Below are 257,493 nucleotides of genomic sequence, written 5' to 3'. Positions count from 1 at the left end.
TTCAGAGCATTGTCTGGCTGAGTGCGTTTCAAAGTTTCAAACTTGTCTAGATACTGGTTTGTTCTTCAGCATATTACTTTAAATTTAAAAATCATTTAACTGAAAACCACATCAACATGTTGTCTTATTTGTAATGGACACTCCCCTTTTGAAAAAGGACAAACAAAAGGACATCAATGCTCCGCCTTAAAGCTTTTTTTAGTTCATGCGTAGTTATTTATTAAATGAATTCAAAATTCACAAACAACAACCTGTTGCTTGACTTAAGAAATTATAAATCTTTACCTATTTAATCCAAGGACGTTTGGTTCAATCGCACGCAAATTTCATCAAAATCAGTTGAATCAAAATAAATAAGTGCAGTACAAATATGTCAATACAGCTACACCATTTTTATTGCTTTCTTAATCGTATTGTACAAAAATATCAAACAAAAATTTACTGAGTTTAAAGCATTTTCTGTAAATGGTATCTATTAATTTTATAGACATGAAATGTTTAAAAATTTAAGCTAAACTAAAAAAAAAATCGAAATCACTTCAAAAAAGGGTAAACAGGGGTAAAACGGCTAATGGACACGGGCCTTAAAATTCTACAAATAATAATTTATATTAATCTATACAATAATACAATAAGTAAATTTCTATATCTCGCATGAATTCGACTCAGTTTCTGAAAATTTTATAATTAATTTATTTTATTTATGGGTGGTTTGGTTTTTATCGCTAAAAGTACATAGGTATATAACACTTCGTCTCGATTGTTATAGACTTTGTTGCAATTAATTTCGTGCAGTACATTAAACAGCTGATTGGAAAATTATAAATTGCATTAATACATAATTCATTTTGACAAGCGGTGACTAGAACTGCACATTTGTGTGTACCTTAACCCCTTCCTTAACTGAAATAAACTTTATTCTCTTTGCTCATTGATAAAACAAACCACACATCACTTAACTGGTTACAGTTTTGTTGCTGATCTCAAACAAGACACAAAGCGCCGCTTTTTCTATATTGTTTTCAATTGCTTAGATACCTATGAGTCTATCTATGCATATAGACAACTCGTGTCGGGATTTTTTGTTAAGTAAATTTAATTGAAAAACTCCCCCACAAAAACGTCAAGTTGATGTCTCGTCTTCTTTCCTCTTCCAAGCCCGCAAACTAATGAATTTGAATTTGAACGTGACAATAAGTATCGACCTTGATTGATTTTAATTTTCTGCCCCATTGAGCATCAAAATTTAAATTGCTCTACATCACATCGATCGTGCTGATCTTCCCAAAGGGAAACCTTTTTTTTTTGGAAATCAGTTTGAAGTGATCATGCAAATCTCATCATCATAGTTCAAAACAGTGTACGCTGATTAGCAGTGTTTAATGAAAGTCTCTTAAAAAAGGCATCTATCGAAAGCAAAAGTTTAAAGCGAAATCTTGATATTTATAGAATCCATACTGCAACATTGTAAAAGTTTTAGATATTTTAATTAGATTTCTAGTTAAAAGCAGTTGTTCTGTGTTAAAAAAAAAAAACTGGAAACAAAATATAAAGCATCGTGTCGTGAATTACTTGCGCCCTATTTAATTAATTGTTCTGTGTACCTATCCCAAGAATAATTAAAAAAATGACGAAATCAAAAGATTTAGTTAATGTTTTAAGAATTCCTCGTCGAAACCGTATAAAAACTATCAGTGCATTGGTGGAAGAAAATCAATTACCTGGAATTGTCAATCCAGCATTTACACCTGAATATGGAGATGATGGATGTGCGGTTAGTGGAGAAAATTTTGACTGCACTGATATTGAAGAATTATGGTATGTCAAACAATGTGGTATCAACTCTTATTCAAGACATTATTTACCCCTTTGCATTAGATACACTTGCTCCAGTAAAAAAGAAAGAAAAAATAGTTTGACCCCCTGAACAACCTAGCTGGTTTGAGTTTTAAATACTTCGTTATCATTTAGATTGGATTGACTTTTTTTTCTTACCCACATTAAAGATCAACTTTTATAATAGTTTTCAGGTGATAAATCGTTTAGTTGATTAATTAAGTGACTTGGATTAATAAAGAATTCAATCTTACACAAGGAAACTTATGAATTTAACATTAAGTGTATTGTTTCTTTTTTCTCTTAATTGACTCTTGAAAGCATTTTTAGTTTTACACAAATAACACTGTGCTACAAAATAAAACAAAAAAATACACCTGAGTAATTACATAGTGTAGGCTGTTTGTATGGTCGAATAATGCATACAAATATTTTTGTTATATTTTTTGGAACCCTCCATTTTTTTTTTCAATTTACAAAAAACCATTTTTACAGACTTTACGATATAGTCTATCAATATCTAAGTCATTTTTTAACAATTCTCAATATGTTATATGTTTTTGGAAAGAGGATTTCCAGACCTTTTGAATGATGTATAGAAGTCTATTGTTTAAACAAATAAAGTGTAGGTTTTTATCCCATAAAATTGATTTTTTTCTCAATTTTTTCAACTTTTTTTTTTTTGGAAAATAAACCAAACAAAACAATAAAGTAAGGTTATATTCTGAAATAATATACATTTAAGCACAAATTGGCGTATTTTTTTTTATTGAATTTGACCAAAACTGCGGAATCTATGCTATTTTTTCGTAAATAGAAAATGTGGCTTTTCATGATGTGAATTTCAAGGTGCACAATAGGGTGTTCATTATTTTAAAATAATAAGAATTTCTATGCTCCTAGGATCTTATATGGTTGGAAATAAACTAAAAAAAATATTTTCCAAGTTTCAAGTCTCTAACTTAATTCTAACCCGTGCCGCCAAGCGGTTGAAGTTTCTTATGGGAATAACATGGGGTTTCTTGGACCTAGTTCGATCAATTTTAAATTCCAGCCAAACCATTCGTTCAAAAAATTTAAAACTTTACACACTCAAATTTAATAAGTGTAGCTATCATGTGAAAATTTTTCAGATTTTTAATTGTTATAATTTTAGAGATTTAGCTTGGTAAAAAAAGTAATTTTTTCAGACTTTTTCAAAAATCGGTTTTTACACGTTTAATGCCAAAAATTTAAAAAAAACATACATTTTTATTCACAAATAAGCATAGCATGTATATTTAAAATGCAAATTCAATTCATAGTTTTCATTAGTTTTGTATTCATTCTTCAAGTCACATCGATATTCAAAAAACGTGTTCCCGATTTAAGAAAAAGTACTGTAGTAAATAAATAAAAAACTAGTTAATTACACTCCGCTTCAACTGAATAAGCACACAAATTTTCAAAGGTATTTTGTAAATTTTTTCCTAAGATTGATCTTTCATGTAACATTTGATGATGTTTACAGTTAGCTTACGATGTTGAGAAACCAAATCAGAAAGAATAATTCTCAAAGTACCGCTGTTTTTTTTCGTGTTCTCTTACAAAGCGTCCCATATGGAAAAATGCAGTTTTTTTTTGCGTCAACTGAATAGACACACGGTCTTTCAAGGTCAATATCTTCGTTGTTTACGAGAGTTTTGAGGTGTTTGGCATACCAAATCAAAGGTTGAAATGTTCTCAGTAAGATTTTGTCATTTAATTAAAATTAAAAAAAAGTAGTAGATTAAAAGCTTTAAATACTGTCGACAGAGCTAAAATTAATTTGTTAACGGAACAAGTACTGACCGGGTCTGCTATAGCTACCAAAATTGATCGGAGTTTTAGTGTGTTGCCTATTCGTACCTCAAAAATAAAAGTTCGTACAGGAAAAATATGAATTAAGGCAAAAAACGGCAAAAATAGCAGTTAATCGACGAGAAATTTTGAGATCTGCCTCCAATTCATTTGACTCTGGGACAAAAATCAAACAAAAAGCTGGTGTTTCTGCAAGTGTTTCAACACTCCGCAGAGTAATTAACAGCACGGATCATTTTAACCCATTAAAAGTCCAAAAGAAACCAACTTTAAACAAGCAACAAAAAGGTATTCGTTTAGAATTTTCTAGACTCCATATGAGCTGGAAAAATGAGTGACGCAAAGTGGTTTTTCTCATTTGAAAAATTTCAATTTTGATGGATTCATAATTGAAGTCATCGGGGCCATCAAAATTGAACTTTTTCAAATGAGAAAAACCACTTTGCGTCACTCATTTTTCCAGCTCATATGGAGTCCTCTTTCCAAAAACATATAACATATTGAGAGTTGTTAGAAAAATGACTGAAATATTGATCGTAAGGTCTGTAAAAATGGTTTTTTGTAAATAAAAAAAAAAAAATGGAGGGTTCCAAAAATATAACAAAAATATTTGTATGCATTATTCGACCATACGAATAGCCTACACTATGTTATTTCTCGGGTGTATTTTCAGTGTCGCACCGTGTTATTGTTTAAAATTTTGTCTGCCTTTTTTCTGCCATGATACTCTTTTTTTAATATAAAAAAAAAAAAACAAAACAAAACCATCTGCAAAACTCAAATTTAACCAAGAGCCCAATAAATTTTTAACAACTGAAAATTTTTTATTCACCTCAATAGTGGCAAAAATTTTACACGGTGTTAACTATTTAAAGCAATTCACACACGGCCAAATTCAAGCAAATGATACGTAATACAGTACGTTTTAAGATTAGAAGCGATAAGAACGAGTTTTTGCATAGAGTGTTGTTTTGTGTTAAAACGATCGAGTTAAAAGACGTAAAAAAAAACACGACTTAAACAATAAAAAAAATTCACGTTTGGAGCTTCTAACCTTAAAACGGACTGCATGACTAAAAATCGTTTTCATCAAAACTATTGCTTAAAGCTTTTAAATTAATTAAAATAAAAACATTTCAAAATAAATGTCCAAAATAAAATGTATTTAATTAATTAAAGTAGGTTTAATTTTAATATAAGTTCGTAATCAAATGTTAGTAGGAGCTTCAAAAGTATAGCTTTTATACACCGTCTTTTAAGTCCAACTTGAAATAAAAGCCTAAAAAGTTTTCTCCGACACTTTCAAAACTTTTTGAAAAGTTGATGCAGACACCTAAAACCAGTCAATTAAAATTTGGACTAAATGACAGGTGTTTCCGCTAAAAGCTCCCAAAAGTGCAAAGCTCTCAGATATCAAAGCTATAAATGGTGAAAAGCTTACTCAGGACTTATGATAAATGTTAGATGTCTTCTTGAACAATAATAAGACAAAATCAGCACATAGGAAAAATTTTCAAGTGATTTTCTATAATCAAAAAAAAACTAGGAGCTAGTTACTAGTTTCTTAAAAAGTATAATTTTCAGACATGTTTGAGTTGCAAAATAGAAATGTTAGATGTAGGTACTTCTTATTTTTAGGTTATATTTCCTCCCTCGAATTCATAAATAAAATGTAAATATAATGATCCTGAGAAGCTTCTCGTCATGATTACCATGAACAACGATCCATGAACAAAGAAGTTCAATGTAAGACTCCTATAAATATTCTCATCAATAGCTAAAAGTGGTATTCGATCCTATAAGTGTGCAGAGACGTGCACTGTAAGACTTTGGTAAATATTCTCAACAAGAACCGAAAATGGTATTCGCTTCTTTAAGGAATAAGGCTACAATAAGATACTCATTCTGTTATTCAAACGATATACGAGGGAGGAAAAAAATAAAAGGAAATTAATTAGTATGTACTTAATTTTAATGACCTTTATATTTTAATTAAATCTCGACAAACAATTTTGGTTCTATAAAGCTTTACAGATGCAATTGTTGCTTCTGTAAAGCATTATAGAAGCAAATTTGTTAGTAGGGATGTTACATATTTTGTGGGCTAAAGGAATAAGATCATTAATAGGAATCTTTTACACAACACGAAACGATGTTAAAACGAATTATTCAGCATCATTAACTCAAAAATCACGTTTTTTGGGTAATGTCAATCTTCAAGTAGATGAGCGATATCATTTGCGTTTTCGTTCTCTTGTGCTCATCTGTGCAAAATTTCAAAATGGCTTCGAAAGTAAATGACGTTTAATTTGTCAAATTCAAAAGCAATAACAATTTACAAGAAAAAAAAAAAAAACAATTTCAATATTGCAGCTACCAAAAACTTAGGAAGCCATCCCAACTAACAATTTTACTTCTACAAGGGTCTAACGAAGCTGTTTCGATTTAAGAAATATTGCTTGTATACGAACATAGAGAAGCCCATTTGGCCCACCCGAGAAGCTTGATATGCAAGTTGATTGGAGAGACTCAAAACATGTGTTTAATGCCTTATAGAAACAAGCAACATTAAAAATTTGAAAATGTGTATTACTGCTACAGGCTTTTAATTTTATTTAGAAGCTCTGAGCAAACTTGTCGAAGGTTTGTGAAAGTCTAAATGAGGTATATTCCAAATAGCATAAAGAAAAAAATATTTTTTTTTTCATTTTAATTTTTTATATTTTAACTTTAATTTTATTATTTTTCCATTTTCTTGTTTGTTTTCCTATCCAAGTCAAAGTTTTCTTCTGAAATTAAATGTCCAAACACAATTATAATGAGAAAAAAACTTCTTTACTTACTTGAGCATTTTGCGGGATTTGACCTCGTACGTCCTGATTGATAGTCCGGTACCGTACCCACCGAGCTACTTAGGTATATACTAAAGGAGTTTCAAATTTAAACTAGTTGAAACCAGAGCTTCCTAAGGGCTTCGATTTAATTTGCTGATGAGTTGCACAATCTCAAAGAATATGGTGACCATTTGTGGTTTTTTTTTTCAAAGGTATAACTTTTGGTTATTTTCTGTTTTTTTTTTTTTTAATGTCTTGTAAGAAATTATTTAATAAAACTTAATAATATTATACTGATTGCCAAACCATATCGGTATTGAGAAGATGACAGAGAACAATTTTTCTGAAGCAGAAAAAATTATCTGAAAAATTCGGTTTTTTTTAGAGGTTTCTTAACTTAATCTGACGAGATCGTAGCCCTCCTCCGATGGAATTTGACAATTATTGGCTTGACAGAGATAGAAAAAAAATATACTGTCCCGTTAGATATCTATATATTTCGTTCCAAATATCACCCGGATGCCGTCAAACCGCATTTTTCTTAAAAATTAGAGAACTAGCTTTGTTTTGACCTTAGATTAAAAATCTAGAATGTCCATTTTGTATTCGAATAAGTACAGAAGATTAAAATCTTGTTTTCCTTTCTTTTCCACTTATTTACTCCAAATTGGTAAATAAATCATCTTTAATATCACTATTTTAAACCAATTACCGATATAAAAAGATTCACTTTTTCATTTATTCATTTTTAATAATGAATAAGAAAACCAAAAATGGTCACCATAATCGCGCTTATCCAAATATTTCTTATTCTCATGTGTTTGTTTGACAGTTTACAAAATTAAATTACTCACTTTCACAGGGATTCTACAAATAAAATTAGCGAACCTAACTTCGCTTAGGCAAACTCATAAAACTAAATGCTTTTTTCAATGTTTTGCTTGTGATTAAAGGGCTTCTACAAATATAAAAAGATAACCCTTAACTTTTAAGGCAAACATATAAAACTAAAAGCTTTTCGCGCATGCGCCTGCAATTGAATTTCTTTTTTTCTTATACAGAGATACAAAATATAAGTCGTTATATTTGAAAGTGATATAAATCATATTTTGTATTATTTTCAATCAAAAACAACAATTCAACAATTTATTTCGATCAAATATTAAAATGTTGTACCTATAACACATCTATTATGTGGAATATTTGTTTAAAAAGGCAAAACTGTTTAACTGCGGTTTATTTGAAAATTAACGTAATGTTTTTTTTGTATAAATATGTTCAACGGCTCATATATTATTGAGATAGTTTCGGTTATATACAATTATAAAAATAAATGCATTTAAGGCAATAGTATAATTTGTAGTTCTACCATACTTAAATACCTACCTAAGTCATTTTGAATCTAATATTTTTCGGACTGGATTAAAAAAAAAATACATAGCATTCATAAGGATTTTGTAAGCAGTTCTAATAAAATTTTATTGGCAAAGCCATTTAAAGGAAGTCATTTAATGGCTTTTATTTCTTGTGCTTCTACAATGGAATTTCATGTGGCCTTATTGAAATTTAAACGAAATGTTTACATTAATGCTTGTACAAATTTTTAAATTCCACTTGTACTAGGTTTCTAGGAAGACTTTAACGAGAGTTTAGCCTCGAAAGTTTTAATTTTCGAATCACAAACTAAATACAAGACCTGTAGATATAATACCTAACTGCGAGAAATTAAAGAAGAAAAATTGTTAGTTGGGTCTTGCATTCTGTTATCTGACAGTTCTCGCTTTTGAAAACCTGCCTACGATATTACCTTGTCGTCTACCAGAAAAAAATATTACATTTTGTTTCGCACTTAATGCTACCACCTCTTTGCCACCCCTGCTCTCACTGGAAAGTGGAAATCAAATTATTTTGACATTTGGAAATAAAACAAAAAAAATTTTATAATCATCCTCTCTCTCTCTCTTTCTCTCTCTCTCATTTCCAATAAGAATTTTCTCTTTCTCTCACAAATGAAAAAAATGGATTTTTGTTCATAATTTTCCATCCATACAAAAAATAAATTTTCATTCGAAGTTTGCATCGTGCAAGGTAAAGTTGTGTAGAATTTTTCCTATTCTCAACAATTTGACGTCTCCTTTGTGTGTGTCATCATTTGATATAAAATTCATATATTCCATACAAAAAATCGGTCGTTTTTGGGTTTTAATTTGGTATTTATATGAAATTTTCTTCTTTAGAAAAATAATAAAAGTGTTTAAATTCCAGTTGTGAATAAAAAACAACACAAAAACGGTGTTTTTTCTCTAAGTTGAAAGCAAAGTAAAAAAAATCGAAGAAGAAAAAAAAAAACAAATAATCGATTTTCCGTGGAAACAACAACGAATATATTCGAAGAAGAAGTGAAATAGAAAGAAAGCAAAGAAAAAAAGGGTTTTTTTACTTCTTTTTTTTTATATTACAACTGAGCTGAAAAAAAGGGCAACGAAATAAGCTCCACTTTAAACCACCCACTCGCTTAAGTAATCCCTAAAGGAGAGTGTATTTTTTGTATAAATCCATCAAATCTTTCTGAACTTTATTCGGAAAACAGGTGAGTTATAATAATGAAAACCTTCTTCCAACTCCTCCTCTTTTTTTCCATGAAAATTTATATATTCTCTAAAAGGAATTATCTAACTCTTCATTCCTCTAATAAATTTTCTCGCCCTTATTTTTTCATTTTTTTGAATTTTGTTTGAATTTTTTTTTTCTTTTTCGTTCTTTCTAAAACCTAAATTCCTTCACATAACCCTGAAGAGTCTGAGGGCCGCCCGAGAGTTGGGATGTACAAAAAATTAAGACTCAAATGGAAAAAAATTTAGTCGTGAATTTTTTTTTTTCATGAAACGGAAGAGAAAACCACTGGGAGCTTAAAACCAGTTTTTCAGGAAAATCGAGCTTGAACCAAAGCCGCCATCTTGGATTTAAGAAAAAACAATTTTTAGTTAAAAACTCGGCCATTTTCGATTTTTGACAAAAATTGTTAAGACAAAACTTGTAGAAAATTTTATTTTCTAAAATTTTTGTCTTAATAAATTTTTCTCTATGACCCATATTTTTCGAGTTAATTGGAAAATACTATTCCCTTACTTACGTTATAATCTCTTTGAGTAGATATGGATTTTGAGATCAACGCAATGGTAAATTAGGGTGGGTCAGAAAAAAATCAAAATTCTTTTTTGATTGATTGCTAGACACCTCAAGAATATACACACCAAATAGGTATGAACTCTTTATATTAATGGGAAGGTCCTACGCTTCTCAATTTTCCATTTATACATAAAACAAATTTTTTTTTGATTCATTGACTTTTTAGCAAATTTTTTAACATATTCTTGTAGGAAATTGAATGCTCTACAAAAAAGGTCTTGTTAACTTTTTTCATTAATCTAACCATTTGAAAGATATTCGAGGTCAAACTAAAAAAAATATAAAAACATTTTTCTTTTAAAAGTTTTCCAATTCACTGAAAATTCATTATTTTCAAATTAGCAATATGTGTTCTTGTAGGGGCTTAAATGTTCTACAAAGAAGTCATCGGCATCAAATTGATTGCCTTAACCGTTTAGAAGATATTCGTATCCAAATCGCAATGCATACGGGTCATAAGAAAACTATTGATATCAGTGGGCATTGGTTTGGATATGAATAACTTCTAAACGGATAAAGATATGAATTTGATGCCAGGACTTATTTGTAGAACGTTTAAGCCCTTTTAAGAATACACCTTGCTTACTTGATAATAATGATTTTTTAGTAAATTAGATTATGTATTTTGAAAAGTAAAAAATGTTTTCATAATTTTTTTTTGAACTTTGACCTCGAATATCTTTAGAATGGTTAGATTAATAGAAAACAGTTAACAAGACCTTTTTTGTGAAACAATCTGTTTTCTACAAGAATATGTAGGAATATATTATAATTTTTTAATTTGTTAGAAAATTAAGAACAAAAAACGAATTTTTAAAGATTTTCTCGATTATTGGACCTCAAATATCTATTAAACGGTTAGATAAACAAAAAAAAGTGTCGAAGGCCTTTTTTGTAGAGCGTCCTATTTCCTACAAGAATATGTAAAAAAAATTTGCTAAAAAGTCAATTAATAAAAAAATAATTTTTTTTTTAGTACCTAGGTAGAAGCTTGATGTAAAAATGGAAAATTTCGAAGCAGAGGACCTTCTTATTAATATAAAGAGCTCATATTTGGTGTTTAGAAGTGTCTAGCAATCAATTTTTCGGAGTACAAAATAAAAAAAAAAAGAATTTCGATTTCTTGACCCACCCTAATGGGTAATATGCTATTTAAAAAAATAGTAAATGCTTTTACTTGAAAAATTTGTAAAGTATTAACTTTTTTATCCACATTTTATGCATATCGACCTCATAAGGAAACCTCGTAACTCCCAAAATCAAAATTTTACAGGAGAGACGAAAGATTAGAGAGTCAACAGAGTAGATGGGGAGTAACGTGCTGAGCAAAATTTGAATTTTAGTTTATTTAGAGTTTTCGGAATTACTTCAAATTTTCTGGGCTGCTCCGCTGACATGTTTTCTAAAAAATGGCATTCAAAAGTCATTTTCGAAAAAAGGTGGAGTTACGAGGTTTCCTTATGAGGCCGACGATATCAAACCTAGTTTATACTTATTAAATTCCTATTGCTAGTATTTACTATTTTTTATGCATACAGCATACGGGAGTGTTTTTTTTTTAAATGTTTTTGAAAACTACTGAAATATTATAAACAAAAGGCACTATCTTAAAATTGGTAAATGTTAAGTTAAAGAAAGTAGGTAAATATTATAGGTAACTGATGTTCTTAAAAAGTATACAGTTTTTGAATTTTTCGAATCGATTTATTATTGCCTGAGAAATGACCAATTGTTTATAACTTTTTTCTCTGTTTATGTTTTCTTATAAACAATTGAACATATTTGTCTGGCAATAATGAACCGATTTGAAAAATTCAAAAAACTCCTACTTTTTTAAAACATTTGTTATAATAGATGCGTTCCTTTGGGAATATTTATCTACGGCTTAGTACTTAAAACTACTTAGAACTACTTTTGCTATATTGAAAAAGTAGTTAAAAGCAGCTTTTTTTTTTATTATAACACTTGTCGATTTTTAAATGGTGCCTTTTGTTTATAAAATTTCAGTAATTTTCAAAAACTAGCATTGCAGATTTCTTACCCTTAAAAACATTTACAAACACTCCATATTTCGTTGATCTTAAAATATATATTCAAAGATGGCATTCATTTTAAGCTCAGTAAAGGAATAGGGCTTTTAAGCTCAAACGTCAAACTGTTCACTTTGAAGACACAGACACTTGTTTTTCTATTAAAAAGTATCTATAGGAACTGTTAAAAATTTTTTTTTTTTAACAAAAAAAAAAAATCAATTTAACAAGTGTCTTTAAACATTCAGCAATAATCTGGCTAAAATTAATTAAAAAACCCGTATTTTATTTAATTTAAAATGTGTATCTGTTATGTTCTACAAAGTGAAGATTGTCAGATTTGACTTTGACAGATTGGTTTACATCTTTATAGTATTTTCCAATTAACTCGAAAAATGGAGAAAAATTTATTTATTTATTTATTAAGACAAAAATTTTGCTTCAACAATTTTTGTCAAAAATCGAAAATGACCGAGTAATTCATTTAAACTTGTTTTTCCTTAAATCCAATATAAGCTCTTTGAAAAACTGTTTTAAACTCCCTCTACCGTTCTATGAAAAAAATGTCACGATTAAATTTTTCCCTTTTGAAATGTTTATTCCGACTGGGCTGAGTCCACATCTCCGTCATCTCTCAGGACCTCTCTGGGTTATCCTTTCCCTACCACCCTCCGATTCATTTTTCAATTTCTTCTTCTATTTTCATTTTAATATCATTTTTCTTCCGAATTCAAAAATGGAATTCTCATCGCACTTCGTCTCTTCGGTAGAATTTATCGTATTTTTAAGCTTTTTTTTTAACAAAAAAAAAAAAAAATAAAACGTTCTTGTTTAACCCCGTAGCTCGTAGTCGTAGAATTTTCATAGAACATCGAACATTATTGTAACCAAAAGTTAAAACTGGGAAATCATTTTTTTGCTTGTGTTGTATAACTAATTCTTGTAACTCGTAAACTAGCTATCTACTAACTTAACTATAAACTGTAATTTGTATACTTGATGTTGTTTCTTGTTTCCTTTTTTTTTTTTTTTTTGGTTTTAACTATTTTAACCTTCTTACCAACTCTACCTTTTTTCCTGTGGATGATGTCTCCGTCGTTGGCGATGTCGGCGCCTATATTCCACATCCACCCTTTCTCTCTTAAAGCCTTTAATAAAAACTTGTTTCGTTTCCGTTTTTAACTCTTCTTCAATTCCTTCTTGGTTTGTATTTCTTTTTTGATTATCTTCGTTATTTTCATTCGTTCTTCGTTTCTTGTTCTCGTTCTTTGTTGTTGTTGAATCCTTTAATGATTGAGTGTCGTAAAAAAAAATTGTGTTGTAAGTTCCTATCGCTATCGGAGGAGCACCCACCTCTACTTCCGATATGGTACAAAAATAGATGGGACATTAACTCTGCCTCTCTCCATGAATACAAAAAAAAATTCTTTTCCATTTCCAGTTTGTTGGGAAGAAGAAGAGATTGTTGTTGTTGGTGGGTTGGAAGAAGTAATATTCGAATGAGTCATTGACAAACCCTACCATGATCTCCAGCTACCCAATATTATATAGTTGAATCTCCAGCCTGTCTGTCTGCCTGGTACAGATAACAAGCGAGTGTGAGCGGAGTGATTGGGTTTTGTGGAGTTTGAATTTCATTTTATGGGTGGGTTGGTTGGAATTGGTGGGTGGTTTGGGTTTGAAAGTTGTAGTAATGTCAGAAGCTGCCTCATTCTGACGTAATACTTTTGCGACCTGCGCTGGTTCTTCTATTAAAGAGTCGAGTCAGTGCCAGTGTCTCTGTGTGCCACTGAGTATAAAATATTCTCTAGCTCAATGCATTTGTTTTTGGTTAAGGGCGTAGGTATGTGTGTTTTCTTTGTCGGTGTGTCCTCATTTTTTCGTTTCCATTTTCATTGCAAACGAGGATATCCCTGAGCAAGGAAAAATCAGCTGAAAATTTTCTACATTTTCTACATTTTTTTTTTTTTCATTTTATTTGAATTCTTTGTTTCAGGAGAAGTCTCGTTTGGATTTTCTTCTCTCTAAAAAAATTGATGTGTTCTAGTAATTTCGTATTTTTTCTATTTTTTTTGTTTTTATCATTTTAATGAGGAAGGGAATATTTTAAGGATCTCCAAAACAACATACAATAATTGTGTTGGGAAATAACAGAAAAAAAGAAAAATAATGAATATATGCGCCTTTTAGGTCGATAAAATGGTAGGATTTTTGTGTGACGTTGGTTTGTTGTAACACCTACAAGGTACCTACAACAACACAAAACACAACTTTCCTATTCGATTTATATTTTTTTTTTCAAGTAGTGAAATGAGTTCATGGGAAGTTAAAGAAATACCTATAACAACAACAAAATCGAAAAAAATAGAAATAAAAAATTGAAATTATTACACAGAGTTTTGTGTATAGTCCTTGTTGTTGCCATGGTAAAGTGGGTATGTACTTAACAGAACACTTCTTCTTCTCTACCTCTAGTTTGTAATTTTTTTTCTGATTTCTGGAATAATAATCAAGTTGAAAGTAGAGAAAGGAACGAGGAGGAGGAAGGACTGATGGGTGATTATATACCTTCCTATCCGACATAGATTTTTTTGTAGTTATTTTTTTTTTTTTTGCTTTTTTTATGGTTAATGTTTTTTTTTGGTTTTTATCCTTGAAATATAAGGATTTTACCATTAAAATACTATGAAAAAGTTGTATAGGTAGAAGGAGAACAAAATCTAGAATTTAAGTGGAAATTATTAAATGTTTTATTAGAGTTTAATGGCGATGTAGGATTTTGTTGTTGTTGGAAGAAGTAATTATTTATTATTGTAGGTTATAAGAGTGTTTCTTGGTAAATTTTCTTATCTAGAAAGAGGATTTCTGATTCTATAATGGAAAAGAGGATTTTCTTTTATTTGAAAAGTTTTTATTTTAAGATTTTCGGAGAATTCATACTTTATATGAAAGTTAACCTGAAACCTGAAAGGAAAGTCAATATTTCACTGGAACTTACTGCTTTTAAATATAAGTATTTTACTTGAAAACATAAAATATTTTTGCCTTATTTTAATTTATCAATGAAAATTGAAAAAAAAAGAGCCATTATTATTTTTAAAGAGGGCTGCAACTGCACTTTTGAATGAAAAGCATTTAGTTTCGTTGCAATCGTAAATAAGCTTCTTATCATTGCATAATAGCGCAGATAAGAGTACAAATTACAATTTGCCGAATTTTTTTGAGAACTCATTAACAGAACTCTTAAATAGAATTTATTTTTAGTTTGCAGTTTAAAAAACTACTTTTGGTACACCGTACGTAGATTTTGAGGATGTATGTACTTCTGCTTTTTTACATGACCTTTAATTCTGACTATAAACAGAAATACGAGTTGATGAGAATCAATGTTATAAGATTTTAAATACTGAGCAGAGTAGAGTACTTGAGATCCTTATGGGACAGCTTTTGCATTTTTGTGCGAAAAAAAAAATGTGAGAGCTTCTCGAAAACCATTCTGGAGCAAAATGATGTCTGCACATACTTTTTTAAATCGTTTCAATGTTTGAAAACTTTTCATTCATATTTGGAGGCTATTTCAGAGCTAATTACAAAAAAAAAAAAATGTTCCACATACGCCCCAGTTACCATTTATTTTAATAATTAAAAATCAGCAAGAAACAGTTAAGTGAGGAACCGAAGCTAAGGAGTGTTAAACTAATACCTAAATCAAGTACATGTGGAGATCAATTTTAAAACTGTTATGAATCGATAAAAGGACCTTTGAACCCTCAGAAGTAAGCATTTATGATAATACTTATATATGTACTTATTTTATATATAAAGTCTGTAACAGATTTACAACGAAATTATACAAAATGCCTCGGAAAATGTTTTCAAACCTATTTTAAAATTTAATATAAAATACTGGAAGACAAAATAATTAACACATTGCAGTTCCAAACACACGCTTTGGTTTTTGTTAACATTTTACAGATAACGCTTGACTATATTTTTCCCAAAGCAAGTTCAACGATAAATTTATTCATTCAGTGGGTCACAATAAACTGTTTACATTTTATTTTGTTTATTTACATTTTTTTCTTTGTTTTGCCGATAAAGAAAACAAACAAACTCGTATCTCTGTTTTTAATAAACCAAATGTCTCACTAATATTACATGCAAACAAGATCGGCAAACCATGATAGCAACTCAGAAGAAATGAATGTACATTCTTTCTCCGACACATTCCCAAACCTGTTTTCGTTTTCCTCCAAGTAATTCCGTACATTTGAACTTGAATTTCAAACCATTTTGTAATAATTTCAATAATCTTGATTTGAATGAGTCAGTATAAGTACGAGTATAAGAGAAGGTTTGGTATTTACAAATGATTAGTAACTTAAAACCAGTAAAAACCAGATGGTTCAAGTAACGGCTCCCTCAAGTGCAAATTAACTTGCACTAATTGCTTTAAAGCGATGTCTTATGAAATCGAAATGCAAATTACTGATTTTAAATTATAATTATCTCTGTATTGCTGCTGAGTGGATTGATAACATGGTTTTGTTTTTGTTCATTTTGTTTACCTATTTGTTGGTTTTAATTTTATTTTCAAAGGAAGAATTTTCCAAAAAAAGTTATTATCAAAGAACAAGATAATGTGTTTTGTAAGAAAACCCTTATAATTCCCTCTCCTTGTGAAACCAACAATTAAAGGCGACAGAAATATTAAATTCATACGAATGGGCCTTACTTGAAGTAAAGTTTTGAATATTTTGAACAATGTAAAGACTCAATTATTACCAAATTGTGCAGAAATACCAAAACTCTCAAATAAATTAGTTTACAACGACTTCGATTTACAATGGAAGTAGATATTAGTGTGGTTCACACTATGATGGGTAGGATATGAGTAATCTTTTACTCTGAATAAAATAATCATACAAAATAGAATTACGTTTCATTCATTCCAATAAAAGTTAATACATATTAATGAAAAAGTTCCATTTTCAAAGCCCTTTACAACAAAAGTACAATCGAAATCACTTCAAATAATAGTACTTTACTCGTATGTGTTAAACGAGACCAAATACAAAAATAACGACAACAACAGAAACACGTTGCATGAACTGACAAAGAAAAAAAATGATAAATGGTTCGTTGCGCTCTGGTAGGCTTAGTAGGTAATAACTCAGGCACTATTGCATAATACCTTCATATTCTCAAATGGACTGTCATTAAGAAGCTTCTTTTTTCACAAAAAAAAAAAAAAAAACCTCCGTAGGAAGTACCTACTTATGGCTTTTGATGACTTGTAGACATGGTGGATATCTTTGCTGAGTTGAACTCTTGACCTTCAAAATTTTCCTTTAACTAATTGTTTCTTAAATAAAATTGAGGGTTAAGTAAATAATGAACAATGTCTATTTAAATAAGCAGAGTAGGTTCTTCATTTAAAAACAAATAAATTTGTATATTTTCTTTTTATCGCACATAAATCTTCTAAAAAAGTACTTTTCACTTCAATGCATTCATTGCTTGTTAATGATTTATTACCAATTTGTCAGGGATTAGTTCACAGTTGGTTTTGACTGAGTGAGTGAATTTTATAATTTAAAAACAAAATCTGTTTGAAATAATATTTACAAGTCATAAACTTATAGAACAACTTTTTGTAGTCATAAAGATTAAATAATAAAATAAAAAAAAAGTTAAAACAACAAAGTTTTGTTTGTTGTTTCTCAGTTTGTTATGATTAGTTGACAGTTGAAATGATTGAACAAACAAAAGACAGGTGAATCTTTCATTTTATTATAATATATACTTGTTTGTTATAATATATACTCGTATGAGCCAGTAGAATTTAGTGTTAACCAGATTACACATTTGCTACAGTAACTTATTTGACTGCGTGAGACACGATGGGTTTCTATTATTTACATAACTTAGCGTAATATGGAGTTAGCAAAAGTTATCAGCTTAATATCTGTACTGATTACTGCACTTTCAACTTTGCCGATGTAGACTTAACCATTTCACAACCTGTCGTAAATCAAGTTCGGCCCAAGTCTACAATAAAAATCGACTCTGGCTTCTCCTCATTTATAACAGGTTCTATTTTGTTTGTCTTTCATTGCATTATTAAAAAAAAAAACACCAGTAATAGTTCTTTTGGCTCTATTCACTTTGATATCTTCAGCAAATCCTAGATATTAAAAGATGTTGCCGACTGTGTTGTCCTGGGTTATGTCACCAAGTTCAAAACGAGTAGCTGAATGGCAGTGCATCACATTATCGCATTTCGAATTTTTGGAAAAGCTTGGGCTTCAGTTTTAAAACACATAGCTACTTCTTCATTTTTTTTATAGAATATTTGAGTGTTGTGTTGAGAATTTTTCCCGTTCTTTTTGAGCTGATTGTTTGCACGGTGCGTTAGTCCGTAACACGAAGCTACTCAGAGTCAAAACTTGTTTTTTTTTTTTTTATAAGTCAGCTTCTTCATTTAATTGGTTTTTTGCTTTTCGTGGAATAGGTTAGGTGGAAATTCCTCTCAGGAAAACAATTTGACAATTAAAACACTTATTGGTCCGTTGTGATACCATGATATTGCAAGGAATTTTTTCACTAATTGAACCATTTGGAGCTTTTAATGAAACGGTGTTGGTTGAAAAAGTCAGTGTGATTCGTCATTTTTCCATGTAGATTAGATACATAAATGCGGAATGGTGACTTCATAGTTGTCACCAAAAACCAATAATTGTAAGGTGGTGCAGTAAGAGTGGATTTTGGAATAATCCCAATGAATTCAGAATATTTAGACTATTGGGAAATGGCTTTTAGACGAACACCTTCCACTTGTTTGCTAAAAATAGCCTGGGCTGGGATATTGAGTATCCAGTGCGGCAGAATTTTGTCGAACGGAGGGCTTCCTCTGATACACAAGATCGTTGAAATTTTCTAAGCTTATTGCGATATCGTCGGCGTAAAGCAAAATTGTTCTAAGTCCTTAAGAAATCCTATGTACTTAGAACAATTTTGCTTTACGCCGACGATACTGTGTTACTATGTCCAAAGCAGACCACCACACTGTCACACCTGTGAATCTTCTGATACTCATCACTCTTATAGAATGTCAATTTGTTAGAACCCTTTATCAAATGTCGTTTTTTGGAGCCTGTGCTTATCAACTTATCAGGCAAAGATGTCTTCCTTTTCCGACTAAGGTCTTACTTACTTACTTAGGGTGACCAGCGCCGTAAGGCGGCTACAATCCGCTGTGGATTTGGGCCTCAACCAATAAGCTTCGCCAGCCAGCTCTATCTTTAGCTCGCTGCTTCCAGTTTCGCACGCCAAGTTGATTGAGGTCCCCTTCCACTTGATTGCGCCACCTCAGACGAGGTCTTCCTCTACTGCGCCGTCCCTCTGGGTTGGAGTCGAAAACTTTCCGGGCCGGAGCATTGTTGTCCATGCGCTCAACGTGACTAAGGTCTGTTAGAGCTCATTTCGATAAAAAATATCTAATTAAGCTTCAATTTGCAATATCGCATAACTATTTAAAGTTATGCCTTGAACCATTTCAACTGACTATAGTTAAAGAGTTTAATTTCTAATTTAAAATTAAATCATAAATTTAGTTCAAAGTGCATAGCACAGAACACATATTAACCGCAAATAGAAAATCGATTTCGAATATTATTGTGTCCTTCGAACGTCACACCATCATCGTGTGTGGTATGGTTTCATCTGCTTCTAACAACATTCTAGTGTGGTCTTTGTCAATGATGTTTAATTTTCATTAAGGTATGCTGCGGTTAATGGTTCTTTCTGTTAACGATATTAACTTGACCTCGTTTTTGTTTATAACACACAAAAGCGGCCGCCAAAAGTATAGTTAACATTTTCACCATACCACAACTGCCATCAATGGAAAATGGCTTCCTTCTGTCTCTTTGTATTTATACTATGGTTTCGATAAAATTAAATGACTTAAATTATTGGATTGCTTTATAAAAGCTATTTGAAAAGAAGAAGAAGAACCTCATTCTCTCTTTTTTCATGTAATCAAATTAACACCTAAAAAAAGATATCGTGTCTTTTCTTTTTATAAGTTTATTTTCTAAATTCTTTGACATCAAAGTTAATGGCCTAGACTTAGGATTTTTAAGTGAAGCATAAAAAGTTCACTTCACACAGAGAGGAAAAGGTCACTGGTGGATTCTTAAAAAATCGATCTCTTTTTCTCTCTAAGTGGTAGGAAGGTGGTATACCAGGGTTGTCGTTGATAAGTTTCGAAAAGATGAAATATTCAAGAGACTAATTTTTTAACAGTTACTTATTTAATATTGCTAATTGATGTCGAGTATAAAGACTTAAAGTCAAAAAGTAGTTAATTTAAAAAACAAGTTTTCCTGAAAAGGTCAATTCTCAACAAAAATTGTCCCAGCAAAGTAGCAGCAGCCAACCATAATGACGCTCACTTAGTTAGAACTCTCTCTCTCTGCGTCTTAGGAAATAAATAATTTTATAACTAGAACGTAAATTATGGTTATTGTGAGAGCCCCACGACAAGGCACGACACAGAAAAGAAGGCAAAGAGAGAGGGTTGTATGAATTTGAATGTCAAAAACGCCATAGAAATATAATACATGGGTGCGGTTTTTGTGCGAAATGTGGGTGGGAAGATGAGGGATGGATGGGTTTTTGTTTTTCCGCTGGTTTTAATCAAACATGAATTAAATTGAAATTACATTTGGAAGAGAGAAGAAGAAAATGTATATGAATGTGTAGCTTGCCCCAGTTGAGTCCTTAGCAGCATCTACACCCAACTAATTAGTGAGAACTTAGTTTTTCAACAAAAAAAAAAAATGGTTATAATGAATTTAAACAATGCACCTTTGATGTGAAAAGTTTTGTTGTTTTGAAATTCCTTTAGGATACGATAAAACAAAAGTTTTTCAGTCTTTTTTTTTTTCTTAAATATTTTCTTTTTTTTTTATATTATTAAAGTCATCTCATGTGTGAGGATAGGACTTGCTTCCTTTTGTCTACATGACGACGGAACTCATCATCAGAGGGCAAAAGAAGAAGGCATTTTAATCTCCTACTCGTCGTTGTCATTCTCATCCACCTTCTCTACTCTCCCTCTTTATGTAATTTCCATCGATTTGTGTATATGGTGTGTGCCAGTGCAGTGCTCCTCCTTGTAAAGGGAGAAAAATGAGAAGGTGGTATGGAATTTTTTTTCTTTTTTTATTTTTGTTGTAATTTTCTCAACACATTTTGTTAGTAGTTGGTGTGTCGTTGTTTTCGTCGTTTGTTTGCCGTCGACCGACGACGACGACGTCAACCCCTGCTGGTGTAATATTTCACAAGTAGAATACTTAATACAAGGTCACATTTACAGTACCTTTTTTCTATGAATTATAAGTGAGAGATAGGGTGATGTGGGGGGAGAATAAGTAGTTTGAGTTTATTTGCCAAACTAATTTCTTTTAATAAAGAAATGGTTTTTTTTTTTATTTTTATTCTTGTTCTTGTTCTTATTAACTATTTTGTTATAATAATTTTTTTTTCTTGTAAATATACGTACTTTTTGCCTCCTTAAAAGGTTAGAACAATTTTATCGATTTTATTTGGAATTCCTTTGAACTAAATTTTGTTATTTGTTTGTAAATTACAAATAAATTACACAAACTCATACACCCAATACAATCATCGTATACATTGGGGTTTGTTGATTTAAATAAGTTGACCGACATTTTTGTATTTGATTTTAAAGCAAAGAGTAAATTATCTACTTTTTATAAAAATAAATCCAAAAAATGTTCAAAAATATAAACAAACGAAAACTTTATTATTAAAAAAATTAACACTTTCTTCTCTTTCTTAGGCAAGTTAAGTTGAATGTTGAATAGTTTCAATAAGTGAACTTCTTCTTCTTCTCTATTATCGACGACAGTCATGATCTCGAATGGGATCACAGTTCTCTCACTTTACTGCTTCACACTACGGCTTGTGGGGTTCGCCGGGTTGGCCTCAGGAAACGTCGGCAGGCTTCTCGATTTTGAATTGTTCCATGTCTAAGGCCAACTGAATGTAGTTGTCGTTGCTTTTGCCTTCTCCATGAGTTCTTAGGCCTGCCTCTTCTTCGCAATTGCGTTGGAACGTCGTATGCGATCGCCTTTTGAACTGGGTTCTCAGGGTTTCTTCTTTGTACATGACAGTACCAGCTTAAATGGTCATGCTGTATTTTATCCAAGACGGTATTTTTGACGTGAAGGCTTCTTCGGATTTAGTGTCAATAAGTGAATCTTAGCAATTAAAAGTTATACTCTAACTCGGTGGTTCTAGTAATTTCAAAATAATCTAATCGAAATCTAAAATAATCTCAATGCTGCATTAAAAACGTTAAAGGAAGTTAAAAAACTGCTTTGCGTTTAAGCAGCAGTGTGAAAATTGTTGAAATAAGCAGTAATTACACTACAAACCGTTCATTCAGATCGATTTTATCAAAAGGGATATTGAAGGTCTGTCATTTGTATGGTAATGTGCTGGAAACGATGGAGTCACTACTCCTTTACTCGTTTGGCTGTTTCTTTGTACAACTCGTACAGACTTTGTATCTTCCACGAATGTAGACGGAAACAAAAATCGTCCAAAGAACTTTTCTCTGGAAACAATTCAAGGAATTTTCATCCGCCTATACTTGATTTTGCTTTCCCATTCTTGTCGCTTCCGCTTCGATGCTCACAAAAGCGCCATTTACATTACGCTGTGTTCTTACGAATATGTCAATATGGTCGGAACATGCAAGCAGCTAGACGAACTTTTGAAAGATGATGGCTTTGGTGTTAACTTTAGAGTTCTGTATTATTATTTAACTCGTTCCAGAATGTTTTTTTTTATAGAACAGAAATATTTCTTATGGAACCAGAAATATAAAGGAAATTGCTTTTCTTGAACAATTTCGTCTGCATGCCGCTAAGAAGGGCTTCAGATTATCTCACGGAGTTAAAACAAATGCCAAGAAGGGATAGGAAAACAAGTGTAATAATTGATGTTGATAGATTTCGATAGGCTTAAGTATTAAAAAGTCTGCGGTGTTTCTAGGTTATTTTAGGAACGTATATCAGTTTTCTGAGTAAATCATTTTTTAAGGTGACAAAACTGGCACAAATATATTGAAGGATGTCCTCATGATCAGAGAAAGAGAACAATTAAAAAAACGGTGTCTTTGGGGAAGTCATACTTTCGAATCGCACTATTTCACCATGATTTGTATCGACGACTCTAAATTTGTACATCGCCTTCAAAACTATTCGTAAATAGAGACTTCTTGCAAAGAAACGGTCCAATACATGCTGGTAGACCAACGTATTTTGTTATACATTGAGTTGATCTCACGAAAGAAATCGTTTGTGATCTCTTGATTTATTAATCACCTTTCGAATCACGGAACCGATTGAATATTTTAAAGTTAACATGGTCGATGGTAGAAAAGCCTATAAATCATTTAAGGCACGAAAAACCCACAAATGATTTAGTTAAAACAAAACAACTGCCTTGAAATAAAAAAAAAACTGATATACTGATTTGAGTACCAACTTTAGGACTAGACCGAAATTAGGGCTAATGCTATGTGAGGAAATAGAATGTTAGCGGGAAGTCCGAATATGTATTATGCTTTATGCCCCTTTGTAGAATCTGCGTGTGACCTATTGAGATCTGTTTCCAGCTGCAATTCTAGTTAGTCAAAGAGCAATAATATTGATGCAAATTCGCTCTATTCATTATACTTGGGCCTTAGTTTTTAGGTTGGTAGCTTTAAAAGCCATTCAGTTCTAGAAATACAACGCAATCTTAAGTTTCCTTATTAGATATTGTGTTATTTTTCTATATTTTTCAAATTTGGCCTTATTTCATTTTTCACAAAATCAAAATACATATTTAAACATGCCAGCTTTTAAAAATAAACTACCCCAATGTATGGCTATGCCGCCACTATGCTGTATTACGTAAGGCTTTTGCAGTTGTTTTTTTATTTTCTTGCTATAGTGGAAAAGCCTTGATTATGATGCACGATTGTGACCGCAACAGTGCGACCACTCTTTTGTTTGCCCAATAAAACGCCACTATACCAACAAAATGAACTATTTAGAACATTGTGAGAAAGAGACAGGAATATAGATTTTACTATACCGACAAAAGTATAGCAGGGCAAGGTGTTATTTAATGGGGGTGGTTGAAATATGTAAATTTACGTTCTTCCACAAACCAACACACAGCTATAATACTTTTTATAGGTTTTTAATGCCAGAGCTCAAAGGTAGTTTTTGTGTATTTCTGTGTTTTTGTTTGGTATATATTTTCTTTTTTTAGGTCGAAGTCGGTCATCGGTCAGTCGCAAACAATGGACTTTGCTGATTATTACTAAAACTTTTGGACAGCAACAAAACAACAAAAAATAGATTGCACACAGAAAAATTAACAATAAAAAAAAAAAAGAAAAGAAGAATATGACAACGTCAAGTCCTATGACTGACTATGACTATATTTTACATTAACTGATAGGTGGTGGTCTAGTTTGCTTTTTAATTATGTATAATTATTATCAGAACGCTTTTGTTATTGTTTGTTTGATAGATGAGTCTAGTATTACATTGTAGTCTCCAATTACTGGAAGTTCTCTTTGACGGTAGGTAGTTACTTTTGATTGTAAGATTAAAAACGTACAAAAAACATTTATCCTATTATCGGATCAGGAACAAATAGCAATTATAGTATAACAGGAAAGATTTGTAACTTAAATTTTGAGATATACATAATGTAGTACAAGAGGAAGGTTTTTAGTTCTTATGGGTAGATTATAGTACAGTTTAAGAAAAAGGGAGATTCTACTGTTGTCGTAGGTGTTCACTGTAGATACAGCTAAAACAAAAAATCGATTTGCAAAGTAGTGAATTATATTTTAAGTGAATGAAGTCATTGTCTGTGAATTATTAAAATAAATTTTAATTCATCATGCTATAATGTAACTAATTTGATAGTTCCTTTAGGATTAGATACGCTTTTTTAATGTTTTGATGTAATTACAGAGCGTGACTTTAATAAATTGTTTATACAACGATAAAAAGATACAGTTTCGGAGGAAATTTTAGTTTATTGTCAGGAAGTTCTTCTATTTGCCAAGGTGCATAATATTAATTAGATTTGAACTAAAATAGTTTGTGAAGAAGTGAATCACAACAAAAACATTACTGTTAAAAAGAGAGCCAAGTTCTCCTATGTTGAAATTATGCTGGCACAAAAAGTATTGAGATGTAAAAGTGTACCAAGTTCTTAAGTTTGGGTTCAAATTCGTATCAATGAAATTTTGATTGTTTTCTTGACAATTTTTCTTTTAATTACCGATTTTTAAAGTTATTTCAAAAATTGCCAAGTAAACAATCAAAATTTCATTGATACGAATTTGAACCCAAACTTAAGAACTTGGTACACTTTTACATCTCAATACTTTTTGTGCCAGCATAATTTCAACATAGGAGAACTTGGCTCTCTTTTTAACAGTAATGTTTTTGTTGTGATTTCACTACTTTTTGCAAGGTATGGCTGTAGAATTGAAAATCTCTGCATTTGATGAGAATTCAGTGAAAATGGGCGGTTGGCACGCCCCCGGATTTAAATTCTCAGATTTTAAATTTTCTCCTTTGTATAAACTACCATTCTACCAAATTTCAAGATTCTACGATAATCAGAAGTGCTCTATATTATTTGATGAAAATTCAGCGGAAATGGGAGGATGCCACGCCCCCTGAATTGAAAATCTCAAATTTTCGATTTTTTCCTTTGTATACACCACAAGTCCTATCACCGTGTAAAATTTCAAGTTTCTACGATAGCGGGAAGTTCTCCATAATTTTGATGATCTGTCAGTGAGTGAGTGAGTGAGTGAGTCAGTCAGTTACGGTTTTTGCAATTTTTGAAGCCCTATATCTCAGAAACTACTCATCGTAAGAAGCTGTGAGGAGTTTGATTTTGACCACCTCAACAAATGTAGCGAGTTTGAAATTTCTAGCATCTTTGGTGTGGAAATTAGGGGGGGGGGGGGGGGGGTTGAAAATGGCCTGAGTTGTTTCCTGTAAATAAGGGTGTAGTGCCAAAGTTGATAGAGAACTTGGCTGGGCACTACCGTGCCCCTTGATTTAAAACAAACCATAACAATGCAAGTTAAAAACTGGCTTATGGTATTCAAAATATTCCCATTGGTAACATTGTTCTTAGAAAACAAGTTGTAAACTCGATGTTCATCAATTTTTTGATAAAGTTAAATATGATTGTGCCCTAAATTTTTGTAAGAGTCCAAAAAAAAAAATTAGTTATTGAGTTCTGCTTAAGTAATTAAAGATATCAATCTCATGCATAAATCCAATGTTTTGACGAGCCAAAAATACAAAAGATGAGCAATGAAATCCCTAGTACTGGACTAGTTTGTTAAGTATGTATGAACGTCTCTTATCTCATGATTACGGTTTATGTGATTAATCTACCCTTGGTACGGTGGTAACAGTATGAGCGTTAGAGAAATAGAGATAAGTTTGAAAGCAGATATCGATTAACATTGTTTTTGAAGATCCGAGTTTTTTAAATGATGTGGAAAAACACGTTCCAAACAAGACTCGAGGGTAAACTGATGAGCATTCCTTGAAGCGTGGGTACATATTAGGTTGAATGGCTTGAGAGAAGGAATGCTACTAGTTATTTTATCAGAGCATTGTTTTAAAAATAACTGTAGGTCAACGTGAGAGATAAGATGCAATCTCATGTTGAGTTCGTTAGAAGTTTCCGAAAAGAGATACAAAATAAGAAATAGTGATGGAGACAGAACGGAGCCCTGGGGCACACCAGCGTTTATTTTGTGGGTTTCAGACACGAAACTATCCAGTACGATGATCGGTTCGAAAAATTGCTTTTAATTTAGTGAAGAAGAGACCCATGGACGTCAAAAGCTCTATCAATTGCCTGGTATACTGTGATTTAAAGTGAAAGTTTGCTATTTCAGACTTTGGGTTTTATTGATGTCTGCCTGTGGTTCAAGGTGAAGTCTAGTATCTCTGTTGTGGTTATCAATGACGCTTGGTATCTCAGACTGTGGTTTAATGTGTTGTCTGCTATCTAATACTGTGTTTTTTTTTTTGTGAAGTCTGATTAGTTGCTATCTTAGACTGAGTTTTGAAGTAACGTCTGCTAAAAAATAAAGCTTCTTGACAAATGCACATTAATTGAGGCAGCTTTCATAGAAATATTGGCCTTATTACGTTTTGGAAGTATAAAATAAAAATTGTTATGCCAATTATTTAAGTTTTCGAGAGATGTTTAGTTCTACAGTCAAATCAAACGCTTCACTATGCTGGCTAAGAAATGTATTACTAAGCCACATGAATGTAGAAGAGTTTTCTCATAAACAACACTTTCCTTCTACAACACTACCAGACAAGTATGCAGAAAAATCCCTAATGAAATGGTCAAACCAAATAGGACTAGCAATGAATCCTTGTTGAACTCCACCCTCAGTAAAAGAGAAGTTGAACATTTCCTAGTTTTTCCGAGCTGATGCTGGTGTGTTGTTGATTTTTTTTTTTTTTTTAAGTGAGTGTGTATGATAGACACTTCTTGGAACAATACGTTCTTCTTTTCTTTTCCAAAGATTGTTATAATACATGTAGGCACCTCAGCTCTCCACTTCACATCAAAACTCAACTTGTCAAGATCTTCGATGCCGTTTTTACTTCAAAAACCGTAGGAAAGCCTCCCGGTTTTGAGTAAATCCATGTTTTAGGCCTGAATTAGATAATACACTTCTTATATAATAAGGTATACTTTCTAGTGGGGATTGTAAAAATGTACTTTTGAACTGAATCATTCTCACTAGATATTTTTTTTTTTTTTTAAATTAATGTGCAAAGTTTTTATTTGTATTGAAAGTCTTAAGTCTTAATATTTCTATAATCTTATGCTAACTCACTTTTGTTTAAATATCGGTTAAGTTCTATAGAATTTCATATACACAAATGAATGCAACTTACTGATAAACTTCAATTAACTCTAATTAAACAAAAGCAGACAAAACAACCACACAGAATTCTCACTTGAAAAGCTTTATGGGTTGATGCACAATCTGACAGCAAACATTGACTATTATGAACCTCTCTCTGTGTGTGTTGATCTAACCACTTTGTACCACAACACAAAACCGTTGAGTTGAAACTGACTTTTCTATTTAAACATTGAAATCAAAAGAATTAAGGTCAACGAATGATAACCATAAGATATACTTCTCGTCGTGTCGTTCTTTATAGGGAATAAAAATAAAACACACATTTTTTCTCTGATAGAACATTATTATTTTATATCTGAAACCAGGTCTGGAGTACTTAGTATGTACTTGTATCAACAGCAATGTATGTGATTACTGGGATAAAATGACGTCAGGAATTAATTTATTTTTTCTTATGTTCATTCTCATAACTTGTTCTTTATTATTTTTGTTTTCTTCATTTCTTCACATTTCTAGAATATGGTTCTCAACTACTACCCACTCTTATTAATAATTATGAATGAATGTCGCAGTTACACATTATACACTCAGAAAAATATTGTTACAAATAAACTAAAAATTTATATTAACTCATATTGAACGTGTTTTATTGGAGTCTACACAAGTATAATGTAGACTTATTAACAGGGTTGAGGCTGCTATTGCGATAGCTGCTTTTTATCAATGGTCTTCCACTAAGCAGAGAACAGTTGCGATTGCTCTTCAATATAGCTGCTCAGTACTCAACCTTACAAAAATGCAATTGCAAAATTAGAACAGCAAGCGCATGATATCGATAATTTCCATAGAAGTGAACATGGCCACATGGGAAACAATATGTGCCTTTATAAAGCAAATGCAATCCAGTGCTACATTTGTAAAAAAACATCAAACAACTTCAAAGAAACTAAAAAATTATAGACAAAATGTTCTATGACTGCTCTGTTTTTTGTTTTTATACAATGGCGAACATAAAGCGATCAAATGAACAGGGTGAACATTAAAAATGACTGCTCTGTTTTTTTTTTTAAGCAATGGCGAACATAAAGCGATCAAATGAACAAGGCGAACATTAAAAATGTATTGTGCTCTTAATGATTTCACTGCTTTTTTGAGCAAAATGCTATCTGTTCTTTTTAACTTCGCTGCTTTTTTTTTCACAAAATGTTCATTAGATGAAGAACAGAAACAGAATTCTCACAAAAGAGCAGATAATTTTCAAAGAGGAGAGAACATTTTGTGAAAAAAAACCGCGAAGTTAAAAAGTGCAGATAGCATTTTGCTCAGAAAAGCAGTGAAGTCATTAAGTTATTATCTAATGATTAATGATGAAAAGAGCAGAGATGTAGTATGTGGAGAAAAGTAATGTCGAATTCCTTTCAATTTTTTGAATCGCCTCAAAAAAATCGAATTTTTGGTGTTAAAAAGGAACATGAAAACAGACCGAATTCTTTTTGCGATTGTATGTGTGTCATTTGACAACAATTTTACACGAACGTCAAGCTGAAACCAAAACAATTTCTGCAAAATAAAACCAGAGATTCCTTTGATCAATAATTTTGTTTATTTTCTTCGGTAATATAGATTTATTTTAATCAGAATCAAAGGGAAATTGCAGTTATTATTAAGATCTGAGTGAAGATGAAGTAGAAGGTTATTATTTTGGCCGTATGCTGTGGTTTTACAGAGAAAAAATTTTCTGATGACAATTACGAGAAGAAAAGTCACAGTAATTTCATTTTTTCACAAGAACTATGCCAGGAAAAAATATATTTTGATAGCACATTGTTTTTTTTATTCATTTCATATTTTTCCGCAATAAAAATACGATATTCAATTAAAATTTACTCTTTATTTGAAGTTGATGTTCTCATATAAACAAACACACGAAGAATACTGTCAGCTTGACGTTTGAGAAATGTCAAATGTTCCATGTGTGTGTGCAAATCCGTGTAAATCTCTCAAAAAAGAAGGATTAACAAAAATTCGAATTCTGCTTCGTTTGAGGCGAATTTTTTTTCTATGGAACATGATTTTCAGAAAAAAATCGCTTCGAGATCGCCGAAAATTCGATTTTTCAATTGAAAGGAATTCGACATAAAAGAAAGAACGAGTAAATGGTAGAGAGAGATTGATTTTTGTAAACTGTTGTATAATGTACATGAGTGACAGTGAATCGGAATAATGATAATCCAGATGAATTCTATTTGATTGTTCTGAGGTCTATGAGATAAATTTGCATTATCGTCTTAATTTTTAAGCTAAAATAAAATCTAACATAAGAAATTTGATCATATTTCAAAACAGAAAGAAATTCAAGGATATTTTGCGACGTTAACTGCTATTTAAAGAGTGATTAAATAGCAGCTATTAATAGCTGTTTTTATGTATGCTGCTCACTATTAAGAATTAGCTGCTTAGCTATTAAGAATTATTAAATTGCAATGGGAAAATTTGTAACGAATTCTTAAAATGTATTATATTCTCAGATCGGTCAAATCTAGTATAAGGATGAATAACAACTAAATGAAATTTTAACTTGTACGTGAAAATTAAAAAAACTATAGTAAAATTGTCTAATTTTCATTTTCAATCATTTGTTTTCAGTGTTACAATGAATCTTTTATAAAAAGACCACTGACATAGTCATACAAAGAAGAAAATAGCAATCAAAGCTTTAAAAAACACTGAAACAGAAACAAAAGTAATTAACTTTAATTCCAAAAGAATTAAAACACAAAACAAAACAAAAATATCCAACTTCCGTAGAAATGAATACGCAGCAGTAAATTGGAAAAAATCTTCTTGACTGCGAGCTGCTGATGTGACGATGGGGATTATACAAGGAGGTTTCGCAGCCAAATCCCTCTAGCTCAAACAAATTAGCCTAATTTTTTTTGTCTTCTGCTTTAATTGTAAAAATGAAAAATTAATGACTAACAAAAAAGTAATCACTGGCAGAGCTTCTACCCCACCACATTGACTGCACATTTTGCTGCATCTTGTTCTCGTTTATCTTGAAAAAAGACTCAATCCATATTATAAGCTCATTTTAACCTATAAAATATGTATTTCAAGAAAAATAAAGTTGGGTTACAAATTTATTTTTTTTTGTTTTATTTTGAGATTGAGAATCGTTGAAAAGATGACGTGTTGTTGTTGTTGGTATATTGCAGTCGCATTATGGTGTGAACATGTTTGACCTGAATCACGTATTTCGTTTACTTTTTTTCTTGATGCCCAGTTAACACATAAGTACTCGTACCTACTTAAAAATTTTCGTGAGTTCATCTTTGTGTTCTCTCTGCATCAAGTTGAAATAGTGCATAGTGCGCTTCCTGGCAGGAATGACCTGGTTTTATATATTTATTTTATTTTTTTTTTTTAGTTGAAATCGATGATTTTAATGTAAAATGTGCTCTCAAGTTTTCTTTCAGAAAAAAAAGGACTTTAGTAAATAATTTAGCTGTTAACACGTTCGTGGTTGAAGTGACCTATTTTTTTGTTTAAATTCTTATTTTAAAAAAGAGTTTCTGGAAAATATTTTTTGGTTTTTAATAGGAAATGGTTTTCGTGGTCTCTATGCGGAACGATAAAGTTTCACATTTTGAAAGGAGCTTAGAGAAAAGACACAACCTCTTTGAATAGTTGAGGATTTTTCGTTATTTCATAACATATTTAAAAGGTACACAAAAAGTTTGTTGATGGTTATTGTTACTGAACAGTAAGTTTTTGGAAAATAAAGTTTCTTTTTATACCTAATCGTGCCACAAGTTTTGTTTGCACAATTTTAAGAGTTAATTTCTTACGACACGGGAACGAATATAATAGATTTTTTTTAATACAAAACACTTGAAACATCAGTGGATCGATTAACATGGATTGGATTGTTAAAAACTCAATGAACCTTATTTATTTCATTTTTAGTGAAAAAAAAGCTTTCAACCGTGTGCAAGAGTTAATTTAAGTAGGGGTGCTATATAGTATTGAGACTAATGTTTGTATTTTTTTTAAAGGAAGATTAAAATAATAAAAGATTTAAAATAAAATTATGGCGTTCCGTTACATAGCACAATTCTTTGTATTGCTTTACATTACATTGCGTTACTTTTTACATTACGTTATTTAGTACATTACGTTAATTATTACTTATTACATTACGTTACTTATAACAATAGTTACTCATTAAATTACATTACGTTACTTATTACATTACGTTAATTATTACATTACGTTACTTATAACTTTACCTTACTTATAACATTACCTTTCTTATAACATTATGTTACTTATTGCATAACGTTACTTTCTAGTAAGAATATTAGTTTCAATTTGTATAACTAAAAAAGGGAATGGCTCGTAACAAAAACTATTCGTTTTTTGACGCAACGTAAATTGAGAAGCATTTATATGAAGAAAATACTTATTCAAAGACAAGACTTTATTTATTTCTGTTGCAAACGTTTAAAAATACATTTTTTTCATATATTTATCATTTAAAACAAAAGATTCTTTTATAATAAAATTTTAAAGACGCGCGTTTTTATCCTTTTTTAATTATCCTTTTCAAAAAAGATTTCTAAAATTTATTATTAATTAAATTTTAACCAGGGACACATTCCCCAGAAAATATATGTATATTATTGTGTTTCAATCTCGAAATTAAAATTGCCAGATTGCCACACAAAAAAAAAAATTCAGACAATAATTCCTTTGATTGAAATTAATGCTGTTTTATTCACAAACGTCGCGTCGACGTCGTCAAACCTTTCTTCATTCATCATCTCTCTCATAATTTTATCAAATGATAGCTTTTCGCGTATTGTTTGAGTTTGTGATTATGGTTGAAATCTCAAAGGAATCATTTGAAATAGAGAGAGAGATACTTTTTGTTTGGTATAAATGACAAATGTATATAATATATATTTAGCTTGATATTAATTTATATCAAGTTCCATGGGGGTAGATAGATATAATTTTTAGCTATTTCCAGAGAGAATGAGATTATTGTGATGCTGATAATGAAGCATAGTGGGACACAAATCACCTAAACCTTGGAATAAAATCAAACAAAATCATTAGAAACTTGAGACTGTGTAATTTATTGATCGAAAAAATCTGAGATCAAAAAATTCAGGGCTCGAACTTTGGCATACGTACGTTAACGTATTGACGCTTTATGTCTCTATCATTTTCTTCTTATTAAATAAACTGAGCAATATTCAAAACATTAACGAACGTATGCCGTAGTTCGAGCCCAGATTATTTCCTTCCCAATTTCAATCATTTCGATAAATTTCAATATCTAATATAATTTCATTTGACTCAATTTCACTAATGCTTTTTTTCATTTTCAATAAATAAATTTTGAATCTTATCAAATTCAGATCACATTCCCACTTATTCTTTTTCATTTAATGCTTAACTTTGAATGTTAAATCAAACGGATCCTGGAACGATTCGTTCTTTCCAAACCAACGAATAACACAGCCTGAATGATTAAAACAAAATGGCCGACGAGTGAATTCATTCAGTGCTCAAACAAAACAGTTGACGTATGCATTCAGACATTTGTAAAACAAAATGGCCGGCAAGTGTATTGACATCTGTCAATTTAAAGTGAATGCGTTCAAATAAAAAGGTCTGTTCGATTAAAAATTCAACCGAACACCATAGCTAGAATTTTAAAGTTGATTCATAAACATGTCTTAATTGATAAGTTATTAATTTTAAGTTCTTGAAATGTAGGATTTAAAAATGAAAATAAATTCTTGGTTTAGGTACTTTTGTTGTTGGACTTTTGTAGAAATATTTCATAAAAAGTCCCAATATGGCACATTATATAGGTTTGTTGTATCTCAAAGACAAATGTATTTGATTTCCTTTTTTTGTCGTTGCTATTGTTGCAACAATTCTAAGACAAAAATACGAAAATTAAATTACCAAGTGAATTTAATTGAAGTCAGACAAAAGTCTATCCAAAGAAAACTTCGCTAGACAAACTATTACAAAAAACAGAAAAAACAGTTCGCGTGTCAGTAAATATTGACATCCAAATTGCATCGCAAAAAAAAATTAAAATTGAACATTTTTCAAATTTCATCAGAAATTATAATTGACACATTGCTTCTATTCCGTCGAAACAAATAACTAATTTGTATAATTAGTTTTGTATTTCTACGCATTATAGAAGGCGCATTATATTTCTTCTCCTCTTTTCTTAACTGTTTTGTTTATCTTAAAGTAAAAAAAAAATTAAAGATTCTTACGAAACACGACCGACTTGCAATTTATTACTATATCTTAACTGCTAAAACTGACATTGACAAAGCAGAAAAAGTGATGTAACCAAACATTCTGGGTTTGTGTGGCTGATTATATTGTTATCATTATTTTACTCGGTGATGCTCATCATCACAACACGCTTTTGACTCAGATTCTTCTCTCTATCCATCCAGTGAATGAATGTGGATAGATGGATGGATGAAAGTGGAATGGATGTTGTGGGAGTCCGCCCGCAGCCGCACAGCATGAATCAACCTCAACAGATAGTCGTAATTAATTAGCTGATATGAGCTGTCACTTAAGTGCGACTTCCCATAAATTTGTATATACAAGAAGTATATAAATATATGCAAAGGTATTATTAGTTTTTGTTGTTGTTTGCTTTTGTTGTGGACAAAGTTTGTTTTGTGGGTGTGTGTGACTTGGTGTTTAGAGCTTAAAATTAAGTGCAATTGAACCTAAGGGAAACTTACATATCATCACACAGAAAATACCTAGAAAATTTATGAGAATGTGCTATACTCATTCCGGACACTCCCATATAATAATGAGTTATGAATTAAGTGCAATTTAAATACTTTAAATTGTACCTAAGACAAGACGCGCTGTCGGTGAAATATGAGTTATTCAAAGTAGATTTTGAAAGTTTTTTTAATAGACAACATTTTTATTGAAGACCTTTAAAAACCATGCGTCAAACTCATTGTTTTGACCTTTGAGATAGTTGTTTATAGTTTTAGCCCAGTTATTATTATAATAGTAAGTTTGAGCCCTTCTTTGAACGAAACACTATTAAAAATGGAAGAAATCGTCGTTCCCCTTTAGTCAAGGAAAAGGTTTTTCAGACTTAAGGGAAAAAGTGGCTGGGGTACCACAAAGCATTGTTCTAAGTCCAATTTTATACCTTTTCTTTGCAAGCGATGTACCTCAAACAGACACAAACACAATTAAAACTCCTTTTTCTGATGACACCGTAATACTTTTACTATTAAATTACAAGTTGGTCTAATTAATGCCAATGAATGGACAACAACATGGAGAATAGTTCTTAACGCATTTAAACAGTCTATGTTACCTTCCACATGTAATTTAACTCAGAGAAAGATAAATTGCTTGATAAGTTTCACGTGAGGGGGAGAAGAAGGTTTCAATGCGACAGGCTCAACTAAAAATTTTGTTTTTATAAACGTATGCTTTCCGTAAAGCCTTAAAGAAGCAATATTGTTTTCAACCCCCGCTCATCAATCGATGTATTTAAATTCTAATAGGAACAAAATTTGGTAAAATGTTTTAGGCCCAATTTATTGACTCTCCATTAAACTTAAATCGCCATTAAAAAAGGGAATTTTAAAAGTAAAAACCAAATTCGTTTAATTCAGCCTCTTTTAAGGATTTTTTTGAAGTTTGGCATCACTAACTAATTGAGCATTACATTTAAAAGTCGTTTTAGTTAAAACACCAAATTCGAGCTTTTAATAGGGATTTTTAGAGCAAATGGAGGTTTTAAACAGGATTTCTATTTATTCACTCTCCGTTAGCGTCAAATGTCATTTCATTTATTATTTTATTAAACAAAGTTTCAGTGTCAGTTAACAATTAAAAATGAATAAAACATGCATTAATATGGAAAAATGGGATGGTTAAAATGTGTTCAATCAATTTCATAATAGGTACAAACGTTTGGTAATTGGTAATTTTGGCTTACAGAACAAGTCGTATTTGTGTTGTTTTAGTTCAAACGACATGTACGTTAAAGGGATGAATTGCTTCAGATTCTGGTCACTACTGGCATATCTCGACAAGAATATATTTATATAGGCTTGCCAGAAATTTTTGAATCTATGGGTATGAGGGTTAAATGGACAACACTTTATTTGAGATTTTTAATAGACACAGAGCGCAGAGCGCAGAAGAGCACAGAGAATATCTACACGACTAGTGATACTAATCAGGGTTGAGATGCTGCGTAATCGTAATCATATCTCAAAAATTGCAATATTTTCAGTTTTTGGTTTCCACTGCTATATCGTAACACCGACTGTGGGTTTTTGCCTGGCGTTGTGGCTGCAAAATACTAACGGGCCATCATTTTTGTATTTTTATATTTTTTATCCTTCAAATCTTCAAATTTAAATATATTTTATTTGACAAAAATGTAGCTTTTTATTTTTCAAAAAATAAAAAATCCCTGGGATATTATTAATGGAGTTTTAAGTTTAAATTTTCCATTAAAAGTAAAGACTTTAACTAAAGCAGATGGAAACTAAAAGACGTCAATAGATTAACATACATAGCTTTTAACTAAAACGACAAAATTTCAAAATTTAATGGAGGCTCAATAAATTGGCCCTTAAAGTTGAGAAGATAGGTAGCAGTAGAGTTCCCAAAATACGTTCTTACTTACAATATTGAATTATCAAATTTTACCAGTACATATATTTAACAGTGCAAGTTTTGTATTCCAAAATGACAGTTTTTCATATAAGGTTTCGAATAGTTGCCTTGATACAAAACAAAATGTATATCTATTTTATTTAATTCAAACCAAGTTAAAATAAAAAAAGATTAAGTTGTTTGTAGTTTTTTTTTTCTACAAATAGCCCTTTTGTAGATAATTTGATTAACAGAGTTATGATGTGACCCATTAATGTCTATTCATGCGACACAGCTCATAAAATTGAAGGGTTATTCACATGTATTATTTCAAATGATCCAAAACGTGTCAAATCGGATTTGGCTTGTTTCGGAAATGGCGATTTGTTTTTTTTTTTTTCTCCTTCTATAGTAAATAATCCTGAAAAAGGTTGCTGATACAAAAAAAAAAACAAAATTCGTTTAATATTTTCAGCATGAATTTGTCTAGAAAATTTCCCAAATCATTAACTTTTATTGGTACATATTATGTATATACTTTTTCTTCTATATGAAAGCGACAAGATATTTACCTTGAAAGCGTTTTTTTTTAGGGAACATTGAATGTCTCATAAAATTAAATTGAATTGGTTAAAACATTATTTTTGTTGTGTTTGGGTTCGACTTAAGATAGTAGAATTCAAATAGGCAATAAAACGTCTGGTCATGTTTTTTCGTAAGGTGTTTGTTGTTTTCCTCAACCTTTCAACAAAATAATCCCCTGGAAGTACTGCAGAACATAGAAATATTCGACAAAAATAATCTCTATTATCATTTTGATCAATTTATTATTATTATTTTTTTTCCTGCTGGTGAACTTCAAAAAAGATCATTATTATGCTAACAAAAATATTTGCCATCAAAGAAGCAAATACATTTGACCTACTTAGAGGAAAAAGCTTATCAAATCGTTCCAGTCATTCATTTACATATAAACAAAACTTAAAGAGAGGGTAGCTGCAACACTCATCAAATTCATTCATATAGCTCCCCTATCCCCACACATAGTTTGTTCATAAATATTTTTTAAATAAGGATAAGTGACTTTTTGTTGATGTTATTGTTGTTGTTTTCTGAATGTTATTTTAATGCAATGCATATAAATATGACTTAAGTAGTGAGTGAGTCTAGAGAATAAAATCATCATATGTGTTTCAAATAGGGTAATTTGCATTTAAGTCTATCTAACTGAGTTTGTGACTTGAGCAAAATGCTTATATAAACAGAAGTCATTCTCGCATTCGAATTTAGAACTTAAATCTTATAGATAACAAATATTCTATAGAAATGTGAGAAGAAATGCTCTTTAGTGCTTTTATCACACATGTTGATATGGATAAATCATCTTTTCCACTCTCTGCCCCAACAAATTAGACCGAATTTTGTCTTTTCTAAACAACGAATTTGTTGGGTGTTGAAAGAATTCTGTATCAACTTAACTTTTTTGCTGCATATACTTTGTTTTTCGTTTTTTAAATTTTTCAAAGAAAGAAGAAATCAGCATTCCTCAAGGAGTCGGGAAGTTCAAATAATACGCTGCGCCCCACAGGGCGGCCTTTTGAACAAAATTTGGACAAAAATCATTTTCTTGAATTTATAGGTACATTTTCCTATTTATTTGTACAAAATTAGCTTAACATAGAATTGCTTAAGATAAAACACAATTTTTGATTTCATAAATATTTTTAAAATACGGAAATTCTTTTTTGATCAGGTATAACCTAAGTTATTATTTTCCTTTTGTTTGGCTTATGCAGTTGCATTTGATTTTTTGCCAGTAGGTACCGTTTGGTTCATTGCTAAAAATCTTTTTTTTTCTTTTTTGGTTTGGTTGCTAGAGCAAAAAAGCCGCTACTTTTGACCAAAGGATGCCGCAAAAAAATCATGTTAATTGATTAATTGAATATCTTTAAAAATGTAATACTGACTCAAGTTTTTACAATATAGAATAACATAATGCTACATATCTACATATAAACTCGTGTGGTTATATAGTCTATACTTTTACCCTAAAGTATTATATTCAAAGAGTAGTTATAAATAAGGCTCCCAGAATTTCAAAACTCTAATGGCAACTTATAAATGCAATGCTTTGATCTAACTTTTTCCAAATCAAGTAAGGGACTTTAAATATTTTTTGTAAAAAAACAAATCTTTTTAAAATTTTTCGTGGAGCAGGTTTTCCTAAGTATCATAAAATGTACATATAAGTTTTTTGGTAAACGTGTGTATAACATTTTTATTTATTATTGCTTCCTTCATAAAAATAAATTAATAAAACGCTACGTTTAAAACACATTTCTCGAAGAAAATTGGCCTAAGTCAAAAATTATCATGGGCAAGAAAAAATGAACAGACTTTAAAAATTAATATCCGAGCAACCAAAAAAGATAATAAGAATAACATATTTTCTAAAAACAAAAATCTTAACTTTGTTTCTGCCAATTGTTTTAACAGAGAAATCATCATTAATCCTCTGTAGGCACACCTCTTTTTTGCAAATTTGGTTTATACTTTTTCGTGTCGCTGGAACTTTTTTCGGTCTCACTATTTTATAAAGAATCACATATGAAATTGATGTAAAATATTCCGAGGAATACGAATATTGTATTCAAAATTCAAACAAATGCATTTTCACCCTTATAAAGTCACTTTTTTGTGACCACTTTTAATTTTTGTCCTGCCAAATTCGCACCCGTGTGCCGACAGAGGGTTAACATGAGTAAAGGTATACAAAAGTAAGCATTTTCTTAAATCATCGTAACGTGGTATCAACTTTGCAGATAGAGCGTTACTGTAAAATAATTTTTTCTTAGAACAAACCCAAGAATCACCCCTTAAATTGTCCTTATCTTATATGGGACAGCTATCCAAAAATTAATTTAAAATAAAAATTTAAATAACTTTTATTTACACAAAAATGTTTTTTTATGGTTTGATCTACGCTGTTAAAAAATCATTAAAAATAGTGTAGCAGTTTGTAACAGTAAATTTATACAGTGGCATATAGTCAAACATATAGTCTATGCGTTTCTGTACAAATTACAGGATATTTTGAGCCGTTAATTTTTTACGTCTATTCAAAGTTCCTGAACTTTTCCAAAAAAAGGAAATTAAATGGTTATTTTCAAAATTAAAAAAATAAAAAAATTAAAAACCTCCAATTGCTTTCCAAAATATTGTATATAATAAAACATTATACCTTCTTGATAACCCAAAAAAAAATTTTTGTTTAACTGTTACCCGTACTTGTTAGGAAGAATAAATCGTTCGGACTTACCAAACCAGGCTGTCTAAAATGAATTTTTTCTTGTTACCAATGCATAGTTGCAGCAGACTTTGCCGAAAAACTATTCTGCCCAATGGAAAAAAAAGTTTTGTTTTCCAATGGTTTGGTTATTAGATTATATGATGTAACCGTTACTTTTGTAAAAATCGCACATATTTTTATTTTCTTTTTGTCCAAGGAGTGTCGCACTGTGCACCCCTTTAAACTTATCAAATTAAAAAAGCGAATTTAATTTCAAATTAAAGCGAATAATGTCTTCTTTTAAAAACCAGAGGTCTTCCAAGTCAGAAATTGGAGGTTACGTCATGCAGCCGGTTTTAAGGTTATAGGAGCATTTTTCACTTCCCACTGGCTTCGGGGTAAAATTTCAAGCTTTGATCCGCAGACCTCTAAATTTTGTAAAAAGATGTTATTACCTTTATTTTGACATCACTGAATCTTCAAGGTCTATATTAAATTTTGTCTAATTTTCCCTTATATTTTAATAATTTTAAAAACAAACTTTCAACAAATTGCTCAAAAAGCTTCTTTGCCAGGAAAGTGCTTAGTTTTACATTTGATTTTGATATACCAAAAAACTACTTAACTCGTCCACTAACACCACCAAAAACAGAATTCTAGCCAAAAATGCATGTTTAGCTCGGGCTGCAAGTCAAAACTGCTAGGCTTTCACCCGGAAGACCTCTAAAATTTTATAGCTGACAATGTCACCTTTAATATGACACCAATATAGTCTTTAAGCTCTATGAGATGCACAAATTTCTCGAGTAATCGTTGATTTATAAGTTAATTTGTGATATCTTCAAGCAAACTTGTGATACCTTTAAGAGTTATCAGTGATATTAACCAGAACGATTCGAGACAATCTGTGATTGATATCTGCCAGAGGTATTCGTGATAGTTATCGATTTACCTCTGGAAACGTTGTATATCACAGGTTTTTTGCAAATCCAAAATTCATACTCCGAAGATCGTTTAAACAAGTTTCAATTCAAAAGACACTCCAGCCAGAATTTTGCAATCTCTAAAATCCAAAGTCGAGTGTGTTTTAATAACAAATGTTGTCTTACTTCTTCTTTCACCTAAAGTTTTCACGTTATGTTCAGGTACATGTAATAAAATTGCAAATGAAGTGTAAGATAAAAGACGGAGAAAATTTGCGTTTAATAAATTTTTCTTCCAAGTGAAGTTTTTCTATCTTTAAATTGAAACTTTTTACATAAATGTTTATTTCTCGAAGTGCAAAAAAAAAATCTACTTTGAATAAATTGAAACAAAAAGTCAACTGACAAAAATTGAACATCACATTAACATAAATGTGGATTAAATCAAATATACACATTTTTCACAAAAAAAAAAAAAAAAAAAAAAACAGCACTGGCAGTCTTCAAGCTATATCTTTTAAATGAAGACGGTAAGCAGGAATGTCTTATTAAATATTCATCAAATATCATTTTCTCTAAATAAAAGCGACAGGTACAAATTTTGACATGACATTGATGGTTTGGTTATGGTTCAATCTACTTTGAGTATAATTTCAAATAAGGAAGAGCTTTTAATTTAACTATATTGTCATGTTTAATTTTAATATTATTTAGTGTACAGTTAGAATTCTGGTCAAACTTAAAATGACAGCCAAAAAATTTGCCGTTTTTTTATTTAAATCCACAAAATAGCTTGACCGAAATACCATAAGGTCCATTTTCTTCACTCGGAGTTGAACAAAACTTGAGAATTTTTATATTAAAAATTCTCAAGTTATGTTCAACTCTGAGTGAAGAAAATGGACCTAAACCTCTTGAAGATACTTCAAAAGCTCTTTAATGAAGTTGAAACTTTTGTTTCCTTAAAATTTCCGCTTGTCACAATTACCGTCATTCAATGTTCAATGACATCATAGAAGTCATTTCTGGAGAATTACATACTATGTAAATAGTCCAATTGGCCGCTAGCTCTTGGACTTTTAAGAGTCAACCCCTTTAGTTAAAATAATAAAATTCTCTCTCATCTTTTCTTTTTTGCTGGTTTTTATTTCTTTTTTTTTTTCTGGAATAAAATGTTCATTTCTTTAATCTTTGTTGATTTTGTTACTGCTGCTATTACTTGCTACTGGTGCATCCGCTTCCGGCTTAATTAAATCCAAATAAAGTCACAAGCAAATACTCTACCAACCATTTATATAGTATACTCGTATATAGTCACCAGAAAAACGACAACCCTTTTTTTTGCTCTCTAGATGGGTTTAATCTCTCTTATTTTCATTACTTCCTTTTTCTCTCTTCCCCCATTACCACTAATATTTGCAGCTGGTGTAACTTAAATTAAACTGCCAAACTCGCTGACAGAACGATTATATGAGCCATCAAAAGAGTGTTTTTTTTTTTTTTGTTTGTTCGTTCGGAAGATTACACATTGCGACGACACACAATTCATATGTATAATACGAGAGAGTATGTCCGATTTTATTCAGCACGAGCTGAATCTGTTAAAACAGTGCTGATCATTTGGTTAGGCACACTTTAAAAATACCTTAGTGAAAAAGTTTAATATGCTGCCAACATTTGTCAATCTTGGAGTTACACACAAAATAAAAGCATTTGAGCATTTATAAAATTTACCTTCGTGTTATCTTTTTAACATTTAATGATTTTTGAGTTCGGAAACTTCGATAAATGAATTCTTTTTATAAATTTCGTAAGAGATTTTCTTCTAAGGTCCAAAAACTCTTATCAGTAACTGCTCTTCATGTGGGAGGTCCCAAAAGCTTCTGATTTTTATAGCATCTTACACATTCTGAGCCTTTTACATAGCCTTGCCCCTGTGAGTTATAAAATAATTTGTTCTTAAAAAACTCTTGGGGTCTTAACATTTGAGTAATGTTTTTTATTTTGATTAAATGGAACATAAATCTCAAATTTGGATCTTAATTCGTTCTTCATAATTTTTTCAAAGTACCAAAAACTTGTAAGGTCCCAAAACTTATAAGGAACTTTCTTCAACAGGATGGTTCAGATGAAATATATTTGATTAGATTGAAACTTATATCCCTCCAGTTTGTGAAATTTTTATTCAGCCATTTCTCAAAAAAACTAGTGAGGTCCCAAATTTTGCCAAGACTACTGATCTGGTAACGTGCTACAATAGTTAAGTTTTAATTTAAATAATCTTCTTTCAGTTAGCGTTGCACCTTGCATGTCTGTGATACCCAGGTACAAAAAACGTATAGGGTCTCAAAACATTTATGCTTAGTCTTTCACTACATTTGGATCTATTTAAAAAAAAAAAACCTTTTCTATGATTTTTTTTCATCCTAAAAGATATTATCGAAGTCGCTTATTTGATTTGGATCTTAGTTTGGGTGTCACTAGGAGTGGATCCATTTTGATTTCTTAATTCTTTATTTATTAAAAAAAAAAAAACTTTTAAGGTCTCAAATATTTTCTGAAATAAATGCTACAAAACTTCAAACAGCTCTACATTGAAGAGGTGCTAGTATACTTGTGATGGAAGACAGTTTAATTTATAAAACCTTTATAAAATTTCAATAATACTTGTAGAATTGCAAAATGCTGCTTATACAATTTTCATGCGTAGAGATAGCAGCAGTGTCTCAAATTTCAATATGCTTACATAGGGAAGAGCAACTTTGTTCTTACAATATTTTATTTAATTCTATAGACATTTTAAAGAGGGCTTGTCGGGCCCACAGCTTCTTATAAGATTATTTGTTCTCGAAGAATCATAAAAAAAAATTCGACTCAAGACCTCCTGATGTGAGGCACTTTTTATGCTTCAATTTGTGAAATTTTGACCCATACATTTCTAAAAAGACTTGTTATTTCTTAATACTTTTGAAATTGAACAATACAAGAGTTCGAAGATTACTAAATTATCAAGTTCCTGGAACTTAGAAAATTGTACCGATTTTTTTAAGATTCTAATAATCCTTGTAGGGTCTCAAAATTTCGTAACCAACATTTTATTTTATTTGGGTGACATATTTGAATTCATTTTAATGGTAAAATGAGGTGGAAATTCAGGTCCAGGAATTTAAAAAAAAAACCTTTGGGATCCCAAAATGTTTCTAAAGTTTTTGGTCCCTATAAAATTTGATATGAGTTTCATTCAAAACGAGACTTATGTTCATGTGCCTTGGAAAATGTTCAGTCATGAATTTGTTTTGTTTCTTATAATATTTTAAGGGTCCTAAAAGTTTTATGAACAAACTGGTTTCTTTTGGATTTGTATACAAGTCGAAATGTGGTTTGAATCTCATTGAATATGAAAAACTTAAACTCATGAATTCTTTGGGTTAAACGCAAAAACTTGTTAGGTCTGAAAAACTTTGGAAGAGGCTTTTTCATCCAATGGAATTGTAAAAAAGTTTAAAAAGTTTTAACTTTATACTGAACCCTTGAACTGTAATGATTTGTTGGCATTTTTGTAAGGTCCCAAACCATTCTCCCCAACTTCTCATCAAAGTTCCAGATGGAAACTATTTAATCAAAAGAAAATCTATAGAAATAAGCCTAATCATCGAATCCATACTGTATCATCCTAATGAAAACATGTTTTTACTATATGGGGAAATGGAAAATGTGTCAAACACGAGCCAAGAGGCAAACAAATATTTCCATGGAAACACAAGAAGCGACTATATGCTGCTGTTGCTGTTGGACGACTTAAGAGCGAGTTAAATCCTATTGCCTCTAGTTGAGGTAATTAGCCTTAGGCTCTACCATATCGTCATTGCTACACCATCCATGCCACCACCTACACCAGATATCAAAAGCTTTACTGTTTATTCCCTCGTTAGGCCGCATTAAGTCCCCAGTGAGAACGCATGTTATACATATATTTTTTTTTTAGTGCGTCAAAGTTCCGTTCGTTACTCCATCCTCCTTTTTTTTCCATACAAATTTACATGATACAAATTTTGTTGGTAAGAAACTTATAGCAATGACAAAAAGCCACAAATGTGATTCTGTTGAAAGGTTTCTGTGCAACGTCAATGCAATTTGTTTTATTATAAACAGAAAAATACACAAATAGTCAGAAGTGGGATTAATCGCCATCTCTCTCTCTTTGCTTTGTTTGTGTGTGTGTATAAAAGCCCTCTGTTCTCACTATAATACTCTTGCTTTGAGACTCGTATAAGGCCACAGTCATACAGAGTGGATTCAGGTCGAGAGTTAACGAACGACTCGACTATGTGTGATGTGGTGGGTTGTGTTTGCAGATTGCAGGCAGTGTTGCAGAGGAGTTCTTATGTTGTGTCCTTCGATATATTTGGTGTGGTGTTTAATTTTTCATTCTCCAATATATTTTGCAACTCTGTAGGTATACTTCTGGCCTGGCTATGACATAATTGTGACCCGATTTTCGATGGTGACGGTCGGTGGTGGTGGGCACTTTGTGGTGGATTTGGTGGTGGCACAGAGGGCCCGAAAAATATCTCCGCATAATCGGGTGCAAGAATGACATATCATATCTACTTTATGCTTCAAAATAAAAATATACACTCATCCTGGCTATGAGGTGAATGCCACATGCATATATCAATGTCCTCAAAAATACCAAAAAAAAAACTATGTTTGTCCTAAATTGTGTCCTAAATGCATTTCGAATGAATTTATAGATATCTTTTTTTTTTTGTTGCTAGAAGGGATTTTGGGGGAGGTTAGGGGAGGGCAGGGTAGAATATGGAATAGGATTATTTCAGATGGTCGAAAAGACGAAGTTGGTCATTTTATTATCCAATTTGAATGTTATCACACTCTTGGCTGTTGTAACCACTCTGGAACCGGATACGATTCCATGGTTCACCGAGCGAGAGTTTGCCCATGCAAATAGTGCAATTGTGTGCGGTTAGATGAGTTCAGTTCTGCTGTGCTGTTCTGATCTGATAATAAATATTGCCAAAGGAGGAGTTGTTGTGTAGGATGTGCTTTTTACACCACGCAAATGTATAAGAGCATATAACCATAACCAACCCTTGCCTCGATTCGATTTTTGTATTGCTGCAACCACAATTTGTTACTTTGGTGCGGGAAGATCATGTTTCCGCAAAATATACCCTATTAAAGTGGGACAATATAAAAACAAAAACGAGTAAAATTGGGATGTATAAATCATTTGGGTAAACAAGGGACATTATACAAAAAAAAACATCCTTTTTCATGTTAAAACTGATTTTTAATTGCTTTGTGTTTCACTGGATATACATACTCATCAGGGAGGCGCAGTTAATTTAAATAAAATACATCACTGCTGATATGATTCCATATAAAATCGATTAACGGTTTAATGAATTTAATGGATTTAAATGTATGTATTTTTAATGAAATTATTCATTTATGATTTTATGTTTTTTTTTTAATTTTTTATTTTAAATTAAAATTATAATTCAGTTAAATGTGATGAGTTCATTTTATTAGTTATTTGTTAGTGTTTCAATGAATTAAAAAACTTAATTTGGAAATTCTAATTGGTTTTTATTGGAATGACCAAAAAAAGGATTTACGACAATAGAATAATTAGCTTATTGAGGCGTTAAGCAACAATTCTGAATGCATTCATTTGTTGTTTTGTGATAAGAGATGGATTTGTAGCTTACTTTAAGCGGTAAAAATAATGTGATTTTCCAGTCTTTTAATTATTGTGGGATTCATTTTTGATAGGATTAGTCATTATATAAATTAAATAAATGCATGCAATTTTCGATCAATATGAGATATTAATCCCGTTCTAATAGAAAATTGCATATAAAAAAAATGTTGAGTTTGGTTTGACACAAAAAGCTCCAACCAAAAAAAGTGCAATTATGCTCAATTCACTTAATTTCCTGTATTAAGAGACAAATATGAAAATTTCGCTTTAATAACTTCTGTGGAGTTATTTTTCGGTAACATCTAAATCCACTGTCTAATAAAAATAAGAGGAATCTGACAGAGGAAACCTATTTTAAATGTGCGGTAACCCTACTCGTATAATCTAATAATTTTTGGTAAAAATATAATAGAAGTAGTCTATTACCATAGTTTTTGAATGAAAATATCATGTTTATACCCTACACTAAAAATTTAAAATTTTAGCTTAAGTTAACTTGAGCATTTAATTTTCATAAGGTGAATTTGATTTGCAAAAGGGTGAATTTCGTTTGCGAAGAATGAAATTAATTTTTTAAAGGATGAACTTAATTTTGAAAACTTGTAGGTAAAAAACGAATGCACTTAATTTCTTTGCAGAATTAAATAAAGGATAACTTGTTCATTGAGCTAAAATTTTCTTTTTTTTTTTTAATTCGATACAAAAACTTCGACGCTCAGATATCGAACTTTGAACGGAAAAAGGATTTTTTTTTGCCTTTAATCATCAATAACTCGGAAACCACTGATTGCACAAAACAAATTATGGGGTGTATCGAGATGTTGAATACATTTTTATATTATATAATTGCATTAATTCAAGAAAAAATGAGCTTTTGGTGGTTTTTAAGATTATCAGTTGGAAAAATCAAGAAAACCAGTAATTTTGATTGTGCTTTTTACAGTTTAATATGCCCACAAAAACCCCTCAACGTTTCGATTCAATTTTGTTTTATTCGATCGATTTTTTGCAAAAAAAAATCAAAGGATCACAATTTTGACTTTAAACTATCATAATCTTTAAAAAAAATGTTTTCAATTTTTCACTTGTTTTGTATGTATCTCCTATTGATAAAAATGTTTAAATTTATGATATGTAAATGTTTAAAATTATAACATTTATTCAAAGCAATTCATTCTAATCTATTGGAAACCGTAAAAAGAGTTTTTTCTGTTATTGAAAAGCTTTGAAGTGCAAAACAAAAATGTTTTGAAAACTGTCCTAACTTTGCACTTTCAGAAAATTATTTTTCACATTTATTTTGCTTTTCAAAAAAAAAAAAAATAATAATAATTTCCTCTTTGCAAATTGGCGTTTGGAGAAATAAATTTGCAAAGTTGAAATGAAAAGTTGTAAAGTGCAAAGTGGTTGGTGCAATCCTTTCCCAGGTAGATTTCACAAAAAAAAAAAATGGGACGAAATAGCCAATTATCCTTGAAACAATATCTACATATATGTACTTTAAACTAAACTTGTTTTTTGATGGCAAATTAGTCCTATTTTAATCCATTAATTCTAACCTATGAGAAATTTAGCATACAATTTTCTTCGTATATAACAATTTGTAAAACCACGTCAAATAAATTTCAAGTTCGTATGGTAAATAACTGAACAGAAACAAGACTGGGGTAATATAACTTGAATGTCGCAAGTTAAAAATTAAAAAATTAGAAAAATAATCAAAAAATTAATTTTTCCAATGATTATTATTATTATTTTCAAACTAGAAAGCTGAAGCTTTTATTGATTTTTGTTTAATCTCAGTTTCCATTTTTAGCTGAGAAGAAGTCTACCGAAAATCAGTAATTAAATCAATACCTACTTTTAATTGTTGCTTCACCTTTTTGTATAATGGAGAGTTTAAAATTACACTGGTCAACAATTTTCAACTTTTTAAAATTTTCCAGAAATATTTATATCAAATTTTATAGATTTGGGTTCAGTAAGCTCAAAAATAATGTTTGTTTCTTTCTAGCAGCTTTAGTGTTTGAAATATTTAGTTTTTCATATTTGGAGATATTCATACTAATTTTTAAGTTTTTCTTATTTTGAGCGTTTATTAAAATTTTCAAAAAAAAATTATATTAAACTCAATGTATTTGGGGTCAGTAAACCTAAAAATCAGATTAATTTTTTCTAGGAGCTCTATTTTTTAAATATTTTAGTTTTCCACATTTTAGGGGTAATTCCGTACTTATTTTAACTGTTTGTTAACATTTTCCAAAAAATTTCTTATTGAACCTAATGCATTTGGGTTCACTAAGCCTAACAATCACACTGGTTGCTTTCTAGGAGCTCTATTTTTTTTAGATATTTTAATTTTTCACTTTTTTAGAGTAATGTCATACTATTTTTTTAGATTTTATTATTACAAGCGTTTTTAAAGTTTTGTTGGAAAAATTTGTTTCGAATGTAATTTTCGGTTCAGTTAGTAAAATAAAAATACAAAAAAAAAAAATTTGTAAATAAAAAAAAATTTAACAAAAAAAAAAAAATTGTATGAATTTCTATGGATTTCCATGTATGAATAATTTAAAAACTAGAGCTGCTAGAAAAAAAGTGATGTTATTTTTGGAATCAGCACCCTAAATTTAGTAAGAAATGATAAACAACGGTCTGGAAAATTTTTGTGTGTTGGGCAGTGTTATTTAACATTTTGGGCTATATGTTGTATTTAAGCCAGTTGAAATCCTTGCTTTCTATTGGCATCTACTACTTTTCGTTCTATAATAAAAAGTAAGAGTTTTCTTATTAAAAAAAAAAAATAACACCCTGTATTATAAAATTTTCTTAAATGAAAATATTAGGCAAACAAATATATTACAAACTTATTTACCTGTCAATTAACGTCTATTTTAACCACATAATGGGGCATTTTCTAACAATGATTACATCAATCTTATATCTTTGTATTAAGCTGTCATATTTATCACTCTTATTATTGAACCCAGGTTGTTGTCCTCTATATATTTTATTTAACAGCAATATATATTTAGTTTGTAATTTGATAATTAACCGCAAAAAAAAAAAAACTGCATCATCATAATCTATAAACTAGTACAATGATTTAAAATAAATAACAAAGTGTTGTTGACATTCTCTCTCAGTATGCCATTTTGCTTGCTGCTGCTGCTGCTATTATAAAAGTTTAATGATTTTTCTTTTTTTTACTTTCTTTGTATTTCTTTGTTTTGAATCTAAATATTCTCTTTTACACTTTTATGCCATAATAAAAAAAAGTAGGCTACTCACCAAAGTTTGCTTTGACAAAAAAATAAAAAAAAGCAATAAAATAAAAATCGTGCCTCCTTTTGTAGCTGCTGGCTTTTTTTTTTTGCAAAACAATAAAATATCTAAATTTAAACTTATGTATACGTCACATCACCATAATAATAAAATAATAAAAAAAATGAAAGAAAAGTCCTTGTATTTTTCTATACTCTCTATACTCTTTTTTGCTGCTAAATCACGCTATCATCACATTAACTTAATAACAAACTACTACTAAAAAAAAAAACAATTTGTTTTGCGCTGCTTTATTCACGTCACATCACATCACGTCCTTCATACATTCTTTTACACCGAATTTATCACATTTTTTTTTAAATTTATTTATTCAACTCTACTCTATACTCTCTATCTACTCGAATATACATACATCATCAACAAAAACATACTATCAATTTGTTTCCCTTTTTCGCTTATATAAACCATTTATTTAAATTTTATTTATTTTTATAAAATTATGTTTATATTTGTTTTTTTCTTTTTCTTTTTTCCTTTTTCTATTTTCGTTTAAATCGCGGCAAAAATAATAAAACAAAAAAATTGTTATTTTTCGTATAAACGAAACACAATAAAAATCAATATTTGACCCCAATGTTTGAAACACATTGGCAACACCCAACCACCACAACCACCATCAACCACCACCACTACCACCAAAATAAAAATAATAAAAAAAAAAAAAAAAAAAAACACCACACCACCGCACCTAAATATCTCATTTTTAACTTGGATATTTTTTATAAAACAAAATACCAAAAATAAATATACAATTTTTTCTTTGAAAAAAAAAAAAAAAAATCTGTGTATTATTAAAATAAAAAAAACTACTGCCTTTCTTTATTGAAAAAAAAAAAAAAAAAAAAAAATACTGAATAAATTGGTTTTAAACAAAAAATTGAAAAACAAAATTTTTGCAAATTGGATTGTTGCTTCGCTGATTACGTTTACGTTCACGCAACGCAACGCTCTCGCAACTCGCACGCAACGCTTTGGCTGCTACATATACAAAACCAAAAACTATTAAAAAAAGCAGAAAATTATATCCGTCCTTTCTATGCGAGTATTTACAACCCAACAACAACAATCTTAAGATAAGTATTTAAAGCAAAAAGAAAGCCAAAAAAAGGACACAAAAAAATGCCTCAAGCTGAGGGAGGTTACATATCGTTGGGTGATAACCCAAATAGCGCCATCTACAATCAAACAACAGAACCTACCGGCCCACAATCGATGTTCGAATCTGTTAAGCGAGCGATTGGTCAAGTTGTTGGTAGTAATGGCAATAGCGGTGGTGACACAGATGATTTATTAGCCTCCAAGGGACGTCCAATGATTGTCGGATCGAGGTAAGCGTTTATCTGTTCTTTCTTCATCTTTCTCTCTCTTCAAGAAAAAAAGCAGTTCAGAATTTTTTTTTATTGTTTTCTTTGATGTTTTTTTTTTTTTTGTTTGTATAAATTTTTAATTTTAATTGATGTAAAATTGACAAGTATATCTCTTCAAAAAAAAATAAAAAAATGCAGAGAGTTTATGTAACGGTGTTGTTTTTTCTTCTTCTCTCTTTCTCTTTTTAAAAATATTGATATTGCTTGCTGAATTTGCTTTTTTTGTATCTCTTTGTAGTTTTTTTTTGTCTCTCTTCTTCTTAATGTTGTTGTAGCTTTTTTTATTGTAATTTTTTTTCTGTGGTGGGTATACACTGTTCAATCTACTTTATTTTTTTTTTATTTGATTTTTGCAAAAAAAAATACATGAAAATAGCAAAAAGGTTTTGTCGATAAATTAACCTAAAAGGTGATTGGAATGATACAGAATTTTTTTCTTCTTCTTCTTTGTGTAACTCATTTTATGTTGGGGCTTACTTTTTTTTATGAAAAGTTCAAGGTAAAAAGGGTCGATGATTTATTATACAAACACACATACAAAAAAAAAAACTACTTAAAGGTGAGAGCAATTGAAATAAATTCTTTAACATTCAGCATGAATTTTTATTGCATTTTAACCAAAAATAAACCAAACTAAAACCAATAACTAAATTAACCGGAGGAAATGATGATATAGAGGCCAATAACATTTTTCTTTTAAATAAATTTGAATGCAATTGCACGAAAAATAATACAATTTTGTTTCAACTACCTATTTTCTTCAACCATAATAATGTCTGACAAACATGCAATGTGGTTGTGTTTTGATTTTTTTTTTTAATTCTTTCTTCGTTTCCTTTTCTGATGCTTTGAAAACACGGATAGAATGTAGCACGCTATTTTTGTGTTTTAACAAAGAAAAAAAAAAAATATAGTTAAAGCTACCTATAAGTATTGAGACTTTAGGATGATGGAGTGTATGGAGAAAGTATTGCATAATTTTTCCATTTTTTTTTGTTTTGTTTTGAAAACAAAATTTGTCAGCAAGCAAAAGTTGTAGTTTGTGTTTTGGTGACATATTTTTTAACTTCCTCTCAAAATTGAAATACCTACCGATGTAGGTATGTGGTGTTAGCGTTCTTTTAGCTTCTCCTTGAAACACATTTCTGCAAAAACATCTTGAATGAGGGTTTATTAAATTGCTTCTAAAAATAAGCAATGAAAAAGAGAGGTTTTTTTCTTCTCACTCCGAAAATGTTCCTAGTGTCCCCTTTTTGATGTCAATTTTGAAAGTCTTTGTACCTGGAAAATTGAAATGTTGAAAAACAAAAGAAATCATTTAAAGTTAACCATTATTCATCAAATATAATTTGAGAAAATAAGAAAAAGAAACGGTCCATGATGGATTCCTTGTGGAACATTTGATTTTACTGGACTTTGAAGTAAGAATGCCATAATAAGTAGTATAAGTTCACTGATATCTTAAAATTAAATTTGTTAAAGAATGAATTCCGATTAAAAAAGAAAAATGTACACTTTTTTGGACAAGATATCTTTTGATAAAAACTTTTATTTTTTTGAATAAGTAATAAATTACTTTCATGGAGACTATATGAGTTCTTTATTTTTTTAAATTTCCGATATTATGCATCAATCTGATAGACCACTTTATATTCAACATAGCTGTTAAAAAAGACCCAAGTTTTTCTATGTTGAATTTATGCTGGCACAAAAAAAACTGATATATAAAAGTGTACCAAGTTCTATAGTTTGTATCAGTAAAATACTGATTTAATTACCGATTTTTAAAGTTATTTGAAAAATTGCCAAGTAAACAATCAATATTTTATTGATTTTTTTTTTTTCGAAAAAAAAAACAGAATTCTAAAAAAAAAGTTTTTATTTTAAAAATACTGATTTTTAACTATGTAAGTTTAGTTTTTTTTTGCCACACTTTGCAATTTAACAGTAAAGAGCAAAAATAGTTTTTTTTTCGACTTTTTAACATAATACATGTGAAACATGTGAATATAATACATAAAAGGAATAGACATAATGAGAACATTTTTTTTTTCGAAAATTAATGAAAAAAAAGAACAATTCTCTAATTTTTTCAGATTTTTATCTATACGGCTTATCAAAAACGGCTGAGCCAATTTTTTGCAAATTTCGTCGACACGCTTATATGCAATGTTTTAAAAATGTTGCATACTACACATTTTTTAAGTGTTTTGATTTCCTTGTAAGTTTGAATACTTTTCTGATTTTTTTAAGAAAATATATGTATGTACCTATTTTGAAAACTACCTCTATTAACATTTTCGAACAATGAAATTTGAATATTGAAAAAAAGGCCTTAAATGTTTTTCTCGAAATAAGAAAAATGGTTTCCTTAAGATTGCTTTTCTGTATCATCGCCAATTTTTTTCTAAGGCCGTGTGTGAATTGCGTTAAATAGTTAAATCCGTGTTAAATTTTTGACACTATTGAGGTGAACAAAATAATTTCAAAAAAAGAATTTATTGTTTAAAATTTTGTCTGCCTTTTTTCTGCCATGATACTCCTTTAAAAAAAAAAAAAACAAAACAAAACCATCTGCAAAAAAAATTTAACTCAAATTTAACCAGGTCCCAGAGCCCAATAAATTTTTAACAGCTGAAAATTTTTTATTCACCTCAATAGTGTCAAAAATTTAACACGAATTTAACTATTTAACGCAATTCACACACGGCCTAAGAATTTATCCTTTTTCTGTGACCTTTTATTAATCAAAATTATGATGCTAAGTGGGCTGTAGGAGTAGGTCTATCTTGTGATTTAATATTTCGTCGATGTTGCGGGCGTGGATACACCCTTCTTCAGGACAAAAAAAATACTCAAAAAAAATACTGCTATAAAATATACAGTTGAAAATGCACTGGATTTCTAAAAAGACTTCAGTTTGTTACCTAACAAAAATTAAAAATCTTAAATAAGTTCGTTGACAAAATGAAAAGAAAATGTTGATGAATCGATTAAGATCACATACTTTAACTTGATTGGGATGATTAATTTGAAAAACTAATGATCAAAATTCTTCAAAAAAAAAGTCGGACCTATATTAGAAACCTACAACAACTGGTTTTAACGAGAAGATTTTAATAAAAATAATGCTTTTACATGGAAATTGTAAGTGCTATTAAATTCTGACAACTTTATGCTTTCACTGCATCTATCAATTAAGCATTTGGGTTTTTAATTCTTAAGAAAAAGTCTGTGCAATTGTACCTGATATTTGAAGTGGTATTAAAAAACATCCTATCAACTTCAGAAGTTAGCTATTCATTTATAAAACTTCGTTTGAACAATTATATTATTTCGGACTTCAAAGAAGGTTCCCCAAAAACAAATTTGGTCAACAGCGATAGTATTTTCGTAGAATAGTAATTCAGTTTCAATAAATGAAAATGTTACGCATACGCCACAGTGACCTATTGAATTTTAAATTCTTATATAAATTTGTTTATACCCAATCGAACAATGAAACTAGTTGACATTTCAAGATGCACATTATAAACAATATCCCGGAGTTGTTAAATTCATTAGAAACCGATTTGTGTGCATCGTCGCGTTTCTTCGAATAAGCCTTCAACAAAGTATTCATAAAGTTTCCTCCTTCCACCAAATTAGACATGGTAAGTTTAAAATAAGCAATAGTTGTATCCGACAAAGTTAATTTACTTTGCATCAATCCAGTTGACTCTATTATTATTCAAATAATTAGATTTTCTTAGAAAACGCTGAATGCTTAAAATAGATCCCTACAACCCTATTGTTTGCCCAACATCATGATTTTCCTGTAAACTTCTTTCAATTGACATATTACAAAACCAATGAAAATCACTCAACCCAATAAATTGATAGTTATTTCTATTAGCTAATAAAATAAACAAAAGTACAAACATACATTTGCCCTTCGGGGAAACTTATTCAATTACTATACTTCTTCCGTTTGACATTGAAACAAAATTAATTATATATTTAGTTTCCCAAAGAAAACAAAGCTCGATTTACTAAAAGTAATCCGTTAATGCACTTTTGTGTATAGCTATTTAAATAGTAATTTCATTAACTTGAGCCAACTTGGCACGAGCTATCCTTAAATTATGACTGAGGACACTTTTCCAAACACATGTCCTTGCCTTCTTCTTGACACAGCAGCAGACAAAACCATGTTTTTTTTTTTTAGCAGATCCAATGCCATGATTGTCGTCAACCAAACAACCAACAACACTAATTTATTCGAAGAACAGAAAAGTGTGACTGCTGCTACTGAACAAGAGATTCACATTATTGATTTTGCGTTTTCTTATTTTTAAAATTTTATTTTGATTTTTATTTTTCATATAAGAAAAAATACAGAAAAACATAAGTTTATGGAAAAAAAAAGAAATTGCTTATGTTTTTTTTTTCTTTACGATTAACTTTGTTGGCAACAAAAAATTACCACCCACTTCACCTTGAAGAAGCCAAAGCCAATAGTATATTGCGACAGCACTTTTCCACCTCGTTTACCATTCGTGAGTTTAAGGATATAGGAAGTGTGTGGAAAGTGGGAACCCTTCAAACCAAAAGAGTGATGAGTTCTTCCTTCTACCTGATATCCCATCCAGTCAGGTATTTATTCATCATTCGTTTCATTTCTCGAGACTCACAGAAAACGTAATTCAGCAAATTAGGTTAATAAAATATATAAATTCAGCTATACTTTTGATTAACAGTCGAGAGTCAGTGTGTAGTTTCTATTGTTCCATTTTTTCCCGCCATCTATATGGCATTGGTGTCGCCAACAACCCAGTAAAGGTTTTAACCTATTGTTGTCTTCTTTTATCCTTAAACACACACTGTGCACAGTAGGTTCTTTCGGTTGGGAATCATGGCGGGGCGGCGACAGCAGTCAGACGTCATGGTAAAACTAGCATAAAAATCGATAAAGTCAATATGGCGGAATGTATTATTAAGTAGGATTTTATAGTAGGATGTGTATAGGAGGATTTGAAAGGTGCTGTGTGTGTCTTTCTTTCTCTCTCTCTCAGTTCTCCTTTGAAGCGAAAGAAAGAGGCTCTTTTAGGAAAATCCTTCAATCGGAAAATTGCTTCTCTCTGTGCCTGGCCTGGCCTGTGACTGCCTGACTGCCTTAACTGTCATGCGAAAATAGGTTAATATTTATATGCTTTAACTGAATTAAATGCATGACAGAATTTCGTGAACTTGCTTATGCGTGTTGTTTAATTTTTGTTGGAGAAGAAGGTGTAAGAGTGAGACCATTTAAAAAGTTTTAAGGAAGAAATCTTCTTGTAAAGTGTTCTTTTGATACATGTTTCAGTAATTTTAGTTGATGGGTTTTGTGGGAATTTTAGCAAATGGTTTATAAATTGATGTGAGTGTTCTTTTGAAAATTGAGAGAAATTTAAAAATTATTACTTTTGTGTCAGCTGAAGCTTTTATTAAATTTTATGTTTAATAAATTTATCGTTAAATATTAAATAGTTGAACAATTTGAAACGAATTTGTACCTAAGTCAACATTAACATTTTGGATCATGCATTTACAAGTCATGATTAAGTGAGTGACTTTGAAGTGAGCTTTCATAACAGATAATTAAACTTTTTGATCAAACCTATTTCAAATTTTGTGAGTCAACTAAAAACTATTGAATTCTATCCAAACTTTTATTTTTATTTTTTAAAAGGAGGTTGTTTGCATTTTTATTTGAAAAACTCAAAGTTTCATTATAAAAGTGGTTCTCTAATTTCTTTTAAGTACAATAGTTTTTAAAAACTATGCTCAGGAATAAGAAAAACTGAGGGGAGCGTCACAGGTGCAAAGATATTAAAAATTTGTATAAATACCAACGAGAAAATTCCGAAAACCCTATCTATACTTGTAGGTAATTTATTCTTAACCCTCTGTCGGCACACGGGTGCGAATTTGGCAGGAAAATAATAAAAAAAAAACTACACTGAGCCAAAAAACAACGTAAAATCAATCGAAACCACTTTGAATCAATGAAAAATCACTACATTTTTAGCCTAAAGTGGAAAATGATTGAATCAAAGTAGTACACTTTAAATCTAAGTTGTTCACACATTAAAAAAAATAAAAAAAAGTAAAACTGACATCCGCTGGGGATCGAACCTGCTATACCTGCACAGAGAAAAATAGACCACATAAAATAGAACAAAAACAATAAGATTTCTCTATGGTTTTCATCCAAGAAGGAAACCTTATTAAAACAATCGGGTTTTCCTTATTGTTTTAAAATCTGCAAAAAAATAAAAAAAACGATGACCAGGCTGGGAATCGAACTGGAGACTTCAAATCATCAGTCGCCCACCTTACCACCTGAACCAACCTGCCATGAAAATATTGATCGCGATTTTTGTTGTAGTGCTAAGTTGCAAAAAAAATTAACTTTTCAGTCAAATTTTAATAAGATTTTCTCTATAAAAATAATAAGAAATCTCCTTAAAAAAACCTTATTAATCGTTGATTTTAATAAGATTTCCTTATGAAATGTATGGACGGTAAAACAATATGGCAATCTGTTAGTTTTTAGCGGGTCATATTTTTCTCTGTGTGGGTTGACAAGCTTGTGCTTTACCACTGTGCCATCTCACTTATAAAAATTGATGTGACAAACTGTAAGTTAAGCATAGGACGATTTTTAGAAAATGAATGAATATATTTTTCACCATTGATTCAATGTAGAACGGATTAAAAATTACTATGCGTTTTTTCTCTGGGTGTACGATTTTCAAAAAAGTGGTCACAAAAATGTCTCTTTATTAGGGTGAAAATATTGTTTTTCGGAATTGTGAAAACAATATTCGAATTCCTCGGAAAATTCTACATCAATTTCATGTATGATTCTCTTTTTAATGTGCCCATGATTATGAAAGTAGACTAAGTCACTTTTTACATTGTTTGAAGAAAAATTTACATAATAATTTTCTTATAACGATTTAATTATATTTCTTTTATGAAATCACTAGAGGAGCAATAAATAAGTTTATTTACTGCAATTTAGCTTTCAAATAAACTTTACCCCTTAAATAATAATTATTTTTAGGCTAGATTTGATGCCATTTTTAGGAGTGACTTAGTCCACTTTCATAATTAAGGGCACAAATATTGAGACCGAAAAAAGTTGTAACGACATGAAAAAGTATGAACCAAATTCGCACCCGTGTGCCTATCACGTCACAAAAAAGAGGTGTGCCTACAGAGGGTTTTTCAATCAGAGGAAAGTACGAACATTTAAAGTGAAAAATACTTTTTCAAAAAACTATATAGCGTCGGCGTAGAGCAAAATTGTTCTAACTCACAAAAGGCAATTTTTACAGGGAACGATTTTTAAGTTTCAAATTGGTTTAAAGCGACATTTTTATGTTCGTTCGCCAGTCAAGTTATGTTTTTTCTAAAGTTTGTTCTTTTCTCTTGAAAAAACCATACAAGTTTACCTCATTCGTAGGTGCATACTATTTGGGTTGGGGTCGAAATTCTGTATGTGCCAAAATTCGGATTCCAAAATTCTGTATTCCAAAATTCTGTATTTCAAAATTCTGTATTCCAAAATTCTGCATTTTAAATTGTTTGTTAATTTAATAGAAATTGTTCAACAGGACAACAGGCAACAGGCAGGACAAAGAAGTATAGGATTGGAATATACAGAATTCCAAAAAGCAGAATAATGCATTTCCAAAATTTTGAAAACAGAATTTTGGATTTACAGAATTTTGAAATACAGAATAATAGAAAAGCAGAATAATGGAAAACACAATTATGTTCATACAGAATTTTTTATTGAAATACAGAATTCTGGTCATACAGAATTTTGGAATACAGAATAACGACCCGTTCCCATACTATTTTTAAATATTTTTTTAAAACAAAAAACCCAAAATTGGACATAGAACTATTCCTATACAAGTACGCACTTTCCTTAAATAAAAAGTGGACTTAGAATAAAATATGATGGGACTTAGAACAATCAAAAATACTGGAGTCTCAAGGTTACTTACCTGTGTTTATTGTTTTATATCCCATTAAATTATACTGAAAAGAAATTTTTTTAGACAAAAACCCTTTTCAAATTCGGAAAAAGCACCCTCAAAAAGTACATTTGATTAAAATTCGGAGATGTGTCCTTTTGGAAATATTATATACAATTTTAGTTTTAATCACGAAAATACTACCTCAAAATTTAATGGTTAATTTTGCCAGTTACGTTGATACGACCGCGAATAAAGAAGCCAATTTTTTCCTAACTACGTACAAGCAAATGTAATTTTTCAAGTTCGCGCCTTCCCTAAATCACTACTCATTATAATGTCTTTGTTGCCATGAAAACTTATCATCGGAAACTCAATCTTCTAAAAATATCGATATTTTTACATAATCCATATTATCTAAAATTATATTTAAAGTAGTTGGCCTTTTACTAATCGACATATTTTTTCAACAATCGGTATATAAAAACCGTCTTACCAGTCAATACGCACTCAAAAGCCCATTATGTGTACAAAAATAAAAATGTTTAAAGTTAAAAATGGTCGCCTATTTCTTACAATTTGTATAGTTATATTGAGCTTTTTCTAAGTTTTTCGGAAAAGTTAATAATGTGAACAAAATCATAATTGTTAAAAATGAACCCAAATTCTCCACATGTTGAAATACAAAAGTCAAAAATGGGCGGTTGTTACGCCCCCTGAAAAGAAAACCTAAAATATGTATGAAAATTTTTCTTATCCAGAAACTACCACCTCTAGTCTTTCACCAAATTTCAAGTCTCTGCGATATTCAATAGTGCTTCATAATGTTTGGTTGGTATTAATTGCTCCATGAATTTAATGATCTGATTTTTTTAAGCTCTGAAAATCTGACAAAATGGCTGAAAACTTTGACCAATTGATATATTTTAATAAATTGATTATGTCATTTAGAAAGGAACTAAGACGTTCACGCGTTTTTATTGCAGGAATCGTTCAATGGGTTACAAGAGAAGATAAAACCGCGGAGTGCTATTAAATGAGAGGGTTGAAACTGAAGATAGGGGTGTAAAAGCCCCCTTTTTGGTTTTTTCAATATATCTCGTAAACCGAGCAAAATTTTACTATATTGCTCTCTTTTTGTAGAGAATTGAATTTCCTATTAGAATAATGTTTTTTTTTTTAAATTGAAAAAAAAAATTTCCATTTCCAGACATAAACATTGCTCCAAAGAAAAAAAGAAGATTAAATTTCCTTCAAAATGCTGTACTCACTAAATTTTTTTCATTGAAAATTAACCGAAGTATGGCCATTTTAATCTATCTTTTTTCGCATTTTTAGTTTTACTCAAGTAAAACAGAAACATTTGAGGGGAAAGTACGATAACTTAAGCACCAAGAACTGATAATGAGATTTTGTAGAGGGGTTCAAAAGTTCAAAATAAATATGAAGGGTCGTCCAGGGAAAAAAGAGCATAAGTTTTGAGAAAACCGCATTTTAAAATTTTGTTCTCCATACAACTTAGTACTAAAAGCACAAATTTTATTTATTTTTTCAGCAAGGCTTAAATTTGTTTTATAAAAGAAAGGATCCCATTAGATAGTGCTTAGTAAATACTATAAGACCTCATCATTAGTTTATTTTTGACAAAAAATTGTCCGTTTGTCCCCTGGACCCTTCATATTGGAATCCCACAGGGTAGTCATTTAGGTCCTATCATTTTCATTTTATTAATAAACGACCCACGATTTGTGTTAAAATACTTTATGTGTTTCATTGCCGTGGACGATGTAACAATCTTCAAAACTATTTCAAATAATAGTGATTCGTTTTTTCATTGGTAAACTCGTTACTTTTAAGTTCTCAACATCGTTAAATTACCGTATTTCTCACTGAAAACAGGTTTATTATTAACTTTTTCCATGAAAGTTCTGTTCAATTAGTTTGAAAATTAATTTTTATTTTTCTTGGAATTGCTGAATTCGACAGGGGTTTTTATCGGTGAACCATTTCTTTTTCGGATTATTTTTTGCCTTAAAAACTCCCAGTATTCAAATAACGTTTCATGTTGTGATTTATTAAATTATTAATAAATTTAAAGGTTAAAGAACAAAAATATCCATATTACGTCAAACTTTACTGCATTGCATGACGATACAGTTAACATCCAATTAACGCCTTGACTGAGAGAAGTAAGCTTGAGCAATCGTATTCTAGCAGAAGCAATTAGTCATTTTCCATCTCTAAGGTCGTAACTAACGAATCAAATTATTTATTTTGATATCTTTATATCGACTGTCATACATTTCAAAACACGAAAGCTTATATTTTCTGTTTTTTTTTTTTTTTTTTTTGTGAATCGTCAAGGCGTGGCAAATAGAAGAAATGACGATGGTCAATCAACTTGCCAATAGCCAATAACTGAGTGAAAGGAATTTTGGGATGAAATTTTTTTTGAAAGGTCAGTCAGATGATAAGGAATGAGGCCGAGCAGAGTAATAAAGCCATTTATCATCGAGAATATGCGATGTATTCAAATTATAAATTTTTTGTTTGAACAAAGGCCAAAAAAGTTAGGTTATGGTTTTTTTTTTTTTTGGAATGTACTACAGTGGAACTCTCTCCATATTGGGTTAATGTACTTGGTATCGTCCGAACATGGACAAGAGTTTTAACGATGAAAGCAATTTAAGGTTATTTATGATGGGGTTGGTGGTGGGAAGGATGTAAAGTTATTATAACTTGCTTTTCCTGATGCCAAATTTTTTTTCTCCTTTCCTTTTGTCTCATTCTGAAAATATCTCAGTTTTGTTCATGTTCTGTATTCATTTTTTTTTTTTATTTGAATAAAGGACGTTAGTTAAGGATGAAATGGGTTATTGGAATTATTATTTATTAAACAACTGGGCACACAAAATTAAGTTGAACGAGATCCAATTTAATGTAAGCCAATGAAGTCTGATTTAGTGGAATTTTGTAACAAGTAAAAGTTTCATCTCAGAATTTTTGTTTGCTGTTGTTGTTTTTTTTGGAAAGTTAACTTCTAAACAATGGGTCAGTTGGAAAGTTTTTTGTGGAATTAATTCGTTACTTTAGTTAATTCCCTTGTTTCAGAGGTAATCCATGGCTTTGTTGTTATTTATGGAGAGAAAAGTTTTTGGCAAATCGGATAGGAATATGGTTTATTTGTTTGTTTTATTCAGGAATCACGAGGTTATAAGGTAATTTGTACAACCAGGCATGGCGCTGCTTTGATTATAACAACATTAGTTGTGTATAAAAATGTATCTTTATGTTACTTATTAATAATTGAACGAACACAAAACATGTCAATAAAAAGTATAGCTATCAGAAACAAACATTAATCTTTGAAAGATTTGTAGCTTGCGAATAAATTGTCTTAAATCTTTAAAAAAAGCATTGATGTGGTTGAATGTTCATTCCATTGAAAATCGCTAGTAAAGTGCTGATGAGTATAATTTACCACCTCCAAAGGAACAGGGCTTATTTTGATTGACATTTTTTGTTTAAACATAAGTTTAATTCTGTAAATTCAGAATTCTGTTTTTCAAAGTCTGTAAGTCGAAAATTCTGATTAAAATTTTGTAAATGCGTTAGAGTTGGAAATTTTTATTTACAACTTTTAATTTTAAACAAACATTTTTTCTGGACTTTGAAATTCTGTATTCCAAAAAATGTTCCATTTTTCACATTTTTTTTTTATCAATTACAGCATTTCGAAATCCAAAATTTTGGAAATCGAATAATGGCACTTATTGAATGACCCTAATCTTAAAAAAAAAGATAAATATACTTTTCGTTGTAAGCCTTTGTTTTACAAAAAAAAAGAAAAGAAAATAGCAGACATATCGAAACTACTTTCTTAATACCTGATTTTCTCTAAAACGACGAAACCAATTTCATCGAAAATTTTAGTACAAAAACGTTTTTGTAACTGGATGTTTTATTTCAGAAACGACATACATAAGTCCATGAGCATAAACTTTTCAGGAGCAACAAAAAAACTGTTCTTCAAATTTAGAGTATGCTGAGTTATAATCTAGCCTAAGATGCATTTAAAAACCTTTACAATATAAACTTTTTTTTTAAGTCTCAGCGGGTTTTTAAGCCTTTTAAGTCGATGGACTTATGTCGTTTCTGAAATAAACGAAATAAATCAATTCTTTGAAAACGGATCGATGAATATTTAGAAACTTTTTATTTTTCTGTCGATTAATACTATATACCTATAGTCTATACCCATTTATTTTTTATATTTTGTTTATAAAAAAACTATTTTTTTTAATCAATTAAAAAAAATTCTTAAAATTTATTATTATTTTTAAGAACTTTCGAAATATCGATAATATCAAAAAATTTGTCCAGATAGAAAACATGAAAAATTTTAGTTACTACATTTATTGTATTACTACATTTAGACCAGTGCCGATTCTTTCAAAAACATTAAAAAGTACAAAAAAATCATAGTAGGATGAAACACATTGAAAAAGGAGGTGAATATGATAAAAATGAAAGGAAAAATAAATAACGGGTGAACCAAGTTCTGGAAGTGGATGGGTTGAGTTTTTATTGGTAAAAAAATGATATATCTCGATTTCAGGAAAAACTACAAGTCATATAGAAAAAAATTGTATGGCAAAGTTGTAGGTAATAATAAGATCTACAACTTTTGTATCAACAATTTTTTTACATAACCTCAAAATTTATGTGAAAAATTCAAAAAAACCGAGTTTTTGGTTTTTTATTTTTAACTTTTTCAAAAACAAAAATTTTTCTACGAAATTTGGTGAAAACTTACCTTATTATGTCCCCAAATGCACTGTAATTTATTTGATTGAAAATATTAATTTGTTTACCTTATTTTGACTTAGTACCAAAAATACACCCTAATTTTCAATCGAAAATTCACGTGTCAAAATATCAGCTTTTTTCAAAAAGTTGGTGGGCATTTCGTTCGTTAAAATGTCTATTTTCTGATGGTGTAAAAAAAACATTTACATTAGTATACTATAGAACATGTTCTCGTAAAATGCAAAAAATGAAAAAAGCTTGAATTCGAAAAATTTTTTTTATCGTTGTTTACAATTTTGGCCCACCCACTTCCCGAACTCGGCTCGCCCGTAATGTATTTTTCCTTTAGTTTTCATCATGTTCACCTCCTTTTCCAATGTGTTTCATTCTACTATGATTTTTTTTGGTTTCAAAAATTATCGACCCTGGTCCAATTAATTTCTACAACTAATAGAAATCGTGATATTTGACAAAAACTGAAATCCAAAATGGCGGCCAAAAAGTGAATTTCAGAAAAGTTAGGCCATTGGTATCGACCAATTTTCTGTTGTTTGAGAAAATAAAATTTTAAGTTGTGCAAACTGCTACAAAAATTTATTAATGCTCTGTATGACAAGAAATAATATAATTTTCATTGAAATTGAGGCGGTATATTGGTTTTGGGAAAATAAGCTTATACAGCACAAACTAGATTTTCATAGTTAAAAAAAAAAAAAATGCCCTCTCAGCGACGCGTCGCGACGCAGCCCTTCACATGGGATCCTCTTTTATATTTAATATTTAATTTCATAATATTAGTTAAAGATCTTTTTTTGATAAGAAGATATAAAAAAACTGAGTGACACCTGTCTTGCAAAAAAAAAAAAAAAATAACTTATACAAATTTAATCAATAGATTTTTAAACCTATCTCAAAATACTAAAAAGTTGGCTCACTACAGTTTCTATCGACAAGAAGAACTTTTTTCCAAGATATTCAGACATAAAGTTCAAAGTTTTATTTCTTCTTAAAATCTTAATAAGATACTATAATTTTTTTTAAAGTTTTGTAGGTTAGAAGTCAGTCTTTAAGAATTTTCTTTTTAACATGTTACTGACTTTTCTACCAACAAACGTCTTGAAATTTTATTTAAAAAAAAAAAACAATATCTCCTACGACGTAAAAAATTAATTTACCAAGTCAGCTGTCAAACAGCTGTACCTACATTTTAAAATTCATCCCATCGCGAAATACAACCCAAAAAGCTCACATAAATTTCATTCTCCAAACTGTCTTTGTTTTTATTTTTTTTTGTTTCTGTTTAAACCATCTCACTGTCTAGCAAAATCCATGTGAAATCCCCATTATGATAAATAAATAAATAAAGAACAGCAGCAAAAAAAAATTAGAAAACCCCTATATTGAAATCCCAGAGCAAATACATACACACACACAAGTTCCTTAACCTTTCCAATTCGGTTACGTCAGACGACACAACAACAAAAACAAGAACGTATGTGATAGCTTAGCCAAAGTGTTCTTTTGCACTCTTGCTTAAGCTAGTATAGTATAGAAGGTACCCTCGTCGTTGTCGTCGGTCGTCTCCATCGCCATTTATATGCCGGCAGAAGAACGTATGAAACGTGCTGTGCATTTGTAATAGCTCCCAGGAAGTTGTTCCAAATCGAATAAATTTACTTCCATATCTTTCCCCATTTCCCATTTGCCTCAGTCCCAAGTATACCTACCTACCGATTCCCAGTGCCAGTTCCGAAAAGTAAAATTGCAACCAAACCAATTGTACCTACCTACCCGAGTTAATGTATTGGGAGATTGGATTCGAGTACATACGAGAAATTGGAATCATCAGCTATTTGGCTGATATCCAAAATATCTTGATGAGTTTGTTCTTCCACTTCTCTCCAAAATACTCCTATTCAACTCGAGGCCATTTTGCAATGGTGACTATAACAGCACAGCAGTTGTATGGCGAATGCAAGACATCACAACTGGCTTCCCTTGTTCGTGTTCAATTCTAACTGAAATTGAATGAAATCGAAATTGTCTTGTTAGAGTGGAAGATGAATTGGTCAGTTTTAACCAGTTTTGACCGAATTGCCAGGGCTTCTTAACACTAATAGAATGGAAACTTTTTTTTTTTTTTTTGAATGCATCTAAATTACATGAGATTTGGTGTAACTTTATTGTTATGAAATTTATTAACTTAATGATTTAATGACATTATAGACAAGTTTGTTGCTAATTGAATTGTGTTGAGGTAAAAGGGCTAATCAAAAACATTTAATCAGAGAGGGGAGTAAATTGAGGCTTGATGTAGCTTTAGATGTTGTTTTAACAACTCTCTGCAACCTGCAATGAACTAGTTCGGGCTCCTTTGATGGGGTTAAATCGGGTTTAAGCAAGCTTTTTAGATGACAAAAGAATCGAAAGTGTGCGGTGTTTTTGTTTTGTCTTCTGGTTCTGATAAAACTGGTGTTTACTGTTTTGAGAATAAAAGAAGTGTTGATGTCGTAAAATTTGTTGTTTTGTTTGTACAAGTTATCAGTGCAAAGAAGATTACCTCTTATATTATTTTTGTTTGATAGAATTTTTGTTTTTACTTGCGCAAGAAAATATTGAATTGAAATATCGTTTAGCCAATCATTCGTAGGATACGGGTAAATGCACATTTAAAGAAGCATTGAGTTCGGTTTAAAGTTTGTTTTAAAGATTGTTTGATACTCGAAAATCATTTATTCTTCAAGTAAGTTAGTAACGTTTTTAATTCAATGAAATTTACTGAGTAACAGTTTAATCCTTTATATGTCAAGAACGAATATTTTAAAATTATTGCCTTGAATAAATATCTCTCGTATTTAAAAAAAAATTAATATTTTTATATTTTAGTAATTTTTTTCAACATTTAGAAATCAAAATAAAAAGTGTAAATTGCTGTTTTCAAGTACAAAAATGCGAAAATTCAAACAACAAAGTATTAAAAATTTACTTTTACGCACTTTCCGGAAGTTCAAAAAGAAAATGTTGTAAGTTAAGAGACAAAAAATATTTTTTTTTGTGGACATGGGAACATTATTTCAAGAAAACCAAACTTTCAAAATAAATTGTCTATATAAAATACTTGTAATACTTTTTCTGTGAAATATTTTGTAGTACATTTCGATAAAAATGTATTTAAAAATTAAGTTTTAAGTACCTAATAGTTCGTCAAAAAGTGTAAAAATTTACTTTACATTCGAGTAAAAGCGGGCACCTTATTTTTTTTTTTTTTAAGTTTGGTGTATGTGAGGCTTGATTAATCATAAAAAGCGCCAGTTACAATAATTCATAAAAATAAGTAAAAATTGAAAACAATAACTAAAACAAGGCCCTGATCCACTTACTTTTAGTTGGATTTAACTTTTTATATTCTGTTGAGCAAAATATTGCTATAACCAGAAATTCTGATTTGTATTTCGTAATGGCCGCGGTATGTAATGCATAATAAGTTTCGACCACGTGTTTCGACAGAAACTTTGTGAAAAAAAAAACAAAAAAAAAATATCAGAAGTTTTTGATTACTTAAGATCTTAAAATTAAATTTTTCAATGTACCATGAAAATGTATTCCGGCCAATGCAAAAAAACAAAAACCATCTGCCTAATAGTGTTCAAAATATTGCTTTTCAAATATTTTCAACTTTGTCAGATTTGAATAATTTTCTTTTCTGGGATATTTTGCCATATAAAAAAGGTTGTTAAGATTTTGACCAATTTGAAAACAATTTGCATTTAATTTTGTCGGACCTATCGAAAGTGTGCTATATTTGCAGTAAATTCTATGAATCTAAAACCACTTTGAAAACAATAATATCTCGATAAAATTTTGCATGAAATTAAGAATCAAAAGAGTCAATTTAAAAAAAAATCGAAAGTGCGTACATCTAAAACAATACTAACGACCTTTTGTTTGCATTTTATTGTTTCTCAAAGTGATAAAAATTTAACTTATCAACAAGCTAATCCCTTTTCAAACTTTTCAATGCCACACCTGTAACATAATGATGTGATGAAGATTTTTTTTTTTTTTTTTTAAATAAGAAAAAAAAAAATGCTCAAATTTCAACACCGCATACCTTAAGGTGAAATTAATTGGTATCGAAACTCTACCGCTTTCATTCTAAGAAAACTGAAAATGAACATTTTGTCTCTCTGCAGCACATAGGACATGATTAACTAAAAAAAAACTTAAATTCATCTTACAAGGTTTCATTTTTTTTTTACTGGGACATTGTCCTGAAAAAGATCCTGTAAGCATCAAATTGATCGGTTAATACTACAAAAATCTGCGAATTCAATTTTAGTTTTGAAAAACTTGTTATTTTTTTTTTTTTTAAACTTTCTTAAAAATATTAACGAAATACAAAAAGAGGAAAAATGAGGAAATCTTGACTCCCCTTCTAATGCCCAAAGCTCACGGCCCTGGGGTTCACGGACTTTTTGTATGTTTTACCTTAAGACAATAATTGAAAACAATAAAATAGATAATACGATTTCTTGCATCTATTTTATAATTTTGATTCTTAATTGACAAACAATAATAATTTATTATTCACTTTTAATATTAAAAAAATGTATTTTAATTGAGTTGAAAAGATCAAAATGCTAAAAAATGCAGGTTTATCTACCGGCGGCGTAGTTTATTTAATTTAATATTCGTTAAAAATTCGTTATTTTCAAAATTATTTTATATTTCACATTTAAAAATTATATGCATTAAATTATTCTGAATCAATATTAATATAATATATAAGAATCATGAATCATAAATAGGTTATCTTCTTACCAATATTTTAATAACCTTTTCCATCATTTAATCGAATTTATGTTTATGTATCGATTCGCTCCGTAAAACAGGATAAATAACTTTGGTCGTTAAAAGTTATCATAGTAAAATAAACTGAAATTATGATATCTTTTTACATAAATATGGAAGCAGTAAGGTACTAGAGGGTTACCACATTATGGAGATTTAAATTTAGAAGTAACAAAACAAAATGAGTGAATTTTTTTTAAATTTGGTATGTAAAAGTGTATACAAAAAACAGTCAATAGCAAGATAGAACAAACTATGGTTTTATGAACGGCTTTAATCCTAATTTCGAGAATTGATTAGTTTTAAAACTTAAAAAATTACAAAGTAGAATTCCTGAAATGGCCATTATTAATATTTAGTGTTATCTTAATTTTTGCAATTTTGTTTCCACTATTCTAAAGCAATCTTTAAAAAAATGTATTAAATTAAAATTTAAGTTTTAATAACTATATTTTTGTTATTTTAATAGCACTTAAATTAGCTACCCAAAAATTTAGAAAGATTTCAAAATAACTTTTTAAGGAAAAAGGTATCTTACAATAATTTATTTTCTGTTCACACTTGCCCCAAAGTTTTGCAAATTTATTAATTGCAATTAATTTTCATAAAATGTTGTCAGTTTGAAAATTGTTTGTTCATACGGTTGGAAAATTTTCGTTTGTCAAATAAGAACCAGAAAAATGCTTGAGTGGGAATCATTTTTCTGGCTCAAAAAGTTCCGACAGTATTTTGACGTCTAATTGAAAAATTTCAAAACCCTTAAACTACAACATGTGATAGAGATATAGTCAACTGACAAATAGTTCTTAGATACCAAACAATTTTATTTTATGATTGCAGTCTGTCCAGTGCTTAAAATGACATTTCTTACAAAATTGCCAGATAAAAATGTAAGTTCACACATTTCTCACTAACAATATTGTAAGATCTTAAAATCTTACGTACTAAGCTTAAATCTACTTAATTTATTTATTTAAAAACCAACAAATGTGTATGGTAAATTTTAAGATTTAGAATTTTATTAAATGCGATCTCAATCTACTCTTTTCGTCTTCGAAATCTTAGGGTCACTGTGGTGTATGAGTAACATTTTCTTTAAAACAATTAAAGATAAATAAATACATTTATGAAATACGAGTATTTTTATCATTTAAAAAAATATGAATAGGTACTGTCATCTTTTCTGTTTAAAACACAACCTCTGGTCACCATGAAATTTATCACTCAATCTTCATTACTACCTAATGCATTTTCACAAGTCAATAAAACAAATAAAAACTTTTTTTTTAACTTTACCATCAAAGAATTCGAAGTATCGTTTCTGCACACATAACATACACAAACCCATAAAATAAAGTCAAAATAGTTCATATTCCATGTAGTCCACAAAAAGAACTTTTATCTATAGATATACCCAATACCCATAAACTTTTACTCCTCTTTTTTTGTTAGACCAATCTCTTTGTTAAATAAACACATCAAAATGTTTGTCCCTAATTGACCTGACAAAAAAAAAAAAAGAAATTCTTTGAAGGTTTTCCATCGTACATCCCTAAACAAGTAAATTTTTTCCACATTATCTTGACTATGTTTTATGACGACGATGACCAATGTTACGCTCTTTCTCTCTCTATCTCTTAAAAAAAATCAATTTGATAAACTTGAAAAAGTCAAACAAAAATTTACTTGAATTATTTGGGAAATAACAAAAATTTATAGAAGAAACAAAAATGTAAGTTTTTCTTGGGGCAATTTTTTGTTGTTGTTTTCAGTTAAATTATCTGCTTTGTGGTTTGAGTCTCGGCTATAAAATGAATGAAATAATATTCTCATTCTTTCTGCTCTAGCTTCTGCTGTTCTTTTTGGTATATGTATTTTTATATTGTTGTTATTGTTGTTTCTTTAATTTTTTGCGGCTAAACAAAATACACAACAAAAAAATATTAAAATCCACACACATCACAAAACATATAAATGTTCTCATTTGCACGATTCGTCATCATTCTCTCTCTCTCTTGCGATTACTACGACTACACTACTCATCATTCTCTTTTTTTTTTGTTTTCTGACACAAGGATTTTTATCTTTTCTAATTCAATGATGGCGGGCTTACATTTCCTTCCGCTTGAGCTAATACAACGGTCATAAAAATACAAAAACAAAGCAAAAAAAAAGTATACATATTCAAGGTACAACATTTGGCTCATAAATTTTATTATGACCAACACCACCACCGCATTTGCGATGAAGTATTTTTTTGTTTTTAGTTTCATATACATATACATTCTCGTAAAATAGCTGACTACGACAAAATATTATTATCCTTTTTAGGATGGCGCCTAATTTTATGTTTCCTTATTTTTTTGTTTTATTTTATTTCTTTGAGTTTTTACTTTATATCCATCCTATTTCTCTGTCTATCTCTCTAATTCTCTGCCTACCACTTACACTCTTACACTATATGACTACTTTTTAAGTTTGCTTTCTTCTTTCGCTAACTATTCTAACTTCTTCTTCTACTAAGTCTTTGATTTGTAAATTGTAATTAACAGAAAATATTTAAAAAATTAACACTTAATTTTTAGTGTAAATTTAAATAAAAAATAAAAAAAAAACTTAGTTTTAGATTTAAAAAAAAATTTATACAAATTTTTTGTTTTTGGAAAGATCCTTTGCTTGCATGTTTATAGTATTTATTTCAGAGATCGGGACAAAACTGGTAAGACACTACTGAACACTAAGATGCCATCAGCACCAGCACACACTGCCGAGGAGGCACGTTTACTTGGGTAAGATAGGTGTTTTTTTTTATTTTATTATAGTGTCTTTTAAAATTTATTGTTTCTCTGTGTTGTCGATGTTCCGTTTTCTTTTTTTTGTTGTTCTCAAAAATCCTCAACAAAGAAAGAAGCGATGAGATACCTTCATTTTTTTTTGTGTGTGTTGTTTTTTTTCTTACACTTAACTTGAAAACAAACAAAAAACTTATGCAAAAGTTTGTTAAGGTGAACCGAATACCGAAAAAAAAAAAATACAAATAAAGAAATTAAAACTTTTCCCATTCTCTGTCTTTGTCTCTCTATCTTGACTGACATAGAAAAGAAGATAGAAACTTTTATTTCTCGATGTGCGGTGAAGTGCCACAGGAGAGCATTGTTGGCCCTAAACTTTTTCATTTAATAAATTTTTATTTTTCTTCCACTTCACTGATATAAAAAATTTAAAAACCACACTGTAGAGCTGCACTTTGAGCGCATGAAATACAAAGTAATAAATAAAACACTGCGTTTTAATAAAACAAAAAACATCAACAACAAAACTCTGTAGTGCAATGGAATTAAAAAAATAGTACAACCAAGTTCCATATCAAATATAGTATGCTGCTGGAAGAAGTTACAGATGTCCACACGCTAGAAAATGCCACCTGTGCGTGTCTGAAAGTCTTTTCATTTTTTTGAAATTTATTTTTTTTTTACTGGAGTTTAAGTTGTGTCTTTTATACATTTTTATATATTTTTATATCTCTGTCTTATCTCTCACAAAAAAAAAACCCCAACCTAACCGAAGGGGTACAAAAATTTATGTTCCATTTATAATATTGATTGTACATAAATAGAAAAAACAAATATAATTTATATATCATTCATCTTCTAATGGTATAAATTTTTATTTTTTTTTTTAAACAGCACAATGCCAGTTGATCCAATGGATGATATTGAATTACGTTCGGTTCAATTGCAATTCAATCGACGTGATTCTATCGTTGACCATTGTGAGCAGAAGCGTGTACCAACGGATAAAGGTGAAATTCAAGTAGCAATACAAGGTGATCCAAAGAAGTCGGCTATATTGACGTATCATGATTTAGGATTGAACTGTAAGTACTATCTTTATAGAGAGATAGATATACCCATTTTACGTAATACACTTTGGGTTTGTGTGTATAGAATGGTGTCATTCATTGTGTGGTATATTGTATTTCATTCTTTTGTTTTTCAATATTAATCCTCCTTTTCTCTCTTTTAGATGCAACGAGTTTTTCTGGATTTTTCAATTATCCAGAAATGCGGGAGATATTGAATAACTTTTGTGTGTACCATGTTACAGCACCAGGTCAAGAAGATGGTGCACCAACTCTGCCAGAAGAGTAAGTTAAATAACATGAAACTTTTTTTGTTTTGTATTTTGTATTCTGTAAGTTGAGGGTGTTATTTTAGTTTTCCGTTTTTTTTTATGTCTGATGAGTTTTTTGTTTTTTCTTTAAGAGGAAACTTTAACCAGTTCAAACTTATGAATTTATGTACTTGATATTTGACTACCTTTTGGTGAAAGGTAAGATATACACTACCTAATAGAGATACTATGTATTACTATTACATACATATGTTTGATCATTTAAACCTTTAATATAATTTGATTTACATATGCACGTAGAAGAAAGAAATACACAAACTACTTTAAAATACTACTTTCTTTTCCAAAATTAATTTTGAGAATTCCGTCTTAATATCAAAGAACCTTGGCCTTAGCTAATTTTCTCCAGCTGCACGCACAAAGTTAGTTGGAGTCGTTCCCAAGCTAGGGAAGGATATTCCTCTGTACCCTTATTTATCTGGGTTAATGATGGGCACGGACTTAGCTAAAACGTTGATGTCCATACATTCAACAAGTTAATTAAACAAAAAAAAAACGTAAATCGAGTAATGTACTTGAAGCTTGTCATTATTTTTTTGTCCACCAATCTCCCCCGTTATTGGATCAACATCATTCAACGAATCTTTCTTTCGAAGTAATCTAAACTATTTTTGGTAATCATTTTTCATGTTACAAATTATGAGAAAAATTCATCTTTTGCTGCTTTAAACACTTCGATGGAAATGCACTAGAATCCGTGGGTTTTACGGATTTTAATCATCATAGAAAAGTTAGAAAAGATTGTTGACCTAAGAGCAAATAGTTTGTTATTTTCGTCGTTCAACATTTTGGAAAAGTTTAAATTCCAAACTTTTAGTACAAACAACGTGTCAATTACCGTATTTTATTCTCCTCATGACAGGTTTAAATTCCCATCTGTAATTCTTAGTAGATTTTTCCATCCTTTGAATGCACTTTATAATTACTACCCCTTAAGGGGGGAAATCCCTCCAGACGACACCTTTTTCACTATTTTTTTATGAAAAACTGAAAGCACTTATTAAAATTTGGAAAAAGACAAGATATTACTGACATTATCAAGTATTGAAAAAAATTTTTTTGAAATGAAAAAATAACAAAATGGCGGCTCTGGAGCTTTTCAAAGTTGACGCCTCTAGTTTACGCCGTGCAATGCACAGGTCCAGGAAATGATCTTAAATCAAAAAGGAAATTTTTTTCCGTTGGACGATATTAGTACGCATTGCATGAACCTAAATTTATTTTTTTTAAATGAAAAATAAAAATTAGAAATCAAAAAAACGAAAAAAAACCATGTTTTTTTTTACAAAGAAGTAGTTAAAAAAATATTTACTGTACAAATTTTATTCAACTTTTAGGTTCATGTTGTGGCCAATAAGTTAAGGAGTAATTTGCTTCAAATTTCAAGTCGAAAGCTTCATTAGTTTTTGAGTTACATTGCACGGCGCGGAAAAAAACTAGTTTCGAAAAAAATGCGTTTAAAGTTTTCGTTTTCGTACTATGGTAGGTTCGGAGCGCATTGGTTTCGGGACTATCTAGGCACTTTTGAGGCTTCATTTAAGGCTAAGACCACTGAAAATAGTTTCTTCGGTTGATAAATAAATTTATTACGCAAAAAAAAAATAATGCAAAAATAAAAAATTCCAGAGGGATTTCCCCCCTTAAATCTAGAAACTAGGAACAGTCAATAGACTCGACTTCTCTCATTTTTAACTGAAGCTTTAATCGGTAGCTATCATCCTTGACCAAATTTATTTTTCATCCAACGATGGCTAAAATCTAGCAAATCAGTGGCGACACTTCTTTATTCTTTGTGGAAATCATAGTCGAATTTTAGATATCCTTCCAAAATAATCAATTTAGAAAGTTTGGTCATGTCGTAGCGAGTATACAAATGTGAGTAAATTAACAAATTAATTTGCCTAGTTTTATCCCGTTTGCGATTGGAGTCAATTTAAATTGAATAAAAACATAAACCACTCTTCTCAGTTAAACGAATATACACTCTTCCATTTTAGCTAACCCTAACTTAGAACAAAAATGCAATCGTTTCAGTTTTGATTCCGTAGCAGGCTTTAACTGTTAAATTGGTGATTTTATCGATTTGTCTTGGTTGTATCAAGCTACATGTTGGAACCCAGGATTTCTAGTCTTTCGTCAACAAAAGGAAAAAAAAATTCTACCAATTCTTGTTGTTAGTTTTTGTTTTTATAAAAATGTATATTTTCTTAATTTTCTTTTTGAGGTTACGGAACCATTGATAAAATGACCAATTTTTTTGCATTTGGTTTTGCCTATTCCCTGATTCTGTGGATTACAAATTTACACTCGAGGATTTTATTAATTGGGTGCAGTTCTGTTTTCCATAAAATCAAATTAAGTTCATCATTAAGCCCAAAATAATACAATCAAATTTAAAAATTGGGATATAGTTCCTGATCATCTCGTGTAGTCAGTTGCATTCCGCTATTTATCACACTCATTCCTCCTAAATTAAATTTTTGTCTGGTAATGTCTTCGCTCAATTTCAAATTGTTTTGATATCTTTAAAATTCTGTATGTATTGCTTAAATGCAATAGCTGTTATTGGTCAATGACAGAATCTTGATATTCACCACTTAATTAAATCAATACCAGTACTTATAGCCTGTCAGCAACGTCGTCAGATTATTTTGTTTTTCGAATGTTGTTCGTATTAAGGTTTCTCGTTTTGTAAGCCCTTAAAATATCTAAGAGAAAATTCGTCTATTCCGCTTGTAATCCGCTATAATAGCCCCCTAGCTTTAAATCCACCTCGAAAATATCCAATATCATTTTCTCCTTCACGTGAGGAAGATGGATTTTGCCTTTGCAATATGTTCACCTGGTGACCATGCTTTATTTTTTAACCTTATATTGCAGCTCAGTAACATGGTCCCCTTCTTCCTACAAAGTCTATTATAGTTTATAGACTAACCTTGTGAAGGGAATCACTATCAACTTAAATAGGCTTTGTTATTTGAACGTTTTATCAACGAGGTAATTGAAGGACGTTGCTTAAAAGTTTAGGTGAGCATAAAATACTCTTTGCAAAATTGTAATCCTCCGTAAACAAGTTCAAATGGATAAAATTATCTGACTTATTCACTAAGTTACAAAAATGTAACGTTTTTCTTTTCCATTTGATTGGAAATCCGCATCATGATTTAGAACTTTTTGTCAAATTTTAGCATTTTAAAGTCACGTATGCGTAACATTTCGTTTAAACGAATGAAAATTGCCATCATTGACCAATTAATGAAGTAAATAAACTGTTTCCGCAGTTTATTGACCTGTCGGTGGTGATATGAAGTGCTTACATCGAAGAAAGAACTACTTTTCGATTTTTGTTAACTGACAAGAACAAGATATTTTTATCCGTGAAAAGATTGCTCTTCAGGTGACTCCCTGAAATTGTTTAACATTCAGAGCCGATCCTAGAGTTACTTCCGAGTCAGACTTTTTTTATTTTTACATAAACAAAAAATTGCCTAAAAAACCTTTTAAATTTATTTATTTCTTCATCCCACAGTTATGTCTACCCAACCATGGACGAATTAGCTGCCCAGTTGCTCTTTGTGATGTCACACTTTAATTTGAAGATCTTTATCGGATTTGGTGTCGGCGCTGGAGCCAATATCTTAGCCCGTTTTGCTCTTCAAAATCCCCAAAAGGTAGCTGGTCTATGCCTAATCAATTGTGTGTCCACAACCTCTGGCTGGATTGAATGGGGTTATCAGAGTTTCAATGCCCGTTTCTTGCGTACGAAAGGCATGACCCAAGGAGTTGTTGATTACTTGATGTGGCATCATTTTGGTCGCAACCCCGAGGAACGTAATCATGATCTTGTACAAATGTACAAACATCATTTCGAGAATAACGTCAATCCGACCAATTTGGCAATGTTCATTAATGCGTATATTAGTCGCAATGATTTGAACATTACCCGATCACCACCACCAACTCCGGGCCAACAAGCTGCCATTACTACACTTAAGATGACAGTAATGAATATCACTGGAGCCTTGTCACCCCATGTCGAAGATACCATTACCCTTAATACACGTTTAGACCCTGCTACATCAACATGGATGAAGGTATTTTAAATTATTTCTTATCATGAATCTTTGAATATGAACACTTTAATTTTTTGTTCGATAGATCTCCGATTGTGCAATGGTTCTAGAAGAGCAACCTGCTAAGGTTTCTGAAGCTTTCCGGTTGTTCCTCCAGGGCGAGGGATACGGTAAGTGTTAGAACAAAACAAACAAATAAATAGTTTCATCTACAATAAAAACAACAACAACAACTACAACTTCTACAAACTTCACGATAATCAAAGCATCAGAGAATAAAAAAAAAAAAACAAATTATTAATCTTTGCAAACCATTTATCATTCAAAATAAAAGAAAAATACACTATAGTATACTAGTGAGAGAGCACACACACACAACAACAACAAAATACAAAAATCATTGTTTTTTTATTCTTTTGTTAATAATTTTTGTTGTGACTTCACAATTTATTTATTCACATTTATTTATTTTTTAAATAATTTCTTTCATTGTGTGTTTTCAATAATCACATTATTTCTCTCTCATTTTTTGTTTTAGAAAACAAAACAAACAACAAAAAAAATGCAAAAAAATAATTTTGTTTATGTATATTTTTATTTTTCGTTATAAATTTTAGTGTTTATTTACACTAAATAAATAAAAAAACACAGAACAATCAAATTTGTACATTTAAATAAAAAAAAAACCGTGACTTTGCAATCAAAATTGAATTATTTTTTTTCCTATTGAAAAAAAAATCAACATCGAATTTATAAATTTGATAAAAACTATTAAAAAAGTAACTAACACTCACAACGGAGAAAAAAAAAACATAGAATATGAATGTAAAAAAAAAATAAAAATGATTTAAATAGACTTAATCATGCTTTTTATGCTTTTGCTGTAAATTATCAAAAATTACAAATTAACAAGAAGCACATCAAAGGCGTTTTCAAAAAAAAAAAAAAGCAACTAGGTAGCTAACACATGGGGAGGGAACACTAATTTGAAAACAAAGATTTCGAATAGTTCAGATAGGCTATGCAATATTTTAGTTCTTTTTCGCATTAAAAGCCGATTAGAATTTTTGGCAATTTGTGTTAGATCCGCAAATACTCAGGGGTACTTTTGTTCTTAAAAAAAAGACTATGGTTTTGTTAAAATTGTGAAGATTGAAAGTCCGGTAATACGCTAAATAAAAATAGTTCGGAGTTTAGATAATTTCTTTATCTCCTAATATATTCTGGAAAATATTTCCAAATGTTTGAACATTTTTCAAATTTCATGTGGGACTTGTCACACATGAAATCTTTCTACTTTTCATAAACTCTAGTTTTGGGTAGTGCTTCAGCGCTAAAAACCAATTTGAGTCAAAAGCGTTTATATTTGCATTAATTACATTTTGTTAATTTTTCAAGTCAACAAAGAGCAATGTTCCTACATGAACTCACAAATTACATCTTAAAAAACCAAACCCAAAACAATTCAAACATTTTTCTAAAGAGATAAAAGGGTTTCAATACTCTAACTTGACATCATATTTGTTTTAAGACTTTTCCGTATCTTGCTTAGATAATATCAAAATAAGTTTTGTATGTTTCGTCAGTTTATTCAAAATAAAAAAAAAACAGCTGTTTTACAGTAAGCAACCCGATCATGAGACTGCTAAGCCCATGATCCCATTTAATTTGAACATTTCGTGACAATTTGGCTTTAAACAAATCTAAATCGATAGGAAAATACATTATACTCTGTTCTTTAAGGAATGGCTTTATCAAAGTAAATAATGCAAACTTCTACAGCGTACTTGAAATGCACATGAAGGTCGTCCACGAATTTTTTTCCCTGGGGTGAACGCGCCTGGTCCATGTCCATGAGTTTTTGTAAATAGAAAATCCATTTAGTTGTCTACTTCGACAGGAGAATAATATCTGTTCGATACGTTTACATGTGAGAAATCTATTTGCTACCTCAAATTGTGGATAACACGGCAAATATTTGTTAACTTTATTTATTATTTTTGTTGAGTTTGCTTTATGACCTTCCGTTGAAAAAAGAGAAGTTAAGAAATAAATATTTCTAAGGCAATGAATTAGTTCTTATCCAGACTAATTCTAAGACAAGCAACAAGCCTTCTGCTAAATAATGGTAAAAGATCTCAAACCCTCACGAAAAAAAAACATTAAAAGCTTCAAATTAATAAATTATTGCCTTTGATGTGCTTCATTCACAAAAGCACTGCCGTTCAAAACAGCCTGTTGTTTTTGTTTTTCTTTCGTTTTATTTTAATTTCATCTAATTTAAAACATAATTTTATCGCTCTTAAGTAGTAAATAAAAATATTAAACATTGACATCCCAACTAAGCAGAAACAGACTAACTTTGCTTGTTCATCTCAAAAGACTAGCAATTATCGTTTTTTTTTTTTAATCATTTTCATTTTATTTTTAATTAAAATATAGTTTTGTTTTTTTCTAAATTAACAAACTGCTTAGAATCATAGGAAAATTATTTTTCAGGACATTTCGTTTTTGCATTAAAGCACATTTTGCTTGTCCTTTAAAGAAAAAAAAAAAAAGAAATATTCTTGTTCTCAGAGATTCGTTAGTTAATTGTCATTTACATATTTTCGTTACATTTTATTTTCTTGTATTTTGTATTATCCTATATTTACTATAGCATTGCAGGTTTTCTACTTTCTATGAATGGATAGTTTGTTAAAAGCTCGGCTTTAATTTATTGATGTTTTCTTATTTATTTTTTTTATTTGTTTAAACAAATAAGAAAAAAGTGACAGAAGTCAGAAGTATCATAAATTTTGATCAGTATTTTTTTCCATAGGATTATATTTTGTTAATTTTAAAATTAAAAATAAAAAACAAAAATCTTTAATATAAAAAAAAAATCTAGGGAGTTTTGTATTATGAAAGAATGCATATTATTATTATAGACCATTTTACTATATTATTAACAATTTAAACAACACAAAATAAAAAACAAATCAATATATACTGTTAATGTAATTTTGTTTGCATTATTCAAAAAAATAATATAATTCAATAAATATAAATAAATTATACATTTTAATTAGTATCAATTTTTGTGAAACAGCTTACGAATATATAAATATATATATATTTATTATTATGTATAGATTAAATGAAAACAACTTTATAAGTATTTATTAAAACAAACAAAAAAAACAATAATTACTGTTTATAAAATAATAAAATATTTAAAATTTTAGACATTGATGAATAAAATTTTAAATTTTTGCTTGCTAACTTTTAAAGTAAAACAAAAAAGAATCAAGAAAGAAAAAAAAAAACAAAAATAATAAAGTGAAATCAAACTAAATTGGATTTTTGTTCTCAATATGTTTTTCGTTTATGTTCCATTTTGTTTTTCGCTAAATAGAATATTGTTTTGCTTGCTTAGCGGTTAGGTTATCAAAATAAAGTAAAGGGATAAGTTTTTAACTTTCTCTTAACTTAGACTTCCATTGACTTAGATTAGTTTTTAATTAGGCAGTGTACAAAATTTAACTACAAACATCACTCAAATAGACCAGTGCCAATAATTTTTGAAAATAAAAAAATTATTAGCAGCATATGGGTGGTGGGAAAATTTAGGATAAATGGTATAGAAAAGGGGAAAAATAAATTGCCCACAAAAAAATTGGGGGAAAGGGGGTGGGTGGGCGAAAAAGTGGGGTGGGTGTCAAAAATCATGGTTTTTTACGATTTCTGACAAAACTAGACGTCCTATCGAAAAAAGTCAAATGCAAAAGTTGTAGGTAGTATAAATGTCTACAACTTTTACTCACACAATTTTTTTCTATAACCTAAAAAATATTGGAAAAAATGCAAAAATACGATTTTTTTATTTTTTATTTTTATCTTTTACAAAAATTGTTGGATTTTAACAAAACCTGGTTAAAAACTACTTTGTTATGTTTTCTATCTATAAAAAATGTTTTTTGAGCAAAAAGTGAATTTTTGGATTTTTGACGAATTTAATTTGAAAAAATAGCCTATTTTTCAATCAAAAAAGTTACCGAAAAAATTTTTGATTTTTGAAAAGTTTGAAATGAAATTATTTAGATTAAAACCTATTATTTAAGATTGTGTGGAAAAACTATACTTTTGTTTTAGAAAATATTGAGAAAAATTGAAAAAAACAAAAAAAAACGATTTTTAAGATCGATTTTTCCGTAAATGACAGTAATATTGGCGAGAAATAATTTTCCATAGAAACTAAATTATACTTTTCTAATGGCCTTTGACCTTCTTAATTTGAATCTAGCATTAGAATAGCTCTAACGTGAAAAGTTTTTGAGATATTGAATTTTGAACGTCCAAAACACTATTTTTGTGATGTTTTGCATGGTAATATCTCAAAAACGTGATGTGATAGAATTTTTCTGACTTCAGATTCGAGCTCAGCGCACAAAAAACCATTAGAAAATTATACTTTGATTTCTATAAAAAAAACTTTTTGACAAGTGAATTCGAACAGGGCAGAAAAAATCGAATGCCTTGTTCGAATTCACTAGTCAAAAAGTTTTTTTTATAGAAATCAAAGTATAATTTTCTAATGGTTTTTTTGTGCGCTGAGCTCGAATCTGAAGTCAGAAAAATTCTATCACATCACGTTTTTGAGATATTACCATGCAAAACATCACAAAAATAGTGTTATGGACGTTCAAAATTCAATATCTCAAAAAATTTTCACGTTAGAGCTATTCTAATGCTAGATTCAAATTAAGAAGGTCAAAGGCCATTAGAAAAAAATAATTTAGTTTCTATGGAAAATTATTTCTCGCCAATATTACTGTCATTTACGGAAAAATCGATCTTAAAAATCGTTTTTTTTGTTTTTTTCAATTTTTCTCAATATTTTCTAAAACAAAAGTATAGTTTTTCCACACAATCTTAAATAATAGGTTTTAATCTAAATAATTTCATTTCAAACTTTTCAAAAATCAAAAATTTTTTCGGTAACTTTTTTGATTGAAAAATAGGCTATTTTTTCAAATTAAATTCGTCAAAAATCCAAAAATTCACTTTTTGCTCAAAAAACATTTTTTATAGATAGAAAACATAACAAAGTAGTTTTTAACCAGGTTTTGTTAAAATCCAACAATTTTTGTAAAAGATAAAAATAAAAAATAAAAAAATCGTATTTTTGCATTTTTTCCAATATTTTTTAGGTTATAGAAAAAAATTGTGTGAGTAAAAGTTGTAGACATTTATACTACCTACAACTTTTGCATTTGACTTTTTTCGATAGGACGTCTAGTTTTGTCAGAAATCGTAAAAAACCATGATTTTTGACACCCACCCCACTTTTTCGCCCACCCACCCCCTTTCCCCCAATTTTTTTGTGGGCAATTTATTTTTCCCCTTTCATATACCATTTATCCTAAATTTTCCCACCACCCATATGCTGCTAATAATTTGTTCAACTTTTGCCCTCTGAAAACAGGATTGGCACTGGTCTAAAACGAGAAAAAAAAATTTCAAATAATTTCTAAGTAGTAGATTCTCTAATGTTAACAATTAATACAAATTGACTTTAAAAAACATTATTAGTAACTTATTGAAAATCATGCTGAATTTTAACACTTATTGTATTGATATTTTGAACCTAAGTTATAACTTTAAATTATCGGTACTATGGCATGTTAAAGCTTTTAAAAACTTTTTCGTATAACATTAGTATATTAGTGAACAAAAATATTTTTATAGATATTTTAGGGATTTTTTTTTATCGATATTTCAGCTGGAAAGAAGTCAACAGATATGTACTCGTTCTCATTCTTTGTTGTCATGCCAGAAATTTGTACGGATGAGCATCTCCTAACAATGGTGAAATAAGTTTGTCCTTAATTCCCTCAAAAGTGGATTAGGATAAAAATAAAACGAAATTTTAATGAAGTCAAACTAAAGTAGTCTATCATCTGTCTTAAAATAGAACAATTTTCAAAAAAAAAAAAACAATTTTAGAAAAACAATCAATTTAAATTTAATGAATTAGTCTGTCCAAAAATGGACTGCAGTTTAAAAAAAAATGCGTCACTTGACTGATATAACTTTTCAATCATTTTTGTTATCGTAGCTTTAAGCTAACAACTTTCAACATAATTCTTAGAAGTGCATGATATGATAATACATGAATTATGACAGGGGTTTTAGCTGTGACACACATTTTTCAAATTAAATATCAATTTCTTTGTTATATTGATTTCTCAATGTGAGTTTTGGCATCTGTACACATTTCTAATGCATAAACTGGTGGACGGATTTTCTTCAAGTTTGGTAGGGATGATTTTTATGAAATTCTGAAAGTACCTCTCATACATAGTTTTCGAGGTATTGTAATTTTATCGAAAACGGCTTCTACACGTATTATTTAAAGCAATTCCAATAAAACTGCATTTTTAGTCTTTCTAAAGCAGCTCATTTACCAAAAAAAGGTCAGTTCTTGTAGTATATCAACCAAATTTATTTAGAAAGACTTTTCGATTTGAGAACAGGTCGATTTCGCTGTAAAAATTTTAGAAATGGCGAAGATACAACTCCGATCTTGTTTCTTTAAGCCGATAAACCAGTCATTGTTATTGACTAAATTCTAGGCATAACAGCAGAATAAACAAATTATTTTCAGTATCAGTAAATTCTTAACTTAATTCAACATGTTTCATTATTTTGACAGTGGTAAAAATTTGTAAATAAATTTTAAATGTCTAACCTTCAAATGCACTGTGGCGTATGAGTAATATTTTCTTCCACAAATAACAATTTATTGGTTAACTTAAATCTTTTTTATCACTGACTTAATAATGAAACCAGTTGGTTAAGGAAATAGTGGCGCCGTAAAAAAAAAGCTTTTTGCTCAGCATGTTCTTTTAGCAAAACTTACTTTTTTAGTGCATAAGGGTTGTTTTTATTTTAATTAATTATTATTCTATTTATAGGAATTTCCAAAAACTACTTTATATATAATTTTTGGTTTGTGTTTCGGTTGCAAAACGTTGCTGTTTGTTTGCACAGTTGTGTTTGTGTGTGTTTAACAAAAAAAAAAGAAGAAATCATTTCTCATCTCACTGCAATTAACAAAAAAAAAAAAGTAAAATCAAACTAATCAACACGCAACATTTTAAGCTGCAAGACAGACAAAAAAGCCTTTAACAACAATAAAAAAATATATACACAAAACATTCATTACAACACTCAAAATAAAAAAAAAACCTTAGATTAATTTACCAAAAAAAAAACAAAAAAGAAAAGTTTTTTAAGTAATTTGGATATTTATTTATTTTTTTCTTTTTCTCTCTTATATAACCCACCACCACCACATCATATAATTACACTTAACCATCCATTTGCTCCGCCCCACAATAAATATTAAAATTAAATAATTAATAAATTATTAAAAAAAAATATAAAACCGTTTGCCCTTTTTTTGATTTTTGAACAACTCCCATATCGTTATTCATAAAATGCACCTTTTCATTCATCGCGTTTTGATCAATATAAAATTATTGAATACAAATATGGACTTAATAATCATCGGGGTAATGGTGTCGTCGTCGTTACATCATCGTCCTTGGATCAACGAAAATATTTAAAATAAATTTTGATTCTGCTTTAAAAAAAAATAATTTCCTTTCGGTACGTATATTATCTGACCACACTGTAATTTTGTTTTCCTTTTTCGTTGTTGTTGTAAATATTATGTGTGTTTCCTACTGGTAATTGACAATGTTTGGTTTTATTTGTCGGTGATTTTTATTTTCTGGATCTATAGCTGAGAAATCACAATAATTTCTTACTTCAATTATTTATATACAACAACTATTAGTACATCATGAAGCTGTTGATGTTATTTTTTAAATAAAACCAAAAAACAAAAACAAAAATGAGTCCCCACAATCATTTAACTTCTCACCATTCTAACCGTTCAGAGTATTATTAATAAAAAGAAAAAAAAAGAAAAAGATTAAAAGCAAATAATAAGGATAAGATATGTGGAAAATAAAATTTTGAAAATTTAAGCATTTCTTTGTCAATAATAACTTGAAAAAAAAAAAAAAAATAAATAATAATAAGCAATAGTGCATAAGAGTACTTGCAATTTAAAATAATTTTATTTTGTTTTTATGAAAGTTCGTGCCTGTTTAGATTTTAACAAAAGTTGCTTTTTTTATGTTTTCGTGTTGATTGATGATTTTTTGTTTTGTATTTGTCTTGACTTTGGTGGTTTTGAATTTTTTTTCTTTCTTTCCAAATTCCTTGCTTAAACCTTTTAAAGTTGGGTTTTAGTTCATTATGAAATGTATGGTCTTAAAATATTGTTTTTGGATTAGAGAATAACTAAGTGTAATCAATACTCTACATTGTATGGCTTGTAAGCCAGAAAAAACGCTAACACAAATTCGTTGTTTGGTATATGAAGCGTGTTTTGCATTTCGAGTGTCTCCAAAAAATGAAGTACTCCTACGTAGCACAGCTAAATATAGGACAAGTCATCAAAGAGAAAATTTCATCAAAAGAAAGAATAAAAAATAATAATAACAACATTGGGTAGAAAATTATTCAAATAAAATGAACTGAAAATTTGTTCGAATCCTAGTTATGACTTTTCTCATAATGAAATGCTCATGATGAGTTGTCCTATGATAATATCAATCATGATGATACATATGTGCTGTGATAAGTTAGGTTGATCCTGCCCGTAAAATTATCAACGGTGGAAAGCTTTTGGTCTATGGGATGGGACTGCCATCAATCAATCAAAAGTTTTTTTTTCATCACAATACCCATTTTTGGAAAAGTTCTTGAGATTATGTTCATTTAAGACTTTTTTCATCAAAAACAACAATAATATTTGGATTTCTAAGTGACATTTCATTTGATTCATTTTAATTCTTGATTCAAATAGTTCCTTGAACCTCAAAATTACAGACCATTTCCGGACACAAACTTTGAGTTCAGAAGTAAACTTTTGAAAGTGCTTTTCAAGGCAAAATAAACTTCAAATTGTATTCTCAACAATTCTTAATGGAACACCTATCTCAAAGAATCTTGAAGATTAAACTTTGTACAAGCCAATCAATGTTTTCCTTACCGTTTTGTCAATTGTGAAATTGAATTTTATTTTTGTGTCCCTTTGTCTCTAGTAAAGCTTTGTATTATCTTTTGTTTGTGTTTTGTATTTTTATATTTTGTGTTGTTTAATTTTTATTTATTTTTTTTTTAATTTAAATTATATTTATTGAATAATTCTTTTATTATTTTGCTCAGCTGTTGGTGCCCTTCAATCAATGCGATCGCATGCAACATTAGCCTTTGGTAGTTCCAAGAGTTTAATTTCGTCACGTAAAACATCAACATCAACAAATGATTCGCACAAACAACAACAGCCACAAGAATGATTTTCTTTATTATTATTTTAAAAAAAGGAAATCAATTTGAATTAAAATTATGTTTATTTACACAATTTTTGTATGTTGTTGATATTATTATATAATTATTAAAAAAAAAAAAAAATATTAAAAAAATATATTTAATTTTAATTTGTATGTATTAATATTATTGTTTTACACTTTAAGTAGTTTACTTTATAATAAAATCAGAGAACAAACAAGAAAAATATACTATTTATGCCTGTTTAAAATTAATATTTATAATTTTAAGAAACAGTGTTGACATTATAGTTTAAACAATTATTTGTTATAATTATTAACATCAATATTAACAAATTCAAAAATAAATTACAAAATAATAAAACTTCAAATGTTAACACTGTTTCCTTTCCATTCTGACTAATTAACAATATTTAAAATCAATTTTCAAGATTATATTATATTATTGATAGATCTCAGAATTGCTTAACTTGGCCAAAAAGAAACAAATTAATTTACTTTAAAAAAAGACTTTAAACAAATTGAATACCTACCTACAATCTGACAATGTTATTATTATATCTTTGTTCATAGTTATTTTTATAGTTCCTTGTTTTGTTTTTAATTAATTATTTCTTTTGATTTTGTTTTTAGTTTCAAAACAGGCTATGCACGACATTTTTATAGAAAGCAAAAAAAAAACAGCATAATAATTATACCACCTTATATTAGTTGTATGTTAATATTATTATTTTGCACCCTAAATAATAGTTTTTAATTTAATATTAAAAATTAAAATATATTTTTAAAGCAAAACCACATTGTAATGAAATGCTAATTAACTTTTATTTTTGTTACTCTGCACCCATTGTAGATTAATTATTAAAATGTTATTTATAATTTTTGAATATTGTATGCTTTAAATTTTATGTATAATTATAATTTTTAATGATAAGATTTGAATCGAAAGGTATTTTTATGCAATTGTAATCGATTGTGTATGTTTGTACATATACAAAAAAAAAATATATAAATCGATCGAGAATTGTATTTTGAGCTTAGAAATATTGCAGTATGAATCATTAATTAAAAATAAATAAAAGAAATCATTACATATAAATTTAAAACAAAAATTGGTCTATTTATATTAAACGAAAAAAAAGTAGATTTCTCATTGAGCTCAATCTGATGAAAGGGGAACTATACGGCTCCGAAATGTAAGCACCTTATGTACCTAATCTATATAATCTAAAAGGTTAGTAAATTTTTAAGAAATGTCGTTTAGTCTAGCGTTTAAATTTTTACAGCCACTCGGGCGTATGCGTAATCTTTTGTTTATTGGAAAAAAAAACTCTAAAAAAACTAAATGGTAGCCTCTCCCGTCAAGGCAAAAGAAAAGTAAAGCCTTGAGAATGAGAAGTTAGTTAGATAAATAATTTTATTTTGTGCTGAATGTTTTTGACTGTCGTATTTCAAAATAAACGGGTCGAATTACGGCATACGATTACGATCATACGTTATCTTTAAACTATAATTGCTGTCTCTATATAATCAGTACAAAAAGAAAGAGACATAAAACTTCAATACGTTAACGAATGATCGTAATCGTATGCCGTAATTCGATCCCTGAATTCAAGATAATGTCACTGAATCAGTGTTGCCAGAATTTTTTATTGGCAAGGAGTTGAATTTTAAAACATATTGGAGCCAAAAATATTCGCTTTCAAAAATAGTAAAAACAACAAGGGAATTCCTGGTTCAAAGAGGTTTAGTATTCACTTATCTAACAAATTTCATCAAAATCTTGTTTTCGAAAAAATGGAGTTACACATTTTGCGCGCGTAACTGACGGTATGTAATATCTTTACTCAAAGTTGTTTAAATTTTGAGAAAATGGAATCTCAAATTCATTTTACGACTTTTTCCAATTAAGTTAAACTTCGTTTTTACTGACTTCCAAAAAGGAGGAGGTATTCAATTAGTCTATATTTTTTTTTTGTGTTTGTTACTTCATAACTTTGGACTGAGTGAACCAATTTCGATAATTCTTTTTGTATAATCAGGTGGCTGCGATGTGGTCCCATTTCAATTTCGTTCATTTTTGGGCTATAGGAACTATTAGAAAAGCCATAAAACCCAGCTTTCTAGCCCTAATATCTACCTTTTGTATTTTGCTATACGTCGGCATTTAATTGATATAGGTATTAAATTCAATAAAACGCGTTCAAATTGGTTAAAAAAGAGATTAAGCGATTAAGCAAATATCTCCTAGAATCAGAGCCAAAAGCAGAAAAAGAAACGTTAAGTTTTGTATGATCCAAACGACGAATAATCTGAAATATAGGTATTATTTGAAAAAATTAAAATAATAAAAACATATGTTGGCTTAGTTTAAAATCTTTTATTTAAAGACATACATATTTATTTGAAAGCTAAGCAAGTTAAATATAAAATAATGATTTTTTATTGAACCTAAGTTTAATAAACGGGATTTTGAAGCTGTTGTTAAATAAAGTTTTTGAAACATTCGTGATTTTCCTTTTCCATACAACACCAAGTAACCGATGAGTGACCATTATTTGGCGAAGTTGGAAATCGATATTCCTTCAAGTTACATTGCTCAAACTATAAGTAACTTTTGAAGAATAAGGTGTATCTAGTGTTTTTGTATTTAAAATCTTAACAAATGTATGAACAAACTAGTTTTTAGAAATAAAATTAAGCATTCAAAATTTTGATACATATTTTGAGCTGCCTGTCAGGTGAAGAGTCCTTGAAATTGGAACTTAGAGGAAAAAAACTTTGCAACAAACACAATATTTTTATAACCTTGTGAGCCTTAGGTCATACATTCATAAATAAAGTCCATTTGCCCTTAAAATGTATGGGTGACCTTCTTTCGTTCCGGCAAAGTTGGCAAGGTAATCAACAACGTTTACTATAAGTAAATCATTCATGCTACGATGTAAATAGGTACGGCCTTGTATTAAATTCACTCATCTTCATCATACTCATGCCATTAATAAATCTCACAAATTTTGTAGCTATGTACAATTTATTGAGAAACACACGTACACACACAACACCGCACAACATAAAATATTATTATTTTTCATATTAAATAATTTTTCTTTCACCCAAATTCATATCATCAATCAACAAAATTTAAACAAAACACACACACATACATCAATAACCCCTCTTCCTCCCTCCAAACACCCACCCCTCCTTCCCTCTTTCAATCAAACCCACCAATAAAAAACAATAAAAAAAAAAAACACCAAACCAACCATCAAGATGGTTAAAATAAATTTAACAAAAACAAAACTATCCCCCTATCCAATTGTGCGTGCGTTAAATGACCTAAAACTAACAAACAAAAATCAGTAACGCCACTGTCCTCGCCGACAACGCCATCTGGGGCGAGCAAAAAAACAGCATCTATCTTCTTTGGCAACTTCCATCAGCAACAACAAAAAATTCTTCAACAGCAATTACAACAACAACAACAACAAAAGAAGGATGCCGATCTGGAGAATGGTAATGCTATCAGTGAATGTGGCAGTTCGGATGAAATGGACATGGATACCAATGTGGACATGGACAACGCCACTGTCTACACAGGGATCAATTTGAATTCAAATAAAATTCGCATAACGGAAAATCCTCTACCAGAACCGGTTTCATGTTAGATAGATTTTTTTTTTTAGATACATTTTCCTTGTACCATTAAAACAAAAAAAATTTATATAAATACTATACGAACATTATAACAACTATAATTATTGTCCTGCCCATTTTAGAATCAACAAAAAAGAGTGTCTCTCATTGAAACAAAAAAATCAATATCCCTGAAACGATCATGTTCAACATTATAAACAAAAATATCACTGTAAATTAAAAATATTTAAAAAAAAACTTTAACAAATTTTATGCAAAAAAAATTGTAAAATCAGAAAAAATAATGAAATTATTGTTAACAATTTAGCTAGATGTTAAGAATTAATAAATAAAAAAATATTAACAAGAATTTCAAAAACACATGACGTCATAGACCTTAGCAACAGTAAGCGACAGAAAATTAAAACACTTATTATTTGGAAAAACAAAAATATCCAAGGTAAGTATCATTTTGGTTAAAAGTGAAGTTTAAATTTGAATTAGTATATGCATTTTTATGTTATTGGTTAAACCAGGAATCCGTTACTCTGAAAGTCTGAATGTAAGAACCTTATAAATATTAAATTATGTAATAGTAAAAATATTGTACAAACAATTTGGACAGTTGAACGACTCAGAAAAATGTTTTTTGTTTTTAACCGAGAAGATTCTTAATTCCTTTTTTTCAAAGGACCGGTAGTAAAATTTTTAAACAACAAGTCTTTTTTCACCGAGCTTTAATGAAAAAGTAATTGAAAGTTTCGAAAGCAATTTATCACCTGTTGATACCACATGCCTCAGGTTTTTCTGACTTTTAAAAAGAATTGAAGGGATTGTATCCTGAAAAGGATTAAGTAAAAGATGGTGTACCACAGGGTTCCAATTTGACTTCTACTCTTTTTCTAACTTTACTATTTCTGAAACTTCTAATTCGCTAACCTTTTCATATTCGTTTCCAGGGTCCCTATTCTAGTTCAATGATAAAATTAAATGATAAACTCATCACCAATAAATTAAAATTATGAAATTTTTTTTCATCGAGTTCGAGTAAGTTCGTTAGAACCCAACTACAAAAATTCAAAAAATATGTGTGACAACTTTGTTTCTCAAACTCTTTTTTGATTCGATCCTCATCCTTTTATTACAAAAAAAAAATCAAAATCCTCTAAAAATTATAAATATGTATTTCTACAATATAGCCACAAACTGAAATTCTGGAAAAATATGGTAAAAAGATTGGACGACTAAAATAAAAATATGAAAACATTCGACACATGTAACTATGTTTCTGTCGCTTACTGTAAATTATTTTGTAGATAAAATTTGCGTAGTTATAATAATCAAATACTCTAGAAGAGACTTTTTATTTCTTCGTGTTTGTTTTCATTTCAGTTTTTAGATACTTTAGAAATTAGAAATGCAAATATTGCATTGCTTTGAGCTTATAAAATAGCAAATACATCCTGTTTGTAAATTTAAATTAAAAAATAAAAATTAAATTAAATATAGTTCAAAAATTTGTTGTTATTACAAGAAAAAACTAAAATAAATATAGAAACAGTCAGAAGCGTTAAAAAAAATATGGATACCAAAATATTTTTTTTTTTTGTTATTGTAGTTTGCATATGTATACACTTGGGCGTGATTTCAACTAGCAAACATAATAATTGTAGTTAAAAAAAATTAAATTTAAATTAAAAATTAAAATATTGTATAACAAAATTTATTAGATACATCTACCAATACAATTGGTTATGATAGTTATTTAAAGTAAAACAACAACAAAAAAAAAAAAAAAGAAACAAAAATATTCAAATAATTCTATTGGATTGTCTTAAATTTATTATAAATATATATCAGTCCTGCGATATAATCAACAATAATTGTTGAGCAACAAAATAAAAATAAATAAAATTGACAAAAAAAAAAAAAAACAAAATATTAAAATTTATTTATTTTTCCAAATTGCACACATTTTTAATATTTCTTTCTTAAAATATAAATAAAATAAAATGATTTTTTAAGCTTTTAAAATGAAAAGATTAATAAAATATATTTAAAAAAAATAAATAACAGGGAATTGATTTATAAAATTAAAAAAAAAAATCAAATATGTATAGTAAACAAAATTTATATATATTTTTAGTATTTGCGAAGATTTTTTTTTTAATATTACAGCATAAATAAAATTTTATTTCACTTTGTGCCTATTTATAAAAAAATAAAAACATAAATTAAATAAAAATATGCTACCCAATATGCTAAAAGAATATGTTGAAATTATAATTTAACTTTTTTGTGTTTTGTAAAAATAAACAATAAAGTTGGTATAAATAAATAATAAATAAATATAGAAAAAATAAATTAATAAATAAAGGAGACATACACACACATATATAGTTACAACAGAGTATTTAAACTAAAAGCAACCATATCAAAGGACTTTTTAACAAAATATTTTTTAAAAATATATATTAAACAAAAAAAACCTACACCCAAAAAAATACATTATCTATAAATTAAAAAAAAAAATAAATTTTATTATTTAATTGCATTTTTTAACAACGAAATTTACAAAAGAAATTTAAAGTAGTTGTTCAAAAAGAAACAAAACAAGTTTGAAAATAATTTGTATTAATAATTTAAATTAACAAAAAAAAATGAAATGTTTTTAAATTTTACACACTTAGATATTAATTAAAAAACAAATAAATATTATAAATAATTGAAAAAAAATCAAATATATAAAATTAATCGCTTTTGCTAAAAGCAAACCCCCGTTGGGACAAAAACAACACAAAAAACACACACATCAAACAAAAAATTAAAATAAAAAGAATCAAAAAAAATTTAAAAGCTTAATTTATTATTTGAAAAATAAAAAAAAATTTAAAATAATATACAAAATAAAATAATATTGATTCTAATGGTTTTTTGCTTTTTGTAAAAAAAAATAATATACATAGATAAGGTTTATCAAAAAGGAACAAAAAAAAAATTAACAACAAATAAGATTAAATAAATAAATGATTGTATTTTTTTCCGAAATAAAAATAATTTATGCAAGCTGAGGAAATTGCTGGTTTTTGAAAGATGGTTTTCTTTTTTAAAAGACATTAAATAATTGGATTGTAAGTATACAATGAAGTTACAAACCTTAGCAAGTTAAAGGACTCTGTATCATTGGTGAAATATGTAATGTATCGTATCGTTCTTAACCTTACTAATTATTTGTCAATGTGGTTTTGATTTTATGAGATTTTGATGAAATGCTCTTTTCTCTTTTTATTCTTCTTTGATTGGAAATTTGTCACTGGCTGTGTTCAACTCTTGTACAAAACACAGAGTAGGTACTAAAAATTTTGACGAAATTAAAGATTTTTGAGACGATATATATTGGAAACAATTAGGCCAAAAGATACATATGGCATAAGGCTCCAATTATTAGAAAAGTAAGTCTTTAAGAGCTAAAATCAAATATTAAAATATTAATAAAAACAAAAAAATATTGAGGTATAAATTAATTTATTCATAAACTTAAAACAAATTATAGATACAAATAAATATAAGCATCTACACAATGATTCATGAATCAATAATAATAGGAAAAATAAATTATTTTCAGCAATCCAGCTTATTTAAGAGTAAACATAACCTAGAACTTGCTTTTTTTTTTTAACTATTTTGAAAATATTCTAAAAAATAATTTGTCGACATCTTAAAAAGCGTTTAATTTGAAACAGCATCTGATTCACTTTAGTCTTTCCCTACGTTGACAGCCTCGACACAAACCCCATTGCCAATATTTAAATCAAGAACTTTGCCGTCTCCACACTTCTTGCCAGATTCTTCATTTTTGTTTGAAAGTGCACTAATTTTGACACAGAGACCATTTGTTAAATCAAGAATTTCACCATCTCCACACTTTTTGCCCGATTCTTCATCTTTCTTTGAGGAAATGGCACTGATACAAACGACTTCGCCAAGTACTACTTCAAGAACTTCGCCATCTCCACACTTCTTGCCAGATTCTTCATCTTTCTTTGAGGAGAGTACACTGACACAAACGCCTTTGCTACCGCCAATTGTTAAATCAAGTACTTCGCCATCTCCACACTCCTTGCCAGATTCTTCATCTTTCTTTGAGGAAATGGCACTGATACAAACGACTTCGCCAAGTACTACTTCAAGAACTTCGCCATCTCCACACTTCTTGCCAGATTCTTCATCTTTCTTTGAGGAGAGTACACTGACACAAACGCCTTTGCTACCGCCAATTGTTAAATCAAGTACTTCGCCATCTCCACACTTCTTGCCAGATTCTTCATCTTTCTTTGAGGAAATGGCACTGATACAAACGACTTCGCCAAGTACTACTTCAAGAACTTCGCCATCTCCACACTTCTTGCCAGATTCTTCATCTTTCTTTGAGGAGAGTACACTGACACAAACGCCTTTGCTACCGCCAATTGTTAAATCAAGTACTTCGCCATCTCCACACTTTTTGCCAGATTCTTCATCTTTCTTTGAGGAAAGTGCACTGACACAAATGACTTCGCCAAGTACTTCTTCAAGAACTTCGCCATCTCCACACGTCTTGCCAGATTCTTCATCTTTCTTTGAGGAAAGTACGCTGACACAAACGCCTTTGCTACCGCCAATTGTTAAATCAAGTACTTCGCCATCTCCACACTTCTTGCCCGATTCTTCATCTTTCTTTGAGGAAAGTACACTGACACAAACGACTTCACCAAGTACTACTTCAAGAACTTCGCCATCTCCACACTTCTTGCCAGATTCTTCATCTTTCTTTGAGGAGAGTACACTGACACAAACGCCTTTGCTACCGCCAATTGTTAAATCAAGTACTTCGCCATCTCCACACTTCTTGCCCGATTCTTCATCTTTCTTTGAGGAAATGGCACTGATACAAACGACTTCGCCAAGTACTACTTCAAGAACTTCGCCATCTCCACACTTCTTGCCAGATTCTTCATCTTTCTTTGAGGAAAGTACGCTGACACAAACGCCTTTGCTACCGCCAATTGTTACATCAAGTACTTCGCCTTCTCCACACTTCTTGCCAGATTCTCCATCTTTCTTTAAGGAAAGTACGCTGACACAAACGCCTTTGCTACCGCCAATTGTTAAATCAAGTACTTCGCCATCTCCACACTTCTTGCCAGATTCTTCATCTTTCTTTGAGGAAAGTACACTGACACAAACGACTTCACCAAGTACTACTTCAAGAACTTCGCCATCTCCACACTTCTTGCCAGATTCTTCATCTTTCTTTGAGGAGAGTACACTGACACAAACGCCTTTGCTACCGCCAATTGTTAAATCAAGTACTTCGCCATCTCCACACTTCTTGCCAGATTCTCCATCTTTCTTTAAGGAAAGTACGCTGACACAAACGCCTTTGCTACCGCCAATTGTTAAATCAAGTACTTCGCCATCTCCACACTTCTTGCCCGATTCTTCATCTTTCTTTGAGGAAAGTACACTGACACAAACGACTTCACCAAGTACTACTTCAAGAACTTCGCCATCTCCACACTTCTTGCCAGATTCTTCATCTTTCTTTGAGGAGAGTACACTGACACAAACGCCTTTGCTACCGCCAATTGTTAAATCAAGTACTTCGCCATCTCCACACTTCTTGCCCGATTCTTCATCTTTCTTTGAGGAAATGGCACTGATACAAACGACTTCGCCAAGTACTACTTCAAGAACTTCGCCATCTCCACACTTCTTGCCAGATTCTTCATCTTTCTTTGAGGAAAGTACGCTGACACAAACGCCTTTGCTACCGCCAATTGTTACATCAAGTACTTCGCCTTCTCCACACTTCTTGCCAGATTCTCCATCTTTCTTTAAGGAAAGTACGCTGACACAAACGCCTTTGCTACCGCCAATTGTTAAATCAAGTACTTCGCCATCTCCACACTTCTTGCCCGATTCTTCATCTTTCTTTGAGGAAAGTACACTGACACAAACGACTTCACCAAGTACTACTTCAAGAACTTCGCCATCTCCACACTTCTTGCCAGATTCTTCATCTTTCTTTGAGGAGAGTACACTGACACAAACGCCTTTGCTACCGCCAATTGTTAAATCAAGTACTTCGCCATCTCCACACTTCTTGCCAGATTCTCCATCTTTCTTTAAGGAAAGTACGCTGACACAAACGCCTTTGCTACCGCCAATTGTTAAATCAAGTACTTCGCCATCTCCACACTTCTTGCCCGATTCTTCATCTTTCTTTGAGGAAAGTACACTGACACAAACGACTTCACCAAGTACTACTTCAAGAACTTCGCCATCTCCACACTTCTTGCCAGATTCTTCATCTTTCTTTGAGGAGAGTACACTGACACAAACGCCTTTGCTACCGCCAATTGTTAAATCAAGTACTTCGCCATCTCCACACTTCTTGCCAGATTCTCCATCTTTCTTTAAGGAAAGTACGCTGACACAAACGCCTTTGCTACCGCCAATTGTTAAATCAAGTACTTCGCCATCTCCACACTTCTTGCCCGATTCTTCATCTTTCTTTGAGGAAAGTACACTGACACAAACGACTTCACCAAGTACTACTTCAAGAACTTCGCCATCTCCACACTTCTTGCCAGATTCTTCATCTTTCTTTGAGGAGAGTACACTGACACAAACGCCTTTGCTACCGCCAATTGTTAAATCAAGTACTTCGCCATCTCCACACTTCTTGCCAGATTCTCCATCTTTCTTTAAGGAAAGTACGCTGACACAAACGCCTTTGCTACCGCCAATTGTTAAATCAAGTACTTCGCCATCTCCACACTTCTTGCCAGATTCTTTATTTTTATTTATGGGAAGAATAGAGTCAACAACGTTGTTTCCACTTGATTCAGAACGAATTATTCCGGCAGAAATCACAGAAATACCAACGATTGTCAGCAGACCAAGAAACGTTACTTTAAACGAATACATTATTTAAAACTTTCAACTAAAACCTTTAAGATTAAAAATAGTAATTTAAACTGATATCTTTTCAAAGAATTTTGTGGGCTTTTATACAAAAAATTATGAAAAAACTAAGTAAATAAAAGAAAACTGCGCTTTGAGTGAGCAAATAAAAACAAAAGATTTGGCAAGATAAGTACCTAAACTTTATGTAAAATATGTAAAATACCTTCTCAGTTTTAACACTTACAACGAATCAGTGATTTATTAAAATTGTGTTTATTTAAAAAATTAGATAATAAGATTATAAATCTCGTTCTTGAACTTTTAATTGTTTTTTAGATGAGTTCAACCTCAGTGTGAGTATTTCATGGTTTTTGTTTTCGTTCATTTCCGTATTTTTCTTGAATCTGCGAAAGATATAAGGACAACATTTTTCAAAGAATGTTAGAAAAAATAAGAAGTTGTACCTGAAAATTGATTCTCCCGTGGGAAAAATTTGTTGGGCGCTTTTTTGTTGCTTGTACTTTTATAAAGTTTAAACAAAGTGCTCTACGCTTTTTAATCTAACTCTTACCATTTTCAATAAGTCAATTCAATTATTTTATAGTTTTTAGTGCGTGATAAAAGGGTATTTTTAGTTTTTTAAACTTCATATTTTGTTTTTTACTTTTTAGTCCTATCTGAGATAATTGGAAGTAAGCTAAAACTGATTTGGGGTGTTTTGACCCTCCCCAGGTTCCGGTACACCAAAATATTGTGTTGTCATCCAAACTACATAATGTACAAAGTTTGATTTCAATACGATAAGTGGAAGTGGACCAAAATTTAGTTCCAAGATGTAATTACATTATTAGTTAGTTAATTAGGAAGTTATGTGCCATTCATATGGAGATGCTACTTGCGTCTGTGAATTGGTAATGGTCGCTAAATTTGACATTTCATATGAGTGATCGCAGAGAGCTGCGATCTGTAATACAAAAATTTAAACTAAATTAAATTCGAGCAAATATTTGTTCGTAGCTTTGTGGAATGCATTTTGAATTTGTGGACTGCGAATTTACATTTGACAGTTCGCATAGAAAATATTAAAATGTGTTTTCAATTGTAGTTTTAACTAGTTTTACGCTATAATCTATATTTTAATATGATCACTTATTTCCCTAATTAAGCATTATTTATAATAAGAATAAGTACACGGAGAAAAAAAATATCACTTTAAAAAAAGATGATGCGAACATTTAATTTCACCACCTTAAAGCAAAGTGATATCCGTTTAAAATAAGGTGATTCAACTTAAGCTTAGTTAAATTTAATGTGAACTTCATCTTATTTCAATGTGAATAAAGTAAATTTTACTGTTTCGTGGGCTATAGGTAAAATTTACTTTACTTTCAAAAAGGTCACGAAATAAGGAATAATTATTATTTTCAATGTGAATTTTCATCTTAAAAAACCGACAAAAAATTAAATTTTTGAAGTGAAAACTTCTTTAGTATCGTAGTGATTTGAAACACGACGAAACGAAAAAGCGACAGGAAAAATCAATTGATTATAACTTTGTTTTTGTTTTAATAGATAGATGAATGTAATTTATATAGCAGATAGGTAATTCAATAAACTATAATTGTACAAAATTTCAATTAATTTCATGTCCAAAGTCCTGAGATAACGGTGAAAAGATGTTCTTTTTCTAGACAGGTTGTATCTTTTGATTTTGATCTAGAGCACATACAAATTTGATTGAACTTTAATACGCATGCTGATAATAACACCTGTGGAGATCTGTTGCCGATGACTAACCACCAGTGTAGGAAGTACCATTATTTCAGTTTGAAATTTCGACATTGTTAGCTTTAACAAATTCTTACTTTTTTTGAAGGCATGGTAGAAATATGGTTGAAACGTCATATAAAAGGTGAAATAATAAGCTTTCAGATGACATAAAATTTTATGTAAAATAAATTATATATTAAGATTTCACTTCTACCACATGTGAATTGCACACATGATTTTTTTTTTTTATTATAGTCACACTTTAGCTTTAGTTGCAGTTTATCATATTAATTTCCAACAGTGAGATAGCACGATGGTAAGGCACTCGCCTAGTGACCCAACAGTTGTAGGTTCGAGAATAAAACTAAGTATAACTGAGTAGCACGTTTAAAAAAAAAACTTTCATAAAATTTTCTTTTAAATTTCATAAACTATAGGTAAATAATATCAAAAAATTGCCTTTGATATTTAAGAGCGGTTAAATATTAACTGTGTTTTACTCTCCTCATGATCCAGATCAGATCATAGATTAGCTTTACAACAAAAGAAGGATTTTGTTTTGTTATTGGATCATGAAGAAAATAAAACACAACTATTTTAAAAACGTTCTTATACGTCTTATAAAAAAGGTTTCCATTTTTGCAAAAATCATATTTATACCAAACTCCAAAAATATGTTTATTTTATAACTCGTCAAATGCTAAAAAAAGATGAAAACAAATTTTGCAAAGGGAAGAATAAATTTTGCAACTTTTTATTTTTCTAATATTCTTTGAAAACGTTGTCCTTATATCCTTCGCACATTCAAGAAAAATACGGAAATGAACGCAAACAAAAACCATGAAATACTCACACTGAGGTTGAACTCATCTAAAAAACAATTAAAAGTTCAAGAACGAGATTTATAATCTTATTATCTAATTTTTTAAACAAACACAATTTTAATAAATCACTGATTCGTTGTAAGTGTTAAAACTGAGAAGGTATTTTACATATTTTACATAAAGTTTAGGTACTTATCTTGCCAAATCTTTTTTTTTTATTTGCTCACTCAAGGCGCAGTTTTCTTTATTTTACTTAGTTTTTTTTCATAATTTTTTGTATAAAAGCCCACAAAATTCCTCGAAACGATATCAGTTTCAATTACTATTTTTAATCTTAAAGGTTTTAGTTGAAAGTTTTAAATAATGTATTCGTTTAAAGTAACGTTTCTTGGTGTGCTGACAATCGTTGGTATTTCTGTGATTTCTGCCGGAATAATTCGTTCTGAATCAAGTGGAAACAACGTTATTGACTCTATTCTTCCCCAAAATAAAAATGTAGACTCTGGCAAGAAGTGTGGAGATGGCGAAGTTCTTGAAGTAGTACTTGGCGAAGTCATTTGTGTCAGTGCACTTTCCTCAACCAAAAATGAAGAATCTGGCAAAAAGTGTGGAGATGGCGAAGTACTTGATTTAACAATTGGCGGTAGCAAAGGCGTTTGTGTCAGCGTACTTTCCTTAAAGAAAGATGAAGAATCTGGCAAGAAGTGTGGAGATGGCGAAGTTCTTGAAGTAATACTTGGCGAAGTCGTTTGCGTCAGTGTACTTTCCTCAAAGAAAGATGAAGAATCTGGCAAGAAGTGTGGAGATGGCGAAGTTCTTGAAGTAGTACTTGGCGAAGTCATTTGTGTCAGTGCACTTTCCTCAACCAAAAATGAAGAATCTGGCAAAAAGTGTGGAGATGGCGAAGTACTTGATTTAACAATTGGCGGTAGCAAAGGCGTTTGTGTCAGTGTACTCTCCTTAAAGAAAGATGAAGAATCTGGCAAGAAGTGTGGAGATGGCGAAGTACTTGAAGTAGTACTTGGCGAAGTCGTTTGTATCAGTGCCATTTCCTCAAAGAAAGATGAAGAATCTGGCAAGAAGTGTGGAGATGGCGAAGTTCTTGAAGTAGTACTTGGCGAAGTCATTTGTGTCAGTGCACTTTCCTCAACCAAAAATGAAGAATCTGGCAAAAAGTGTGGAGATGGCGAAGTACTTGATTTAACAATTGGCGGTAGCAAAGGCGTTTGTGTCAGTGTACTCTCCTTAAAGAAAGATGAAGAATCTGGCAAGAAGTGTGGAGATGGCGAAGTTCTTGAAGTAGTACTTGGCGAAGTCATTTGTGTCAGTGCACTTTCCTCAAAGAAAGATGAAGAATCTGGCAAGAAGTGTGGAGATGGCGAAGTACTTGATTTAACAATTGGCGGTAGCAAAGGCGTTTGTGTCAGTGTACTCTCCTTAAAGAAAGATGAAGACTCTGGCAAGAAGTGTGGAGATGGCGAAGTACTTGAAGTAGTACTTGGCGAAGTCGTTTGTATCAGTGCCATTTCCTCAAAGAAAGATGAAGAATCTGGCAAGAAGTGTGGAGATGGCGAAGTACTTGATTTAACAATTGGCGGTAGCAAAGGCGTTTGTGTCAGTGTACTCTCCTTAAAGAAAGATGAAGAATCTGGCAAGAAGTGTGGAGATGGCGAAGTACTTGAAGTAGTACTTGGCGAAGTCGTTTGTATCAGTGCCATTTCCTCAAAGAAAGATGAAGAATCTGGCAAGAAGTGTGGAGATGGCGAAGTTCTTGAAGTAGTACTTGGCGAAGTCATTTGTGTCAGTGCACTTTCCTCAACCAAAAATGAAGAATCTGGCAAAAAGTGTGGAGATGGCGAAGTACTTGATTTAACAATTGGCGGTAGCAAAGGCGTTTGTGTCAGTGTACTCTCCTTAAAGAAAGATGAAGAATCTGGCAAGAAGTGTGGAGATGGCGAAGTACTTGAAGTAGTACTTGGCGAAGTCGTTTGTATCAGTGCCATTTCCTCAAAGAAAGATGAAGAATCTGGCAAGAAGTGTGGAGATGGCGAAGTTCTTGAAGTAGTACTTGGCGAAGTCATTTGTGTCAGTGCACTTTCCTCAACCAAAAATGAAGAATCTGGCAAAAAGTGTGGAGATGGCGAAGTACTTGATTTAACAATTGGCGGTAGCAAAGGCGTTTGTGTCAGTGTACTCTCCTCAAAGAAAGATGAAGAATCTGGCAAGAAGTGTGGAGATGGCGAAGTTCTTGATTTAACAAATGGTCTCTGTGTCAAGATTAGTGCACTTTCAAACAAAAATGAAGAATCTGGCAAGAAGTGTGGAGACGGCAAAGTTCTTGATTTAAATATTGGCAGTGGGGTTTGTGTCGAGGCTGTCAACGTAGGGAAAGACCAAAGTGAATCAGATGCTGTTTCAAATTAAACGCTTTCTAAGATGTCGACAAATTATTTTTTAGAATATTTTCAAAATAGTTAAAAAAAATAAGCAAGTTCTAGGTTTTGTTTACTCTTAAATAAGCTGGATTGCTGAAAATAATTTATTTTTTCCTATTATTATTGATTCATGAATCATTGTGTAGATGCCTATGTATATTTATTTGTATCTATAATTTGTTTTAAGTTTATGAATAAATTAATTTATACCTCAATATTTTTTTGTTTTTATTAATATTAAATTTAAGCTCTTAATTACTAAATTTTGCAATAATTTGAGACTTAAGTCATATCGTCGCTGTTTTAAAAAACAGGCATAACTTAAAAATCTTAATTCTTCAGTAAAGCTTTTTTAAATTTCCAAGTTTGTCAATTTTCCATACAATTTTCATAAATTGAAGATAAAGAATCAGCTGTGTGATATGATGCAAATCCTTTTAATTTATACAGAGTTTACAGAAATTAAAAATATATATTTTTTCTATAGTATATTGGAATTAATAACTCAAAAAATAGGATTTTTGAGTTATGTCGGTTTTCTTAAACAGCGACGATATGTAGGTAGCTTTTGGCCTATCTATCTATCCAGATAAAGCACCACTTTTTCCACGCAAATTTATTTTCTAAAGCATACTTAATATTCAGGCTATATTTTAAGTAACAAATAAATTGAAAGTGTCTTATGCTTTGATTTTGAAAATAGTGATAGCAGTTATTCACATTAAAAAAAAAAACGATTTTGGTTGCACTTTCGAATTATATGTACGTACATTCAAATGCTATACTTTTAGAACAATTAATCCACAATACCAGAATATTATGTTCTTTAAGATACGTTACTTGCGACATATGAACTATATGTATAACAAGTTATGCATTCGTACAAAAAAATCAGACATGTATAAGCAGCTACAGCCTAAACGGATGGACCGACTGACTTCAAATTTGGTATGTAGCATTTTTTTGAGACTCTCCAGAGGGTTTTTTGGAATTTTTGGACTAAAAATAACGGTAGGTACCTGTCATAAACTAATTTCGGAAAAATTTTATTTTCTCGAAAAAGGCTCCAACGATTTTGTTAAAAGAAATTGATTTCAAGAAAGGTCTATCTTTTGATGAATATTTTTTTTGAAAATCATTATTAACGGTATCTGCCACCGGGAATGAAAAATCGTCTTTCAACATTGTATCGAAAGTGAAATAAAATGTGTATCGAATAATTGTACTTTTTGATTCTTTCAAGTTTCAACTTTTATAAAAAAATTATTAAAAAAAATATTATTTTTAATGAACGAATAAAGTTCGGAAGAAACATTTTTGAGTAGATCGTTTACAACTTAAAAACACTGATGTCTTATTAAAAATCAATATTTTGATCTTACCGAAGAGAAAAAGCACTTCGTGAGTTAATCTGTTAAAAGCTGTTAAACAGAGGTAAATTAAAAAAAAAAAAATGAAAATAAAATGAAAAAGCCTAAAATGTATCATGTATTTATTACCTGCAAGAAAAAAATGGGGTCTATCGTGAATAAACAATTCTCTGGGAATATTTCTTTGGTTTCAAATATGGGAACGAAAATGATGAAAAGTTTGCCTCCAATTTATAGTTATCGGCAATAAACTTCCAGGGGAATTTTTCTTCAATGGAAATAGATTTCGTGGAAGATTTTTTATTCTTTCAACTTTTGTTCAAGAGTAATTCAAACAACTTATTTTTTTAATGATTTTTCCTTCCCCAGAATATAATAGATTCCCTGGAATATAGGAGATTCACCACCAAAAAATAGATTCTGAGGGAAAGAAATATTGCGAGGGAAACAAACTCCCCTAGAGATTCACGGTAGGGCGTAATGTCCTTAAAAGCAAATGCATTTTCTTCGAAGAAAATTAAATAAAGATTTTCAATTCAAGCTTTAATATTCTGTACAAGTCAACAATGATAAAACAAATTATGCAGAGTACCTGTTATGTACAGTTCATTGATTAAGCGGAGGGACAAAACTGTAACGAATTAAGTAAAAGTGTATTTGTGTACTTTAGCAAAGCCAAGTATATCAAAAAAAGTACAATCGTATCGACTTTTGCAACCCAGCCTGCCGTAGAACCACTTTTTTAAAATTTGACTTTCTGCCAAACTGCTTGTTGTATTTCAATGAATTTTTGTATACAGAAGCATTTATATAATTTCAATATAAATCAGAAATAAAATTTTGAAAAAAAAAAATAATGTTTGTACTTAAAAAAATTTCAATTTTTTTTTGGAAAAATCCAATTATCGAAAACGGGACATTGTATTTTTTTGAAATTTTGATTTTAGATGTTAATAAGTGATTTCTACAAAATAGCACACCAATTTTATTTCAAAACTTTTTTTCTTAAAAATTATTTATAAAAACCTTCGATTTTGACGATTTTTTTTCTAAAAATGCGTCTTAATAAATCAAATAAAACTGCATAGGTACTTGTTTAAGCAAATTGAGCTCTGAGAGCAAGTTCGTGGGACCCAGTCGTGCATTTCATTTTTTCAAGAGTATACTAAAGTGTTTTATTTTTGTTCGCAAATTAGATGAAATATCGAAGATGGTGAGGGATTTACCCCTAGACTTTGTATGGTTTCTCTTCCGGGTAAGTCCCATTCGGCTTTATCTCTAGAATACCATCAAGTATAAAAACTGTTATACCAGATGAATTAAATCATATTCAAATACACTTCTCAATATAGAAAAGTTCGATTATAAGCTAAAACAGAAAATGTCTTCAGCAACTTTATTGATTGTACTTTTTGGAGTAGTTTTGTTTTTTCTTCCCCGGTAACTGATAAGGCACCACGATTCCAATTTGATGACTTAGAGCCAGCAGCTTTGATTCGTTTTGAATTTGATGATGCCTTGGAAGGAGCAGCTCCAATTCGTCACAAACGTGCTACTTGCGATCTTTTGAGTGGTTTTGGTGTAAACGATTCAGCTTGTGCTATTCATTGTGTCGCTTTGGGAAAACGTATAATTGTCGTTAAGAAACTAACAAAAAAATAACCTTCTTTGAAGAAAAAAATTGTTTTGTATAAAAAAACCTGGATTTTGATTAAAGTCTTTAAGAAATGCTTTTTATTTCTTTAAGCTATTCGTTACATTCAACTTAAGAGTTTTTTATGACAAAAAGAAATATTTTCCCAAAAATACAATCTGAAAGATGTGTTACCTAAAGCTTTAAGGCATATAATCATAATGAAATAAAAAAGTGTTGGTTAAGCTTAAAAATCTTTATTAAATAACAAAACTACATATATTTTAAACATGAATTAAATGTATAGCAAGTAAGCACTTAAACAGATGCTGTTCTAGAAACAATGTCCAACACATCGGAGGGATCAGGACGAATTTCTTCTGGAAGCTCCGACATTACTTCTGAAGGATCGGGAAGCATTTCTGTAAGATCGGAATAAGCTTCGGAGACATCAGGAATAAGTCCTTCGGTTATTGCAAAGAGACAAATGATTGCAATAAAAGCAGCGAACAACAGTTTAAAATAGAACATATTTTTTAACTTTCAGTTGAATTTTGTTTGACTGTAAATTAGAACTAATGAATTTCAAGCTATTCCTCCTGATTTTATACTGAAATGTTGTCAACAAAATTTAACCAAAACAAGATAAATGAGTCTTAATAAAGCAAATATTTGTTTTTTTTTTTTTCAAAAAATCAAGAAGAGGAAACTTCCTTAGACATGTAAAGAAAAAAATTATCAAAAGACAGCTAGCTAATTTATTTATGTATTTCCTCAAGAAATGTTTATAAAAATACAAATCTTGTACAAACTTATATCTGTGTTTCAAGACCAAACAAAATATAATTTAACTTTTTCAACAAACTTAATCTGCAAACAGACTCATTTTTTTCTCAAATCAAACAATTTTAAAAATAAAAAAAATATTTCCTGTTTTATACCAATAAACTTTTGGATCACAATAATCAAGAACTTTTAGTTGTGGTTCAAAAACCCTTTTGAAGGTTTCCATTGCCATAAAAAATAAACAACTACAAAATGTATTTTTCGAGCAAAGATAACAAATGATGTTATAGTAGATAATAATTTTTTATATATTTTCTTAAACAAACAACTTTACAACAAATTTAATCTAACAACATTTACATTCTTAATATTTTTAGGTACCTACTACAGGTAAAATAGTAGGTACCTACATAAAATCGAAAATTTAAAAAAAAAAAATTTGTTACACTCATTAAACTGAATAAAAAAGTCTATAAAAAAAAGTTTTTTAAAAGAATGTTTTTTTTTTCGCGGACAAGAGTGAGGGGGTGAAGGTAAAAAATGTGGCGGAAAAAATTGTTTGAGGAATATTATCATATTATGACACATGTTTTTAAGGTATTTTTTGATGCTGAATCGAATGACATAAAAAACAAGTCAATACGATCACTCTAAGAAAAGTTATTGCCGATTAAAAATACAAGGGTGTTTGTTTTTTTACTCGAACAGGTAAAATATAATCGAAAGCCATGTGAAAAACATGATACAATGATGAAATTCGGGATGATGGTTTTAAATAAAGGATTCATAAAGTTCTTAAAAATATTTTTGGTGAAAGGGTGTTTTTTTATGGGTTGAGTTATGTATCATAACAGGTGACATAAATTTTATAAATTTTTAAACTTAGTGAAAAAGTCTTATTTGTTATAAAAACTTAGAATCTACAAAATTATTTTGAGTGAAAGGGTTTTTTTTTTTAAGAAATGATGAAATTCGCAATTAGTAGGTACCACAAAAAACTGGGACAAAAATGTTACACAAACGAAAATTTGTACATATACTTTATTTATAACAGAAACCAAGAATCTAAGTAGTCAATACAAATATTTTAGGTGAAAGGGTGTTTTTTTTTTTTGGGAAATAAGGAAAATCCGCGATAAGTCCGATAAAATCAATGGTATAAAATTTACCCTTACGAAATTTATTAAAAATGTTGTCTTTTCTATAGAATTTACAAATAAAATATACATTTTTTTCATGTGAAAGGGTGTTTTTTTTTTAGTTGTAGAAAAAATGTGGGTATATTGGAAAAAGTAAGTAATAATAGTGTTACCCTATTGGAATTCATCAATTATGTTACTTTTGGAATTAGAATCACGAATCTAAAATGTCTATAAGAATATCATGGTAAAAGGGTGTTTTCTTTTAAGTGGATTATTGATACAATAGTAAAGTAAAATGATAATTCTAAATGGATGAAAATGCGGTCTTGGAGAAGGTGGAAACCGCTTGAAAATGTATTAGTTTAAAATTTAAAAATGTTAAAATGTAACTTTTCTAAATTTTATACAGGAAGAGTTGAAATTTTTCACAAAATACGAGTTCCCATATTTTGAATATCCAATTTTATTTTAAGGGGAAAAAAAAATAGTTTTATTAGAATCATCAGATTGTAAAGAAAACTTGTGTTTGTTGTTAACAGAGTCAACCTATATTGTATTGACCAGTATCAGTGATCAATATTTTTGTTTTCCTGAAATTGTATGTAAGAAACATTGATAAAGTTAAAAGTCTTTATTAAAAACAAATAACATATAAAAAATAAAAAAAAATAATAAGAGATTCAGAAGGAATTTAAAAACATACACTAGGCTCCTTAAAGCACACAACATTGTTTAGTTTTACAGCATTACAAGAACTGCATTATTTTAAGGATTTTGAATTCCAGGTATTAAATTGACGCAAGCTACTTTCTGGAGAGGGGGTCATCTACACGAACGGTAACTCTATTAGCAATAAGACTATCATCACGATTTTGAGCCATAATTGCAGAAATACCAATGATTGCCACCAGAATGATGAATGTCAATTTGAAAGTGAACATTTTTATTAATTTTTAGTAGAAAACTTTTTGAACCGTTGATTGGAACTGATGACTTTCAAGTGATTCCTTGGGTTTTTATACAAAAAATCCAAACTATCAACCTCTGTATGCGGCGACACTTTTGCCGACTTGATGTGTTGTTGGTTCTGCGTCTCAAAAGAATGATACAGTGCACACGATTGTTGTTTTTTTTTTTTTTTTTTATTAAATATTCACGTTTTTATTTTATTAGCTTTTAAGTTTATTAATAGTTAGTTTAATAAGAAAATAGTTTAGTTTAATTTGTAAGTAGTTTTAATAGCTTTAAGGGCCAATTTATTCACACTCCATTATATTTAAAGTCTCCATTAAAAATTAGAAAACTTTCAAATGGCATACAAAATTTAAAATATCCCTTTTTTAATGGCGACTTTAAACTTAATGGAGTGTGAATAAATTGGGCCTAAGTTTTACAATTTCAATGATTATAGAAAAGATAAAATAGCCGCTGAAAGAAGAAGAAATGCTAAGAAGATCTGTTCACCAAAGTTCATTAACAATGTGCTCAAGGCCAACTACTTGTGGAAAACGACGAAATCCACTACAGGGATAGCGACAGTATTGTGACGAACTTCTAAATGAACAATTTCCAAGGCTATACACTTTCCAATAGCTTCATCTAACTTAAGCGAAGTATCTGATGTCAAAGTCGAAGAAGTTGGATGAAGTGGCGGGAAAATTCTGCCATCTTCTGTGATCGAAAAATGACCCCTTAACTGAAAGGAAGGCTCTACACCGCAATTGTGCGTCCAGCACTCACATACGCTTCACAATGTTGGACAATATAAAAAAAAGTAAGAGAGTAAGTTAACGGCAGCTGAGATGAAGATGCGGGCGTAAAAAAAACCTTGATAGAATTATAGAAATACGAAGATCCGAGGAAGCCTTCATGTTTAAAAATACCATCTCCCAAAAAATTGAACACGACCAACTCAGTTATAGTATTGCCATGTTCAAAGGAGAGATCCTGAGAACTCCGTCAAAAAGGTAATATCATACAATGTTCCAACACCAAGTAAAAAGAAGGGTACGCGTAAAAACTCCAGGTACAAGCAAATGCAAAAACACCAGCATTCAGTTGGCCTCAGAAATGGTACAATACAAAACCGGGAGGCTTGCCGCCGATTTCTGAACCCTTAAAGTTCACAGTACAGCAAATTTATGTAAAATCGTTAAAGCCGTATTCAAGAAAAAAATTGTAATGCCTCGAAAATGTTTGACAACTATTGAAAAATAGTTATAAAAACCAAATTCCTTTAGATGAAGTTACCGGGGTAATTCAAGACTAAGCTCGAAGCCTAGTGCATGTTTTTAAATACCTTCTGAATATTTAATTATTAATTGTTTTATATTTTATTTTTGATTTAATAAAGATTTTTTTAACTTAATTAAAGGTTTCTTTTATAATTCAATTTTAAAGTTCAAGTGACCTCAACTCCAAATTTATAAAGCGTTTCGCCCAGGTACGACAGTGGGCTCATCAGTTAGATCTGTCGTACCCTTACTATAATTAAATTTAAATAATTTTTATTATTTTTGTTATTTTTTTCTTCGTTATGGTTTCTTTTATATTTTTTATTTGTTTTAACATGCAATTTTAGGAAAAGAAAAATATTGTTTGGTGCTGCCAACAAATACAAGCTTTCCTTAAAATCTTAAAAAAAAAAGCATTTTCGTATACACCTTCATAAATTGAGTTCTTTCTTCATAAGTCAGTTTTAGTATGTTTCGAATTTTTTGACCTTTTTTGTTAATCACTTTAAGGAGTTGGACATGATATGTTTTGATGTTCTACTCTTTCTTTTTTTCTTTCTTTCTTATATTTGATGTTTTCTCTTACACAATGGTGAACAGATCAACTCCCAAAATTTGTATATCAAGCTTAGATGTGGTCTTACCCAATACCTACTCCTATTTAAATTTTTACTGGTATTGGTAAAATCAACATTACGATACCTACTCCTATTTAAATTTTTACTGGTATTGATAAAATCAACATTACGAGGACTTAGAAGTGTGATACATTATGTGTGCCGTGTCAAAGTGGGTCCCAGAAGTCCTTCTGTCTGTCAATCTGTCAGTCTATCTGTCCGTATACAAAGCTACAGCCTAAACGGATGGACCGATTAATGTCAAACTTGGTATGTAGCGTTTTTTGGCGATTGTCCAGAGGGGTTTTTGGAATTATGTTTTTGGACCAAAAATAACGGTAGGTATACTTGTCATATACCGATTTTCGTACTTTTGAAACTTGTTTAAAACGGTTTCAACGATTTTGTTAAAAATGTAAGACAAAAGGTCTCTCTTTTAATGAAAAAAACTTTTTTTTGAAAATCTTTATGAACGGCACCTGCCATAGAACCGTTTTTTTAACGAAACTTTTTGTAAAATCATTTATATAATTTTAATATAAGCCAAAAATCAAATTTTGAAAAAAATAATTTTCGGATTTTAAAAACATGATTTTTTTTTTTTTTGAAAAATCAAATTTTCGAAAACAAAACATTGAATTTTTCTGAAATTATGGTTTTAGATATTGATTAGTGGTTTCTACAAAGTGGCATATACCAATTTTATTTTTAAACTTTTTTTCCTAAAAATTATTTATGAAAAATTAGTTTTTTTAAAAAACGGCTCTAACGTTTTTGAAATTTTTTTTTTTTTTTTAAATGCTTCATAATAAAACAAATGAAATTGCGTACTTGTTTTGGAAGGAAATTTGATTTCAGATGTTGTTTTATTCCTTTAAAAAACTATTTTTATGTGTTTGTTTTTCTTCTAATTTTTGTTTTTTATTTTATAAACCTATAGTCCAGTAATTTTAGGTTTTATCTGCGGAAAAATTCCTACTGGGCTGAATTTTGGTATACAGCTTAATGACGGCTTTGTTATGAAGATGTGAAAAATCGACATTGATATCGTGTCCGCGTTAAGAGTTATAGGGGTCAAAAGGTCACGAAAAGTTTTTTGCAAATATCTCGAGACCTATTGATCGGAGGTCATCAGAGGTCATATAAAAATTGATGGTCGTGAAATTATCTACAACATATGCCCAACACATTTTTCTGTGAAATGAACCGTTTCGCGAGTAGAGCGCAGAGAAGGTGACTAGATTGCGCTCACATACGAAAAAATACATATTTTTGGTTTATTTTGCTTGATTTTTGAGGTTTTTATCGAAGTAGCTTAAATTTTTTTAGTTTTATTAACTATTTATTACGTTAATACGGATTAACAAAAAAAAATAAAAATGTACACAGTGGGATACAAAATATTATGCAAAAGGGGGAACCACGTTTTTTGGAAATGTTGTATGTTTCCCTTTTTTGTACAATAAGTGCCTTCATTATTAAGAACACACTTTTTAAACATGGTTCAATTTTGGTTTTGAGCTTCAGCCCAGTAGGAATTTTTCCGCAGATTGGGCTTAAAAATGACTAAAATTACTGGGCTACTACTGCATTTGCTTAATTTCTATATAAAAAGTCCTAAAAATTTTAGCAACTTGAACCCTAAGATCAAGTTTTTGCGACTTAGTGGTGCATTTTATTTTTTTTTTTCTTTAAACAAAATTTTATAATGAATATATGGGATTTTCCCGCTTCTCGTATAAAATTTAGAAAAGTTACAATTTAACATTTTTAAATTGTTACCTAATACATTTTTTTAATTGAATTATATTCAATCACTCCGCTTAAAAATAAAAATAATTTTCATTATTTTTTCACTTTGTTTATTTAATAGATTTGCATGCTCAAAGGAATAGATTATAATTTCGTGAAAAACATCATAGAAAATTCTGATGGCGATGATGGTTTATCAAAGAAAATTTGAAAAATGAGATTATTGCCTTAAAATGCCCACATTTTTCTCCATTTAAAATTCTCATTTTACTGTACTATTATTATACGAATCCTTTAACTACCCATTAGCTACAAACTACATAGTGTTACAAGTAAAAATGATTTGTTATTGTATAAGAACTGTAATGAAAAAAAAAGTGTTGACTAAGTTAAAAAAAAAACTTTATTAATTAACAAACAAAATATAAAACATTTTTAGAAGGTAATTATAAACATAATGGCACCTCACAGGAGCCAAAAAAATTGCTTTATTAACGATGCCATCGAGGATATTTTTGTTTTGCGGAATTAGCAAAGGACTTCGGCTGAGAGTACATTTCCATTAACTAAACCACCGCTGCCACCACACTCATTAGAATCACGACGAGCTTCGATAGAAGCTACATTCAAGTCATTCAAAGCATTGGATCGAGCCACTGCAAGATTGCGAGGAGCTTCGGGTACTATTTCACTTTTAGAATCAACAAGATTAGCAGAAGTTACATCCAAGTTATTCAAAGCACTGGATCGAGCCACTGCAAGATTGCGAACAGCTACGGGTACTATTTCACTTTCAGAATCAGCAAAATTAGCAGAAGCTACATCCAAGTTATTCAAAGCACTGGATCGAGCCACTGCAAGATTGCGAACAGCTTCGGGTACCATTTCACTTTTAGAATCAACAAGATCAGCAGAAGCTGCATTCAAGCTATTCAAAGCACTGGATCGAGCCACTGCAAGATTGCGAAGAACTTCGGTGGGATTATTTGGAACATCGGGAAGTATTCCGGCGGTAATTGCAGAAAAACCAATGATTGCCACCAGAGTGATGAATGTCAATTTGAAAGAGAACATTTTTATTAATTTAAGTAAAAACTTTTTGAACCGTTGTTAATTGGAACTGATGACTTTGAAGCAATTTCTTGGGTTTTTATACTGAAAATCCAAGTTATCAACCACAAAAGAAAACTGACTTCTAAGTAGGCAAATAATTATAATAATAAATTTTGTTAGATTAAACGATTTAATGTAAAATTGTTTGTTTAAGAAAAAATATACAAATTATTATCTACCAACATCATTTGTTATCTTTGCTCGAAAAATAAATTTTGTTTTTGTTGTTTTATGGCCCTTCAAAACCTTCAAAAGGGTTTTTGAATCAGAACCTAAAACTTCTTGTTTTTTGTGCTCCAATAATTTATTGTTAAAATAAGGAAATATTATTTTATTTTTAAAATTGTTTGTTTTGATAAAAAAAATAAATCTGTTTGCATATTAAGTTTGTTGAAAAACTTAAATTATATTTTTATTTGTTTGCTCTTGAAACATAAATATACGTTTGTACTTTTATAAACATTTCTTGAGGAAATACATAAGTACCTTTTTTTGGTTATTATTTTTTACATGTCTAAGGCAGCTTTCTCTTCTTAATTTTATGAACAAAATATTTGCTCAATTTAGGCTCATAAATCTTGTTTTGGTTAAATTTTGGGCAACATTTTAGTATAAAAATATGAAAAATAACTTGAAATTCTTAAGTTCCAATTTACAATCTACTAAAAATGTTCTAAAAATGTTCTGTTTCAAATTAACGTTCATTGTTTTTATGGCAATCATTTGTCTCTTTGCAATCACCGAAGGAGATCGTCCTGGTCCCTCTGAAGATCTTCCTGAAATTTTTTCCGAACTTGAAGTTAATGACACACTTATAACTCAATCGGATCTTTTATTATATGAAATTATTCCTCCAACTTCCGAACTTTAGAACATCTACATTTAAAATACCTATTTCGCTTGCTATAAATGCATATTTGTATTGGTCTTTCAAACACATTTTTATTATTTAATAAAGTTTTTTTTTTTAACTAAATCATCGCTTTTTTTATAACATTGGTCTCATTATAGCTTTATTACATTTTTCAGATTGAATTTTAAAACAACAATTTCTTTTTTTCATACAAAATTCTAAGTTGAATGTAAGAAAAAGTTCAGAAAAATAAATGACAATTTTTAAAGTCTTTAAAGCAAAACTAGGTTTATTATTTGAAAACAATTTTTTGTTTCTTCAAAGATAGCAATTTTTTAGCGGCAATTACAAACTCTTCGGGAATCACACCATCCACCACGTTTTCCCAAAGCGATACAATGAATAGCACAAGCTGAATCATTAACACCAAAACCACTCAAAAGGTCGCAAGTTGCACGTTTGTGTCGAATTGGAGCTGCTTCTTCCAAGGCATCATCAAATTGACCATCAAATTGAAACCGAGGAGCCTTATCTGTTACTGGATTAGGCAAAGCACGTCTCTCCCGAATCAAAGCTGCAGCCTCTAAGTCATCAAATTGGAATCGAGGTGCCTTATCAGTTACCGGGGAAGACCAAACAAATGTACAGCAAATTACTCCGACAAGTACAATCAACAAAGTTGTGTAAGACATTTCTTTAAGTTTTTATAATCGAACTTGTCAATAATGAAAAGTCTATTTGAATATGATTTAATTCATCTGGAATCACAGCTTTTATACTTGATGATTTTCTAGATTAATGGGACTTACCCGGGAGAGAAAATATACAAAGTCTAGGGGTAAATCCCTTTTTGTGTGAATTTTGTTTCCAAGAACATTCGAATTGGGACCTATTTTAAAATGTTAAGAAAACAGTAAATATCAATCAAGGATGTTTTTAAATTTCTTCAGGAGAAAACAACCATTAAATGCATAGAAACCAAGTTTTATTTTATTTAATTTTGGAAGAACAATTTATCGAAACTATTACAATCATTAACGACAGCGACAGAGTCCTTTTGAGCAAATTCCTCCTTTTAATTTGTTATATTTGCAATGAGCTACACAAACAGGATCACTTCCTTCGGTATAACAAGTTTGCCATGGAACCCTTCCAGCAATACCAGCAGATTTTACTTCTGCCTCAGAAACTGGAACAGCTGATGTAAATGCAAATACAATTCCAAAGATCAAAAGAATTGCAAAAGTAAAACGCATTTTGAAAAGGTTTTTTTTTTCTTTTTTAACTTTATAACAGTCAAGCTAGGGAGGTATTATAGTTAAATTATGAATGAAATCAACTTTCTTTTATACTTAAATGCAAAGAAGATAATAGAAATTTTAATCTTCTCTAACTCTTTAATAGTACTTTTCATGTCTGCTGTTGTTTTTGTTTTGTTTGTTTATTTTCTTTTAAAAGATTAAAAGTTATCGGAACACATTTTTTGTTTACTTACCAAAGCAGATTAAATCTTCAAAAACAAGAAAAAAAAAACGCTTTTCGAAACCAGTTAGAAATCAGAAATCAAGATCATTTCGATCCGATTGCTTATACATTACACTGAGTGAAAAATATATTCCAAAAATTATTTTGGTAATCAGTACATGCTAGTACTTTTTTACTGTGAATAGATTTTTTGGTTTTTACGAAGTGTTTCAGACGCAGTAAACAAAAATCAAACAGTAAATGTACCTGTCACAATCATCATAAAATTGTGCTCAGTTTATAAAATTTGTACTCAGTACACAACAATTTGTACTCATAAAAAATTAAGTTCTTTCTCAGTGTACATGAGTTTGTTTTCGCTTCATTAAAATCTGTAAATGAGTACTTAGTACATACGGTCTGTTCTCTGTTTTGAGTACACGCATTTTTCAGTGCATAACAATTAAATACATACGTACGTACGCATTCAATTTTATTTACATAAATTTAAAAATGAATACCTACACAATTTAATCATGAAAGCATATTTTAAGGAAATTTTATTAACTGAGTCAATCCATAACTGTCTGTTAAAAACATTTTGTTCTATTTTTAAGTAGCAGATTTCGTTGGGTACATATTATTATACTCAGTACAAACAGTACAATATTTTTGTACGAATATATTGTGTTTCTCTCAGTGTACACTCATTTATTCTTAAAAAAATAAACAACTTAACATCTTAACATTAGACTTCTGGGAAATGCACTTATCTACAAAATAAAAAGATACAAACAAACAATTAGTACATTTAAGTGCGCAAAATAAACCTTTTTGAACTGATAAGCTTAGTGAGATTTACTCGAGTGCATATTTCCGTTTAATTTCATAATCAATATTTTATTAACTTAAATGTTTTCTTTCTTTTATGTATGTTAATGGGTTTGAAATATACAGGTATATGTACTCATATAGGTACTAAAGGGTAAAGCCGATTTTGGGATCACTTTACCTCTAGCCGTTTAGCATAACTTTTGCCTTCAGAAATAATTTGGTACCAAGGGTTTAATTCATTTAACTTCAAAGTGCGTAGAAGGTACTTAAGGCGCAAGTTGAATGACAGGTTGTTTCCTGCCTTAAAAACTCAAAAAATATACACTGGAAAGAAACATTTCCATGTGGAACAAACTTACATATATATTTTAATGATACGCACTTAACCTCATAACTAAATTATTTTTTTGGATAGGGTTTGATTCTTATTTATTAACACTGTCGACAAGAAGACGAACATTGAATTCAATTTTTGAGTTTAAGTTTTTATTTGATTTCGATTAGGGTATTTTAGCATCTAGGATAAAGTTGTAATTAACGTTATTTTCACGTTGTCCACGTACACTGTGGCGTATACGTGCTTTTATTTATGTATTTATTTATTTATTTTTGTCTACCGCATATGTAAAAGGAGAAGATGGTTGATCAAATGGAAGCACACTTCAAAACAAGGCTACACCAAATTAGCACAAATAAAAAAACATGTAGCTAGACAGAAAGAATTGGTGCTCTGAAGAATTGGCTTCATATGATGTTTGTCAAACCAGTTGACCAGTTTTCCTATAAATTAGGTTTAAAAATCCCAAATTTCAGTATTTATCAACTATCGATTGATAGTTGTAAATCACAATAAGGCTGATTGTCTTTCTGAAGTAGAAAAAGTAAATACCGTTAAAGATCTATTTAGGATGGGACACTGGGTTTTCCCATATATCATAAAATCTATGAGTTTTCTGGCAAACTTGAAAATCACTTCTTTTATCATTATTGTATTCTTCATAAAAATAAATTTATAAAACACTATGTTTATAATATATTTATCGAAGGAAATCGGTCCCAATGTTAAAAATTATCATGGGTAAGAAAAAATGAATACTTTTAAAAATTATTTATCTGAGCAATTAAAAAAGATATTAACATTTTTTAACATTTCTTCTAAAAATCAAAATACCAATGAAGTTTCTATCATAAGTATTAACGAAAAAATTAACATTAACATGAGTAAAGACATACCTACCAAATTAAGAGTTTTCTTAAATCATCGCTTAAGGGTATCAACTTTGAAGATATCTCATTCCAGGAAACCCTGTATAATATTTTAAACTAACGAGCCAAAAAAAAAAAAAAACAAAAAATCCCTTGAATTTTCAAAATATTCTGTACTCAAATCGCGAAAAAAATCTTCGGCACACGCAATTTTTTAGCATTTATCTTTATAATGCTTTTGTTGATAAGTTCAAAGTATTTTTAGTTGTTTTGTTTACATTTATCTTTTAGTATTATGTAGTTTATCTTTTAAAAACCATTTAAATCACAATTAATTGATAAATTTGATTTTTTGATTCTTTTCTACTGTCGTCATAAATTATTGTAAATAAAAACTAAATTTTACTAGTTTCATCTGATTGATTTATGTCTTACCTATCTTTTTTTTAAATCATAAAGTTAACCAAACAAAACAGTCATTGGGACAAGAAAAGTACCCAACTGGGGGATTTTGCTTGCATTTTAAAATCCATTTATAAAATGAATCAAAAGGTGAGCTTAATCAACTTTGATTAGGCTTGAGTTTATTTTTGTCATTTTTCATTTCATTAAATACGAAATAATTACAATGATTGGTCATGATCTCTTCCGTAAAGTCGAGATTTTGTCTTATGCTCTAATCCAAATTGATCTCCTGACCTTGCTGAAAAACGCAATAGTTTCTGGTAAGTGGAAGTTTTTTTTTTGTAAAAGTATCTGAGTCTTAAAAAAATCATTTTAGAAATGAAACTTTAATGCATTTAATTGAGTAAAATTTAATACATTGATTTTTAATGAGAAAAAAGAAATAATTTTCACAAAATTAAATTTTATTTCCAAATTCAACGACAGCGACAAATTCCTCCTGCACAAGTACCACCTCTCAATTTCAATGCACTACAATGAGCTACACAAACAGGATCACGTCCAACAGTACTACAAACTTGCCATGGAACTCTTCCAGATAGTAAACCATTTCCAAATAATCTTGGTTCAGGAGCAGCCGATGTGAAAGCACAAACGACTCCGAAAATTACAAGAAGTGCAAAAATGAAACGCATTTTGAATAGAATTAAAATTTATCACAACTTAAAATTGCAAAAAGTGTTATAATTATGATTGGAAAATTGAATAAATTCTCTCTTTTTATAGCTGACATGACAGATAGATAAGAAAAAAATAATTAAAATATCCATCTTATCTTATTGACTGTCATAATCTATTTTGAACTCAATTTGCTAAATCAAAAAACATCCGGTGATCCCCAAATTACCATTGTTACTTTTATTTACGCGTGACAATAATTTAGATAGAAGAAGATACTCATCTGAATAAAATGGGACAATAAAACCAAAAAATCTCTTAGCAAATAACCTTTTTCTTAAATTCACTTGCATTTGCGTATACTTTAATAATTATTTTTATTCTTTGATTTCTGTGAGAGAAATAGCTTGAAGATGAATTATTCATCTTAACTTGGATGGTTAAGCCTCAAATTAATCAAATTTATGAACAGTTTGAGTGCTTGTGTAGTAAAGACTCACTGCTAAGCAGATACTCGCATCAGCAAATACATGAACCTTTTAGGCATTAATGTTGGTTATTAATTCAATTGTGGTTCGTATAGATGAAAGTATAAGGGGTTACGTACTAGATTCTAGAAAACAAATATTAACGGGTTTTATGATTTTATGTAAACCCAATAATTATTATGCACAAAAATGTGCCTTTCTCTTTAATATTAATTTTTAAAAAGCTGCAAAATGCTGTTACTCAGGACAGGAATGTTGATCATGAGTATCTGAGGTCAATTTGCATTGGAAATTACAGTTTCGACAACTTAAATCAGAAATCAAATTTATAACAAGTAAATCTAACAGTTTATTTATTGAAGCATTCTTAAAAATGCTGGTAAGTTTTTTTGGCCTTCGATTCTGAGTTTTTCAAGACCACGACAAAAAGTATTATAAATTAATATTGAATCGAATAATAAATTGCCCACAAACAAATTGGAAAAAAGCGGTTAGTGTTTTTTTTTTACGATTTCTGTCAAAAGTCGAAAAAAAAAAAATTAAATCCAAAAGTTGTAGGTAATGAGATGATGTACAACTTCTACTCAAACCATTTTACTTGCTCTATATATAGTGTTAGTTTCGTGTCGAAGAAAAATTTAGGTTTTAATCAAAACGTACATTACGTCAATGGAAAATTCTGAAAAAGTAGGTCTCGCAATTCCGTCCGTGCGTCTCACGGTGGGGCAGAATAGGTCGATTTGTGGTATTAATTACTTCTACTAATAATAAGACATTTTTTGTCACTTTATTTGGTTTTGTAACTAAAGTTAACAGATTTCTTGAATTTTATGAACTTTTTTCCATTAAAATTTTTATTTTTCTCCAGGAAATTAAGTAAGGGGACAAAATATTAATACATTTGAAAAAACCTTTAATTTTGAATTATGTTTTTTTGTTTAAAAAGTGAACTTTATTTTCAGAAATAGTTCTTCAGTTTAACCTTAGAAAAAAATTGTATTTGAAGGGCGCTGTATCACCCCTCGTTCCGGTGGGAGGGGCAATTTTCTGAAAATTTGACCTTAAATAAAAAAAAAAAAAAATACATAAAATCAAGAAAAAGACATAGAATACTATGCAATAGCTTTTTTGAAAGCTTATTTTCCATTCTTTCAAATGATTTTTGATGAAAGTAGTTTTCGCGAAAACTTTTTGTGAAATATAATTTCAAAATCAAAACTTTGAAAAAAATTGTCAAATTTGATGTTCAAGTTATTTTTTTTTTTTAAATTTGCTTTGTAAGGTGGGACTTTTAAAAAACCTTATAGCCGCATCAATTTTAATTTTAAAAAAATTAATAATAAATTAAATAAAAAAATATTTTAATAAAAAAAAAGTAAAAAACAAAAGCACTAACTTTATATAACAAATCACCCTGTTTCACGAAACTTCTTATAATAAAATAAAAAAAACAACTTTTAAAAAGAAAAAAAAAACATTGTTTATAAGTAATCAGTACATGATTGTCAAAAAAGAATGATTTTGTCATATATTTTAAAAAGCACTTTCTTTAAAACATCCGTTTTTTGATGTTCAAAATTTCATTAAAAACATTTTAGGCAAATATTTAGCAAAAGTGTTTAGGGCTTAAAGAGAAATTGCTTATCATGCTTTCTCCATTTTTAGACTTGCTAAATATTTGCCTAAACAGAAGATTTTGAGAAAAAACTTTAAGATGCGTTTCAAAAAATTCATTATTTTCTCATTCAATTTTTAAATATAAGAAATTTTTTTAAATTTTTTTTGCAGAAGAGTAGTAATTTACATACTTTTATCTATGCGAGAAATTTGTATTTTATTTTTTTCTCAAATAATATTGAGTTTAAACAAAAATAACAAAAGAACACCTTTTTTATTACTTATTAAAAACTGAATTTTTGCTCTGAAACTCTCAACGTCAACCGCATGAATAAACATATATCAAAGACTTTGAACAAAACAAATATGCTCATTTTATCAATTTTACTGTTAAGTTAGAACTCGTGATCTTTTTTTCGCATAGCTTTAGTTTAAAAAAATAACCTTTATATCACCACACTATATGGGGCTGCCCCACTGTGGTCTGCGCGTCCATCTGTGCACATTTCAACAGCATAAACTCGTGGACGGATTTTCTTCAAATTTCGTACAGATGATTTTTATGGAATTCTGAAAGTTGTTTTTTTTTTTTTGTTTTTTTTTTTTTTGTATCTCACTTAGAAAGTGTACCTCCCATACAAATTTTTCAAGTTATACCAAATAACTCGAAAACGGCTCTAACGATTTTGATTAAATTTAACTTTGCAGAATAACAAAAAAATTTTTTTCATTTAACAAAATTTTGCCCTAGATGTCGGCCCTTTCTTTATATTTATATAGAGACAGCTCTTAAAATCTAAGAGTAAACTAATATAAAAGTGTTTTAAACTGGCGAAGCAAATACGTGCGACCCAGCCGTGCATTTTATTTTTTTTTTAGGTGTATTGCCTCAAGAATATTTAAAAAGTACAAAAATACGTTTTTTTGTTTTTTATTTTTATCTTTTAAAAAAATTGTTAGATTTTAACAACACGTTTTTGTTTTTTTTTTATAGTTAAAAAATTGTTCTTTTTACACTTCTTTTTCTCAACTACTAACCAGGGTAATTCTGACAAATTCCTTCACTGCTTTGGTTTAAATTTCTTAGGTCAAAGAAGTAAAATTTTTTTGTTTTATACATTTTACTTTAATAAGTCAAGGTAAAGCTCCGTGAAGATAAAATTGTGACCTAAACATTTTTGAACCAAACAGTCCAGTTCGTTTTTTCTATTTTTTGTTCATGTTTGCCTCATGAACAAAACTGTTCAATTCAAAAATGTTCGTTTGTTACACAAATTGTACAGAAATTTTTATATTTAAGAGCTTGGTAATTTGAAAAAATATTTGTATTTTGTGATTTTTAAGGTGAAATAAAACAAATCAGCTTAACCTTCTTAACATAAATGTTATATGGACTACATTCAATCAAGTAAGAATTCTAAGTTTAAAAAAATAATATTTGACGCATCAGTGGATTGCAAAATTAAAAATTTTAAGGTCACTATGGTGTATGCGTACTATTTTTTTTTTTTTTCTAAAAAATTAATGATACTAAAAATAGCCTTTATAACCAACTACCTATAATAAGCCTGGGCTAACCTTAGGCAAACGAACCAAAGTTATATATCAACGATTTTTACACTGAACAGAAAAACAACATTTTTGTGGTGAATAAAAAATTAGCAAAAAAATATTTTTTTAAGTAATATTTTTATAACTCATGTTCAATCAAGTTCACATATAAGAGGTTTTTTAATTTTTTTTTAACAATTTTTTATAAAGAACCTACAAGTATTTAAGATTACGGGCGACAATTTTCGCCACTAATAACAATATGGTACATAAAATTGCTTTTTGTTTTTTAACATATCTCCATAAACTCTATTAACTTTTATTTGTCCAACAAATAAAACAATAACTTTAGAGAACATTAATTATATTTCATATCAAATGCACACTTAAAAGTAATTTAACAAAGTTTTCATTCCATATATTTTTTGTTTAACGACAACGGCAAATAGCTGCTGAACAAGTTCCACCTTGTAATTTCAAAAATTTACAATGAGCTATACAAACAGGATCACTTCCAAGGGTACTGCATGTTTGCCATGGAACTCTGCCAGATATACCATTTCCAGATAATTTTGGTTCAGCAACAGGAACGGCTGATGTGAATGGGCAGACGATTCCAAAAATTACAAGAAGTGCAAAAATGAAACGCATTTTCAAAACAATTAGCTATAAATTATCACAACTTAAAAGGAATAAAATTATTCTTATTATGAATGAAATTGTTAAAATCTTCTTCTTTTTATAGCCATAAGCGGTTAATGATAAGACAAACATAAAAAATAGATACCAAATAAAACAAAGAAAAATAAATTAAATTCTAAGAATCTTATCTTAAAACAGTTTTAATCAACAGATATTTGAACTCTGCCAAAAAAGAATGTTTGTTTTGTTGATGCGTGAAATTTTCTGAGATAACTTTATTCAAAGCGTGTGACAATTATCTTAAATCATAAATAAAAAAATTTAATAAAATTTACATGAATTCTTGGAAACAAAACAGAAGCAAACACTTCAGAATTAAACAAACTTTGAAGATTAATTCAAATTCCTGAAATATTTTATTATTTTCTACCAATTTAGTGGAGGGTGAAAGATTGAAGAGTTTTACCGTCTGTATTGCAAGGAATGTAAAGCAAAGATTTGCACCAGCATATTTGTACATCAACCTTTCAGGTTTTTGATACCAAATACTCTTTAATTATTTTCGCTTCTTAAAGATTCTAAAGACAGCCTAAAAGTCTGATTGCTATTTTTTTCCTTAAAATTTTCGACTTGCGTGCAAAAAAATCTTCTAGTCAAATTTTTTCCACAGAACACCATTCTATTGTCCCAATTTCATTCAGTGTTTTTATTCTTTTAGTCTGTGATTAAGATAAACTCATTTATATAACTAATCATAGAATTATAGTTTTTTTTTTTTTTTTTAATTCTTCCTTATTTTTTGTTTTTGCAAAATCAATTCAAAAATTGATTGCGAATACTATAAGATAAGATTATTAAGTACCTACCTACTTTAGATTATGTATTTTCTTTCATAAATTAAACATTTATTAATATAAGTATTTCTTATCGACTTAGACATTGTGACTATAAAAGGAGGAAATTAATTAAGTTTCCACCATAGTAAAAACATACTTTGCAATTTAAAGTTCTACCTAATACATTTTTCAAAATGCGTTTCATTTTTGCACTTCTTGTGATTTTTGCAATTGTTTCCGCATTTGCTGCCGCAGTTCCTGCTGATGAATCAGAAGCTCATGGAAGCGGTATTAGTGGAAGAAAATTCTGTAGCAGCGTTGGAAGTGATCCTTCTTGCGTTGCTCATTGCAAGGCCCAAAAATTGAAAGAAGGTACCTGCTCAGGAGGAATTTGTCGTTGCTATTAAAATATGGTCAAGAATGTCATGGAAATAAAAAAAAATTAAATAAACATTTTTAAACTGTTTAAATTTGCTAATATAGTAAATGGTATATAAATTGAAAGTGGGCAAAAGCCTTGAAAAACTAAGTAGTCTGACATACCTGGAGCATTTAATATTTCAGCCATAAATAATAAAATTCGTTTTTTACTAGGCTTTAGTTCAAAAAATTTAAAAAATCGCGTATTCAAAAGATTTTGAATATTTCTTTGAAAAAGTGTTTTGATTCATTTATACAAAAGTAATGATGTGATCCAGAATAAATATGATAATGTTTCTTGCTTATTTATGCAGCATTAAGATTCAGAATCTTGCCTTCAAATAGATCATTTATTATTCAAAATATAGCTGGAATACTAATAAAATAATACTCACGCAAAAATCGACAAAAAAAATTAAAAAAAATCACACTTCGAATATTCTATACATTAAAATTTTTTTCGATACTATTTTAGAGTACTTAAGGTATCCGTTTTTGATTTAATAACTGATTAAAAAATTAATCAAAAATTTTAAATAACTGTGTTGAAAAAATTAATTTTTCAATTTTATTTTCTAAATTCAAAATTTAATTATTTTAAATTTTGTTAAAGATTTTTATAAGTTATAAATAAAAGCTTTATTTTGAAAATTAAAAAAAGGGTTCTATTGGAACCACCATTAAATTAATATTTTTTGTTTTCTCAATTAGCGTTTAGAATAACAAATTTGTTCAAACAAATTTTTTTTAAAACAAATTTGTTTTTTTTTTGTAAAAGAAAATAAGAATAACAGGCATGCATTTGGAAATGTTTTTTGTTTTGATTGATCTCAAGCAAAAACGGCTACCAATTGTTTAAAATTTTCTTAAGGCTTAGTATTAAATTAAATTATATTTACATATAAAAAGCTCCAAGTTGAGTTATCACTTCAAAATTATTTTTTTCACAATTACCGTTAGTCATATTAAGCTGTGTTCTTGAAATAACTGAGCATATAACTGAGTAAACATATTATACCTACTGTAAACAATAGCAAATGATTACTTCTATTTATTACCTAAAAATCCTTTATTACTGAAAAGTTAAAAATGTATTAGTTTAGAAAAAAAATTCTTTGTAACTAGAACAAACAATAATTTCGTTTAAATTTGGCAATCAATTGTTTTTGTTTACTGTACAAAAATTATACTGACCAAAGAGATTTACCAGAAAAAAATGCCTTATGTGTCATTCTGGGAACGCAAAATTTTGGGATGAATTTTAAGTAAAATTATATTTTTTGACTATATTTAATAAAAAAAAAAAAAGCTTTACACATTGGGTTACATTCATAGTTATTTCATAAGCTGTGATTTTGTCGCTTCTAACAAAAACTGGAACTAAAGTTTATCTTATACATTGACAAATATTAAGACCCACTTCTGAACCAATATTCTATAGAAAGAAAGAATCTTTCTAACCTGTCTTACTTAGATTCCAGTCTAAGTTAGATCTGGTTTTAAAAAACGACTATGAATATGGCATTTTGAACTAAAAAATAAAATTCTATAGTTTTTAAGCGGGAACGCTGAATAAGTGAAATATAAAATCTTATTAAGTAAATATCCAACAAAATAAAGAAATCACTTAAGGCAAGCAAAAAATGGATTTTTATTCAACAGAGCGTGATCCTCGAACGGAGCTATATTAAATATTTTTCGCCATTTAAGGAAATATTAAATTTTTTTTTTTTTAATAATAAAGTTATACTACTTACCAAACTAAAAGTGGCAGCACTTTATTATTTCTTATTGATCAACCACAAAAAAGACAAATCCATTGCTCTTTACTTGCAACTTGTAAAAATAGTTTAAGAGAGTTGAAAAATTCATTTACTTTGATAAACAACAATCAACAATAAAATTCATCGAAGATCGAACTCTAGCATTTTGAGAACACCCAATAAAAGACAACACCATACTCCATACACCAAAAGACCAACCACTTCACAATCTCAAAATGTATTTAATAATAAAGAGTGTGTTTGGGTTCAGTCCAGTGCCGTCGACTTAAGACTTTAATCAAATTGTACCGTGCCTAATTTTTACATAAATTTTTTTTGAAGTTATACATCTTTTACTTTTTAAAAAGAAATGTCAATGGAATTAGCAAGTAGCACCATCTAGTTCTCATAATTATTGAAAGACAGATTTTTGTTTTGGTATGAACTTTAAAATAAAACCTATAGGTACTAAGTGAATTTTTGAGAGTGTTCTTTCTTCTATATGAATAGACACAACAAAAAATTAAGTCATTTCAATTCATCAGTTAACTTGTTGTAGGGCACCTTATTAACCCATGTATAAATGAATCGTTTATTTCAGAAACGACATAAGTCCATGAGCATAAATTTTTCAGGAGCAACAAAAAACTGTTTTTTACTTAAAATTTCACAAAACTTCAAATTTAGAGTATGCCGTGTTATAATCTAGCCTAAGATGCATTTAGAAACCTTTAAAATATAAACTTTTTTTAGGTCTTTGCGGGTTTTTAAGCCTTTAAAGTCGGTGGACTTATGTCGTTTCTGAAATAAACGAAATTTTTGTGGTAAAACTTTTGTTTTTATTTAGCTATAGTTTTCGAACCTTTCTTTCGATTTTAATAAATTAAATAGCAGTAGATACAGTAAATCTTTACCTTTATAGATTATAGATGTATAACTTAAAGGCTTGCGTGTCATGATGTTTGCCAAAATAATTTAAAACTGGTAAAATGTCATATAATTCAAGAGTTAAAAATTCTGCCACCGCCAGAAATCTGGCTATAACTTTTGAACCCTGAGTACAAATTTAATTTAATAGATATAGATAGAGTAATTCTTTACCTTTTTATAGATATATAACAAAAGGGCGTGGGTGTCAAGATTGCTGCCAAAATAATTTAAAACTGGTAAAAAGTCATGTATTTAGCAGTCAAAAATGTTGTCACCGGGTGAAATCTTTCCATATATTTTGAACCCTTTTCTTTCAGTTTTCGTATTTTGGGGGGTCTGACATACTTAATTTTTTTTCAGAAGATGAATAACTATACACAAATGAGAAATTTCCAAAAAAAAATTTTTTGGAAAAAGTGGACTTATGCTGTTTCTGAAATAAACGATTCAGATGTTTTCAGCTCAAATAAAACAGTTTTTTTAATAAAAATGCATTTTTAATTTTAGAAATCCTTTTAGGTATTTAATTTGTATAGAAAAAAGAAAGGTCATAAAATTGGTAAAAGTACATTTTAATACTCAAACCAACAACGACAGCACTGACTCTTACTCTTCAAGTACTCTCACCATTATCAATTCTCTTAAAGTCTTTTCTCTCTGTTGGTATTTGCTTATGCTTCGCTTTGGTTTTGTTCGCTTCGGTTCAGTTCAAGTTCTACAACTTTTGTTTCGTATTTTTTCTTTTGTACCTATCTTTCTTTCATTTGTATTTTTTTAGTTTATTTTGTATTGGTTTTCAGTTTTTGATGAAGTTCATTCGTTTTCCAGTAGAGATAGATTTTTGTTGTTTCGTTTCGCCGCAAGCACTTGTTCAAAGAGATTTCTTCTGAGCGGACGACCGACGACAAACGTTCGAACGTGCGACGGGTGTAGAATTTTTTATTTAATATATTTTTTTCTTTTACATTTTATTTAAAATTTAATTTTAAATAAAAAAAAAAATAAATACGGTTACAATTTTTTATTTCTTTTATTATTCAAATTATATTATTGTAATAATAATACAATAATATTGAAATATTTAAACAATAACGATCGGTTTTCTTATTGTTTTTTTCTGTGTATTTTGTGTCAATATAATATTTCTGGTTTCGCGCCGTATAGAACTTTCCGACTTGCGTGATTCACGCTCCGGTTGACATTGTTTTTATTTAAATAATAATATTTTTTATTTGTTTTATTTTATAAACAAATAAAATAAAAAATAATAAAGAAAAAAAAATACAAAACAATAACAGATCGCGTTGAACTGTGTAACAAATTGCTAAAAAAATATCTTTTACGTGCAAATATTCAGGGTAAAACCCCTTTAAGATACTTTTTTTTTATCTTTTTATTGTTTTTTCCACATTTTGCAATTGCAATTGCAAATAAACGTTCCAAGTGAAGATTTATATCTTTTTATGACACAAGAATATTGAATATTTTTCAAAACCATAATTCAAATGCAAATTTTCAGTTAAAAGATACATTTTGTATCTTTTGGATTGTGCTGACCTAAACAATATATTAAATTCTATTGGAATCCAACAAGTGTGCAAAAAAATCTCAAAATAAACATAATCCAATCCAACAATAACAACAACAAAAATTTGCAAGACGCGCGCGATTTAAAAAGAATTAAAAAAGTATCCAAACGATACAAAAAAGTATCTATCGAATGCAAATGTGCCTTTACTAAGGGCAAACTAACAACACAACAAGTGGTTTTACCAGTTCTCTCTCTTAAAGAAGTTTATAGTTTCCCACAATTATAATTTTTCTGTTATAAATAAAATTCATTCATTAAATTCAAAAAAAAAAGATACACAAATGTATGCATAATGTATCTTATAGATAAAAAAGTATCTAAACATATAAAATTCTAATAAAAAAGGATATAGTGAAAACACATTTAAAAAAAAATATTTGAAAAAATAGTGAAGTGAATTTTAGAAAAAAAGATACAAAGATAGAAAAATTCCAAAAATGGATATCTCGATTTGGCGACTCTGGATATTTTGGATAACATTACAGGCATTAGTCAAACCAGGATATTTGTCTAGTGCAACATCAGCAGGATACGTCGATGATGGTGATATGAAAGGTGAGTTCTTCTTGATCTTCTTTTAGGTATCTTCTTCATCTTTAAGATAGATTAGAAAAATATTAATCCATGATTGATTCTCATCAATTTTTCAAAAATCGAGATCCTGGCAAAAGGACATTCTATAGAAAAATGCACAATAAACAGGAAAAAAAAAATACGAGTTTGTTTGTATATCCAAAAATGAATGAAAAGTGCATCTGTCGGTCGGTCTGAGTCTGGTTTTTATGAATTCCCTAGTCGCACCCTTGAACAGGTAAAATTCCCAGGTAATATATAAAAATTTATCAGGTAGAGGCTCAAAAACCTGCCTTTATAAAGCCTACCTGTCTGTCTATCTGTCGTGTCTCTGTTCACAGACACAAATACCTTTAAAGGATTTTTGCTCATTCATGGGATTCTATCTATTTCCATAGAGGTTTTCGTCTGGGTTTCTTTCTGTTAAAGTATGTGTGTTAGATTGTTTGGTTGGAAAACCGACTGAACGACGACGGACGATGGATGAATTAAAAAACTCTGCAGGCGATTTTGGGTTCAGGTTCTTTTCAGATAGGTACCTTTAACACGAATGCATTTATTAGGCACCATGGGTAAGCTATAGAAATTCACCGACAGAGCTCATTCAGTAGAAAAAAAATTTATATACGAGATTGGCAAAGAGAGATAAATGCGTTAATTGCATAACCGAAGCGAACCGAAGTTGCATCGATCTGGGCACTATCTATCTATTATAAGAGGTAAGCTAAAAGGTAGGCGCGCAATACAAATTGTTTGTGTGACAGCAAACTATGTGCCCCATACAAACGGGGATTGGATCGGATCGTTTAGTTTTTTTTTTTTAGAAAATTGCAAATATTTTTTTTTGTGTGTACTTAACTCTACTACGTTTCAATGTTTTTATAATCTATCTTTGAGTAAGAAAAAAAAAAAAACGGTGGCGTGTAGTTTTTTGTTTGATTTAGGGGAAACAGGGGGGAAGTACCTACCAACATTATGAAGTAAAGTTGGAACACTATTTTATCTGATAGTTTGGCGTGCAAATAGATTTTTTTGTTCGTTTTTTTAAGTTAATCACTTTGTGAAGCAATTTAAATAAATTCATTTGTTTGTAGATGAGAAGAAAAAAAAAAGAGAGAAAAATAAAACATGGAAAAACAAGTGGCGCTCGGTTTTTGATATAATGTTTTGGTTCTCATAGAAAAGTTGTTTATTGGAAATCACGTTCATACTTTGTAGGTTTTAAATAAACTTTGGACTTTGTTGAATGAATGCAATATGCAGCGCAATCGATTAAGTAACTTTTTGTTATTTTTTTAGCTTCTTTGGGTGTATTAATTTTTTATAAGTGAGAGACTTTAAATTAAGCTCCACTTAAACGTAATTACCTCTTAACTTAAAAAACAAATAAATAAATGCTAGGTTGTTGCAAACAATTTGGCTTGGGAAAAGCAAGGGATTTAAAATGCAGTCAAAGGTTTTGACATAAAAAAAGTAGGTATTAAGAAGCTTTTCACGGGGACACGTGACCCCCTCTCAGAACTGGTTCATACTTAAAGCAAATCAAATTATAAGAGTTGTTAAAATATATGAATAATAACAGAAACAACTTGGGTGAAACTCTTGTCTATTTCTGGCTGAAAATGCGAATTTTATTGTTTGTTGCATCCCTTTCCCATGAAAAGCTCCACCTCACAAATAAATAAACGACTATTTGTTGATGGGTAAACACGAATGTTTTTACGATTTAAAAAAAAAGTGAATTTTCTAAGTGTTTTTTTTAACTTCAAAGTGATTTTGGTGAAAAATTTTGATATGGACATGGACAATCAAGGTATGAATGGTATTCTAAAAAAAAAATTAAATATATATCGTCGGTGAAACCAGAAAAGTGTGTAACTCCAAATTTTCTGAAAATTAGATTTGAATGCCATCTGTTAGACAAACCTAATATCTACCGTTCCTTAAACTCAGAATCCCCTTATAGTTCATAGTTTTTATTTTATTAGGAAATTAGAAAATGAAAACTCATACAAATGCCTTCACAACGATTTTGTTTATTTGCTCTCCTATAAAATTTAGTAAAATGGAGTTACACACTTTTCTGGTTTCACCGACGATATGCAACTCTATTTTTTCATTCATTGAAGTTCACACTTAAAAAATTTGCTCTTTTTTCGTTGTTTTTTTTTTAAATAACTGTTTTTAAAATAGCGCAACACTCCACAACATTGCCTATATATTATTGAACTGCTGGATATGTAGAACAAAATTGCATTTCAGAAGTTTGCCTAAAATTACACCCCGAAAATTAAGACTCCTTGAAAAAAAACTCCTCAAAAGCGACTTATAGATTTTATAAACATTATGTTATTGAGAAAATTTCTCCAGGGATACCTTTAAAAATATGTAAAAAAATAGTGTTCCAAATTTCAAAAGAATCAGTGCATTAGTTTTGAAGTTATGAGGGGCACCGGCTTTGAAAACATAAGTTGTGTTTTATGAACTGTGGACTAAAACGTTCGTAAGCGAAGTATTAAAATACCCATAACTTAGTCAATTTGGATCCAATAGACCTACAATTTGAACACAATATTCTTGAGATATAAACAAATTTTAATGCAAATAAAAAAAAAAAAACAAAACTGGGTTTCCCGGGGAAAAAGTATGTTTCAGTTTTTTTTTGTTATTCTTTTAGAACTTTAATATTTATTAGAACGAATATTTAAGTATTTGACTAAAAACTACTAGGTCATTAAATAGTGGTATAAATATGTCCATGATATTGCAAAATTTTATACAAAATCAATTTAAAAACGTAAACATTTTTTTTTCTAAATTTTATCTTTAAAACTCAGTTTTTCAAAAACTATTTAATGAAACAACTTAAGTCAAAAAATAAAATAAGGAATAGATTAGGTACTAACTTTAATATATCACAGGATTGTACATGCATTTTATGATTTTTTTAATTTTTTTTTCTCCCGGCTAATCAGGAGGTAAGTAGGTAAGCACTTAAGTGGCTTTTACTGTAACAAGAAAATGAAAATTTTTCCTTCCGAATAACTTTTTTGTCATTTGGTACCTATTTGATGTGGAAAATGTGCCAAAATATTTTTGGCCAGGTTTTAGACCAAAATACCGTACTGTGCGTCGTTAAAATTCGCTGCTTGTCAGTCAGTCGTCATTTTATATCTAACTGTTATTTCTGATTTTTTTTGCCAATCCGTCCCTTGTGCCCCCCCCCCCCCCCCAGAAAAAAATCCTGGATCCGCCACTGTACAAAATAGTTTAAAAAAAAACCATCAAGAAACCAATAATGCAAGTTTTCATTAACAAACCTCAAGTTCAAAAGAACTTTCATCCATTTCCATTCTAAAGTAAGCTTTTACCTACTTGTGACGACCCTGATAAAAAGGACTCAATTTATTGGAAGAAAAGAAAAAATCGTTACTATTTTTTTTTTATCCAATATACCTACCTATAATCCAAAAATACGTTCCAGGAACACTTCCATAACTCCAAACAAAATTAGGGAAAAATTAAAAATTTGATTTTTTATGGAATTTCATAAATACAAGTCCAAATAATGTAAAAATATATAAAATCCATTTTTGGTTTGTTTTAAAAAAATGAATTACAAAAAAAAAAATGAAAATTGTTAGAGCCTTTAAAGCAAACTTAATATTATTCACTAATTTCAAAACAAGTTTATTCTCAAAACATGTTTAGTGAATGTAAGAAGTTGCAAATTTTACTAAACTTGGCACTATTATCGAGACTTTTGAGTTTTGGCATCTAGAATACCAAATCTTAAATAAAATTTTAGTTTAATTGCCAATTGGTCGAAGTATATTTCAAATTAAAGCAGTCACAAAACATTACTATAAAACTTGTTTTTAAATTTGTCAATAATATGGGCGTTATATGAATTTTCTAAAATTTTTTGAAAAACCTTTTTTTATATAAAATTTTGATTAACACTTAAAAACGAAATTTCAAAAAAAATTTATCAACCCGTTTTTCAAAAAAAAAAAATATTCAAAATTGTGTTTTTTAAAGTTTTGTAAGATTTGTGGAAAATTTAACCCATGGAAAAATATAGGTAAAATAGAAATTGATATATCCGAAATTTAACTACCGCAAATGGTTGGGTCTAAAGAAGTACAGTTATAGTAAGTATTTTATTTTCTGTGACTTCTTGTTCAATGAAATGACAAATTTTAAAAAATTGTCTTAGCTTACTATTAGAAGCTTATCTAGTACAGTATTATTGCGAAAAGATTTGATTAATTCCTATTGTGTCAAAACCAAGTAAGTATGGAAAATTATTCTTTAACATAAACCTCTAAATAAGAATTGTATTCTGAGCACTACTGACTCATGTGCATATCCTCTCAGTAGTAGGTATTTTATAACCAGTTTAAGTTTAACTTTAATAAAACTTTTGAATTTCGTCCAATTGGAAGCTGATTTTTGCATCAAATTTTTTTCTTGAAATTTGGAAATATAAACATCGTTACGGGTGTGACACTTTTATTAATAATTTTATGATTTAAGATTAAGTCATTATTCAATGTTATATGAATGCAATTTGAATAATATATTGATTGCATTGTTTTCTTTGTATTTCTAATTTAGTAGCGTTACGGGTGTGATATAAACAATATATTTTTAAAAAAGAATTCAAAATGCTTTTACGTACGAAATAAAATGCATGTGACAACTAAATATCTTATTGTTGATTTTTATTACCAATAAGTACAATAAGGGGAGCGTATCGGAATCCCGCTTTTTAAAATCCCGTTTTTCGAAAATCCCGAAAAAAAAGTTTCAAAATCCCGTTTACTAAAATACCGCTTTTTTAAATCCCGTTTTCTGAAATCCCGCATTTTAAAATCCCGTCAAATCCCGAAAATCCCGATTTTTTTACAAAATACATGCTTAATTCACAAATAAAAAAATCATGAGAAATAGACAAAAAACTAGTAAAACTGATTTTTTGCCCACACAATATGTACCTTCAACACATTATGAAAACGGTATTTCTTTTATAAAAACATAAAATGATTAAAGCCTTAAATTGAGTTCGCAAGTAAAAGAAATTTCATTTATTTAAATATCAAAATTGTTGAAATGCATCCAAATATAAGTTGAAATATATTTAAATGAAATTTCTTTTGATTATGTAGTGTGTACTTAATTTAAGGTGTTGTCATCATTTTATTATTAATCTTTGGGAATATCACGATTTGATTGTTCTTCTGAAACTTTAAAGTAAATATAAGTTTTTTAATTGATTTCTTTTTAGTATCACATTCCTTACTTTTTCTTATTTTTTATATATAATATATTTTTTGTTAAGGGTTTTAATTAAATGCGTTTAGAACAATGTCTCATTTTTTAATTTGTTTTAGTATCCCGATTTTGCAAGCAAAACTAGTTGTTTTATTTTAAAAAATCGCGCGATTTTTTAAAATAAAACAACTAGTTTTGCTTGCAGAATCGGGATAGTAAAAAACGGGATTATAAAAATCGGGATTTTAAAAAGCGGGATTATAAAAAGCGGGATAATGAAAAACGGGATTTTAAAAGCGGGATTTAAAAAAACGGGAATATAAAAAGCGGGATATCGAACCCAACCCTACAATAAGACAGAAATCGAAAGAAAAAAACAGAATATATCCATTTTAACACTGTTACGCGTGTGGAATTTAACATTTTTGTTAAAATTTTCGTTATTAATGAAATAAATTCATATTTTGTGTTTTGTAGATATTATATTTTTATCATGCTAATTACATACCTTCATTTGTTACATTTGTCTCACAACGGTTTTAAATTGCAACTTTAAATAACAGATTATGTATTTTAAAACAAATTAAATAAATTATAGTTTTCATTTTTTTTTTACTTTAGTTTAATCTCATTTAAAGTCTTGTAAAATTTTTTGGACATCCCTGTCAATTGGTAATGTTGTCTTTTTAGACATAAAAAATAACAAAATTCATTACTATTCATATTTAAAACATGTAATGTTGCAAGGTTAATACTCTTTGTTCAATTTTGTTCTCATTATAGGTACCTCTTGAAAAGTAGGTACTAATTGCTTGATTTATTTCTCTCTCGAAAAAGTGCACGTTTTTCTTAAATAAAGCGTTACTTAAATAAGTACACCTTTGAGATATTATTTCAAGCCTTTGGTTCCACTTCAATACTGTCATCAATTTTTTACTTTGTTTTTTATCAGTGCTGTAGGTACATGGAACCTCTTGCAATTTGTATAATGACTAACCAAACTTATTTTTATATCAAAAAAATGAAATTATTGTTGATAAGAACGTGTTCAGTTTGATCATTATAAACAAAAATAAATTCATTATTATTATTTGTTTATATGAGGTGTGACTTATTATTTTGATATACCTACTTACCTGATGATGACTACATGAGAACTTAAACGTAGGTAGTAGGTAAGGTACTGTTTTCCTTTTTAATAATAATAAAAAAAAATTACTGTAAACAGATGGAAATCATTATTTTTGATAAGATAAATGAGTGTTCTAGTTACGCGTTTAACTTTATTTGTTTTTTTTTTTTTTTGTTTATATTTATTTTTATCATTGAAAGGTACTTTCAAACTAAAGTTCAGATACTTGACAAAAGTAAATTTAGACTTTGCTTAGGACAAATACTAAATTTTTTGAAGTGGGAGTTAAAAAAAGTGCAATAGGCTTTTATTTTCTTTAATGATTTTATATTTTTGTTTTCAAAACAAGAAAAGCCTAGACTTTATAGAGTCATTTAAGTATTATTTTTCTTAGATAACATTTGGATTTGATTGATTAGAAGCTACTTGAACAGAGTCCACTGATTTAAGAAAAGATAGAAGTTAAAATTCTAGAAGGTGTATTTTAGAAAAGAAGAAGAAAACTTTATCTATACTGCTTTCAAAATGCTGAGTGTTGCACTTGTTGTACAATGTACACTTACAAAAAGTACTTTTAACTCAGTAGCAAGGTATAAAAGATATATTTGATTGACTGTCTTCATATCTGTAATTGATCTTTTTTGATTTATTTTCGTTCCTTTTGACAAAACTTTTCCCCAAGTTTGAAGCTATTTTCTATCTTCTAAGTTTGTGAACTCTTTAATACAGTACAATGGTACAGTACAATAATTCTTGAAAGTAAAAGAAAATGATCAATATTTGTATTCTCCTGCATAATGTTTATTTTATAAATATCAAGAAATTGCGAAATAAATGAACAAAACAAAAGGTACAAAAATAATACTTAATCCAGTCATCTTTGACATTAAGTGGGTTGCAGTAAGTCTCAGCTTCAAAAAGAACAAATAAAAAAAAAAAACTGTACTGAATGCAATATGTACTCCCTTTGGATTAAGGTGCATTTATTATGCATATAAGATTTTGCATTGAGAGTTTTGAATGAAAGAAGTATCGATGTCTCAATGAGACGAAGTATAAAAACCACAATCTTGCAAGAAAACCAGTAGATAAAGGAGAAAAAAAAAAAACAACCATAATGGCTGCAGCATTGATGCCATTGCAATACAAACAAGGGAATATTCACATAAAGGTATAAAGATATAGGTTTAGTAGGTAGTCGAAGTACACCTGCATTTTTTGTTGTTGTTTTCATTCTCACCTGCTTTCATATAAAGTAGTGGTACCTTTTTTTTTTATTAATCCAAAAGGTGTGTATATGTATGTGATTTTTTTTTTTATTATATTTTTGCATGAAGTTTGCATCAAGATTGAAGGAGATCTCAAACTGGTTCAAGTAAAAATTATATAAAAAAAAACTAAGTGGAACAACATAAAAGGGCGTATGTGACAGATGGTTATTTTGGGGATTTTTTTCAAAAAGGATGATCCAGTTTGACTTGATTTAGTTCATGAATCAAAGTTTAAATATAAAGTCAAGTATTGGCCAAATTAAAGGAAGTACCTAAGGTTTTATGAAAAAGATTAGTTTTCGAAGTTTTTTTTTCAATACGATTTCAAAAAAGCTTCAATTTTTTTTTACATTTAAAAATTTTTGGCTCCTCTAGTATCTTTATTGACTTAATTAACATCTAAATCGTATTAATTTGTAGGTCTTATTAATTAAGTCCTAATCTACATTTCCTTTGTTGAAATGTCTTTTAAGTTGATTCAATTTTCCAACCCACCTTTTCCTTCTTAAAAAAGAAATATTTGTCTAATTAAGACCAAAGTTCAACCGACAAAATAGAAAACATTTTTTGTTTTTCTTTCATAAATATATTGGGTGGCCACTTAATTTGACGACTTATGTATCTTCGAAACAAAAACGAGACCTTTCTAAATAAAAATTTTAAATTTATGGAAATCTTAACCAATGCTGATGCTGCTGTATAGATAAAAAAAGATGTCTTTTTGAACATTTGCATGATGCATTCAAATACAAATAAGATGTGCATCATAAAAAAAAAACATATCAAAGAAAGACATAGATAGAAAAAAAGTTTTTTTCAACTTTAATTACCTTTAACTATATTATAAGGAGAAAGTTTGAAATTATGATGCGAGATGATACCTTTTATATCTTTGTCTGTCTGTCTTGAGAAAACAATGCCATTTGCATTTAAGACAGAGAATTCCAGAATTCCCCTGCTGTGATAATAATACTCTAAAAAATGATATGCAGTTACAATGTGTTGATATTTAAATATTTCTTTTTTTTTTCTTTTATTGAATTTTATTTTCTTAAAACCTTTCTGATAAAGATGAAGATTCGAATATAGCGTGAGAATTATATTTTTATAAAAACTTATAGGTATTAAGTGTAAAGAGCTTAGTACCGTTTCAACAATAGCTATGTTGACAGTCATTTAAGAACCCTAATGATGTTTAACGTAGGTTGAGGGCCCCCATCAAAAATGTTTGTAGGTGAAACACAAGCTATAAAATAATAAATAGGGAGTAGACTTTTGACTGCAGGCAGCTACTTAAATGAATACAAATTTGTCAAACCTTAATCTTATATAAAAAGATTGGGATGGAAGTGTGATAATGATTAAACAGCAGCATCAAAGATTGAAATGTGAAACCAATCGATGTGATGTGGGCGTTTGATTTTGTATTGAAAATTTTGTGTAACTAATTTATTGTTAAATTATTTAAACTTTAGCTCCGTGAAGTTAGAACTGCGATCTCAAAACAAGTCTTATTCGTTTGTCTAACTTTTGTCTATATTTGTACACCCAAAATTTTAGTTTGTCCACCCTTCAAAAAAATTTGATAGCAAATTCTATATTTTTTTAATAGGAATTCTAAAAAAATGAGACGGACTCCAATTTTGAGAGAGACGTATAAAAATGATTGAAATCGTCCGCCTAGTGTTCTTTATACACACCAAATATCTATTTATCGTTTTTTCACACACCAAATATAATTGTTTATTCACCCTTCGTTCAGGAGAAATTCAAAAAACAAATTCTGCACTGAAAAATTGAAAATTCCCTAAAATTGTCAATTTTTTTTTGTTTTATTTTTATCTTGGGAAATTTTTTTTCTGATAAAAGTTTAATATTTTTATAAAGGCTATTAATTTACATAGCTTGAATTTTCTTTTTGTTTGAATCTTCTACAATTTGTTTTAAACTGCATTATCAGTTATCAAATGCCGCCGTTGCCACATACGCAGTTGCAAGAAAATAATTTAATAGCATTAAACATTTTAAAACAATTTTTTTTTATTAATTGTCCACAAAATATTTAAATTTGTGCTTGATCATTTTACTGATTGGGTTGAAATCAGGAACTTCCAAGAAAACTCAGAATTGAGAGATCACACTAAATAAAGATAATTTAATTGCGGTCATATCAAGAAACTATATTTAACCCTCTGTAGGCACACCTCTTTTTTGTGACGTGATAGGCACACGGGTGCGAATTTGGTTTATACTTTTTCATGTCGCTAGAACTTTTTTTGGGTCACAATATTTTATAGAGAATCAAGTATGAAATTGATGTAGAATATTCCGAGGAATTCGAATTTGTATTCACAATTCCGATACAAAATATTTTCACCCTTATAAAGAGACTTTTTTGAGACCACTTTTTTGAAAAATCGTAATTTTTTTATTTTTGTCCTGCCAAATGTGCCGACAGAGGGTTAAGAATGAAATGCACTCAATTCTTAGAAAAAAACAAAAATTTTGACATCAAAATACAAAGCATTTCGTGAAAAGACAAGTAGATCGGAAGTTAAAAGAGTTTTCATTAAAATTAAAAAAAAAAAATATATTTAACTATTTTCCATTTAACCTCAATTCAATTAATCGGAAAAATCAGCTTCATATTCAGTTCAAAGCACAAAGTCCACATCGCATACTTCCAAACGATATCGTCAACACGAAAAAATTCCTGTCTACGTCAGGTCAAAAAAAATTCACCTAAATACAAATTTGCTTACATAAATTGATTCTAATTTTCGTGTTGAAAATTTTCTCGAAAAAAAAAAACAATTCCAACAAAAAAGGTGAATGCATTGTCGCAATATGCTCACGTTTGCAAGTTACAACAACAATTGAAAGCGAATGACGGATATGTCGTCTGCTTAAAAATAAAGTAGGTAGATTGTCTACAAGAATATAAAATTCGAAGAAATGAACAGGAAAACTCACTTTCGCAGGAGGAGACATTAAAAAAAAAAAAAAAAACAGCAACCAAAAAAAATTAAACAAAAGTGGAACACTTGATGACACTTGGAAATCATTTCCTGCCTAGAAGAAGAAAAAAAAAAAACGAAGAAAAAGAAATTTTGAAAAAAAAGTTGAAGGAGGAAAAATATTACAAACGACAAATAAGGAAACAATCAGGACTTTAAGGATATTGGAATTTCATGTTGTTTTTTTTTGTTTTGTTTTTTTTTTTAAGTGGGACTTTCCTGGAACAGGATCTGCAATACACTTTTATTTATGAAATTTGATTTAAGTGCATTTGCATTGTTTTTTCCGTTACACAACCGGCACGTGGTGCGTTTTTTTCTTTTTCGTGCGATATCTCGACTCGACGCACGTAAAGTGTGTCCTTTGTCTCAATGACAGATTGAATAGCAATTCAATATGGCTGCAAAGACGACGACTTCCTTTTCAGACTTTCACAACGCAGCCCTTTTATCAGTTTATTGTTTGAATAGACGAAGAAAGGAAAAGACGCACATCAAAGCGGAAGGAAACTCCCCTTCTTGTAAGAAAATCGTGCACCGATAGCAACCATTTGGCGGTGATGGGGATGATGGATAAATAAGCAATCATCTCACCAATATCCCAGCTGGTTACCACAATTTCGCACTTGGAAAAACAATTCTTAATCAAAATCGATTGTAAACAAATTTTTAGTTCTGTTGGCTTTTTTCGGGAAGCCGCTGAAAGTAAACAAACAAACCCCATCACCCAACAGCTGGATAATGTTTGATAGAATAATTTCCATTGAATCTATATTTTTTTGTGAGCATGTTCCATATGGGTACATGCGCATGGTAGCTTTCGCTTTGGATTGGATCACACCGATGATCAATACGATGATCATCAACACCCTACCTCTATAGAAAAGAAGAGACTCGACTCTTCACTTTTTTTTTTGTTGAAACAAACAATGAATATCTGCAATTGGCGACGAATCCAATCAAGCATTTCAATTGACCGCCATGAAGGCGGCGCGGCGCAGTGGCGCACGGCAGGCGCTCCAATTCACCATCCACTTACTCTCACTGGATGGATATAGCGGTTCTATATAACCTCTACCAAAGCATGAATTGGAGTGGGTAGCCCTCGAAAAATTTAAACTGATTCCATGGAGCTTGGACCAAATGATATGGGAATGGGAAGAAAATTGAATATAATGATGATCACTTTGCGTGGCGGTTAGTTGGTTAGTCTAATAAAAGAGAAATGTGTACGCGGCGTACTCGCATGTGTGTGATATTATGAGAGAGGCAGGCGTCACCTCTCTTCATCATCAGCAGCATCGTGGTCCATTTTCAAGTGGCCACTCGGGGCTGTACACATCGTTTTTTTTTTCTTTTTTGAAGTAAAATGTGTGTTCTTCTTGGAGATTGTTCTTCAGCGGGAATACCAGATAAAGAATACAAGATATTCTGCAAGAAGAAAAAAAATATTTTTTACTTTAGCAGCAGCTGCAGCAAATCTACACAAAACATATGAGAGATGATCTCTGTGTCATTCAGCGAAATGTTTGAAACTCAAATGAATGGAAGTCCTTCATATATTTTTGGGATAATAATTTTTTTTTTTTTTTGGACTTGGTACACACTTGAGAATATGTTGTTGGTGCAGGCAGAGACAAACCGATCGTGGGAAGAATCTTTCGCTGGTTCCGAATATTGTCAAATTGGTTTGATGGGAATATCAAGTGTGTAGGCTTCTGTTTTTATGATCAGATTGAATGATGATTTGAAAGGACATTGAATAAAATCTTGAGTTTTTGTAAAGAACGTATTGTTGACTCTGCTCAAGAGAAGAATGGCCCTCCCGGGATGTCCTATTTGAAATTTTAACTTTATTAATAATAATATTCAAATTTGTATGGCTTTGTAGAACAAGAAAACATCTTACTAGTTTGATAATAATGATATTCAGTGCATTAGAAAATTTTGCAAAGTATCAGACTTATTCATTCAAGCAGATTTTCTGTTGTGAGGGTTTGAACTTTTGAGATAAAATAAAATACCTTATTTCTGCAGCTCTAAATGACTTACTTCTAATCACTTTTTTTATGAGCAAAATCAAATTCTTTTGAGATAATTTCGAAATTTTATTAATAGAATTTGTTTTAATTTTACATAAATTAAGGAAAAACTAAAAGTTTTCAAAAAAAGTTAAATTTTGAAAAATAAAACTTTCCATACCATTTTTTGATATTTTTCAAAATTTTTCCAAATTATGATTTTTCTTTGTTTTATCTAAAGTTCAAACGATATTTATTGATTAAATGTTCAAATAAACTCAAAAGAATTTGATTTTACTCATTAAAAAAGTGATTAGAAGTAAGTCATTTAGAGCTGCAGAAATATGGTGTCTTAAAAGTTCAAACCCTCACAACAGAAAAACTGCTTGATGAATAAGTCTGAAACTTTGCATATTGATTTCAGGTATATCAAGCTTCAATAGTCAAGCCTCAGTTTAATATTATCACCCATAGTTATAGAAAAGCGGAACATTTTATAAAAAAACCGTAAAAATGCCTATTTTGATAGCTTATCTAAATTGATATCAAACGTTAGAAAATTTTTTTTTAACAAATTAAGCTTTATTTTTTCTGTAGAAAATTGAATGAAATTTTTAAATAGGTATATACTTGAATTTTCTACAAGGTGATCCGTTGTTAAGATATTGGTAGTCAAAGTCAAAAGTATAGGTTTTGGTGTGATGTCTGATATTGCAGTCTAAAAACAATCGTAGAAGTTGGAAATAAAAAGAATCCTAAGGCCAAATAAATAACCTTTTTATTGCAAAAGTAAAAACAGAAACAATTTTAAAAATTTTAGTTTTTGAACAGTTCCAACAATTGAACAATTTTACCTTTAAAATAAAAATACTTCGTCATAAGATCCTAAAACTAGAAGAACGTTACTTTCACATGCTTTTTGTTTTGTCCATATTATTTTTTACCTATTATTCAAGATAAAGTTAGTTAAGCTACGTTGAAATACGTTGAATTTAAATATATGACCATAAATCGTCCCGACACACTTATACTTTAACTTTATGTATTGACGGACATTATTTTTAACACCCAGGCTAGACATAATATAATATTTCTTCCTCGCCTTCGGTTCTTCCAATAAATCTATTTTAAAGGGCTCATTAGGAACTTCCGAATGGAAGGCCACGAATCGGTACGCCTTTTGCATTCTAATTAGCTAAATTATGTTATTTTACCGAACAAAACCAGACACCCTATATGAGCTATATACATATACTTTACCGGAAACTTACAACGATAAAAATCAGTAATAAGTTTTTTTTTTGTTATTTATTTCTGTTTGTTTAAATTTTTGCATTGGATCCTTTTGAAAGCGGGGGAATTTATAATACCATAGAAAGATTGTCACACTTTGGTAACCGACTCTTTTTTCTGTATTTCATTGAATTAATTAAACCAAGCGTCAATGTATAGCGCACGAAAACTGCAAATAACAACATAACTTAAGATACAAATACAAAAAAATGTATATAATATACTTTAAAAATACATAACAATAATTAACAGCGAACAGAGCACATGCCATTGATCCTCTTTTGTTTTTTTTTTTTTTTTTTGTTTTCGTTTTTTATATTTTATGCAATCATAACAATTTATCATGATCAAACTGTTGGTGGTGGTGGAGTGATCAAGATCACCCAGCCGTCTCTTATTTCCTTCTGGCTTAAAAAATAAAAAAAGTTGCCTAGAAATACAAATGAAATAAAAATTAAAACCTACATGTGGATCAGTATTTGCTTCTTCAGCAGATAAATGCAATCCTTTCTTCATTTTTTTCAAGTCATGAAAGCATTAGATAGAAACAAAAATTAATAGACAAAAAGATACTTTGAAGTGATATCTTGAAGATAGAAATTTTACTTAGTTTGCATTTTTGTTGTTGAAGAATAAAATGGTCTAAAATGGTCTTAAGTAGTCTAATAGATTCTACTTAGTCGCAAGTATTTGCTCAAAAACTATATTTTTCTGCTAAGGTTTCAAAAGAAAAAAGTGTTGTGTAATGTACCTAAGCCTTAAAGCCAAATTTTTACTTTTTTCTTAGTTAATTCACATTTTTACTAAAATTGATTTGATAGAATTCTAACTTTCACTTAATTCTATTTTTTTTTCTGTGATGTTTTCGGTCCATTCATTAATTGCTTACCTCAATTGGTTCGGATTTTATTTCATTAGTCATGCGATAAAAAAATTAGAAAAAAAGGTAAAATAATAGAGAAAATAATATTTTGCCAAAGATTTAACGATCTAGACCTTAATTATTTTCAATCATGTGTGTGTGTGGCTTAAACCTATTTTGTGATAATGAACTTTTAATGTTCTTAAACCTAGCCTTACCTAGTTTTTTTTTTTGTATCTTCTTCCAAATCCAATAATAACAATAACTTTTGTAGAAGATCTCTTCTTCAATTTATAAATCAAAGCTAAAAATAAATACCCATAATGATGGTTATACGCATAAATTTTAAGAAGAAATATCATCTCATCATCGTAATAGTATTTCTTCGACCAAACGCTGCCAAGTTGATTCCCAATTGAAAAATAATATTTCTCAAATAAATCATATTTAATAATAAATTTATTCAAATTCATACGAATGATTGTTGTTAATCTAAAAAAATCTGTTTCCATCCATCTTTATTAGAATTTCAATTCTTCTTTTCTCTTAAACGATCCCAATTTGAATCATAAAAAAATGAGGATCATTGATCTGCCATTGAGTATAATTTTTTTTTTCTTTTTTTTTTTGAGTCTTCATCTGGCAATCTGGCTTATTTTTTTCATTCTTAATTAATAAAAAATGTTTTTTTTTCATTCAAAAAAAAAAAAAAAAAAAAAAATCAAGTCAATTGGTACCCAATATCTTAAAAATAATTCAGTTACTCATTAGGTCGATTTCCGATTTTATCTTTTCTTGCTTTTGTGTCTTATGTATGAGAGGGGAAACACAGTTCACGGATGTTGTTTGTATCTTATAGCTTAAGATTGAAGAAAAAAAAAAGCTTAGATCTCATCAACAATAGGAAACAGGTCTTTTATTATTTAAATTTTATTTATTCCGATCATAGTTAAGCTATCGGCACGATATATCTTAAATCCATCCTTTCAAATGTTAGGTTTTATAAAATTTGATTCGCTCATTGACTTGTGGGTTCTTATTCGTTTTTATTTAATGGAAAAAAAAAAAAAAAAAAATTATCAAAATCAAAAACTGGAAGGGATTTTTTTTTTTCATATTTTTACTTAAAGAAGGCTTCTATTAAAGTTATACCCCTTAATTCGTATTTTGTTGAAATAAACTGTTGTTTCAAAGTTCAGTCAATTAAGAAAACTTTAAGACCCTTTTTTTTTCAAAATTGAGCATCAAAAATGTTCAAAAAAGCGGTTTGAAAACTCTTTAAATATTCAAAATGAATTGAAATTTTAAACAAAAGCTTATTACAGCTTTAACACAGAGTAAGTGATTGCCGCAACAATTTTTCAAATCTTAAATTCTGTTAATACCATTTCTCCGGTAGTGACCCCTGAAAATAGACAGAATCGAATAAAATTTTGCACACAATGAATAGATGATCCGTATACCTCTTCTAGAGTTTGTTCAAATAAGCAATTCCTTATTAATAAAATAGTTTGGGAAAAAGCTGTTTATTGATACGCCGATTTTATTTCATCTGTTTTAGTATGTTGGCAAGAAATATGAAAACAAGTTAAGATTGTTGTTAATCTGCCTTTATTAAAAACAATACCGACCATATTTTGCCAACTCTGTTTTTGCAGTTAGTAAATTTTGATTTAAAGCCAACAATTAGTGTGTTTTCGGAAAGGGCTCTTTTTTGGATGAAACTTTCGCACTTTGTTTCTGAATGGAGTTTAAAAAAATTGGAAACAGCCTAGTTGCCAAAATGGTCGGACAAAAGTTTTTGGGATGTAAGGTTCTTAGTCCAACAATTCCTTGGAAATATCGTTCAATTTGGCTCATCTACTATTCTTAACAAAATGCAAATCGTATTTAAAACGAGTTTATATTTCAAAATAGACTTTAAAAGTTCCTTTTCTATCCACTCAGTGCCACGTCAACTCTGATTCTATTAATGGTATTTCTTGGTAATCTATTTAACGATTTTGATGAAGTTTTTCAGTACTTTTCAATAGTTTTGGATATTCACAAAAATGGTATTATACAAAATAAAATTAAAAGTTAGGCTTTAGTCTTCTCACACATTTTGCATTTTACTGATCTTCTCCATACTTTTTTTTGTTGAAAAAATCATAAAAAGAACACTGTGCAAGTCGAAATTCTTGACAGGCGCGCGAATAACTGTTTCGCCATATTTCGTACCCGAGAAATCCATTGCCATCATTAGTTTTCCGATTTATCGGTACGACTTCGAACAAAATTTTTTTTGAAAGTTTTTTCAATTATTTTGAGAATTTTCCACTGTTTTTAGTCATTTTTCAATCAAAAACATTGTTTATATTGCTAATAATTCTGCTCAAACGTTATTTGCTACCAGTAGAAATACATTGTAAACAATTTTGAACAATTTATTTGAAAGTTTAGTGATTTTTTTTTTAAAAAATTAAAAAAAAAATCGAAATTTTTTACATTGTTATCGTTTTTTCACTGTTTTTGTTCTCTTTTGCACAAATACATAGCATGTTTTCCATTAAAAATTAATTTAACTGTTAATTTAGTGTTGGTTAAACTTTGACATACTATCGATAGCATCGATAACAAAAAAATATCGAGTATATCGATATTTTCGATAGTATGTCAAAGTTTAACCAACACTAAATTAACAGTTAAATTAATTTTTAATGGAAAACATGCTATGTATTTGTGCAGAAGAGAACAAAAACAGCGAAAAAACGATAACAATGTAAAAAATTCCGATTTTTAAAAAAAAAATTCAAAAAAAATCACTAAACTTTCAAATAAATTGTTCAAAATTGTTTACAATGTAGCAAATAACGTTTGAGCAGAATTATTAGCAATATAAACATTGTTTTTGATTAAAAAATAACTAAAAACAGTGGAAAAATCTCAAAATAATTGAAAAAACTTTCAAAAAAAATTTTGTTCGAAGTCGTACCGATAAATCGAAAAACTAATGATGCCAATGGATTTCTCGGATCCGAAATAGGGCGAAACAGTTAATCGCGCGCCTGTCTCAAAAATTTTTTTCAAAAAACTTGCACAGTGGAATTATCAAAACTTGTTAATACAAATTATAAGCTCATAAGAGGGCTTCATAAAACGGTTGGCTGTTTGTTTGAAAACTAGTTTACCTCAAGGTTTAGTTTTCAAGCTTTAGTGGCAATCATGAAGAGGAGTTTGTTTTAGTGCAATAAGAGTGCCACTTCTTAAATTTTATGGGATCGAATATTCGGAAGTCTCGATGGTTTATGATCTACTACCGAATATATCAGCAGCTACTTACGGAGTTGATCATTTCTGTCCAGTAAAATATTTTAAAAAGCCATCAAAGCATATATCAAAGTTTTGAACGGATTTAGAGTTAGAAGAAGAAAATTACTTTTCGGTACTGTACATTCGAGGGACTTTTACCACAAACCAGTAAGAATTCTCATTATTCTTTGAAAATATATTGATATTACCTCTATAGTAATAGCTTAAGCAATATTTAATCAAAGTCACAAGTGTGACAAGCTTATACAAGTCTCTGATTGCTATGTTAACAATTTTTAGTAAATTTAAAACCTTAACCACGAAACTTAAACAAAAAAAAACTAAATAATGTCATCATAGATTGTTAAGCTCATTTCTATTCAGGCCTCACACAACAACCATCAGAGACCAAAGAAAAAAAAGGTCATCCAAACCACATGTGTATGATTGTAAGTAATTCCCTTCGGTCGCTAACTTCTTTTTCCATTTTCTCACTAACTTGTAGCTATATCCACCAGAGCTATGATCAGGTTAAAAGTGTCATATATCTTCTTCTTCGTCTTCAACCTCGTGTCTTCCATCTGAACTTCACTGGAGCTTATAGAGATCATGAGTATAAAGTGTAATCGAATACGCGAAGATGTCGTAGATCTTAGTACTTACTACCTAGTTATTTCATATAGTAAAAAAGACTTTAAAAAGAGCTCTCTCTTTCTCTCTGTCTATGTCAATGACAATTTCTTTTCGTATTTGTAGTAGATTGTTTGTACTGTAGTAATAGTTATTGTTGTTGTTAGTTTAGAGATGACGTGAATAACCTGGGAGTTAAAGTCGGATGCCTTTTGAAGCAGTGAAAAAAGCGGCACCGTGTGACTAACTATAAAAAAAGTATCTTTCACATTTAAGTTTTTTTGTCTGTCTTTCCCATCAAATATAAGATGGAGCCATGAGGATTGATAAAAATTGAAAGGGGGCCAAAAGGGGGGCTAAAAGTTGTGTCAAATGGGGTGTTTTTTCAATCCCAATTTATCTGATGAAGAAATTTCGGTTCTTTAAGTTGTGAAATGAATTTCATTAATTGCTGTCAATTGAGTGGGTTAATTGCATGAAAAAACAATCAACGAGGAGAAGTTTTTGTCTGGGTTTTAGTTCTCCTTTTTTGATCGAATTTATTGGGATTTGTAGGAAATAAACAAGAACAAAAATGGCGGGAAATATAAAAATTATTTCATCAAAATGAACTAACACCCTTTTTGTTGATATTAAATTCGTGTTTTTTCTTCTTTAAATCTCATGTATCATGTAATTATTATCAAATCATTTCGAATAGGAGTAAAAAAACCCTTTAATTGAAACTGGATTTTGAAGAATAGTCAAACTTCGAGGAGGTTAAACCTTTTTTTTTCGGCAACCATCATTATTAAACAGGAATGAAGAAGGATTCGTGTGCTCATTTCCGTGTGTATCGTACCCTACCTATTAGTTAAAGAAGAAGAAGATGGACGTAAAGGAACATCCCATCGACTCGACTGTGCATTTGTCAGCTTCCGGTTGTAGACCAGTTTGAACCTACGTTGGCCTTTTTTTTTTCTATAAAATAAAAACTTCTTCGTCTTCACATTCGTTTTTTTTTTTTTTATTTTTCCTGTGCTCTGATATTATTACTTCATGTCTTTGTAGTAATTCCTTTTCTATAACTTTTTTTTTTGTAAGTACTTTATTACCGCGTTTTGCTTCTAATTTACTTTCATGTCATCGTCGTCATCATCGTCCATGTTGGTTGAGGATCATATTAATTTTTTTTTTTCTTCATTTATTTCACTTTTAATGATAGATGATGCGTTACAATCGTAGTGGTTGTAGTTGTTGTTGGTTAGTTATTAGGGAGATGTCTTGTAATCATCACACGCTAGCAACAAATTTTTATTTATACCATCACTATAGGATTGTTATAGGTACTCTGAAGAAGAAAATTGGTTATAAACGTCACTTGAATTGACTGAGAGTGGAAAATATTATGAGTTTGAAGTATAAAAGAGGATGTACATAGATCTTCAGAATCGGAAGGAAGCTGGAAAATAGTTTTTTTGCTTTAGGAAAATTATTGAGAGCGGAAGGAAATTATCCTGAGAGTTATTTTTAATGATACCTTGAGTACAAATTATGAATTAATTGAGGGTTAAGTTTAACCAAGCCTGAAGCGAAAAAATGTAATAATTTGTGTTTTACTTGGAACAATGTTATCGACTGTTTTCTTAGCGATCTTTCTATGAGAGTCATTCTTTTAGCTTGTTGAAAGCAACATATTTTAAAAAAAACAGCTTGATTTGCTACATTGTGCCACTTTGTTCGGTCTTTTATCATTTTTTCGGAGACCTAGCTTATAATTGTTGTAGGTTTTTTTTAGCAATCATTTCTGGAAACCAAAAGCTGAATTTTTCGGTCTTGCTGTTTTTATACTTTTGAGGAGGTTACTATTGGCTATTTCATGCCTTTGAAGACAAAAAACTTCTTTAAGTGGATTACTTTAGCATAATCTTTTAAACGGCCTCATCATGTCTTTTAAGACTTTTTCTCCTAGAAGAAGTTTAATCTATAATAATCAGCAATTTGGTTTGGTTTTTGTAAATTGTAACTCCTTTTCTTCTGAATCTTCAAAAGTGTTATATTCCTGCAAACAAATTACCTATTTTAAACCCTAATCAAACCACAAGACTGATGATCAATTCCATCTTCATCTTTCATTCATCATCTTCACACCAAAAACTCCAACCGACTATACAAGCCATAACCAAGTTAAGTAACATTACATTATTTGTTAAAAATAATAACAAAATCCATTAAATAAATACAAAAAAAAAATTTCCGAGTTCAAAAGTTCTTTGATCTCTGTACAACCGACAACACAACAATTACTATTTTTTCTCCATTTACTCGTACAAACCGCACTTACCATTTTAGGTCAAAAGGGCGCCATAGGCGAAACGTATTTTCTTACTTAAACAAAAAAAAAAATAAGAAAAAAAAGCAATCAAGCTTTAATGAAGCATGAATGTTGAAGTTGAATAATATTAGCTTGCTGCTGCTGAATGCGCTGATATGTGCGTAACATTATATCCATGTTTTTGTTCGTGTTTTTGTACATTATGTTTGCTTTTTTATATTTTTGTTATTATTAGTAATAGTAGTAGTAGTTGTTGTTATTTTTGTTGCATTTTGAAAAGAGTTGATTTTTATCAATATAACCTAAACCGCATAAGTTTAAAATGCAATAGTTGTCCATTTTGTTATTTTTTTTCTTTTCTTTTTTGAATCATGTGTGACAGACTGAAACTGTATATCCATGTTTTATAGTCTGAGTTCTGATAATAATGCGGCTTAAAATTGTTTCTTTGAAATATTGAAAATTTAACAAGTATTAAAAAAAAACTATCAATGTCTTAGAAAAATAATTCAATCCGCTAATACTAGTTTATACCAATAAATTTTAAAAGTTTATACCATAATAAATTAATGAAATAACCAAAGTAATCAGTTAGTTTTAGAAGATTTCTATGAGTTTTGTGAAGATAAGATAATTATTGTAATTAATTTTTTTTTAAATTTTGAATTTGAAATTAGTTTTTCAAAAACAAGTCCATTAAACAACTCATTTTAAAAACAAAATAAAAGTGAAAGTTTTTGGCTATAAAAAAAAGACACAGCACGTCATTCTTGGTGTAACGGTTGATTTTAAGTTATTTATCCAAATTAAGTTAATTTTTTTAAAAACTGATCCTTCTGGGGGGAATAGGACCCCCGTCCAATACGTTCTACCTTTTTGGTACACTCCATCATTTGCCAACCCAAAAACTACGTTTTATAGCTTTGGTATTCATAACTCTGGTATTTCATATAACTTCAGTTTTTCATATCTTTGACGCGCATAACTCTGGTTTTCATATCTCCGCTACTATCTCGGTAATAACATTTTGTTTTTCTATTCAACTTTACCTCCTAGACTATTTCTTCAATGGGCCATTTGATGCCGACATGAAAAATAATATCATGTAAGCAAAATGAAAAGTGTCAAACCTTATATTGGTTCTGTCTATAAAACAATACAAAATTAGAAACATGAGCTTGAGTTAAAACTAGACAAAATTAACTTCTCGAGGCGTCGAAGAAAACAACAAATTCAAGAATTCCGATGAAGAAGGATATCAAAGAATATTTAAAGAGAAAATGTTTCATAAGATGTGAAATATGGTGATACAACTAGACACAAAAAATATTTACACAATTTTTCAAGAAATTTCTTATTTCAATATAGATAGGAGATAGTCAAAATATTTGAAAAACATTTACAAGGTAATATTTTCATTTACACTCGTTATGAAAATAGTTATGAATGACTAGAGGCCTTTTAAAATACGTTACACTTAGCAAAACATAAAATTTTGTAGGTTCATAAGTTTTCTTACAAGCCTCTTCAGAACCAATTTCTTATAGAAGCCATTACCTCGTTCTACCAAACCTCGGAAAGTACGTTTAAAAAAGTTACTTAAAGTAGAAACTCCAGGCAAGTTTGCGTAACAGCTTCTTCAGCAATTTTATAGAAAAATGCAACAAGACCTGAAAAGGATTTTGAAAGAAGCTTTAAGAAGGTTTTCGATCCTTGTTATGGCATAGCTAAGCGGGTAAGAATTGTACTTTGGATTTTGTTATAAGAACTCCCACTCGTATATCGTTTCTATCTATGCATCAAATCAAAGCCTTATTGAAGTTGAAATGTAGCTTCTGTTATACCTTAAAAAGGATGAAATATTAGTTCGACTAAACAATCTTTAATTGGGTTTTACTTGGATACATTCTGAAAGATTGATTTCTTAATCAACTCCATTGATTTCATAAAAGGTCAAATCAAATTAGTTCAGTTGCTAAAACTGGGAAGCATGTTCTTTCGAAGTCATCAATGATCATCGAAATATAATGGAAAATAGATGTACCATACCTAATAATATTCATGACGCAGTTCAAGCAGCTTTTAAATGGAAGCAATTGTGCAAAATCATAAAAAAAAAAAGAATGTCCGATGAGTTCAATTTGTCCACATCTTCAAAAAGGTCGTTATTTTGTTCTGCAAAGAATATTGAAATCCTCGAAAATAGTTCGCAATACTTAAACTTCCTTGTATCAAGTGGTTTCCAAACAGACAAAACCATTAACCAAATTTTTACATTCATACAACTTCTGGATGATTCCAAGCCGTATGATATCTTCAAGAATTTTTTATTGTAATCTGTTTCGAAAAGAAAAATTGCTGAAGTGTGACTCCTTCAATCTTGATTTAATGCAGATAGTACACAGATCTTTAAAAGTCTCTTAATCGGTTCAGTTATTTGGATACAGGAACGAAATCGATATCAGTGGTCTTTCTCATTCAGACTGAAGAACCTGCAGAACTGATTGAAGAAATGAATATATACAGTAAGTATCAGTAACGACTGATAACTTTTTTCAAGGTTTGACGAAGAATCACCTTCGATGCAATATGGTCTTTGTCTTTCAGCTAGCTATCAAGTTCGAAATTTCCGTTCTGAAAATGCCAAAGCGCTTGGTCTGAAAGAATGAAGGTAACATGGTTTTTTTGCTGAAAATCTTCAACTGTATGGTAGTCATAAGAATTGCAAGTCCTATGAAGATATAAGAAAACCATCAGTATGCAGACAAAACAAAGCATCTTAGCGCCATTATTTCACTTCCAAAAAGTAACCTCATTCAAACGTACTAAAATTCCTGTTCCTGAAGACTGGATTTGCTCATTTATGCGTCCGAACTGCCCTTAACATCCGTCGAGTTCAAGAATGTCCGCAAACAAAAATACGCACTCCATCTTTGCTTTGAGTAAGGTCCGCGGCGTCTATAGGTCTATAGGAAATGAATCATTCAAAGTCTGCATAGTCCGAACTTCTCCAAGAAAAAAAGAAGAAGTGCGACTGCTTTAACAAAATGGATTAACCTTTCACAATCATTTTATTATGTTGTTCCCTCGCACAGTCAGTGTCAAGGGAGCGAAAGACCATCTCGTCTTCGGTCGTCGTCCATTTCATCTTATAACGTCATTTTTTTTTTTTTTTCTTCTCACCTAAGTGTCATTGCCACTATTTGTGTTGTGTGCGTTGTGACACAAAACGGAAAGAGTATGCTAATTTATTGCTTCCACATCGTCATAAACTTATATTTTATGAAAAAGATCACTGATCTTGTTGTCCAGATCAGTTTTTTTTTGTTTCTTTTTGTAAATTTTATTTTAAGAAGATCGACGAACTGGACTTTTTCCAGTGAAAAATACAAAAAAAAAAAAAAACAGAAAAAAAACAAATTTCAAAATGTTTTCATGTGTCCAAAGATCGTGCGAAGGAAGTCAATTTCGGCTCTTAATCAAGCTAAAGAGGGGAACACGTTGACATAAAGCCCAAAAAAAAAAAATAAAATTCATAAGAGAAAGATTATGCAAAGGTTAGGTAGGTAAAGTAATGAAATGATGGGTGTGCCACAACGCACCGAATGACGTGATATGACGACCGACGACAAACGTGTGATTAATTCCTCGTCATAATTAAGAATTCACATTTCATCAGCCCTATAAATTGTCAACTGCCATTTGGTATAGCTGCTTGTTATGGGTATTAAGCGAGAGTATGCGGAATAGAGTGTCCGCAAGAAATCGATTTTCGAAATTTGGTCGGGGGAACCCCATAAAATGTTCCGCCTTTGCAGATTTTTAGATAGCCAAAATTGAAGCTCGATTGGATAAGTCTAAATGGTGCCGACACTCGCTCAAAGTATCAAAAATCTCTGTTTTTTCACTGTTTTTCGAAGAAAATTAGCTCTGGCTCCCAAACAGATGGGGTTATTTTCACTTTTTATATATTAAATGAAAGGTAGTGTTATTACACATAATTCAGATTCAAAATTTGTTTAGTTTTACAAAAAAAAAAAAATATTGTCATCAATTTAAATTTTCAGTACTTACCTCAAAAAGAGCTGAAGTGCAAACTCGATTTAAAATGAAACTTTTTTTTTACTGTTTTATTTAAAAAAAAATCGAAACATTTAACAGATTTCTAAAAAACAAAATACTTAACATCGTGTTAAATTTCTTATACATAATTATTGAAGTAAATACTAAAAAATTTAATCAAGTGACTTACTTAAAGTAGTTTTGGAAGCATCAGGATATAATTTTCGGCACTCACTGACTACCTGAAGTACATATTGTTTTTGCTCCTCATCTTTAGTTAAAAGATTATTAAAATCGGTTATTAACTTGACTCCTCTTTCTACCATGTCATTAACGACTTTAAGTGTTTTCACTTTCTTAAAGCCTTCTTTAAAATGGGGGTTTTCGGGCCAAAGATTTGGAGGTTCTTTGAGAAAACTTGTGTCTATTTTCAATCGGCCGAAAAAGTTCAATGTTTCTTTGTTCACAATATTTTTTAACCCTGCTGTGACAAATTGTTCAATTTCATGTGGATGTAGCTTTGGATTTACTATTCTGTTGGTTTCTGTTTCGCTGTTTTTTAAAATTATGTTGGCCATTTCGATTTGAGGGTAATTTACACCCTGTAATTTGATGAGACGGATAGCCTACAAGAAAAATTTTTTCTCGATTGTTTGCTGGCAATGCCATATCAACGAACACAAAATATATCTGGAAAACACTAACAATTCTTAAAACTTCTTTTAATCTTAAAACAAAAACGCAACAGAATTAATACTCACATTTTATTTTAAGTTAATTTATTTTATATACAAAGGAAAATTAGCAAAAAGCGAGAGTTTATCTTAATAAAATTATTGAACTACCAACGAAACGACTCGTGAAGCTAAAACTTCATAAAAAAAACAACAAATATGTATTTTACAACTGCATTTTATTTTTTTTCTATAAAAAAACGTAAATAAACAGAAAAATTATTTCTCTAAAATTTAACTTTTTTTCTATTAAAAGCTTGAATCCTGAAAATTCCATAACACTTCGTTGAATATCTTAAGATTTGTTTTAGTTTGTCACGACAATTGTCAACATTGAGTTAGCCCGATGTTAAAGTGCTCGCCTATCAATCCAGGCATAGCAGGTTCAACCCCCACTGGGTGCCCTTTTTGTTTTGTTTTTTTTTTTTTTTCAGTCAATTTTACTCTGTGCTTCTATAATTGATAAAATTATTATATATTATTATATATAATACGAGGGGCATTTCAATTAGATAGGTAACATCAATCTATAACATAGAAAGTTTTATTTTAAATCGAGTTTGCACTTCAGCTCTTTTTGAGGTAAGTATGTACTGAAAATTTAAATTGATGACAATATTTTTTTTTTTGTAAAACTAAACAAATTTTGAATCTGAATTATGTGTAATAACACTACCTTTCATTTAATATATAAAAAGTGAAAATAACCCCATCTGTTTGGGAGCCAGAGCTAATTTTCTTCGAAAAACAGTGAAAAAACAGAGATTTTTGATACTTTGAGCGAGTGTCGGCACCATTTAGACTTATCCAATCGAGCTGAAATTTTGGCTATCTAAAAATCTGCAAAGGCGGAACATTCTATGGGGTTCCCCCGAAAAAAATTCGACAAAAATTTTTTTCTATGGGAGTTGCGGTCACTCTAATGCGGAATTCGAAGAACTTTATAGCGAAAAATGTGAAAGGACCGTTCGACAACCTGCTTATGGATATCTGATTTCAAAAAATGGGATTTTTTTTCTTTTTTGTTACTGGATACTTGGTTTTTTTTTTCTTATAGAAGCGTTATAGGACTAAGAATGGAAGAATAAGGACTAACCATCTTGTGTGTGCTACTACTACTTGAGGTCCAGATGCAAGATGTTACTTCTTGGTTTCCACGAATATCTGTTGTTTTTTTTTCACAATCATCCTTCTTAAAAAAGGTATCTTTAAGATCTTTTTAGAGGAATAAAGGTAGGCGGTAGCTGAACGCACATATGGCGTCTCTTCTTTATGATATATGAGATACATTTGCTCCCCTTAGAATAAGGTTACACACTTTCGAACTTGGTCAGAGGATACAGTCGAGGTATTAAACTATAAAGTGGCACAAAGAGTGAGTGAGAGAGATAGAAAGAGAGAGGGAGTAATGCCGCCGCCGCCGTCAAGAGCAGCATATGTTATGGTTCCGTGATTTTTATGTGTGGACATAACCTGAGGGCCCAAGCTTATATATCGTCGTTTGTAACCCATTTCAACAGAAACGTGGAGCTCAGTCTATAACAACCATGGTAGATCGACGAAATACAGCTTTGATGGGTGAAACAAAAGGGAAAAGCTGGGAAACATAACAGAAAAGAAAAATGGAAAAATGGAGAGACTTGTAACGGCAATTTCCAACTTACAATTCGCTCTTGTCTCACTCAGACTACCTATAGAATAGATATAGATATGTGATATTTAAAAAAAAAGCCCTAACATAGATATGAATTTTTAGCTTAGGTCGTAAAAAGGTATATTCCGCCACGCCACACCGTCACGTTGTCGGTTATAGGTATTTCTGTTGGTTTACTTTACCAAGACTATTCTTGGCAAACTCATTAGCATAAGAACAACGAGCGATCGTTGCTTGTCGGGGGCGATGGGAAAATTTGAAAATTCACATTCGCCCTCACTATGCAATTATAATGTTTGGTCTCAAGTCTTGTTTACATTTTTTTTCTGTTTTTGGTTTTTGTTTTTAGTAGTTTTGAAGGAGCAATAACTTTCAATTATTGTTGGTTTGTTTGCAATAAAGTTTTTTTTTTTTTTGTTTTATTTCTTCACAGTTGAAAGCACAAGGTTTTTCTTTGCACTCTTTGCAGTCAGAATATATGGGATTTATAGTTTTACAGTTTTATTTCGATAGATTTTGAACTCAAGTTAACCTACAATTTATTGAAATTTATTTTGAGAACTTTTGAAGCTCTAGATGTTACAAAGATTTCATTAAATTATGTAAGTTTCTGATTTTGATAACTTCTAAAAAAAATTTAATCATTGATGGAAACTCCCTATTTTAATTAGAACAATGATAACGCGTAACAAGTTTTAAAAATTAAAGATAATAAAACAAGGGTAACGCGTTACAAGTTTAAGTTGAAGCATCGGATAATAGGTGGCTATCTATTTTATAATAGTGCAATAGTAACGCGTTACAAGTTAAGATTGAAGAATTGGATCGTAGTTGGAAGTTTTCTATTAAACAAAAAGCAATGGTAACGCATTACAAGGTTCTTTTGAAGAATTGGATAATTGATGGAAGCTCTTTATTTTAGAATAGAACAATGCTAACGCGTTACAAGTTTAAATTGAAGAATTTTATTATAGATGGAAGTTTTCTTTTTTAAAATTGAGCAATGGTAACGCGTTACAAGTTTAAATTGAAGAATTGTATTGTTCTCTATTTGCAAATAGAACAATGGTAACGCGTTATGATTTAAGGTTGAAGAATTTGGTCATAGATGTATGCCCTCTATTGTAAAATAGAGCAATGGTAACGCTTAAATAGGTTAGGTTGATGAATTTAATCATAGATGGAAGCTCTTTGTTTAAAAAAAATAGCCATGGTAACGCGTTACAAGTTTAGTTAAATATAAAACAAAACGAAAGGTCATCAAAATAGTTAAAACGAACTCTTGCATCTTTCGCGTTACTCGATGTGGCGTTACTCATTGGCACAGTTGGACGAATTTGGTACAAAACGTTCTCCAGACACTTCAGATACCAAAGTTAAAGACGACTATACAAAAATATCTTCTGTATTTAAGAAAAATAGATCACAACAATGTTCTTATCCTAGGAACCTTAGTATAAATCGGCGCCATATTGTAAATATGAACGTCTTTCAGGTGTGTAGTTTTGTTCATACAAAAAATCTATCGGCAGACAGCCTTTATTCAGTATTAATACATTTTTGTATATGGCTGATGTGTAGCAAAAAGAGCGTTATGTTCATAACCTCTTTGTATAAGCATGTGAGTAGGTATGTTCCCTCATAACTTCTAAACAACTTATCATAATTAAATAAATGAGGTATCGTTAGAAGCGGCTTACTTATCTAGTGGTTATAGGCTTTGAAGCTTTACTTAATATGACGCCCGCTAGAGGCAAAAATAATCTAGAATTTCAGAGTCATTACTGTTGAAATTGAATAACAAATAAAATCTTATTATTTTTCTTTAACTCAGCAACCAATTCTTCTTCTGTCATCATTTTGCAATTTGACATAAACTGACTCATTGACTCATCATAAAATTACAGTAGATACTTTTCCCAGAAAGTCAAGGCTACATTCTTGTATTTTTCTTAATTTTGTCTAAAAAAAAAGTATTATCATTCTTCCGAATCAAAAAAACAGAAACCATTGACCATTAAGTTCCCTCTCAGTTCTTTATCCATGATAACTTAAAAAAAAAACCTGCGGTGTAGTAGTCATTATCATATTTTCGTCCTCTATCTTTCAGACCAAAAAATAAAAGATAAAAATTGCACTTTTGACCTTTTTTTCTTCATAAACCAACTAAATTCTGTTGTTTTGCTTATTTTCGTTCTTTTATTTTACTATCTTCAAAAAAATGAAAAAAAAAACCTTACAACATGAGCTGAGCACTTTACTTTTAACAAACTCTTAAAATCCAGACAACATGCGGCTTCTACAATCACAGCCAAATGTTGTTTTTGTCTTATTTTTATTGTTTTGTTTTTTACTATCATCCATGTTGTTGTAGTTGTTCTTTCTTCTTCTTCTTCCACTTATTCTGTTCGGATTTCTTTGGTATTATTTTTTTTTATTTATATTTTTTTGTATGTTGTCATCATAATTCTTTCTTTTGTACACCTTTTATAACTTTACACTATCCACATCCACACACAACACAACAGGAAACTGAACCGGCTTGAAGAAGAGATATTATTTTTAAAGGGAATCCGATCTTTCTCACACATGCCAATGCGCTGCCGGGTTCGAAACAGAGTCTTTCTTACTTGCTTTTTACCTGGCAGCGAGTGGCAGTAGAAAATGTGGCTATAAAAGAGTAGAAGAAGAACTCCATTATCCAAAAGACACGATGGTGGAGTCGGTGTGGCAATACTGGATACTATATGGAAGATCATACTCATTGCACAGAAAAGCAAAAGGGGTCAACTCTCTGCTACAAGTCTTTTATATCTGTGTCTTCCCCCAAAGCAAAAAACTTCGAATAAAAAAACATGATGACGACAAAAAAGGGAATCACGTCGAAGACCACAAGTTCGAAATGGAGACTGTGGCTGAAACTTCTTTTTGCTGCCACTTGTGGCGCGGTTTTTTCATCTGTGTTTGTTTGTTTTTTTGTCCGCTAGTCTCTCCCCATTTTTGCTGATTGAAGATCAATAGGAAGCATTGTTTATTTACAGAAATTGAAGATACAACAAGAAAAAAATGGCATTGATGATGAAGTCAAATAGTGTCTCCAGATGAAAAGAAAATCAGAGATAAACTAATGAACTTTCAAGGGCGTATTCAAGGAAACGGTTAAGGGGGCTTCAAACGCCTTTATCTTGAATTGAAATCTTTGAAGATATGGCTCTTCAAAATTAAGGGTTTAGAAGAACAAAATTATAGTGAAGCTTCAGGATCAAAAGCTTTCCATTGAGGTGTCTTCGAAACAGTTATTAAAGACCCCTAAAAATGGATTTCTTCATTCCAGGAATTTTTGTAAATTAAAGATAACACACCAAATTGAAATTTTAGCAAATTCAAGAACCAATTAAGCGTAATTAAGCTTTACACACTTACAAGGAAGACACGGTACGATATTTGATCAATTTTTTAAATTGAATTTAGTAGAAATTGGAAAGGTATCCAATGTAAGGCTCATGGGGGCTCGAACGCTTAAAACTGGGCAATCTTCTTTTTGAAAATATCTTGAACACAATAATCTTCAGAAATCAAGTTTTAAACTAACAAAATTTTCGGGTAATTCCAGGATCAAAAACTTGACAATGAGGCATCTTTCTGGTTGTCTTCGAAACAGCTATTAAAGACCCCTAAATAAAAAAATCTTCATTCTAGGAATTTTTGTTATTTGAAGACAACGCAATAAATTGAAGTTTTACCAAAATTAAGAACCAATTCACACGATCAATATTGCAAAGGCAATTTAGTAGGACTTGAAAAGGCATACCCAATGTAAGGTGCATGAGGGCTTAAACATTCACAACTGGGTCTGTTGAAGATAATACAGTTCAGAAACAACGGTTAGGAAGAACAAAAGTGGTATAAAACTCCAGGATCAAAAATTTGACATATGATTTTTTTTCTGGTCGGTGTCTCCTAAGCAGTTATCAAAGACCTTTTTTTAAGGAACTCTTCATTCCAAGAATTTTTCTAAATTGAAGATCATCATCTCTGGAAGACAATTCACTTCAGAAATAAGGTTTTTGAAGAACAAAATTGACATAAAACTCCAGGATCAAAAATTTGACATTGAGGCTTTTTTTCTGGTCGGTGTCTTCGAAGCAGTTATTAAAGACCCCTAATTTAGAAACTCTTCATTCCAGGAATTTTTGTAAATTGATGATCATCATCTCTGGAAGACAATTCACTTCAGAAATAAAGTTTTTGAAGAACAGACATAAAACTCCAGGATCAAAAATTTGACATTGAGGTTTTTTCTGGTCGGTGTCTCCGAAGCAGTTATTAAAGACCCCTTAATAAACAACTCTTCATTCCAGGAATTTTTGTAAATTGAAGATAACATAATAAATTAAAGTTTTAGCAAAGTTAAGAACCAATTAACCGTAATTAAACTTCACACACACACACAAAGAAGGACGACACGATAAAATACGAGTATTTGACCAATATTTTTAGGGCAATTTAGTAGGACTTGAATGTCAATTTCTTAAGCTAACTACATTGCGTATGCGCTCCAACTTTGAAGTGGCATAAAGTGGAATAAGAATTTATTAATATTTTGGCTTAACTAGGTAGAAATGCAGCCGGCAGGGGGTGCCACAGAGTATGCAGAAGCAGCTTCAAACATGATAATCCTATGGTTCATTAAGTGGCACACACATTCAAAATTGAATTAATATGATGAGGGTATGGTACGTGCGCCATTATTATGGTGGCTTCAAAAAAATATAAAAATAAGAAGAAAAAACCATTAATGTCGCATGCAATCAGTCCAAGAGTAAACCTTTCAATTTACACACTTTCCAGCAGAGCCTCTAAGGGAGACCATCTTTCGGTCTCTCTCTATCGGATTCGTCAAGCTTTTTAGCCCAAGTATCGCTTATGTATAAAAGCGATTGTGTATTTGTACTGTGTGCGCCATGACACTTCTGCCCTATAGCTCAATTGTTTTTAATTAACGGAGTCCATGGAATAAAAAAAAAGATGTGTTTTATATCTCCCTGACTTCTCTCTGTGATGGTTAATTGTTTTTTTTTTTCTATTTTTTTTTTTTGTATGTGTCTTCAACTTGATGGACGACCGAACGAAGAATCTATTTTATTGAAAAAGAAGATGATTCATAAGCATTTTTCTAGATCATCATTCGTTTGCTAATTGATGACGATGCTAACAACTGACGATCACGACAAAATGCTGATCGAATTTAGTTTCGATTTAGATTTTTTTTCATGCCTTTTGGTTTGAGATGTAAAAAAAATATCGGAAGGGAGTATATAGAAATATGGTTTCACTTTAAGTGGCAATCAGTGCCGCTTGTAAGAAAAAGATGACGAAGATCGAAGATTCATCATAATCAAATGTGGAATGTGTTTGCTAGAAGATGGATTTTTATTATAAATTGTGATTGGCACAAATTATTATCTTTTATTTTTATGATTTGTTGGGTTTTTGTTTTTGTAATTATTTTTAGTTCGACGATGAAATACGTCATTGGAAATTAGATTGAAAATAATTTAATAAATCTTCTTGTAACTGGTTTTGGGTAGTTTAAACTGATATATAAGGGATCTGGATTGTTGGGAAACGAAAATTTTTGCTCACGAGAATAACAAAATTGTTTTGGTTAGTAAAAATGTGAGGTTATCAGAAAAATATATTCAAATCTGTACTTTGGAATTGTGAGTAATGTGGTTTTCCTCCCTTTATTCCGTTTTACATTCCTCTCCCAACAATCTTACTGTTTTTGTATATCAATCTCACGTTGGGCGCCATTTTAAAGAACTATATTTCGTAAGAGAATTGGTCTAATATTACGGAAGAAGGTATTATGCGAGTAGTTTCGAGCCCCTGTTGATATCTTACGCAATTATAGTTCTTTTCTCAAATATCTCCCAAAAGTGTCTTACGTTGGGCGCCACTTTAAAGCGCTAAAATTACAATTGTACCATAAAATGGGTGAATGTAAGATTTCAGGGTCATAAGCTAGCACATATAATTTATACGTAAGAATGTCTTCAAATATGTTGTGTTCATGCATCACGTTGGGCATGATAAAGTTATAAAAATCTAGTGATAGATGTCAGAGTTTGAAGTTGATATGCTATAAATATTTTTTTTTAGATCCTACATTGGGAGCCATTTTAACAAGCAAAAATATCACCGCACCCTCTGGGCGTCCTGACTATCAGTCTTCATGATAAAAATCTCCATTTTGAGGATCTAAACTTCAATTGAACATGCTTGGTGTTGAAAATTACAAGTGGATTGCATTTTTAAAGCCAGGTTAAGACTTTAACTATCAGAAGCCTTATCTCAACGAACTAGCATCCGAATAAGCAGCGAGAGCCTCTTTTCAAAATGTGTGTCCTTCTGATTCACGTTGGGCGCCAATTTCAGAAGCTTGTCCTTTGAGTATGGGAGTTTATGTGCTTTAGTCATTGGCTTAATTAAAAGGTAAACTATGCTAAATGACATAGATTGTTGTCTCATGTTGGGCGCCATTTTCACGTACAAGAACTTTAAAGAATTGTATTTGATACCAAAGAACAATTTACAGAAGCTCTACTGGCTCCGTCGTCGATCATTATATCAAATATGAAGCGTCATTTTACGAAATAAAATTTTTATAACAAGTTAATATGATAGTAGGTAGAGAAAAACATTGGCGTTCATGAAATACCAACTTTGTATACGCCAAGCGATTTTATCTCAACTTTTATGGATACATTTTTTGCATTGGGCGCCATTTTTAGAAGAAAATTTTTAATTATTTCGTCGATTGTAGCTATTTATTGCTATTACCATATCTATATCACCATAGTAGTTGATACTATGAAGAACCATTATGTAAATGCGAATTTTTGCAAATTTGATTCCATGTTGGGCGCCATTTTAAGTGATAAATTTTGACGGTGATCGTTTCTACTCCATAAATATGGTTTCAATATTCTTACGATCAACAGTCTTACCGAATCTGTGAATGAAATTCTAAATCTCCATGTTGGGCGCCATTTAATTTAACATACATTCCTTCATATTTGCATTTTTTTGGAAGTTACAATTGAATTATTCAGGCACTAAAGTTTCTAAAAATAAAGAATAACCAGTTCTTACAGTCACCTCAACGAATTTGTTTAGGTTTCTTATAAAATGGGAGATCGAAAAAGAGCTGGAAGTTAGTTTTTGAAAAAAAAAACATATTCTCAACTTTTTTTGATTAATTATTAGTTCATCAGGTGCCACCTTGACTTCTAGGAAGCAACTGAGCCCCCACGCGTATGATCGATATCTATTCATAGTTCCTCATCAACATTTCAAAGAATACAATTACCAGTCTTCCGCCCGTATTTCCTTCCGATAAAACAAAAAAAAAAAAAAACACTTACGAAACAAAAAAAAACTGAATTTCACTTTTAAAAAGGAAGTTCCTTCAAAATATCCCACAGACACAAAAAAACTACTATCTTCCACTTCCATCAATTAAAATTTTATAAAAAAAAAAACTTCGGTATGGTTTATAACTTCGCCTTCATTATGTCCTTTAATTTGAGCCCTTAAGATGGTAGGTACTCAAAATATATTTTTTAAAAAAGTCACACACACACAACCACTCCTTGATCGATCAATATACACAAAAAAAAAAATGCACGCATCGATGCTAATGGAAGTGCGATCAACCAAGAAAAATGATTTAAGGCTCTCATATCCTGCCAAAGATATATGGAGTACCTTCATACAGGAGGTACAAAAAAGTGCTATATGCGTTCATTGTTCTGGAAAAGTAGAGGCATTAGCATTTTTGTGTGTTGTAACCTGATCGAACAAACCCACCCATATAGATCAGGGTAAGGTTCTCATGTACTCATCGTTGAAGAAAAAGAATAAGGAACAACAACAACAAAAAATACCATAGCAACCATAAGGTGCTCCCATAGTTACCCTGGGAAAATCGTCTCTTTATTCCTTCTTTTCATCAAGATCCTTGTTGATTGTTAAAGAAATTCTTAAAATTACTCCTCCATACCATATATGACCGGTGAAATGTTCGAAATTACAACATATCTAAATAAAATGATCAACTTGAGGCTTTGAATAAAAAATACTTTTTGAATGCAACTTTATGGGCATGGCAATTCATTAAGAACTTGTTGACTCTTACACTGCCTCTGAGCTGCCATACAAATAAAATATATTAGACTGTGGTTTGTTGCAAGCAGCATAGCACATTTTTGTGTCTTTGGCTATGTGGAGTGATTTAGTGAATTATCGAAATCAAATACTCATGTCTCTGTCTGTCTGTCCTTTATACCGTCTCGTTCGTCTCTCATGATGGTGCACTTGGAGGGAATAAATTTCAAACGAAGCATAGTTCTACGTGACAGTAATAAGAAATCAGTACCTAACGCGTACCGTACACCAACCGACTAACCATCGAACCAAGAAAAACCACTAACAACCAACTGCAACATTGGAGTGCTGACCATGTCATGAATTCCAGAACATTACCATGAGCACATGAGGTCTGTGTGATCGTTGGGGTATCTTGTCTTCTTGTCTTTTGGGGCCACCATCATATAAAAAAAATCTATAGTCGACTCTTATAAACTTCTAGCTTTAAGTTTTTTTTTTCGTATACCTACAAGTTTAAAAAAAAACCTTTTAAGTGGCCAAGTTCGTTATTTCCATAAAATGTGGCCACCATCAACATTCGATACAACCAAACTAACCACTCGACTGTGTAATATGAAGCATGAATAAGTGGTCTTTTACTCTATGGCAATGGTTGATCGATGTTTGGTGGAGTTAGGGGGAACGAAGTGATATTGTACTTCAAAGACAGAGAAAGAGATATATACCCAATAATGCTACCTATTTGTTTTTAATTAAATTTTCAAGATAGATACGAATCATTCAAGCATAAAATGAATACCCGTGCTGCCGTTCTGCCGTGCATTATGTCTATAGGGGGCTTGAGATCAGTTTGATTTCACGCATTAATACAATACACTATTGATACACACAGAAATGCATGTGTATTTGCATAGTTATGGGGTTGAATGTGCAAGTTTAAGAGCGTGTTTGGGTAGTAGAATGGCGGACAAACTTTTTGAAATGAACCATTTTCAAATATTCTCAAAATAAATAATATTGTATTTTTGTCCAAACATTAAATGAAAGAGCCTGTGATTGGGAGCCATTTAAGGAAAAAAAATCCAAAAGTGATATTTTCACCCAAAGACGTTAATAAATTTTGTTTTATATGTTTTTTTTTTATTCTGTACTAGAATACTTAAATTTTTGTTTCGCTTTATTAGATACAAATTTCTGCGTTGGGCACCATTTAAAAAAAAAATCGATTACTTCGAAAAATTGTTTTCTCTCACAAATTTCGATTATTCCTAAATTTTTTAAAATTTTTATTTTGTAAGTGAAGAATAGCTAAATTTTTGCTTCGTGTTTTCAACTAAATCTTCGCATTGGGCGCCATTTCAAAAAATTTACTTTGAAAATTAGGTATATTCTCTTTCCAACTTCTATTTTTCATGAATTTTTAAAACATTCAATTTTTAAGGTGAAGAATAGTTTAATTTTTGTTTCGGTTTATTTAAAAAATCTCTCCGTGTTGGGCGTCAGTTAAAAAAAATTTCTCGAAAAACTTTATTCTTTCGCAAATTTAGATTGTTTTGGCATTTTTCGTATTTTTTCTTTATTAAAGTGAAGAATGGATAAATTTGGCATCGTTTGATTCAACAAAATCTTCGATTTGGGCGCCATTTAAAAATAAACACATCGAAAAATTGCATTCCTTTGCCAATTTCGATTGTTTTATCATTTCTTTATTGATATTTTTAAACATATTGCTTTAAAAAGCATTTATTTCCAAAAAATGCACAGCGTTGGGCACCATTCATTTTAGCAAATTTTTTATAGAATGTTAAATCTTTGCCCCCTGGTACAAAGGGGTTAAGTCACAAAATTGCACTTTTCGGGTTTCGATGAAATAAAATTAGGCTCTATTTCCTCTTTTATTTGGTATCAAAAACATAAATTTAGAGCAACTCCTTCAAATAAAAATAAGATCATCAATGCTCTAAAATTCATCGATTTTCATACATTAGCTCAACTTCAATCTCATTTTCTGGCAAACTATCATTTACGACTTAACCCCTTTCTACCCGGCGGCGGCAAAGAAATATTCCATTATTTTTTCTGATAATTTTGTGTTATTTTCATTAAACACATCACAAAACTAAATTTTATTAAGCATTTATAAGCATTAAATCACATAAGAGCTCATTACCGGGCGCCATTTAGTAAATTATTTCAATAGGCTAATTTAAACCGAGCAATTGGTTGATTGTTGATTTTCAAGAGTTATTTGTAGCATTTGCTAAGATGATTTCGATGATTTTGTACTCGATTTTTGCAAAGCTAAAAGAAGGGTTATGTGTCTGACCGGTATGTAAAGAAGTCGGTATTTTTGTTCATCTGTTCCTTCATAGTTATAGATTATGTGGTTTTGCATTAAAATGACTAAAAAAAATAACAAAAAAAACTAAATTTAATATAAAAAATATTTTTTTTATTTATATTGTTTTTTGAAAGGTTATTTCTTAGTTTTTAGCTAAACAAATTAAGATTAGATAGACTTTTACTGAAAGAGCTGTTCAATACAATTAAGGTTATATTAACAGCATTCTATTTCCTTACTTGTTTCGAACTTGTTAACTTTTCTTTTAAACTTACAAGCTGTTAAACAACTAATTACTATTGGAATTTCTTCTAAAAACATTTAACATAATCTGCATACAAATGCATTTATTTTATTTTCAACAAAAATTGTTATTTATTCGTGACTTTTATTGAATTACCACTTAGGCATATACTTTTCATTTTAATGATATCTAACATTTTTGCCATGATTTTCTTAAGAAATTCGATTTGATAATTCTGTATAATTTCCTGGCAATCATCAATGTTCTTGTGAGTTTTTTTTTTAACGATCTTACCAACCACTTTACATCTAATAAATATTTATTATTAACACTTGTTTGTTGCTGGTTGCTCGCAACCACTCAACTTGACTACTTCACAGATACATGTTATACGACTTTCAGTTATTTAATTTTATTTTTGTTTTAAAATATGTTTTCTGGTCAAGGTAGCTCCTATTGAGTATAATTTTAAAGAAACTATTAGAGTTTAAATAGTTATCATTTAAAAAACATTAAAAATAAATACGTACTCAAATGTAATCAAATGAAAACTCATTAATTGCTCATGCTTTTTGCTATAAAAGTAACCAATGACACTCTTGAGACTGTGAATGTGCATTTAAAACCATTCGTCGACCATATCGCACTTCGAAATAAACTTGCAAACCTGTGCTGAATTGCTGCTTACATGCTTTTCGACGAATTCAGCAAATTATCGTTTAAAAATGTTGCGAAAGGACGTAATTTGGCACAAGTTGTTGATTGCTTAATGGGGTACCTCGTCGTTTTTAAAGTTAAAAACAATTTTATTTTAAAATCAATTTTATTGAAAAACAATCTTAAAGTATTTTTAAACTTTATTACTTTTATATTTCATTTCAAAGAAAAATACAAAATACAGCTGAACTTTTTTCAACTTGAGTTAGCCTTTAACCCAGTTCAAATCGCCTAACCGCAAAAATAAATTGTTTTTTTTTTTCTCTTGAATTCTCTGGAAATAAATATAAAAACACAACAACAACAACACTAATTTATTGCAACAAATTGACCAAGCAATTCTCAAAGTGTTTAAGCTGTGCTGAGTGAGAGATGTAAATTTAAATATTTAAATTCATGATTGGCATTTTTATTTTCATCGTCTCTGGCTGGGTGATCGTTTTCTGTTGATAAATATCTGTCTCGTCAACAACAAACACAAAACTGTCAGTTGAAGGAAAATTATGCGACTTAAATATACGACAAAATAATAACAATAAACATATCGTGTCTATTTATCTAAACTGTATTATAGTCGCACATATAAACATGGAATCAGAGACGAACAACACCAATAAAGCCAATAACATGGTAAACTTTGCTTAAAATTACTTTGGTAATAATGGTGGATGTGATTGTCAGGGGTGGACAACCTTTTTAGAAAAAAAAATGTTTGAAACTTGAATGTTTTAAATAAATACAATACAAATTTAATAAGAGAAAGTAAAAGTAATTTTTAATTGGAATGCAAATAAAACTTGTTTACAATATTAAACAAAAAATATATTGACAAGAATTTAATACCTGTTCTTAGGTGATAATTTATATGACATAATCTTGACTTGAAGTTACACAAAATCCGCTTAGAGAAAAAGTGAAAATGATGAATAATTTCATTAAAATTCAAAACCTCCCCTGAGGCAATTTTTTTGTTTTGATTTTTATGAGCTTTAATTTTAATAACAATGGGATCAGTTCAAATTTGATTATTTAGCAGATCATAAATTATGGTTTGCATCAATTTCACAAAATTCACAAAAAATCAAATAATTTAATTCTGCTTAGTGGGGGAATAGTTACGTTTATATGAAATATTGCAAACTTTAATACATACAATCTCGGTTTTACATGATCGAAAAAAGTTGTTATTTCTGTCATATATCCTAGATTAATAATAAATAAATTTATGACAAAAAAAAAATAGGCTGGAAATGACAGATAGATGATAATTTAAATGAAATAAGATTTAATAAAAAGAAAATTTAGAACTTGCAGAATATAACGAAATATAAAAAGTCATAATGTTAATATGATGTGTCTCTCAAAGAAATTTGTTAAGTTTAAATAAAAGAGAAAAAACTGACTTCGGATTCAAGTTCAGCACCTCAAAAATCTTTAAAAAAATTTATTTTGGTACTTTTGGCAAAGAAGATTAATTTGGTAATGCACATTCTTCTTTATTGAATTTTTGAAGTGAAAACTTCTTTAGTATCGTAGTGATTTGAAACAAGATGAAACGAAAACGCGACACTAACATTCAACTTGTTATAACTTTTTTTTTGTTTTAATAGATAGATAAATGAAATTTGTGCTGTAGATAGGTAATTAGAGAAATGTAAATGTACAAAATTTAAATTAATTTCATATTCAAAATTCTGAGATAACGGTAAAAAGATTTTCTTTTTCTACACACGTTATATCTTTTGATCTAGTGCACATACAAATTTGATTTAACTTTAATACGCATGCTGATAACATAACCTTTCATTTGATATATCACAATTAACTGTACAAGCTCTACAAGTTACACAATCTTAAATTGAAAAACTTGAAAAATACCTCAAAACACCTGTGGAGATCTGTTGACGCTTTAAAAAATTCTCATATAAAAGGTGAAATAACCTTTCAGATGATATAAAATTTACTACAGGTTGTCATTTTAAATAATATATTTAATGGTGTTAAAAGAGAAAAAAGATTGATTTTTTTGCTTTTTTGATGAAAAGTGATTTGGTTTGAAAAAAAATAAGCTCTTTTTGTAGATGTTGTATAGACATGCACAATATAAATATTTTAAGCTGAAACTATAAGCTTTCAGATGATATAAAATAAATATAGGTTGTAATATAAAAACATGTATTTAAAGGAGATAGAATACAAAAATAGGTAGATTTTTTCTTTTTTTTTTTTTGCAAGATAAATTTTTTTTTTAAGGTTTTACTTCTACCACGTGTGAATTGCACACATGAATTTTTTTTCTATAAAAAGGTTGTCAGAAACATGTTTGGGTTCAACCCTTTTTTAAACCGTGCAGTAAACCTAACACAAGAAAAAGATGCATGCATTTGCATACAGTATTTTAAAAAAGCACTATTTTTGGAATTTAAAACGACAAAATGTTTTTGATTTCTTTCTCTCAGTCCATTGTGAAAGGGTAAAACAAGTTCAGACTTAAAAATGATATATTTGATTCAACCTTTGATCATTTTTTTAACAATCTAGAACTCCGTTAATTATTGTTTGGTTTTAATTTTTTATATCAAATTAAAACTTAAAATTGTGAGAAAAATTTTTAGTTTTTGCATGTTGTTGAAAATTTGATGCAAATTCCAAAAGTCCTTGATTTTACTGCATACGACGTTGTCTGGCTTGAAAATTATTTAAAAATTTGAATAATTAAAATGGAATTTCGATGCCGTTCCCATCCCAAAGCGACCCAAGTGCGAGAAATTAATTTGAAAAAAAAATACCTCTCCCATAAGATACATTCAATATAACAACATTCCAAAGAGAATTATTAAAACAACAACTCCATTTCGAATCATCATCAGCATCATAGTTCGAGCGTCAGTAGCGCCGCCATCCATGAGTGTATAATACTTCACACACTCGAACTCGACTCGTATAATGATCGTGATCAAATATGATTAACCTCTAGGGTCGACTTGTATACACTTACACACAGTTTGCAACATAATTTTTCCAACACAATTATCAGAAAAATTCCAATCCTATCATGAAGAAGAGATAGCGAAAGGCTTCAAAGTACACAGAAATTTTTTGATATTGCACCATCATCAGCAGAAAGTTTGATCTTTTTTTGAAAATTGTATTGTTTTTTTCTGGAGAGCAGATATCATTCCTCTTAATTGTTTAAAAGTTCAATTTATTCCCCGATTCGATCTCTCAAAAAAAGAATCCACACGAAAACTGATATAATACAATTTTCCCATTAAAAATCGAAGAATAATTCCAGACCGCAAATTCAATTGAAATTAATGTTATTTTTTTTTTCTTTCCCTCTCTTATCGCATTGATGTTGTTTTTATTTAATTAAAAAACAAAATACAAAAAATATAAATTGACGAAACAACACAGATACGCAGTTGTTTTGAGGCGAATCGTCTTCATCCCAATACATTATGGTGGTGCGGTCCAAACGGTCAATAACGTGCAAGCACGTTCTACAATCTCCTTTAGAGAGGTCATAAAAGCTATCGTTTGCGACTTACAAGTAAGGTTTTTTCATTTAATCTTTTCCATATAAATTATATATTTTTATTTTTCAAAAAACACATTAAAAATGAGATTTAAAAAAAAAAAAAAAATGATAGAACCCAGGTTATCTTTAATGAGTTTAACATGATTTGTTTCAAGAGAAAAACACATAACTTCAAATTGACAACTAGTGAACATGGTTGGGAGGGTGCCTGTTTCGAGGTTTATGTCATAAGATGAACCTTTTTTTGGATCAGAACAATTGTAAATCTAAAGATTTCATGCTGATTGTTGGTAGTTTTTTTCTTATTTCGATGAACGATGAAAAATTATAGATTGAGGGAGTGAAGGAGTGCAAATAGTGTGACCATTCCACCATAGTGACACTTTTCAATTTTAAGACTTAACTTAATGAAGCAAGTTTTGAACGATAAAAAGGCTCCGAAGCGAATTTTCGAAACATTTTCGCTGTTTTCAAGAAGAGAAATCAGGCTCCGAAAAATTGTACCATTTTCGGAATGAATTTCCCAAATATTTTCGCTGTTTTTTCAAAAAGTCACTAAGTAATGAGAAATCAAGCTCCGAAAGAATTTCTCCTTTTCGGAGCGAGTTCCCAACCATTTTCAATGTTTTTAATGGAGCCACTAAGCGGGGGGCGACTCTATGCCTTCGTCGGGGAAAGTTTAAAACACAATTAATCGAAGCTACATATAGTCATCGATGAAAGTTTTGAACGCTTATGAAGTTCCGAAAGAGTTTACCATTTTCGGAGCGAATTTTCGAAACATTTTCTCTGATTTTCGAGAAGAGAAATCAAGCTCCGAAAAAGTCTACCGTTTTTTTTAGGGAATTTCCCAAACATTTTCATTGTTTTTAATGAAGCCACAAATCGGGGATAGAGTCGCTAAAGTTAAAAACACAATTAATTGAGGATAGAGATAGTCATCGACTTCATTTTTGGACAGTAATCAAGTTCCGAAAGAGTCTACCCGTTTCGGAGCGAATTTCCGAAATATTTTCGCTGTTTTTCAAGAAGTCACTAAGAGTCAGAAAAGTCGTTTTACTTAGAAAAATCAAGCTCCGAAAGAGTCTACCATTTTCGGAGTGAGTTTTTCAAACATTTTTACTTTCATGAAGTCACTTAGTGAAGACATAGTCGCTATCGTCAGATAAGGTTTAAAACACAATTAAACGGGCTTAGAGCCTATGTCATTAACGAGAGTTTTGGACGCAAATCAAACTCCGAAAGGGACTACCGTTTTCGGAGTAAATTTGAATGTTTTTAATGAAGTCACTAAACGTTGATTGAGTGGATATTATCAGAGATAGTTAATAACAAAATTAAGAGGGGATAAAAGCTAAATCATCTACGAAAGTTTTGGACCCTAATAACAATAAATTTCGTAAGAGTCTACCATTTTCGGAGCAAATTATCCAAAAAATGTCACTGTTTTTAAAAAAGTCACAATTTTTCAAAACAGCTGGTCACTCTAAAACCCCTATCGTGACTTATGGCAAGAGGGTGACAGAGAGTATAAAACAAGTCCATTCGCAGATTACTCATTAACCGAACGAAGACCCACTTCATCATCTCGACACATTGGCGTTGTTAAAACAAGACCCCAACTCTCTTGTAACACCAAATTTGTGTTCTCATGATTCTTGGACAAGACCAAAAATCGAAACCTGACATCACCATAATCCTTGTTTTTTTGTGCACAAAAGCAAGCATCAAACCATCACACATCGACATCATCACCACAAAAAAAAACAAGAAGTCTTTCTAATCTTCGATGGTCTTGATAGAGTCTTGAAATGCGAATGCGAATGGTTGATGCAATTGCATCCTCTATGTTGGCATAAATGGACAAAGCAAGAGTCCACTTTATGTATGCTCTTAAGCGAGAAGAGTGTGTCACATGTGTATGTTTGTATCAAAATCGTGTGTATATAAGGACAATGCATGCGAGAGTTAAAACGAATGACAGACGCGCAGACATTTTGATCAAATCAACTTAAACACAGCAACGCACATAGAGTTGTTTGGCGCGCAATGAAGATACTACATTATGTTGGGACGACCAAAAGTTGAGGCATTAATTTTCTACTTGGAAAACTGAACAAGACCAAAGTCAAAAACCAGTAAGGACCATATTTGACAGTTTGCGTGCGCATCGACGACGACGACGGACGCGACCAGAGCTGATCACCATAATTGGCTGCTGCGTTGACGTTGAGAGAGGCTTGAGGCTGGTTAAGAAGGATCGATGATGTTGCTGGAAACTGGAATTTGTCGTTTTGTTGTCTGTTGTCATATAGTTTGTAAGTCATTCGTCTTTGTCCATGTTTGGAGTGTTGTTATTCCTTTTGGCTCTTTAACGGAGGAGGGCCTATGTGTTGGATGCACGAAGGAATTTATTAAGGATTTTTTTTTCTTTTTGTTTGCATTTTGATATATCATGTTAGAGCTGTTTATTAAGACATTAAAGGGTCAGGCAGTTAAATTTCATCTTTAAATGGTTGGAAGGTTTTTTTTTTGGCGAAATAGCGGGAGGTAAAAAATGTTGTTTTCTTAAGTATCTTTCCTTGTAATAAAACATTTACAACAATATTTTTGTTGTTTCCCTAAATGGATAATGTTGTTGGTTGTTGTTCCTTGGTCAGAAATGATTTGCGAACTTTTAATGGATAATTAAACATTTTTTTTTGGAAAGAACGCTTATAAGGGTTTATTTTATTAAAATTGCCTTTAACGTTTTGTTTGTTTTTGCAAATGGAACACGCTTAAAGGAAAGATTTACCTACTCATACAGATCTTTGGGAGATGATTTTTTATTTTGAAGAAAAAGAAAACAATTATTTTAAAAGCCGTTGTATAGTAGAGTAACTAAAGCAAATTATTAGGGAACCCGGCCGAACAGCTCTGATTGACGATTTTTTTTTCAAACGTAGGTAATTAAAAATACTTTAAAGTCTATAGATTAAAAATTTCCGGTGTTGCCGTATTGTTTTTTAAAATTAAAATTAATTTTTTTTTTAACAAAACCATTTTTTTTGCTTAAATTTCATAAAACAAATGATAGCAAAAGATTCGCTAGGTAATTTAAGGAAAATATATAAAAGGCAGTAAGGGTCAATCTTCCATCGTTTAAGCGATAAATGCAATTTTCTAACATTCTGACCTCAAACACAAAAAAAAATATTTTGAAAACAATGGCAACACCTACAATATTTTAAAATACATTTTTAAAAAGCCAGAAGCTCATTCTTGTCTCTTAAATTTAAATCCACTAAATTTAATCAAGACTTTTTGAAAAAATGGTCCTCAAACTCAGAATTAAAAAAAAAAAATGTTATTAGAAAAATTTAAAATGACTTTTTTCCAAACTTTTTCTAATAAAATATGAATTTATTTAAAAAAAATTTTTTGGCCATAAATATTATCAGTTGAATTTCGAAGCAAAAGAGGTAAAATATATCACACTTTTGAAAAAAGAAAATGAAAAATTACTTCAATTTCAATGGTTTTTTTTTATTGAAACTGAATTTTAGCATTGAAATAATTAATTTTCTCAAAGACTGTGGTAAATAGGAACTTTAAATTTTTGCTATTTAACTTTCAACAGTAAGGGTTATTAAATGAATAAAAAATAATTTTATGTTTAGATGTTGAATTAAAAAAAAAAAAAAAATAAGTTACATTTTTTTTCAAAACTCTTATTAAAAAAAGTTCTTCGAAAATGAAATACTTTTTAATTTTTTTCATAAACCGTTATACATATTGACATTTCCTTTTATAATTTGAAATCATAATAAATGCGGCCAAAAAAATTTGAAAATAAATGCATTTTATATTACGACCATGTTTAAAAAACGACATGTTAAATTTTTTTCAATAATTTTTTTTTTTTTTCAAAAATCTGAGTTCAATTACCATTCTTTCAAAAGCCGTTCATTCAATTAACTTAATTTTAATTTTACATATATGACTAAGCTTCTAGCTTTTAAAAAATGTATATTTGAATATTGTAGGTGTTGCCGTTGTGTTCAAATATTTTTTTTTTGTGTTTGAAATCAATTAATAAGAAAATTGCATCTATCGCTTGAACCTCACTCCCATATATTTTTTTTCCTTGAATTTCCTAGACAATCTTTTGGCATCAATTAATTTATGAAATTTAAGAAAAATTTTTGAAAAAAATTTGTTTTTGTTCACAAAAATCTTCAATTAAATTTAAAAAATCAAAACGGCAACACCAGCAATTTTTAATCTATAGACTTTAAAGTATTTTTAATTACAAAATCTAAGCTGTTCGGCCGGGTTCCCTAATATTGCCAATTTTTGAGCTTTAGTTACTCCACTAGTAAGCCTTGAAATTTTTTTTAAGTAACACACAAGTCAAATTAAAATGGGACAGTCCCCTATTATTTTTGACAAAAGAGTTAATCCCAATTTCTAAGGATTTGAAACTATAATTAATAGAGTAATATCAATTAGTTGGGGATTCATTATTTTAGGGACCTATTTGAAACTATAATTTTTTTTAAAATTTTGATTTTGAGTTTTGTTGCAGGTCTTATCGTGTTTTTAACAAGTTCATAAAAATTCTTAGTTAATATCAAGTTTTGTTCAATATTCTTCCAACTTCTATATGCAAAATATTAAACTTTTTTAAGTATCAGCCAAGTTTCCAAGAACAAAGACCAATATGTTATAACATTTTATTTCCAAAAATGTCAAGGTCTTGACTCACCGCGGCGTCTTCATGGTCTGTGCATACATCATTCTTAATCTCAATTAAATAAATCATGCATTTAATGTATGTCTGTCTAAACGGTATTCACTGAATTCAAATTGAAAAATTATAACATCATTCTTCACGTCAAAAAAAAAAAAAACAAAAATTCGTTTAATGCACTCCCAATAATTATTCTTTCCAGAAGTCATTACTAAATCAACAATTTGACATTTTTTTGCTTCGAAATAAATGAAAAGTAAAAAAAAAATATCATGATCGCAAAATACCAACTGCAACTCATAATTCGCTTCAGTGCTTCTAAAATCCATCATTAAACACCTCTTTAATACCGAAATTAATGGCTGTACAAAACGAAAAATATATACATAACTCGACTAAAACAAAGTAAAAAAAAAATATACATCTCAAAGAAGAATTATATTCCAAATTTTTGCATCTGCTCCTCCGCACTTCAAATTTTAATGGATATCTTAACCAAAAGACTAAAAAAAAAAAAAAACTTCTTTTGGATAAATAAACAAAAAGAAAAAATCCAAGAAAAGACAAAGTGCCTTATAAATAAAAAAAAAAAACAATACCTACAAGCTAGAAGCCATCATCTACATCAGAGAGAAATAAAACAAAAGGCAATAATACCCTACCCTACCCAAGTCCAATCCAAATGGCGATCGAATCAGAATAAAATAATGTTTTTTCTTCTTGAAAAATTAAAAACAAAAAAAAAACAGAAATGTGCAAACAAAAGCCATATGGCTTTTAAAGAAATTAAAACAAAAAAAAATGTTAAGAACAGAAAAAACAATCTCAGAATATGAATGGTTCTTTTCGAGATGAATACAATTTTTGCGTCAAGAATTTTAAACTTAAGAATTCAAAAAAACAAAAAAAAAATATATGTATATTACGTCTAAGATATTTGTAAACAACCGTGAGAATTTCCCATGCAATTAAAAAACAAAAATATATAAGAAAAATGATCCACACAATAATGATCCACATCTTGCAACAGTTTTCAATGTCACCAGTGTCATTTTTGAAGCGACAGAAACGACACCACTGTGGATCCTTTTGACAAGAAAAACTGAAAAAAAAACTTTATTCATTTGTGCTCTATGGTTTCTGAAGTTGTTTAGAATTCAACATGTGTTTTTATTCTGAATTCTAAAATATTTTGATTTTTTGACTCAAATGATTTTTTAGTAAGGATTTCGTCATAAATTTGAGTAATGTACAGATTTTAAACTTTTTGGTCTTAAATTAGAAAATACCTTGATATAGTTTTTGTTATACATTCTACAGCTAATAAATGAGAAGAAACGATGAACAGAAATCTCCATTCAATTAAAAAAAAAATCCGCAGTCACTTCAAACTTATAATAGTGTTTTAAGGAGACTGTTTTAGTAAAATAAGGCCTATCATTTAGAATTTGGAAGATCGAAAATATTATCTAATAATTTAAAAATTTTTTCGTAGCTAAGTTCAAATTGAAGAATGTCTCTACTTTAACTCTTTTGAGCATAGGAAAAAGGACAGTATAATATTTTTAGCCTAAAATTGTTAAAAAGGTTCCCTGTATGCCTGTAAATATGGTGTATTTTGAAATTCTGAATAACCCATTTCTCTACATCTGTGCAATATTAATATTTTTTTAAAGTCTTATTAACGAACTCTGCAAGAATTGTTTTCCCAAAATAAATATGAATTATTCAAAATTCTGTACAGGTTTAACAAAGACAAAATAAGAATCACATAAAATTTAATCAGTTTCGTTAATTAGTCAGTTTAATTTGTTTTTGAACTTTGTAAATTTATCCCAGGATACAATTATTTTCACTTGTGAAGGTATACGAATCACCTAACCTAACAAATTTGACCCTTTTTTCATCTACATAATGGAATCGAAATTCGGATGCTCACTTTCGGATTAATAACTTTAAAAATCTGTAATTTTCACAATATTTATGCACCTGATTAATATACCTGATTAATTCTACAATTTAGTTATAAAAAGTTAAAATTGATAGATCAAGCTATTGGAATTTTTGCACAAATTGTAATAAAAGATTTTTGAAATCTCTATCGAGGAACTCAATGTGTTTAAAAACGCTTGTAAATATTGTTTTAATCTTTAATACAAAAAGGATAATCGTGTACAAAAAAAAAATTATGTGTGCAATTCACACGTGGTAGAAGTGAAACTTTAAAAAATCATTTATCTTGTAAAAAAAAAAATAGAAAAAATCTACCTTTTTTTTACATCTATCTACTTTAAATCTATGTATTTCATATGACAACCTATATAAAATTTTATATCATCTGAAAGCTTATTATTTCACCTTTTATATGACGTATCACTCATATTTCTACCATGCCTACAAAAAAAGTAAGATTTTTTTAAAGCCAACTATGTCGAAATTTCAAACTGAGATTACGGTAGGTACTTCCTACAAGTTAAATCTTCAAATTTATGTTTGCTATAGACTTATAAAAGTTGGCTTAAAAGTTAATTCAAACTGAATGTCAAAGTAGGTATTAAGATCTTAGTTTAAAGACCTTCAATGTAAGTGTTGATATCTTCCAATTTTAGATTTGCATGTGTACTAAATTTTCTATGAAATATAGACTTAATCAGTTTTTGGCAAAGAAATAAATCAAAATGATCCATAGTTTTACGTTTGACAAAGGAAAATCATAATTTTTCAAAATAACTTTTATTTTCTATTCATTCAAAACATCGAGCACAAAGAAAAAAAAAAACAGAAAACGCATAAGACCCCATCATCATCAAACACATGGGCAAAGGATGTTTTTCTTTTTTCGAATTTAGATGTCATCTTGCGCTTCTCTCATATACAAAAGACACATTACATACCTTTTTTTTGCTTTACATCCATTCACATAAGAAGCGCAGGCGTGTAGACAGACATGAGCGGGCCGTCATTATCTTTTAAAGTGTCAAACCAACTAAGTGGAAAAGATTGGAGTTGGAGTATATCTCTGAATTGGGAGTGTCTGTCAGCTACTTTATAGTCATGTCGACTTGTATAAAAATGTAATATGCAACAATGAGTAAAGTATAGTGTCATGTGAATTAAGGGTTTGTTGTTATTTTGAAAAAAAAAAATGACAAGACAAGAAAAAAAAAACCGTGAGAATTATTCAAATTTTTCATAAATTGTTGTTGTTATTATTTTTCTTGTTGTTGTTGTGTCATTGATATAATTGGCGCGAAAGTTACATTATAAAATAATGTCATGCAACATGTTGACGTATGTGACATACAAAAATAAAATACATGAATTTTCCTTTCAAATATGATAATAATTTTTTTTTCTCATTTTTCTTGTATTTGAAAGCCTGCAACAAATTATTGCGTGTTTATTTGAAAATTTTGTTTTGATAATTAAAAACACTTAAAAGGGGCGATGAACGAATATACACCACATATTACCCTAATGGGAAGCCATATTGTTCGCATTTAAAGCGAGGGCGGAAAATCCCATAATGCACCCAACTTATATTATATCCATTCGAGCGCATCCACAATATCTTTTCTATTTCTAATGGATAATTCCATTGGATGTGGTGAAAAATTGGTAGGGGAAAAGGGGGAACGACTTTTTCTTTCTCTGATGTTTGTGTTTAGAACGTGGGCATGCAACAGTTTGGTGTTTGTCTAAATGTTCCATCTGGGTAAAAGGGATTTTTGTTTTCCTTTGTATAATGGGATTGTAATTAGGATTAAGCGTTAAAATTATTATTATTTATGTGAATGGGAACTAAAATTTGATTTTTTTTTTCTTTTTCATTTTAGGTAAGCCACAATTTGAAGAGATGATGTGTTTGTGTGAGACTTTTGATACATTGATCATCTGGAAAGTATCATTCTTAACTTATGGCGTAAGTAGTTGTTTATTTGTTTTTGATATTATGGAAATTCTTGTAAATTTAGGAAATAAAGCCACTATTAACTTTTGTTTGTTTGCCCAATTAGGCTTTTTTAAGACCCAAAAGATAGCGTTTTAGTCTACTTAAGTTTCCAATATACATTTTTGTGATAGATATTTATAGCTTGTTTTTACCTACAGGCCTTTGAAACAAAACCATGTTTATAATTTAAATATTATCAAATTAGATAAAAATAAACAAGCTTTCCACTTAGGTATAAAATTTCACCATGATTATTGTATAACTCCATAAAGTCTTTTAACTAATTGAGATGACAAAAGACACAAAATGTTATAATTTTTTGTTTCCCACGATTGTGTCTCCGTTAAAAATACATTAGAATAAGGTTAAGATATTGTCAATAATTTATTTAAATCAAAGATGCATAATAATAAACTCGTATAAGAGAAAACCAGTCGTACGCCTCTCTTTCTCTGATGAATGTTTTTAAAATTTGTTATTCAAAGTTAATGGTTAGCATTAATTAGGCATTGACATATTAATAAATTTATGTTTTTTTTTTTCGAAAGAAATCTATCAACAACTTGGGAGTCTTACTTAAGATTTGTTTTTTTTTTTATTTATTGATGGTTAGTTTGAAATAAAGTAAAAAATCAACTTCATATTGAGTTTAAAAGTTGTATAGGAGAGTAAAGGGTAATGTTTTCTAGAGAACATTTTTGGAATATAAAACAGTTAAATAATATGTTATAATAATAATTGTTTATGACTTAAAAAAAAAATTTTCAACTACAGCCCTTACTATTAAGTACTGCCCCACGGCAAATTTCAATTTTCACGGGAAAGATTGTGTTTTTGAGTTCAAACTGTTAATACTTTTTAATGGTTCATAAAAAAGGCTCTTACTAAATTATTTGAAAAACCGCCGCGTTTGGAATTTATTCAACTTTAAAATATGAAATATAATTTTTTCTCCTTTTTTTCCAATATTTTGACTAAATAAAAATGTCAAATTTTTCAATTTTTATTGTAGGTATTCTAAGTTTTTTTTTTTAACAAAATTAATTTTTTTTAATCGGTCTAATGTACATTAGGCTGGGTCAAAAATGTAGGTAGGTACTTATGAAATTTTTTTTCGAATTTCAAATCCTAATAGCGTGAAAAAGTTGCGAATTGTGAAGACTAAGAAGAGTTTAAAAAATAAACTGTAGTTTTTCCTAGAAACTTGAAAAAAAAAAATTAAATTGTATTAAAAAAAAAAAAAATTGATCACCCTAACGCCTTATTTTTATAATTTAATATCTATAGGCAACTCTTTTATGAGCAAAATATGAAGAAGAAAACAAAAATTGTTCAAATTAGGTAAGGACTTCTGGCGTTTTGAAGTTTTTCGAAATAATGCAAAAATCTTATTTTTACGATATTTTTTCATTTTTATGGAGTGTTTGGTAAATTTATTATATTTGCCAAATATCAAATAAAAATGAAATTGACAAAATCAGTGAAAGTCATGAACTCGCTGAAGATTTAAAAATCTGTCGGTCAAGCTGGCTTTGACTATTTATCATTGTCCTCGCCACACAGTGGTGCATTTGGTGCTTTATGGCGTCAAAAATCATTTGCACAGCCATTTCTTGACGAAAAGTCATACAATTTAGGATACTGAAGCATATTAGTAGGTATAAGAAATACGAAAAATCTTTTAACTTTAATTTTTTCAAAATGATAGTTCCAAAATGGCGGACCGAATAAGCGTTAATAGAATTTTCTTTTTCAAAACTTTACATAAGCTAGAAATTTTACTAATGTAACTAATGCATAAAAGACGTTGGCTCTTGGATTTATGTAGAACTTTTCATATTTAATGAAGACAAAATTTTTTTTATTAAAACAAAGACAAAAAGTACCAAAGTAGTAAAACACAATTTTCCACCTTTTTTATGCTATTTCTTGGATTTTTTGTTTAAGTTTGCACTTTTTTTTTATTTCTCCCTTCATTATTTTCATAAAAACATAGTTGGCAACAATATAACACCAATAAATTCAATTTTTATGAACATAAATAAGGAAGAAGTAAAAAAAAGTGCAAACTTAAACAAAAAATCCAAGAAATAGCATAAAAAAAGGTCTAAAATTGTTTTTTTTTACTGTTTATAACAAACACCACCAGAAATATTTTCATTGACCCATATCATCTAATAATTTTTTATTAACATAATTTCCAAAATAATATTTTTAACGACATAAAATTTTTATATTGTGGTGACTACAATTGCATATTTGGTTCCATTTTATAGTTTAATTTAATTTTACTTTTATCCTTAATTACCTACAAAATAGTTCCATATAAACATTTTATTGAATGCCACATCCAAATAAGTCGACCATTTAAATTTAAGTTAACAAGAGTTAATTTTGGTTGATATCGTCCACTTTGTTTGTTTTTTTAATTTTCATAGTGATGAGCTTCAAAAAAAATTATTGACATGTTTGTTGACGCCATTATAAAAAATGTTGAAGACTTGAGGCATTAAATAGGTGTATCTAACCTATAGAAACATGAAACACACTCGATACGATTATTATAAATTTTAACGTGCCAAGCATGCATAGTGGCTCATCATTTTGCTGACAATATGTTTTTTTTTTTTTTAATTTAAATTATTACCAACCAATAACAACGGATTCTAATCATACTTTTTGTTGTAGAGTAAGCTTCTCTATATATTGTAATAAAGCATGAAATTGATTTAAACAATAAAAATGCTTTATTTTATGCCGAAGTATAGAGAGAGAAAAAAATTATTATTGACAAAAAAGATGACACTGTCCGTTGACAGTGGGTTTATTTGTTGTTGTTTATTTAAACGGACATAATCAAATATTTGAAACGCGTACAAACGATTCGATGATACAACAAACTCATACTCAAAGCTTTTTTTGGCATAATGAAGTTGTTTTTATTTGAGTTGACAATACTCATTATGAGTATGTTAGGTATTTGTGTATTTTGAAGTCTTTGGCTGAATGTATGTTTTGTATAAAATTGTTTGTTTGAATTTTTATTTTGGCAAATAAATCATAAATTTTTTTGAAGAAAATGATCGTTTGTAAAAAGTTATGACATTGTTATTGGAGAGAAAATGAGTAATTGAATAAATTAAAGAAATAATTGTTTTTTAGAATAGTAGAAGATTTTGTTTTAATAAAATAATTTTTTAGAATTTATAAAAAAATATTAAGCATAAATTACAAAGGTCACACCTGTAACGTTTAGAAATGTCCCACCCCTAGCGTTTACAATTGCCATGCCCGAAACATTTACTTAAAGTCTAAATTATAAATGTCACGCCCGTAACTTTTACTGGTCACACCCGAAACTAAGTTTAAAAAAATGAATATTTTTGATAGTTATCATCTTTTGTATCAAAAATGTAATATTTGCCTTTACCAGAACTAAATTTATTATTCTGTCACACCCGTAACGATAAAAAAATCAAGACAAATATTAAAAATAATATTACTATTCTAAAAACTGATTCAATATTAACATTTGTTATTTAAGGTTTCAAGTAATCGATTTCTGTGGTTAAGCTTCGTTTAAAGTTTGGTTTTAGCATGAACTTTGCCTATACCATCGAACTCAGAAGATATACAAATATTTGATAAACTGACGCTGAATTCTCAACAAAAATAATTACAATGCATTATATTTTTTTAAATCCAATACTAAACCCGCTAGAAAAATAATACATACCTACTCGAAAAAGAGACAATTATTTCTTGATCGAAGTAAATTTGACAGAACAATAGATGATAGCTTACAAACCACATACAAAACTATACCTATTCATTGGCTCGAATCGCCTCTGGGTTGTGTATCTATTAGATATTTTCAATGGGGACTGTCCTCGTGATTAATAAATAAATTAAAACATTTATCATCATGGAAAAGAATAAAAAGAGAGATGATATAGCTTCTCGTTGGTGGGGGTGAAGAGGGTGAGGTTAATTTACCCTATTTTTCAATTCTCATATAAGCACTAGCACATTTATTATGTGGGTGGTGGTGGGAAAATAAAAGTTTTTTTTTTCACTGAAAAATAGTGCGAATTTTTCACACCACCATCAAACTATCACCCATTTTTAAAAAGCTGATCTATGACTGCACTAGCCATTGGATCCCATGATCGTTAATTGCAGTTAGCCAAAGCCTATTTTTATTGTTTTGTCTGCTTAGAAAGAGAGGAGCTTCCATCATCATCATCAGCAGCATCATATAAAATATCAAAATAGAGGCGCGAGGTTGGAAAGTGTAAGATAATATATGCATTTCCAATGTGCATATAGTCAGTATCTATGCCTGGGAATATGCTTGACACAATTTTCACTGTTTTTTGTATGTTTTTTTTTGTGTTTGGGTTTTTATTTGTTTTTTTTCTGCTGTCTCGCGTGAAAAAGATATTTTTTTTTTCAACAAGATCTGTCATGGAGATAGCGAATTAACATATTGCTGGCACTGGCCAATAAATTTCATTTGAAGTTCAATTGTCGTCTAGAATCTAGATGGAGCTGTTTTGAATATTATTTTTCAGTTACAAATACACAAACGCATACACTTATTTTTTTTTGAAGGGTGTGGAACCCGATTTTGTGGCATTCACATATTTTTTTTTGTATATAAAATCTCAGACTCATAGATAAATATAATGAGAATGTGCGTTTTTATAAGTGTTGATCAATAATAGATCATTATCCACGCGTTCTGACCAACTTAATGACAGCTATAGGACAAAAAAAAAACAGCCAACAAATTTAAGTGCCTTTTTTTTGCTCCCCTGAATCCAGAGTTTTTATGAAATTTCAACGAAAAAAAAACCCATCACATCGCACAGAAAGGAAGGATGTAATTGCGCTCGCCAGGCAGTCGAAGCTAGATACAACCTGTGGAGCTTAGAACTTGTTTCAGAGGATGTAAATCGCCGGAAATGGTGGCAACTTGATTGGATTTTAGTTTAGGTATCTTTCTATATAGCCTACAATCCCCACGGGGAGTGGGGATAATTAATGATTGTCGCATAACTAATAAGGGAGATCACACATACAATACACAGGTGACTTTGAGTGTATGCTGAGAGAATTTGAGATTCCAATAATATCAAATCGATGTTAGAGTGTATCTATATGAACCTAATTGCGCGTATAAAGTTGATTGAACTTTATTGCATATAAAATGAGTATGTTACCTTTGGAAATCACAGAGAAATATTTGTGAGAAAAAAAGCAATAAAAATGAACAACAAGTGAAGGTAATTAATTTTTTCTTTCTGATATTTGACTTGGAGTAATTTTTTAATTTATGTTTTTTTTTGTTGTTTTGTTGGTTTGATATTTGATTTACATTTTTTAAGCGGTTGAAGGCTGGGTCTCATGGACCTGAATATTGTTAAAACTTTGATTTATTATTAAATGCATGAATTTTTAAAATTCCTAATCAATCCGTGATCTGCAACAAAAGTTATTAAAGATTAAATGTTGAAAATGTCGTAGCAATCTTTAGTTGGTGATGATGTTTTTAACAAAAAGCTACTATTAACCGATACCGGATTCTAACTGACCTCCGGGCAATCAGGTGAGCAAACATTTTTGAGCAAAAAGAAGAGCACCAAGGAAGACTGTTTTAATAAATAAGCCATTCAGGCTACCATAGTTCCGAATTTTAGCTTTATACTAGCAAAACGGTCCCTAAATTCTTGCGTCTCGTAGAACACGATATTGGTTAACGCTTTTATTGGATTTTCAGAAAATGCATAAACTTTAAATGAGTTTTCAATAACTGCTTCAGAACCATTGCGAATCGTAGGTTTTCATTGCGAGCCTGTATTAGGAGTTACGATTCTAGAGCTCTATGCTCTTTAAATGGCAGCTAAAATCACTCGTATCGTAGACCATGATATTGGTAAACGCGTTAAAATCAATTTTAACAATATTCATCAACTTCTAATGCGTTTTTAATAACTGCTTCGGAACTATTGCAAATTTTCAATTTTCTCGTTCTATACTATTAAAACCGTCGCTAAACTCTTTCTACCCGTTAAACTTGATATTGGTGAACTCTTCAATTGATTTTTGAGAAAATGCATAACCTTTAAATGCATCAAAAACGCAACTGCTTCGGAACCGTTGCAAACTGCAGAAGTTTCGATTCTGTCGATCTATACTAGTTAAGTGGTCGCTAAAATCTTCCGTTGCGTAGACTATAATATTGGTGAACTCTGAAACTGAATTTTCAAAAAATTCATCAACTCTAAATGAGTTTTTAATAACTGCTTCGGAATTTTTGCAAATCATATGATTTTTTATTCACTCGCTATTTAGGTACTTGTTAATTGGTCGCTAGGTCTTCCGCACCATTGACAATGACATTGGGGAACCCCTAAACTCAATTTCAAGAAAATTTATCAACTTGTAAAACGTTTTTGATATCTAACTGCATTGGATCACTTACAAATCGCGATATTCATTTCGAGCATCTAATATGATATTTTGTTTGCTAAATTCAGATAAGTGCAATTAACTATCAGATTTTTTGTTTTATCTAGAAGAAATGCACTCAATCAATTTAAAAAATGTACTGTGTGAACATTTAATTAGTTTTTTTTTCTAGCTACAGTAACTTTTTTAATCAAAGTTATGTATCTAAATATTACCGAGAGAATCAACCCACCAATTATTTCTTCTTTTAGCAATATTCTAAAATAATTATAATTTGTATATGCCCTGAAAACCATGACAAAAATTTGAAACATGACATAACCTTAACTAATGGGGTGCTAGAAAATCAACGCAATACATAAAAGTTCAATCTTGATTGCGGAACAAATCTCACTTACTCACAATTTTAACAAAAAAAAAAAAATAAAAAAACCTCGTCAATCATTGAGTACGATCTCAAATAAACCATATGAGCACCACAATCACCCCGAACAAAATACTAAAATTGACCATATTTTGCTAGTTCCGCAATGATGATTCAAAATACTTAATAAACATTTGTCAAAAACGTTCTGGCATCTCCATCAAGCACGAACTAAAGAAAAAGTAAATGTGTTTCCATTTTCTGTTTTTGGATAAGGATCACTTCACAATTATAATTATTTTAAAACATTTTTATTGCGTATAAGTATGATGTGGTGGCAGTTTTCGGTTATATTATGAATTTCAGGAACAGTACCTGTTTTTTTTTTTCAAGAACCCATAATTGCAGTGAGTGTCACACAATAATGCTCGAATAAATTTCAATATGTAATTACTCTTAGTTCTGAGCAAACAGGTGGATTGCTTAAAAGTTCCTTTTTACAGACACGCTGTTCTGCATGATAAACTTGCAACGTAACGCTAACGCACTATGCCACTATGGGGTTTTATAGTAGCTAGGGAGAAATAGGAAGAAGGGAGATTTTTTCCTTAATTATAATTATTTTATATCCAAAGGAACTTTGTCTGAAAATGCATCAGGTTAGTTTTTATTAGTTTTAAAAGAAACCATATGTGGGCGCAATTTGAATTTCCTTCCTTCCGAAGTTAACACTGCATCACCCTCTTAAAATGGTAATAACTCATTTTTGGCTTTTATTTTCGTAACGGTGAATGGGTTAGAACGTATCCAGTAGATATAGATACGACTTTAGTGTGCTTCTAATTACAAAGTTTTTTGCTCTCTGTTAAGTGTTTTTTTTTTACTTTTTAGTTCCGAAATAAATCAGTTGAGCTAGGTTGTATGACACCAGCAACATCACCTAGATCGGATATTCATCATATAGTTACATTGAGTGACAAATACACATTCTAGATACGTTTTTTTTATTTGTAACTGACAACATTTTTATAAAAAAAAAGAGGGGAATCACAAAGCGTGGTAATTATTTAACGACCCAACGCAACGTTCGAATAGGAACAACGAAATTCACGCCTCGATAGTTCGGCTGGCGTTCGATTCTGTTTCGGACTTTAGAGAGAGTGTAGGTATGTGTGATGTGACACTGCAAAATGAATGGCTACACTAGATCTATGTTTTTTAGCAAAAAAAAAAAATAGTCGATCAAACACGAATTTTGTCCAATATTATAGTCACTAACAGTGCAATAATTAAAACGACAAAAATACATGATTTAAGGTAAGACTTGAGGTCGCGTGGAATGGCTGATCTTACAATTGTGAGAAGCCTACAATTAAACAAGTTTAAGGCAACTTTTTTGAAATTAGTATTAAACGCAGAAAAAAGATTACCTGAAAACAATTGGATTATGTATTAAATTAAGCGGAATTCCGAAAGTTCCGAAAGTCCTCTTATTTTCATGTGGAGACAATTAACTTAAAAAAAAAAACTGGTAGCCACTGGGTATCGATCCTAAAACTGTTGGGTCACTAGGCGAGTAATTTACCATTAGGACATCTCCCTTTTGGAAATTAGTATGATATAATTGCATGATATAAATTAATTAAAAATTATTATTAAGATGATTTCCACATTAATTTTAAATGGTTTCCTTTTTTTAATAAATACATATAAAAATAAATTGCACGACTGGGGTCGCACGTACTTGCTCTTATGGTAAAAGTTACTCTAATGTTAAAGTTTTTCATTGAACAAAATAAGGGAAAATTTACAATTTGATATTTTCACGGAATTTCGTTAGTGGTGCAAAAAAAATAAAATCTGTTTTTATAAATAATTAAATGCCGTTTTAAATGATCTTTTACAAAAAACTAAGTATGCCATTTCATTTCTAGTATAAAAAGGAGTTTTTAGAAAAAAATTTTCAAAAATCGTTAGAGCCGTTTTTTAAAAAAATTATTTTTTATATATAAAAATTTTCTAACATTTTTCAAAAAAAAAGTTGATATGCAATTTTAAATAAATAATTAATTTACACATAAAAACAAAATTTCAAAATTTTTCACCGACTCGTTTCCAAAAAATTGATTTTTCAAAAAAAAATTTTGAAATATTTTTTAAAAATCCAAAAATGTGTTTTTTGAAAAATTAAATGTTTTTTTTTAAATAATGATTGTTTAAACGTTTCTGTATTAAAAATTTGGTAGAAATCTGTTTTGTCGTTTTTGAGAAATTCATAAATCCAAAAAACCGTTCTATGGCAGGTACCGTTAATAACGGTACAAAAAATTATTTTTTTATTATAAAAGGAGGCTCTTATTTGTAACAGTAAGCAGAAAAATTTTAATCAAAATCGTTAGAGCCGTTTTTGAAATAAATGAACTTTTCTGTTTCCGTTATATGACAGGTACCGTTAGTTTTGGTCCAAAAAAAAAAAACTTCAATTTCTCCTCTAGGGAATCACCCAAAACTGTTAACTACCAAGTTTGAAGAAAATCGCTTCAGTAGTTTAGGCTGTAGCTCGAGGTTCTTACAGACAGACAGACAGACAGACAGATAGACAGACAGACAGACAGACAGACAGAATTGCCGGACCCACTTTTTTGGCATTCTCCATCATCGTAATGTCATGTAAAATTGTTATCTCGAGTTCGATTTTTTTTACGAATCCTAAACTTGCCCTATAGTACCTATATCGCAAGTAAAAAAGACGTATGCGTATGCCACATAGAATTAAGATGGAATCTTTTAATTTTAGTCAGTTTTCTTAAGATGAAAAATTCTTTTTGGACTGAAATGAAGTTCATTTATTTGAAACGAAAATCATATTGTTTTAAGAGAGTGAGATTTTAAGGTGTTCTTTTTTTCTCCGTGTAATTTTGATTCTAGACCAATAGCGAAAAAAAAATCAAGTTTTTGCTATACGAGGACAACTTTACAATCCCTTCTAATATAAATCTCCAGGACATAAAAATTGACAGCGTTAACTACTGCTTTAAACTAGTCGTTTCCAATTCAATACAGAATCATAAAATGCTGAAGACAGTTCGCATAACCTCCTAAAAACGTACGAAGTTAATATTCGCAGAAGCAATTTCAGAGGAAACCCCATCACGGTATGGAGAAATTCAAGATTTTCAAAAAAGTAAATTTGCTTAACTCGAATCCGAGATTCGAATTGTTCTATCAGCTCGCTTTTTGAGATATTCTCGTTATAAAATCTCAATAATCGACTTTGTTTTTAAAGCATTTAACTAGTATGATTATATCACCTAAACTAGAGCTGCTAGAAAAAAACTGAGGGCAGATTTAAAATCAGCAATGCCAAATTACTAAAATACAGTTATTTCATAAAACATAAAAAGGTGCAATTTTGTTTTCCAGTTTTATGGAAGTTGCAACTTGCAAGGTTACACAGAAAAAAGAAATACTAGAACATTTCCTCTGCAAATGACCAGTCCCATCCCATAAAGTTCAAACTAAAAAACTACCTAACTACAAAAAAAATCTTCAAAAGATACACCCTTTCCATTTACAACAAATTCAATACCTCAACCGTTACTACTTTAGTTTTCGATAAGATATTATAGGTGTTTAAGTCTCAAACCAAATGATCTTAGTGTAATTTTCTCCTCAAACCACCTTTCGTTAAGTTTCTTTGAATCTGATTATTTTTCGTTCAGTCAATGCTCCAACCATCAGCTTCTCATTTCGGAGTAAAATTGTTTAGAATTTCAGAAAATATAAAGTTAACTCGTCAAATCGATAAACCTATCGAAAGTTAATACACAAACCTCACTTATCAACAAGTTGTTTCAGTTCAGTTTCAACGTGGTTCGTACTCATGATAATATCAAATCGAAGCGACATCTGGATGAAAACATTAGAAACTGTAAGAAACTAATCAATCATTTGCCAACTTCCCCTCAAAATAAGGTAAAAATAAAACAAAACAAATACATTGTTCAAAATGAACCCTGATTTAAAGGATTCTTGGAATATTTACCCCTAAATAAAACTTATCTTGTCTCTTCGTTCTGAGAAAAATTTTGTTTTCTTATTTTTTTTTTTTGTTCAATAAAATGTTTTTTATCTTTTATTTGTATTTTGATGGTGGTCGTTCTGCGTAGATAGATAAAAAAAAAACGAAAGAAAAAATTCAATTAGCATTTGCATAATATTTTTATTAGGAAATTGCGCGCAACCTGGGTAAATTCACAAATATTTGTATTTATTTTTATTTTTACGAAATCGCATTAGAATTCCCATTTATTTGTGGATTTATCTATTTATATTTGTATACGACAGTAAATTTGTGTATCTACGATTACTAAAATTGAGTACAGAGGTTTTTATTGTTCTGCATTTGAAATTAAGCCTAACTATCATTTTTAAAATTCATAGAAACCAAAGTGATCTAAACTTACTTTTTCGAAAATTATGACACAACCTTTTGTAGTAAGACAGATGGGTCATAATATCGGGTCATGGGATTGTCAGGCATTCCAAATATGCTTACACAAGCGTACATCGTGTTGTTGTATAAAATTATATTTCTCCAATTGGAGTTGTAAAATTTGAACAAGTGGGGCCCCGCTCAAATACATTCAAAGATATACCTACTTCTTGACTTTTTTTGGGATCTCTCCTGGCCAACAATCTCAGCTTCCTCTCACTACCACCAACTTTTTCTACCAAAAAAAGATACAATTTTGTTGAGATGGTGTTGAAGTTAATTCAATGTGTTTGTTTGTGGTAGATTTATCAAGGTGTGGTGGACTTTGGTCCATGTTACACCAATACAACTTTAAAATATCACAGCATCTCAGAGTCAATCTCAAAAGATCGAGAGGAAAAACACTGAGAGAGTCTTGAGGGATTGGAAATACCATTTTAGGAATTTCAATCTTTTATACTCTCTCTCCCTGGTTGTTTTGTGTTGTGACGTAAAACCGGTTTTTAATCATTTTCAAAGTATCTCTATCTCTACAAAGACAAATCCGAGAAGCTGGTAGCTAGTAGGTAAAAAAAAAAAAAAATTGGTTAGAAAAGTTGCCTGTTGCTTTTTCAGCTGAATTTCGACGAATCTTTGTGTAAAAAGACAGACAGATAGGTTAGCTACGGTTATAGATAGATTTACGCACACACACTTTTACACAAAACACAGATATAAATGAATTGACAGCCCGCAGCCAGCTTCTGCAGCTCCAGCTAGCAGTCAAGCCCAGCCACAGCAGCCACATATTGCTGCCATAGAGGGCAGCCATCATCATCACGATCGCTCTATAGTCTTCGTCATCTTCGTCAGCTTTTCATAATTTTTGTTCTTCATTGTTGTTGTATATTTAGCTGTATAAGATACGTGCCAAGTTAAGTTTGAGAGTTGAGTTGCTGCTGGTGATCTTATACAATATTAGGAGAAACGTGAAAAAACAACAGACAGAAGTTTAGTTAGTACCTTGTCGTGATTATTGTTGTTGTTTGTTGGTGTGTTTTATTTTTTTTTTTTTGGAAAATAATGCAGGTAGGTTAGAAGAGATAAATAGAGATGAGGTTTGAAGGAGGCATCAGCAACAGCATCATTGCGAGTGAGTGTTGTGTGCTACCAGGTTATATTTCGGAGAGAAATTATTAACATCATCGCCATATAGCAGCTATTGTGTTTGAAAAGATGGAAGAAAACACAAAATGATTCTTAGAAATATATTGTCTTTACACCTGTCAGCTGGTATTGACTTGTTGTATTGTTCCCAATATACTTACCTACTCCGTTAGGAAGTGAAGGTCACTTCGTTTGGAATGTGAAATTGTTTCAAAATTTGTATTTTAGTTAATTTTAGAATTAAAAAAAAATTAGAACACATTTTTTACATTTTTTCCTATAAGTAAGCAACTGCACAATCAAGTCACTAAAAAATATTCAAATTGGTTGTTTATATCAGCGGATTTATTTGGTTTTTTGGTAACAGATTCACGAATTTTAATGAAATTTTTTAATTTTTTTTTGTCCGTCAACAAAGCTTAGATTGGTTTGAAGACGTTTTTTAACTCAATTTCAATTGAACTAAATTTTGTATAAAAAGATCTGAAAACAATGACTTATGTGCAAAATTTTGACAACTACCACTTTTTTCTAGGGAAAAAATTTATATTACCAGAATTTAAACAAATATTTGTTTCTAACTCATTGTATTTATCAAAACTATGTATAGATAGATTGGAATTTATTTTTAACCAGCTATGTAGGTGCGGAATGTTACTTGAGTCAATAAACAGCAGATGAAAAATATGAGACAATTTGAGTGGCGAAATATTTTCTTTTGTATTTGATAATAAGTCTGGCGCCCGAAATAGAGAATGTTGTGATGAAGCATAGATATTGTTGAAAAAAATTGAAACAAAAAAAAAATCAGGAAAATACTTCTTAGTTATCAAAAGTTGTTAAAATTAAAAATATTTTTTATTATTTGGAAGTTTTTTTTTGGTCAAATGTTTTCATAAAATCGGTTCGTTTGAAGCGTTTCAACCAGTTTCCAATAAGTTTTTGCTAATATATTGAAACAATTTTGTATTTCATATGCTTTGAACCTGTAGTGTATGCATATATCGTGTCTTTTATCGCAAGCTAGCAAACTTAGATAGAATAGAGAAAGAGTTATTGTTCTGTTGTGTTGTATCATTTGTGAGAAAAAGATCAAATTTAAAAATGTAAAATGTCTTATCCGATAACCGTGAGTAGTCAAACGCTATACGAATGAAATTATTGAATATAAGGTTAATTCATACCGAGAAGTGCTTCTAATCGATAAATTTCCAGAATATCGTTCCTTTTCAATTTTATTTTTTTGAAGTGAAAACTTCTTTAGTATCGTAGTGATTTGAAACAAGATGAAACGAAAACGCGACACGACTTCAACTTGTTATAACTTTTTTGTTTTAATAGATAGATGAATGAAATTTGTACTGTAGATAGGTAATTAAATAAATTATAATTGTACAAAATTTCAATTAATTTCATATTCAAAATTCGGAGATAACGGTAAAAAGATGTTCTTTTCCAACACACGTTATATCTTTTGATCTAGTGCACATACAAATTAACTTTAATACGCATGCTGATAACATAACCTTTTATTTGATATATTACACATAACGGTACGTTCTCTACAAGTTACACAATCTTAAATTGAAAAAATTAAAAAATACCTCAAAACACCTGTGGAGATCTGTTGGCGATGACCAGCTACCAGTGTAGGAAGTACCGTAATCTCAGTCTGGAAATTCGACATGGCTGACTTTAAAAAAATTCTAACTTCTCTTGTAGACATCTTTGAAATAAGATTTATATCATTATACAAGGTGAAACAATAAGCTTTCACATGGTATAAAATTTTTTATAGGTTGTCAAACAAAAAAATTGAATTAATAGCATGAGAACATAAAAATAAATGTTTTTTTTGCTTTTTTTGATGAAATTTCATCGAGTTTAAAAAATTCTAGCTCTTTTTGTAGATGTCTCATAGACCTGATCGATATATATATTTTGAGCTTAGACAATAAGCTTTCAGATGATAAAAAATGTATATATGTTGTCATATAAAAAACATTAATTTGAAGGTGATAGAATAAAAATAGGTACATTTTTTTTATTTTTTTTTTTAATAAGAAAAATGATTTTTTAAGGTTTCACTTCTACCACGTGTGAATTGCACACATGATTTTTTTTTTTTTCTCCTCGCCGCACCACGACTGCAGCACGTCCGCACTATTTCATTTTGTATGAAAAATTCGCCGCAAGATGATACATTATTTTGGAATTTTGAAAAATAAAACAAAAAACTACCGACGAGAAGGAGATTCGAACCCGAGCACTTTCAATTAGAAGTCCAACGCTTTAACCACTCGACCACCAAGTCATGTTTGCATGAACTGGCAATTTGTTACTTAAGGCAAAATAACATTGAAGACGACTTAAACATTTGTATAAGTACGAGAATAGAATTTTTTTCATACAAAATGAAATAGTGCGGACGTGCTGCAGTCGTGGTGCGGCGGCGTTGGTACAGCGAATTTTTTTCATATTTTTCATTTTTTCAAAATGAAACGGTGCGGACGTGCTGCAGCGGTGGTGCGGCGGTTTAGACATTTTTGATCATAGTGCGGACGTGCTGCAGCGTAGGTGCGGCGGTCAAAAAGTGCTGCGGACGTGGTGCAGCGGTGGTGCGGCGGAATTCCATTTTTACTCGGGCTAACGTTAAAAACGACGAAAAAAATGAAAGAAGGCCATTTTCCCGAACACATTTCTCTGGGAATAAATTTTTCTCATTCAGAAAAGGTTTAATTTATCTAAAATGTTTAAGATAAAATGTTAAAGGCAATGGTATAGCAATTATTTCGATTGGACATATTTCGGAAAAAAATAAAATTGCGGTGTTCAAATTTTTAAAAGAAAAGAAAAATAAATTTCTCAAATTTCTTTTTTTGAAATTAAGTTTTATTAATTCTATCACAACAATTTAGGGCAGCATATTTGTGGAAACAGCTGATAATTTGAAAAAAAATAAACAAAATGTTTGAGTCATAACCACTGAAAATGTACCTATAATACTTTTTCTTAGGTCAAGATATTTATTTTACAATTTCTTCAATATTACTTAATGCAGCATTCCGTATATAATATACACATTTACTAATAATGATTAACCAAGTTCAAGTCATCTGATTAATTGCTTAGGAATAAAACAATTTTTAATAAAACAAAAAGTTACGCATACGCCAGAGTGACCTTCGAAGTTTTTGAAAATATTAATAAATCAAACTACCTCAATTAACTATTCAATGACTGCTATTTTTTACAAGATATTTTACATATAGCTGCCAAGGACTACGGAGCCTTCAAGTAAGTTATATAGTCATTACGCACCAATGTAGAAATTAAATTGCCAAAATTCGGCGCAACTTTTTCTTTTAATTTTTAATTCTCACAAATACCAGTTAAGAATGTTAGCTGAAATTATATAAATTTAAAATTAATCTGGTTTAAGTGTGAAGTAACTTTTTCTAAAATAAAGTAGATACCTACATCAGTTATGTAAATAAATGAACTGAAACGTATAAACGTATAAGATTGATGGAAAACCAGGTTAAAATTAAAACGAAAAAAAAAAAAAAAAAACAACCCGAAAATCACAGACTTTCTATTAAGAATAAAAGTAATAATTTAAGAAATGGTCTTGACAGTTCCTCACTCTTAATGTACCTAAACCCATAAAGTCAAGAGTATCTGTTGGGATAACACGACCCAAAAGCGCTATATAGATACTTTCTCATAAACGCCTGAACCGATCTTAACGAGAATTTTGATTTATTTAAGAGACCCTTGTATTAAATTTAGAATAATTTAAAAATAAACACACGTTTTTGAAAAGCCAATTTTTTTTGAAAATAGATCTATAAATATTTTTTTTATTATGTGTAATTTTTTTCTGAATAATTTAAAGATAGACTGTTCGAATGTGTGTCATGTGTGTTTAGCTTTTTTGAAAATTTTCATACAAAATTTCCGAACGTCAATAAATCTTTCCAATAATTTCATTTTGTTTTTTTTTTTATTCCCAATTTTACCAATTTTCGACTTAGAAGTCTATTTTTTAATAAATTTTAAAATATCAACCATGTTAATCTGACAAGTGTATCTCTCTAAATCTTTACAATACAATCAAATAAAATCACAAAAATACGACTCACGTGCATATCAACAACTCCACTGTTTTTTTTTTTTATTGTTTAACCCAAAACAACAACAACCAACAATCTACAGCAGTCACAAGAAAGTTTATGCACTCCTCAATTTCCAAGTAAGTGTGGACAATATGCTCAATGCTTGGGGTCCATGATCTGTGCTTCTGCTGATGCTGTGGCTATGGCTGTTGCACGCTGTATAGATGCATAATAATGCTGATGGTGGTGCCCCAGCAACAACAACAACGATGAGGATTTTTCTTCACTTTTTCCGTGATTGCAGCGCAAAATGCATCCGAGCTCGTGCTAATCCTCACTCTCGTCTTGTGCATACCTTTCTTCTTCTTATCTTCCAACTTCTCTTTAAACCCAGGTGTGTATAGAGTGTAGTAGATTTTTGTATAGGAGGTTGTGTATGTCTGTCCTCTCCGCAAGCATGACATTGTGCTTTCTTGGCATAAAGGTACAAAAATAATTAATCCGCTAATTTATGTAGGTATCACCTCTAATACACGCTCAGCTCTTTTGGTTGGTCTCTCCACTTGAATCAGCTCTTGACTTAAAAAAAAAAAACTCTTTCTACTCAGCTCAGCGGGTCCACCATTGATTCAGGTTCTTTGGGTACTACTCAAATCTCGTGCTGCAAACCCAAGAAACCAGCATAGCACAGCACTAAATGAATTTCATAAAAAAAAAATATGAATTATTGTGAAATTTCGCAGATATACGAGCGTGCCGTAGCCATAGCCGTTTGGCTTATAGAGTGGTTTCGGTTTTCCGCCATCTCGCAGACTTTTCGATTATTAATTCTGGTTTTAACATTAATTTTTTTTTCTCATTTTTTTATATTTTATTCATTCGCTCGTTTCGGCCATCAATTATTCTTTTAATCTGATTATAGAGTCTGTGGCTATGGAACGGTTGAAGTCGTCGATACTATGACGCTGAAGCTAAAGTTTAAGCCTGCTACTGGTAAAGAGTCTTGGCTATTTTGTTGTCATTATAATTATTGTTTTTGTTGTTGTTGCTTTTCTCGAATGGAATGCGATAATTTTTCAATCTGTATATTATTTATTTTTTCTATGCCAAAACGAACTTGCTTCTTCTTCGAAATAAACTTCCGTAGGTTGCGGATCTTGAAATTTTTAGTTGTTGTTGTATTAGTTGTAGTTGTTGTTATGGTTATTTGTTTTGATATGCAATTCAAAATATAACACCCACCAAATATCAATGTTACAGCTCTTGCAACCAAACTAATCACACAACCCACGGAATTTATTTATAAATACATTTTTTTTTATATTGTGGAAATAGAATATTTTAATAAAAGTAATTTTTATATGCAGAAACGCCTAAAATGGAAATTCGTTACATTTATAGCTTCCGGAGTTTTTGGTTTTTGGTTAAAGCGTAACACTGGTAAGAGGAAGTGACGGTATAATGCAAGATTTCGGGGTCATTTAAATATTCTAATTTCTGTGACTAAGTTAGTAAGGGATCATCAAAATGATTGTTGAAAGTCCAGAGATGGTGAGCATCATTATCGTTGTTTCTTGGAGAAATACTAAGATTTCTTCGTAGTTCAAAGAAACAGCGATTTAACAGATCGAAGAGCAATTTTGTTAGTAAATTTTTAAATTAAAAACCTGGCTCAATCAATCAATTCATCAGACTTCTTCACTTTGTAACTATTTAAATAATTTTTTTCTGAACTGAAACCAAGATATTCTGATTTCCCTGAAAAAGTTTTTGCTAAAAAAAAAACACTTTATAGTTTACAATTAAAAACCCTCACAGCAGGTTCTGGGGATGGTTTTTTGAAAACAAAATTTCATATTTCCTATCTACGATTGATGCCTTTTTAAGCCATATATCCCATTTTTATCGGTTCTGGGTTTTCTCCAAATAATTGTTGGCATTCTCTTTTACATAATTTTAGATACAAGACTTTTGAAACGAAGTAAAAAATGTGCTGGGAATTTGTAATAATTTTATGAAATACATTTTGCGAAGATAAATTGAAAACTTACAATGTGGAGATTCATTTGTGTTATATGTAGAACCCAAAGAACCAGCGTTCAACCGAAAATTTTATCAAGACAAATTAGTTTGGGGAGCTCTGCTTTGGCAATACTTGCGGAACTGACATTGACGATGTTGTTAACATAAATGAAATCCTTTATTTTTTTTTTATTTTTCAATATTCTTTCATTTGTTTGCCTCAGTTGAACAGTTTTGGAATAAGGTTTTCGTTTCAATATAATTATTTGCTTATTAATTAATTTTTAACCACTTTTAAAAATGTCTCGAAATAGGAACTATCTATCAAATTGTGAAGAAATAATTTGGAAATCCAGTTGTATATTTCAGATTAATACCTGCTATCCCATCCCAAGGCTCATTGCTGTTGAATTAGTGGTTTAAATACTGCACTAAAAATTGCTTCAAAATTTTTAATATATTCTATAAGGTCTTGTGTTGCGTTTGAAATCGTCCGGAATTTCTCATTTTCGACGAAATATTTGACAATTTTTCATGTCATTGAAAAATGATATTTGACTCCCAGTACCATACCACAGTAGTCTTGTGTTGTATTGAAAACACTTTTCTTTCTTTCTCTTTCTTCCTTCATAAGTGCCCTCCTGATGTAAATTTCTTAACCACTTGTTTCTGTAAGCGTTACTATTATGAAAAGTCATTATTTTTTACAACTTGCTTAGACACGGGGTCTGCGTAGAGCCCCGACACGTTCTCTTGACCACTGATGTTTATAAAGTCCTTTGAGTACCGACCTATATATTAAGCTTAAAGGTATCTAGGGTCAAAATGTCCTCCACTACAGGTTAGTGATAAAACATTCTGTGAGTGGATTTGGATGGTTTCCAAGATTCTGGGTTTCCGGATTAAAGAAGATAACACTGTCTTCTTGTTGCTGGGATATTTCTTTATCATATTTCGATAAGAGGAAGCTAAAGAAGCAGACGGCCCTCAAAAAATTGCTTGAAAAGTACCAACCTAATTCCCTGGCTGAGTCCATTTTCATCGCAATCAATGGAATAGCAAAGCAAACCGTCTGCAATAAAATAGGTACGTATTATACATAGGTAACACAATAATATTCAAAAAAATGTAGCGAAAAAATAAGGAAGGAATATATTTTCCCAACTAATCTGTGGTCTGTTTCACCAAATACAATTTACAATCACAAATTTGTAATTGTACTTTTTTTTACCAAATTGTAATTTTTTGTATGTTTTTGTATTAATTGCCCTAAGGCACATTAATCTTTAATGGTTTCAAAATAAATCATAAAAACTTTGACAAAATATTATGACTACAATATTTTCAATCTTCTAAGAATGAATTTGTTGAAAATTATAAGAATATGAACCTGTACCACTAAGAATTCTAAATATAATAACCTTAAGATATTTTGAAAGAAAAGAAACACGTTACCAAGGAAAGCCCCAAATATTGTATTCAAAAATTAGCTCCTTTGTCACCAACATAAATACTTATTCTGTAAGCTTAAAAAAATTCTTTTAGAATTTGACAAAAGTCAACTATTTTAATTTTTTTATACAAAAAAAATGACAAAAGCAAAAGCGGTTCTTCTCAAATTTGGAACATGATCTATAAATCTAACACCAAACTTTGTATTATATTGAAGTCAACAAAGCCTTTTCAAAAAACTAAACCACTTCATACAAAAAATATTATTTCTTTTTTTCTAAAGAAACTACTCCAGTAATGCACAAGCATACAATATCGACCACATAAAATTCTCAAATTCATTGTTCCACCTTGAAAAAAAGAAATAAAATACTTAAACTTAAAATAACTGCTCTGCTCTACTTTACATGACAATCAAATAAAAAAAACACCTGAAATTTTGTGTGAAGAAAGGAAAAAAGAGAGGATTATGATAATGACTCCATTAACACAATCGATCGAATTTACAGCACTTCTTTTCGAAGTTCTCTTTTCGAAAGAAGTTTTACGTGCGCACAGTTATGAAAGGTGTTAAGACTTTTATTTTTTGGCTTTTCTATGTGAATAGTTTCCCCAAATTTCAATAGACCACAAAAGAAAGATACATTCCAATACAGAATCTATTTGAAAAGTGTCAATGAACCTATCAATGCTGTTGAAGAATAAAACAAAAAGTACACGAAAAGAAGTCGAATAAAAAAAGTTAATAGAATTTCTTCGAAGAAGTATGTTACAAGTTTTAAATTGCAAACAGCTTTGTGAGGAGTGTATGGAGCCTGAGTTAATCGCTAGGGATACTGGAGATGGAGACTCTGAGTGCACTACACAACCGACCGTGATGTGTCGAATTATCTCTCTCAACCGTCACCGTCACTGTATGTCGTGATACAGTGGGACTACATTTGTTTTAAATTGGAAAAAATCGTAGGAGCTCTACGAAAGGGCTTAGAAATGAAATTTGTTCCTCTCAAAACTTCGGTAAATGGAAAATAAAGTATCGGAAATGAAAAAATTTTTTTGTTTTGCAGTTTTTCGATGAAAATTTGTTATGTATTTCTATTTTTCTAGGCGTTGATAGAGATATGGTTAAGACATCAAATTAAAGTTGAAAGTGTAAGCTTTTCAGCGATATACAATTTATTATAGGTTGTCGCATAAAAAATGGAAAATAAAACATCGGAAGTGAAAAAAAATTTTTCGCTCTGCAGTTTTTCGATAAAAATTTGTTATTTCTAGGCTAGACTCGGGACCATCCTTATGTTTTCATATCAGCTTTAAGAAACTTTTACTCCTAAAACACTTGATTTTCCCATTTTTTTTTTCAAAGTTTTCCAAAAGACTTTCCCACTGTTTATATCGTCCTCGGTGACCGGTAAAATCGGGGCCGGACCGGGACAGCCGCATTTATGTGACTCCGTAACAAATTCGTGGAAAATTAATCTTCAGATATGCACGAGGACGTGTCAGTTACGAGAGTAGGGAGATGCGAGGAGATGAAAAAAGATACAATTCGATATGTAAGAGCCATGATGGCTGTTAGCATAGAGAGACAAAGTGGTAGGGGGAGCTGTGTAAAATTGAATTGAAGTCTGGTACCACCGGCTAAGTGTGCAACTCCATATAAATACAAGATTGTAATCCATTGCCCAGGTTTGGGATTTTTTGTTTTTTTTTCGTTTTTTAATTCTCCCCAATCTCGAAATCGGTAAATGCAAAAATGCACAACGAATGTGAAAAAGACTGTTGAAACCAGTAAAACACGATATTTGGTTATACATATTGGCATTCCCTGAGTTCATTTTTTTTTTCTTTTTGTTCGATCGTCATCATAAGCATAAGCCACTCCACAATACTGCATAGCACAATATTTCCAGGTAGAAGAAGTAACAACAGCATCCAATGAAATGCAAAGAATCTTCGTCGTGAGTGGCATTCAGAGCGATGCGATATGAAATCTCAAGGATGTTTGGGAGGCTGGATCGACTGTGAGGGCAATCATCAGTCGATAATGTGCGCTGGGGTATAAGAATAAGAGGACAAAAAGAAAAAACCAAATTGGACATCAGTGTGACGCCTTGCACACTGAGTGTATCTCTTCTTTGCTTCTTTCTTTAGTGCATTCTCTATATAATGAAAGCTTTAATCCTTACCGACACGACGAATGGAACGATGACCAAGACGCCAAGACAATGTTGACGATCCAATGTGATGTATCTTCTATAGTCATGTCGTCGTCGTCGTCTTGGTCGTCCTCAACGTATATTATTGTCTCCCTGAGGGGTTATTTTGCATGCGCGCGTGAACTTTGCAAGCGACCGCATGTTAAAGCCAACAAGATACGTTTCGACATACACGAGATAAACACAAGTAAAACAGGCATTCAGAATATGGACAAAGGAGAGAATTAAAAGTCAATAAAAATGGATAACTTGCTAAGGTTTTAAGGGGATACCTAATCAAGAATACAGCTTGGTTAGCAACAGAAATCACAGGGCTTTTGTAAGACTTCTATAAAGTTTCCTAATAAGAAATTTTCTTATAGACGTAATAACTTCGCTAAAAGCTTCTTTAAGTTTGTATAAAATGCTTTAAACAGTCTAAGCGAAATTCCGTAAGACTCCCGTAAGTCACCTTTTAGAAGAAAGATGAAGAAGGGACTTTGAAAGGATTTCTTAAGCTGCTTTTAAGACCTTATAATCAACTATCCCTTTTTTCATACAGTAAAACCTTACCGAAGCTTTATCGAAGTAATAATGTGGCTTCTATAAAGTTGTGATGATACATTTCTAATTTTATAAAAGTACAAACTCAACTGAATTTAAAAGAAGAACATTTTTAATAGGTAACCTTACCTGATCATAAACTTAGCGAAAAACATATTGTCAACCAAAAGGCAAGAATTTTCACAATTTCCTGGTTGTTTTCTTTCAAACAAATCAATTTGAATGTTGTGTTCCTTTTTTTTTATTTTGAAATTTTTCGCTGACTTTTATAATGTTAGCGAAAAGTCTATTAAAACAGAATCCAGGCTAATTGATTTGTTGCTAGTAATGCTGATATTAGTACTTTTGTGAGTTTTTTTTTTAATTTTTCGCTAAGTTCATATGAATGTAGCGAATCACTTTTAAAAGAAACAAATGACAAAATTGCCTCAATTTATTGAAACATGATTAAAATTCTCACTCTTGTTGTCAAAATTTAAAAAAATGCTTCATACAAACTGATTGAAAATCAATGATCAAAATTTAAGCGAAAGACACATCGCCAATCAAAACAGAAAAGATGTTAAACATTTCGTAGTTGTTTTCTTAAGAGCAAGTAGTTTTTAATGTTCTGCTCTTATTTTTCCGTTTGGAAGATCTTTCGCTAAGTTAATATATGGTAAACGAAAAGTATCTTTTAATTTAAGTCAAGCTAATTTATTGTTATAAGACAACAATTTGTTGATAGTAATGTCAAATCTATACTATTAAGATTTTTGTTTATTTTTTGCTAAGTTTCTATGAAATGGACTTAACTTATCAGAAAACTACTTAAAAATAATGATTTGACTGGTAAATTTTTATGATTCTTCATATGAACTGAGCGAAAATTTCAACTTTTAGTGGGAACTTAAAAATGCTAGTTTTCTTTCGAGGAAGAGGAATTTTTTTCAGTGTAACTTCCCCATTATTCAGCATTTTAGATCCAAACATTTGTTCGTCTTTTGTCTACCCTCATCCACTTCGATCTTTTATTGACCATTTTGGAACAAAGCGAACTTGTGCTTGTGAAGACGTCTAGGACGATGTTTTACATGCCACCATACAAGTAGTAGAGGGCCTTAGCCAGCATCCATCGCATCTGACAAATGCTGCTCTACACCTTCATTGTTGTTGTGATCAAAAAACTACTATTTTGCCTTTTTTCTTTTGTCTCTTTCTTCTTTTTCGCTGATCTTCTTCTTCTTTTGAAAATAATGAGGCTGAAGGTTCATGCGATGATGATACCCCTGAAGCTCCAAAAGCATCATCATCATCAGCGGGGGTAACCAAAACAAAAAAAAAAAACTATCTAACTACATTTTATAGTTGAAAGGCAAATACGATCGTGCAGAATCCTGGAGCGAAGCATCCAGACAAAGCCACGATCGACGACGAAACGGTCAGCCAACCGACCGAAGACTCTACGACGTTAATCTGATAAGAAATTTTTTAGAAAGACTAAAAGCAAGGCGGAGGAGATGCCCTTCGCGAGAGCACAAATAACAAATGACTCTGAACAACAACCTTCAGGCATCGCAATGATCATCATCACACAAAAGATCTTCAAAGAATTCTTCTTGTGTTTCAGCAGTGTTTTCTTTGCCTAAAGAGAGTCCGCATCTAACTGAAAAAGGATTAACGAACACGCTTTCGGGGGTCGTTCCAGGGAACACGAAGATAATGATTTGGAATTTGCACGATCGACTGAATAACTGATCGAGAGGATGCCAAAGAGAAAGATGAAGATGCGAGGTCGTTTGGTGAAGACTTTGAAGTCGGTATCTATCGGAGTTCGGTATTTATGAGAAACTGAATTTTTAGACTGTAATCTTTTTTCTACCAGAGCCGAGCGACAATGAGCGGCTTTTAGAACTTTTTTGAAGACACACAAGACTAATCTTCTTGACGACGACGATCGACGAAGACCTCTCTCTTCACTAAATCATAATTCGTGACCACAAATTCAAACGAGGAGCACGATCACTAAATGGATGATGTTTTTTTCTCCTTTTTTCTTTGTTAAGTCTTTTTTATTATTTTTATGGCTAAACCACTTAGGAATTAGTGAAGGATGCTCGAAAGCAAAGTTAAAACAAAACCTTTTTACATCGCGTAAAGAGTTTGAAGCTGGGCTCAGAGAGTCTGAGACGCAAATATACGCGCAATAACATAAGTTACCGCGAGCTCTTCACTTACAATAACAAATGCGACATCGACTACGAACTACGACGATAACGCATGCTAACCCAAGTCTGTTGACATTTTTTTGTTCGTTTTTTATTTTTTAGTTTCAAGAGGTGAGAAGGCTCGTGAGTTTGTGGCGCACTTCATAGCCTAAAACACTTTATGACTTGCATTGATGATCGCGCCGTGTAAACATACACCAAGAGTATATTGTTATTCATCTGCTTTAGAACATGGAAGCAGTTGAAGATGAAGTTGAAGAGTGCAAGCAATATAATCTTTTGGTCGTCAGTTGTTGTCGTGAATAGACCATTGGAATGCACATTAAAGTGTTGAACCACTTAGGATTGGATTTGAGACGAGAGGGTATAAGGTTATTAAGAAAAATACAAAGAAAATGAAACGATATTTTAATAGTGTTTACTTTGGAAATACTTGCAAACGGGTATCGAATGAATGAAGATTGTTAAATTCTGTGAAATGACTGGTTTTTTTTTTGAGACATTTGAAGTTCTGGGTTACTAAAAATGTTAAAGTTCAACAAGTATTCAAATTCCAGCAAGCTGCTTGCATTGTTAAGAATTCTCGAGGTTAAGAAATGAAACATTTCTTCAAAATGTCAATTGTATACTGAAAGTTTCTAAAGAAAATCAAATGCAGCTGAAATTTTTTCATTATCAAAGAAGAGTGAAGTTTCAGCAAATTCTTTAAATTGAGTTTCAAGTCTCGCTTTAACGAAAGAGAAAAAATATCAAGTTTACTCGAAACCATCACAAAGAAGTACTGAAAAAATCAACATTTCAATAGATAAAAAAAGCAGTACTTAAAGAGGTAAATGTGAGCTTGTATGTTCCCTAATAACTTCTAAACTACTTATCATAATTTGCTTAATAAGGTGTTTTTAGAAGCGTCGTACTTGCTAGCTGGTTATAAGCTAATATAGCGCCATCTAGAGGTAAACATAATAAACTATTCGAGGTTTAGCTTCTGAGTTTTTTTTTATCTAAATAATATACAATGTGATTAAGTATTTCCCTAGACTTACTTAAGGTGTATTTTACTAGTTCATGGCGCTTTTTTTGCAGATGGCGGTACATAAGAGACCTTTTACATATCTTATAACCAGCAAGCAAGAAAGACGCTTCAATCGATACCTCATTTAACAAATTGTGATAAGTTGTTTAGAAGGTATGAAGGAACACATACGCTCACATGCCCAAAAACCGACAATTTTTCGGCTTATTAAAGTTTTGGCAAATATTTTAGGTCATTATCCTGAGGAAACAGTAGCTTCCTAAATATTAAGTAAAAAGTCACTCAATACCTCTTTTCCAAATATTCATATTTCCAGTCTTTTCAACGGCTGATTACTCGCACAATATCAATTTCTTACATCATTTCTTGATTTCAGTTAAAAATTTGTTCTGATTAACCAGAACACTCTCTGTAAATAATGTTATTTTATATATCTGCAAACTAATTTAATGCTGTTTCCACCGGAAGAGCAAGAATAAGATAAGCCTAAACAATCGATTCATTGATACACTCACTGCCCACACGTGTATGATTACGATAGTCTTCCTTTTTTTTTGCATGAAATTGAAGAGCCATTTTGCTTTTATCGAAGATAGTGTATTTTCGTTGATCTTCCAGCTCGTCATCAGTCGTCACATTGAAAATCCCTTTCGCGATGAATGGTTGCCATTAATTGGCTTAGAATTTATATCGTAGGTATATTATACTCGTGTTGGTTAATGGTTAAAGAATCACAAGCTATAAAATCGCAGCTTGACTTTTGTTGGTAATATTGTCAATGTGCTTTTATATGAACCAAAAAAAAAGAAAAAAAAACCTACCCACGGTATTTCGATATGCGAACCCTTCAATTAGCCAAACAACCATGTTGACTTCGTCGTTCTACCTTTGAGTTAAACAAAGTATCTGTTTGCCTTGTGGCCTGGGTAGACTATCGCACGAACTATCTTCATTCCACGAAATCCGATTACAAAACCTGAGAGCACAATTTAGATACTTTTGTTTTGCTTTTTTTTTGTTTTGTTTGATAGGATTTTTGTTGTATATTTGGCTTAACGCGCGGGTATTTTAATTTCAGTGCGATAATTAAAGAGGAACAGTCTAGAAAACTGTGGGGGCTTGAGAGGGAGGTTACAGAATTTGCTTAGCTTAGCTATTAAAACCATTCGGAACTATATTTTTTTTTAATGCGTTGAATCGAATTTATTTGAGTTAGGTACTTCGCATTTAGACCATTCTCCAACCGCAAAATAAATATAAAATTTGTTTTTATTAATGTTTGCTTATGGTCAAGTAATGGAATTTTAAAAACTTTGGCGAAACAAAAGTCAGTTTTTCACTTTACTTAAAGCTTCTAGAGCAAATACCTGCAACCAAGAGGTAGGCAGATTCGCACTTTGTGTTACATTTTGTATTCATAATTTTGTATGCCTGGACCGTTCGCTGCTGGAGAAGAGCACTTTGTAGTTTTTTTTTTTTTATAGACACTGAGCAAACTTTTAATTACCATGTAAACAATACAAAATGGGTTTTGTTTGCCCACAGAATAGGTCGGTGTTTCCTCTGGTGTTTCGGTTGACACAACAAAAGCCATGTGAGGCTAATAACACGGCTTTAAAAAACATTAAACTTTAACGAGATTTTGCGAACCAAATCACACTTTGAGAGTAGTTTTTTTTTATTTACCATGAAAAGGTTTAAAAAAGGGGGTCAGAAGGGAGTGAATGGATTATTATTATTTGGGGCAATGAATGTAAAGTATTGCCAGGTAAATTTTTGTAAAGCTTTTCGATCTCTCTCTGAAAGTCGGTGAATATCTTTTGATGTTGATGTGTTGTTGATTTATCACATCTATATTATTGTTTAGCATCCTGATGTATGATGATGAAATGGATTTCATGGAATTTTTTTGATTTTATTTTGAGCTTTACGGAAAAAGTTGCGGAAACGAACAGCCTCCAACAAACCTACTGGTCTACGCAAATATGTACACACCTTTCCCTAAGAAATTCTTTTCCATTTAAGGAAACCGCTTTTAAAACTTATGAAATATAGAAATAGAAGGCTAAAAGACATTTTTTGTAACTCTTTCGAGGTAGCATTTTGCTGAGCTAAAAAATGTAAGATTGTAAACTTTATAGGTTTTAAAAATCCCGAAATATTCGTTTTTGGTTTTATCATTAAATGAAACTAAATATCTTCTTAAATAAAACCGTTTCCCAACAAATGTTTTGGCGCCATTTAACAAATAAAATTCCATAAATCTATTTATCATTTTATATTTAAAGCAAAGATATATGTAGCTACCTTTTTCCATTTCCAAGTTAACCCTAAAAATTCCAATGAATTTTATAAATTCAATAACATTCCCCTCCATAAAGTAATTAAGTCTCATATTTGCACAACAAATTATAAGAGTCCCCTATTCCGGTACTGACATTTTATTATACTTTATGTGGGGCATATTACATACAAAACTCAATCAAGACCACCCGATCGATCGTGCTAAATCTGCTCGCATATGATCGATCGATTTCTTTTCTTCAAAAAGAAATATAAAATCAGGCCACGTGAATATGAGAAAAAAGGGGGAACATTCAATCCCTTTTTGTCGATTATTAAGAAATTCCAATTTCAAATTAAGAAAAAAAAATTATTAAAATTAAAAAACATGGCGCAGTCCTCTTTCAAGTTACATAACAGAAACTAAATTAACGCATTCGTTACACCTTTCTTTCCATTTTGGCAGTTTTTTTCTTTTATTTTCTGATTTTAAACAAAAGTCTTCTAGAAGTGGCACTTGAATTATGATCCTTTTGTTTCAATTTGTGTGTTTCTTTTAAATTCCAAAAGAATATACAATAAGGATCAAAACCACTAGAGTCCTAGAGTGATGGATTGTTCATTTACACGTTTCGTTTTTGGCTCTCATGGAGATAATCATGATTTCAAGGACAAAAGGATAAAAACCTAAAACACTTCATTGTCTTCGAGTATAACACGCACTTGAAAATGATATTTTTTCAAAGTTATTGAAAACTGTCTATCAAAAAAAAAAGACAAAAAACCAATCCAATTGCCGACCTGTCTTATAGATTTCTTTTTTTTTTTTTTTTTGTTACAAAGGACACTCTCTCATCTATACCCTGTCAAAATTAAGGTCGCTCACCTGCTTTGCGCCAGGAGAATAGGCTAGGTACTTGAAAAATTCAAAATTCAATAGAAAACTGATCCGATCCGACGGTGAACTTGTTCCTTTCACTCCCAATAGGCATGGATCCATCGACGAAGGCGAGAGAAATGAAAGATGAAGCAAAAAAGTATTGTCCGAAAAAAACAAAAGAAAATAGAGAACGTAACGAACTGAAAGATCGAAGAAAATCACATGGAAAGCCATCAATTTACAATCCCATAAGAGTCAAGAAGAAGTCCTGCAGGGTTACGTTGCGGGGAACAACACAAGACGCAACCTTTTTTTTTTTGAAAAGACTGATTTTCGATACTTTTTGGATTCTCAATTCCATTTTTTGATTCGGCAAAGTAGAAAAAGGAAAAAGGTGAGAGGAGAGAAGATGTGCGCAAGTCAAGAAGACTTAAGAACTTGGATTGGATTATTGATGATGATGAAGAGTAGAGAAATCCAAGAAGTGGTGGATGGCCTAAGGTGGTGGCGGTGGCGCATCAGTATTTATCATAATTTGACAACCATACATGGATTCAGAGAAGGGACCATACAAAAAGCAAAGGATAATGAGTGGCGACTTTTCAAAAAATCAAAAACAAAAAAATGCCTGAAGGAAAATACAAAAAAAAAGAAATATTCAAAATAAGCTGACCCCAGAGAATGATTGATTTGATGGTAAAACAAAACGTTCGCGCGTTGTTCAACCCATCCATCCAACTATCCATAGTCTTAGAGCTGTATCGTTGAGGTTTGTAAAAGGCTTCTAAAGTGCACGAGCATCAGCAAACAATAAAGTATAAAAGAATTCCTGGATGTAGTACCATAGTGATGATCATGATCACGATTATAATCGCGTGTATTGTTCTATTGCGACGAAGAAGGTAAAGTCGAAGACGCCGCCGACGACGACGAAGAAACAGTTTAAGTGGTTCTTGACCGCACGAGAAAAGTTACGACCATGATAAGACTTTTTTTAATGGATGCTTTTTTTTATATAGCACACAGCTAGTCAGAGCGTTAGGATGAGTCGAAGAGTGTTTTTTTTGTTTTTGTTTTGAGGCGATATGCGCAATGGGAGGAATAAAATAGTCGTTCGTCGTGCTATGTTGTTTGACTGGAGTATAGATTGGTTTTAGATCGGGTTTTTGGCTTTAAGGTGAAGTTTGAGTGATGTTCTGAGAAATTTTTATTTGATTATCTTTGAATTTTATATTTTAAGAAGAGTTATTGGATTTTTTTTCATTAAAACAATGTATAAAAGTTCAAAAATAACTTTTTATCATTACCTTTTTATCTTAAAATTATTTGGAACCTGTACTTTTTATGTCAGGTTAGTCAAAGTCTCAAATAAAATCAATATATAAGTTAAAGAGTTGGTAATCTAGTGAAAATTGAAAAGCAATCTTCACTTTTTCGGAAATTGAATTCAAAGGGAATTGGGGGAAGGCATTTTAAAGTTGACAATGAACATTACTTGAAACCATAAGAGGACTTCATTTTCAAACAAACCTTCGTTACAAAGGTTTTCCCGAGTTACGCGCCAGAATTGCATTTTCTTCAATTTCACGATTGTTGCGGAGAATTCAAAAATCTTATTACCCATGACCATTAGCCGAAGAATTTTATCCACAAAATAGGTTAACTGATCTTTAGCCATCTTGCTAAAGTAAATTTTTCAGTACCACATAGAAAAATTGGGACTTTACATTTTATAATGTTAATGTATTTGTTCGTTTGCGGCAGAAATTTAAAGATCCACTTTATTCCCGCAAACTAGTAACACCATACACAAGATAGTGGTTAAGAGATGGAAGAAGCTTTTTTCATGAACTCCTGACCTTTGTTGACCAATCTTTGAACAGTTCTTCAATATTGACCTAAATTTCGTTCAAGAACAATGTAAAATAAATGTCTTCATTACTTTGTCTTAATTTGAATTTGATATCAACTAGTTGGCCAGAAAAGCTTCTTATCATATTTCGTAAATAACTTTTAAAAACTGTTTGTAACTTCCTTTTTGATGAACTTCAGGTGCTGAGCATTTCTTCATTCGTTTTGGTATCGGTACTGGTATTATTGAACTTTTATTTGGTTTCGTCATTAGTAGAGTAACAATTGCCAAGATATTGAAACCTGTGTAGTGTGGTACCAGTTGATCAGAAATATTTTTTGGCAGGATATTGGAGCTCTGAAAGTCATAAATTTCAACACTTTACTATTGAGCGTATGTATTGATCTACATTTGAGGACTAATCAGTAGTGGTTCACAAGGTGTAAAAATGATCAATATGCTAGGATGAAGAGCAGAAACCGCTAGTTCAGCGTCGAATATCTTTTCTTAAAGTTCTTTTTTATACTACATAATTATTTTTAATATTTTCTTGGGAACCTAAGGAAACATATGCATCAAACTGCATTAAGCCTTCTTTTTTTGAGAACTTCCTCCTTTCCACTCTCCGTGAAAAACCGTGAAAAAATACTCAGAACTACAAGGTTTTTGGATTAGTTGATGCAGTACCTCGTTTAGTGTCATATGTGAAAAATCGGCTTGTTTGAAGTCTAGAAGAATGCCCTCAAGTTTTTCCGCATGACTGTCCTTCAGTGCTTTGATTATGTTATAATCTCAATCATGATACTCAGAGTCCAATTTTTGTACTTGACTTAGATCTTAGATTCAAGAAGTCTTTGAACACTTCACTGAATGAAGAAAGCTGCCTTATTTCGACCTTTATTTCCACTGCCGTTGAATGTTTTTTATACTCTAAAAAGCTAGTCTTTGTCTGAGAACGAAATTGAAAAATAGTCAACGTTTATGCAATTTTGATAAGAAGCATCGTTTTTGCTTTCTTAGCAAACGAAGAGGTTTATAGTGTTGCTGTTTTTTTGCAACAAAACTAATAAAAAGTAACAATTCGATTTAATGGGTGTATCGAAGGAATTCCTTGTCGATTTCATCAGACCCGTTACATAAATATATTTTCGCTAAATCAAAAATAGACAACACGAATCTTAACACTAAACTTTTAATTAAAGTACGTATATCTTTATGATTTGATAAAGTCTATGGTAAGTGTTTTTAATTTCCATTTAAAAATTGATTTGTTTTTGATAACTCGCCGTCACACCTTTTTTAAATCAAACACACAAGACAAAAAAAAATATCTATATCTCTCCCAATAGCTGCTATTAGTAAGAAAATGGTAAAAAATAATTTACAACACCTTATCGAAATGTGAATGTCCGTAGAGTATAATACAAGTCCTCGCACACGTCACTTGCATGTGCATTGCATATAGTATTTATACCTATACCTGGCGCTATGACCCATTTTGCATCATGCTGTCTTGACACCTTGGTATAAGACCAGCAGTCTTGTGTTATAGTAATACCGCACTAGAGCATACCATTCGAAGTACTATAACTAATACCCCAAGCTAATTCGAAAGTAGTTTTCTTGAAGAGAACAAAAAACCAGAATATCACACTGAGAGATACCAGAGGAGATTCTGGGACGATGACGACGGTTGGTGGTACCGATCGATTCGTCATACGTCATCTTAAGAGGTTATTTTTTTTTTTTCGCTCTCCATCATCTTTATGGATTTCGGCAAATTTCATAGCGTGTTGCATCGTTCTCTAAGAAGATCCTTGAATCCATCAAAAAAAGAAAAATAAAAGACCTCTCTTGCTGATTGAAATTGAAAGACAATGGCACGCCTCTTGAGTTTCTCTCCTTTCGGTCTTTTGTCTTCAAAAATTCAAGTAGAGAAGACACTGATTCCTTCTTGGGTTTCGGTTTCACAGAATCAATCGGATAGTTTGTTAAACCAGCAGGAGATCACTTCTTAGCTATAGCTTGTGTGTCTCTCGTCGTCTACCTGTGTTTTGTATCTTCAAAATGGATTTGGTAGTTTGTATCTTTTTTTTGGTATTTTTCCTCTGTTCCTTTTGACAGGTGGAATTTTGTTTTACGAAATTGAAATAAATTGTTAAAAATGACAAAACTTAAGATTTGGTTATACACTCTTGGATTGGACCTTAAGATGGAAATATTTATTCCCAAGGTTCTTAATACTATTTTTTATAATTCTTTTTGATATAAAAAAAATTTTTTTTTTAGATTTATATCTTTTTGAAAAATCATAACTAATTATTTTTTATGTTTTTTTGTATCATTCCAGGTAAGGACATCTCGCCCTGACAGTTTAACACTTTTTTTTAATGGGTAAAGTCATGGACTCTGACTTATGATCGTTAAAAAGTTGTGATAGGGTGATACAAAGTTGGAGAGTTAATAGAAATGCTAATGAATTGCTAGCATTTAAGGAATTTTTAGACATAAAACAGCTGGGGTAAGTGATAATTTGTTGTGTCTACATGAAACTTGAGTGTCACATATGGCCGGTGATGATGAAGAGAAGTGTAACACATAATTATTGTGGTCCTTTTTTCCATGGAACTATTTTGGGTGCAGACTGCAGATTATACACCATGTGGGGAATTCCGGAAGATCAAATACACTTGTTGCTTTTATGGTGTTCATAAAAGTGTTTAAAGAGGTTATAATTTAGTTGCAAATGAAATACCACCTGGAAATCAGCTAATTTTATAGCTAAAAATTTAGTAAGGACATACCTACTTACGTGTTAATGAGATGAAGATGGTAGATAAAATTTCATGAATCGGGGCTTGATTAGAAAAAATGGATTGTAATTTGTTAGAAGTCTCTAGTACTTAGACTTGATTGGACTTAAATGCTAAATTACATGTTTTTAAGTGCAGTTTTTTGTTTAAAACATTTATCTCTTGGGATATTTAGTATATTAAAAATGGTTTTTTTGGAACCTGATGAAGAGAATTTTTTGATCTACGCAAAACCAAACCGAAATTTGGTGCCTAAAGAAATAGATACTTAAAAAAATAATAATTTGAAAAAAATATCCCTTATATCATTTTTGTGAGGAAACATTCAACATTAAAAAGGTTTAAATTTGAGAACTTTCCGAAAACCTTCAGTTAAAAAGAAATAAAGTGAATCTTTAAATACGGATTTTCGTTCTGAAAACAAGTGTTATTTTAGAACTGTCTTAAGTTTTATAAAGTTATCTAAACCATTTTTGTTTGAATTGTTCGTAGTAATGGCTGATTAATAAATTCTTCATAACCAAAATGTCGATTTTTTCAATATTTACTATTTGGTAATCGATTTCCTGTACAATCTTGATTTTTCAATTTTTTCTTTTAGTTTTTAAAGTAACACAAGGATCTGTAAAAAAATTGGCTGTCCAATATTTCAATAATTTTTTTGGGGGTCTATAGGTAACGAAAACCTGTAAGCTCTTAATATTGGAGTCAAATCAAAGCTGAAGGCTACTCCATACAAAGTGCAATTTTTTTGAAAACTGTAGGTATGTGAAATCCATATAAAGAGTGCATTTTTCAGTCTCAAGCCTTAGACCTGAGCCCTGTATAATTTCGCCTTATCTAATTTCTAAAAATATTTTATTTTTTATTTCAAGAGGTTTTAGACCTACAAAGCTGTGCTTACGCTCAAATTATAGGTAGGTACCAAATTTTATCTTCCTTATTTGGTTCTTATTTGGTTATAAGAAAAAAGTCCGAAAATTTTGTGGTTTTTGGCGTACCACACTACTTAAAACATTTCAAAAAAAAATTAGTACAATGTAATTTTCTGCGACCTAGTATGTCTTTAATGACTGGCCTTTTTGTCATAATTTTTCATGCAAAAAACTTCATTATATTTAAATTTAAAGTTTTGGATCAAAATCGATCCTAAAACGGCTCTTAGAGCTCTTAAGTAATATAGCTAATAAATATGTAGAAATTCTTTTTAGCTACAAATTTTGTACTTAAAAGTTTAGAATAAGTTAAAAAACTTTTCACATTCTTTTCGAGATATGCCGATCAAAACCTTAGGTCAAAACTTCAAGTAAAATAAATATCTAAAGACTATCATTTCGACTGTTGAATTTTTTTAGTTATAAACGATTTCATATTTTTTATTTTTAGTTATAAACGATTTGATATTTTTTAACATACAAATTTTCTATAAATACCGTTTCTCACAATAAATTCGACTTTTTTTACTCAGTTTGCAAATCAAATTCACCTTTAAGTTTCACCTTTAGTACTAACATACATTTTTTGTTGACTTCTTGTCTTGTGATTCACATTATTTTTATCATGACAGTTTTTTCTTATTCACAGAAGTTGAATTAAATTTGAAAATGGGTGAATTTGATTTACAAATCAATGAATTAAAGCTCAAAAATGGTAATTTCAATTTTGGTTTGTTTATTTGCGGAAGCTTGTGGTCTGAAATACTTATTACTAGAACTTGTTGAGTTAAATATTTTGCTATTCAATTTAAACTTTGGAACTATTCATATTTGATAGGAAGTTTTATTTTCAAAAACTCAAAAACAGTCAACTCCTTCTAAGTTGATCTTCCTCTTAGTCAAATTTCCATCGTCTAACTCGAAATTGGTTTTAAGCATTTTTCTAATACATAATTTTATTTATTATTTTTCGACCAATTTTTTTTTTTTTTGATTGATGTTGGTACTAATTATTTCAGCTGACAATAAAACCCTCTTCAATATTTAGAAGAGAGCTTTTACATTATTTCAATTACAACTTCATTTCCTGCATAATCCATTTATTATTATTTTTCTAACAAGCTCGATTTTCACCTCATTCAACCTCATTGAAAGATTAACTAACAACAAAATACCTAATTGACCTCAATTATTGTAAACAAATTAGTGATTTCATTCTTCAGTTGTTCTATATAAACTGTGCGTAACTTTGCCTCAAGTAAAATACAAGACAGGTCTTCAAAACAGTAACCCCTTTGGCTGTCTCCAAAAGATTGAGGATTCTTCCGTGCTCAAAGCAGAACAATTACAAAAAAGTTTCAATCTAAAAAAAAAAAAAAAACAGAAGACTGCGACAAAAGTCCATTTAACCTCGCATCGGACAAGTCCAAAAGAAACCCACTTCGCCACCATCAATTTGCCTCTTTCGTTTGATGGTTTTTTTTGTTGTTAAAAACAATTTGCACAAGAACACGATCTTTAAGTGTACGCGACCTAACATATTTTTCCTCTTTTTTTTTTAGCATTTGCTGATTTCTTGGACTTTTCCAAAGAAACTTCTTCAACTGTCTAAACAAATGTTCATACCAAATAAAAAAACAACCTTTTACCAATTCAAACTTATATATGTAAAGGTTCATATGGAAAAGATTCAAAAAGTGGTTCCACTTACAAAATAAGAAAGACTTAAAAAAAAAAAAGAAAAGAATAAAACAGAAAATTGTTAGCATGACAAAAACGTGTGTTTGCTTAAAGAATTTGTGTTCTCGTGATTTTGTGTTTTGTTTCTCTTCTTTTTCTTCTTCTCAATTTCATTTCTTGTTTTATTCTTCTTCTTTTTAAGATTATTTGAAATGAATAAAAAAAAAAAAACGATAAAGATAATAGAGGAACACCACCACGAGATGACCACAAAGTAAAAAAAAAAAACCAAACCATCATCATTGCAAAGAGTTCAGAAAAGAACACTCTACACTACAACAATACTTACTACAAAGCCCGACTTGAAATGTGGGTTGGAGATAGATATGTGGACGCTATCCAGCATTTCTATCCACTTTAGACGAACACAAGAGGGCGGGAGGCCTTCTCTCTACCAGCACATCGCAGCATCCAGTAGAAAACCAAATCGAAGAACGATAAACGTTTCTTCGGAAAAATGCCAGCTACAAGTTTGGGTTGACCTGTGTTTTTGTGAATACCAAACACATCTCTCTGGCGGACACAATTGAAAACCTCTGAGAGGTTGTTAATACTACGTCTTGGTCGCATATTCTTATTTTTTAAACGAGATGTGTCCATTGGGAAAGAAAAATTAAGAAAACGGGTTGAAAGCCTAAGCTATTCTAAATTTTTTAAATTTTATAAAAATCTATTGAGTCGTTCTAAAAACTTTGAATAGAAGCTATAAAATAGATGGTTCGAACCCTTTATAAAAAAAAAAAAAATAAAAAATTCCAATACAAGACAGCGAGAAAATAACTCAGGGACAACTTTATTTCTGGTACATTTAACTATATTTCTGGTTAATTTAACTAGTTTCTAGTATACATTTAACTATATTATGTTTAATTTTACCAGATGTCAAGTTATTGTTTTTTTTTCGTTTAAAGTTGAAATCAGTTCAACTCAGTCAAATTCTTATCAAAAAGCTTGTAAAAGTTTTAAGATGACGAAAAACGTTATCCTTTAAGATGCAACCCTTCTCCAAGTAAAACACTGACTTCCTTTTAACTAAAGGGGGTATCAATTTTTTCCGAATCCACTAACAGACCTTCTTTTAGAAGTGAAAAAACAAAACAAAGCCTCTTTGCCCGACTTGATGCAAACTCCAGAAGGTTCAAGACGCGCTCTGCGATGCCGTTTGTTTTTGGCCCCTTTTTTGAGTTTTTTTCTTTTCTGCGCGCGACAATCACAATTCCGTAGCTTTTTTGCTGGGTTGACTTGGCTAGCTTTGTAAAGGCGTGCCAATGAAAACATGGTAACGAGTACGAGGTACAAAGTGTTTTGTTATTGATTTGCCCAGGCATATAGAGTTGGGCTTTTTTTGATCTTTTTCGAACCAATTTTCGTTGTTGTTTTGGTGTTATTGTCAAAAGGATGATGACGATGATTTACAGAAGAACGAACACAAAAAAAAAGTGTTGAGGCACGGCTCTTGGGTGTCTTTTGATTGGGATTATATTAGTTTGTCGCCAAATCAAACGAAAGAAAGAATTGGTGCAAGACGCAATATTATATAGTCTAAACAGAGTTATACCGACTCTTACAACAGAAAAAAAAACCAAGAAAAAAATCAAAAAAATAATGTATCTTAATGTGGAGCACGAACAACAATCCATGGATTGGATATACTTTCATGTTGCTGTTTTGAGTATGCGCGCATATGGATAGTATCACGTTTGTTTTAAATGATTGTTGTTGATATAGAGTAGGTATAGAATTGCGAGATTGGGATTGGCGTACAAAATATAATGATTCGCAAACGCGAACTCGTTCAGGCAATTTAAAAGGAATGTTTTGATTGTTTTGTGATTATTATGAGACAGACACACAAAAAGATATAGCAAAGCGATGAAAGTTATGAAATAAAATTATATTATAAACATCGATTTGATGGATTTTGGATTGTGAAAGAGAATGGAAGTGAAAGATTTGTGTCGTATTGCTGGCACACAAGGTGCTGACAAAACAAGCAAAACATTGGAAGAAATGGGGAAAAATCTACGATTTCTTTAAAATGGAAGTGTGAACACTCCAAGAGAGATCTATTATACCTATACAGTCTAGAGACAAGGAATTTACATTCATTTTTGTTGAAACATAAATTTGCTAACAGACAAACCTTTCTTAAAATTTTTTTGTGAGATTTTTTCCTCTTCAAGGAATTTTTTTTTATAAATTTTTGATTATCAGTGAAAAATTTTTTTTTTAAAACCATTACTGTTGCTTTATGTTGGTGAAAACTACATTAATAGATGACTTTTATTCCAATATCAAAACTATTTTGTTCGGGAAACAATGTTGAAAACGGTGTTTTTGAACTTCCTCAAAAACCTGAAAAGTAGATAGAAAAATTCTAATAACATCTTGAGAATCAGCGAATTGAAAACCTTGAGAAAAAGAAATCACTATTTCCAGAACATAATTTTTCGTTATCAGTGAAAATGTTACTTTTTCTTTTTTTTTCTTGGAACAGATCCAAATAAACCTTTGCTGTTGTCTTATTATGGTCAAAGCAAACATAAAGCTTACTACGTTTCGATATCATAATTATTTTGTTTGGAAAACAATGTTGACAAGCTTAAAAACGGAGTTTTCGAACATTCTCTAAAACCTGTGATTTTAGAAAAAAAAAAAATAATACCAGATTTTGAATCAGCAGATCGAAAACCTTGAGTAAATTATGTTATTTTTTTCAAGAACAATGTTATTAAGGTTTCAAACGATTTTCTTGGACTTTCTCAAAAAACCTGAAATAATAAAAAAAATTCTTAGACCACATTCAGAATCATAAGTTCAAAAACCTTTACAAAAGAGTATCTCTCCAGAACAGAATTTTCATTTATCAGTGAAAATGTTACTTCTTTATTTTTGTCTGTATTAAGCAGTAGCGAAGAGTAACAGTGGTAGTCAGTACTAGGAAAACGTTTTTCTTGAAATTAAGTAGTTTAAATTTAAAAAATTCACATGTCAGTATCATGTTGTTTTCCATTTTTTATGATTTTTCAATATTATCCATTTTGTCAAAATTTCCCTTTACTTTCAATCCCATTGCCATCATAACACATAATCAAATAAAAAAAAAAAAAACTTAAGTCATAACCCCAAACAAACAAATGAGCGATATCACTTTAGCTGCTGCTGTGACTGCTATACCAACTACCCACTCGAGTAACTGCTACAATTTTTTTTTATTTGAAAATAAAAATACATAAAAAAAAAGAAATAAAATAAAATTGAAAAAAACCGCCTTAAGTTCACAATCACAACACAAATCCCGCATGTATAACATCGAACAAGCTATACAAACGAAGAAGAAGAAGATCACGAGCTGAACTCATCTTCAGCACATCTTCTTGTATTTTTTTTATAAGAGTTAATTCCCCATCGATCGTCGTTTCAATCTCAGCTCAAAACACACCCGCACTTCATGTCTTTTTCATATAATATTATGCCCATGGGCCATGGATGCGGTTTTTGTGTTATTGCATCTTTTTTTTTCTTTTGGTTCGGGATGACATTTTCAGAGAGTAGTTGTTTTGTTGCATGCAATCTTCTTTGAAAAGAAAAAGATTGGGGGTGCAATTTTTTTTTTTTTGAAATCTTAAAAATACCTACACACGAAACCATAACTTACCTAACAACAAAATTTAACTCTACACACAATAATCCCACACATATAGCAGAGGTGTATAATTGTTTGATTGTGTGAATTTGTTGATGAGAGAGTATTTGTGTTGTTTACAGAGTTTACCTGTCTGCATGGTTGGTAAACTTCACTGCTTAAACCTTCTTTTGAAAATTTTGAAAAAAAACAACAAAAATGGTTTCACATAGATATAAAACACATACCAACAAACTAAACCTGGTAAAGGTAAATTGTTTTCAGAGAGAGAGTATGTTTTTTTGAGGAGAGTTTGTATAGTGACATTATTGCCAACTCTTTTTAAATGTGATCTTTCGAATAAGTTACTTTATTCTGATAAGTGGACCAAACCACTCATAGAGGGTATCAAACCATTTATTAACTTTTCTCACCCGAAATTCATTGTGAAAAATGAAGTTTTTAAAACAACAAACTGTTGTTATTTAACTGTTTATCAAAGTGATTTTCTGATTGGCTATATTTTTTTAAACAAAACATTTTTGTATTTTATATTAACACTTTTTAAACAAATTATAATTATATTGTTTTATTCTCGTACAGCACAAAAACATATCTATTATATATATTAAAGTTTGGTTTTGTGTACGTTCGCTAACCGGCCACACCGACTTAATTCTTAATTTTTTTTTTTAAATCAAAGATGCATAAGAGGAGAAGGTTTAAGGTAAAAAAAAATTTAAGATTTTATAGGGTAAATAGGGGTAATAAGACATTGAAAAAAGAGGCTATTTTCTAAACGGTAAGTCGTAAAGAGTTGATTTTTTTTTTAAATGATAGACAAATTTATTCAATAGTTAAAAAAGGTATTGAAAAAATTCAAAAAAATTTCAAAATCAAGTTGTGAAGTTTTTTTTGCAGTCATAGACCTTCGACAAAAGACTTATTACAGGTATGCAAAATTTTGCACAGAAATTTGAGTTACACCATGAGAAAGATATTTAAAAAAAAAAATTAGGGGTCTAAAACGGATTTTTTTCATAGGCCCTGTATTTTGAAATAAAAATTTTTGAAAAACAACCTAATTTTTAGATACATTTTTGAGTAGTCTTTTATTTTTTTGGAATTTTTAAAAGTCTGCAAAAAATCTCAAATTTATAGGAAATATAGGTTTTAATCATGCGCATGCATGAGTATTTTGCATAGGCCACTTTTGCTTAAAATTTAAAAGTTAACATTTTTAAACTCATTTTATGAACTTTTCAAGTTTGGATCATCTTTTTCATTTGAAAATTAACTAATTACAGAATCGAAAATGAGAAATAAATATAAGAAATGGCGGAACGAAGTCCGCCGGGTCAGCTAGTAAAATATAAAATGATATTATATTTTATTGAAATTGTTAAACTTTGATATCTGGTTATTTTAACATGATTGTGGCTTATCATGTTATATTACACAAAACCTCGAACTATTGATAAATTTGGAGAAAAATGCTGCAATACATAAAAAAGATTGTTTTAAATAAAATGTTATCATCTTTAAACCAATATTTAAGTTAAAGAAAATAAATAATTGGTTCCAAGAAGGTATTCCTGAATTTTTACATGAACAGCATTTAAATGAAAATTGTTATTATTCGGTATAAAAAATGTACCAAATTCTGAGAGGCCAAATATGTTTTTGTTACTACCATTTTCTTTTCTTTTCCTGATAGAAATTTTAGAACATAAAAAAAGTAGATTTTGCATATTTTTTAAATCATAAAACTTCCCGAAATTTGAAATTCTGTCTTTTTTACATTAAATTTTAGTGGCAAAAATAAAAACAAAAACAGTTTATTGGGAAATATAACAATTTGCTTCTGGTGAAACTCGGATGGAAAAATTTCCATGTGAAACTCCTAGTCAGGCTGAATGAAAATTAAGATCAAGGATTTAATCAAAATCCAAAGGGATTTTGATTTAAAAAAATGGTAGAAGAAATTTTTTTTAACTCAAATAATGTTTTACCTACTTTTCTTTTGAGACACATAGCTATTTTTGTTCCTTTTGAAGAAAAAAAAAATTAATAGAGGTTTTGTTAATTTTTTTTTTTTATTTCCGGCTATTGAATTTTTTAGGTTTTTTGAAACAAAAGTTGTAGGTTATTCTTGCCTTATTTTATAAGTTTTTTCTTTTTTTTTTAGACTTTTTGAGAGTTTAAAGTAGGTATTAAAATTATAACGTCGCGAAAAACTGATGTGATGAACCATTTAAAAGCATGTAATTCGTGTCTTCAAAAATTTGGTAGGGAAAAAAATGTATATAAGTAGCAAAAGATGTCTTAAAATAATCTTAGCTTGTGTAAAAAGTGTAGAGTAAATTCCAAGTTAGAAATCTTAGTTTATTATGAAAGATTGCAAAATCATTTGTTTCTTAACCTCAGTTTAAAGATGTAACTTGTGTTTTGGTTTTTCATTGTAAAAACAATAAAATCACACCATAAAAGGGAAAAACATGTTAGTATCGATTTGTCTTCTTCTTCATACAATAAACATTTTGTTGTTTAAATATTACTTTTACAAATTGTATTTTGGAAATAAAACTTCAAAATGTTCGTCTGTCTAAATTTTATGAAGGAGCAAATAATAACGATCCTGTTTATCGACCGATTTTTTTACCTATTCTACTTCTATTGAATGTGGCTAATATTGATACTGAAAATTGTTTTGTAATAGTTCTGAAAATTTCAAACGAACTCTCGATTCTAAAAATTATAGCTAACAATATATAGAACAAAGTGGTTTCAGGGTATGCTTAATGCTATAAAATGTTTTTTTCGTAACCCAAAATATTTCTACAAAATAATTTTATAAATCTCCTTTGATGAAATTTGTTCAACACTTTTTGCTTTTATCTACAATAAACTGCTCCTTAAGCATAAAAAAAAAAAAAAAAAAAAAAACAAAACATTTCACACCAGCATTTTTGAGATACCTAAGATAAATTATTGCTCGTTGTATTTTAAAGCAAGCTTCTGAAAACCTTAGTTTCGATCCCCAAGTCATATTTTTCATTTCAAAGCTTCTTGAATACAATTCCCTTAAATTAATCGTATTTTCACTCTGTTTAAGATAAATTTCTATTATTAATTTTTTAAACCCAAAAAAATGAACATTAAAGAAAATAAGAATCTCAATTCCACCCCAGTTAGCAACCATACACCATCTACAGGTAACATAACAACTTCACAGGTAAAACGCGTTATGCTCTCCGCCAGTTACCTTTCTTCATCAATTCGAGCTATACTTTTCGAACAGGGATGAGAATGCTAAGCCCGAAAAGTGAAACATATTGCCAAAAAAAACGAAGTAGATTTGGAAAATATGTAGCAGATAATGAAAAAAAATATACATATAAAACAAAGGAGAATGCCCAAAAATAAATATATTTAAAAAAAATCCCAGCACCGATTTAAATGAGGCCATGGCTTGAAGGCGTATCACTCGTACATAACAAATATGAACTTTTTTCTCAAAAAGCCATCCCCTTAATTGCTATTATGATTTTTAATTTCAAATTATAAAGTGTTTTTTATTGCAAAACTATTTTCATTCAGGGAAGTCAGATTAACTTGGTCTTAGTTCCATGAGCAAAGATGTGCCATCTGCCATAAAATAACCTAAGATTGTTTTTTTTAAATGCCGCTGTCTATTTTATTTTATGCAAAATGCATGACCGGATCCACAGCCATTATGTGGATCTGGGCGGTTACATAAAATATTTGATATCTTGGATGGGTCTTTGATTTGGATGTATAAGATGTGAAATTCTTGCAGAGCCTAGTAAGCTATTTCACAAATAAAGTGCACTAACAATACATTTTTTTAAATGACTTTTTCGATTATCAAAAAATGAAACAAGACGACACATCTTAAATGAAATTTTGTTCCTTAGAAAAAATTTGTCAAACGAAGTAGAAATAGGTTGCTACGTAGCAAATACATCAAAATAAATTAATGAAGTAGATCTGCTACATATGAAGTAAATACTCATCTCTGTTTTCGAATATACAGACAGCTGTTTATTGTTCAACAATCTACTATGATTGTATAAGTGTTAGAAGATAATATAGAGGTAGTAGGTACAGAAATTATTACAAGTATTTGTGAGAGGTTAAGCGCGTTGAATTCAAACGATCACGACACGATCAGTTTTATCCAAAACGTATGAATGCGCAGACGCCGGGCTATATTATTTTCTGCCGCGCAACGAAATTAAAAAAAAAAAAAAAATAATTAAAAATATACCATTCAAAATAAGTTATATCGAAAACCTTTAGTTTGAAACACCAATTACGATAAATCAGCGGCTTTCAAAAACATAACAACACGATCGATCGTTTAAAAAAAAAAAGAATTTGAATTTGATGAAAAGTATCTTAATTATTGTGACCCGGAATTTTTTTTTTTTTTGGAAGATTGTTGAAATATAATCCCACATTCTTTATAGTGTGTTTGAACAAAACCTTGAGTGTTGTCCCAACTTAAAAAAAAAATAAGGAAAAAAGAGATATAAACGATCACTTGAAACTGGATCGTTAAAAAAATACAACAAAAATTCAAGTTTTATTTTTTTTTCAATTTTGTTCCGTCTTTTTTAATAATACTTAGTGCGTTACTCTAAGTTAACAGGCTTTTTGCATGTTGTCACTCTAAAAAAAGAAAACCAATTTTAAATTTAGTGAGTGTTGTACACGTACAAGTGTGTGTTTTTTGTTTGTATTCGATCAACAACAACAACAATTTATTAATTTTTGAAAGCAGAGTAAACAAAGAAAAAAAAAACTAAGTCACAATTTTGGATAATGTTTTCATGATGAAAGGATTACTAATTGTGGGACTATTGCTCCTTAATATTGTAGTAGAGTCCCAATCCGCTAGAGATCGTTACATACGAAATAATAATAATAATGGTGATGGAAATGAGAGGCATAGTGGAGGTGGCGGTGGAGGTCGAAAACGCCAACAACAACACAGACAACAACAATTACAATCGAGTAAACAATATCAAATGCAAAGGATTAGCAATAACAATTTGTCGAACGCACACACAAATTCTGAGGATAATCACACCGAATTCGTGAAGGGAAAAAGTAAGTTTTTTTTTTTTGTTTTTTTCTTGTTTGTCTTTATGAGGGATTTTGTCCTTGTATGTGTGTGAGGGTTCAAAAACAAGAAAAAAAGGTTTCTTGTGGACTTTGTTTTCGCGGAAGGAATGGCAATGTTAAGAAGGAATTAATTCAAGTTGTTTTGACGTTTGTTGTTGATCTTTTGAGTGGGAATAACATGGATGAATTTTATCATTTCTTCGCTTTTGACGAATACAATTTACCTACAAGTTTCTAATTGCGTCTTCTTTTGCTCGTTTCAATAAGATCATGATAATATCTTGGTAGTTGGCATATAAACATGAAAACCGCTAAAATACGCTCTCAAATGGTTATTCAAATATTGTAAAACAGTTTTAAAAAGTATTAAACAAAGAAATTATAGTCAGTTCTGAACGTACGTCCAAATTTCTGGGCTAAAAATAGTGAATAATTAGGCTAAAAGTATCATAGATGTAGTCTTTTAACCCTTTCGAACCCAAGCTATAAAAATCAATATTAAAAAATGTTGTTTCGGATCAAAAACATCACAACTAAGAAATATGAATAGCAAAAACTTATTTTCCAAAATAATAAATAGCAAAACTAATGTGTTTTTTTCATGTTACATGCAAGTAACATGCACTGCCTATGACCACCAAAAAAAGTCGGAGAACTGAGAAAATAACTTTTTATGAAACTATAATGTATGCTTCTTTTTCTAAGCAAAAGAACAAAACACTTTCTGCATTAACTTTTTTTATATTTTTTTTTTCAAAATTATGACCATATAAAAAAAAAATGTTTTGCAAAAAAAAAAAAATGTGAATTTCAGTCAATTTCTCGATAAAAAAAAAATTAAAGGTATGATATTTGACTAACTTTTTGTAATAATCCAGTAACTAGGCATTATTATCTTTCAATTAAGCCATCGTAACCTAAAAATTTGTTTAATTTAATATTTTTTACGAGTTTTTAAAAAAATGTTACATGAGAGTAACGCTGGGTCCGAAAGGGTTAACGGCATGTTTATACAAAAAAAACCTCGGATTATTTGGAGCTGACATTTTCTTGAAAAGGTTTAAAATACATAAATTAGTATCAGCTAATCCTTTCCTACGAAACAGGAAAACTTAAGATTTTCGTGGATTTTTAACTGAAAGTTAAATTGAGCTTTGTCTATAACACTTCAAGACCTTTTGTGGGAAGTTTCTTTATCAATCAAAAATTTTTTCTTATAATGTGTTACTCAATTCGGTTACTATTATACTTGAAAATCTATAGCTGTTGCCTAAAACGTTTGGAGGCAACTATTTATTGTAAGATATACCGATCCATTTTTTTTCCTAATGTATTTTAAAGTTGTATTTTTAGACTAATTAAACTTCCAATAAGGAAAATTCCTAAAATTTTACTATTCATTACTACTGTCATAAGGTTGATTAAGATTAGTGTCGAATATCGCCTTCTAAAATGAAATACTCGTGTAGGTGAATAAGAAACTTATGATTTGGTGAGAACACACTGTTCACAAACTTTGAACCATTTTTTCAAAAACTGAGAAGAAGTTATATTTTTTCAAATGTTTTGGATTTGCTTAATAAAAATATGAAATCAAAATTGTTTTATATCGAAACGTTGCTTGAAAATTCTAAATACAAAATTATACGAAACTATTTTTGAAGGCATTTGGCCTTCCTACCTATAGTCCATTGAAATGTTACAAAATTTTGACCGAACCTTGCATTTTGGGTAGGACAAGATTTTTTTGTTTTGATGTGTAGAGGAGATTAATGTGAGTATACAATCTAGTTTTCGGGGTTGAAAGCCCTCCCATTTGGCCGCCATCTTGGAAAAGTGGTGTAAACTGTTTTTTATCGATATCTTGCGCACCGTATGTCCCACAAAAAAATTGTCAAAATCGTTTTTGTAGATAATTTATTTTTCTATAATTTTGAATAAGGTAGGTACTTTTTTCTGTAAAACTGAAAATAAGAAAGTTATACTTGAAAATAGATGTACATTTTCAAGAAAAAAATCTTTCAGGGGGCTATAACTTTTTTTCTACAACTTTTATTGAAAAAATACTCATTACAGTTTTTATAGATCATTTAATTTCCAACAATTTTATGTGCTCATTCTGCAGATTTCGTTTATATAAAGCTGCTGCAATGGTTTCACAAAAAAAGGTAACAATTTATTTTTGTACTTTTATACAGGGTGAATCAGGAGCAATGCGCCAAAAAGCTAGAGCATGTAGGTTGGCTCGAGACAAGAAAAAAATCGTATTAGAGGGGGTCTATTCCCCTCCGTTTAGCAGGGAGGGGCAGTTTAAAAAAAAATTTACTTAATTTAAAAAAAAAATTATCAAAAATCAACGGTAACACCTACAATGACGTGCTACACCTTTTTGTAAAACCAAAACTCTAGTTTCTTACAAAAATTTTAAACAAAGCATATGGCATAGTTTTTGAAGAATTAATTTTGAAAATCAAAATTTTGAAAAAAAAAATTGAAAAAAAAAATTTTAAATAATTTTTTTTTCAAAATTTTATGTATGTACTATTTTAGTTTTTAAAATTCGATTCTCTTATTTATTAAAAAAAAAAAGAAAATAGAAAACCGGATTCAAAAATATCTTGTCAATTTCGAGAAATTACCTAACAAAAAACCAAAACTATTTTTTTCTAAAAAAAACCTCTATATTTTCAGTTTTTAGGTTTTTCTATTTCGGATAACTAGAGCCTTCTTTTTTAACTTAAACAAGATTAATAAGTTTTAAATCCTAGAATAATAATACTGATCAACAGTGGTTTTGCAATCTGAATTTTAGCAAATTCTAATAATATTTCAACTGCCGCGCCGCGCTGATTCCAAATTTGAAGTTTTTAACCACCACTTCTTTTGATATAGTAAACTCTGAAATAGGCCTAAGGCTTATTTTATCATCAAACTTGAGCTTCACCCAATACAATAACGACTTTCAAAACACATGTACATCGTTTTAACACATTTAGAGCCGTTTGCTGAATCGAAACTTTATCATTTAAGTTCAACATAAATCCTTATGTGACAGTTTACGCAGAATAAAAAGTAGAGAATAAGAGTTTATGTTCAACATAAATTATTTAAATTTCGTTAAAAGTCTTACTTGGGCCCAATTTCATAAAACTATCAGTCTAGCGAATTTACTAATGTTTGCTCACTATTCTATGAAAAAGCTTAAAAATATTAGTAAATTCATTATTATTTTATTAGACAAATAGTTTTATGAAAATGGGCCCAGGACTTAAATAAGTCAAATTAGTAGGTACTGAAGCTAGTTTAAATTCAGTTTTACACTTTTGTTAACTGCCAAGAAAAGATATTAAAACTATTTATTTTTAGGTTCTTGGAAACAATCTAGTATATCTATTACCATAGTTTTCTTCATTTACTTTTCAGAGAATGCATTTTAAGTTTATCCAGATTGTTTCTTGTAAAAAACTGGTTGTAAGCTGTTCGTTTCTTTGATGTCAAAATACCGCCAAAATCAAACACTTTACAAAGAGCATTGATACGTGATCATGATCAAATACCAAGATTAAATGACAGATGGAAATTTCAAAGAAGAATGATAACATTCCAAGCCTATAGCTAGCATCAACTAGTCACAATAAACCTTCTAAATGCTTTAATATTTCTTATATTAAACATTCAATATTATAAATTATGAATCCAAATAAAAAGTAGAAAAAAAGAAGAATCTCATGCAATATTTATCTCTCTCCACACCTTCAAACAACAAACTTCAATAGGCAATAATAAAATAATAATTATGTATTTTCTGACCTCGTATTTACATCCAACTATAGTCAACTAGTGACCAACCCTTTCAACAATTATAATTATATTTAAAATTTTTCAAAATGCGTCATGTTTTTTTTTTTGTCTTAACTTTATTCATTTAAAATTCATATGATTTTTATTCAATTTCTTGGTTTTTTATATTAAAAATAGAAGAAAGAAAAAAAAAAAACTTAATTGGTTAAAATGATGTTCATAATTAACATACTTAGTTTGCCTACATATATCAACATAAAATAATTTGCATGATTATAAATATTTTTTTTTTTTTTACTTCTCTCTTACATCAAACTAGTAGATCTGTCTAAAGAGTTAAAATAAATGATCATGAAAAAATATTGATAGAACATTGAAATTCTAAAAACACACGCTTTGAGGTGTTTGTGTTGTAAAGAAAATTTATTTTTATAATAAAATAAATCATTTGATCAATTATAATAAATCAATATGAAGAAGCTTGGAAAGTCAAGATTTCTTTGTTAATTAAGATGGAATGGATTTATAAGTTTTGTTGCTTAGAAACAACAATTTACCAATTTTACAATTTTGGAAAGAAAAACTAAAATAAAAATCTAGTAGCTACCATCAAAATCATCAAAACCTATATTTTTATATATTTTTTTTTAACAAAGTTTACTTAAGCTTTCATCGATCCTAAACTTGTGGAGGTAATACTTCATTCTCATGTCAGGTTGATTGATGATTGTTTTGATGGATTAATTTTTCAAAAAAAAAAAATCGGTCAGGTTGTAAGATGCATTTCTTCCTCAAGCTTATCAGCAGTTGGCATTTTATTATTTATAACGCATCAAATTATTTATAATACTCATACCACGTTAATATTTAACTTGCATTAGAAAATTATAGATCCAAATTAATGTATTTTGAATGTTTGCAGGGCTTAAAAGTTTGATAAAGTTGGTAACTAATCATTTATTTTTGGTAAATGAATTGATTGTTGTTATCCTCAATTTTCATTTGATTAATGAGGTGCAATGGATTCACTTAATCTAGCTTCGGATTTACAAGTTTGATAAATTCAAAGGTACATAATTCCTTTTTCGACTTGATGAAATATTATAAACCTTTCGATTGACATAGGCATAAAATTGCATTTATTAAAGTTATTTATTAAATGGCGCCCAACGTGGAACTCATTTGTGTAGGTATATTTTACTCAAGGATTAGCTTCATTTCTTCATTTTGACGTCGACTCATTACAAATTTGCAAAAATAATAAGATGAATAATATTTAATTATTCAATTTGACTGTAAAATCATCAGTTGTCTTAAATGGTGCCCAACATGAAACTGGTTTGTTATTAATTTGTTTAAAAGGCAGTTATACTGCCTTAAATTGACGTCCAATCACTATAAAAACTATATAAACTAGGTGCATATTCAAATAAAAAAATAAAAATATTGAATGGCGCCCAACGCGGAACTCATTTATGTATAATTTTGCTTCATTTCGTCATTTTAACGTCAATTCATTTAAAATTTGCAAAAACTAATTAGATTAATTTGACTTAATTATTCAATTTGAATGTCTAGTCAGAAATTTTTTTTTTTTTAAATGGCGCCCAACATAAGACACATATTGTTTATTATTTCCTTAAAATAAATTTGCATCAGTTTTAAAAATAGCATCTATGCTTGGCTGGAATATGACTTAATTTCATATAAATTATCATCTTTTAAGATTCAAAAGATGTTATCAGCATTTGCATCGACACTGATGGTAGTAGTGACAGGTAGCACAAACGTCAAATTATAAACCACCCACTGATTGATTGCTTGAAATGATTTTTTCTCTTATTTTTAGTAATTTTTTGTTGTAACTGTCTGTCTGTAGAGACCTTTCTCTGGTGGTCATCCCACTTCCATCGAATAAACGTTCCATAACAGATTTCGTCTGAAGCTGTCACAATTGGTGACATGAAATTCCAACTCGTCTTCTCTTTCATTTCTTCTCTCGCTCATATCAATTGTCACCATCATCATCACTAAAACCATCATCATCAACATCGAATGTCGTCGTCTTCGGTCGCCGTTGTTTTTTATTACACGTTTTGCTGATTTTTTTTTACGCTTTTCTCGATGTTTATTCCTAGAAATTTCAAAAAAAAGAACCCAGAAACACACAAGAAAAAAGAAGTAAAAACAAAAAAAAAAAGTAGTTATTGCAATGAGGCTTGTTCGCGCTCAGGCTTATACCTAGTCTAACTTGCTTGTCATGCAACACCATGCGCCCATAGTTCACTCTGGTTTATACGTGACATGCATAATTTTACGCAAATGCGACACTTTTCCAGCCATAGCTCGAATCATGGACTCTCGCGCGCTTGTTATTTGCATGTTATGCTCTGAGACGATCCATGTCAACCGACACAACAACTGTCGACGGTTTGGTTTCTTGGTTTTTGTAGAATTTCTACTTTTTATTATTTTTTATCATCAAGATACTTTTTTTTTCAGTTGTGTTTAAAGTTTAAAATTTGAAAGTGTTGACTATGTACATTGTACCTGGGCTTATCTGTTTTTTTTTTTTTTTTTTAGTGTTTCGATTTCGAAACTGCTCTTTACCTCTGCCATATCTTATCTGTCAGTGTTTTTTGGAGGGCTCAACATATCATAAACTAGTGCACCCAAAACAACATGCATCGCACATCTTAACTTCGTGTGACTTTGTCAACATTACAATCTCACAAAAAAAAAACACGCATGTAATCAAATAATATTATATATGATGCCTTAAATTATTTTGAACGTTTACGTTTTTTTCTGGATCTGGAGCAGAAAAGGTTTAAAATTCCAGGTGAATAATTTTTTGTATTGACATAAGACCTCTCTCATATCTTGAAGTTGTTTTTACTTTTTTTCGTTCCTTTCTCGAAATCGATACAGAAACAGACAAAATTAAAGTTGTTATGGGGTCTCCCAACAAGATGTAGTGTGAACACGACACAAATTTACTCATAAAACTCAAGATTGATGGCATTCGGAGACTTGTTTCTGGCAAAAAAAAAAAACTAAAGTGAAGGGGTTTTCGGTTTAAATTCTCCGAATCGTATACAAACAAACAAAATGCTTGACAAATCGATTCGTCGTTATGTTTGCTAAAATATATTTGTGTTACTTTCCTGCAGCAAATATTTAATTTAAGTAAATATATCTCTTTTTTTCTTAGAGATATCTTTGTTGAGATAAAAATTGATTTTTTTTTATTAAAATTTATTATTATTTGATGAACGAGACAACGAGGAAGATTTTTATGCAAAAAGAAAAAAAAAATACTTTGCAAAGAATTCAAAATTTAACAAAAAACCATCCAATTATATTAGCATATCACATTAATTAGTTGATTAAAAAAATAAATAATTTACTAAAAAAAAAAAAGAAATCGAATGTTTAATTAATTGACTTCTTTTATTTATTATTATTATTTTTGTATTCTATAGCTTTTGTTTCAAAATTAGAAATAAAAAAAAATATTGACTTGTGGTTAGTTTATTTGTCTTGGGGTGCGAAAGTTTCTTTATTTTTTTCTTCGACAAGTGCAAAAGATCGATCTAACAGTTCCAGCTGATAAGAATATACAAGTTATTTTTGTTTTATTTAATTATGATGGCTTTTTTTGCAAACAAAAAAAAATCAAAATTTGAATAAAGAAACAATGTTTAGATAATTTTATTCAATTAAAATAAAATGGCATGAGTCAGATTGTTGTGTTTGGACTTAATTTTTCGATATAAATAGTAAATAATACAAAAAAATAAATTAAGAAGTCTGCTGCTAAATACTAAATGTTGCTAATTGATAGCTGGTTTTTACCACACCTAGAATTTTTATTTTATTTATATTTAATTCTTCGAAAAAAAAGCTTTATGATATTGTCTTTTAAAGATATCAGATTTCTTTTGTAGCACATTGGACCTTTAAGATTTTCACCATGGTTTCTAGGTTAAATATGTTAAAAAATATTTCTTTGACTTTGGAAAAAAAATCTAGACTTGAAGGAATCTTTCAGTAGTCAAGGCTTTATTAACAAGACAGTCAAATTGTATTATTGAATTTTATTTATCTTACTATATTATGCTCAAATTACATCCGCAATTTCAAATAAAATATACTCCAAGGAGTTCCACGTTGGGCGCCATTAAATATTTTTCTTTATAAGTTGGAATAAAAAGCAAGTTTTCAGAGCTTTAAATTTTTTTTAGTGGTTGGACGTCAATTTAGGGCAATAGAGCATTGGAAAAGGACTCGAAAATGAGTTTCATGTTGGGCGCCATGTGAAATAACTACTAACTAAATTTGCTACACTTCAAAAAATAAATTAAATTAAATATTATTGCAAATTTTTTGATTTTTTAACCGATCTCAAAATCAAAAAATGAAGCAAAATTACATAATAAGTTTTCACGTTGGATGCCATTCAATATTTCTTAGATTAATAAACAATTTGATGTCAAATTAAACCAATCAAGGGTACTTTTGAATAAAATACTCACAAAAGAGCATCATGTTGGGCATCATTAAATTTAAAATTTTTTTTGCAAAATCTTTTAACTGAGATGAAAAATAAAAAAAACTTCTATTAATTAATTTCTGTGACAAGTATGATACTTATTTTGTGTTGGGCGCCATTCAAAACAATTTTTTCGTACAAAAAAACTATTTAATATTTCGTTTCATTATAGTTGTAGCTTGCGCACATTGTAATTAGTTTGTTTTAGTAAATGGATGATTAAGACAAGCGATGAAGTTTGGTTTTACATAAGATTTTTACAAGTGAGTTTCGCGTTGGGCGCCATTTAATATTTTAATTTTTTTTTTTTTAATTTTGTGAATAAAGGATACTTGTTAATAGTCTGCATTATGGACATAAACTCAGACATAAAATATGAACGTTAAAGGTGATTTTTAAGAAGAATAGTTGACGTTGGGCGCATCAAGTTGACATATTTTGGAGAAAAATATAAATTTTTAAACTAATTTAAGATGTAAAAAACTTAAAAACAAAGTTTTTATCCCAGCTCTTTCGTTTAATTAATGCATTCCATCAAAAAGCTTAAAAAATTGGTTGAATTAATTGCAGGAAATAATTTTAAACTTTACAATCCCAATTAAACATTTTTATAGAGCCTCATTTCAAAAACAAAGATCATTTGCTGCTTCACCTTATCTCGTCTCTAAGCTAGTTTAATGACATCCAAGTGGATCAGCTTAAAACCCACGTTAGATTTTCAATAACATAAAACAATAACAAATCTCATCTCTAACTAGGTAGGTACTCCTATATTTTAAAAATAAAAAAACAACATTTTGCATCACATTTATATGGAAAGCACCCTACGACCTCGTCTCTGATTTAAATCCATGTAGGCTTTACACCAAAGAGGAGATAATAATCATATAAGTAAATAAAAATAGATAAAAAAAAAAAAAAATTGAAAAAACTTCAAACACTTTTAAGAACAGTGAGTGGTCGTCATCATCATCATCGTCAACTTCTATACACAAATACAACAAAAATATGCATTTTTGTTTGCCACTGGGTTTTTTTTATATATTAAATTCACGTGTGCACCTTATGATGCTCTCAGATTGCATGTTTGTAAGAAAAGTACTATCTTCTAGCCTAAATGTCAACATAACCAAACATTTTTCTTCATACAACAACAACAATAACAACAACCTAAACACTAACAAACCAAAGACGAGTTAGATATATTCTATTTGCAGATAAAAATTTTCTCCCCACACATGTTTTCTATAAACCCACTCACATTTACAACACAAATACACTCTCCCATATACAAATCCAATAACAAATTTTAAAAAAAAACTAAAAAAATTTAAGTTTTTTATTCCTGGTTTTTGAGATTTCATGCTCAATACAGGTTTTCCTTGAGGCACTCCACAAAACACACAAAAAAGAAAAGAAAACAAGAAAAATCCAAACGCAGACAAGGGGGAAATATAAAGAATTCTCACAAATACATTGAAAACAACAAGAAAACCCATGCAAGACAAAGTGAGACAGAAAGAAAACAACGTAGGCGTACTTTGTCTCTCCAATAAAGACCTCTACCAAACACAGAAAAATAATAATAATCGTTGGGTGAGCAGAAAAGATCCAAGATTCAGTACAACAACAACAAAAAAAAGAACAACAGATACCTGTAAGGCACACAGCTTACATGCCTCAGCCCTATAATTAAGCTCGTTTTGTTCGATTTTTCTTCATCATCTCTGAAATTTTTTTCTGTTTTTTTTTACGACTTTTTGATATGAAAAATACCTCAAACTCTTCTTATTCCAGGTTTTTTTTTTTAAAGAGTTTAAAGCCGCGCCAGATTCAACACTCGAGCAATGCTTTTGATGACCATTGTGTCTCGCTCGCAGAATAAAAACACAGCTACCTATTTGTAGTGCACTCCTGTTGGGCTAACTCGTTTACAAGATTATCACGCAACTTCCACACGCATTCGAATGTGTATTTTGTGTTTTTTTTTTTTTTTTTTCTTATACTTACCCTGTCCAACTTGCTGCTCGACTGTTCGTCTGTCCGACGGTCGACAATCGACCGTTTGGGTTTATAGCGAAACGAGTTTATGGCGCCGTTCAGCTCTCTTTGCAGAGATATACTTATATTTTTCAATTGTCTTTCGAAAGCCAGCAACATTTTATTGCCGCCACAGATAATTGTTGCAAAAAAAAAAAACTATTCCTACGAAGAAAAAAAGGAAAAAAAACAACAAGACGAAGAATTCATTTAGAATGCTTCAAGTGCCTTTTGCGTTAAGATATTCTTCTATTATATTTATTTTAAAAACCATGGCAAGTTAGATAGGGATTAAAGTCAGAGAGCTGTCTTGATGTTTTTGAAATTATATTAAGAGTTTCTAAGTAAGACAGTACTCTAGTATACAAAATTCCAATGAATTATTTATCTCAGTGTCTTGTTGAGTGTTAATGACTGCCGCGTGTGTCTCTCTGTCTCCTTTGAGTTAAACACCGCACGTGCTTTGATTTACTTTCACCATGCACATAAATTAATTTAATCACAAAAGCAAACACACAAAATTCAATAGAAGAAACCAGTTCTAACTGTTAACATTTAATCTAAATTAATTGAAAATAAAGTTTGCTAGTCAAGTCTTTCAAATCTCTGTCCAATTTGTTATAATGTTTACTGGTGTAATGACTTTTGATTTATGCCTCTGAAATTTAAGATTTATCTTTAGAAAGAATTTCATCTTCCATCTCTCTTTCCCTCCTTTTTTTCAGTCACTCTTGAACAAAACAACAGATAATAACAATAATTTTATGACAATTTTATCTAATACATAAAATCTTAATGGTTTTTTTGGCTTGATGCTGTGTTACTGTGGCTGGCTGGCTGCTTGCCATATATCTCCCTAAAGTTATATCCCACTACATATGATTTTTTCAGGTATAAGCCAGCCAAACCCGATCATCCTCTTTTCTTTGTTGTTATCTTTTTTTGGTTTCTTTTTATTTTATTTTTGAAGAAACTCCAATTCCAGGTGTTTTTTTTTGTTGTTTCTGTTTTTTTTTTTTTTTATAAATGTTTTCCACGAAAAACCGTTTAAAACAGCCAGAATATGTTGTCCTCTACGCCACCACCAACAATCCGGTTCATAGCATCATCATCATTCTTTTTTTTTTGTTCTGGTTGTGAATCTTATTCTTACACCTGAGGGGGTATTCTTTTTGTTCGTTTTTTAATGTTGTTCTGTTGTTCAGAAGAAATTATAGGAATTCTTATTTTTATTTTTTGGGAGGGAAAAAGAAAGATTTGTTTCGAAAGATAGAAAGAAACGTGGTCCATAGATTTAAAAAAAAAAGTAAATGAGTGTTGTAAAGAACAAAGTTAAGACCGAAATTCTTAAAAGTTTTCTTTTCTTTAAGACAGAGTGGAGTGGTTATGGGGAGCTAGCTAGGGAGGTAATTTATAACGCAGCTATTAGCTCATTAATTAATGCAAGAAAGAGCTCTTCTCCAGGCTGTTAAAATATGATTTGTAATTATTTTTAAAAATAAGGTTCGTTGCTCAGCTCTTTTGTTTGGTGCAATATTTCATATGATATACTTCAAAGAAATTGTTTGAAATTAAAAATTTAAGTGTCTTTGGATTTTAAATTATTTTTGTCATATCTGAGTGTCTTAGAAGAGGCTTATGTTGACTTAGCGTTAGCATTTTTCGAGTATAGAAAATTATGAATTTTCTAATTTCTAGACCATTCCCGAAGTAAATTTGATGCCATCTGTGTACCTAAAGGGTTTTTATCTTTCCGCACATCTTTTTTAGCACCAGTTTTCAGCTGTCTGAAAACTTATGCGTTGAATAAGCAAGTTATAAGGAGCTTCATACAAACACTAAATAGCTTATCATAGGACAAATCATCATGGACATTTCATCACGAGAAACAAATTGAAAAAAATTTAAAAAGACCTAAAAGTGTAATTTCCCAAAGGAAGTGCAATTTTCAAATAAAATTAATTAAAAATAAATCGAACTTTGTGATGACTTTTCTCATAATAGGTTGTCATTTGATGATATATGTATAATGTGATATGCTGGCATTATTTGCTCAAAGCAGATTTACGAGACTTCTTTTTAAGCGCGTCGAGTGCATTATATGATTATTTTCTATTGTGCAAAAAATCCAGAAAATGCATTGAATGCATTTAATCCAGAAAATTAAAATTTAAAAAAAGTTCTTTGTTCAACTCTTTTATTTTGGTAGAAATCTATTCAGGTATTTGTCAAATTCGAATGGAATTCCTCAAAAAAATATAAAAATCTTATAAAATCCCAATAAATTGTAGATTTTGTATATTTAATTCCTTGGAATTCCGAACCATATGGTCATATATCATCTTCATCCATAATAATGGCCATAATTATAAACGACAAGAAATACCAAAGTAATAAATTAAATAAAAAGGGGCCACCCACAAAATCCATCAAAACTCCTACTTAATGAAGGCCCCCAAAAAAAAATCCATCAATAACTTTCAACACATGAAAATTTATTTAAAAAAAAAAAAACAGACATATTCTCTTCTTCTTCAAAAATGAAAGCTTTTGGGATGTGACAATAAAAATTACTTGGAAACTTGCACCCACTTGTTAAAAAAAATCTTCTTCGATTTTATTTAAAAATTTTAAAAATAAAAAAAAATTATAATCTGTAGGCGTTTGTTTTATGTCTTTTTACACCACCTAAAATCAATTTAATGCGTAGGGCATAATGATGGAGGAAGCACGATAGCAGTTGTTATAAGAAAGTCACTGACTATTATTATTATCAATTTATGCTAAATAAATGGCTACGCATTAATTAGTGTGGTTAAATCTGATTTCCGATTTTTTGTTTTTTTTTTTCATTACGTAGATGAATTTAAATTTAAACAATGACGCAGATGACACACATTATAAAAATTGTCTGTCGACGCTTCTTCCGATTAAGTAGTAGTAGAAAAAAAAATATGTGGGTTGGTTTTGATTTTGAACAGGTTGCTTTCATTTTCTTTTCTTCAAGTTAAAACAAAAAAAAAAAAATTATAAATCCACAGGAAGTTGGTCAACATGCGGTTTTTTTTGTTATGTTTGCAACATTATTTGTTTGCCAAGTCAATTTTGTATGTTTTATTTTTTGTTTTCCTTCCAAGAAGAAGTGGGTTTTTATTCAACTCATTAATTGTCAATTTTTTATTAGATTTCAGTTTTTTGTATTGAACAAATATTTTGATTGCAAAAGACATCCCAGCATTAAAAAAAAAAACAAACAACTTTTTGTTTACCATTTAGAGATTTAATACAGACAAAATTGAGGTTATACATTCGCCGAAGCTTGATGCCCATCAATCATCAAATTGGCAACTAAATACACATAAAAACAAGAAAAACAAAACAAAGCTAGAAAAAAAGAGAAAAAATAAATGCATTTTCATGAATAATTATCTACTGCAAATGTTTCTAGGTTGATGGCATCCATCAAATAAAAATTGTTTATCTTGTTTTTTTTTTCTTCTTTTTTTCTTGTATTTGTTGGAAATTTAAGACAAAAAAAGTCATAGAATATGATGATTTTTTTTTTTGTAAATTTGATACATACATCCGACATTATTGAGGGATTGGTGAAATCAAATATGAAATCGATGACATTTAAACTCCATATCATCGAATGAAAGTTTGTGTAGTGTATACCGCACGCGCATATTTTTCTATCTGGTGTGGTTAGAGTATGCGCTTGTGGTTTAAAGGGAGTTCTTTAACTTTTTATATTTTTATGTTGTGTAAACCGCATTCGAGTATGGTAGACACGAGGGCAAAAAACTATAATGTCTTTCATATTTTTCTTGATAATTTGATATTTAGAGAAAAAAAAAGTTTTTACCTCAACTCTTTTGTTTTGTTTTATGTTTGAACTTTCTAAGGAGTATTTGATATCAAAGATCCTGTAGTAGAGTGGATTTTGCTTAGGAGAGAAATATTTTTCTATATAAATTGATTTGAAAATTGCAAAAAAAAAGGGTTTTGGCCTCAGCTCTTTTGTTTAAATTTTTTTTTTTAAACAAATTTTAAAAGTATTTTGTGCCAAATTTCCAATAACAACAAATATCTTGATCAAAATTGGTGATTTCAAAGTCATATGGATAACTAAAAATAAAAGTTCTTACCTCAACTCTTTTGTTTTGTTCTTTTTAAGGTCTTTATGATAGAGAAAGTCCTCCAATAAAACGAATTACATTAAGAAAATTAGTAGCTTCGTTGTTTCAAAGTGTTTTAATTTTCTTTACTTCATTCTATCAGTTCAATTTGTTGGAAGCACCCATCTCTGCTCAAGTGGGTGTGAGTTCAATAATGTACTATTTTATTGTATCCACCCAATTTTTTATATTCTTTTTTGTTTGAAAAATCTTTAATTACACCACCCATTCGTCTATTCGTACTCGTAATAAAAATTGTATAAATAAATTGTTCACCTACAAAACTTGAAGGCGAATGTGATAGGTACAATAAAAAAAAAACAAAAATTAAATCTATCGCCCACAAGCCAGCAACAGCCTCAAAAAAATACATATTGAAACAGGTATTTCCAATGTTAAGTTGTGATAGAAATTAAAATAGAAGGAAGAAAAAAGGGCACACAATGCCTTCCCCAAAGTTTTTTTTTTTTTAAATTTATATATACAATTTTTTATTATTGTTTGTGGGCGTTCTAGATGTGAAAAGTGTGCCATCCATAGCTTTAAAATGCATTGTCTCAAATATAATAAAACCAACTCAGTGTTGCATTCATAGATGATCAGTTAAAAAAGAAAAAAAATTTAAATAATGTGCATTTTGGTTAGAAAATTGTAACGGAACTCGCCTTGTTCGTGGGCATATATATATTTTTTGTATTCACAATTTATTATACCAAACTTTATTCAAACAACAAAAACTACTTTCTTTTATATGCCCTCGCCATATTTTAAACATAAAATCGAAGAATATTTAAAAACAAGAAAAAAGGTCTAAATAGCTGAAAGGCAAATAAAAAGAATTTAAATTTTATCTCTTTCGAAGAAGAAATAGGCTTTTTTGATGGATTTGTTGTGTTTCATGATGCCTTTAAGGCATTTTTGTTGAGTTAGAAAAACGTTATATTTATTAATTAAGGGTTATAATATTTTTTAATGATTGGTTTTATCCATTTTTGTTTGGGTCCGAAAAAGAATTCAATATAAACTATCATTTACGAGAAAACAAAGGAAAAAAAAGATGGACAGACAATAAAAAAAATTCAAACAAAATATTTGGAATATTATATGGAGGTATAAAGCACATCAAAGATCGAAGAGTCGGTTTGGTACGGTTATAGAACAAAAGAAAATGGAGAATTTTATTGTTTGTCCCCAATTTGGAGATCGGCACAAACGCTTTAATGGTTGTTGTATACCGTGCAATTTCGATTGAATTCTTTTTAAAGATCGAACATGACACAAGAAGTACATAAAAACAACAACAACAAAAGAGAAAAAGTAAAGAATGAGATCCCAATTTTCGGGGAATTTTTTCCTTGTGAATCGAAATAATTTTTTTTTTGTATTTTTGTCGTAAAATTCTGTTGGAAGATATTTGTTTTGAAAAATATTTCTTAATAAATTTTAACAAAAAAAAAAATGTATTTTAAAAATTTAGTAATGGAAAAGATTTTTTTTGTGTATCCTCGTTTGGTGTCATCGGCAAGTTTTCAAATTAAAGAAAGGAATTTGGTTGAATTTGTTGCAAGGACAAGAAAAAATATATACAAACTTGTATGTCGGTTGGAAGAAAGAGATATTTGAAAACAACTTAAATCAATTCATTTACCCCCAATAACTCATGTTTTTAATATAGTATAAAATATTTTTTTTTATTTTTTTTTTTTATTAATTTAATGGCTGTCCAGCAGCTTAAGATGCTTGATTCGTAATTTAAAATGTTGTTTAAAAGCATATCAATATAAAATTCTCCTAAAATATTTTTTTTTTACCTTCATTAAGTAAATTAGAAGTTGTCAAACAAAAGAGCTGATTAACGAACTTGAAAACTTCTGTCTGCCAATAACATCACTACGAAATTCATATTTTAATCATCTTAACGATTTACTTTAACTATGAAAATGATAATGCTGACACAACTAATGCTTCTGTTCCGCCATAACATAAACACAAAGACTAATAAGGCTTTAAATAAGATAGGAAAATATATTCTGAAGAGAATTTATTAAAATGCTAAAGGAAAGTTATAAAAAGCGCTTTTCTATATATTTATTGCTTGTAAATTCCATTTTTTACAAACCGTTCATTAAGAGCTTAAACAAAAGATCTGAGTGGCGAACTTAATTTAAGCCTGATTTATGTTTTTTGAAGTCATAAAAGCCCACATGGCTTGAAATATTTGATTTGTGGTTTGCAAATTAAATATAGAATGACATTAACCAATTACAACTAATGATTTGAAATTTAAATAAAAGAGCTGATTGAAGAACTTTTTTCTTGTATCTACAAAAGAAGCTTGTCATTATACATATTTTCTAATGACCATTTCTAACAAATCTGATTAAAATGTTGACACAAATTATGCTTCTGTATTTTTATTAAATAATAAAACATAAAAATTAGTTAAGTTTCTTATAATTATAGATTTTTTTTTTTATTTTGAATAAAATTAATATAAATTTTAAATTTTATTATGTGGAAAGTTATATTATGTCTTGTTAACATCTAATCAGACTCATTAGTTGACTATGCTTTTATTTAATTATAAATTTCATCTTTTGAAAAATCAATCAAATCAAAGAGGAAGTCAAACAAAAGAACTGAGCAGAGAACTTTATTTTTGATTTGATTAGATTTTATTGCTATTTTAAGTTAAAATATTTGATTAGGGGAATGCACACAATTTTAACAACTTAGGAACCAAACATTCTTTGATCTCCTAAATGAATTAGAAAACTTAATGAGCCAATAAATGATGTTCAAAAAAAAATGAGAAAGCAAATTGAGACATAATTTTTTGTAACATCAATAAATGTGTCGTCATATTTTATTTCGCCGAAAAAAAGGAAAAATCTATTTATAAAAACAGCCTCATTAAACCTAAGTTTACATTAAATTTAACTGGATTCAACTTACACATGATTTTAAATTGCATTTAAATTTGTAAAGAAAAAATAAAAAATAAAAATGTGTGAACACAATAGTGAAAGGTTCTAGTTGGCATAACTTAAAAGTGTTTTCGAATTTGGAATAGATTTCTTAAGTTGACGAATGAATATAATTTCATTATACCCAAACTTCGATATAAAAATGCTAAGCTAAAATTTTTCAAATGATCTTAGTCACTAAAATTCTTATGTCATCCTTAACGCAGTCTCTTCTTTCTTCTTTGTTATATTCTCAGTGATTTTCGTTTAATTTCATTCTCAGAGTTCAACCAACTAAAAAGTAATTACTTCCAAGCAATAAACTTGAATACGGTGCTTGGGGGCTGAAATCAAGTTCGTTTCGCAGCTCTTTTATTTGTGTAAATTACTTCTTTTTAGAGATTTTTATTTTATAATTAATAGCTGCCAAAATAAGATAAATATATATTCACACTCATCAAAGGTTATGTATTAACATACAATAGAATCTCAAATTGAATATCAGCAAACTTTCAACACATTTTGTTGTAATTAGTTTCACTTTGGCATCTTTCAACCTTTTTTTTTTCAATAGACTTATTAATTGTTTCGCTTACAATTCACTAAAATAAAATATCTTTTGCTTTGATATAGCTTTTAGAAATAATTACCACTTTTGGGTTTTTATAATTTGTTTGAACTAAAAAAATCAATTCCATTTTTGGTAAAGAAAAAAAAAATAATAAAGATGATGAATTAAGAAATTAAGTTTGGTGTTAAACTCTTTTGTTTAAAAAAGCGTAAAATTAGAATTGCCTTTTTTTTCTGATTTAACACTATTGATTGGTGATTGAAACAAATAAAATAAAATGAAAACAAAAAAAAAATACATAAATTATAATAAAGTTCGTTGTTCAGGTCTTTTGTTTTACACTTGAAATTATTGAAATTCCCATTTAGGGACCGTCTCTCATGTGATATTAATGATGGTTGATTGTTCTTAAACGACCTCAAGCCATTAGATAAATGGAAAAAGATAAAGATTCATGTAAAAGAGGATTATCTCTCTATTTTCAAGGAATTTTTGTATTCTTTTGAATTTTTCTTTTTCTTTCAAAAAAAAAAAAAAAAACGATGAACATGTGTCCTATCCTATTTATAAGAAACGAAACCCATTACACAGAAGAGAGACTTTAACCAAACCACAGAAAACAAACACACCTATATGTTAATTAAGTGTCAAAAATGATGGTCTTTTTGCTTCTTGCTCTTTGGAAATCAGGGTTGCTAATATGTGTGTAGATCGGTTGTACTAATTATAGATGCACGGCAATTATGTGCAATTAGTATAAATGTTCAATAAAATACAAAAAACATCTGAAAAAAAAAAACCAAACTAACCAACTCGACAGACGAAGTAAAAAAAAAATATAAAATAACTTGACACACAAAAGTTCTTCGTCCGGCCATCACGTCATCATTTACAGCAAAAGTGTGTATAAGAAGTTTGTGTTTTACATATGAAACAAAAAAAATCAGTTTTTTTGTTGTTGTTTTATTTCATTCGAAAAGAATTCACGCAATCGCATTATAATTACTTGCTATACGTTGTCCTCCCTTCTCTCATTTTTTAGCCATTTTAAAATTTGTTTGTATTGATTTTTAGAGCTCGTGTTGTTTGTTTTATTTTTGGTATTTCAAAGAAAAATTATAGCAAGGTTATTTATTCAAATGAAACGTGTTTTTTTTTTATTTTCTGAGAATTTAGTTGAAGAAAAAAATCAGCAAAAACTGTTGATTGTGCTAATTGGTATTAAAATCACTAATATACAAATCACGTTTGGTCATTTGAAGGGGATTTACAACAGAATATAAATATTCACAAATTAATGTGACCTGTTCAAAAGTTATAAGTGTTTAAATGTTAAATGGTTTGTGTTTCAAATACACGCATTTGGCGCGGTAGGGTCTTTGAATTTTTGAGATAACTTGATTTTTTTTTTGAATTAAAGAAAATTTTTTTCACGAATTTGAAAGATAGTAAGAGAACTACATCGCAGTTAAAATATAGAAGTAAGAAAAAAAATGATCAGTTCTTAATGACTAGTTTATTTAATTATGACAATAAATTCATATATATATTTTTTTTTATTCTAAACCTGTTAAACACATTTTAAACAAAAAAATATATCGAGTGACTAATATTCCTGTCTTAGGGCTATGTTGTTAGTGAATCAATGTTGGGGGCAATGTGCTTAAAATGTTGAAAAATGTTAACGATTCTTCAGAAACATACTTTTTTTAATTAACTATCTGCCAGTTTCTTATTTGAAAGGTCTTAAAAATAATTTTAATCTTTTTTTTTAATTTAATTTTGGTTCATGTCTTTTCTTTTAAATCCATCTGATTCATGCTATTTATAATGCTTGACATTTTCTCAATCGAAAATCTAACAAAATGTCCAACATAAATGACTTATTTAAGTTTCTTTCAAAAACAAGTTCGAACCTCAACTCTTTCGTTTTCATTTTTTAATATGGAAAATCGTAGTTCAGATTGACTTTTCATTTATTTATTTGCGTGATAATATCGTGAAAGTTTTTCAAGATAAGTATATATCACTGTAATGTCGGTCAGGGGCTTAAAACGACTTCAAAAATTTAGAGCTTAAGTCAAAAAAGTACTCCGGGAATCATTCCGATGAGGAATTTGTAGAAATTTGGGAATAGAAATCGCTGTCCAAACAGCCCAAAAACACTATGAATTTTATACCTGATTTATGTTTACTGAGCTGACCAACAACCACAAAAAATTCCTTACAACGAATCAATCCAATCTATTGTTTGTTAAGTAAAAGAGCTGTTTCTGAAGGAATACAAATATAGAAACCACTAATGGATAAAAAATCAAAATATATATAAACTTTTGTTTACCTTCAAATTATTAATGATTTATCTAAGAATTTTTATGTCTATTGATGATCTAAACAAACAAAATGATGCTTCATACACAACATCGCGATTGTTCATGGCTATCATATTAAAAAAAAAAAAGAGAGAGAAAAAAAGAATCTCCATAAGTAAACCACGATTAAACGATTTATCATTTTCACAATATTGTATATTAAAAAGTATGAATACCCCTCAATTTGATAAGCTCTTAACTCTGGAGCCTCCTATTTTCTTAAAAAAGAAGTCTATTGCAAGCATAGAAGAGAACATAGCAATCACGATCATAGTGCGATCACGATCATTTAACAATTCGGGACTAGATTCAAACTTTGTTGTTTTGCTCCATCACCATCATCATCTTCTTCTCTTTCAAGAACGAATCGTGTCTTGGTGGTATAACAAATAAAAAAAAAATTTCAAAATCAACTTTTGGTGCACGATCAATGTCTGCATATAGTCGGTATATAAATATAGACAACAAGTTAAATGTAGATAGATATCTATTCTCATTTTTGACTTCATTTTCTTACTCTTTTTCTCTCTTCTTCAAATCTATGATGCAACCAATTTTAAAAACAGTCTTCAAAAAAATGCATTCATCATTGTGTTGTATGTTTTGGTATATGCAACGTCAACACGATCAGTACCAACGATCGCTCTCGTCTTCGTTGTCTTCTCTTGTATTTTTCCTAAGATTTTTGTTCCTGTCTTTCTCTACTCCTCATCACGATAATCATGACTATGACGATGAAAACGGGCTTGCAGAGCAGCACTCTGACGCCTATTACCTTTCCTATCCCATCAGAGCCACTATCCTCTCTCTAACTTAAATATAAAGTGCAATGTGAGCAATTGTTTGACTGGTTTTTTAACCAATCTCTTATGTATATCTTTCCAGTCTTTCACTCTTGGGTTTCAATTTATATGAAAACTATGCCTGTGCCACACGAAAGGTCTAAAGTCCAAGTGTAATAGAACTTTTTTTCTGTTTTTTTCTTTTTGTTTCATTTGAAAATCAGCAACAGCAGCGTGTGGCGGCTGTGGCGACCGTCGACTACAACGATAGCAATGGCCAGCCACATTTACGGATTAACGTCGCCTTGCAAAAATTCCACAGGAGTATACCCTCTTACCAGTCAGTATATCTGCGTATATAAACTTATAGAAAGGTATATTGCTTCTTACAATATTACAATATGCCTGGCCTCTTTGCCAAATGTCGCGCTAAAGTCTTGTGTCTTGCAAAGTATAGAGTAGAAGTTGAGGTTGGGTTAGTTTGGTCTGGTTGATTGGGGAATTTTCTTTGGCCTCACGTCGTTCTAAGGAAAAAAAAAATAATAATATCTAGATGCGAATAGAAAATCGATGAATGTTTGTTTGTAATAAAATACTTTTCAGATCACTCCATCCAAGTCTAAGAAGTGACAATTTTAATTTAATGATCAATTTTTTTTTTCTTTTTATTTTTGTGTGGTTTTTGTTGTTGATGGTTTTGTTTTGGTTTAAAAGAAATCATGAAAGTTCACCCCATTTTTTTGGTTTAATTGGAACTATCAGAGATAGAAAAGATAGATGGAGAGGGTTTCTTGGTAAAGTGTGTCTACTATTGTCACGTAAATATGTAAATTAAAAGTCAATCTTTATTACAATTTTTTCTTAGTACCTTAGCAATCGGAACGAAAGAGTTGAGTACAAACTCTTTTTATTTTTTTTTTTTTGTAAGAATTTGAAAAAAATCTTTGGTGATTGGATTTGATTTGTCGATGATACCTACTCACTTTAAAAAGTAATATAAAAGATTTGAGGTTAAAACATGTATTTTCTTTTTTTTTCTAAAATTTAAATTACATTATGTGAAAATGTATGAACCTATAAATTTGAATTATCAACAAATGAAGAATTTGTTCCAAAATTTTGTAAATTCTGAAAATACCACATTTTCTAAAAAGTTTTGATACAAAAATTGTTTAAAACATTTAGTTTACTATTCTTGTGATTTTTTATTAAGTATTTTTGTTTCTGAAATTCACTGTTCCAAACTTCTTAACTGCAAAATCTCCTAAATTCATCAAAAACAGTTAATTTTTTTTATTTTTTATTTTTTTTATTTTATTTTGCTTATTATAAGGTTTTTGTATGTTTTATAGAACTATTTTATATATAGAATTAAAGGTAACACATTAAGCTATCGAAAAATTACAAAAAAAAGTGCATGTCACCACTGAATATTTTGATATTTCGATGTGCCAAATGCCTCGCTTAAAAAAATCACCTTTTGAGAAGTAAATACCTAATATGTATTATTTTTTTTAACAAAGAAAAAAACTTTTGATACAGATTTATAGACAAGAGAAATACCTTTTATTTGATACCAATATTATTTCTGTACACCCATTATTACGCATTCTACGATTAATTGTTCGAAAAATAGCTGAAATCTTGATTTTGAAATCCGAAACTTCAAACTCAAATATCTCCAAAACCCCACTAACGAATTTAAAAATATTTTACCCACGTAATGTGCTTACCGTCACCTTTCATTTGATACCAATTTCGTTAGTGAACAAACTGGGCCCAACCTCCATAGAAAAATGTGCCATCTCCTTTAAATCTGAACATATTTTATATATGATCTAAAATTTAATAAAATTCTAAATAACATAAATCTTCATTTTATAAAATTTGAAGACAATACAAATTCTTAAAGGATCTTGATTACAAAATTTTCAACATCCAATTTTTCTGTAAAACTTTCGATATTTTTTGTACCAAAATTGCAATTCATGTTTTTTTATCGCAAACTATTCCCAACGTTTAGTTTATATAGAAATCGTTATTATGTTCCAAATTCCTCTAAAATTTTTTGATACAGTAAATACAAAATTTTGAACATCAATTTCTGGACCGATTTAAAAAAAAAATTTCTACGAATTGTAAAACCATATTAAAAAACATATATTCCAGAAATTCTAGAACTCCAAAATGTTCAATCAAAATTATTTTAATACTATTTTTATTTAAAAACACTATGCTCCAAAATTCAACATCCTTCGTCCACTATTTGACATATAATTTCTACACTAAATTTTGAACTATGTTTATACTTTTCCTAAGAAAATTGCTTAAATCCATCACCCTAAATTTTGGACAGAAAATTCGGTGAAACAGTTCGAAACTTAGCGATCCAAATTTAAAAGAAAGAAATCTTAATGAAATTAAAATTTATAGAAATTTTTAGAAAAACAAATCCAAATTTTTGTTCTTAAATTTTTTACCAAAAAATTGGGGCTTTATATTTTTTTTTATTTTTCTTCCAAAATATGTCATAAAATCGAAAAATAAAAAAAACATTCAATACTCTTCGTTCCAAACCCATTTTTGTTCCAAAAATTTAAAAGAAACTTCAAAATATTTGGTAGACCAAACTTTTGAATCTTCATCTAAAAATTTTGATCAATTCGACGTAAAAAATAATTTAGGGCATCTCAATAGTATTTGGTTGTCCATTTTTTACTATTTAATGTTAGGTATATTAAAAAATAGATTTTTGCGAATATGTTTCCAATTTTAAACACAAATTCTGTACATATTTTAAACTTTTATTCTCTTTAAAAAAAATCAAAAAAATTGCATTGCTTTGCTAAATTTGGTTACAATTTCCAAATTTGGTACCAAAACCAACTCAAAAAGTTCTTCAATATTGGAATCCGAAATCAAGAGCTTAAAAAAAAGTATAAAACTAAATTTTGACACTTATGTTACTTCAACAAAATGTTCCTTCGTTTTCTTAGAAATAAAAAGAAATTCAAACAAAAGAGCTGATACACGAACTTTTTTTTAATTTACATTTTTGTTTTTTTTTTTTTTTCAATCTAGTTTCTTTTCCTTATTCAATCTATTACCTACAAGTCATTGAACAAGTTCTGTACATATGAGATTATTAAATTATTACACATTTTGTAAGTGAAAAAAAAATATAATAGCTTTCATAATAAAATATTAATTCCACTTTTAACTCAACTTGTTTCTATATACAACAACTACCTTAAACCGCCCAAAGACCTAATCATAAAGACCAAGTTAGTGGTGTTTATTTTTATATATCACGACTGGTGGTGGCTGGTTAGGTTGGCTCTGGTGGTTCTTACCATATTTGGCCAAGTTCTACTATTGATTATTATTATTTTTACAACACGACACATCTTATATTGTGTGATTCAACAACTTGTTGGTTGGTTGTTTGGTTTGGTTTGGGTCTCAGAGATCGATGACGAAGTTAAAAACTCTTTTGGTCATGATCACACTCTATCTATCTAGAAATATATATACAGAATATATATTGACTAGATATCACTTTTATTGGTCCAAGTTTGATGATGACGCTGTGGTAGTCAAGTGGCTATATAGCGGCGGCGTCATAACCATATTGGGTCTTCAAATACAAGCTGCTGTTACTACTGCGGGATATGAATTAGGATTCTCTATTTGATATATTAGTCTGACATGTGTGGCGCCTAAAATCTAACCAATCTTCTTCTTTTTTTTCTTATTTACAGTTTGTATTGGAACTAAAGCTCGATTATCGGTGCCATCGAACCGAGAACATCACTATAGGAATTTAAGAGATCGTTATAACAATTGTACGTATGTGGATGGTAATTTAGAACTAACATGGCTGCAAGATCCAAATTTTGATTTGAGTTTTTTGGAGAATATCCGAGAAGTGACAGGGTATATTTTAATTAGTCACGTGGATGTGAAGAATGTCGTTTTTCCAAGGTAAGTTATTTTATAACCCAAAATACCATCCTTCTCTTTCTAACAATTTTTTCTCATTTTAGACTTCAAATTATTCGTGGACGAACACTCTTCAAACTGAACGTTCAAGATGAAGAGTTTGCTTTGTTCGCAACTTACTCGAAAATGTACACGTTGGAAATGCCCCTGCTGAGGGATATTCTCGAAGGATCTGTTGGCTTTTATAACAATTTCAATCTTTGTCACATCAAGACCATCAATTGGACAGAGATTATTTCAGGACCCAAAGATATCTATCACTACGTTTATAATTTCACCTTGCCTGAGCGAGACTGCCCGAGATGTCATGAATCTTGTCAAGATGGTTGCTGGGGCGAAGGACCAAAGAACTGTCAGAAATTCTCCAAAATCAACTGTTCACCGCAGTGTGCTCAAGGACGATGTTTCGGTCCAAGACCTCGAGAGTGCTGCCATCTGTTCTGTGCCGGTGGCTGTACAGGTCCAACGCAGAAAGAGTGCATAGCTTGCAAGAATTTCTACGACGAAGGAATTTGCAAGGAGGAATGTCCTCCCATGCAAAAATACAACCCTACCAACTATCTCTGGGAATCTAACCCCGAAGGCAAATATGCCTATGGAGCGACTTGTGTCAAAGACTGCCCCGAACATCTGTTGAAAGACAGTGGAGCCTGCGTTCGAGTATGCCCATCAACCAAGATGGCTAAGAATGGAGAATGTGTGCCGTGTAATGGACCTTGCCCAAAAACCTGTCCCGGAAAAGAAATTCTTGACTCTGGGAATATCGAATCCTTCAAAGGCTGTACTGTAATCGAAGGGTCTATTAGGATTCTTGAGCAATCCTTTACCGGATATCAGTCGATTCATAAAAATTACTCTCTAGGACCTCGTTACCTTTCCATGCACCCAAATCGTTTGGAAGTCTTTTCCACCGTTAAAGAAATCACTGGATATCTTGATATTCAAGGCATGCATCCAGACTTTAAGAACTTATCCTACTTTAGGAACCTCGAAGTCATCCATGGACGTCAATTAATGGAGAATTACTTTGCCTCGCTATCGATTGTAGTCTCATCATTGGAGAGCTTAGAACTAAGGAATTTGAAAAGGATAAACTCAGGGGCTGTTGTGATCCAGCAAAATGAAAGAATGTGTTTTGTCAATGGAATTGCCTGGGGGAAGATCCTAAAGTCCTTAGACCATGGAGTTGTGATAGCCAAAAACCGAAATGAGACTGATTGTGGTAAGTAGTTTTATAACCTTTTTAAAACCCCAGGTCTTTAAATATCTCCCATCTCTCTCACTTGTTTTAGAAAAAGACAAAATGATATGTTCGGATCAATGTAACGATGCCGGATGTTGGGGAGCTGGATCTGATCAATGTTTGGAGTGCAAGAATTTCGGATTCAATGGAACTTGCATTGCTGATTGCAAAAATATTACAAAGTAAGTTTTGAAAACCTTCCCTTTCTTCTCTACCGGTTTCTAACCGAATTTTACTCTCTTTCCAGTGCCTATCAATTCGATGCAAAAACTTGCAAGGAATGCCATCCGGAGTGTCGAACCTGCTCCGGACCTGGAGCCGATCACTGTGATGACTGTGTTCATGTTCGGGATGAACATCGATGTGTTACTGTTTGTCCGGATAATAAATACTCTGATTTTGGAATCTGTAGGGAATGCCATGAGACTTGTGAAGGATGTACGGGACCGAAAAATACAGTCGGTCCGGGAGGTTGTAATACCTGCGATGTGGCAATTATTAATAGTGACGCCACAGTGGATAGATGTCTCAAAAAGAATGAAAAATGCCCAGCGGGATATTACAGAGAGTATGTGAATCCTCAGGAACAAGGTAGCCTAAAGCCCCTAGCTGGCAAAGCAATCTGTAGAAAATGTCATCCCCGTTGTGAATTGTGTACCGGATATGGCTTCCATGAGCAAGTTTGTTCCAAATGTGCTGGTTACAAACGTGGGGAACAATGCGAAGATGAGTGTCCTCCAGATTACTACGCAGATGAGGCTTCCCGGGAATGTATCCAGTGTGATCAGGAATGTAAAGGCTGTATTGGACCAGGCTCGGAAAACTGTATAGCCTGTGTCAACTTTAAGGTTTTCAATGATGGTGAACCAACTGACAACTCAACTTCATTCAACTGTACAAAGAAATGCCCTGAAGACTTCTCACATATCGTCTATCAGTCTTTTAATGTGGGAACTTATTGCTCAGCGAATCCTCCTCAAAGAATCACTATGCTTGATGCTGGACATGATAACTATGTGGTAACCCTGATAGCCTTTGGAACTTTGATAATGCTTCTGTGTACCCTAAGTGTCATTACCTACGTTTGCCGTCAAAAGACAAAAGCCAATAAAGAAGCTGTCAAAATGACAATGGTTCTATCTGGTTGTGAAGATTCCGAACCTTTAAGACCCACAAATATCGGTGCAAACCTATCCAAACTGAGGATTGTCAAAGAAGCCGAGCTTCGTAAAGGTGGAGTTTTAGGAATGGGTGCTTTTGGTCGAGTCTTCAAAGGTGTTTGGGTGCCAGAAGGTGAGAATGTCAAAATTCCAGTTGCAATTAAGGAACTTCTCAAGTCTTCCGGAGCTGAATCGAGTGAAGAATTTTTACGAGAAGCTTATATTATGGCTTCGGTAGAACATCCAAATCTTTTAAAGCTTTTAGCTGTTTGTATGACGTCACAAATGATGTTGATCACTCAACTTATGCCATTGGGTTGCTTACTTGACTATGTACGAAATAACAAGGATAAAATCGGTTCAAAAGCTTTGTTGAATTGGTCAACACAGATTGCCAAGGGAATGTCATATCTGGAAGAGAAAAGACTTGTTCATCGAGACTTGGCAGCTAGGAATGTCCTTGTTCAGACTCCATCTTGTGTCAAGATTACAGATTTCGGTCTTGCGAAACTTTTAACAGGGGATTCTAATGAATATAAGGCTGCTGGAGGCAAAATGCCAATTAAATGGCTTGCCTTAGAATGTATAAGGCATCGAGTCTTTACAAGTAAGTCCGACGTTTGGGCCTTCGGAGTGACTATTTGGGAATTGCTGACTTTCGGTCAGAGGCCTCATGAGAATATACCTGCCAAAGATATCCCCGATTTGATCGAAGTGGGTCTCAAGTTGGAACAACCTGAAATCTGCTCGTTGGATATCTATTGCACACTGCTCTCCTGTTGGCATCTTGATGCCGAAATGCGACCATCGTTCAAACAGTTGGTGAATGTTTTCGCCGAGTTTGCACGTGATCCCGGTCGGTATTTGGTCATTGCCGGAGACAAATTCACCCGCCTACCATCATACACCAGTCAGGATGAGAAGGATCTCATCCGCAAACTGGCGCCGACATTTGAAGGCCCTGAGCCGATTGTCGAAGCCGAAGATTATCTTCAACCGAAAGCTGCCAGACCGGGACCTAGCAATGAAGCGTCTGATGAGCTGCCTACTAAGCTCAATCGGTATTGCAAGGATCCTATGAATAAGTCTTCATCTGGTGGGGATGACGAGACAGATTCGAACGCCCGAGAAGTCGGCGTTGGGAATTTACGTCTCGACTTGCCTGTGGATGAAGATGACTATCTCATGCCAACTTGTCAGTCTTCCAGTGCGAATCCTCTTGGCACTGGTCCCGGTGGTTATATGGATTTAATTGGTGTCCCAGCGAGTGTAGACAATCCGGAGTATTTGATGAATGGTCAAACGCTAAGTAGTAGCGATGCGCCGATACCAACACAAACTATTGGTATCCCAGTGGTCATAATGCCAAATGGCACCAGTAATGGTGGCATCATTGAAGGTGAACAAACTAGTTCCGATCATGAATACTATAATGACACACAGAGGGAGCTACAACCATTGCATCGTAGTGAAACTAGAGTGTGATAGCTCCATCTAGACGGGAAAAAAGCCGCATAACTTCCTTAAAAAAATTAAGAAGAAACAAAACAAACATACTTGCCACACGTGTTGTGTAGTTGTCAAACAAAACAAACAAACAAAAAAAAAAACAAAGGCTTCTTGTACATTTTTAGTTTTTAGAAAAAAAAAATCGTTAGGCTCTATTTATATATAAAATATTAAAATATTTTTAATTTAGGGATCGTTATAGATTTATATAAGTTTTTTTTTAATTTTTTTAATTTTATATCGAAAGTGCCTTTATATATCTGTCATTTGTACATTAAAAACAATAGATTTTGACTTAAGTACACTTATGCCTAAGTTTTAAAAAACAAAACAAAAATGTCACTTTTCAAACTCGAATCACGCACAATTTCTTAGTTTTTTTTTATTTTTCTTTTAATTTAACACTAACAATTAATTTAAATAAAACAAAAAAACTGATGTAGTAAGTCTCCAATTTCTTAGTTATGTAAGGTAAACTGTGATAAATGTAATTTTAAGTTAAAAACAAAAAAAAAAAAATGAAGAAAAAAAATCGCCTTATATCATTTTATATTTATAAGAAAACTGAGAGCCCAGAGAATATAAATTATATAAAATATAGTTTAAAATAAAAAATAAATAAATTAGGGGAGGCTTTCTATTTTATTTAAAAAATAAAATTTGAACTGCCAGAAAATCCTCGACACGACGACAATCAAATTATTCTTTTTGTTTTTTGTTAATTAAGTCGAATCTATAATTCTTTTGGAGAGTGGAGAGATTTTTAAGTGATTTATTTTGACAGTTCTTAATTTTTTTTAACAAATTTGACTCTTTTTGCCAGTGATTTAGATGTCAAAATGTCATTATGAGAATTTTATGACAACTCTCCAAAAATTTGTAATGTCACAAAGAAGGATCTCCACTTTTCTTAGAATTACGAAATTTAAAACAGTGTTTTTATTTTCTTAAAAAAAAATAATTGTATATATTTTATAATTTAATACTTTTTGTATGCTTAGTAGTGTGTGTGCCATTTTTGCCTTCCTTTTTTTCATATAAAAATCAATAAACTTAAAAAAAATCAAAAAAATAAATATTTATTGGCACAAAATCAAAATATTAGTTAAGAAAATAAAAAATATATATATAATTGTATAAAACACAAACAAAAAAATCAAAATGAAAGTTAAAACAAACAACCAACGGAAGAAATGTTATTTGTAAATTATTTTCTTGTTTTTATTTTTATATATTTTGTATGTAAAAGTTAAAAAAAATCATTAAATTCAAACAAACAAAAAAAAATTGTGTATGAAAATAATAATTGCATGTGGAAAATAACAAAATATATATTTTATATAATAATATTTGAATATTTGTAAATTTTTTGTTTTAAGATTTAAGTAAAAAAAAATATAAATTTATATATTATATACATTTTATGATTGGAATTGTATACACTGTTTAAAATTAAAAAATAAAAATAATAATAATTGTTTTCACATATTTATATAGCAATGTAAATTTTAAAATATAAAAAAACAAAACAAAAAAAAACATTAAAATCGATTTTTTTATAAATAAAATAAAATAATTAAAAAAATAAATGTTTTTTTCTTTTTTTTTTAAACTATTTCAGATTGGAAATATAAATGAATAATTTTTGTCATTGTTCATGCATTTTGCTCGATGAATGTGAAATTTTCCATGAAATTGATGCTCCTTCAAAATTTGAGAATTTGAGCAATATAAACCGTTCAAAAGTTTCCCTTGGAATTTTTTTCTGAAAAGCAAAACATTTTCTGAAAAATGTCAGAAACAGCATTTAAAGCAGAGTTATCGATTACAAAAACGAAGGAAATGGATTTTTGGTATTTAGGATATCAAATGTGTTTTAACAACTTTCATTAAATTTGAAAAACAATTTAGACAAAAAGAATGAGTTTTACTTTCTTAAATAGTTGATACCAAACAGAAAAAAATATAATGCATAAAAAAAGGGTCAAAAATTTTCAAAGTTCAGAAGTTTAGAGGACCTGGTTTTGTAGATCATTTTTTTTTTAAAAAGTATAGGAACTTTTATCAGTCTTCTTAATTTTTAGTCTTGTTTGTGCTATTTTGGAGATTCTCGTATTAAGGTTATTTTTTATTCAATTTGAGAATCATGAAAATTAACAAAAACAAAGTTCCTTAGCAGGAGTCTATGTTGTAAATTTTTGGAATTAACAGAACAACAGTTGGTTGTCTTTGCTCAAGAACTGAAGACTTTTTTCAATCCGATTCAAGGGACTTTTTTCATAGAATTTTTGGAATCATTTTGAGACTATTCCAGTAAAAGTATTCTCAGAAATGGCAAGATAAAAATAAATACTTACTTAATTGTTTAATTAGGGTGACCAGTGCTAATCCGGTTCTCAGAGGGCAAAAATTGAAAAAAATTATAAGCAGTATAAGGATGGTGGGAAAATTTAGGATAAATGGTATATGAAAGGTTGTAGATAATAAAAATATCTACAGCTTTTACTCAAATCATTTTTTTATATAACCTAGAAAATGAAATGGTAACGGAGTTACGAATAACAGAGTTACGCGCGACAGAGTTACGGCCGTCAAAGTTACGCGAAACCGAAGTTACGAAAAACTAGAGTTACGAATTCTAAAGTTATGTTAAGCTTTGACATGTGATTTTTGGGTTGGTAACAATTGCGAGGAACGATATGGAATTATGGAAACATAAATAAGAGAATATCGATACGTGGTGTAATATTAGTTGGACAAATAAGAAGTTAATTTCAATTATGTCCCCCAAACTTACATAAGTATACTTATGTTTTTTTTTCTATTTCAACGTTTTTGCGATCTTCTCACAAAAGCAAAACCATATATGTATATCTATACCTATCCAATCAAAATTTTACAAGATTAAATAACACCCATTTTCGCTTTACTCATTTAGTTCTGACCAATTAGAAAAATGTTAATCTCTTGTTTGTATTTCCATAATTCCATATCGTTCCTCGCAATTGTTGCCAACCCAAAAATCACATGTCATAGCTTAACATAACTTTAGAATTCGTAACTCTAGTTTTTCGTAACTTCGGTTTCGCGTAACTTTGACGCTCGTAACTCTGTCGCCCGTAA

General features: G+C 30.1%; 3 protein-coding genes across 13 annotated transcripts; 2 read left to right on the top strand and 1 right to left on the bottom strand.

Annotated features, from left to right (window-relative positions):
• Positions 1–1,581: 1,581 nt before the first annotated feature.
• On the top strand, positions 1,582–90,522 carry LOC129921080 (protein NDRG3). 10 transcript variants are annotated; one of them, XM_056002730.1, is made up of 9 exons: positions 8,569–8,719; positions 8,775–9,099; positions 50,759–51,071; positions 71,485–71,571; positions 72,469–72,659; positions 72,809–72,929; positions 76,506–77,070; positions 77,135–77,219; positions 89,826–90,520. In XM_056002730.1, exons 3-9 carry the CDS (start codon positions 50,863–50,865, stop codon positions 90,128–90,130), a joined length of 1,563 nt encoding a protein of 520 aa, XP_055858705.1. In that variant the 5' UTR covers positions 8,569–8,719; positions 8,775–9,099; positions 50,759–50,862; the 3' UTR covers positions 90,131–90,520. The 10 variants fall into 10 exon arrangements, with proteins under 10 accessions (XP_055858708.1, XP_055858707.1, XP_055858705.1 ...); XM_056002729.1 differs by having other exon boundaries at positions 8,569–9,099; XM_056002731.1 differs by having other exon boundaries at positions 8,569–9,099; positions 50,756–51,071.
• Positions 90,523–113,747: 23,225 nt separating this feature from the next.
• On the bottom strand, positions 113,748–114,303 carry LOC129921092 (defensin-A-like). Its single transcript, XM_056002750.1, has one exon. The coding sequence runs from the start codon at positions 114,268–114,270 to the stop codon at positions 113,914–113,916; it is 357 nt and encodes a 118-aa protein (XP_055858725.1). The 5' UTR covers positions 114,271–114,303; the 3' UTR covers positions 113,748–113,913.
• A 14,104-nt stretch (positions 114,304–128,407) lies between these two features.
• On the top strand, positions 128,408–254,475 carry LOC129921076 (epidermal growth factor receptor). 2 transcript variants are annotated; one of them, XM_056002722.1, is made up of 5 exons: positions 128,408–128,558; positions 250,218–250,440; positions 250,503–251,680; positions 251,751–251,883; positions 251,949–254,475. In XM_056002722.1, the coding sequence occupies exons 1-5, from the start codon at positions 128,441–128,443 to the stop codon at positions 254,344–254,346; spliced, it is 4,050 nt and encodes a 1,349-aa protein (XP_055858697.1). In that variant the 5' UTR covers positions 128,408–128,440; the 3' UTR covers positions 254,347–254,475. The 2 variants fall into 2 exon arrangements, with proteins under 2 accessions (XP_055858697.1, XP_055858696.1); XM_056002721.1 differs by lacking the exon at positions 128,408–128,558 and adding an exon at positions 224,334–225,176.
• The last annotated feature ends 3,018 nt before the right edge of the window (positions 254,476–257,493 follow it).

This window comes from Episyrphus balteatus, chromosome 1 (assembly GCF_945859705.1).
Source record: "Episyrphus balteatus chromosome 1, idEpiBalt1.1, whole genome shotgun sequence".
Taxonomy (NCBI): Eukaryota; Metazoa; Arthropoda; class Insecta; order Diptera; family Syrphidae; genus Episyrphus; species Episyrphus balteatus.
This window is presented reverse-complemented; position numbering and strand designations above follow the sequence as displayed.

Coding starts and splice junctions, on each gene's coding strand:
- LOC129921080 (XM_056002730.1), top strand. CDS start 50,863: ATGCCTCAAGCTGAGGGAGGTTACATATCGTTGGGTGATAACCCAAAT. Junction 51,072..71,484: donor CCAATGATTGTCGGATCGAG/GTAAGCGTTTAT, acceptor TATTTATTTCAG/AGATCGGGACAAAACTGGTA. Junction 77,220..89,825: donor CCTCCAGGGCGAGGGATACG/GTAAGTGTTAGA, acceptor AACAAAAATCAG/TAACGCCACTGTCCTCGCCG.
- LOC129921092 (XM_056002750.1), bottom strand. CDS start 114,270: ATGTCTTACACAACTTTGTTGATTGTACTTGTCGGAGTAATTTGCTGT.
- LOC129921076 (XM_056002721.1), top strand. CDS start 224,897: ATGATGAAAGGATTACTAATTGTGGGACTATTGCTCCTTAATATTGTA. Junction 250,441..250,502: donor AAGAATGTCGTTTTTCCAAG/GTAAGTTATTTT, acceptor TTCTCATTTTAG/ACTTCAAATTATTCGTGGAC. Junction 251,681..251,750: donor CCGAAATGAGACTGATTGTG/GTAAGTAGTTTT, acceptor CACTTGTTTTAG/AAAAAGACAAAATGATATGT.